The following is a 288,358-nucleotide window of genomic DNA, read 5'->3' on the forward strand; positions in this document are numbered from 1 at the left end:
GCAATTGCATAAATTTCTTAAGGAAATTTTACGAATTGAGAAAAAATAGTTTTGATTGTTCCATGAATAATGCCACAAACATTTTAAAAGTTGAAATGTCTTTGGCACCATAAATTGTTGCCATGGTTACCGAGTGAGTACACTCTTGCGTTCTCTTGCGGAACTAAATGCTGAGTTTTTCCAAAAAGGACAACCATGCATATTAATTAATTGTTTAATGAAAAGGCTGCAGTTTTTTAAACTTATTTTTTGTTTGTCAAAATGCAACAGTAATGATGAAGTTAAAAATAAAATACGACGAAAACAAACTAAAAATAAAGTTTCAGTTTTGCTGCAGTTTTTTAAACTTATTTTTTGTTTGTCAAAATGCAACAGTAATGATGAAGTTAAAAATAAAATACGACGAAAACAAATTAAAAATAAAGTTTCAACGTAGGCCCGCAGTTCCTACGATAGCTAAACTACACTCTATTCCTTGCCCTGGTTATTTGCTAAGCAGGCTAGTTTTTGTGCCTTCATGAGACTTAATTATATTCATCTTTTCGACATATAAGCTACTGTAGCCTACTGGTAGGCGGAAGCGTATTTGTAACCTGTAGGCCGCTGCAGCAGATGAAGTGCCACATGCACGTAATATTATGAGCGTTCTTCTCGAAGCATTTCTGAAAGAAACTAAATTAAGTGACCGTTTCGCCACCGGCAGCAAGGCCTAGCGGTTTGAAGATTGGATGAGGTAGTTATTTTGTTGACTTGGGTTCGATTTCCACCCTTGCCAGGACTCTTTTTTTAAATTACCAAACAAAGTTTAAAGCATGAATCAACTCTTTGGCTGAGTGATGGAAGGGTCACAATAACTGCAGTCAACTGGTTCATAGGAAAAATTGTCCTATGTTTAAAAATATCTACCAGCCAAAACACTCCATCTGTTATAGCAACTTACAAATTACAAATACCCGCACCAGTACCTCAGGTCTTTGCATGCACGTCTCAAACCATTGCGGTATTGTCACCTTTTTATTTTATTTTTATAATATCTTTTGTTGTTTTCCGACAAAGAAAAATTATTTTTGATAAACTTTCCAGCAAGCCCAGAAGTTGAAGAAAACCCTCGTTATTTTTTGTAATAATGAATCAAATTCATTTTTATTAGAAAAAGATGCTTTTTGAAAAAAAACAACAATATTTTCTCAGATAATTTTACTAATGGAGTTTTGTTTTAAAGTCCCGGATCCAAGTTTCCCGTTCATCGGCCCTAAGCAAAAATCAACTTGGGCTGTTCTATAAACTACAGCTCAGTGTGTTCATATAGTTCTTTAGAACCTATTTGCTATCCTTCGTTTAAGCACAGTCACCACGACGGGTAGATAGCGTGTCCCACATGTTATGATAATTGTTGCTGTTATATTTTGTGTCTGTGATAATTGTGTAGCCTATGTAACTTACTACTTTGTAAAGGTTTTGTCTTGACCTGACCAGCTCAGTGACATCCACCATGTGAAACACTACTGGTTACTAATGTGGTAATATATCATTTAGGTTATTTAAGTATGAGTTTAAGTATGAGAATGGTTGTTTATAAGCGAATTAATATTAAGGCTGTCTAACTGCTTGGTGAAATTTCTATCTATCTAATTTATCTAGTTTGGCTATCTGACTCCATGAAATAATTTCCACACAATTGTTATTCGAATTATAATTTTAAGTTATCAGAAGGTGTTCGTATAATATTGTAGGTCTATAACACAAATTGAATTTAAACATTACAGAATAATGAAATTACAGGATCGTGAAACATTATCACGAGTTATTACATTTTAATTAAACAATCAATTTAATGTTTTTCTGAGAGCTGAACTGGTCTAACTGAGCTGGTTTGATGTGAGCTAGTCCGATTTTATAGAGCTCTTTGTCTAATTGAGCTGGTTTGATGTGATTAGAGCTGGTCCGATTTGATAGAGCTCTCGTCAAAGGACGAACAAACCATTTTATTGTGTGCGCCCTTTTTTCTATTTTCTTTGGGAGCAGTTGCATGGAAAATTACAGAACTTTAGTAAAAGGCAGGAAAACTTATATGTTGAAATAATGGATCGCTACACTAACACAAGTTTCATACCTAGGGTAGGGCCTAATCATTGCAAAAAGAGAAAACATCGCAACTAAAGACATCAAGTCGGCTGCGTAGCCGAGTGGTGAGAACGTCTTCGCGACGTTCGAAAGGACGTGGGTTCGACACCGCTCCAGAGCACGCGGCTGTCTCGGCAAAGACACTTAATGGCAAGCCAAAATAAGGGGAGCAGCTGACTTGAAGACTATATGTCACTTCGCTGCTTCCTGTTGTATTGTGCACTGTTGGATAGCATATCCAACAGTGCACCACTTTGACAGGTGATTTTTAACGCCTGATTATGAAATTTGTGTAAAACTTTTTTATGTGGAAATACTAAAAAGGAGGAATTTTCATAGTAGAAAAAAAAAAATTGAATTTTTTTTTATGTCTAAACCTCAATTTTTCAAAAAGCGGGGCACTGTTGGACACTCTCTCCTACACAGGTTAGTCTACTGGTAACAGTTTTTCACCAACATAGGTTATCTAGCCTAGCGGTTTGGACACTCTTCTCTCGATGCCGTCATATAAAGTGCAAGAAGCACTTTGGCCATAAAATCGTCAGGTTTGTTGCTTTTTTTTGCCTAGCCTATAGGCTATGTTTTTTCCTTATTTATGTATTTGCTGATGTTATTGTTGAAAGGCGAATGAATTCCTCTCTTTTCTTTGGCCAACTTGTTTCTCATCCAACTGAAATCTCTACACTTATGAGCTATACTAGAAAAAGTAAGCTTCGTGGTCTGTGTTTGTTTCTGTGTGGTCTGTTAAGGTTTCGTGGACTTCGTTGACTGTGTTGTGCCTTATTACTACAAAGGAACCTCATGCGTTTTACATTACATCAGATATATTGTAGGCTATATTAATATTATTTGCCTGATCAGTTTCTGTTGACGGTCTCGCCTAAGCAAGCTCTTCTCCTATTCAGATGCATGATTTAGGCTAAACAGGTAATTGCATTTACGCCACAAAAGCATCACAATACAAAAAATTATTCCAATGATTATGTTTTTGAATCACAGAACCATAAACTGAATTAGCCTGGCGTTTGATAAAAGTCCTACAAAATGAAATAGCCTACTTTTACGGTAAGATTTGTAGGCTATCGTTTTCAATCATTTTATTAAAAGCCATAAACAGATGCATTCCAACAATCGTTGTACGGTAGGCCTAATGCCATGTAATGGTGATAGAATTAAAACAGTAAGGTCTGAAACTACAAAAGACAATGAGCAACTAAGCCTCTTGCGATGACATCACAAACACAGTGATGACGTTCAATACAAGGACAGGTCCAAAGCGAAGACAGTGTCAAGCGGAAATTACGGACCGTTTCCACCCTGAACGAATATGACGCCATCCATGACTGTGTTGAGCACTGTAACGTTACCACATTTCCTAGATTTTTCTTTCTGAAAATAAAAAGCAAGAAAATTCACCACTAAATTCTATCTTACCTATACGATTTTGCAGCAAAGAATTAGAAAATGTTTCGAGCTGTTCAGCAAGATGTTATTGCATTTAAGGAAAACAGCCATATGATGATATTGTACAGAAAAAAAAGTTTTATGTTCGCCAGAAATAATACTTGTGTTACTATGCAGAATCAAATAAGTTTTACATACTTCTTGCTTTAATCAATATCACCCTTCGGAAGCATCTTTAAATATCTTGTCTTCAACTTCATCTACTGCCAGGTCATAATCCTGCTTTGCTATCTGAAGCAAAACACACATCAAATCCAATAAACGTTTTAGCAGGCAGGAAAAAAACACTTTTCTACACGAAGACGAATGGTCTATGATTTGATAGTCGATATCATTACTTTACGTAGCGTTGGAGTTGCCATGACCAGTGACCAGTCCTTTACTCCAATGTTGTCGTATATGTTAAGGTGATGCGACAACAGGCTTAGCAAAATATTACGGCACCAAAAAAGATGAATGGTACATCTGCCGTATAACTGAATGGATGAAGGCTTGTGGTTGTGAATGAAGAAGCGGAAAGACCGAATTGGTTTAACCGTCGGGTGGTGCGTTTGAGTGAAGCACTTCTTGGACAGTTCTCCATTTTGACATCAATCACGGGCAACAAGCAACTTTAGACTACCAATCTCGGTGACGTCCGTTAATGGCTCAATGGTTCTAAACTTCTACAAGTATACGAAACGGGAGAATAAAGCTCCAGAAAAGAAGTCAGGAAGCTTTCCTCTTTGTCGAAAGATAAAAATTGCCTTCATCAATCGATACAACGTATGCTGCCACCAACGTGCAAAAGTCCCAAAACGTTTGATTTTATGCTAATATTCTACTATAGTTCCTACCTTTCCCTTCTTCAGTTTCTTGACCAGCAAAGCATCTTGTCTAAGTTCTTCCAACTCATCCTCGTTCATGGTCTGAGGAAGCATTTTGTTTAGAAAATCGATGGTCGCGCCAGTTTACTGACAAATTTTCAGTAGAGCGTGACATTACTTGGCTGCATGCGTCACACGTTGCCCTACTGCTTCGGTCACTCCGGCTTTCAAGCCGTTAGTCAGTGTCACTGCGCAGCCACCTGCCAACGAGTTGAAATACGAAACAGGCAACAAAATATCAGAATCAGCTTTTTGAATGAACATTTCCAATTACACGGATTACGCATGACCGCTGTCTATGTGTGTGACGCAACAAGTGGTAGATACATCATTTTTCCTCGATGGTAAAAAGCGAGTGAAAAGTTAAACTTACCATAATTTATATGGCCGATACATCGACATCGGCACGTAAGCATTCGATAGCAAATTTGTTTTAAAGTTATAACATCTCAACTTACGACTTTTTCTTTTTTCAAACGTTTTGTCTCTCTTTTCATTTTCTTCTTCTCTTTTCTTTTCCTCGTTTCTGACCAGGCCTTCAATCTCTTCGGAACATACTTTGGCTTGGCAGCTTGTTCTGCTGCGGGTCGCTTCAAATTCGCTCGTCTCTGTTTCTCGCGGACTTTATCTCTACATAAAATAATTAAACACAATTCACTTGCCAAGCTCGAAGTGATAACTCTTTTGATATTGTTTCAACGTCGTTATATTTCCAGATAAATGCAAAATTAGACCAGACGTATTTTTTTTATAGACATTACTAATCATTGACAAATATCAATAACTCCCAACAGTAAGTCAGTCATTTTTTCCGTCCGCTAACGTTGAATTAACGCAAAAAATGGACTGATTAGCTGTCTGGGATGTGACGGTTAGCACTGGACACATGCTCAGATAAACTTGCACTTACTTGTAAGGTATACTGCTCGTGTCTATCTCGCTTTCGACGAAGTCTGTGACTTCTTTGTTACGCAATTCTGGCATCTTGGGCATTTTCAAGAGGGCAAACCCTGTGGCTAGTTCACCGAAATTCAAATCTGAATGAAAAACGAGACGTTATTTAGTGTGGAAAAGGCAACACTTTACCTTAGCGTATTTTATTTAACATGTCAAGCTAGACATCTAAATTCTTTTTTTATCATTAACACAGAATATTTAATCGAAATTAACCTCATTTTAACTCAAGACTAAACCTTACCTTTTAGTCGAAATATCAAGCTGCATTCATGCTTAGCGTAAGATTGTACGAACGACACGAAAGCACGTGTTCCTCTCTCCAACACAGCCCGGTCATGTGTTGCTAGGTTACGCAGTTTCGCAAGCCAATCAGTGCTCTTTTCTTCTATAACGTCAGGAACAGTGTACTCCTTATTTTATAAAAAAAAAAAGCAAAATTCTAGTGATTTTATCAAAAATATTAAAGTCCTCATTTTAAATTGGGCTGTGAACAATGACAGTGCTCCAAAACCGGTGTGCCATAGCACACTGGCGTGACAGGAGACGACACAAAATGTGCCGCAGAAACTACAAAATATGCTTTATTGAAAAGAGATAAAATTTACCTTTTTTACAAAACACATTAACATACCGTTTCTTGGCTGTTAACTTTAAACGTGAGCAATTTTATTTCGGATTTCAACGGTATTCGTAAAATGTAATGTCGAATAAAACAGTGTGCATTAGCATAAAGACAAGATTAAGAAATTGTGATGTTGTTTCTAGTGGATAGGCGTGACTTTTCTAGTAATTTAGTTTTCAACAATACTTCATCGCTTTCTAAATTGCTCAAAATCCTTCCATTACAAATGAAACAAAATCTGGCTGTTTTATACAAATCAAACTCATGTGAACATAAAGTCCACACTTGTTATTCCCAAGACATCACTCACCACCATCGGAGCTTTTTGGTTGATTTCAATGAAGTCAACATAGGTAGCCTCGGACTCAAGGAGGAATACAAGAGCTGTTCCTTTCCTCCCAACGCGAGCAGTCCTTCCACAACGGTGTACGAAAGCGCTGCGTGTTAGGTATCACAATTAGGGGCTCAGATTGGAATAGACTGAACCACAACACATCAAATTCATTTCTAGCATTTCTTGCAATAAGGACTGAAAAATTGTTGGATATGCTAGAGATGAGAGAGACCATAGACCAAATGGCAAGGGCAAATGGAGTAAGATGGTATGGACATGTGATAAGGAGGAAGGAAGGAAGTTTTCTTAGAAAGGCACTAGATCTAAAGGTGGATGGGAAGAGGAAACGCGGTCGTCCAAGAAGAACGTGGAAACAACAAGTGAAGGATAAATTTAAAAAAATCGGACTGAAGGAGGAAGATGCAAGGGACAGGGTGAAATGGAGAAAAGGGATAAAAACAATTGCTGCGCGGAAACAATCGGCCACCCCCACTAGTGGGGAACAAACCGACGATGGATTATGATGATGATGATTTTCATCTGTTTTTATGCTTTTGGGCGTTGGACTAAAAATGCTGCCAGTTGTTTTCGATCTTTTGTTGAGATTTTTGGGATTTCTAAAAGAACGTTTTTATGAGATCGAAAGCTAATAGCATTGCAAATGCTGCATTCCAAAAAAAAAATAAAACAGAAAAAGTCCTAAACCTTCTGAAAATGGTTGAAAACTAAATGGTTAAACTTGACTTTGCAGAGTGAATTGGTTACGTAGAAAATGTTTTTCACTGCCTAAGAAACATATCCCTTGAAATACAAAATTTACCGTAGCTTTTATAATATAGCAAAAAATATAGAAGACTTCGCTTACCTTGCGTTGCTCGGAGGATCATATTGCAATACCCAATCTACATCCGGGATATCTATTCCTCTTGCCATCACATCTGTACAAGCCAGGACACCGCTGGTGAAAAAGTTAAACCAATCATAAAATGAGACAAAATCAAATCTCATAAACAGTGGCCCTGTGCGACAGTTCAAAAGGGTCCCGGTTCGACACTGCCCAATGTCCATGAGTTTTCAGTTAAACATAATAATGAGACGCTTGAAAAAGGTCACAAGATTAGCTTCCTTGTCTTCCCGCCCACTTTATCGAAATCTTCACCAACGAGCAATATAGGCCTGGTTCGCCAAAACTATCAAGAAATTAATGAAATATACTCAAATAATGCATCACCAGTGTCAACAGAAAGTTGTTTGTTGATGAGCTTTGATAAAAATCTCCTTCATTGTGCCATAAAAATGAAACAGCAAGAGTAGAGAACGCTACACGAGTAAAAAATGATTTATATATATTATGCATCTTTCCTCTTAACACAAGCAGCCTACCATCCAGGAAGAGGAGCAATCAAACAAATCCTAGCTTTGGAACAAATTATAGAAAAGTCTATAGAATTTAACAACCAAGTTCACTTCATACACTTTTTGTTGACTTCAAAAGGCCTTTGACAGTGTCAAACTATCTTACCTCTGGCAACTTTTAGATAAAACTTAAACTGAAATGTGTAACTGGGATGTGTAAATTGGACCTCCGCTGCTCCGCAACAATGAAAAACCTCACAACTTTCCAAAATCACATCATGAAAAGCATGACCAACAAAAAGCTACTTGGTTACATGAAAATAGAAGCCCTATTGACTATAAAGAAGCTACACCCATTTGCAGCAATAATAAAATCAAAAATTCTCAAATTTTTCGGCCGTAATAGAAGATCAAAATACGGAGTCAGCAAAATCTGCACAGAAGGTAAAGTTAACGGAAAGAGAAAAAGAGGTAGACCACTAAGTAGGGGTGTTCAATTTCGATTATTTGAATATTTGAAATTCAATTTATTTTCGATTTCCGAATTTCGATTTCAAATATCACAACTATTCACCACACTGCAAAATGTAATTTTATTGAAAGAAACGACATGAAAATTCGCTAGAAAACGCGAAAAAAAGCGATAAAAATTTGCGAAAAAAGAACACAAAATAACGTCTACAGCTCCAGGCCCATGTTGGTGTTTATGAACACAAGCTGATCGACATGGTCACCCGTCAGTCGGGATCTCAGCTTCGTGACGGTCAGGCCAGCTTTTGAAAACGATCGCTCCGCTGGAGCCGAGGTCGCTGGGTTCCCAAACACTTCAAGGCCATTTTCACAGCGAGTGATTCGCTGCAGCGACATTTCACTGCAGAGTGCAGAGGTTTCGACTCGAAAGCGACATCGAGTATGTTTGCAAGCGCATAAAGCTAAACGCACGCTCCGTCTACGTAGCAAATTATGTTGTTTTTGGGTGCATTCAACATCTGATGACATTGAATCGACACAAAATGATAAATTTTTGCTATGTCCCAGGCAGCAAAATCAGTCATTTTTATATTGATTCAACGTCTGCAGACATTAAATCAGTGTAAAAATGACAGATTTTGTTGTCTAGTGTTGGATTGTAGCATCGCAACTCGTTCTTGTGATTATCGCGAAGCTGTTGCGGTTTGCATTCAAAAAGTGTTTTCCTGCTGCCAATCGCTAGTTCATCTATTGTTTTATGTATCAATACAGCATAAAAAGTTGCTCCCACACAGAAATATGTGTGGGGGCCTGGCCCTCACGCAGGCCCGTAGCCAGCTGGGGGCCAGGGGGGCCTTGCCCCCCTGAAAAAAATTCGCCTCCCCCCCTTGGCAAAATCTCAGCATTCTCGAGCAACAGCTACAGTTATAATGATTTTGCCCATTTAAATTTTTTCGGTCCCCCGTAAAAAAAGTTGCCCCCTTGTTCTGCGGTCTGGCTACGCCCTGCCCCCACGGCTTAGGCGCCTATGGATTTGGTAAAAAATGGATAAAACTGCGACAAAGCTCAGCCTACACTTTCTGCCATTGCACAACCTAGCTATTTTCATTCTTGAAAGAAATTTGTGAAATTTGGCATTAAAAATGCCAACCAGGCATCCCTGGTGCAGAACTGGCCGTTGGACCCGCGAGAGCGTGTGATAGTCACGTGATCGACGATGCGCATGCGTCAAAGTCTTTTTTCGCTTGCAAAATGCGACAAGACAGATTTCGCGCCACTCGCGTTACTTTCAACGCGTTCAGCCGAAAGGGCGGCTATAATTTCGAATATGTCCCATACGAAAAACGAATTTCGAATATCACCTTAATCGAAATCGAATCGAAATTGAACACCCCTACCACTAAGGAATGACAACATACAGGCATGGACTGAACTGAATTTGATGGCACTGGGCGAGCTTGCTAAAAACCGTGACTCATAGAAGCAGATAATAATTAATCCATGTTGAATTGTTGATGGGCAAGCGGAGATAGCGATTGAATTTGTAGGGTAGTGGGACGGAATACTGCCAGTATGGTTTAATCACATTGTCACTGACTGTGAAGCAACGAGCACTATTGTTTATAACATTGAAAGCTGTTTCTAGAACTTAACACAAAACAACAAGTATGCCCTTATTTTAATGTTTTGCAACTTAGCTTCTCAGGCATTATGGATTGGGATGGGATGAAACTGATGTAATTAAAAGTAAGTCACGCTTGCAAACAGCCATTCGTTCTGTCTACAATAACTTACCTTGACATTTTACGAAAGTCATTGAATATGTCGAGTCTTTTCTTACGCATCCGGCCATGCAGCAGCATGACAGACAGTTCAGAGCCCAGCAGCTCTGTAATTATCATCCTTACGTCAGAAGACTGTTCGGTTCGTTTGCTGAGTTTTTTGTATGAAAAAATTTAGATATCCCCACCACACCAATATAAGATGACAAAATAATGTGAAGTAGTTATTGTTAAGAGAAAAGTTTGTTTTTAAAATGCTTTTTCAAACTCTAACAAATTAAAACAGAATCCCCCATATCTTTACTCAAATAGAGTTTAACTAACTTTTCATGTCTTAATTATCAAGACAAGACCAATCTCCAGCTCACAAAGTTCACTTACTGTATGTAACAGGTCTGTTGAGCTACATCCCAGACAATAACTCAGTCGTTTTTTACGATTGATTTACTGCCTGGGATTAAATCAAAATTTGCCAATGTTGAAGCAATGTGAAAGGACAGATTTTGCAAGCTGAGTTGGAGCTGTTACACTTAACTAAAGGAGCACTTTGATCCCAAAGCGGGTTTCCATCTCCTATTCTTACCTTTCACTGCTCTACCAAAATAGTCAACGCAGGCGCATGTCGAAAAAAAGATGAGGACTTTTTCGTTCTTTTTGGATGATAATACGTCCATGAGATGATTGAACTTGTTTTGAGGTCGACATATTAAGTATTGGTTGCTAAGCGACGCTGGTGTCTTCACTTTACTTGATGTATATTCCGCTGCAAAGGTGTCCGTTTTCTGCATGAAACAGAGTGAAAAAAGATTTATAAATAGACACAAAAAACAACGCATCAACTTAGTTTTTAATAAATGCTCCACAACGCTGTCTGCTTCGTGACAAAGTGGTGAGAGTCCTGGTATGACACCTTAGGACGTCGGTTCGACACCGCTCAAGAGCATGCAGCTATGTCTTTAACAGGATGCTGAATGACATATAAACAGGTGGACGCAAAGATTGGCTTCTTAGCTTTTCTGTCCACAATCTCAAACTACCAGGTGTTAGCCTGAATACAACAAAGAACACCATATGATCCAACACAAGATTCCCTCACCTCAGAGACCGTTATTTTGACAGGGTTGCGCATGCCTGCTTTGATTAATTGCTCCACCTCGTGGGTTTGTGTGGCACTGAATAGACCAGTTCGTCTTTGTTTGGGCAAGTAGCTGAGAATAAATCAAAATTAATGAGTAAAACAACGGAGTAGCAAACTGGTTTGAACCTTCAATGGTCAATCTAATAAAAATATACAGAGCCAAACTGTAGATACTAAACTCATGCTCAGCAAACATTTTAAAAACTAAACCGAAAATTTAACTCGCACTGAAGATGAAAACAGTTTAGTTTTGGAAATATTTACTGAAAAACAATACAGTTTTAAGAAGTAAAGACTTGTTTCTGTTAGAGTGAGTGTGATTTTTTTTTTTTTTGTAGTTTTTAACACCTTATGAGCAACCATCACTCATGTCCCAATCTCACACAACTCTAGTTAAATGTTCTTTTAAAAGTATACCAGTACAAGTATTAGGGTGGTCCAAAAAAAACTTTTTTTGTAAATGTTAATGTCTCACCCTAAAATATTGTTACCATTGATGAGAAAATGATATATGTGAATTTTCATAAAGATTGGTTGATATTTAGGGGTTGCTACCGGGGTTCAAAGTTTTGTCGTTTGCCCCCATTTTAACGTTTTAAGAGGATGTGATACAGATATGATATGATACGGTACAGTAAAAAATATGGTACAGTGCCATGGCATATTGCAAGAAAAATACAGTTTAATAATTACTCTATATAGTCTGTTTATAAACTCATGTACGTCTGTATTACGAATTATACTAACTGGTCTACATATATATACAAAATGTGCGACTTTGTATACTTGTGTTTAAAGTTCAGAGACTAAATTTGACAATCAATAACAGCTTTAGAAGACAGTAAATAAACTACATGTACAAATGTACATGATGTAAACTAATATACATAGTACATACATAGTTATTACCCTCTAAACCAGGGGTTCTCAACCGTGGCCTTCGGCCCCCCAAGGGGACCACAGAGCGTTCTCAGGGGAGCCACGATAAAAAGCTTCATTAATAAATTATAACATGTATTGATGAATTATAACAGAATTGTGACACAAAAAACACTCATGTAGGTGTTAGTATCGTAAAGCTAGCCAAAAGCATGTTTTTTCATCATATGTTCTATCTCACTGCATGTTGCATCATCTTTTGTGATTGTAACGTAACAATTAAGGATACGCTTGATTTACTAGCGTAGTCTATTACGAAAAAGAAAGCATTAAATCATTTAATCATTCGTTAACTGTTTTTATTGATTTCGTTTCATTGTTCTTTAAACAAATACATTTTTATTTTGCTCAAGGGGGCCATGGTCTTTTAGAGCCACAGTCTGGGGGGCCATGACTCAGAAAAGGTTGAGAACCACTGTCTAAACCCTTGACAGCCTGTTTCACCCTAAAAGGGTAATCATCAGAAAGTCCTCCTTTTAGGTTAAAACAGGCTGTCAAGGGTTTAGAGCAGTGGTTCCCAACCTTTTTGACCTTGCGGCACCCTATCGAAGAGATAAATAGTTTGCGGCATCCTGGCAAAACTGGGTCAATTTTATGAGATTTCTGTATTTCAAGTAACTGTATGAAATAGCACAGAATGAGTTGTACAGTATAGCGCGCATAAATAAATGTATTTATTCAAAATTTAGTGTGAAATTTGGGCTTGACTTCTTGCACAAGTCCCTTAATATCTCGAGGCACATTCGACAAAGCCACCCACATTTCTTCCTCGACTATAAGCAGTCGTTCTCGTTTTTTTAGTTTTAATGTTCGTTTGTACGGAAAATCCACTAATTTGGAGACCCAATTGTAATCGCAAAGCAATTCACAAAATATATTCATATAAGTATAAAGCAGTGCTCCGCAACCGGTGTGCCGCAGGATAACTATCATCAGAACATACTTTTTGAAAAGAAAGGAGTTTTTATGTTTTAAAAATTCTCGCTTTACCACTGCAAGACAACTCAAACTCTAGCTAGACTTCCCACAGTGCATTTATGATTTTTTTGCCTCACATTGAAGTTTTCGCAATGGGAAGGCTGCCCTAGTTTTAAAAAAGGCTGGTTAACGTGGTAGTGCGTTTTTAGAAGTCAGGCTAGGTCATTTTGAATTGTCAGTTAGCAGTGTTTAATGAAAAATTTCGTAATATTGAAAGCACAGCTATTAAGTGTAGTAGCCAACGTTTTGTCAATGGCGAGTCCATAACAAACGAGTAGCCTAATTATTTTGCAAAGAACTTCCAGCCAGGAACGAACGACTGGCCAGGAAATTTTTAGAGTGACCAACGAGTTTTTCATAACCCATGGTATCCATTGGAATAACTGCATCAACGTTTGCACAGATGGTGCTTCAGCAATGGTGGGCGAAGGAAGAAGTTTAGCTGCATGGGTAAAACGTCAAAATCCAGCCATTCAACTTATGTATTGCTGCTTACACAGGGAAGCCTTGATGATCAAACATTTTACAAGGGAGCTGACAGAAACAATGAATGACTGTATCCAAATTGTTAACTTTATTAAAGCAAGAAACAAGCGCAAATATCTCATTAAAAAGATGATAGTTATTTTTTACATTTTGAAAATGTGTCGGCCGAATTGTGCCGCAAAATTTTAAAGAGTTTTTAAGTGTGCCGTGAGTAAATAAAGGTTGCGGAGCACTGGTATAAAGAATAAATCAATTATAACTTAGCCTTTTCTCGATTAGCTATGTAGGCTATCGTGTTTGTATGCGCAGGTATGGTATCCCCCATGCAAAAGTTTCTATTTTATAGTGGTTCGCAAACAATCGTGCAATTTTATAATCGTGCTGGGTCACACAATCCGATAATCCATCACTGCAATTTGACTTTGTGCGCCGTGAAACGCAAAATAAAATCATGAAACCTGGCAATAATGATGCGTTTCAAACGTTTTTATGGAAAAAACAGCAACGATTCAAAATCTCTTTCACGCTGTTATTCCTGGGCGAGAAAACAAAGGCTTATTGTGGATTAGAGTTAAAATAAATAAATAAATTCCACACTTAACGGGTTAAAGTTAAAATATCTCGCGGCACCCTTGAGCATTGCAATTGGCACCCCGGTTGGGACATTGCCGAGCGTGGAGTGGCGTTGATCACGGAATACAACACATTACACACATGTGACGAAGAACAAAAACAGTATCTTTTGCGTGTCGTCGCCGATCACCGTCAGCGATATCCAGACTGCAGTAGAAAGACCCTCGCGCAATAATTCCTGTATGTAGTTTATTTGTTGTATTCTAAAGCTGTTAATGAATGTCCAATTTAGTCTCTGAATTTTAAACACAAGTATACAAAGTCGCAGCGGTGACGCGCTCGCTTTCCAATTATGCAATCCTGGTTTGACTCCCGGCTTATACTGGTTGTTGACAAACACCGCCCACGCCCACCTCTACCCAGGGTATAATATATTGGGTGGGCGTAGTTGCTGAAGTAAAGGCGGCCGAGAGAAAGGAACTGGCCACCCTACTCTCGTTAGTGCCGAAGGCTTAGTATAATGAGAACCTCATCCCTCGATGCTTGTATTCAAGTATGGGACTCACCTTTACCTTATACAAAGTCGCACATTTCGTACATGTACACCAGTTAGTATAATTCGTAATACAGACACATGAGTTTATAAACAGACCATAGAGTAATTATTAAACTGTATTTTTATTGCAATATACAATGGCACTGTACCGTATTTTTTACTGTACCGTATCATATCATATCCTCTCGAAACGTTAAAATGGGGGCAAACGACAAAACTTTGAACCCCGGTAGCAACCCCTAAATATCAACCAATCTTTATGAAAATTCACATATATCATTTTCTCATCAATGGTAACAATATTTTAGGGTGAGACATTAACATTTACAAAAAAAGTTTTTTTTGGACCACCCTAACAAGTATGTATCCCTGGTGTTTTATACATAATACATCAAATTGACTATGAGTTTAATTCAACTTTTCTGCAGAACTGAAACTTCTATAAGGTTCCATAACTCTGTATAAAAGAATTAAATGTTATGAAATTCAGCCATTACCACAGAAGCAGTTTTTTTAGATTTATATATATACCTTAAAATAGATTTTAAAGTCTTATGAAATCCTAGATCCAACAAACGATCAGCCTCATCTAGGATGAGGACTTCTAGTGCTCGCATCCCTGATTGCAAAAGATCACATTTTGTCAACGCAAAGTTGATGCGTCCAGGAGTTCCAACTACGATGTTAGCGCCTGAAAGAAGTTTGAAGAATCAGAATATACTGTGGTACATTGGTGACTGATAATGATGCCACAAAGTAACAGTCGCTACGGTAGTTTAAACATAAAGTCATATTTATGAGCTGTTTTTTTACATTTAGATTAGAACAACAGCTATTTTGAGAGTTTAATATCAGATTTGACACCACAACAGCACTAGCCTTGTTTTATTGTATTTTTGTGTTTTGTCTTTCTTGGTCTGGTATATTACGTTAATTATAGAAAAAGAAATAACAAAGCATTTCTCTATACAACATACGCAACATATATATACAGGCCTCGAAATTCCGGCGGTCATGACCTCCGGAATGACTTCGAATGTCTGCCGAAGCCGACTCATTGGTCGGTCATAAATGACCGCCGCAAAATTCTTGACAAAAATAGAGCTAATGCAGCAAAAATATATTTTAAATTTGAATTGTTACAATTGTTTGTTTAACGCGAACAAATACGGAGCTGAAACAATAATAGTACAGGCAATTGCTTTAAAGATCACATCAGAGTGGCGTAGTTAACGAGCTGATGGTAAAAGTAGCCATTTTTACATCATTTCAACGCCTTGCAATTTTGCCTTGAAATAAAGTTGTCTGAACTTTTCGGCAGGATACAGTATGTGTTCTAATTTTAACAATGAGGATTATTGCGTTACATTGATCGTTTTTTAAAAAGAAACGTCACAGAGAAGCAAGTCTCAGCTGGGTTCCGCACGTGCTTTGGCGAATGTGGCGACCTTATTCACGCTGATACTGATAGAAATAGAATTTCTGCACATAAGGGAGGGTGTTAGACTAACACTATTGTGTTAGTTAGTTAACACTAACACTATTGAGGGCTAACACTATTGAGTCACTAATGCGCATTTGTTTGGACAGTCCTGACATGGAGATTTACGACCCCGCGTCGGCAGATATCGCTTGGCACAACGATTCTATAACACGAAAACCACCGAATAAATGATCGGAGTTGCTTTTGTAATAAGGAAATTTGGATTGTTTTTTTCAATTGTGTTTATTGCGTCATTACACGACTGTCATTAACGCACTGATTTATTTGCAAGCAAAAAATATGTCCGGTTGAGATATCAAATGTCCGCTGAAAGGGCCAGTCCGGTAGGACATGCTTGACCGCCGGAAAAAAGTACAAATTTCGAGGCCTAATATACCTTGCAAAATAAATTCATCAGGTTTTACAAATGCATCACAATGGCCAATTGCAAAACCCATGTTTCAATACACGAATACTGTAAACTTCCAATGCTAGTCTTCAAAATGTACCTTTTGAAACAAAACTTTCTATATCTTCTTCAATATTTCCACGCCCACCAATCAACAAAAAGGATTTGAAAGGACAGTTATTATCATCCAAAAACGAGTTCAATACATCAAATATCTGGCAAGCTAACTCTCTTGTTGGACTTATGATGAGGGCGCCAATCTAATAACAAATTTTCGATTACTTGGTGAATTTGATAACTCAGCAATTTTTGTCAAAAGAGTGATTACAGACAGATGAAAAAGGCCAATTCATCACTAATTCAGCAGAAAGCAATGAAAGTATGCAACTCTGTCTTGACAAAACACTAAACTAAAGGCATGTCGAAGAAGGTGAATTTGATTGGGTTTCATACCTTTCCTTCAACTGATCTTAAACTTCTGAAAGGCATTAGGTTTTTTATGAAAATTAGTGAATGCACACAGAAAACGTAAAGTAGGCTACCGTATTTCAAAATTCAATGACAACTCCTTTTTCATGTTTACATAAACAATGATGTTTTGCAATCTGCTATAACAGAATATATCATAATATTAAAGTAAAGTTGACTACAAGTGATTAGTTTTTTACTAGCACCTGGCGTTTTTTTAATTTTTCTTGTCTCTTCATCAACATTTCTAATACGGGAATAATAAAAGCAAGTGTTTTTCCACTACCAGTAATGGCTTCAACACATACATCTTTATTTTTCATGAACACAGGTATTGTGGCGACCTGAAATTAGAAGTGGTATCAAAAGGTTACAGAGATAAGCAATCTTAAAATAAAGCCAATGTGCTCAGTTGTAAGAGATCAAAACTTTAAATTTGAAAAACCCAGCAAACTTAATATCAAAGATGGTGGTTAAGAAACATTTTATAAAAAGCAGGAATAATCTATGATGGCCATCATGTAAATCAGTGATGTGAAAGCAGTAATTTATGTAATAGCTTCCATTGCTATATAGATCACATTTTACCCATTTCAATTCCATACAACTTCCTTTGCACTGATAGATAGTATTAATGAATCATTTATATAGATTATAGATATAAATATAACATGACAGATAAAGTGAATTGACTTATATCGGGAGCTATTTTAAGTTAACATAAAATTTTAGTAAGTTAAAAGTTACCTGAACTGGTGTCATGGTATGAAATTCAAAACTATGAACAACATTTAATACATGCTGATTCAATGTGCATGTGTTCTCCCATGTCATATCCATGGTAATGGTTTTAAATCTAGTCCAGATTTACGCCAGGCAGTGAACAGCTTAAGTCAAGTTGACAAGATAGTTACCGTAAGAAATTAATCTTTGTGTATTGATGACAAGGTGTAATGAATTAACAAATACATAAATAGGTTTAGCTCAGCCACAATATACATTAAATGTAAAATAGGTCTAGGCTAGGAGTCACCAAACCATGGTCCATGTGCTGGCTGTGCAAAGAATTTATATAGAAGATATTGATTGATTCTGGAAATCTTTATCCTCAGACTGAAAATATGTGCACAAAAAGCTGCCACAGGCCTTTGCTGTCTGCTTTGCTTATAAATGCAAATGAAGTTCACCAGTATAGCAACCCTGGCCCTCAAAACAAAAATAATGCAGCAGCAGTGGCCGAGTGGTTAGTGCGTTGGGCTCGCAGTCGAGAGCCTGCATGTTCGACTCCAGCCACCCACACTTGCTGTTGTTTCTCTGGGCAAGAAACTTTACGATAATTGCCTCTACCTAGTGATCGATTTCGAGTAATTGGTAGTACCAAATTTAAGTCATACGGTAAGTAGAGTAGACAACAGGAAACAGACATTGCAGTCGGCTGCAGCGTGGGTCAGGTATATGTCGGAAGGCGTACACCGATGCATAGCGCTCAAGTCCGCTTTCCGCAATGCAGGAAAAAGATAAACAAACAAATAATGATTTATATTTGCCATCTATAAAATCAAACTTTGGTAAGATAATGTTTATGTTTCAACGAAGTGTTACTATGGAATAATAGTAGGCCTATATATAGTTATATATATGTTTTCAGGATAGGTGTAATATGCTGGTGCGGAAAGTTTTCAGTAACAAAAGTCACTTTCAAATTCAAATCAAACTCATGAACTCCGTCCCCTGTAGGCCTACATTAGTGTTGTGCGGATATTGAAATTTGATAATCCAATCCAATCCGAAATTTTTTAGAAATATCCGAATCCAATCTTGATCCAAAAATAATAGGAAAAGCAATATCCAATCCAGATCCGAATATCCGAAAACTAGCATTATACTTATAGCAGACATACCGGTATGGGTGCTGGTTTAGGATCGGCCGCCTTGGTTAGTGACGTCACGAAAATCTGTGACGTCATGCAAAAAAATGCAACTACTTTTAGGAAGGGTGCAAAAACGCGGAACAGAAGTAAAAGCGGAATGCCTATTGATTTTTAAATATTTGTAGGCATTATTATTGATCTAGCGCTAACTTAAACTTTACTATTTTGTACCAATTCTCAGCAATTCATTTTTACAATAAAAATACTTGCTTTATTAACGTAACAACTTTCACGTTTATATGTTATCTACAAAACGAGCAATCGTGGTTCAGTATAAGCCGCCCACAGTTTGCTGTGATCAATGAATACTGCCTCCACCAAATATGCTGTAGCTTTCTCATTTCTGCTCGGATTTTTACAATTTTTCTATCGTTGGATGGCATTATGCTTCATCTACTCGAATGGATTAATTGCCAATCTAAAGTAGGCACTATATTTATGTAGCGCTAACTTAAACTTTACTATTTTGTACCAATTCTCAGCAATTCAATTTTTACAATAAAAATACCAAACCAACACAAATTAAAAGAGTATGTTTTGCTTTATTAACCTAACAACTTTCACGTTTATATGTTATCTACAAAACGAGAAATCGTTGTTCAAACGTAACCGCTTGACGAAGCTTTTTTCCAATGCATTTTTCAAGGCGATTCGATCGTGGTTCAGTATAAGCCGCCCACAGTTTGCTGTGATCGATGAATAGGCTACTGCCTCCACCAAATATGCTGTAGCTTTCTCATTTCTGCTCGGATTCTAACAATTTTACTATCGTTGGATGGCATTATGCTTCATCTACTCGAATGGATTAATTGCCAATCTAAAGTAGGCATTACATTTATGTAGCGCTAACTTAAACTTTACTATTTTGTACCAATTCTCAGCAATTCATTTTTTACAATAAAAATACCAAACCAACACAAATTAAAAGAATATGTCTTGCTTTATTTATATGTTAACTTTCACATTTATATCTAATCCACAAAACGAGCAATCGTTGTTCAAACGTAACCGCTCGACGAAGCTTTTTACCAAAACAATGCAAACACAAAGCGATCAGTTTCGAGTGTTCATTACAAGCCGCCCACAGTTTGATGCGATCGGTGAATAGTGCCATCCACCAAATATGCTGTAGCTTTCTCATTTCTGCTTGGATTTTAACAATTTTCCTATCGTTGGATGGCATTATGCTTCATCTACCCGAATGGATTAATTGCCAATCTAAAGTAGGCACTATATTTATGTAGCGCTAACTTAAACTTTACTATTTTGTACCAATTCTCAGCAATTCAATTTTTACAATAAAAATACCAAACCAACACAAATTAAAAGAGTATGTTTTGCTTTATTAACCTAACAACTTTCACGTTTATATGTTATCTACAAAACGAGAAATCGTTGTTCAAACGTAACCGCTCGACGAAGCTTTTTTCCAATGCATTTTTCAAGCGATTCGATCGTGGTTCAGTATAAGCTGCCCACAGGTTGCTGTGATCGATGAATACTGCCTCCACCGAATATGCTCTAGCTTTCTCATTTCTGCTCGGATTCTAACAATTTTACTATCGTTGGATGGCATTATGCTTCATCTACTCGAATGGATTAATTGCCAATCTAAAGTAGGCATTACATTTATGTAGCGCTAACTTAAACTTTACTATTTTGTACCAATTCTCAGCAATTCATTTTTTACAATAAAAAGTGCTGTAGCTTATTTGGTGGATGGCACTATTCACCGATCGCATCAAACTGTGGGCGGCTTGTAATGAACACTGGAAACTGATCGCTTTGTGTTTGCATTGTTTTGGTAAAAAGCTTCGTCGAGCGGTTACGTTTGAACAACGATTGCTCGTTTTGTGGATTAGATATAAATGTGAAAGTTAACATATGAATAAAGCAAGACATACTCCTTTAATTTGTGTTGGTTTGGTATTTTTATTGTAAAAAATGAATTGCTGAGAATTGGTACAAAATAGTAAAATTTAAGTTAGCGCTACATAAATGTAATGCTTACTTTAGATTGGCAATTAATCCATTCGAGTAGATGAAGCATAATGCCATCCAACGATAGTAAAATTGTTAGAATCCGAGCAGAAATGAGAAAGCTACAGCATATTTGGTGGAGGCAGTATTCATCGATCACAGCAAACTGTGGGCGGCTTATACTGAACCTCGATCGAATCGCCTTGAAAAATGCATTGGAAAAAAGCTTCGTCGAGCGGTTACGTTTGAACAACGATTTCTCGTTTTGTAGATAACATATAAACGTGAAAGTTGTTAGGTTAATAAAGCAAGACATACTCTTTTAATTTGTGTTGGTTTGGTATTTTTATTGTAAAAATTGAATTGCTGAGAATTGGTACAAAATAGTAAAGTTTAAGTTAGCGCTACATAAATGTAATGCCTACTTTAGATTGGCAAATAATCCATTCGAGTAGATGAAGCATAATGCCATCCAACGATAGTAAAATTGTTAGAATCCGAGCAGAAATGAGAAAGCTACAGCATATTTGGTGGAGGCAGTATTCATCGATCACAGCAAACTGTGGGCGGCTTATACTGAACCTCGATCGAATCGCCTTGAAAAATGCATTGGAAAAAAGCTTCGTCAAGCGGTTACGTTTGAACAACGATTTCTCGTTTTGTAGATAACATATAAACGTGAAAGTTGTTAGGTTAATAAAGCAAGACATACTCTTTTAATTTGTGTTGGTTTGGTATTTTTATTGTAAAAATTGAATTGCTGAGAATTGGTACAAAATAGTATAGTGATTCCCCCAAACACGAATTTTTGGTAAAATTACCCCAAACACGAATTTCAAAACAAACAGGCTAATATATGTTCAAACTCAAAAACTGAAATGGCACAGGCAAGAAGATTGCTATCCCTATTTCTGCACTAAAAATTAGGCCAAAACCGCTTTTCAGATTTTAGCAATCAGCAAATGTTTGACCTAGTCCCAAAACCCTTCCCCTAATAAAATTCAAACTTTCTGACCGTCTGCACTAACTTTGCTGTTAAATCTCTTCTGGTGAACCTAGAATGACCATTGAAACATCAATAAAATTGGAAAAGAATACTCTAGCGCCATGTGGCAAATAAAAGTTCAACACGGCAACCGCTAGATGGCGATAGTAATTATCGCGCATTCGGGAAATTTTACCAATGCGCAAGAGCGGCCATGTTTTTATTATATCCGTTTTGATCTGGTCATGGAAAAGGTAAGAAAGTGTAATGAAGAGTTAGCCTTTGCCTAGGATGCAGATATAATTCAGATATATGCATTAGAGAATGTAGAAACTTATTTAAACATGTTCATTATACAGGCTAGTGTGGGGGTGTTCAGAGCCGGAGACAAATTTACAAATGTCAATCAATCAATGGTTTATTTGTCAATAACAGGAACATAGTACATGTTTGAAATATGCAAAATGTCCCGGATCATTTAAATCCGGACATCTCCATTTTCCCAGCATGTGACGTAATATCTGTTGCATCCATGCTGCCTCTTAACTTTTTCGCAACCACCGAGGTTGAGACGTTTAATCTAAATAACCAGACATTTTTCACAAAAATCTTTTGTATTTACACCGTAATAACATCTCATATGAACAAGGTAGACGCACAATCTTGACATGAAATGAAAGCATACATCTTCAGCTACCCGAAGATGCAACGCTTTGCCGTAAAATTTAAAACATTCAATGTACAATTAGCAACTTTCCAAAGCATATTTTAGTTGAGTTGAGTTGAGCATATTTTATTGTTGTCTGGAGCCCAGGATTGGCGTTTTTGCCCTACCGATATGAACCCAGCTGATGTTGGCACAAGGCCAAATCTTATTACAAAGAAAGAATTTCGAGAGTTGTGGTTAAATGGTTCTAGTCTTCTCTACCAGTGTGAGGAAATTCCATCTGTAGAAAATGCCACTCCAGTACCTGTCCATAGCCTATATCTTCGTGACGAAGAGGAGTCGCTTGACGTTGGACAGGGTGGTCTTCACAGATTGATCGAGGCCGCACCTTCTTTGTATGTTATGAAAAAGAGAATCGCTTATTTGGTTGCTTTTGTTGAATTTTTGTGCTGTAAAACGAGAAAGCGTAGCTTTGTGAAGCCAAAACTGGATGCATCTTATCTTAACAGTGCTTCAGAGTTGGCTGTAAAGTTTGTTCAGAAGAGCGTGTATGGCGATGTGGTACATTTAATGACCAAACGATCGCCGGATGCCCTTGAGGAAGTGATAAAGCGAGGTAGTGTTGGCGCTTCGCAACGTGAGAAGGAACGGTTGAAAGAATTACGTTCACTTAAAAAGTACAGACCTTGTGTAGATGACGCTGGTGTAATCCGCATTGAAGGGCGCTTAAGTAATTCTCCCGAGATCTCTCTTGAAGCAAAGCATCCGATTGTTTTGCCTTCGAAGCACCCCTTCACTAGGCTTGTTGTACTGTCGCATCATAATGGAAATGCGCACTGTGGAGTACAGCACACTTTGTTGTCTACGCGACAGAAGTTTTGGATCGCTAATGGTAATGCCTCCGTGAAGAGGTATCTTAATGACTGTGGTGTATGCGCGATTGAGAAAGCTCGACCTATAAGGCAGCTCATGTCTGAATTACCGTTGTCTTGCACAACTGCGCATAGGAAACCCTTTTTTGATTGCGGCTTAGACTATCTTGGACCTTTAACTTTTGTTGAAGGTAGAAGTCACAAAAAAGCTTGGGGACTCTTGTTCACATGTATGGCATCTCGCGCTATTCATGTTGAGCTGGTTACGTCATTGTCGCTGAGTGATTTTTTACTTGCCTTTACAAGGTTTACAGATTTACGTGGGCAGGTTAATGCTATCTATTCCGACAATGGAAGTACCTTTCAGGCAGCATCTAAGAAGTTACCCGAGTTGATAGGATCAGCTGAATTTCACAACGCCCTGAGACAGAGAGAGATAATGGTAAATGGAATCTCTTCAAACTTCGTCAATGGAATCTCTTCAAACTCAAGACAGGTTACCTGCGGTGTGCCCCAAGGATCGACATTGGGACCCCTTCTTTTCTTGCTCTATATAAATGACTTACCAAATTCAACAAACATGAATGTTAAACTATTTGCTGACGACACCAATCTTACGATGAGCGACAAATGTGAAATAAATTTGCAGAACAATGTGAATGCCGAAATGCAAAAAGTTTACAACTGGTTGAAGCTTAATAGATTATCATTAAATTTCTCAAAAACTGAATACATGCTAATAACAAATAAAAAACACATAAAAAATTTTAACATTAACATTGGTAACACAAGCATTCAACAAAAAGATCAAATAAAATACCTTGGCGTTTACATAGATAACAAATTAACATGGAAATATCACATAGATAAAATTTGCGGAAAAGTAGCAAAAGGTTCATGGGCGTTGCTTAAACTCAGAAATTATGTCAACACAGACACTTTAAAAGATGTGTATCACGCTTTGATTTACTGTCATTTGCAATACTGTATTTCAAGCTGGGGAAAGGCCTGTGACAGTGCACTGGATCCATTAATAAAATTACAAAAAAAGGTTATAAGAATAATTACGAAACAAAATTACTATGCTCACACTAATTTTTTATTTTTCAAAATGAACATCTTGAAACTAAAAGACATACATAACATTGAAATAAAAAAACATATGTACAAAGTTCATATGAATGAGTATCCGTCTACGTATTGTGATTTATTTACAAATGCTTCCTCTATTCATCAGCATAACACAAGATATCAAACAGGCAACAATTATTTTATAAACAGATCAAACACAGAATTTGGCAAGAAATCCATGCAGGTATTGGGACCAATGCTCTGGTCAGAGGTTCCAAGTAGGCTAAAAAACTTATCATTTCATTGTTTCAAAAAAGAGATCAAAACGTTAATTTTACAAAGCTACAGTGCATCGTAAGTGATATGTTATGGAAACCAACTTGTCAGTTGCTTCGGAAACTTTATTATTCTCTGCTTGCTTCATGGAATTTTGTGTTTTGGCCTACGTTATCATCAATATGTTTTTTTTTTTTGTGCGTATGCTGTTGTTGAAGCGCGGGAACGTTTCAATTATTATTTTTCTCTTGTAAGCTTATTTTAAATGGCAAAATCGTAATTTCCGTAGGGTGGCAATTGACTAGTAGACCGTATGGTCGTCTCGTTGTCTCCCTGTCGGTATGGGAACTTGTGTAACTTTTGTACTGTGTATATTGCATATTTCAAACATGTACCTATGTTCCTGTTACTGACAAATAAAACATTGATTGATTGATTGATTGATTGAGATAAACTGGGAATTTATACCTCCGTATGCTCCGGCGCAAGGTGGCGCCTGGGAGGCAATGGTTAAACAATTTAAAATCGCGTTTTTTCACATTTTGGACTCTTCAATACGTAAGCCCAGTTTTATTGAACTGCTTACGTACACAGGCAGTGCCGTTCGGATCGTGAACGAACGCCCTTTGGTACCTTTGAGTGACGACCCTAGGGATTTTACTGTCATCACCCCTGCCTCACTTTTGACCCCATACTTAGACCCATACTGTGCTGTTGGGCAACCACATGATCGTGACCAATTAAGAAGGGATTATCGGTTCAATTTGTCACTTTCTCAGCAGTTTTGGAGTAAATGGATCGATTTTTACTTGCCAGGTCTTCAGGGCCGGAAAAAATGGCTAAAAATGGCCGAGAATTTGGAGCCTGGTCAACTTGTAGTGGTGGGTTCTCTCCAGGACATTGGTAAACGTGGGAAGTATCAACTTGGGAGGGTGCATGAGGTAGTTCCACAAATTAGGAAAGGGAAGCCTGTGGTTCGTAGAGCTAAAGTTGCCGTCTGCAACTATGATGAGAGTACGGGGAAAGTGAAAGTAGACTATGTGTTGAGGGATATTTCGTGCCTCGCCCCCGTAAAGAACACCTAAGTGTTAGGGTTTGAGCCTGGTTTTGTCTGCGGTGGCCGACACTTGTCTGAACCCAGAACAGTCGGTTATTATCGCAACCATGGTATATAGCGTCATTTTTTGCGTGTACCTACTACCTATGGTACCAATTTCATGTATCGTCGTGTTTATTCTTATTGCTGTTCATTCTTTGCATGCCCTTTGTATTTGCGTATTAACTTAAACGTGAGTGATTCAAACAATTTGTGTATCATGTGTTTTTATTCATTGGCTCACAATTGTCGTCAATTCTTTTTTAGTTATGCCATGTCAGACTGTCATAACTAGGGGCCGCTATGTTACAGACGGTTGTTCGCCTGGTCAAACGTCATGTAGAAACCGTTCGGGTCTACTGAATATTACGTCATGGAAATTCCTAAAACATGAGCCAAAATTGCACCATCGTCCGTAAGACTCGTGTCAGACCGGTTTAAACCTGTTTCAGTTTGAGACCTGTTTGGACATGAAATATTGCGTCACGAACTGCTCTCGTGCCTTTGAGTTATCACAAATTTTTCTGATTCATTCTCGAAGTTGTTTGTTGGAAGTCGGTCGCACATTTAACTGGTTTATTTGGTGCTTGCTAGCTGGACAAATTCTCCGTCTTTTATCCAAGTAATCTGTATCGTAGTGAAGTTTTGAGGTGTAAGGCGTTGTACCAGCCATTTCGATAGCCGCGGGCTAATTTTACAGAAATACACTGTTTGAAAAGAAGTTCAAGTGTGTGTTTCTTCGGTCATTATATACAGACGAACGGATCCGGGAACTTTATGTTAAAATTTTCCCACGAAGAGATTATGGTTTACCGCTGTGACCAAACGTAACTAAACAAAGTTAAACAAATTCGGATTCGGATAATCCGGCTCCGGATCCTTCTTGAAAAAAATTGAATCCAATCCAATCCGGATCCGAAAAATGTCTTCAAATCCGGCAGGATCAGACTCCAAAAATCCGGATCCTGAACAACACTGGCCTACATCTAATTTACGGTAGTAATTCTAATCTAACTAGCGTTGCCACCCAAAAATCGCTAAATCCCTACAAATAAAGTTGCCAGATTTTTTTAAATTTCCAGCCCAACTGCTAGAAAACTAGATCAATCTGTTCATGATAAAATAGTCCAAAAAAGGAATATTTACAGATTTTTTCAAATTTTAAATTCGAAATGACAGCTCAGTTGGTTAATCGCATGACTTCACAAACAAAGAATCCGCAAAATCAAGCGGCGCTGACACTGGGGTTATGCGGCTGTGCGCTTGAGCAACGTATTTCAAGGACTGCTCTTCATTCAGCGGCACCAAGTGGATGAATTAAATTTAAAAACAAAGTTTCAACAACAATCAGAAAAATCACTTTGTCAATCTCAGTGACTGGCCCTGCGTCCAGGGGAGTAGCCATAACAAAATTTCGGGGGGGGGCAAGTAGGTCTAAGTATTTCTACACATGTGAGTGTGCAGATAGTGATGCACAATGTGATTCCTTATAGATGTCCCAAAATCCCTACAGTAGGCTTACGCATAAATCCTTACGTGTGGCCACGAACCATCAGATGTCACGTTGTCCGTCCAATTGTGATCATTCCAGCATTCAGGCAGAGAGTGGATTATTACTTCGTGTCCAGGTCATTCCTCGCCGATTATGTCCATTGCCCAGGAATGTCGACGTCTTGCTGACGGCTATGAGCGCTTATGCTGATTAGCAACGTCCGCTACAAACAGCGTAGATTTACCTTCTTCCTCTTATGTACCGTCAGTGATGTAGCCTACGCGCATACAAAAAATATTGACGCCGTCAGCGCAAACGCAAACGTTGGAAAAACCATACGCGGTATACGTCAACGCAACTTGTAAAAAAAGTTGGCGGCGTCAGCGTCAGCGCATACACTAGCGTAAACTAATTTTGTTTGCTAGGTGCCAAACATTCACACGGTATAAACCACTCGAAACAAACAAGTTTTATTTTGAATTTTCACAAAGAAACACAAGCATCTGAAAGTGTTCATCTGACATTTTGCTGTGTTTTGGTTCCAATATGTCTTTGCCCATTGCAAACATTCTTTCAACTGCAGCGCTGGAAGGTATCGGCGTGTTGTAGCAAAAAAAAATACATTAAAAAGTATGCATTGACGCTGCGCTAAAAAAACGCGAAAACTTTACGGCGTAGCCTCAAGCGCAAACTATCCAAAAAAATGTGGCCGCAAGCGTTAGCGTAAACAAAAAGTCTACGCCGCAGGTCTGCGGCGTAGAATTTGCGGCGTATGCATCTCTGATTCTCTGTGTATCGTAGCCCAATGATTCCCAACTCGTTTTTAAGGCGACCCATTTAAAAAAAAATTCAGTTCGGTAAAATCTTGCGAGCCAAGCAAATTGTCGTAGGCTAATATTTTAAAAGCCATACAAGATTGTGTTGCAAACAAACAGCACTACAAAAGCAGTAACTTTTTCCGAAAATATTATGTTCATCAAAATATAATCACTAATGAGATAGCTGTGCTGGCTTGCTGTCAGTGAGTTTTTGAAATCGAGTCGTTATTTTGCTTAGGCATAGCCGCATGTCGGCTTTAACTTCCAGCCAGTTTCGCTGTTCAGTTTTCAATACACACATGGCGCTAAATCCAATCTTACAAAGCCAAGTTGTTGCAAATGGAATCTGTTTTTGAATCTTTAATTGTAAAACTGTGGGATAACCTACACTTTGTAGGCTACATGGAAGCCCAAAAGTGGATGTTGGCAGAATCTTTGGGGTTATTGTCTTTGAAGGACGCAAAAGAAATATAGTTTGCTTCTTCGGTCGTTAGGTCTATAAACTGTTCTGCAACATGGATGGAAAGTTGAGACAGATCTTTTCCAACAAAGGGATCAATTATCCAATCATTTTGGTTATTAAGTGTTAGAGATTCTCCATAGTAGTGCACAAACTTTTTGGCAAACTGTTCCAGGTGTCTAATTATATCGTTTGCTTAATATCAACTTCATTGCCATAGATATATTGCGTTAGCTGAGGAAATACATCGTAGCCTACTCATCTCTGGTGACATAACTTTTCCAGAATATGAGTTTTTTGTGTTAAGCAAAAACTTTTGCGGCGCGATCAATCACCGTAAAACCGTTGCCTTGCATATATAAATTTAGAGAATTCAGAGAGTCAAATATATCGGCAAGGTAAGCAACTTTTGCCTTGAAATCTTGTTGTAAAAACTTCTCGGCTAATCTCACACAGTTCTGTTGCCTCAGGAAGATAGCAATCTCCTCTCGCAAATTACAAACTCGCTTCAGGACACGACATCGTGACAACTATAGCAATTCTGTGTGCAACAGCAATGCTTGTGTTCCAGACAATGGTTCACCTAATCAAACGTCATATAAAAAACCGTTCAAGTCTACTGAATATTACGTCATGGAAGTTGCTAGAAAATGTGCCAAAATTGCACCATCGTTCATAAGACTTGTGTCAAACCTGTTTGGACCTGTTTGGGCCTGTTTCAGTTTGAAACCTGTTTAAACAGGAAATATTACATCAGCTTTAAACACCTGTTGGAATGACTTCATAATTGTCTTTCATTATTGCGTCACAGTACTGCATACGTGAATTTGAGATATTGCTATCTATTCTGGTCATTCGTAAAATGATTGTTTGAAAGTTGGCCACACATTTAACTGTTGGCTTAGTGCTTGCTAGCTGGACAAAGGTTCCGTCTTTTATCCAAGTAATCTGTATCGTAGTGACAGTTTTTAGAGGTGTACGGCGTTGCATCTCGATTTCGATAGCCGCGGGCTAATTTTACAGGAATACACTTATTGAATAGACGTTTCAAGGAGTGTTTCTTTTTCGGTCGATACATACAGACGAACGGATTTGGGAATCTTACGTTACAATTTTCCCACGAAGAGATTATGGTTTACCGCTGTGACCATAAAAAATAAAAGACGATTTTGTTAACTGGTAGGCCAAGAAGCACTTGAAGGCATAAAAATAAACGACGTGTTTGTTGTCAGCTAGTGCAGAAGAACTACTTAGAAGTACAAGAAATAATAAAAGAAGATTTGTTGGTTGGTAGTCTACACTCTTACAGAAGCAAGGAAAAGTAAAGACATTTCTTCTCAGTTTGGTACTGAAGAAAAATAACTTTGACATTCATTGGCAAGAAAGAAGATTAAAGACAATCCATCTGTGCTTGTAGATTCAAGTGGAAGAATCCAAGCAAGTTTTGTGGACTTTAGGACTTCATACCCGTACAGCTACGGTATCGTGCATTTAAATTCTTTTTTGTATTTTTACGGTCTTTACAGTTAAGTTTTTTATAACTTAAATTTTGTGTGTTTGTGTAATTTAACTTTTTAATTGTTAAATTTAGCCCCAACATTTAATATGTCTACACTCGGTGGCGACAAGGACTCGACCGCCGTCGACTCGACTGAGTTTAAGCCTGATGATGTTCTTTGCGGTCGGGCAGGCCATTCTGGGGAGGGACCCAGTAACGATGAGGCTAAGTCAGTTCGAGAGGCCCGGCATCTTAGAAGGGATATTTTGACTCAAATTGGGGAACTTTCTGTAGCCCTAGGTTCTTTGAGTGATAAGCAGGAACTGTTAATTTTTAGATCTAAGTTCTCTACTTTGGAAGAGGATTTACGGCATTTCCATGCTCTTTTGACTAAAATTTTTAACTCTGCAATCTTGGCAGAACTTCGTGATAGGGTTGGTCACAGCGGTAAACCATAATCTCTTCGTGGGAAAATTGTAACATAAAGTTCCCGGATCCGTTTGTCTGCATATAGTGACCGAAAAAGAAACACTTCTTGAAACGTCTATTCAATAAGTGTATTCCTGTAAAATTAGCCCGCGGCTATCGAAATGGAGATGCAATGCCTACACCTCTAAAACTGTCACTACGATACAGATTACTTGGATAAAAGACGGAGAATTTGTCCAGCTAGCAAGCACCAAATAAACCAGTTAAATGTGCGACCGACTTCCAACAAACAACTTCGAGAATGAATCAGAAAAATTTGTGATAACTCAAAGGCACGAGAGCAGTTGCGCGACGCAACATTTCATGTTTAAACTGGTTTCAACAGGTTTGACACAGGTCTTACGGACGATGGTGCAATTTTGGCTCATGTTTTAGGAATTTCCATGACGTAATATTCAGTAGACCCGAACGGTTTCTACATGACGTTTGACCAGGCGAACAACCGTCTGGAACATAGCGGCCCCTAGTTATGACAGTCTGACATGGCATAACTAAAAAAGAATTGACGACAATTGTGAGCCAATGAATAAAAACACATGGTACACAAATTGTTTGAATCACTCACGTTTAAGTTAATACGCAAATACAAAGGGCATGCAAAGAATGAACAGCAATAAGAATAAACACGACGATACATGAAATTGGTATACCATAGGTAGTAGGTACACGCAAAAAAATGACGCTGTATACCATGGTTGCGATAATAACCGACTGTTCTGGGCTCAGACAAGTGTCGGCCACCGCAGACAAAACCAGGCTCAAACCCTAACACTTAGGTGTTCTTTACGGGGGCGAGGCACGAAATATCCCTCAACACATAGTCTACTTTCACTTTCCCCGTACTCTCATCATAGTTGCAGACGGCAACTTTAGCTCTACGAACCACAGGCTTCCCTTTCCTAATTTGTGGAACTACCTCATGCACCCTCCCAAGTTGATACTTCCCACGTTTACCAATGTCCTGGAGAGAACCTACCACTACAAGTTGACCAGGCTCCAAATTCTCAGCCATTTTTAGCCATTTTTTCCGGCCCTGAAGACCTGGCAAGTAAAAATCGATCCATTTACTCCAAAACTGCTGAGAAAGTGACAAATTGAACCGATAATCCCTTCTTAATTGGTCACGATCATGTGGTTGCCCAACAGCACAGTATGGGTCTAAGTATGGGGTCAAAAGTGAGGCAGGGGTGATGACAGTAAAATCCCTAGGGTCGTCACTCAAAGGTACCAAAGGGCGTTCGTTCACGATCCGAACGGCACTGCCTGTGTACGTAAGCAGTTCAATAAAATTGGGCTTACGAATTGAAGGGTCCAAAATGTGAAAAAATGCAATTTTAAATTGTTTAACCATTGCCTCCCAGGCGCCACCTTGCGCCGGAGCATACGGAGGTATAAATTCCCAGTTTATCTCTCTCTGTCTCAGGGCGTTGTGAAATTCAGCTGATCCTATCAACTCGGGTAACTTCTTAGATGCTGCCTGAAAGGTACTTCCATTGTCGGAATAGATAGCATTAACCTGCCCACGTAAATCTGTAAACCTTGTAAAGGCAAGTAAAAAATCACTCAGCGACAATGACGTAACCAGCTCAACATGAATAGCGCGAGATGCCATACATGTGAACAAGAGTCCCCAAGCTTTTTTGTGACTTCTACCTTCAACAAAGGTTAAAGGTCCAAGATAGTCTAAGCCGCAATCAAAAAAGGGTTTCCTATGCGCAGTTGTGCGAGACAAAGGTAAATCAGACATGAGCTGCCTTATAGGTCGTGCTTTCTCAATCGCACATACACCACAATCATTAAGATACCTCTTCACGGAGGCATTACCATTAGCGATCCAAAACTTCTGTCGCGTAGACAACAAAGTGTGCTGTACTCCACAGTGCGCATTTCCATTATGATGCGACAGTACAACAAGCCTAGTGAAGGGGTGCTTCGAAGGCAAAACAATCGGATGCTTTGCTTCAAGAGAGATCTCGGCAGAATTACTTAAGCGCCCTTCAATGCGGATTACACCAGCGTCATCTACACAAGGTCTGTACTTTTTAAGTGAACGTAATTCTTTCAAGCGTTCCTTCTCACGTTGCGAAGCGCCAACACTACCTCGCTTTATCACTTCCTCAAGGGCATCCGGCGATCGTTTGGTCATTAAATGTACCACATCGCCATACACGCTCTTCTGAACAAACTTCACAGCCAACTCTGAAGCACTGTTAAGATAAGATGCATCCAGTTTTGGCTTCACAAAGCTACGCTTTCTCGTTTTACAGCACAAAAATTCAACAAAAGCAACCAAATAAGCGATTCTCTTTTTCATAACATACAAAGAAGGTGCGGCCTCGATCAATCTGTGAAGACCACCCTGTCCAACGTCAAGCGACTCCTCTTCGTCACGAAGATATAGGCTATGGACAGGTACTGGAGTGGCATTTTCTACAGATGGAATTTCCTCACACTGGTAGAGAAGACTAGAACCATTTAACCACAACTCTCGAAATTCCTTCTTTGTAATAAGATTTGGCCGTGTGCCAACATCAGCTGGGTTCATATCGGTAGGGCAAAAACGCCAATCTTGGGCTCCAGACAACAATAAAATATGCTCAACTCGACGCGTAATAAACTTATTCAAACGTAAATCAGGGTTTTTAACCCACTGCAACACAGTACGAGAATCACACCAAAAATACTTAAGGCAGTCGAGCATCTTCAATGCCTCGTAGGCCTGCTTCACGAGTCTTGCTGTATTCAAAGCGGCAACAAGCTCTTTCCTAGCTATCGGCCAAGAAAACTGATTTTTTACAACAATGGTAGATTTACCCAGAACGAAAGACACACTCGGAACTCCGTTAACCAGTCTACGTAAGTAAACAACAGAAGAGAAAGTTTGATTCGAAGCATCACTAAACCCATGCAATTGATATGAAACAATATCATCCGGACTGCACACACCAGAGTTTGCAAAATACCATCTCGGTAACGAAAAATCCTTAAGCAGGTCCAAAGAGCGAAGCCACGACTCCCACTCTTTAACAAAGCTATCAGGGACCTCGGTGTCCCAATCAAACTTGTCTATCGCCAATTGCTGAAGTATAAGGCGTGCTTTTAGAAAAAATGGCGCTCCAAAGCCTAGCGGATCAAAATTTTGTCCAAGCTGACTGAGCATATTGCAGAGAGTCAATTCACCAGCACTGCTGGGATTCTGCTCGATCATTTTCTTTATAGCCAAGCAAGCGATATACGGGCTACTCTTTATTCCCCAAGGGTGTACACAAAAACGAAATGGTACCATCCTACCATTTTCAAGGTCATCATCTTCAAACCACAATATACGAAACAAATCCCTTTGCGACTCAGGTAACTTTATTTGAAAGAAGCATTTAGTCACATCAGCCATGAGACCAAATCTACCAAGCCGAAATCTAGCCAAGACATCTACCAGAGGGTTTAACAAGTCAGGACCCGAAAACATTACATCATTAACACAAGTTTCTCGAAATTCAGACTTGCCATCGTAAACAATGCGCTTTTTTAATTGTGACGTAACAAAGTATGGTAAATACCATTCAAATCCCTTGACATTTCCTGCTTCACCAGTACGCTCAATATAGCCATTTGATTTAAGATCTTTCATGGTGTCAGTAAGGAAATCACGAAGTTCAGGTTGTTTTAAAGCCTTCTTCCTTAAAGCAGCAACTCTATCTGACTCCAACACAAAATTGTTAGGTAGATCAATATCTTCCTTCAACGGAACAGGTATCTCAAATCGACCATCTTTCAACTCAATATTCGGTTCAACAAGTTCTCTAGCCAACTTATCATTGCGAGACAATTCACAGGTTTCATTTTGCAACGTCAAATCCTGAATGACTTTATTCAGGTCTGCTATTTCCATATCACGAGACTCAATTTTACGCTGAAAGCCAGAGATGACATCCGACTCTGAAGACGTCTGCACTCTGCACACTTTAGCAACGCTTTCATCTAAGGGTGACTTACCACCAGAAGCCAACCAACCGAGAGGAGTGAGCAAAGCATGCGGTTCACTACGATTTTCACCAACACGCTCTTTTTTTGCACACATCAAATAAGCGTTGTCGTTGCCAATCAGTACATCTACAGTACTACAATCATTCAAATGAAACATATTCACGTCATGAAAATGACGGAAACCATTTAAATCTTGTTTATGCGGTAAAGTTTTAACATCGTCAGCCCAAGCTGGGTTAACCACCGAAGTTATATCACAAAACAGTTCATCTGTCTCTAACGACTGGATGTTGAGTTTGACAAGGTCAGCACAAGTAGGTTTCTGACCAGCCAGGGTATCCATTTTAAACGACGCTTTATCGTACGGTTTAAGATCAAGTTCACACACCAAATCACTCGAAACAAACGTCAACTGCGAACCAGGATCATGCTGACAATACACCAACTTCGATTTGCCAGTCATTGGATTCAAAACACGAGCAGCAGTAACGCGGTTAAAGGCTGCTTTAACATTTCCAATCTTAACATTACGCACAGGAACTCTGGCACGAGCATCATCTTTCCCAACCGAATCCAGAGAATCACGTGACGTCACATAAAAATCATGCAGAAGAAAATAGTGTTTCCTATCGTTGTTAGGCCCACACTTACGACAGTTATTTGCATGAACGCAATCCCTAACCATATGCTGGCGCAAACAATTCAAGCATTTGCCAGCTTTCACAATGACATCTCTCCGATCTTTAGGTGTCAAGCGCAAAAATTCTTTACAATTAGACAAAAAATGATATTCAACTTGACCACGTGACGAACAACAAATGCATGCCGGTAGGTTTTTACGTCTGGCTTCACCACCGCGCGGTGCGCCAACAACAGTCGAGTACTGCGAACTCCCTGACATCACATTATCATGGGGTTTTACGGACGTCTGCCTAACCGGACATGAAGGCAATTTTCCTTTGCCAAACTTTTTAAATTGCTGCGACTCACCAGAATCGCCCATTAGCATAATGCTAAAATCAGTCGACTTACGCGTTTCCTCCCGTACTACAAATTCAAACAAACTCTGAAAAGTAGGCTCATCAGTGCCACCATACTGATCACCTAAAAAGTCAAGATAACGCTGCTTAGCGTCAAACGGGAGTCGCTTAGCCAAATCCAAAACAAAACGTCCTTCCAATTTGTCACGCTGACCATAAGCTTGCGCGTAAAGCAAACACTGCGATAATTCATCTTTAAACTCTTTCAGATCACTGGAAGAGGTCGAAGTCAATTTGCTACCATAGCGATACTTTCTAATTTCCGGTTCTGCAAAAAGACCTCCACGAACCCCAAAACGCTGGGACAAGCGAGCTAACGACATTTCTATCCTGTCTTCCTCTGACAAGCCAGGAGTGTCAGAAACCAAGTTAGCAATCGTTTGCGCAGCTGTCCTAACACAAGCTGCTTGTAACAAAGTCAAACGAGTCCCCTTAAAGGGCGAAGCTGCCATTAAGGCCGTAACACGATTTTTAAAGAAGATAAATGGCATATTATTACCATCGTAACCAATCAAGGCCGCCTTATCGAAAAACGTCCTACTATTTTGGTATTCAAAAAAGCAATCCTGCTGTTGAGAACTCGATTTAGCGGGAGAAGACAAGCTATATCCCTTAAGGGGCTGAGTGGGCTCAGTCACGTGCACAGCCCGATCACGATCCTCACACACGTTAAAATCAGGAGACGCGATACGCCTCTCACAACCACCCAAATTACGTGTAGCTGGGCGATCAAAACCTAGCGGCGCAGAAAACTGTGAAGGGGGCAAAGCATTACTACTAATGGCGGCCCCGTGACCTATACGCTCTGGGGGAGGAGTTCGGTTGTAATTCGCAGACCTTGGCTCTACAGCATTCGGAAGACCCTTTGCCGCGGCCCCGAGACCTCCTGAAACAGCTGGAAAACGTGTGGATTGCCCTGGTCCACTCACAGGTTGAACGGGCGTTTGGAAAAGGTTATGTAAATTAAACTGCGATTGATGTTCATTTCTGGAATGCCTAGAAGAGCCCTTCTTAGAGCTACGCCGAGAGCCCACCTCTGATCGATATTCAGCTAAAACTACCTCTTTACGTTGTTCAGCCCTCAACTGTGCGTCTTTGAGTGCGAACTCAGCAGCTCTCGCGGCTGCCTCAGCTCGAATGGCCTCAGCTCTCGCGGCAGCCTCAGTTCGTATGGCCTCAGCTCTCGCGGCAGCCTCAGCAGCTCTCGCGGCAGCCTCAGCTCGAATGGCCTCAGCTCTCGCGGCAGCCTCAGCAGCTCTCGCTTCGGCCTCAGCTCTCGCGGCAGCCTCAGCTCGAATGGCCTCAGCTTGTATCTGGAGCTCCTCTCGTCTTAGCTGCAGGTTAATTTGTGCCACTATCCGAGACGAAGTCCTAGACATCCCAGTGCTTACATTTGAGGCGCTATCCTCAGGATGTATGTCAGCATCCAACATATCTGAGAACTCACTTTCTTTTTGTTCAAAGTTATTTTTTAACGAGTTAAATTCGGGATCTACCCTATCACGAAGTGCTGCCAAGATTGCAGAGTTAAAGATTTTAGTCAAAAGAGCATGGAAATGCCGTAAATCCTCTTCTAAAGTAGATAACTTAGATCTAAAAATTAACAGTTCCTGCTTATCACTCAAAGAACCTATGGCTACAGAAAGTTTCCCAATTTGAGTCAAAATATCCCGTCTAAGATGCCGGGCCTCTCGAACTGACTTAGCCTCATCGTTAATGGGTCCCTCCCCAGAATGGCCTGCCCGACCGCAAAGAACATCATCAGGCTTAAACTCAGTCGAGTCTACGGCGGTCGAGTCCTTGTCGCCACCGAGTGTAGACATATTAAATGTTGGGGCTAAATTTAACAATTAAAAAAATTAAGTTACACAAACACACAAAATTATTAGGCTACAGTAGTTATAAAAAACTTAACTGCAAAGACCGTAAAAATACAAAAAAGAATTTAAATGCACGATACCGTAGCTGTACGAGTATGAAGTCCTAAAGTCCACAAAACTTGCTTGGATTCTTCCACTTGAATCTACAAGCACAGATGGATTGTCTTTTAATCTTCTTTCTTGCCAATGAATGTCAAAGTTATTTTTCTTCTGTACCAAACTGAGAAGAAATGTCTTTACTTTTCTTTGCTTCTGTAAGAGTGTAGACTACCAGCTAACAAAAGTCTTCTTTTATTTTTTTTGCTTTAATTTCTTCTTGACCTACCAACTGACAAGAACTCGTCTTTTATTTTTTATGGTCACAGCGGTAAACCATAATCTCTTCGTGGGAAAATTGTAACATAAAGTTCCCGGATCCGTTTGTCTGCATATAGTGACCGAAAAAGAAACACTTCTTGAAACGTCTATTCAATAAGTGTATTCCTGTAAAATTAGCCCGCGGCTATCGAAATGGAGATGCAATGCCTACACCTCTAAAACTGTCACTACGATACAGATTACTTGGATAAAAGACGGAGAATTTGTCCAGCTAGCAAGCACCAAATAAACCAGTTAAATGTGCGACCGACTTCCAACAAACAACTTCGAGAATGAATCAGAAAAATTTGTGATAACTCAAAGGCACGAGAGCAGTTGCGCGACGCAACATTTCATGTTTAAACTGGTTTCAACAGGTTTGACACAGGTCTTACGGACGATGGTGCAATTTTGGCTCATGTTTTAGGAATTTCCATGACGTAATATTCAGTAGACCCGAACGGTTTCTACATGACGTTTGACCAGGCGAACAACCGTCTGGAACAAGGGTAGATCCCGAATTTAACTCGTTAAAAAATAACTTTGAACAAAAAGAAAGTGAATACTCAGATATGTTGGATGCTGACATACATCCTGAGGATAGCGCCTCAAATGTAAGCACTAGGATGTCTAGGACTTCGTCACGGATAGTTGCACAAATTAACCTGCAGCTAAGACGAGAGGAGCTCCAGATACAAGCTGACGCCGAAGCGAGAGCTGAGACCATACGAGTTGAGGCCGAAGCGAGAGCTGAAGCGAGAGCTGCTGAGGCTGCCGCGAGAGCTGAGGCCATACGAGCTGAGGCTGCCGCAAAAGCCGAAGCGAGAGCTGCTGAGTTCGCACTCAAAGACGCACAGTTGAGGGCTGAACAACGTAAAGAGGTAGCTTTGACTGAATATCGATCAGATGTGGGCTCTCGGCGTAGTTCTAAGAAGGGTTCTTCTAGCCATTCCAGAAGTGAACATAAATCGCAGTTTAATTTACATAACCTTTTCCAGACGCCTGTTCAATCTGTAAGTGGACCAGTACAATCCACATCTTTTCAAGCTGTTTCAGGAGGTCTCGGGGCCGCGGCTAAGGGTCTTCCGAAGGCTGTAGAGCCAAGGCCTGCGAATTACAACCGAACTCCTCCCCCAGAGCGTATAGGTCACGGGGCCGCCATTAGCAGTAATGCTTTGCCCCCTTCACAGTTTTCTGCGCCGCTAGTTTTTGATCGCCCAGCTACACATAATTTGGGTGGTTGTGAGAGGCGTATCGTGTCTCCTGATTTTAACGTGTGTGAGGATCGTGATCGGGCTGTGCATGTGACTGAGCCCACTCAGCCCCTTAAGGGATATAGCTTGTCTTCTCCCGCTAAATCGAGTTCTCAACAGCAGGATTGCTTTTTTGAATACCAAAATAGTTGGACGTTCTTCGATAAGGCGGCCTTGATTGGTTACGATGGTAATAATATGCCATTTGTCTTCTTTAAAAATCGTGTTACGGCCTTAATGGCAGCTTCGCCCTTTAAACGAACACGTTTGACTTTGTTACAAGCAGCTTGTGTTAGAACAGCTGCGCAAACGATTGCTAATTTGGTTTCCGACACTCCTGGCTTGTCAGAGGAAGACAGGATAGAAATGTCATTAGCTCGCTTGTCTCAACGTTTTGGAGTTCGTGGAGGTCTTTTCGCCGAACCGGAAATTAGGAAGTACCGCTATGGTAGCAAATTGACTTCGACCTCTTCCAGTGATTTGAAAGAGTTTAAAGATGAATTGTCGCAGTGTCTGCTTTACGCGCAAGCTTATGGTCAGCGTGATAAATTAGAAGGACGTTTTGTTTTGGATTTGGCTAAGCGACTCCCGTTTGACGCTAAGCAGCGTTATCTTGACTTTTTAGGTGATCAGTATGGTAGCACTGAGGAACCTACTTTTCAGAGTTTGTTTGAATTTGTAGTTCGAGAAGAAACGCGTAAGTCGACTGATTTTAGCATTATGCTAATGGGCGATTCTGGTGAGTCGCAGCATTTTAAAAAGTTTGGCAAAGGAAAATTGCCTTCATGTCCGGTTAAGCAGACGTCCGTAAAACCCCATGATGATGTGATGTCAGGGAGTTCGCAGTACTCGACTGTTGTTGGCGCACCGCGCGGTGGTGAGGCTAGACGTAAAGACCTGCCGGCATGTATTTGTTGTTCGTCACGTGGTCAAGTTGAATATCATTTTTTGTCTAGAAGGGTGTAATTGTAAAGTAATTGTAGGTGTAAGTAAAGTAGTGTAAGTAAAGTAATTGTAAGGTGTAATTGTAAAGGGTGTATTGTAATTGTAAAGAATTTTTGCGCTTGACACCTAAAGATCGGAGAGATGTCATTGTGAAAGCTGGCAAATGCTTGAATTGTTTGCGCCAGCATATGGTTAGGGATTGCGTTCATGCAAATAACTGTCGTAAGTGTGGGCCTAACAACGATAGGAAACACTATTTTCTTCTGCATGATTTTTATGTGACGTCACGTGATTCTCTGGATTCGGTCGGTAGAGATGATGCTCGTGCCAGAGTTCCTGTGCGTAATGTTAAGATTGGAAATGTTAAAGCAGCCTTTAACCGCGTTACTGCTGCTCATGTTTTGAATCCAATGACTGGCAAATCGAAGTTGGTGTATTGTCAGCATGATCCTGGTTCGCAGTTGACGTTTGTTTCGAGTGATTTGGTGTGTGAACTTGATCTTAAACCGTACGATAAAGCGTCGTTCAAAATGGATACTCTGGCTGGTCAGAAACCTACTTGTGCTGACCTTGTTAAACTCAACATCCAGTCGTTAGAGACTGATGAACTGTTTTGTGATATAACCTCGGTGGTTAACCCAGCTTGGGCTGACGATGTTAAAACTTTACCGCATAAACAAGATTTAAATGGTTTCCGTCATTTTCATGACGTGAATATGTTTCATTTGAATGATTGTAGTACTGTAGATGTACTGATTGGCAACGACAACGCTTATTTGATGTGGGCCAAAGAGGAGCGTGTTGGTGAAAATCGTAGTGAACCGCATGCTTTACTCACTCCTCTCGGCTGGTTGGCTTGTGGTGGTAAGTCACCCTTAGATGAAAGCGTTGCTAACGTGTGCAGAGTGCAGACGTCTTCAGAGTCGGATGTCATCTCTGGCTTTCAGCGTAAAATTGAGTCTCGTGATATGGAAATAGCAGACCTGAATAAAGTCATTCAGGATTTGACCTTGCAAAATGAAACCTGTGAATTGTCTCGCAATGACATTTTGGCTAGAGAACTTGTTGAACCGAATATTGAGTTGAAAGATGGTCGATTTGAGATACCTGTTCCGTTGAAGGAAGATATTGATCTACCTAACAATTTTGTGTTGGCGTCAGATAGAGCTGCTGCTTTAAGGAAGAAGGCTTTAAAACAACCTGAACTTCGTGATTTCCTTACTGACACCATGAAAGATCTTAAATCTAATGGCTATATTGAGCGTGCTGGTGAAGCAGGAAATGTCAAGGGATTTGAATGGTATTTACCATACTTTGTGACATCACAATTAAAAAAGTGTATTGTTTACGATGGCAAGTCTGAATTTCGAGGAACTTGTGTTAATGATGTAATGTTTTCGGGTCCTGACTTGTTAAACCCTCTGGCAGATGTCTTGGTTAGATTTCGGCTTGAAAGATTTGGTTTCATGGCTGATGTGACCAAATACTTCTTTCACATTTTGGACTCTTCAGTACGTAAGCCCAATTTTATTGAACTGCTTACGTACACAGGCAGTGCCGTTCGGATCGTGAACGAACGCCCTTTGGTACCTTTGAGTGACGACCCTAGGGATTTTACTGTCATCACCCCTGCCTCACTTTTGACCCCATACTTAGACCCATACTGTGCTGTTGGGCAACCACATGATCGTGACCAATTAAGAAGGGATTATCGGTTCAATTTGTCACTTTCTCAGCAGTTTTGGAGTAAATGGATCGATTTTTACTTGCCAGGTCTTCAGGACCGGAAAAAATGGTTAAAAATGGCCGAGAATTTGGAGCCTGGTCAACTTGTAGTGGTGGGTTCTCTCCAAGACATTGGTAAACGTGGGAAGTATCAACTTGGGAGGGTGCATGAGGTAGTTCCACAAATTAGGAAAGGGAAGCCTGTGGTTCGTAGAGCTAAAGTTGCCGTCTGCAACTATGATGAGAGTACGGGGAAAGTGAAAGTAGACTATGTGTTGAGGGATATTTCGTGCCTCGCCCCCGTAAAGAACACCTAAGTGTTAGGGTTTGAGCCTGGTTTTGTCTGCGGTGGCCGACCCTTGTCTGAGCCCAGAACAGTCGGTTATTATCGCAACTATTGTATATAGCGTCATTTTAGTGTGTACCTATGGTACCAATTTCATGTATCGTCGTGTTTATTCTTATTGCTGTTCATTCTTTGCATGCCCTTTGTATTTGCGTATTAACTTAAACGTGAGTGATTCAAACAATTTGTGTATCATGTGTTTTTATTCATTGGCTCACAATTGTCGTCAATTTTTTTTTAGTTATGCCATGTCAGACTGTCATAACTAGGGGCCGCTATGTTCCAGACAATGGTTCACCTAATCAAACGTCATATAAAAAACCGTTCAAGTCTACTGAATATTACGTCATGGAAGTTGCTAGAAAATGTGCCAAATTTGCACCATCGTTCATAAGACTTGTGTCAAACCTGTTTGGACCTGTTTGGGCCTGTTTCAGTTTGAAACCTGTTTAAACAGGAAATATTACATCAGCTTTAAACACCTGTTGGAATGACTTCATAATTGTCTTTCATTATTGCGTCACAGTACTGCATACGTGAATTTGAGATATTGCTATCTATTCTGGTCATTCGTAAAATGATTGTTTGAAAGTTGGCCACACATTTAACTGTTGGCTTAGTGCTTGCTAGCTGGACAAAGGTTCCGTCTTTTATCCAAGTAATCTGTATCGTAGTGACAGTTTTTAGAGGTGTACGGCGTTGCATCTCGATTTCGATAGCCGCGGGCTAATTTTACAGGAATACACTTATTGAATAGACGTTTCAAGGAGTGTTTCTTTTTCGGTCGATACATACAGACGAACGGATTTGGGAATCTTACGTTACAATTTTCCCACGAAGAGATTATGGTTTACTGCTGTGACCAGCTTGATAATAATCAGAATCCACAAAGACGAAAACAAATGCCGATTTAGTGGACTTGTTTTGATGAAGTTTACACACTTCACATCATTCAACACTTCGTGCAGCTCTTGAGACAGCTTTTTTGCAGCAAAGGCCTCTCTGTGGAGAAAGCAATAAGTCCATACAGCACTTGGGGCCTTGTCTTTGATGCATTTTACCACACCAGACTATGCGTGGTTCAACGTGTGGAAAACTTTGTCATAGTTTGTCCTACATAGCTTTCGTGACATATAGTGCACGTTACCATATATAGGCTATCCCATAACTTTGTCAAGTTAATTTATGTTTGAGACTGAAATTTTTGTTGGGTTTACATTTAATAATAATAATAACAATGATAAAAGCGAAAATTGTTAAAACTTCTTGCACTACGACCATGCTACAAAGCTTTCCGATGTCTCGACATGAAACGCTTCATGACTTGTGATTATATTTTCCAGTTTTATGATCGATCTCTTCACGTTTTAAATTTTTTTTATTGTTATTTTTTTCGCCCAAGATACAATATGCCTGAAAAACAAGCAATCCAAAAAAATTATCAGGCGACCCAACTTTGGGTCGCGACCCATGAGTTGGAAACCACTGCCGTAGCCTACCCAATGGGTTGAAACAAAAAGGTGTGGTCAATTTTTAATTCCTTTTTTTATTGTTGTGAAGGTTTAATTGTCCGAATTGAGCGATCTCTCTGTTAGCGGTTGCATCGGCAATTCTTGTCTAAGTTCTAAATTGTATGGTGAAGACGTAAGCCTGTGTTGTTTTGAGGCAAGTGATAAATGTTTGCAGAAACTCATTCCGGTTTGTCAAAAATATGCTATTTTCCTCGACATTGTGTATACCGGTAGCCTAATTGTAATAAAACCAATGTTTTTCTGCAGTCGAGTGTAGCAAGAATTTACAGCGATAGGCACAAGTTTATCAGTATCGCAACATTAATTCATGTCGATCGCTGCTTTTGCCAGACGGTCAGGCAATTGAATTTTCACTGCTGTCCGTTGCTGTCAAGGTCCAAATTAAGATGTAAGCTACACTCAGGGATATCTAGAGAAGGGGATATGAAGGCTCGCAGCGATTGCCTTATTCTGATGACACTACCAGGGCGGTAGTTTGTACCTCGTTAAACATGTGGTTCTTTTTTAAATCGTGGAAAGTTTTGTAGTGCAGCTGGTACAATAAGCTACAGAAAACAGTTAGCAAATGTTGCGTAGAGCATATTTAAAGAATACTTGTTTGGAAAAACAGTTTAAAAGTTACCAGTAAGCTGTTTTTCTTAACAAAGCCTTTGGAGTAGGCTAGATGTGAAGCAAGTATATGGGTAGTTGAATTAACGAGCAACTATGAGCATGCAGTGAATATCCAGGCCTGATGCTAATAGCGCAATGCAAGTTATCTTAACAAAATTTATTAAACTACTATCGGTGCCAATTGTCATCTTGCGATAAACAGAGATTATTTACAATAAACAAAAGCCCTTCTATTGTCAGTCGTAATAAAAGCCTTCGTATCCCCTTCTTTAGATATCCCTGGCTACACTATCTAAGATGTAGCCTACACTTTGCAATGAAACAGGAGAAATGCTTCTTTTGTGGCAGAAGATGTCATCCTAAAGACAAGCATCCTGCCAGAGAACGCATTTGTCATAAATGTAACAAAAAGGCAACGTCGCAAATGTGTGCTGTTCGACAAACAGTAATGAACCTCTGCATATTATTCAACAAGCTTAATAGTCTTCACATCATTAACGTATCCAATGGGATCAATGGGAAACAAGCTATGGACCATATTGGTAGGCCTATTGGCTCTCAACGCAACCGCACAAACTCCTTCCGCCCGTAGACTATATAGGCTACTGTATCTGTTGGCTGAACGCTTGACTTCATGAACAAAGAATCTTCATGATCAAGTGCGCTGGCTAGACTTTCGGAGTGTGCGCTTGAGCAACGCATTTAAGGACAGCTTCAGGGGCGCCGGAAGCGGGGGAGCAGGGGGGGCGGATGCCCCCCTGCCCTCAATTTTTCTGATGATGGAGAGGCAGGGGGGCAATGGTGCCCTTTTAAAGTCATGTAAGCTACTGCACGTTTTGCAATATAACAATTTCTGCTATTCGCTTTTAGCCTAGTTATAATCTTTCATTTTTGCCTCAAAATAATATTTACGGCACAAAACTTTGCAACACAGTAGGCTACAGGCCTTAAAACTTGTTTTTTTCCGGCAGCCGTCGTGGCCTACAGGGAGCTCCTTCTCGGCGGCCAAATCTGCGTGCTTGGAGGCCAAAATACAAAATAAAATTAACGATAGCACAAGTAAATAAAATTAAACTTGCAACAATGCTAAAATGATGACTTAATAGCGTTGTTGAAGTCTGGGCCTGGGCGAAGTCCTACAATAGAATCGTTGCACCACGCAATAACTGCTTTATCGGGATTGTAATCTAGAAGGCTACTGCGGACCATCTAACGATAGGCTACTCGCACGAGTGTCTCCAATGTGGCTGATTTTAAAGAAGTTCGCCACTCACCTAGAATTCTGTTTAGCAACGAAAAATAACGTTCGACATGTGTTGACGGTGACGGCAAGGTAATAAAATAAGTATTTCAATGATGTGAAGGACATTAGGCTACTTAAAGAATCATAATTTTTGCAAAATATGATCAAAAAATGTTTTCCCCTGGGATGTCAACTAACCTAGTTCTCCTTTTTAACAACGATTCAATGTCCGACAACATCAAATCGACATAAAAACGACAATATTGCCAGCCGATGTAAATTGGCACTTCGGATTAAGACTTTGTGAAAATAAACGTGGGGAATTACAAACAAGACTTACAGCGCTGGTGATCGCAGATGGATATATTCCATCAATACCGTAACAAATATTTCCGCACAATACAACAGTGGTGATTACGACGCGCTGACCTAATTTTGCATCACTCTTTGATAACCTACTACATATTTTCGACAGTTATAATCCACGATCATTCTATTACGAAATTAAACAATTGGCTAGAAGAGACCGGCGGCCAAACTTGGCCGATTGAGTAGGTAGCACCGGCAGTGATTCAAGCACTACTTAGCGGCCATGGCCGCAGGCTGCTTTAAGGCTTGACAGTAGGTTACATTATTATAACATAGCATGATGCCCTTCTTTGTATACCGGACACTTGTAGGCTATCATTATTCAATACATAGTGAGATGATAGATTAGCATTGTCGCTATATCTTATCTTAAAACTTGAAAAAAATTGGCCTTTTAGTAAACAAAAGTGCCCTTTTTTCGTAATTTTGCCCCCCCAGTCAAAAGTAGTTCCGGCGCCCCTGGACAGCTTTCCACTAAACGACAACTAGTAGATGGATCAATCGGAGATCAATTTATAGACAACACTTCAAAAACAAGCGAAACTTGCACTCTGTCAATCTCGGTGACCGGCCTGAGACCAAAGCCTGGTTGAAAATCTCAACAAATTTGTAAAACTCCCAGGCGCTCAAAGAAATATTCTCAGTTCGAGGATAAAGATTTAATGAATCCACTAAACTTCGGACTAAACTCTATAAACTTAGTTGTTTCCCTTGAAAGTGAGCCATAATAGCGAGGAGCACCAGCACCTAACAAAACAACTACAAAATTACAAAACAACTTGTTTGGTTACAATTGAACTTTTTTTAAAAAACACAAAAAATAAACGGGACAATTATTAAAAAGATGGGACTGTAAAAAATGCAAAAAAACGATGCTATCCCGTTCAATAGTGATTGAATGGCGTATATTGGCGTATTCATATTGTGTATAATTGTACCGTGTTATCCTCACAACAGACGAAATAAAAGAGTTTTCTCACTCAACAGGGGTGCGTCTGATCAGTGATCACCCTGTTTTGATTTGCATCATGGAAGACTTGCGTGGTGTCGCAAAAGAGCTCTATCGCAACAAAAACCAACAGCTGTGGTTGTCACATGTTGCGAGTATGACGCTCTGCTGTTTAGCCTGTTTTGTCAATTCAGCCTGGCAAGTTTATTGCGAGCGCAGAGTAGCTTTGGCTTGCTTGCTATTTGTCTATTGCCAGTTAGGTTTGTTTTAATTTCTGACCATCACAACGAAAAACAATACATACCAACTGTTAAAAAAACAGAAGCGTGTTGGTGGTTGAATTGGTTCGATAGTTCAGTTGGTAAGTGAGTGGCTTCTTGAACGAAGCAGCTTCAAGATCAAGCGGTGCTGGTTCGACTCTCAGGGTGTGCGCTTGACCAACGCATTCTAAGGACTGCTTTCCATTCAGTGGCACCTAATGGATGGGATAATTTCCAACCACAATGTGAAAACTTTACTCTGTCAATCTTGGTAACCGGCTCTGCATCTTGAGCCTTTACAAGTATAATAGGTGAAACTACCAGGAATAACCTATCAAGGCTTTATCAGTTCGAGGATATAGAATCAAAAACAAACCAACCTAATATAAGTATCAAAAGGCTATGCAACTCAGTGTTCGACTAGTCCAAGCAAAGTTTTTTAAGCACAAACTACAAAATGTGCTAAATTGTGATTATAAAAAAAATCTCAGTCCGTTTATTACCTTATAAGATGGTGCAGATATTTGCAAACAGAACTTCTGTGTTACTATGCTAACTTTAAATTGCAATTACAAACTTGAGTGGTTAGTGGTCACCTATCAAGATAGCAGTGATGTAGGCTTATATAATGTATAATAAATGAAACTATGTTCATTTTAATTTAAAAATATAATATGTTTTAATATTATACCCAGCAAGCCATAAAACAGCATAGCCTATAGATATATCAGTGCCATAAATAGAGCTGGTTGGTTGGTTTTTAATCTTTATCCTCGGACTGGCAAAGCTTCGCATACTTGTAAAAGCTTTTGACACAGGGCTGGTTATCAAGATTAGCAGAGTGAAGTTTTTCTGATTGTTGAAGTGTTGTTGCGGGAGAATTATTCCATCCACTAAGTGTCACTGAATGGAGAATATTGCAAGCTGTCCATATTGCAAGAAAAATCAGCATTTTGTCCCACTATTCCATTGTCCCTTTGTCTTCGTAGCTCAACCAAATGATTACAATCAGCATTTTTTCACAAAGACGGTTAAAATGTGTATTACACAAAGAGAATCCCTGAAAGGAAAGTGGTATGCTTTTTTAGAGACATCATTGTGCCAGCGTTATACAGCAAAGCACAATAAGTGAGTGCCAAGGTTAGCCTTCCACAAATTTAAGGCGGCAAGTTAATGCTTGTCAATTTGTTTTTAGAAAAACAGATTGATTACAGTAAAGCTTATAATCTGACTATGGTACTTTTTCATATGAACCTTTATTTTCTTCACCACCCCATGGGTCAAGGGGCTCTGCCTTTTGCCACCCTTGAGCAGTGGTGGCGACTCAATCTAGATGTTTTGGCATGTGTCAAGCAGCATCTGAGTTCATTTAATGGTAGTTATGTACAATGAATTAAACTATTGTAATCACCCATTTGACTTCTTAGTGCATGGTAAAAGTATCATTGAGTTTTATTATAGACCCATTCAATTGATAGTTTTGTCAACTGTCTAGACAGCTTTCTAAGATAAACTTGCGTGATGCATGATATGATATCGTGACAGATTAACATTGCCGCTGTATAATTATCAAGAATAACAAAACCTTGTGCATTATTTCTAGTTGCATGATGTTTTCATTCACCATCACTCAGCTTTTTTTGTTCCTCACTCCTCAGGTGTGGACTTGTGTCAAGACCTTTATATTCTGGTGTGTTGTCTTTTTTGTAATGATATTTTGTCTGGTCTCCTTGGTCTTAATGGCTACATAATCTGAGATTTACCTTTTTTTGCTGCTACATGGTGGTAAGCTTAAATCCTACAAGACACGTTTTGTCTATTTTTGCATTGTACAAATCAATAAGAGTTGATTCATGGTACAAAACTTAAAAATTGTGGCGAAGGTTGTATAATGTATATAGCTCAAAGCTGCAGACAGCTCCAAAGAAGAGTCAGACAAAACCAAGCAGCTTTGAGCTATGTGCAACCTTTTACTCACAATTTACAAATCATTAACAATGGCAGCACTGATTTGTTCAGCACTGAGCAAGAATGCATGCGACACATATCTCACTTATTTGTTATATTTTAAGCACTTTGTTTGATCAAACTTATGGTATGGACAACTTGGTTTTCTCAATTGCTGAAGTGCATTCACTTTTTTTAGGCTGAGATACCATATCAAATTTCCTTAATGTGTATTGTAGTTTGAGAAGTGCTCTTTCAAGTTCAATGAAGTTTTACTGGCACTACATAGTCAGTTAGTCACCTTTCACGTGAATATTTCATTTGTTGCAGCATTAGGTTTAGTTTCGTCATGTTTGATTTTGGTATTTACATTGTACACAAATAAGTTTAATTTAAAAGTAGAAAAACGAAAAGGCTTGAAGGATTTAGAGCCAACAACAGCAAATAAAAGCACATGTAATAAGTTAGATTTATATATTTTATTCTAATAAATGTTGTTTAATGGTTGTGATTTACGTTGTTTGCACTGTCATAAACATTATTCAAACACTACGATAAAGTGCTCCTTGTTGGTTAAATGACATTTGGTTTTTATAAGATAAGATGGTTTTAAATTCATAATATTAGTGAGACATTTTCTAGAAAATTTGGCATTTTTTTGATCATATAGATGCCAGTTTTAAACATAAGCCAACGGGATACATATTATATATACTTATTACATTTAATTTTCTTAAAAATCTAAACTTATCATATTATTGTTGTCTATTTGGAAATACGTGTAAGAAGAAAACAGTACCGTAGTAATTTTTCACACTATTGTTTTTAATGAAGTTTTGAAACTTTTTGAATAGGTATATATTGCTTATAAAGAAAAAAAAACACACTTTTAACCAAGTTATCATCTATAGATTAAAAATGCTGGCACCATCTGGCATCCCTTCATGGAAGACTGAACTTCTGGAGCGAAAAAGGTTGGAGAAACTCCATGCAGACCCGGTGGGTATATGGAAATTTTTATTGCTTGTTGCACAGTCATTTTATGTCAATCATGCCACACCCATATGTGGCAGTTGGTAATACAGAATCATTTTGGGGCACAGAAAGCATTTTCCGTTTTTTTGTGTAACAAAGTAGACAAAGAGAAATACTGCTGCAGTGCCATTCCACAGTCATGGACTATTTCTATAAGTAAATGTCTATAGTTTAATGGAACTGCATGTTCAAACGCACCAAATCTGTTCCTTTGTGTACTCAGCCATTAAAAGTTGTGTGACTATTTTTATAAAAGAAAAACTGAAGCATTTACCTGTGAATAAACAATCAAATATTTATTTTATTATCAAGCTATTATGATGTAAAATGTATTTTATTTGTCCTGTATTATGTTTCATTTGTATTAAGGGTGTGTTATCAACTTTTGTGTTTGATATGAAGGATAAAGTTTGTAAGTTTATTCAGATTTCTGGCACTGAGACAAGATGTTTAAGACATACCTGATATAAAAATGTTTGTCTTGGCAAAATGTGCGACAACAATCTTGTAAAATTGTTGTTTTTTCGTAAACTGAAAGTAAATCTTTTTATTTTGTGTACCAAATTAGAATCATGGTTCATCAAGTTTTTAAATATTTGAAGTGTTTTTTTTCTTATCCCACCCCATATTTACCCCCACGGCTCACCCGGTATATGGCCCACTCTTTTTTTGGCAATCACTGTAAATTGAACGAAGTTGCATTAAGTTTTGCGTTTCATATTTGTTGCCTTGAGTGAAGCGATGATATTAATTGCTGACGAAATTGATTTTCACTTGATACTGTACTTGCTTGAAAGAACCTTTGAAAGAACTTAAACTTTTTGAAACTTATCTCTGTAAAGGTCGTCATGTTGCTGTTGATTTATAAAATGACTACCCAGGTCTTGTAATTTCTTTTGATGGATAATACTCAACTTTGCTTAAGGTCAAAACAAACAATCGATACAATAAAACAATTCATCTGATGTACTGTACCAAATGCGTTCATGATTCTGAAGGTCATCATGTTTTTCTTCGATAACAATGCTTTTCAATTATGAACAATGGCACTTCAAACACATTTAGATGACCTAAAGTAAACTCCTCGTTGACCGCCTTGTGAGTTGTAGGAAGAGTAACTAAAGTCTAGTTACTAGACCATGTGTCAATTGTGTCATCATTATTAAATCGTGGTATTAGTCCACGGTAATAACCAACATAATCGACATGCTGGCACTGAATGACAAAAGACACCGGCTTCACAAATTTTATTAGTTTTTTGTGATAAGAAGATTTGCGATATTTTGCTGAGGAAATTCGTTTCGCAAAACATGACGGATTTGTCAGCAAATTGATCGAGCTGTTTGATCGCTTTGGTTGTCCTGCGTAAGGTTCGCGGCGTAGATATGCTGTCAACGCTGGCATACCCACCCCAGGTCACATGCTGTTAGTGTAGAGAGCATATAGTCGTGGTCCGTGGACAGCTTTGGCCATTCAGAATTTTAGCCACCCAGTGGAAACAAAGATGTTTTTTGGTTTCTTGCAAACAATACTTTTGACGTCACTTATCTTTATGACGTCTTGAAAGAAAGGCCATTAGTAAACTGTGACAACGGTAGCTTGTTCTTGTCAGCCTAGCATTTTCGTATATATATATATCTTATTGTAGCATCAACTGATAACTGGCTGCTGTAAATTATTTATAGAACCACTTAAAACCAGGTATGGATGAAAATGCATTGTTTAATGTAGTTTGTGATAAAATCGCTGGATTGATAGTACTATATCCAACTAGCGGCTCCGCCCTGATAAGTAAATATTTGCATTAATTTAGCGCTGTGTGTGTTGCTCAATATTGCGGTTGAAGTCAGTAAAAGTCAAGCAATGCTACCGCCGTGCACTACCAAATGCCCAGCTCTGTACTGTAGATAACGGTTGTATCCATATGTCTTTTTTTCATTATTGGCCTGTTCTGAACGTAAAAAGAAACACAGGTTACAATAAGCGATATATCAGCTGCCAATAACCATGCAAAATAGCACAACTTTGATGGTTTGAACTTCAAACTGCGCGTGAGTAATTATTGGGGTGATGAAGTGCATGGTAACTTAAAAAGTAGATCTTGTTTACAGCGAAGTTTCCATGTCCAAACTCACCACTGCAGTCTGTAACCCAATTTATTGGTTCGAATCAGTGTGAAAGTAGTGAAGTTATTTTTCCCATTAATTTTTCGATCATTCACGTTTTTTCGACGTCTGATCTCGTAAAACTGCACGCTGAAGCACGATGGGTGAAGTGGTTTTAAGTAGGTTTATGATAATTTTTACTTGCTTTATCTATTTGTTTGCGCTGATAAAAAAAAATCTTTCCTCGTTCGTATATATCTACAGACTGCCAGGTTTTCAACTGCCACTTGAGCGTGGAGTTGTCTCAAGTGTACTTTGTTTCACTGAAAGACTATTTTTTAGCATGGCATTTTTTCGCACCTGATCCCCAGCATATCGATTTATCAGTAAATAAGTAAGTATATGTATAATAAGTAAATAAGTATAAAGTAAACTGTTAGGTTTGGTACCTAGTAAAATGTATTAATAGAGCTTTCGTCGCCGCGAAGGCGGCTTTGTTAGCCTTTTGGAAAAGCACAAATCCGGATTATTTTATCAAGAGATATCACTATATTACTTAAAATTCCAAAATTGTTTATTTGCCAGAAACAGAACCTTGATACTTGGATAAATGTGTTTTCTAATGTACCGCACTCATTCTTTCAAAATCAGACATACATTCAAAAAGGTAAACATGGTCTCATAATTGATTTCAAACGTTGGTGGATAAGAAGATATCGTTTTTATTTGGATACTAAGCTTTCCGCGTCAACGAGAGTAGAATGGCCAGTTTCTTTCTCTCAGCCGCCATTCCTTCATCAAATTTATTACACCCTTGGTAGAGGTGAGCGGTGTTTATCAACAACCAACAGTCGGGTGACGAACCAGCATTGCATGATTGGTAAGCGTGCATCTTATCCGTTGCGCCAGCCCACCGCCTAAATATATACCGATTACTCATACAGTACATTAAGCTTTGTTGGATAAAGCTATAAATTCCAAGGAAAATATTTGAATTAACCAAGAAACAGTCCTTTGTTTGGCTACAAGACGACATTCAAGCTCGATTTCAACTCTTGCAGCGCTTCATGTTCATTCTTATACCTTTGCCTGGGGCGATTCCAGCCTATATGTCGGTCCTATTTCACGTTGATTCAACGACTGCAGACGTTGAATCCATGAGAGAAAGGCCTGATTTGGTTATCTTGGGAAATTAGGCGCAATGCGTCATCGTGATATTCATCTTGTTTTTGACAAGAAATTTGCAACCTTGGCTGTAAGGTTTTGATAAAAATAAAGTTCAGATTTTCCCACTTATTTAAATAGTTCAATAATCTTTATTGCTGATGATGTGGCTCTTATCCAGACAACAAACCAGTCGTTTTTTGCATTGATTCAACATCTGCAGACGTCTGAATTAATGTAAAAAACGACTGATTTTCTGTCTGGGTAGGACCAGTGCACTGTACAGAACAACGAAAGTAAACGCTGTTAACTGATGAAAAAATTCATCGGAATTACATTTAGGTACAATAGAATTTGCACTTAAAAGCGGATTTCACTTTCAAAATTCCTAAGTTGTGCAGTAAATCCATTGATGCAAGAAAAATAGAAGTGTAGCCTTTCGTTTTCACCAGAACCGGTTTTGAAATATTGCACATCAAAGTTCAGATAACCGATTTAAATATGGGTGCGCAAAACGCTACAATTCAAATTATGACAAAACACAATATTTAACTGCGCCGTGACACCACTACATAAAATTCAAGACATTGCTGTGTCAGAGGCTTACTTTTTGTGGCAGAAATATCGAACTAAACAAGTCGGCCAGGTCTCAATCAATGTTAATAATCAAGTTTTGAAGTTAGACTTGGATTTGTTCGGTTCTTTTGCGCATGTGCCAGCACTAGTGAACGATTGTCAATCATAATTTATATAGAAGTATTGTTTCTTATAACTTTGGGTATTCCGTGATACTGCCAACAATGTGGTATAGTTTCTGAGAAGTAGCTGTCTTGATAAACGTAACTTTTCTTATGAGAAGTACTGTTAACAATGTAGTAAAAACTAATGTGTTTAAACGTTGAATCGATGTAAAATTCTCACCATTGATGAGACCCTTGTTTGAACATCGCTTGGGATATAAAGATCTTCTACTGCATCACTTCGATTTGGCTGTTGCCTAAACACCAACACCAAAAAGTTACACATTAACCTTTTTATTTCACAATAGGGTTTTTAGTTAACAGTGTTGCCGTATGTTTCTACGTTGATCCAACTTATGCTTTTCCATCTAATGTGCTATCATGCTGTAAACAAAAAGCCCCTACACAGTGGGATTCAAACCAGGTCATGTCGATTCTCTCCCCGTTGCAATTGTTCATTGTCGACAGATCTGGCAACCCTGCATAATCTATATTCGTGTTACTTTTATTATTGTCGCATTGCAAGAAGCAACTTAACAGAAGTATAATCTTGACCGGGATGGTACAAGGCAAACAATAAGAGTAAAGACGACAAAATGTAACATTTTGACAACATCAAGAAAATTACCGAACTGAAAAGCTTGCTGAAATCAGGGCCCAAATTATTAACAAAAGCAAAAAAAAATGGATGAAGTTCAGCGTGATCAGTTGTTGAAGAGGAAGATAGAGGAAAACACCCAACAGTAAAATGTCAAGCCATTGCCTCAGTTAAAATTTTATTTCTCATGCTTTCATTGTAATTCTTACATTTTAGACAACCCGTTGCGCCTGAGCCTGGGTTTCTTCAATTGTTTTTAGGTGAACTGAAAAGTTGTCGATTTGTTTCGGCATACCTACATCATCTACAACATGAATCAATTACAATATATGGCACACATCCAGTAGCGTAGCCAGGAATTTTGAAAGGGGGGGGTTTTCGCCTAAGACGACAGCCAACGGCGGGGGGTCTGGGGGGCCTCCCCCAGAAAATTTTGAAAAATTACATTGAATTTGGTGCATTCTGAGGGCATTTTCAACAAAAATGTGGGTATGAATATTCCTGAAAAATGGTACTGTCCGGTGGCATAGCAAAAGGATAAAATCATGTTTTCTTCGGCATTTTTCGGAAATAAAGCTAAGTCTCTATGTTTTCTTGTTGCTAATTCCTGGCTGAGATGTTTGGTATTGGCAAAACTCGCTCTTTTAATGCAGATTTGTTTAAAATTAGGCAAATCTTTTGTAGACTGAAAGCATCATTCTCAATATCGTGACGTCACACACGTGCCAAAGGGGGGGGGGCTGTAACCCCCAAAACCCCCCCTTGGCTACGCCACTGCACACATCAACATTTAACATAAAGTTTGAGAAAAATTTACTCATCAACGACTTTCTGACTTGAAGCGACGTTTCCATTTCACCTAGTGATCAAATTAAAAAAGCGCTTGTAAGGGTAGGTGGTGGCAGAGAGTCATTCAATGATTTAGCACAGTGGTTCCCAACCTTTTTGACCTTGCGGCACCCTATCAAAGAGATAAATAGTTTGCGGCACCCTGGTAAAACTGGTGTCCGACAAATTGTTCGTAAGCAATTGTTCGTAAAGCAATTGTTCGTAAAATTAATTCTTCGTAAAACAATTCTTCCTAAAGCATTTTTTTGTGCATGCAGTTAAAATTTGATGTATACGAAGAAATGCTTTACGAAGAATTGTTTTACGGATTTCATTTTACGAAAAACAGTTTACGAACAATTGTTTTACGAACAATTGCTTACGAACAATTGCTTTACGAACAATGGCTTACGAACAATTTGCCTATAACCGGTAAAACTGGATCAAGTTTATGAGGTTTTTGTATTTCAAACAACTGTATGAAATGACACAAAATGAGTTGTATCATACAGTATAGCGCGCGTAAATAAATGTATTTATTCAAACGTCAGTGTGAAATTTGGGCTTGACTTCTTGCACAAAGTCCCTTAATATCTGAGGGCACATTCGATAAAGCCACCCGCATTTCTTCCTTGACAATAAGCAGTCGTTCTCGTTTTTTAGTTTTTATGTTCGATAATGCGGAAAATCCACTCTCACATAGGTATGACTTGGACAACTGCAGCAAAAATACAATAACTTTCTTTCCAACGCAAGGATATTTATTTTGAATTTTTATCTAGAACTTGTCGAGAAGCATCTGCTTGTGCATAAGCTTAAAATTTCCATCGTTATAGGCTAAATGTCAATAATTAATTCTTTTTCTTTAAGATTCAAAACAATATGAGAGTCCAGTAAAAATGGATTTCTCGATTTCTTCGCAAAATTAAATCATGAAACCTGGTAATAATGATGCGTTTCAAACGTTTTTATGGAAAGAACAGCAACCAGTCAAAATCTCTTTCACGCTGTTTTTCCTGGGCGAGAAAACAATGGCTTACCGCGGACTATCAACTTACCGCCAGCGACTTCCCCACTAAGCGACTCCCCAGAAGGGAGCCGGGAATGACTGCGAGACGCGAAACTTAATACGCACTGAAACTCGATTAGAAATAAATAAATTCCGAACTTAACGAGTTAAAGTTAAAATAAAGAATGGGCCGCACTATTGCAATATATCAATTATCTCGCGGCACCTTTGAGCATTGCAATTGGCACCCCAGGGTGCCGCGGCACCCCGGTTGGGAACCACTGATTTAGCACCTGAAAAATGTTTAAAGTACTGAAAAGTTTGTGTGTTCATTAAGACACTTATCGTTTCTAGCACTAGTTGCAAGCGTTCATCTGATGACCGAACTGAAAAGCATGCCGAAATCACGGCCGAAATGTTTAATTTATCACTGTTTAGTGTTAATTAATTTATACATAACGTTACCGGTGCATTTAAAATCAAAATCGGTTAGTTATCATGCCAACGAACAACAATATTGATCTCTGTTTGACGTCAATGGATTAATGGTTTGGTATTTCAATTCTGTTACCATCACTTATACCAGGTGCATTCCTATTGGTTAATTGCAAAAGCGTATGATATTGATAAAAAAGACACTTTTTTAAGCATTGTTATCTCTCTTCACGAACAAACTGAACTGATCCGTTAGTATCTTCCACAGAAATCTGCCAAAAAGTTATTGTGTAGCAATTTTCAGCTGAATTGTAAGTCGCCGTTTGTATGCAGTAGAATCTTTGTGATCAGCAGAATTGAAGGACTCGGAGCTATTTTCGTGTTATTTTTTTGTCTTAAATCATCAGAAGATCATTTCTTTGGAAGAGGATCGAATGACACAGTCGAGGATGTTGTGATTAGCAGTCTACTTTATCTCACCAGTGAGGCATCACAAACCATTTTTGACCTAAACAATAACGTTTCTTCAGTTAATATTGTGAAGAAATAAACAGCGGAATATTTGAGGATTATAAAGTTCTGAATAAATTTATATACAAAGTAACAACTATATTCGCCAAACCCAACAGATGCATTGCAAATTTTATGTAATCATTAGCCACAACGGAATCAAAGAATTGAAAAATTTAAAGGCAGGTTTTCTTCATTGCAATTCGCAGCCTGCTTTTAATAACGTTACTTGAACTTTAGCTTCAATTGGTATACCCCGAAGCTGAACTTCTCCCATGGTTTCATTTAGTTGGGTAATTGGATGAGATTGCTATGATTGACAATAAACGACCATACCAGACATCAAAATTCTTCATTTTTACATTGATTCAACGTCTAAATCAATGCAAAAGCGTCTGAATCAATGTGAAAATATGACGGATTTTGTTGTCAGGGAAGCCATACCGAATCCCCATCGTTTCCACGTCTGACAGCGTTGCTTTCTGGTTAGCCTTATCTGTTACGCTTAACTGAACACACTGACTTACTTCTTGCCTTGGGGTTAAATTTTAAAACCCAGCTGCATTGAAGTGTAAATCTGTCATGTTGATGATATTATGCAGATGGTTATTTGTACTGAATACTGATGGTGCTTTTGACTACAAAAGCTTTTATTTGGAGCAATAACCTATTATTTTTGTGAGGTTTGATTCCGTGGAATTAACTTGAGTGCAGCACTTTGATGAAAGTTTTATTTGAATTGCAACAAAGAATTTTTCAGGTAGCAAATCATTCTTTTCTACATCGATTCAACGTCGCACAGAAGTTGAGTAAGTGCAAAAAAAGACCGACTGTAGCTAGCTGGTCTTCAATCTGTTGCTGGATTGACGTCAGTGGTGAAGCAAAAGATAATTTTCTGCTTCACAGGCACAACCGCAAGCCTGTGCCCAGTCTGCGTCTTTTCATAATGACTGGTGTAAGCTAAGCTAACGACCATGTGTGTAGGTTCGCTGTATTAAATTTTGGTTTTGAATAAGCAAATTGGTACCGTTTGCAACTGCATTACTTTTTCCTGCGTTTGCAATTTTTTTTTATTTAAAGCAAAACTCGGTCTATTTCTTTTTTCTTTGTTAACTTTTAGATTCTCGTATTGCGTAGTTAACATGAAAACGAAACAAGACTTACATAGACGTTTACTTTACTTTGTCGTGTAAATAATGTGCTTTTGCTGCTTTGATATGTGAGTGTGTGTGATTTCAGTTCTTGAACCTTAGAATTCTGTTCTAGTTCATGTCAGCAAATTTTGCTTCAGTGACTTCAAGTCTTTGCAGTCTTTAGGGATGGCAGTCTTTTGTAGAACTTTTTAGTAACAAAAATGAGAAGAATTTATGGTTAAAATTGTTAAACATGTATATATATAAACAAACACATTACTCTAAATGCCTTTTAAAATCAAAAGATCAGTTTGAAAACCATGCAGTTGTTCATGTTCATCACCATTGTTTCAAACGAAAACCTGAACTTTTTCCAGCCATCAAATAAGTCATTTTTTACACCAATACAACGTCTTCAGGTTATTGGTGTGCTACAAATGGGAAATATTGAGTTACAAGTTACTGTAAACTGTAGAGTCTATTATCAAGTAAATCACGATGTGTTCTAGAACTCAAGACAAAGCATTTCACCAATTAAATAACAAACGTCATTTCAAGGTCTACAGTCGTTCTAAAATGAATTCGTCTTTTGTATTCCCTTGTGATCTCCACTTTACGCAACTCGGTATTACGTAATACAATGTTAAATCTATGCAAAACTATTCAAGTCTCGATACGTGCTGGACTTACAGTGATGATATGTTGCTCTTCAAAAGCGAAGAAAGAGAAAGATTTTCAATATGTCGGTCACCGATTGATGCATGGCATGATCCATGAGGCAGTGCGGCAGCTATGAGCCAGTGTTGGGTATTTGCGGATTATAATTGTTTGTGGACATTAACAGAGTACCATTGTGAGATTTTGGTTTAAAAAGATTTATTTTAGTTTGCAAATGTGTTTTATTCAATCTGTTTTGAACTGCTTGATGGATTTACTTGCTTACCTCACCCGTCTGGCGTCTGGTCTATTTCAGCCATAACTCCGGTGTTATGGGAATATAGGGCAACTGCTGTAAGTTTCTAAGTTAGTCAAATTGATTTTCGGTGCTGTATGTCAACCTTGAGTACTTTCTTAATGGACTTTTGGAGCTAAGAACGTGAGAACAACTACTGAAATAGAGGTTAGCATTTTGTGAGTTATTACAAAAGCTGAAACAATTCAGATCGTTATGACGTTATCAAGATACGGGCAAGTTTGAGCATATGGTGAATTTATAGATCTGGCATTGCGGTCTTTTCTGCACTTCGGCAATATGGCCAAGCGGGCCAAGCCAAATGATTTGATTTTACCGTTGAAAACTAGGGTCTGCTACTATTCGGTGAGTTCCTAACCTCTAACCCCCAACCCTAAAACGGAAATGATAATTAGGCTACGAAACCCAATAATTAAAAAAAAAAATTGAAAAAATCCCCCATTAAGGGATCGGACTCACCGAATCGGACTCACCGAAACGGGCCATTCCGTGAAAACTAAATGGCAAGTTTGTGTGATCGTTTTCTTTTGACTGTATACTTTCCCCTGTGTGGTGATGAAACCATTTTTTTGCGGTAAGGTTTTACCAAAACCCTGTGTCAGAAAAGTTTTAAACTTTTTCTATTATTTGATTGTTTTCACAACCAATAATTCCATGTAAGGTGTGCACTGTGCAGTAATAACTAAGCAGAAGCAATGAAACAACTTGTACACTACTGCAAAAAACGATGATATTCCTGATAAACACCTAAACTTTTCGCTATACTGTCTTACATACACTGTTGCGACTCCGAGCAAAGCCGCTATTTTTGCATCTCTTCAGCGTCTATCGTCGTAAAAAAATATGTTAAAACAACGACCACACTCACCAGTAATGCACTGTCTCTGGAGGTTTTGTAACATAAAACTTTCACAGACGCTGAAAACCAAACACAAAGATACAGCTTTGACCTGCACCATTGTGAATGGTAAAGTCATACTTTCAACGTTCTTTTTCATTGATGGTAAATGTGAATGAATTTCCGAACGTTAGAAACTTGACACCCAGCTGGTGTTCTGCAATGAAATTCCAATGAGACCAACTTCACATATGTCATTGTCATGAACTGTGTTTGCGAACAATTAACGTTTATAGATCGCATTGTAACGTAAAACGTAACGACGAATGATGGGTGAGGAATGATCGATTTTGTTCAAGTTTGTTACTCCCACTCACATGAAAGTGACTTTCGTAGTTGCGTGGTGCACAATTGTGTAGAATTTGGTTCGACTGGAAATATTGTATTCAAAGGCCATGATTTTTGTTTCTGTGGCCAGATTTAACGATTGTCAATTTTTTTAGGGTTCGCACATTTGCACACTTTTTTGATGTGAATCAGATTTTTCAAAGTTCTGGATTCTGGTCGTTTGATAGCAAACCACGTCAGGGTGGTTTTGTCCAGTACCGCGCCTTATGTACGTTGTCTTGTGGGCATTGCACTTCGACATTTCAAGTTTAACCTTTATTTAGTTAAAGAAAACCCTTCTACTGTATTTCATCCACATTGCAAAACTCTCGCTTTGTTGAACCGCCTGTGATTTTTATTGATTCTTCCTTCTTCGTAAAAGTAGCGATATTATCACAACAGTTACGGCGACAAGCAGTAGAATTGGCATTTGAACACCATTTAAACGTTTTCAGACGTTGAAACGATGTAGAAGTGGCAACATCATTCAGGTGGTGCCAATTCTGCAACGTATGATTGGGTATCGATAAAGAGTTTCTGCTTCATGCTTCACTTATTTTCCTTAAAAATGCTGAAAATTTCTTCCAGGTCATAATAGTAGTTCGTTTCTTGCAAGAGGACGGAAACAGTTTTTGATTTAGTTTAGTTTCAAGAACTTCGAGTCGAGACAAGGTGGAATAATTTTGTTCTAGCAGAAAACAGCAGTTTTAATCTAATCGAAGTGACTGTGGCTTAGAAGTGTTTACCATTTCTTAACTTTTCACCAAAAGTAGTTTTCACGTATTGGTTTCAAACACAGTGGCTCCATAGCATTGTCTTCAAACCTTAGACCAGTGAGTTTTGGTTCCATGATGAATGAGCCAATTGTCAGAGCAGACGACAATTGTTACTACGGTAGTCCCCGTGTATTAAGGCCATGGTTAATAGTCCCACCCGCTTATTAAGTCCACTTTTGTCCGGTCCAGAATTACTGAATGTATAGGAGTGGCAGAAAATCATCCCCCGTGTAATAAGCCCAAAGTCGCCCGGTCCCGACTGGATTACTGTATCACTATTTACTCCATTTTAGTGTGTGGATAGTTCCTGTGGAGCGACTGTAAATGACAGTAATTCAGCAAATAATAATTTTTCACAGGTGCCAACATGGAAAAGGGAGCTGTTAAAACGTATACATTCAAAGTCAGAACTGACGAAGCATAAGGTTCCCACTGAAGAGGAATTCTCTCAAGACAAATTGGTGTCGGATGAACACATTTCAAAGGTGCAATATATATTGTGATCAAATTTACAATTTTGTTTTGGTATACCCAAGTTTAAACCAAGTGTTTGAAGATTTAGATTAAGAGTATCTCGACAGAAAGGCAAGGAAGGCAAGCTTCGTGTCCACCTTGAAACGTGTAAAGTGTCTTGTTAAAGACACAACCATGTACTCTGGATACGTGAAGAGTAGAACTGACAGCCTTCCATAACTTACTATTGAATTCGAGAGTCTGTGTGAGCAACATAGAGCAAAAATCAACGAAATTCTTTGTCGTCACAAACCGTAGAAAGATATTGATATCCCATAATAGTAACCTATTGACCTGCACTTTGAGGATGTGCGATTTATTTGGGGTTGTGGTTAATGCAATGCATTTATGTACAACGCAGGTAGGTGTAGGCCTATTATTATAACACATGTGGTTTTTGCACTGAAATATCCAGCATGCAGGAAGTGTTCGCGGCCGCACAAAGTTGCACCCGGACCTCATGCGGCCCGCTTGCCAGGATTTGTACCACCCTGAGCTAATATCACATAGAATTAAACCTTTCCACTTCGACTAGAATTTGTGAAGAAATCTGTTGTGTACTTTCATATACTCACAGCCTTTCATAAGAAACTTTTGCAATCGGAATATACTGTATTTGTGACACAGGTATCAGAGAACGTGTTTGTACGGGAAGAACTACAGCGGAAGATGTCTTCCGGTCACATGACCGCACAACCCTCCCTTGACAGTGACGTCATCCACTCAGGACATCACGTGATCCGCAAAGACAACATATTAATTATCGAGCAAGAAGATGCTTCGCAAGATGATGAGGTTTGCGTTGAATCGACGTAAAAATTTGAAAGTTGTGTTTATTCACAATTCTGTTTAATAACCGAAATGAAGGAGATAGCAATTTCAGCCCAGTCAACAAATCAGTACTTTTTTCATTGGTCCAGCGTCTGCAAATTTTGAATCAATATGAGATGGTCTGTTTGCTGACAGGGAGGTGGATACTTATTAATGCCGCATTACGGATTGACAGCATACCCAGCTGAAGGGCACTGTTCATTGATAAAGTAAAAACCAAAATCTGAAAACAATTGTAAGGCTGTTTTAATGTTTCGTTCAAGGTTTTCACACCGTGTAAATGCACAGAGTGATCTAGAGCCTAGCCCTAGAGAGATCAACTCACGATAGGAAGTTTTGCAGTCTGTTTACTTTCTGTTTATCGTATCTGCGGTACAGCCGCTGCTGGTAACCCAAGATGTTCTCAATAAAGACGAAATTTTGCGTTTTTTCATGCAGGTGAATAAGAGGACTTTCGAACATAGAGAAATGGTCGATGTTGAACTGCCGAGCGCGGGCACGGTAAACCGGCTGAAGGACAAGTTTGTCTATGGGAGGAGAGGGGATACAAGTGAATCCCAGGACTCGCCCACCATGACATCTTCCTTGCTCCCAACTCCATATCCTAGAATCCGTTCTAAACCTCCCGAACAACACTTTTCCGCAGGTATTTTGGTTTAATTTGTAGATATTTCTTCTGTGTCTTCATCCAAGGAAGTCTATTGAATGTGCCCAGTGCAAGCAAAGTGACTTAAATAGAGTACGACGATTGGTCATATATGCACTCGGTAATTTGCTTCCTAAATTTATTGTACTTTCGTTGTGCGTTCAACACGTACATTACATTCAAGGTGACGCTAGAATTGCATTGATGCAATGACTTACGCTGAAGATGTGTTACTTTCCCAATAAACTTTTCGTTGATAAGAACCTACTCTAACGTGTAACCTGTAATATTCAACTTCAGTGTTATCGAACAAAGAAGAAAATGGACCAACATCACCTTTTAGCCCCACTCATCCAAGGACACAATATCTTCCTCATAAGAATCCCACAGTCAGAAAATCATACTCTGAAGACAGATCATTGCGTTCTCGACTTCCATCTGTGGAGTTGGTTGCTCCTAAAGGATTCCATACCCGCAATTCTGTTCAAAACTTGACAGCGGAGCCTTATCACAAGATGAAAGCTCCTCCTCTTTTGAAGAAGTTTTCTGCTCCTCTTTTGTCTGTTCCTAAAGCCCGTCCAAGGTCTAAGGAGAATTCTGTAGACATGGCATCTCTTCACGCTCCAGGGAGCCCTGAGCACAAGAAGATGTCATCTGAAGTTCCAGTGAAAAGTCCTCCATTGCCAGATCGCAAGCATGGTGAACAATCCATTGGTTTTCCGCAAGACATAACCACTCTACATTCTAGTAGCGTGACAAGTGAGGTCCCTGATAAGCCGGATGATCTAGACATTGACATAAAACCTGAGACAGTGATATTACCTCCATCTGAGGTGGTAAGGTTTCCTTCAACTAGTACCTATTCTAAATCTGAATCGGCAAGTGTGAAAAACAATGCGAAGCGTCAGCCAGGTCTGTTACCCAAGTCCCCCTCTCTGGAACATCCCTTGAGCGCTGCATCTGACATCACTGCAATAAAAACCTCTTCTTTGCCTCCTAAACCTATCCTCAGACCCAGAGCCAACCTACCAATTTCAAACAATAAAGAAAACATACCTGAAATGCCCCCAAGAGTATCTTTGAAGCACACCAAACCCACATCAATCATTCCTGCTCCCAGAGTTACTAGTTCTTTCTCGCATCCAGATGAATTCAGTATAGATGCCAAAGTTTCACAAAATAAAGAATCCATGATCATTGATCTTGGTCGCGTTTCAATGGATCCATCGCTGTTGAAGACGAAGGCGGCAATCGCTGCAAATGAAATAATGAAAGAATCGAAAACAGTGATGATCATACCAAAAAATAAACGAAATGGAACTGCCCTTCATTCTGAACGTCGGAGAGCAGAAGACAAAAAAAGTGAAGACAAATTTAATTTGCAAAAGAATTTGAAGTCTTCACAGTACACCGACACCACCACAGAAATCCCACCAGCACGAACGACAGAGAACTCTCAACTTATCAAATCTACCAGCGTTAAACTTCCATCCAACAAAACGATTGAAAACATCCGAACCTCATCAGAAGACACACTCCCTTCTTCTTCCGTAGATGACGTCATCACCACGTCGCCGTCGGAACCGACGAAACCGATTCAGAATTTCGTTTTTGCAAGCAAAACTGATGACAAACAGAAGAAAATCAATGAAATAACCACTTTGCAAAACAACTTGCCCAATGGAACGGCTGCTGTTGAAAGTAAACCTTCTGAAATGGCGAAATACTCTACGAATCGGTCCATCATTGCCGATGAACCGTCGCCGAGTAACGCTACAGTGAAGTCGATTTTTGATCCGAACTCGAACAGTTTCGCGGTGACAAGCACTCGCAGTTTTGGCGGGAAAAGTTTCGTCATTGACCCACGCAAGTTCAAGCGTTCCTCTTCCCAGCCTGTCACTAAATCGACGCCACAAGTTGAGACGAAGAAGGTAAGTTGCCAAACAAGTCGTTAGCTTCGTCTAAATCACAATTGATTGGATAGAGTTTTTTTGTCGTGTATAGGCTTACACCCGGTAGTTGAAGATTTAGATTAAGTGGACGGGAAGGCAAGGAAGTCAATCTTCATGTCCACCTTCAGGCATGCCTTTAAGTGTCCTGCCAAAGACACAGCCGCATGCTCATGAGCGGTGTCGAACTGGTGCCCTTTATTTCGAATACCACACCAGTGCTCTCACCACTGGGCTATGTAGCCAGCAATTCTTTATACTGCCACACAGCGCCTGTTCAAGTGACAAGCTAGAAACCCTTTCAACGGTTCTCTCAGAGCATAGCCCTTCCTGCTATTGCTAACTCCACAAGCTGGGGAGACAAGCAGCAGGATGTAGGGAGAACCCCCATAGAAAACCAAACTTTAAAGTGGGTTCCCTGTTACATATTTTCAAGGTTTGCCAGCTGGCCTTTTCCAGCTGTTCTTGCTCCCCCTCGCTCATGCCTTTGGTCGTGGAAGCCCCCTGAGGCTAGTAACATCCCCGACCAGTCGTCAGAGTGGGTCCAGCAGGTCCAACAGTCAAGTATTTTACACACGAAGAGTCCCATATCAAATATCTAATTAAGGTTGATGAGTTACAATAAATTAACATTAAATTGCGATTTTTATGCACTAAAATTTGTAGAAAACCACGTTCTCTGCCACCAACGGCACTACGAAAGTGATCAGACCGAAATCACAATCCGACGTTCTTGATTCCGTCGCAGCCGACCCGGAAGTGACGTCAGGGTCAAAGGGCAAGCGGAAGTTGACGGTGGACCAGATAACAGTAATAGGGGGGTATGTTAAGCTCGATCACAGCAATCTGTCCAAGCCAAACAAGATGCATAAAAGAATCGTAAGTGGACTGTTGCTCAACAGCTTTATCGTTATTAAATTTGCTCAAATATAACGTCAATCTACTTCTTTTTTGTAAATTTTAGATATCCTGCTTATCGAAACGTTAGCCAAGAAAAACTTAAGTTTACTTCCCTAATGTTGGCATAGAAAAGAGCTGCCTTCAATGGAATTCATTGACCTCTAGGAAAAACTATGTAAAAGCTATTTTCTCAATTTATCAATTTTGTCCTTTGTGAAATGCTATTCAGTTCTGAGTTTAAAGTTCGTCTATAGGATGAGTGCCGACAAAAATCTCTAAATCGACCCGTACAGATTTATTAACGTATTTAATCTTATGTTGCTGTTACGACTTATTCACGATTTTCTTCAGCATGTCAAATTTGATGTTTCCCATCTGGAGTCAGTTTTCCAGTATCCGTCGGAAGCGTCTCTTCTTCATGAAGATCACCAGGATAAGCTGAATGAACGGATGTCTGCCTTAGCTAGCCGCCAGGGTGGTGTGGGTAAGTCCGATGTTTTATTTGCAAAATTTATTTTTTGTCCGTTTCATATTGTTTTCATAGTGTCTTTTTTTCGTGCCCAAACTTACTTGCATGCACAAAATTTGAATCACCTAAAAAATCTTACAAGCTTTTTTAGTTATGTTTCAACGAGTCATTTTTGTGTCTTATATTACTTTCAGTCACAAAATTTGCACAACTAAAACTGGCCACATAGTTTTGAAAGTCTAAACTGCAATAGAATTCTTTCAAGGTTGGTACGACACTATTTAGGGTTTCTAAGTGGGGTATTTATGGAGATATTCAACCCTTGTCTTAAGGTGCCCCTTAGTCATGGCTATTTAGCTCTGGGGATCCAGAAGAATAAATCCTTTGTTGCTGTTATGTAAATTGTAGGTCACTCCTTGCAAAGGTCTTGCAAAGGATGCATTGATTTCCAATACTTCGTTTTTCAGAAGAAACTCGAATCGATAAATACACTCCCAAGTATCTTCTGGCAATGAAAGAGTCCTTGGGTGTAGAAGATGATGATGAGGAAGATGAAGATCCTTTTTGTTCCAACATCCAGGAAGACAGAAAAGAAACGGACGAAAAAAACTCCACGGATGCTACTCCACTTGGTGATAACGATGCAGCTGCTTTCAGCTTCTCGTCCTCTTCCAATGATCTACTGTTTTGATTGGTCACTTACCGCGCCACGTTATAACATTCTCTCTTCTGATTGGCTGCTTACATCGCTTCGTCATAACATAGTTCCTTCTGATTGGCTGTTCCCATGAGTCTGCCCTTAATGGTCTGTATTCCAGTTGGTCTAAAAACCTTATCATTTGTTACTTAAAGAGGTAGATATAATTTGTTGTGCAATCAGCTTCTTTATGACTATCTTTTGTATAATATGAGCAAATGTAGCTCGTGAGGCATTCAATTTTTGTTTTATTTCTTGATTTTTTACTTAAAAATACGTTTTTTTCAAAATAAGTTTCTCACATCTTGGCAACGCTGGGTTGACGTTACTCGGTATTGCTTTTAACGCAGTTTTGACGTAAAAAATCCAAGCCCATGCAACAATCCTAGAACAAAATATGTTGTAATCATTTCATGCGTTGTAGTCAAATGGCAAGTGTCACTGTGTAAATAGGTCTACGTTTGTGCAAAACCTTAAGTTTCATCGTTAGCTAATTTATGTTTTGCTCTGCACAGACGCGTGCGACTATTGACTACGTATTGCTAATTGGCTATGCCTTATGGGTGAAGGATAATGTTAGTCTGCTTGCCATTCCGTTTTGTTCAGAAAACCTATAGTGATGAGTTTAGTTGCAATTCTTTTGCGCTATACTGAAATTTCATCCAAATGTGAGTTTTTTTCAAACCGGTGCTACTTGAATTTATATTTTATGCCTTCAGTTTGCACACGTTGTTAGAGTTTAAATTCATATCCATGTTTTTGACAGAATATTTGATTTATTTGTTAAAACCTAGTTGAAAAGTCGTAGTGCCACGCAAAAATGTATCATTTTTTCGCTTGTAGATGTTGCTGATGTTTATTGAGTTGACTCATTTATGCAACCATCTTTGAGACAAAGATTGGCTAGATACTGCTGTACTGTACCTAGGTGCTTTGGTAGCTTTTGTTGCTTTTATCAAGTTACCGATTGGCAAGACGTTACCACTGAATATAAAGTTACTTTAGTTATTGATTGGCTTGATCGCTGATATGTTATGATTCCATATCGATAATTTATGGTATCGTTCTGTTAACGTTCTTCGCATTAGTTGCATCAAGTATTTAATCATTAATGAGTTTGAGAAGTTTCATCACAAAAATATGGCCAAAGTGCTTACGGTGACATACTATTTCATTGCTTTAACCGACTTTGTTGTTACATTAAATCAACGTCTGTAGAAGTTGAATTAATGTAAAAAGGATTCATTTGTTGCCTGAGCAGTGAGCACACACTTTAGTCTATCGTTCAATCAGTCAACATTTAATTACGTTGATTGAATGCAGAAAGCGGTTTGTCTTCCGTGCAAGATTTTTACCTTTCATGCACTTATTCTAGAACAAACAGATGCCATAGATTTTCTTTCAGTTTCACATTTTGATCTCGCCTTGCTTCAGCGCCCCCAACTCTCTCTTTTGTTTCCATTTGCTTCAAAGAAGTCTCTGACAGCAAAGTGACCGCTTTTTACATGTAAAGGACGGTTGCTTTGCTGTTTGGGCTGCTCCTCATCTTGAAACATCACGGCCGACCAGCACAAAGTGTTGCATGAAGTTGAAGTTTGGACACGCCACAATTTGATTTATTTAAACTAAAAACATAGATTCCCAGGTGGGAGTTGGCTTTCTGTTTCCCGGTAGGTCCGGTGCTCTTCTTCCACGCATACCTGTCTTCTGCAATTCTCTCTATTCCACAATCAACATTTGCTTTTGTGGCAATGTTTATCATTTTTATCCCTTTTCTTCTTCATCGTCTTCTATCATCCATGCCACCTTCGGGTACGTGTTTTAGCGAACCCCATATTAAAGATTGTCTCCAACCCATTGCTGTTGTTTAGTGTTCCAATTAAACTGCTTCGACCATCCACTATCTTTGAAACCTCTCAGCTGGCAATTTATTGAAACCGATATTGATGATTAGGGTTGGATGTAACAACAGATTTTTTAAGCGGCCGATTAAGCTAATCGTTGGATTAGTTAATTTACTACTGATCTCAAATGAATCAAACAATAGTTTAAAAATGTTCAAATGATGTAATTTAGCACTTTCCAATACAAGAACTGATCAGTGTTTGTTTTGTAATGTTTCAACATAGTAAATCATTAAAATGTTTTTTTATTCATTTATTGAAATCGTGGCCGCTATGATTGAAACCTATCGTAGGCCAAGTATTTGTTTTACCGCCAAGCTGAGCATACAGTTTGTAGTTTGAATGATTCCCTTGTGACCTCAGCATGAGAATCGGTGAAAGTATTTCTTTGGTGAGGGACTTTTTGCACAGCTCGTTAAAATGGCTTTGACATCATCAAATGATCAATTTACTTCCAGAAACATACTTTAAAGAATTCTGACGTTGTAATGTCGCAACTTTAGATCAAATATGCTGAAAAGAAATGTTTGATCATATTAATTTCGTAACTTTAATCTTAAAGTGCAAGTTTACTCAAGATTTTCTAACTTCATATTATACTGTAACTTACACCGTATACTTTAATTCATAACTAGAGTATACTATACAGTACTTAGCGTTGAAGTTTGAAATCGTTGTCAAACGAGGTTGATTCTTTTGAGCAACTTTTCTGTTATTCCGTTTTGTATTTTTTGCGCCACAATATACAATGTCATGGTGTTGCAACCCACTCGCTGTTGATTAGTGTGAGTGTAAGGCCATGGCTGGTTTAGTTTGGTTTAGAATCTTTATCCTCGGACTAACAAAGCCTTGATTGGTTATTCCTGGTAGTTTCTGATACTTGTAGAATGTAGAGGCTTTTGACGCAGGGCCGGTTGCCAAAATTGGCGGAGTGAAGTTTTCCAATTGTTGAAGTGTTAATTGTTGTTGGGGAATTATTCCATTCACTCGGTGCCGCTGAATGGAGAGCAATCCTTAACGTGCATTGCTCAAGCGCACACCTCGAGAGTCGAACTTGCGCCGCGTGATCTTGAGTCGGGCGCGTAACCACTGAGCTAATGGGGCGGACCAGGCCTACGAAAATAGATGGTCTGGGCAACGTGCCTAAGCTTTCAGAACTGTAGGATAGAAAAGCTTGCGTCGATTTTATCTAGCTGTGTCAGATTGCCGAAGATAGGCTATATAGTGTGGTGGAAATCTATCCCCAGATAGAAACGCGTTAACTGGCAACTGAAAGCCGCAAGTTGGCGACCAAGGGACGACAACTGCAGACATGCCCAAATAAAGATTGGAAGGAAAAGAAAGATTGTGATTGTAAAGATGTATCAAATTGGCCCATAATACAATCAGAAAAAAAAAATGAAAAGCATTTATTTCCGCATCGTAAATAACCTGTCAAAGCTTTGTTAGTCTGAGGATAAAGATTCTAAACCAATATAGCGAAAATGATGTTGACTTTATACAATTCACTTTATGAATCGTAGCTGCTGTGTTACAGGCCTACAAGGAATACGATAAAGTAGAAACACGAATTGCTTCAATGCTTGCACTGATGCTTTGCATACCATGACGATGCATATCTTCAGCACGATTAACGTTGAATGCAAATATGTAATGTACCCTTGCTTGACCTGAAGGTGGTGCTGAAAGGGACAGGTTCTACTCAGTCTTGGCCTACATTTAAAGTTGCGATTTGAAGACAGCTTTTGTATGTAAAATAACAAAGACAGGTGTTTTCTTTGTTTTTATTTGATTACGGAAATCTTTATTTACGAACTGATCCTGGCAGTTTCGTATCTTTGTGAAGGCTTTGAACCACTGATGCAAGCCTGGTCACCGAGACTAGCCGTGTGAGAGCAGTCCTGAATGGAGAGCAACGAAGTCGGGCGCAAGACAACTGAGTTTGGGGTAGACGAACATTTGTAGTTTGTTTTTAAACTAATGATTTGAAGGCCTTTTCCTAACTCTCGCATAATTTATGCTAAAAAAGATTCATATTATTTGTTCATAAGTAGGCTATAATTTTTATTTTTTGGTTCATTTCGTCAATTCAGCTGTAGCCTATGTTACAACCGCACAACTGGCAGTCTTAACAACATTCAAGTTGATGACATTAGTTATGTAAAGCAGTGTTAAACTGTTATCTTACTTTTGTACATAGCCTACAGCAGTGATCCTTGAAGTTTTAATGCTTCAAAATCTCCAAGCCACATTTTCATAAAATTGCAATGTGAAACTTTCGTGTCCTATCTTCAGATAATCTAAAAAGTGTTTTTTTTCTCATATAAACACCAGACCTATTTTATGTCACTATCAAAACATAACAAACTAATTTAAGTTTATTTAGTCCGATGTTTATTTACTTCCCAATACTGTTGAGCCCCCCTCCCGCAATATCTAATAACTGATCAATACCCTCTGGGTGCATTGAGGCAAAGTATAAAAACCCCTGGTTTTCAATGTGTTTGAAAGAAATATTTTAAATAAAATTAATGTTCATTTTTAATGGTTTATGGCTTATAGTCGTTGCAAATACTTATAGCTTTTAATATCTCATGTGAATATTTATCATTAGCTTGTTTTGTGAACGCCGGCTTTTATTTGCGATAGACAAGTCAATTAAATCAATTTTCTCCGAATTTAACCGTCATAATGTAAGTTTAATGGTAGGCCGATTGAATTTCTTAAAATAATTTCGGCAAAGTTGCTGAAGGGTCGGTTTCATTTTGATGTTAGTTGGTTGTTCTAGCTGGAGAAAACATTTTTTGATTATCATCGAGTTATTAAAAAAAGTCCCTTATTACCATCCGTTCGGCTGTGAGTTCATATCCGTTCTTTAATAGGCTACTGATTCAACATGAAGTCATTTGTCAAAAAAAAAAAAAATAGGTTGACAAAGTTTTGCTTAATCTGTCTAGTTGTAATCGTTTTCTAATTTCAACCACTGCGGTGATTGAGGAAAAGGCAAGACGTTTCTTCGAAAGTCATCTCTTCAGAACATTGCACATTTTTTCACATAACAGATATTATGAAATACTGGATGAAGTGGGCTGCACTTCAGTTTTCTGTTTTCTTCTTTTTTTCAGATTCCCCTTCACGCGGAGGTTAAAATTTGATTCGCACTTGAGCCATTTTAAAAAGTTGAGAACCACTGCTTTGAATTATCTTGCAAAATAAAGCTTAGACTATAGTCTATAGATCAAGCTATCGTATGTCACAAATTGTTTAGGTTTTTTAAAAGATAATTGGGTAACCAAACCTTCAAATCTACAAATTGTTCTTTGAGGTGCCTTCGTTCGAATCTACAAAATATCAGTGATACTGTAGCCTATAAGTCAAATCCGTAACAAGTTCAGTTGGTTGCCCACGCAAAGCCTCACGCCTGTGGCGGTTAAGAAGCATGTGAACTGTGCCACACACAAAACAAAATGTCGCCTTTCTTGTCCTATATTGTCAATGTTTGCTGAAGCAAAACTTTTGTTATTTATATCAAGTAGGTCTACGATCCATTTTTGTGTCATGTAGGCCTAATAAGTCATGTCATTTGCAAAAAGTTGATGACTTCAATCGCGTATTGTGTTTTGGACTTTAATTTTTTATGAAGCTTAACAGAAAAATCATTGAGGGGACAAACTTTAAACTGAGATGTAGCGTTTTCGTATGAGCCTCTGAGATCAATAGTTTTTTTTTTCCCCACTCCATAAATGGTGATGTTTTCTCCAACTACATCGAAATGTCACTGGAATCCGTCCAGTCCTTGCCCTCTTTGCTTCCCCTCTTTGTCTGTTTAAAACGAACCAACCGTAAAGACTGTTTGCTTTATTTGGTGAACGGGACATGGTGCATTCGTTGTTGATAATGGTTTTCTGTCTGTTTATCAATACCATATACTCACAGAAAGAAGATGCAATTCTCTATAAGTGTTTGGTTGACAGGAAAGCCAGACGCTTGTACGAAAGAGGTTGAGTTGCATCCACAATTGTCTTGATGAAGATAAGTCGGCGTCGTGACTAAAGGAATGGAGTCAGGTTGCATTCTGTCTCCATACCGCTTTCTATTAACGATTCGCCGCAGAGATAATTTGTTTGCCAGCTTTACCGAGTGGAAGTTGAGATGCTGGCACGAATGAGCGTCTAGATTGTCTAGTCTATTTGTTTATTTTTAGTCATCGCTGTGGCATTAATATCTGCACATACATGGACAGTTATCAAAATGTTAATATTTGTATTCAAAATTAACCTGAAAAGCAAAAGTCATTTTTCTGTAAGTCTGGAGCTGCATGCCTTAATGACATGCAGATTTTATTATTTTTGTTTTTTTAAATTGTTATTTTTGTGACATCTTCCGTTTGTAGCTCCTTTTTGACCTAGGCTATATGGGCCTTGGAACAATGACGTAGAAGCTGAATTCTTTTCTTCTGACTCCACCATAAATCCAGTCATGGATGTAGGCCTATTAGTTGTAATAAACCTCTCGAACTTCTTTAAATTTAAATAGGAAATTTCAATAAAAAATTTTAAACGCAATAATTAGTGCAAATCGTTTGGCTGAATTCGCAAAAGGATAGAGATTGAAAATAGAATCTTTTCCCGAAAACGGAAAAACGTTTACGCGTTTTGTGCTGTTGTGCTGTTTTTTGTGCTGTTTCATTTCTACAATGCGATTGATATAACCTATAGCGATAAGCAGTTCAGGGAAATTACTTGAAAAATGTTAATTTCTTAATTAAATTCATCTGAAAAGTCCCCAACGCTTTCTAAAGCGTGAGAATGTACCCAGCCAGCCACTTTAGGCTATCTGGTCCAATTCTTTACCAATTCGGGTACGGATCTAACTAGATCTTCACCAGATCTCGGCAAGATAAAGTGGTTGTCTTGGTATATATTTTTAATAAAACTCACATGTATATTTTTGAGAGCTGAATAAAAAGTATTGAAGAGGATTAGCTATTGCAGATTGGAGAAGCGTGAAAGTGGCTGCTTTGCCATGTGGGCTATTGTTTTCTCTTTGACTTCTGTTTAGCTTTAGTGTGTGTTTGAATTTTGTGGCTAATCAAAGTGACTTTCTCTGCTATCGGGATTGTGATTTGTGTAGCCTACTGTTAACTGTGATTGAGGGTACCTTAGTATTAACAACAACGATTGTTTGGGTGCTTTCTAACTTTCAAATGGATAAAAGTAATTTATCTTTAAACTGTTTTCGTAAAACGTAGTACAATGAGCCTACGTGAAATCATTTTGAAATAAACTTGAGAAAGTTTCACTTTAGAGTGCTGCTGGATATCTTTTTGCATTTTGCCTGTGCTACTTTTTTCAAACCTTTGCCAACTGCTGTAGGTTACGATGTAACCCTCACCCTTCAATAACAAAACGCTTTTCCAACTTTGCAAAATCTTGGAATGGTTTGGAAATGACTTTATACAGTAGGCTATATGTGATCAAAGTGGATCAATGTATTCTATGTATTATTGCAATGTATTCTCGTCATTTTTAAAATTGTTGCTTGAAGGTTGGTCGAATATTTAACTGTTTGCTTAGTGCTTGCCAGCTGGACGAAATTTCCGTCTTTATCCAAGTAATTTGCATTGTAGTGACAAGTTTAGTGGTGTATCGCCTTGAATTCCAATTTCGACAGCCAGGTGGCTATTTTTACAGAAATATAATTTTTGACTAGACGTTTTCAAAAGAGTGTTTCTTTCGGTCATTGCATACAGACGAACGGATCCTGAAATCTTATGTTACAATTTTCCCACGAAGAGATTATGGTTTACCGCTGTGACCAGGCCTACTTTCAATCTGTTTCGCAATTTTAAAATTACGATTTGCGACCCATTTGAGGTCGTGACCCATAGTTTGAGAAGTCCTGGTTTAATCAACTATTAAAAACGTTATTTTAACTTTCAAGTTTGCAAATGGTGTCTAACTTGGTAGCACTCAACTCCACTGCAGAAACAACGGTGTTTCATAATAATTGAGGGCTATTAGCGTATTGCAATGGCGTCGGTTTGGGCGCAGCAAGTCAAATTGAATAACTATTTTTTGTTGACACAATGGTTGCTGCTGCTTTTGTACATGATTAAGCTGAACAAATTGCTGCATTGCAAACCTGTTGCTCACATCTTGTAGTTGCAATTCAATAATTTTCCCAAACGTTGTGCTTTTTTCAGGCTGGCGATATGCTATGATAAATGAGATGAACGACACTTAGGCCTGCCGGTATTTCGATGATAACATGCATCAAAAAGTAATTACATTTACCAACGTGTAATGTGACGTGTTTCTAATGTTCAATTTCCCTTTTCCTTGCCGAGATCCTTATCCAAAACTTATCGATAAGCCGTTGATTAATTTGTTTTGGCAAGGTTATGTGCATGTGCTTTTGAGGCTTGCGATATGCAGTTACAATGATAAATTTTGTTTCATCGTCCATTAGTCCCACCTCAGTGGAACGATGTGACAATGGATACTCGCAGCTGAAATTTCACCTAAGTTGGTCTGCAGTGTAGCTGGCGCTAGGCTACAAAATGAATGATAGCAGTCTGCTAAAGAGGTTGGTTGAATGTAGCTCTTGCAGTAGGCCTATTCCAGCCCTTTGTAAAAAACATTAAATTTGCCACACTTGTAGTCTATAGATCACAATGTAAATTGCAATGTTTTTATTTCAATGTTTGTTTGCGCAGTATAGTTTGCACGCAAACTTAAAAATATTTTAAAAGTTAATTTTACATTTTCAAGTCACATCGACATTTCTAATCGATTTTTGAATTTGCGTTTTACTTTCACATTTCCATTAGATTTATAAATTTATTGAGCTATAAGATTTGCACGACTTGTCTAAAATTTGTGTTCGTGTTTCAAATTGCGCTATATCATATCCGAGTACTCTGGTTTGCCACATTGATTTGTCTGATAATTGTTTCTGAACATGCCCTAATTTGCCTCAATGGGTAGCTGAATGTTCACAAATGAAATGTGTTATTGCGCAAGACATACACAGCTTCATTTTGAAATTCATTTTAATTTTTATTTCTTGATGCATTTTTGCTTTAAAATATTGTGAAAAGAAACATAGCCGTACATTTACAAGGTCGATTTAAATTTTCAAATATAGATCTAAATGCATGTTAAATGTTACAGTAAACTACAAGCAATACAAGATGGAAAATGTCATAAAACGTTTAAGATGAAGCAGCAGCAATTAGTAAGGTATTTTTGCGATAGGTATTTTTTGCGTTTTGTTTTTGCATAATTTTATCAAACTGAATGGAAGTGTCGGATTTAAAAAAAAAAAGACAACACTACAAAGATGTATGGCAATTGAAATCTGTTTCTTGTTCATATTGGCCTATTGCAAAAGCACTTTTCTACATAGCAAAATACTTCTAAGGTCAAACTAAGAATTTCTTAAATTTTTCAACTTGTCTGAGAATCTGTCGCTCGAGGGCGTTGTTCAACAGCCTTTCAAAATTTAGTTTCCATGTGATGTTGCCAATTTTGTGACCAGGCTAGAATCGAAGTCAAACTAATTGAATTATCATCGACAGAGTTACAAAACCGTATTGAACTGGCTTATTGGTATTAAGATTGTGGTTTCCAATATTTTTAATCTACTGAAAAAGATTTGGCCTATAAACACTTTATAATTAACAAACTTACCTCCAATATTAATCAGTGCCAAGATATCAGCCATTTGCAATTCTTTGATTTCATTTGCAGAGAGCTGGGCGACCAAGAGGTTACAAGCAGACAAACGTGTTTCCTACATCAAAAATCTTCTTTTCCTCTTTATAAAATGAATTACAGATAGTTGGTTAGTTGATTTTGAATTTAAACAAATGTCTTTTGCGAGAATCGACTTCCAATTTTTAAAAAATCATCCTAAAACCAATGGAACATAGCATGAAAGTTATGGAGCGCAAGATGTAATGGAATAAAAAGAACGACTGCGAAAACGGAAAAACACTTTTAAAACGTTTCCTTCTCAAGTTGAATTGGTGATCGTGGCCTCTGCTGACCTGGTGGGCTACTTCACAAATGTTAACTTTCCGTATATAAATATCCACAATTTAGTCACAAACAGAAGAATCAGTTGCACAGAAACATTACGATTTAAAAACATTTAGCCTATTGCGAACTGCGATACCTTTCATCAGATAAAAAAATAAACACGGATAATTTCGCTACAAGTACAACGTTGTGATATTTGACTTTAAACAATTTAAACAAGTCGGCAGCAGTGGCCGAGTGGTTAGTGCGTTGGGCTTGCAGTCATGTTCGCATGTTCGACTCCAGCCACCCGCACTTGCTGTTGTTTCTCTGGGCAAGAAACTTAACGATAATTGCCTCTACCCAGTGATCGATTTCGAGTAATGGGTAGTACCAAATTTAAGTCATAAGTAGAGTAGACAATCGGAAATAGACATTGCAGTCGGCTGCAGCGTGGGTCAGGTGTACGTCGGAAGGCGTACACCGACGCATAGCGCTCAAGTCCGCTTTCCCGCAATGGAGGATAAAGATATAAAAAACAAACAAACAAACAATATCGGGTAGGTAACTACTACAAGCTAAGTAGCTGAGTGCATCTTTGAATTACTACGTTCTGGTTTTAAAATGTAAAAACGATACCCATCCATAAAGTTTAGAAACTCTGATATTTACAAAAAAATGATAAGCTACATTTTATAAAAAGGTGGTTTCTAGCCACAATAAGTCCAGTCTGGGACAAAAATTGTGACGCAACAAGTCTGCGTCTTGTATTATGGCGTAACAAGATAGGATGAGAACTGCAGACAAACAAACATGGTTGTAAAATGTCTTCCGTTGAAAAGAGCTTCCGAAATAACGTGTTTGGCAACTACCCTTTCAGTTACTGAAGTGTCAAGTCTCCAAGACAGTGTTTCAAAATTTTTTTTTAGATGACATTAATTTTGTCGATACCCGACGTGTAGACCAGACAGCAAAATCTGTCATTTCTACATTCTTACATTTTTGCATGTAAAAATGACGGATTTTGTTGTTTTAGGAGCAAAGCTAGTATAGAAAGATGCAGGCCTAAGATCGAAAGATCTTATTATGATGATTTAGCACGCGATTGTAAACTATTTTTATTAAATCACTGTTACAAGCCGTGTAGAACACCAAAACGGCAAAACGTATTTCAATTTTGCACGAAAGTCCAAGGTCTAGAAGCACCGACCAAAAGTTTATCTTCTGCATTCGGAACAAGCATTTTTCTGCAATGTTTTTGACGTTCGCTTACGTTTTGACGCAATGATTTTGCGCAGTTACATATTTGCTCTACGTTGGCATCAGTCAGCTGATGTCATTTCACGTTTTCTGAAAAAACATTTTTTTCATCGGAAGTCTCTTTCACCATACTCATATTGATTATGACACAGCAATTTCAAAGTAAGAAAACAGATAAAGCTTGTAAAATTAACGCCGTTTATTTAGAGTGAAATTTTGAATCAAAACTGACTGTGCTTGCTGCGAACAAACTTGTTTTAAGCACATTTGCACCAACGATTTGCTTGTTTGTTTTAATCTCATAAAAAGTTATATGTTCTTGGCTTCATGCAATGTCTGTTTTGATTGCAAAATGCAAGAATGTACCGTAAATTTACTTTTTGTCAGCTACTCTTACATCTTGTTGCTCTGCAAGAAAGGAAGTCTCTGAAGAAGACCGTTGTCAATTTTGTTGTGATTGTTGAAATTTGGTTGTAGTGCTTTGCTACTTTTCGTGCCTTTTTTCCTTGGTTCATAGGCAAAGAAAGCAATCTAGTCCAATTTCAAGATTTTGGTTTTAGTATGACCTCACCTGAAATCGAATTGAAGTAGAAGAACTCAGTCACTTGGCAACCAAGCTTGTGAAACACAGTTTGTTGTATGACTGCGGTCAGTCCTAGATCTGTTTAATTAACATAATAATCAAATCAATCACTCAAAGCGGAGGATTAAGCTAGCCATTTATCACAAGCAAAATACAAACATTTTGACAAGTAATTATTAACACTGCACACGCATGAATAGAATCGTCACGAATTGCATTGTTAACCTAAACGAAAATACAAAAGCACAGCGATATTTTCAATATTTGTCGAATCATGCAGCCGTGCATAGGCTACTGTAAGTAGAATAATATTTTTGGCCTTTGCCCCCTTTCAAGTGCAAAAAAATCTAAAATTACAAATTTGAAACATTGTTTAGCCTTTTTTTGCTCTTTAAGATTTCCTCTTTAAAATGCAATATGTCTAAAATTTCTTTTTACATTTAACTCAAGAACAAAAGTGGAACATAAATTTAGATTGACCTACTTATGTATTTGCAATTGGGCTTGGCAACATAAAAAATATAAAAACATCAATGACGCAGTTTTAAGTTGTATTCTTGCTAGGTACTTTTTGCATACGTTAACTCTAGTTGTAATTTTCCACTGCTAAAAACTACAAATAGGGCAGGTTTGAATTCGTTTGACGTAAAGATAGTAATTAATTAATTTGTTTGTTGTTGATTAACTTCTTCCATATAACGACTCAACCATTTTCTTAAATGATGACATTTGCCATATTTGACATAGCCTAACCAATTTTGGAAAATTTACAGCACTTTTTCATATTTATAATAAGTTTTTCAAAGTTTCTAAGTTCGTGATTGCAGGCTTTACGCTTAGTTAACAAAGCGCGAAGCCTAATTAAAGTTCTGTTGGAAGGACAACAGCACGTGTTGTGATAAAACTTTTATCGTTTCTGAACCAGGTAAATGCACAGAATCTTCTTTCTCCATAGTTCTAGAGTTGGCCAGTAATTTCAAACCAAACCTTAAAACCTTTTCTAACCTGATGGTCTTGTTTTACGAGCAGTAGGCTACAGCTCTTAGAAACGGTTTCTTTGTGGAAATAAAACAAAGTAACATTAGATCTACATTCTGCTACAGTCAGTCTTGAATCAAGCAAAATCTTTCCCTGAAAATCGTCATTTCAAACAGAACGAAGCTTTAGCCCTTTCAAACCAGAGTAGTTAAAAAATCTTGAAAGAACATGCTTATGATTCGTGACCAGTGACTTTGAATTTCACAATCTACAAGTACCAGAACATTTTATTGTTGTGTCGTCCCCGTATTGCTTCCACAATTGGCATTCGAGTTTTAGGAACGAAGAGACGACTGATTATTTCAACTGCTTCATTCTAGGCTATATGTGTCAACTATCAGGTTTGGTGGCCGTGTCTAACTATATTCATCGATACATGTATCAAGATATTGTACATGCACGTCAGGGATTCATAGTATATATCCTATGAATCCCTGATGCACGTCTACCATTACGGTTTTTCTGCCTTTTCCTTTTTTTTTTTTGCTGCATTTTAATTTCACAGTATCGTTTCTTTTGCGTTCCCACAAAGAAAGACAAATTGGATTGAATTGAATGGTGTTAAACTACAAAATAGAATATCTTGTCCCTATTGTCCTTTCGGAAATTGCATTCCGTATGAGAGACGAACTTTGTTGTCTGCAATTTGCTCGGGTAATTCGATTTGAACTAAATTTGTTTCAGAATCATATTTTAGTACAGTACGGACTGATATAGATTTATTAGTAGCCTAACTGATGACATATTTCATTTACTCTAGAATGAATTGTGAAATGAAAGTCAGTTTCTTTCCAGCAATATATCTTTGTTTCGGTTTGATTGAAAAACCAAACCGACGCTGCTTCATAAAAATAAACCATTTGCTTTAAAAAACATCTTTTAAAATTATTTTACGCGCAAAAATAGTTGTGACGAATGACAGCATGCTAATTAAAGAATTGCAACATATGCCTTCCAGTGTGAAATAGTTTCCGTCACTTTTGAAAAGTATGACTAAATTGATTATATATAGGCTAGTTAAGTTTCTGAGAATGGAAGTTAGATTTTGTAATTTAGAAGGCATATCATGTTCCACTGTTTGAAGCGGAAATTTAAAAAAGTCCCTCTTTTTTAAAAAAAAAAGGAGGTGTGGTTTATTGAATTCCAAGCGGATACGATAAAGTTTATCATTGCGATGGGCACCCGACAATGCTTTTTAATATGTGATTTCGTCATTGCGTTTATGAAATAAAGTATTTCTATAAATAGTCGTATACAAAGTCTAACTGCAGACAATATTTTGATTTTTTTTAGCTATAGCATATTTTTGCATATATATTTTCATCCATTTTTTGCAAATCATTTCTTGGTGTAGCACAATAAAAACAATTTTAAACCCTGCTGCTTAGTTGCGAGCAGGAAACGGGTAATGACTTTTTATTTCAAGTTTGATCATGTGAAGTTGCGTATTAATAGGCCTATACCAGAAAATGTATCAACATTTAAAAACAGATGTCTTAGTTCGAATATTGTTGTTTGTGTTATTGATTATGAAATAGCTATATTCTACAGTTTTGGAACAAGTCACAGCTCTTAGTAGAGCCTGCATGTTAGACCTATAAACGCACCCCGAAAAATGAAAAACGACTGATCAAAAATGTATTTAAATCATGATCAAGCCATAAATTTAATTTCTTCGAATGAATCAAATTTTGCTATAAGCTACCACCATGGCTACCTAAAGACACGGCCTGTTTTGTCACATTGTGCAGAAATTTCTAGATTTTGCTAACTTTGGGCGTACGGTAGCCTATGTTTAAATAAATTTTTGTAAAAATTATATTTTTTACGTTCCTTTATTGTTTTCCCTAGATGACACAATAGGTTTTAACATCCTCAGAATGATGTTGAAAAAGAAAGACAATTTGAATTCGAAGATTTTAGTCAGACTGTTAATTATTATTCAATAACAGTCTGATTCAGCGTTTTCCAACTTACTTTTTCTCATTTGCTACTGCTTTCCCAAGACAGCAAAAAGGTTTTATATCATTGGGAGACAGCAAAAAGTAAAAAAAATCTCAGAAAATGCCAGCGAAACACTAGCAGTAGCTGTAATCAAAATCTTCAAAATGTGACAAATCAGGCCGCATCTCCAGGTGGCCATGCTACCACTTTCGTTTTGTATCAATTTTTTTATCGAAATTAAGACTGTTGATCTGCAGCTCTTTACACTCCACAGCAACCGGTTCAAGGCATTTTAAACATGTCGCATGAATGTTTAGGCTAAACATATGAAGTAACCTACATTTTATGTACGGCGAAGGCAATTTGGCAGAATGTGAACAAACATAGGCTACTCAAATGAGCACCTGGCCGACATTTTTTTTCCAATAAACATTATTTTCCAAGTAAGCTAGTAGGCTACATTGTTCTTTTCAGAAAGCTTTAACCCTATATTATGCAATACGCATACCGATGGTGTGAAAAACAAAGAGTAGCGCACATTTGGTAGAATTTAGAATGAGAACGTATATTTCGATTTGAGTCTGGTCAGTTTTCTTTTCCATAATTAAATCCGAACCCGATCGAAATTCCTAACCCAAGTAAGCTACAATACAAAATTTTTAAGGGTTTAAGGTCGCATAGCGTATGAAATTTTAGTAGGCCTATTTTTTGCATTTAGCAAGTCTCTGTACTATTGATTGAATGTTTTAAGAAGTTAAAAATGAAAGCAATTTTGAAAACAGCCATAAAGCATATTGCTAACCAAACATTGGATTTTCCAATTATTTCATCTATGATCTCTTTTTGGTATTCCAATTATTTTAATTTTTGAAGGGACCACGATTAACAAAAGAACAATTATTGCAACACTTGCATACAAGTGATAAAAAGTCATAACTTATAAAATTTTACATTGGAATTTTTCAATCAAAATTGGAAAATTTAATACGTTAACAGTCATAAAATAGTTCATCCACATAATAAAAGAAACGAAATCAATAAAATAACTACTAAATCAAACTCAAGCGTCACTAATTGGGATTTTTAAACTAAACTTTCATAAAGCAAAAAAATTACATAGAATGAAAGAAAATAACTGCCAAACCAGACAGTTAAACGTTTAAATTTTTAAACTTTAAGTCTTGTAGGAGTCTCTTTGTCGAACCATTAAGAAATGAACTATGTGGTTATGCAAATGCCTGAAGTCCCTTGTAAAGACTTAGATGTTGTTTTTGGCTTCGTACAAGACTAAAAATGGATATTTACGTGCGATTTTTTGAATATTGGACTTCCACGATTAATATACATCAAGAAAAGGAAATAACACACACGTCATCAAAATAAAACTTTTTAAACTATTTAGTTTATTTGACAAAAAATCTATTATAAATCTCACGTGAGATTTAATACCTGGAAACAAACCGTCGTCAGCTGCATAGCTAAGTGGTGAGAGCGATGAAACGGCAATCGAAAGGGTGCCGGTTCGACACCGCTCAAGAGTATGTTGTGTCTTTGGCAGGACACTTGAAGACATGCCTGAAGGTGGACACGAAGATTGGCCTCCTTGCCTTCCCGTTCACTTAATCTAAAACTTCAACCACCAGGTGTAAGCCTGGATACGACAAACAACAAAACAAGAAAACAAAACAAATATTATTTTAATTATTTAATGCTTTTTAGTCTTCAAAAACGCAACAACTTTTAAGGTTTTTGATCTTGAAAGAAAAAAAGAGGAGGTTATACTTCCAACATCTGTCAAGCAAGACAACGATCCACAAGGACACAAACTGACTATAGTATAGGTTCAACAAATAAAAACAAAAAGATCAACAACCTTTCAAGCACACGTAGCTACACAGGAAGTGAAAATTAAATGAGTTTTGAAACTCTTTTTTATGATTTCGAAGAGAATGCTAAAACCAAATCAACCAGAAACATGAAAAAGTAAAGCATCAAAATTAAACTTCGTTCACTACACTGAAGAGATCTCAAGATCGAAATGGTAGGTTTCTGTCAGCAGGAACCTAGTACGGTATTTACAGTAGGCCTGCTGTATTGCCTTATCAGGCATTTGCTTTGAAATCATAAAATAGAGTTTTACAACTCATGCAATTTTCACTTCGTGTGAAGCTACGTGTGTTTGAGAGGTTGCCGATCTGTTTGTTTTCATTTGCTGATCTTGCCTTGTGTTCGTTTAAACTTTACTTAAATGTAATGAGTATTCGGAAAGATAATTAAGTTACCAGGACTCTTTCGAAATAACAAAATGGCGTTTAAATATAAATTTAAAGTTATTCATTATGTGTTCTTAATGACCGTTTTTCGTTTCACATCGAAATGTTTAGTGGAGAATTTCTCTTTGTTTTGACAAATTAAATTTGTTTCGCTAACAAGTAGTGGATTTAATGAAAAGAGGAAATACCATCGAAATTACTAGATTTTCATGCCACACAATGCAGCAGGCCTATAATAGAAATGTGTAGGTCTAGACCCGATTTTCTGTGATTCTCCAATATGCGCAAATGGAGGATGTCACCATCCGCAATTTGTGAGTGCGGAAAGAAGGAAGATACCATAGATCACACTATAAAATTACCTCTAAAATTGCTCAAAAAGCCTAAAAATCCCCTTCAAACTTCATTGCGTAATTTTATTGCGTACGAGAATGCCATATTGTTACAGGTCAGTCACTTAGTCTATTCACTTCTTGTGTCCTTGTCGCAATAGCAACCTTGTAGGCTATTTGCGGTAGTCAGTTCTTCAAGAATTTCGTTTTTTTTCTCTCTTTGTGAAAGTCGGTTACAAGATTTTGCTTTCCAGGTCCAGGTCGATCGGTTTGCGTTTTTCATTTTTACAGTGCTTTTTTATCTCTTTGTTCTTACTACTATCTCTTTTATTGTGCGTCATCATTTTTTGCGGTTTGACGAGCCTGGAATGTGGCTGTTTTTGTGTAAGTTGCTTTTGCATTTTTTTCTGTGCGGTGTTTGTTGGAATTTGTTCTGAAGCAAATTTGCTCTTTCGTTTTTAATCCACTAGCCTATGTCACTTAATTTGTTTTTGCAACGCGAACAAGCCTCTAAATTTTTGGTTGTACAGTATTACACAAAAAACTCTTGGCGATGTAGGTCATTACCTATTACTTTTCTTTTTAGTCTTTTCTAAACATCCTTAGGTTAACGTATTTTGCCGATGCTTGATATTTGTCACGTTAAGAACACGGGTAACAGCTGACTGTTAGTCTTTCACTGCTTCCTATGTGTTGTGGAATCTAGTTTGTTATGGTGGTATTTTATTTGTATTATTTATGTTTGTACGATATACTGTTCTCGCAACAGACAAAAAGTTTTGTCTCTCTCTTTTATTGCGTTCTTACCGTGTTATTCTGTTATTTGTACGATGTACTGTTCTCGCAACAGACAAAAAGATTTCTCTCTCTCTGTCTTTTATCGCGTTCTTACCGTGTTATTCTGTTATTTGAACGGTGATGAACTGTTTTATCAGCATCGACAACGCACGGGTACAAATACTTGACATTGCAAAAAGAGCACAATAAACACAGCCAGATCAGAGACTTCAAAAATCCGGCCTGCCACACCCGCGGTGGCGGGAAACGGCGTATTTTTGGAGCGGCAATGCACCCAAAAAAGAGGTCCACCAGCTTAGGATGCGACCTGTGGGGCCTGGTTGGGGAGTCGAGATACCTGTGGAAAGAGTGTGGATCGAAAACTGTAGAACTCGTCAAAATTTAAAAAACCTGGGCAGGTAATGGAGATAGGCTTACCTTTACGCAATGCAAAAAGGTATTAGGCCTACGGCCCTCGGGTTAATTCACAAGTATTCATTTGACCTTCAGAGCAATTTGAGTATAATACCCTTGCTCTAAGTTGTTTTATACTTCCTTTCCATAAACACACCAGAAATTTAATTTGCATTAGCCTATTTATGAATATCATACCATTACCTGTTTATGAATAGGCTACGTACTTTATTAGAACCAGTTTCCAGAAAATTGCAGGTTATGACCAGATGAAAATTGCAACAAATCTATATTTTTACATCAAATTCAATTACTAAAAACACTTTCTAAAAACTAAGAATTTACAAAAAAAATCTATTTGAATGAGTACCTTCTAGTGATCCTATTAAGGGCGCAACAGGCTGTTATGGTTTTTAGCCGAAGTAACTGAATTTGATGTAATTCGCTGTACTTGGCTTTTTGCTTGTCATTCAACACTTTTGTAGAATCAATAGCATTTATTGTTCATTATTGTTTAAATGTTTTAAATATAAGTGGTGCACCTTAAATTTTGAGGCTCCTAAATCTTGAGACCCTAGGCTTCAGGCTTTTAGGTCTAGTGGTAAATCCGGCACTGGCAACAACGTATCGCTTTGACACGTGTGGTGGATCAGCTCAGTCACCTAAAAGTTTTTAGTCACTGATTCAATCCTATTTTCATGGTTTCGAACCGGGTTTCGAAGTCCATATTGGTATTTCGAAATCACCGTCACGTCTTTTCTGTCAAAATTATATAAGTTTTAAGCTGTGAAAAGTGAACAAAGGTCGATTGTTTGTCATTTGACGTAACTTCTGAATAGCCTAGACTTTCTGTTAGCGTTTCAATTCGTGATATGATGCAAAAACAAAGCAAAAATCCTCTTCACGATTTTTTGTCACAAAAAAAAATAGCAGCATAGTGAAAAAACACCTCTCGAAAAACGAAACAAAAGCGCTTTTGAACCAAGTTCGATAAGGGTCACTGTGGATGTGGCGCAATACAAATGTTATTATTATTATTATTATTATATTCAATAAATTACAGTATTGATGAAGTCAGGGGGTGGTTGAGCTGCACTGTTGTTTGTAGTCTGTATAGGCTACCACTGGTTCAAAATTGTGACGTAAAATTAAATTGCTATCTAAACGATGTAACCTATAGGCCTACTTGTAAATATTTTCATTTTTTATAAAGATTATGAGGCTGAGCACTATTAAACAGACATAACTCAGCAACAACACTACATTTAACATTATAAAAACAAAAAACAAAAAGCGAACGTTTTCGGCTAGTCATATAGCCCTTTTCAAGCCTATAAGAAAATACATTATTAAAAGAAATGCTAAAGAATCATATAGTATCACAGCAAAAATATGGTCAAAGCTAAACATTTGAGAAACTGCCTCGCTCACACAAAATGATAACTGAAAATTACACAGCACAACGGGTCAAGTATTTCAGAGGTAAAATTAATTGATTGTTCAGACAAGGACTCAGGCAAATTACGCAAGAAAGACAGAAGCACAAGAGATAGTGGCACAAAACAAAGTAAATGCGAGAAACACAAGACGTGATAATTCAATCAAAAAACTGCTAAAAGGTAAGAAGCTCCGCAAGCAAATAATTGCCTGTAAAGTTTTCTTTTAATAATGTATTTTCTTATAGGCTTGAAAAGGGCTATATGACTAGCCGAAAACGTTCGCTTTTTGTTTTTTGTTTTTATAATGTTAAATGTAGTGTTGTTGCTGAGTTATGTCTGTTTATGGTTTAAAAGAGTTACCTCTCTACCCAAATTGTATGAGCACTATTAATACAATTAAAGTAGCACGTAAAGGAAATTGAGGAAAATTCTTTTAGAATTTTATGAAAATTTTAAGTTACTGAAAGTGGAAATTTTATAGAACTAATTATTACAAAAACAAAGTTTGCACACCCAAAGCAAACTCAAGCAACGTTTAATCTCGCAAGAGCTAATGTGCCAAAACTTTCGACAAGGTGGTTTTGTTTGATATTCTAAAAAGCTAAAAATAATTTTTGTCATTTGGTTTTCTGAACTGGATGGAAATTAAGTAGAGGAAATACTTTTTAATGACATCATAAAAACAAAAGTTTTTCATTATTACATAACTATAACTTTATTAATGCAAACTTAGATAATGGTTTCTATAAGAGATATTTTGCAAGTAGGCGGTATAGGCCTACAATTAGCTGGTCAGAGATGACAAGATTTTGTCATGTTTTGCTTGTACTGAAGCCCAAAGTTCTAAACGCAAGTCGTTCTCCGATGCACACAAAAAATTGTAGCCTACTTCTGAAAATTCCTTTTTCAATATACCGAAAAGCTTACTCACAAAGACGTAGGATGACACCGCACATTGTAGCAGCAACAACTTGTATTAAGAGCAGTTGTAGATAAAAAGAACAAACTAACAAAAAAAAACTCTGGAAAAATTAAAGTGTTTGATTTTGAAGTATGTTTCTATGGTCAGCAATTATATTTCAGCTACTGTCAAGTCAGCAAACGAGATTTACATGCTCACTTTGGGCTTGTTATATGTCATCGCTTGCCAAACTGAATTTGCTGACTTATGACATGCCAAGTTATGACTTGCTGTTGTTACTTACTCAGTTTCAGCATTTACCAACTTCAACCACTTGCTCAAATGTTGCTAGCTCAGTTGTCACTTGCTCAGTTCTCGCTTGCTCAGTTCACAACTGCTGACTCTGTTTTTAATGGTTTAGAAGTTCACTGTTCATTTAACGTATTCGGTTAGGGGTCTTCGGAACAAAAGTATGTCGAGGAAATCCAATAATATGTTTTTTGATATAGAATTTGTTGTTTTTAACTTTGTTTAATGGCCATGTTTCGTTTCAAAACGAATTAAATGACTCAGTGAAAAAAATTTTCGTTTAGCTCAAATTAAATTTCTTTCGAGCACACTTAACTTTTTTAATTAAAAAAGGAAACTAGATCGAAAGTCTCAACAATTAACTAGTGTTTTTTCAAAATGCCTAACTAGTAGCGGATCCACAAAAAAGGCACCAGAGACCCAACCAAGCAAAATTTGTGAGACACGCAATGTAAACGTTGAGGTCAAAACAAGAAACCTTGGGCTAAGACAGACATAAAGTTAAATAAACAAAAAAAAAAAGACATTGTAACCCAAATCTTCACATCTTGCACCAAGCAAAGACCGTTCATTTATAGGCTACATATATAAAGTTGAATGAATTTAGCAAAAGGATATTGATTAAATTTTTATTATTCCTCTTTGGCTGCATGTTTGATTGGACTTGCTCAGTGATAAGGTCGTTTGACTTCATGCCTTTTTACCGGTTAATTCAACAGATAAAATGCCCACTTCTTGTAATAAGCTAAAAAGCAAAGACATTCAGTTGAGTGATGATTGTAGGCTTTTAGTGGTTTACAAATAAAATGCAGAAACTCAAACAATTCTAGGCTTTGTTACATTGCGGCCTACTATTAAAAAAGTATCAGAATATTAACAAAACTAAGCATCAGAATACTTTCACTAAAAATTGTTGTTCAAGTAGGTATGCTTTACACCTGAATTGCAATACGGAGGCTATGAGGATTGCGATGCCGACTCTGTTGAACATCTGCTCAATCTAAGTGCAGCATGGTTGGACTCTCGGGGTGTGCGCTTAAGCCACACATTTCAAGACTGCTCTCCATTCAGCGGTACATAGTGAATGGAATAATTCCCCGCCAACAACACTTTGACAATCGGAAAACTTTACACTGATAATCTCAGTAACCGCCCCTGCGTCAAAAGCCTCCACAAGTATGCGAAACTACCAGGAATAACCTATCAAGGCTTTGTCTGTCCGAGGATAAAGATTCAAAACTAAACCACTATAGATGGTTTCGTCCAGCTTACTAAACTACAGGATACTGGGAGTAGAACTTAGAAACTAAAGAGGTATACCAGCAAAAAGCGAGATGGTGCTCAAACCCTGAGCTATTTCCTTTGGTATTTTCGCGTGACCATTGCTAAAAATAGACTGAATCGAAAATGGTTACGTCATATAGAAAAATTTTCAAAAATGTATCAACTGCTCGGTATATAAAGTCGGTAAGTATTTCGATTCTTCAGTGTACTGTAGTTGTTGAAAGCATTGACCGGAGCTTGAAAGTCAAAATGACTTAAATTGATCCTATCGTTTGCTAGTGTTGATTTTCCGTGGTTAAAAAATGACTGAAACTTTTTTTGTAAGGCAAGAAACCTATTCAGTAGTAGGCTAGACCTGGTTGATTTTAAAAAGTCTAAACCGAATTTTTGTTTTTAGATACAAAACATATCATACAAATTTTAAGAAATTAATTGTAAGCCCACATCAACCAATACAAGAAAATGAAGCTGATGTTCTTCACCTTGTCTGTATTACTTCTCAGTGTTCACAGCAGTATGGCAAAAGAAAGTTACAGTAAGTGAAATTGCTTATGTAACCCTAGCCTACACGTTTTTATGCCTTAGCCATTGTTTCAATATTTTCTCTGTGAAGTAGGCCAACCATCAGGCCAACCATCAGGCCAACCAACCTGTAAGTACTGATTTAGCTGCCATTATAAACGGTGAAATGATTACACAAGGTAATTGATAATTCTTTAAAAATTATTATCTGTAGGCCTACCAGAGATTAACAGTTAGGCCTAACAGTAAACTCTTTTTTTGCAGCTAACTTGGTGCAGAAGTTAATAGATGCTGCGAACCAAGTGCTGGAAAATTCAAAACAAGAGTATTCCTGTGCGATAAATGTACCGAAATTCACAAATGTGAGTAGAATAACGATAATTTTGATATATTCCTTAGCATTTGAAATCTAAAAAAAAGATTATTAATTCATTGGCAAGGAATTTCAACTTAATTCAATTGCTGATGTCTTTAGAAACAAAGGTAGGCTGATAAGCTACTGCCCAATAAAGAAAACGCTGCTAGGAAAATACAAAGTAACATTTTTGTCGATTTTATAAACTGCCAACAATAGATTAAACAATAAGATTTTAAAGTTGTTTGAAGCTTAATTAATATAAGTGTATACCTGTTTTGAGCAGAAAAAAGAAGAATGCGCCAAATTTTGTGCAAGAAATTCTAGTAATGGCTTCCGAAGAATCAAAACATGCATCGGGCGTCGGCAAGAAGGTGGGTTATTGTTACCTAAGATTACATAACAAATGAAGGAATATGGTTTATTTTCCTGTAATTTGTAGTTTCGGGAGAGAGTTTTCTTTTTTGTACGAAAAACAGACAAGGTACAACAACACAACAGGATTGAGCATTATGAGAATGTATTTTACAAATTTACACATAGTTTGCCAAACGTTTTTGGCTGTTTCGTCTTTTCTGTCCACTCCGTTAGCTCAGTGGTTACGCGCCCGCCTCAAGATCACGCAGCGCAAGTTCGACTCTCGGAGTGTGCACTTGAGCAACGCATTTCAGGACTGCTCTCCATTCAGCGGCACATAGTGAATGGAATAATTACCCGCCAACAAGACTTCAACAATCAGAAATCCACTCTGCTAATCTCGGTAACCGGCCCTGTGTCAAGAGCCTCTACAAGTATGCGAAACTACCAGGTATAACTAATCGAGGCTTTGTCAGTCCGAGGATAAAGATTCAAAACCAAACCAAACCTTTAATTTAGTTAACAGCTTTGCACTTCTTACTTGCAAGTTGAAAGTGAAAAAATACTTTTACATGAATAACCTACTTTTTCTATTATTTTAATGTAGTCTATAATGAAATGATCTCTCCAAAAAGCACTGCTAATACTAAAACTTTGGTTTCAGTCACTAACGAACTTCTTTTCTTTCCAGCTAAATGCACTTACTGTCGACTTTGCCTCAGATGTGACTTAACCCCGGATACACCATTCTTATAAGCAAAGCAAAGCAAAGCAACAGACAGTGTTGCATCTTCTGAAACACACTTGATCGTTTGTGGGATCATCAAAACGTTCTGGAGCCTCATACATAAAGACGAAAAACAAGAAATAAAAACAAAAAATCTATCAATAAGTGTTTTGTATAATGTTAACGGTTTCAATGCCATGTTGTCATAAAGAACGATTTGAATTGAAAAAATACACTGTAAAGTCTTTTATTGATGTTTGAAGATGATCACCTTTATGATACAAGGTTAATTTTGTGGTATATTTTCAACATTTAGTAAACTTGACATTTGTATGTTGGATTTATTTCTGTCGCTAATCTTATCACGAAGCGTACGGTGTGAATTTTATCGGTTCCTTATAATGATTAGTGTCTTGATTGCACTGCTATTAAGTTATTGTTTAATCATCCCTTAAGCCTTAAGCAAAAATTGTTTTTCTGTTTGTGTCATAAATAGGCCTGTATATATATATTATGGATCACTTAAATTTGTAATAATTTGTAAATTTGTAATGATATATTTTTTCTGTTTATTATTTATTTTATTTATGGATGTATTGACGCGCATTTTCATTGGTGCCATTTTTGTTACTTATGTAAACGTGTCTGTGAACTTATGTGAACGCTTCTGTTGAAATAAAAATATTTGTTAAAAAATAATCAAGCTGAAGCTCAAAGTGTTGATACTTCAGAGAGTCTAATGATTTTTTCATCATCTTAACCAAGAAACAGAAAATTTCGATTGTTTCGGCTTCAACAAACTACAAGACCCAATTTATTTGACGTTCAATCGTCTGAACCAATTTCTTCCTAAGTATATGTCGTCCCTTTGATCCTGGGGCCTATTTACCCAACCAGAAACCAATTTGGACCCGTTATCAAGCAAATATTCCCCTCTCTTTAGGAGAAAACGAGGCAACTCTGAATAAAAAGTCTTTCCAAGGATAGTTTCTGCAGGTGTCTCTTTGTCTCCAATGAAGGGACAACCCAGCTGAGGTAACAAAAACACGGTGTCTTTACGTCATCACGGTCTTTATATAAGTATGAGTCAGTAAAAAGCAAAAAAAAAACTCTTAGAAAATTTCCACCAGACAGTAGCAGTATAGCGGTAGGCCAACCGAAATATGTAAAATGTAAACAAATCAGGCTACATCTCTTGGTAGTCATGGTTGGACTTCTGATTGTTCAATTTTATAATTTACCTTCTCTTGCCACATGTTAAATTGCTCTTAATTGTTGGGCATAGGTATCAAATTTATTTAACGTAACTTAACAAGAATATGATATTTTACCTTTTCGCTTCTTTATCATTCTACGACGATAAAGAAGTTATGTAATGTATGATCTTTATGCGTGTTGTTTGCTTTCAGTTTGATTGAAGATTATATAGTTTAGATCAAAATTGATTTCAGCTGAACTAAGCATAAGACTGAACTAACTCGCGCGTAAATAATTTTGTTTGTATGTGACCGAGTCGTTTACATCAAACATTGTTGTAGGCTTGACACCAGTCCCAAGATATTTCTTTTTTTCGCTAAAAATGATCAATTTTATGTTTTCATAAATCATAACTATTAATTAGCCTAATTGTTGCATAATAATGCTCAAAGTGATCGAAATCTTTGCTTACCGACTTAATTTGGACATTTTGCCTTAATAACTTCCGATAATTTATTTTGGCTAATGGTTTATAGCAGGGGTGTTCAAATGATTTCTGTCATGATCCACCACAGCTAAACCTGACAACATGATGATCCAGTAAATACGAATATTAAACATATTAGACGTGGTTTAATTTTTATAGTGCTTTATTTATGTAAATGCAACCTACAACATAGTAATAACTTTGTAAAAGTCAAAAGTGAAGTGTACTACAGCTGCAAAATTGTGTCAGCGAGAAAAATGATGAGTTGGTTTAGATCTCGCAATAGCATCGAATCGAGGCTTTCTGTCACTTACTGATATCCTCAAAAGCTCAAGAAGATGAGCATTTGTGAGTCTCGTTCTATGCTTGTTTGTTTACAAAATTCATTGATGAAAACAACGACTCACAAAGGTACGTAGAAGAGAAGCAAGTAAGGACCCTTCTAGCCAGCCTGGTTATAACTGGGTACCTTTCCAAGGTTACAAATGGTAACCAAAACACATTTGGATCTGCGATACAAATCTCATCTTCTTTAAGATTGAACAAATGCACAGTTCAACCTGCATTTTAGACACCAGCAATGCGTATTCAGTAGAAAGTTTGGTTTTCCAAGTGCCATCCACATCAACAGACCGTGGATGAGAGATTGGCTCTATAACTGAAGTGATAATCATGGCAATAATCAAGTGAGGGCATAAATCGACAAGTTTTTGGATGCAGGATGCTGAAGCACACCAAACCAAAATGCTTCATTGTCATCCACTGGTATCCCATCTTTTCCGTTGACATTGGAAGATCCACACAAAAAGTTGAAAAGATCCGGAACTGGATCGAGATCCGCCATTTGAACACCACTGGTTTATAGCTTAGCTTTGGGGTTTTCAATTCTTTGCAAATGAAAATTGGAAGATATGTTTCAGAGAAATACAATATAGAGCAAAAAATGCAAAATAGTTGAAACTCTGGGTTGATAAGAAACAAAAGAAAAACAAAACAGAAAGCACGTGACTTCTTTGAATAAACCTATGTCCAGCCGAAGTAACTGGTAAATGGCAACATAACGGAAAGTGAAATATAAAAGTCATCCCTAAATTTTGTTGTTATTGCTGTAACTTAGTTCAAAAACGTACATTGTGTGTCCACTCAGTAGAAACATGTAGTATTCCTGTAGTCAGACAACAAGTAAGTCTGTAGACGTTGAATCAATGCAAAAATGCCTGATTCACTGTCTGGGCAGTGATGTCACGGTAACGTTCGGCATTGTATGTGAATAGTTCACATGAATAAAATGCTGGGTATTGAAATGCCCAATTGCCTATGCATATATGCAACTTTTTACTGCAACTTTCCTTAAAAATAAATGCAGTTTTTTTTCCTTTTTTGGTGCTACAAAAACTTGCCAGAGTCGCCAACAATATGAAGACATCGAACTCAATGCTGAGTCATGCACGAGTCAAGTGAAAATACTTTGAAAGCTTCCGGTAGAAAGCACGTTGTTTTACAACGTAGCGCAAATCCGTCATTACGTAAACTCTCTGCGTCAAAGTAAACGCGAACGTCACATGCATTGCCGCAAAAACGTTTGTTCTTAATGCAGAATATAAACCTTTGATCGATGTTTGCAAAACTATGTGCTCTCGGACTAAATAGGAAGCTGTTAAGATGATCGAATAACCTGCTAATGAGTGCAGTCGCTTAAGCAAGGTAGTCTACCTTGCGACATTTGAACTAGGCTATACTGCATATGATAACATAAATAGTAGGGTAAGAAATACAAACGAAGACGTATACAGATGTGGAAAATATATTTCGCATTACAAAACCTAACTGAAGACGTCATTTGACAGTTGCAGCGTGAAAAACAGTAAGTTATGACCGCTGGTCCGAAAATATGGAATGTCCTTGAAAACAAAGGAATACAGATGCCAACACAACTACAGTAGCTTAGAAACATAAATAAAACGGGAAAATAGATAAAAAGTATATTTGATGTCAAACTACAAATAGAATCGAATAACGGCTACAGCAGTGTAAGAACTTCCACGCTATGTAAAGTTATTAACCGACATTCTGTAAGAGGCCATCTTGAAGTAGCCTCATTGTAACATTAACAAGAAGAACGTGGCAACTTGGATGCATACCAGGACGAATACAATGGAATTTGTGGTTTGAAACACATATTCGAAAAGTACAACTAAATGCAAAGGGAACACAGCGTATTTGTTGGGCATTGAAATGTTAAGTTTTCCTGTTGTATGCGTTACAACATTCATAGTATGTTCTGTATGGGCACGACAGAATTAGGGAAAAAATACAAGTTTGTTAATATGGCGCACGTAGGCACATACACACACGAATCGCAACTGAAACGAAATGATTCATTTTCTATTTTTGGTGATTCTATAAAAAAAGCTTTCCAAATCCGAAAATGTGAACGTTTGGTTGGATGAAACAAAAGCGCCACAATGCATGACTTGACATTTGCAGGCGATTTTCTCAGCATTCAAAAATCTTCAGACATTCCTTTACAGTAGATTTAAATTTTATTCATTAACTCTTCCAAGTGCATACTGTTGTCAAAAAGTCACAGCATTACCAAAACTACGGAAGTTTGAAGTCCAAACTATACACTCAGAGCAAACTGAACAGACAGGCACGCAATTCTTCAGATACAATTAGGCATTTCTAAATAAGTCCTAAAAAGTCACTTGGTATATAACGCAATCTTCGAAAATACTTTGTGCAAACAGTTATTAGAATATACTTTGTGCAAACTGTTCAAGTCGTGATCAGTTATTAGCGGCCACAGATGACCTTCGTGACGCAAAAACGATGCAACGATTCTTTAGCGGAAATCCAGCTCGGGAAACGAGTGTATGATACAGAAATCACCCTTCGAATAACCCAAAGCACCATAGTTTTTCAGTTGATGGTTTTCTAATCTCTCATACCCTTTATTTATTGATTTATTTTTGTTTTGAGAATGTTTAATAAACTCAGCCAGTGGTATATAGCATAGTGTGAATGCAATGCATATGCAATGCACGTTGTAATAGTTTGAAAAATTAAAAAGAGAACTGTGCTTCCCATTTCTTCTGTTGTTCATACATCAAACACTTCATCTTGATTTGCAATGTTTGCACGGCCATTGTATTTCCTTAGGAATCATCAAAAGTTTAGTCTTTCACAATTTCTTTGCAAAAAATCCACATCGACGATTGGTGTGTTGTACAAAGACTAATCAATTGCTTGAATGCTGACAATCTGGATGATACTACAACCATTTAATCTTAGTACAGCGTCTAGAAATTATGTAGGCTACTGTTCCATAGTCTTGAAAAGTTCAAGAAAAGCAACAAGCCAATAAATAAATTTGAGATAAACTTAGACCAGCTTTTTCTTTTGATATTTTCAAGAATGAGCGTGTGGCTTGCAATTATAACCCAGCTACTTGCGTCATCAGCAAGTCATTTTTTCAAAAAAGGAAACTGCTTTTTTCAACTGCTCTGTAGACTGTAGTATATAAACCCAGACACTTAACAATTTTTTAGTACAGTTGTAGAAAAGCAATGACTTCGCTTTTAACTGACATAATTCGGTTGAATTCAATTGTTTACTACGATTAAATTTTTGTTGAAAAAAGCAAGAATAAGCTAGCTTACTTTTGAAAAGCAGTTGAATATTGTCAAGAAGAATAAAAAACAGAAAATATCCGATTTTTGATTTAAAATCTAAACTAACATTTATGTTTTTAGATATAAAATCGATTATAAGAAATTTAAGATCTTTGTGTCTAAGTTTACATCAATCAATACAAGAAAATGAAGTTGATATTTGTGGCCTTGGTTGCATTACTTCTCAATGTGCACAGCAGTATGGCAAATGGAAGTCAAAGTAAGTAAAAGAAACTGTCTACTAGCCGCTTGCTAATTTTTACATACTCTTAGCTGTTATTCAGCATTCCATTTAACTGTAAGGTACAAAGCTAAAATAAGCCATAATTTTATCGCGATGATAAACGTTTAAGATATTTTACAATATTTTCTTTAAGAAATTAATATTTTCAAGTACAAAGCCGGAGCTAACAATCAATTCTTTTTTGCAGCTGACTTTTTGCAGAAGTTACTCAATGCTTTGGAATACGCACTGAAACATTCAGACGTAGAGACTGAAGATACCACTACACCTGCCACTACCACCACACTGCCAGCCACGCCCGCTACGACAACGGTGAGCGAACGAACAAAAATTGTGACAGATATTTTGAATTGTAATAAAAAAGGAATAAAATAACAAGGGGCTGTCGTTGTTCAAGAAAATAAAATAATATCTTGCGTTCTTCTGGTGACTGTAATCTGTCGGAGATTTTATATCTTATACGAGATTACTAATGCTTGATTCTAAAATAAAGCTAATTCATTGTGCAAAAATCAGAAGTGGGAAAAGCTAACTGGAAAAGGCAATCTAAATTTTTTCTTTATTATGAAAGCATTGTTTTTTTCTTATATCAAGACAAATTTTCAAATTTACCGAATTCACATAGAGCCGATAAATGCCAACTGTATAACATTTATCAATTTTATAAACTGCTAAAGATGGCGTCAGTAGCGTAGCCAGGAATTTTGAAAGGGGGGTTTTGACAAACCAGCAGCGGGGGGTCTGGGGGGCCTCCTCCAGAACATTTTGAAAAATTACTTTGAATTTGGTGCATTCTGAGAGCATTTTCAACAGAAATGTGGGTGTGAATATTCCTGTAAAATGGTGCTGTCCGGTGGCATAGCAAAAGGATAAGATCATGTTTTCTTCGACATTTTTCGGAAATAAAGCTAAGTCTCTATGTTTTCTTGTTGTTAATTCCTGGCTGAGATGTTTGGTATTGGCAAAACTCGCTCTTTTAATGCAGTTTTGTTTAAAATTAGGCAATTTGTTTGAGACTGAAAGCATCATTCTCAATATCGTGACGTCACACGCGTGCCAAAGGGGGGTTGTAACCCCCAAAACCCCCCCAATGGCTACGCCACTGGATGGCGTTAATAGTAAATTTAATATTTATCGTTATGTTTTCTGATGCAGCAAAGAGTCGTGGACTGTGTAAAATTCTGTGCAAGGGATTCTAATGGCGTTCGAAAGATCAAACAATGTGCAGGGCGCAGAAGAAAAAGTAAGTTGTTATATTATTAACTTGCATCAACAGCGAAAGGATATGGTTTTCTTACAGTAATTTATTAGATATATTATTACGCATTTCTTACCGGTAGTCAATAACAAAAATTTTGTGATTAAAATTCAGAAACGGCAAATTTAGCAAACATTTTCTGGTCTTGGAAAGTTTATCTAGGCAAAGATGGATTTACCATCATTTCACTAAAAATATCGCTAATTATTTTTATTGTTTTACTCATGGATTTTTTATTGTTTTTTCAGATGAATGTCTTTACTGTCGGGTCAATCTTCGGTGCATGATTGCGCGTGGTGTTGTATTCAGCTAAGCAAACCTACTGACAATGCTGCAATTTTTGAAATAAAAAACATTCTTACTGACTTGAAAGATCATCAAGTCGCTCCAGATCTGGCCTCACATATCTGAATAACTGTGGTGTTTAAACACTTTATACACAAAAAATGTTAAAAAGTGATTAATGAATACTGTGTGTACAATCAACAATTTCAATAGCCTAGAATATGGCAAAACACCATTTTGAATAATAATACACACAAGATTTTACTGATCTTTTAAGTTTTTATGTTGCTGTAGTTTGTTATGTAGTTTGAAAACTTAATAAAGTTAGCATTACATTTGTGTACGATGGATTTAATTTCTGCTGACAACCAAATAGCAAAGTTTCTGACATGTATTTTACCGTAAATTGTTGTGCAAAATTCTTTTAAGACACAAAACAAAATGAAAAGCATGTGTGATTTTAAAATCAAATAAATAAAAAATCGATGGGATTTTGCCTCTTGGCTTCTGCGATATTATTTATTCAGACTTGTGTGTTTTATAGAGTCTTCGGTACAACTTCTTATTTTTGTTATATTAACGTATTACATGTAGTTTTGTGTTTTCAATGTTGATAAATTATTTTATTTTAATACCGATAAATTTTGTTTTCTTATTTATTTTATTTATCAAGGTACGATGTAGTTGGCTGCATTGTACAATGTACATGTTCATTGGTGCCATGTTGTTGAAATGTACGTTGATATTAAAGTATGTCTTGCAAAACTTTGGAGCTCAAAGCAGCAATATCCTATGAGAGACCACGTTTTATCTCGGGTATCGAGAAAACAGACAGGCCGGATTCATGGACTTCTTAAAGAAGTCCATGCCGGATTCAAGCCTCAGCCAATTAGAATTCAAGCCATTTGACATCGAAACGTAGGAAAACGTTTTTCCCCATATCTGTTATCCCTTTGACATACCAACCTCAATGTTTAATTTTCACGATAACCAGCAATATCGTATAGGTCTAATTACCCCCACGATTGTTCAAACCAATAGAATTTTTTTACCAACCTATAGGTGGCATTAGGTAAATACTGCAATAATTTACTAAAATGAAAAGTTCTCTTCCTTGCGTGTTTCATACATAGAAGTAGACTAGGTCTAGTAAATTGATTCAGCATTTCTTAAAGTAACATTTTTCTTATTCACGATATTTTACCTGAACCACATAGGCTAATATCAACACCTGAACTGCTTATCATAACATTGTAAGACCACTTGGTTTGTGCCAGGCCATCAGTAGCCTACATTTCTTTGAAGAATTGTCTCTCCTGACATAATTCATCACGTTCTTCCGTTCCTCGTTATTTTCTGCGAAACTTTCCCAAGTGAGCTAATTATCGAGTCACGAAAATGTTTATAAAGTCTAGACTTCGACAAAAAAAATTATTTATGTACCTGAACTAATTACCGAAACATACTTTCCGCACAAGAGTAAATATCTCTGCGGCGGACCACACGTAAATCGGAATGGAATTCACATCCAACAAAGTTCTGTCCATATAAATCCAACACACAGTAACATTTATAGGGGGAGTCCAGGAGGTACTTTTGGGCCCGGGCTAGATATGATTTTAAGGGCCACAGCCTTTCCGAGAGGCCGAGAGCTTAAAGAAACCACGACACATTTTTTGTATACGGTGCATTTTTCATAGAAGTGTATTGATTTGGGGCTCTTGAGGATCTCATCGGTACCGGACCAAAAATACCTTCTCAACGGCCTTGACGACACCAGTACCATATGATTATCTTTGCCGACACAGTCGTTGGTTGATCTTAGCCGTTTTTTACTGGCGTCTGGGTTATTCTCTCAAGTATGCACCAATGAGATGTGTCATTTTCTTATTTGGACGTGTGATGGTGCGGACTGCAGGCCATTTACCCATTGTAGCCTACCATCTTTGATCCACTAAATGAAGTGGAAGGTTTGCGTGTTTTATGGATGTGGTTGAACAAACAGCGTTTTAAAAATTTACTAACTTCCCGAGATGGGCAAGATCACCTGTTTAGGTGATCTTGAAAATCAAGATCAAAATCACCAAGAATACGTGATCTTGAAGATCAAGATCACCCAACAGTGTGACCTTGAAGATCAAGATCGTGATCTTGAAGATCAAGATCTCTTTCAAGATCACTTTTTGGGGTATCGTAGAAAACAAAATTGAAAACAATACAAAAGGCATAGCATCTATTTACACATTTTATGTATTATTTTTTTATTCTTAGCTTATATCTTAAACAATTCTTAGTCTGGTTGATTCACTGCAGTCTGCAATAAGCCACTTCACATGACCAAAGTCGACTAGAATCCATTTTTTAGCATCGCCAACCTAAACTTTTCAAACATCTAAAATTGGATCAACGAAAGCAAACAAATTTGTAGAATTCTCAAAACAGAAATGTGAACAAATTTTAGTCATTTCAAAGCTTTTTCAATTTAGAAATGGCAACACTAACCAAACTCATTGAGATATCAAATCAACTTTTATTAGACGCATGAGTCATATTACTAGTGGGTAAATGGTAGGAATTACCACTAATTAGACTACTTTGTACAGTACCAGTTCAACAAAACATGTCTCTATAGTATATTATATAGTATTAGTAGGTCAATTGAAATTCCAAAGTGATCTTGATCTTATTGACTTTCAAGATCAAGATCACACAAAAAAAAGTGATCTTAGATCAAGATCACCAAAATAAAAGTGATCTTCAAGATCAAGATCACGCCCATCTCTGCTAACTTCCATATCGACAAGCCTAGAAACTTCTCACAGTCACATCTAAAACTATATTTGCTTGAAACAATCTTATACCAAGTTTTTTAAACCAAAGATTTCAAGGATACCAAGTTTTTTGCAATTTGAAAAGGTTTTGTCGTACATAGCCTAACCCTAGTCCACAACGTAGAAATTAACGAACTGTTTTAGCATGATGTTGCCAGTTCGCCGTGGTTATAATTGCACTAGCTTTCGGAACACAGTTCCCTAGTAATGTGCTATGACGAATAGCCCTAGTCATTTACAGGCAGCAAGCCAAATTATAAAAGTAAATAATGTACCTATCGTTACAAAATAATAAGCTCATTAACTTTTCAGATTTTCATTAGGAAAGCATTTATTTTTTCTACTTTCTATGTTACTGTACATCATATCAGCCAAGATATAAAAAACATTACTACGCCAAAAATGCCTAAAAAGTAAGCAAAAAAGATCATATTTGTAAAATTTTACTGCATGCCTTACAATTTTGATGAAATCAGAAATCTTTGAGGAACAGCGAATTTATGTGTAGAAATTGAAAATGTTGATAGCAGAACCTCCTCGCCCTCTTAATTTCAATATTCGAACCCACTGTTCGTTTCCAAACTTTTGCAACTCTGCTGAGGATTGCAGAGGAGAGCTCAGCATGAGTTGCTAATATAATTTGCCTATTCGCCGCTCTTTTACGACACTGTGAAGTAAATGGGACAAAGGCATGCGGAATTAAAACTGCTTGCAAAACAAAAATCGCTATCTGGGGATATTCCATTATGAAAGTTATAAGTTATTACGGACACTAGTAACATGTTTGTTTCTTTAGACAATGAATTTTTTAAACTATTCCAGTATTAGGCTATACATAAAAATCAGATAAACGTGGCAGTTAACTAAGTAAAAATGGTTAAATGTAGAGAAGACAGTCGGAAACAGAAAAATGCCGTCAGCTGCAGCGCGGGTCAGGTGTATGCTGATTGCTGAAGCACCGCTGCATAGCACTTCAAGTCTGCTTTCCTGCACTGCAGGATAAAGATATACTGTAAAATCAAGACATTGGTTTCATGGTGAGTTTCAAGCCTCAATTTTTGCACAACAGCTCATCCAATTATCTCAGCTAAGTGAGGCTCAAAATGCAAGAAAAGCTATAAAACCTAAGGCAAATTTGCGAAATTTTCCTAGGCAGAGCATGCCCCCAGTTCCCCTTAGAATGGCTATGATCCTCACTCCATTGCATGCCTATGAAAATCAACCAGCATAAGCCACTGCCTTTAGTGTAGTGATATAATGCTGATACAATTTTGAATTAAATGCTACACGTCAGTTTTATGTCTTTTTACCTGTCTGTGACTCTGTGGGTCCACCTTGTGTTCAACAATGTTTAGGAATTTAGGATCAAACCTTATCGCAATTACTTTGAAAACCGCGAAACCGTCCTAAAAATGCTTTGTAACTGCTTATTTTGATCTCTGGAACACTCCTGGCACCAGAGGTTATTCTTAATAGTCTACATTCGAATTAAATACACTTTGGAGTAGTTTTGATACAGTTTTCAAATACAAGTGCCCGAAGTGCATGTGTTTTATTATGGGTTATTTAGGCTAACCCTGCCACAGATCACACGAACCTTAGATTAATCCTAATGGTAACGCTAGAATCCGACGAAGAAAAATGAGAATAGTCGAGAACCGGCTGTGCTTTTCAAACTACTACACTGGCTCTGTTCATGGATGGACCTCTGCGGCACTATGTGGGCAACTGGGCATGGACTATAGCTATGTGAATTCATTGCGGTACTGTAGTCGCTCAGTTGTAGGCCTGTAATTTAACCTTCTTTGGCTGCATTTTCGGTTTTGAAAAAACAACTAAATAAATGCATTTACCCTGTGATGTCACAAAGAAACTGGCCGATGCCTTTAGTTATTATTTGCAGTGTTACAATTTTTTAAACAGATGAAGGCTTAGGAGCTGAAAAAATGTTAAGATGTTGTAGCCTACAATGTACAACTGAGCTAAAACAGGTGGTCCAGGTGCAGGGTTCATAATGTGGGCTAATATCCACTGAAGCTTGGTTGTTAATAGTGTTTATTTACCGTACGGTTGTGTTAAGTTTTTTCTGTTGCTGCACAATTACTTGGAATTACAAATATGGATACCTGAATACTGAATAGTTCAAAAATGGGTATGAAAAGATTAGGGATGTGTGTCGGGTTCCTGATTTTATATGCTTGTATAATTGGAATAAGTTATATTGTATATTCCATCGTATTGTACCAGTCTTATAAGCTCTACATTCCCGAACAACCAGACTTAATGCATGCAGTTATTATGGAGCACGCTCGTGCGACAAGGAACAGCTGGAAAGTTTCCAACGTAAAACCAAAACCAACTTTGCTTTTGTTTTGGGGAAATATGACAACAGATAATTTGTATTTGGATGAAAAAAACTCGGAAAAATGTACAATAACATACGATCGGAACAAAATTTCAATGGCTAAAGCAATTATATTTGATTCTTCAACTATAAAAGCAATAGATTTACCTTGGCGATACAAAAGGTAAGATCGAGATGACGAGGTCACCACTAAAACTGGCCTGTGTGTAGTCTACCATTGACCACTTGAATTCTTTCTCACACAGGAGTGTGCAAAATACAGTAGACTTTATTTGAGCGAGGTGAAACCAAGACAAAGCACAAAATTTATATTTATCACAACGTTTTATAATGCTATCACAACGTTTTAATGACATTGTGTTACATGTTGAATGACGTTTCATAAATGTTTGACTGCATTCAGTAGCTGTAATTTTATGAACAAACTCTTCATTTTAGATATTGAAATACTTGCTCTTCCTGCAGTTGCTTTTGCTCCTTTCAATTCTAACGTAATTTGCCAATGCTTGACATTTGTCACATTAAGAACTGGGAAGCAGCTGACTCGATGACTGATATAGTCTTTCGCTGCTTCCTGTCTGTTGTGGTATTTAGATAGCTATGGTACTATTTTATTCGTATTGTGTATAGTTGTACCGTACTATTGTCGCAACAGACAAAATAAAAGGTTTCTCTCTTTCTCTCTCCCCTAAAATTGCTATTTAGCAAAATTACGTCACTAAGTAGAACTACGTTTTTATTTTTTCATTTTTATCAACCCTGTTGCTAAACTTTATAACAAGTTCTTCCATTGTTTGTTCAGAAAACCGGAGCAAATTTACATTTGGGCAAATAGAGATGCTCCAAGCTCAATTTTCCGTAAACTCAAACTCCGTAATGAAACCATTGAACCGTATAGCATGGGCTTTTTCAACTGGACCATGACGTATAGACTCGATGCCGACGTTGTATGGAGACATGGTTTTCGTGGCGATTTGCTGCAAAAACTACCAAAAGGAAAAGCAGTTGTGAATGAAATTATACGACAAAAAACTCACTTGGCTGTAAGTTACAAAAGTAGCCTAATATATAATTCAGTGTTTTCAATATTCAGCCGTCATTGCTGTGCTTTAGATTTTGCAAGCAATTTTTTTTGCAAAACCCTAACAAAGTTTGAAAATTTTAAACTCGATTTATAGCAGAACCAAACTCTGATTTCGGTTTAGCCTATTTTTTTCAGTTTCATATCAGGGCTTATTTAATTGCTGCTGTGAATTTATTAGTAACACTGCTGCAGGCTACTGCTGTTCCTGTGAATTGTAAACTAGTAGACTACTAACCAGGCTAAGGCTAGAGTTAAGGCCAGCGAGGAATTTCCAGGAGGTGCAGGACCTAAGTGTTGACTATTTTGTCGATGAATTGGCAATTTAAAATTGGATACTTAAAATTTTGCCCAGTGTGGCCACTGGCCACTTTTCAATTTGAACAATAAAACATGCTGTGTGAATATGATTCTTAAATTTTAAAGAAATATCGTAGGCCTTTTGATTTTTGATATTATTGTAATTCTCATCTTTTTTATGTCTGAAGTGTTTCCTGCTTGTTTTAAGCAAGAACGCTCTTTAATAAATATCAATATGCGAAGAAAATTAGCAAGTAAGTTGTTTATGTTGATATGATGTGCTGTTTAGATATGGATTGTCAACGACTGTCAGTACACTAAGACAGCAAAGTATGGGATAGCTTTCATCAATGACTTGATCAAAGCTGGACTGGACATCACAAGAAAGGGATCTTGCTTTCAAAGCAGCGTCTTGGACCAAGATAACGATATTGCTATCCAAAAGCACAAGTTTTACTTTGCCTTTGAAGACACCTACCACTGCAAAGGCTACATTGGCGAAAAGTTTTGGTCCGATGCGCTGCAAAATGGAGTCGTACCAATCGTGATGGGACCACTGCGGAACGACGTTGTTAAAGTGGCTCCTCTTAACTCTTTCATCTACATTGAAGACTTCGCATTCCCAGACCACTTGGTAAAGTACCTGCGGCTCCTCGATCACCATGAAGACGCGTACAGGAAGTTCTTCCGCTGGAGAGAAAGTGAGGACATCACTGATGAAGATATGATGCAAATGATTGAAGAAAAACACAAAGGAGTTGAGGTTCAGCGTAAACCAAAAAGCCTGTGCGACCGTGTAATCGAGAATAACTCTACCAAAACAGTGACGTCACTTCTCGATGAAATATACGGCGATGACGACAGAGAGTGCTTAGAATCTTGACTGGTGGAATATTTTACAGAATATTGAACAGCACCATTTTGCTCTGTTGCAACACTTTTGTTCAATTTAACCACAATACGTAACTATGATTCTCAATTTCATTTATGAAATTTACAAGGTGCTTGCTGTGCAGAATTCCTCGATTAGTTTTACTTGTGTTTTCATGCTCAGCCTACTAATAGCTGCAGCCAGTAGCGTCCAGGGAGTACATTTAAACCCGGGAAAATTTTATGGCCCCGTAATATTTTCAAAGAGCCTAGGAACTTAAAAAGAAACCACAGCGTATTCTTTGGACACAATGCTGTTTTATTATAACTGTCTTCATTTAGAGCCCGAAATTCTCATTGGTACCGGGCCAAAATTATTTTCTCAGAGGGTCTGGTTGCTGCTGAACAAATCAAAGTTGCTGTTTTACAACATCCTGGTAGCATTATAATACGGTTTTCATATCTAGGCTTGCGCCTGGTGATTGGATATTTAGATTATGTGCATGGGAAGGCAAGGAAGCTAATCTTCGTGTCCATCTTCAGGCAAGTCATAAAAGTATTCTGCGAAAAACACAGCCGTATATTCTTAAACGGTGTCGAACCGGTAGCCTATCCCTTGGAGTGCCGTACAAGGGCCCTCACCACTCGGCCGTGCAGTCATAAGACCACCGGGCATAAAACGATCAATGGATTCAAACCATTTTATTTTTTACATTTTCTTTTTCCCTTTATATCTTAAATTTTTCTGAAGGTGTTGCGACCGTGCTAAGTTTTTTTCAACTCAACATCTTACTTCGGTTCGGTCACAAGCACGTTTTAACGTTCGCGTTTTGTCGCTTCTACCTTTGCTATTTTCAGTGTTGTACGTTGGACGGCGTCAACTTTTTGTTGACGCTGAGGCTAGCGCCGTCATTATTTCTTTAATTGACGGAAGTGATAGCGCCGTCAACTATTTTGCCGATTTTAAAGCGTCAAGCGCTATGCGTCATTTTTTGTTATATCGTTTCACAATGAGAGTTTCATAATGTATTTTGGCCAGCGCGACTCATCCGAATTACCGGCTTTCGCGTTGGTTGGTATGGCTACTTGGAATACAAGCGAAAGAAGTTCGCCAAATGGTGATTACTCATATCGTGAGCAGTATCAAAAACGAAGGATCAGAGAGAGAAAGCGAAAAATCAATGAATGTCATCGCGGAGGCTGAAGAAACGTTATTTCAAGAGCTCTATGCCCCTGAAAAGAGCGATTTTGTTGCAGTGGACCTCGTTAAAAGATTTATATATGCTAAACCATCCATCACCCATCGCTTGGAACAGTGATACATTTCCGAGTGAACGTTTTCAAGGCATGTTTTTGAAATACAACACACCAATACCATCCAGCGCTGCTGTGGAACACATGTTTTCACTTGGAAAGGACATTTTGCGTCCCAAACGCAGCAGATTGTCAGACAAACGTTTTGAAATGCTTGTGTTTCTACAAGGAAATAACTAATAGGCCAAGCGGCTAATTACAATACAGTCTCAAAACATAATACCTGCTCTTTATTCATAGCTATTGTTACGCCTAAACTTGGTTGAAATAATTCCGTTTTGTGAGACCCTGGCTAAAATAGCGCTAGAAACTAGCGCTGACGCCGTCGATTTCTTTGAGAGCTGACGCAGTACTTTACGCCGTAAAGTTTTTAGGCAATTCGTGCTGACGCCGTCAATTTATTTCATTGACGCGTACAACACTGGCTATGTTGACGTGTCTTGTTTTTGATTTGATGGTCAGAAATAAAAAACAACTGAACTGAAACCACCAGTTATTGAGTAACTGCGCTATCTTTTCAGCGCCCTGAGAAACGGAATACGATCATCCCATTGCAACGGAGGTATGTTGCATTTCATTGAAACTTTTAACTTGACATTATTCTTGTTATTCATATTTGTTGTAATTACAGTGGAACTCGCCTACAGTGACTCTGAAAAAGAGGTTCGAAATAGTGTCACTGCAGCGAAATGTCTAAGTGATTAGCGGAAATTATTTCCAAAGAGCAAAATCTGTCGCTCTTCCATTGATCCAAGATCTGCAGACGTTGAATCAATGTAAAAATGGCAGATTTTGCTGTCTGGGTTATAGTCGAATTCTACCTCCTGTAGTTCAAAAACAGGATTTTGCAGCAGATGTCACGATAGACGAATTCCATTGTTCCGTTGCAAAGGAATTGCACTTCTATATCGCTGGTAATCGTCTCATGCGGTACAAACTGTCTAAAGAGTAGCATACAACATTCAAAGAGCTTTAATATTGACTGAATTCAAATGACAAAATGCGTATATCACTTGCAAAAACAACGCAAAGGCAGAAATGGATTGCGATCACTGGTGCGTGTCGTGACATCACAGTGACGTCATCTAAAATAAGGTATGCTAAACGAGCACATGATTCAACCCAATTGCTTAAATATATAGTCAGCAAAATCTGTCATTTTTACATTAATTCAACGTCTGCAGACGTTGAATTAATATAAAAATGACGGATTTTGCTATCTGGGATAAGTGATCAGTTGCAGAAAATATTGCAGCATGAGAAGAAACTTAAAGTTTTTAGTATAATATTCATAGATACCTTTTAGACCGCATTGAAACTTTTCTCACAAAAATAATTATAACTTTAAATAAAACAAATTCCAGTCACACGGCCAATTGTTTTCAGCCAACTGAATATCCTGGGCATCTGCATTGATTAATATTAAATATAGTGAACAAACAATTGTAAAATTCTACATCGGTGGAACCGTGAAATCTGAAATGAACACAAACCAAAATGGAAGGGGCGCTACCAACTTGAACGACTTTAAAAGCCGTTTGGGGGGAGATAGTTGAAAACACTCTTTTCTATTGCACTTTATGATAGACTTGTTGTTCTTGGACAAACTTTTGAAAGGAAAAAAAAATGCACGAAAGACACTCAGCGGCGACGATAAAAACAAATATGCTATTTTAAAATTGTTCGAAATTCAAACAATTGAATTGCTAAGTTGGTTCACTAAAACAATTTTCACTGATGATGTCATTAATATTTGTAAATTCACACCTTATACATAGAATGCACTGTTTGTGTATGGGTGAGATTACTTTGCACATCATAAAAGTTTACAGGTGTTAAACATATCAAACAATGTAACACAAATCATCGAAAAAATGTGTTACCCCTTTTGCACGGGAGTTGGAACGAGTTGTTGCGGCATATTGTGCAAAAACGTTACAAAACTAACTGGTTGAAACCAGTTCCAGTGCTGGGTGGTTAACAGTAATGGAAGCTAAGACTAAAGATAAGGGGCAGAAACACATACCCAGCCAGAAATATTCGCCATTTCCACACTAAATCAACGTCTGCCGACGTTGAATCAATGTGAAAATGACTGATTTCACTGTACGGGTGGAATCGGAATGAGGTAATGCACATACTGTGAAAGCATCCCACCAAAACAATGGGAGTTTTAACGAGTTTTACGTAGAAAATTTTCAATTGATTTTATGCTTTTATGTCTGGACAACGTGAACAAACTGAAGTTGCAACACTCTTGCATAAAGCTAACAATTGCACACACCATTTAAAATAAACAGTGTAATTAATTGGAGCAGTAAAAAATAACTTTTTTTGCTTGTTTTAATGGAAAACGATCGGTGTTTCTAGTCAAGGGTTGTGTATGATGGTGGAGGTTTGGATTACATGGACAAAAAAAGACAAGGATGCGAACTTTTGTGTTCGTCTTCAAGCAATTCCAGTCGGTGTTTTAGACGGGAGTCGAACCCAAGTGCTTCAGAGCATCAGTCTAACTGTCTTTGAGGCTGTACAAATGAGTAAAGACCATTTGTCGTCAACCTATGTGACGAAATATGATGTTTTTGATTATTCTCCAGCCAGCAAATCAGTCCTTTTTTGTTTTGTACGTTGTTACTTCATTGTAATGTAAGAAAAAAGCCTGTTTGCTGGTTGGGTTTTTCTCGTCTGAGCAGTCATACGATATTTGAGGACTCCCTGTCTCTTCGAGATACAATGGTCGTCCGTGACGGATAGTCAACAACAGAGTTAAGAACAAAACTTCTAGAGTCAAGACATTATATGTAATGAAAAGAAAATCCTCAACCAGAGATGTTAAAGCATCAAATTTACGAGATTTTTACTTTGTCAAGAGTGGAATGCAATGGGCTTTGAAAAAAATAAAATGCGTTTAAAACTCACAGAAAGTTGGCTTTCACTTGCATAAGTTCAACTTAAAAAGATATGTCTGTGTAATTGTGAACTATGCTGGAAAAAGTTAAACTCTGCACAAACTGATGACCGGACAAGTTACAAAACTTTGAGGAACGAAGTAAAAAAGTAAACGTCATTAAGTGTTTTACCGCGGTATCAAACCAGAGCCCTCTTTACTTCAAGCTGGCCGTTGAAGTTCGGCTTTAACAGAACGTCAGAGTAGGAAGATATTGCAAAATGTCAGGAATGTTAAGAAAAATAAAGGAAAAACTATGAACAAAGTCATGACACCATCAAGCATATAATGTGTTGTGTAATGTAGAAATATTTCTTCGAGTTTCTACGACTCAGATCGCAAAATCCGTTATGTTGTTGTTGTTTGAGTATTGCAAACCAGCTGACGCTATGTCCCATTCATGCTGTTGTCGGTAGAAAGCTACTTGATACAAATTCGACTTTAAAAGAAGAAAACGCGAATAGTTTTGTTGCTAACATCCACAACTGCAACAGTAGGCTAACAATGTTGACACTAAAGCAACGTTTTCAGTCTTAAAAATGAGACCTTTTCTATTCCGGACAGTATAAATGCTGACGGCAATGCCTCCGCAACTGGACGTCATCTTTTCATGCGCAATGACTCGGCCAGAAGTACAGCAAGTGACATTATTGCGCTGTGTATGGCGCTTTCAATGCAAAAGGGATGATAGTGGTATGATGCAGTGATGGGTTTGCTTTTTAAGGACACTGTTTGCTCACTTAAATATCGCATGGTTTCTTTCGGGAAAGCACTCAGTGTACTGGTTTTCGCAATCCTAATCACCTCTTCTCAAGGGAAGACGAATCCTATCTCAAATACCGACAAAACACTTGTAATGAAAGAGAGAAAATGCAACGTTGTGAAATTTAAAAGTAAACTGGCGAATGGTGCATGAACCGCTTTAGTGACCTTGAAGCCACGAGATGACTTAAATGAGGTTTAGTTTTAAAGTTTCGATCTCCATTGGTTTGACTGTGACGTGGGAACCCAGTGACAACGCTTTGCAGCGTCCCTGCAGCGACAGTGACGTCACACATACGTCACGGGAGGTGAAAAATGACGTAATGGGGATGTCGAAACTGCGGTTTGACCAAGTCCTGTCGCTGGAGGATTGTTGAACGTGTTCGTCCGAGTCGAGAGAACACTCACGACCGACTCTGTGCAGGAGCAACGCAGATTGTCCGGTCGGCTCCTCCAAATCATGGGACTGTATGGAGCGAAGATTCAACAAGTGGACATCGCTTGGCCAATAGGAGCTCGCCAATGGAGCGTACTCAGTGCGAAGAGATTTTCGAGATTGGGTCTGGACCATGAGCCTTGTGGGGTTGAGCAACTCCCAGGATAGACGATGGGCGGTAAGTGAGGGGTAGCTCAGACTCGACGACGCCTTTTTCTCCTCTTTCTCTGTTTTCCACTTCTCCACCAAGATCACAAAGGATTCTGGAGTCAAAACGTTGTCTCTTACTCCCTGGCCGAGCCCCCGGTTGTCATCTTGCATTAACCTCCGATCCATGATCACCTCTAATTGACCGCTCTTCAAGGAGGAGACTCCGAGAGGTTGGGCAGTGAGTAGGGATAACCTGAAATAACAACAAGTCATTATGAGTGTCAATATGCTCAACCAGCAATGGCCAACTCTGTGGTATGCCTTGTTGTATACAATGCAGATAATACTGTATATCCAGTATTCCAACAGTAACAGTATCACAAAATAAAATACAGTACAGTTTGATCAACGAAATCTCCTACCTTGTTTTTTGATCTTGTAAATAAGCCATTGCTGGCATGGGGTAGAAGTTTGCTTGCAAAGGCAATTTGTCGTACTTGGTTCTGCGTTGGATCTGGAACCCGTTCAAGTCCGTGTAGAAATCCTTTCGAGAGTCGACGTCTGACGTCACACGCATGACGATCTCTTTGTTATCGTACGAGCGTCTGACGTCAACGCGGTTGCTCACGTGCACTCCTAACGGCTGAACACCCCGCTGATTCCCACTGTAGAGGGAGACCCTGTATTTTGTTAAAGCAAGTTTTTAGAGCCAGGTAATATAATGCTGTGGCATGCAGAATGCTGTGTAATAAATCTACAAACAATTATGATTCAGCATTTTTGAGGTAGGAAAACTAAAGACGGTCGAAAGTGGCCAGAGAATGGGTCACGATGGCTCATCGAATACTGAAATCACGAGAGCGACCCAGACAGCAAAATCCGTCTTTTTACATTGGTTCAACGTCTGCAGACATTGAATCAATGTAAAAATGACGGATTTTGCTGTCTGGGAAAAGACAGACAACCTCCCAATCGGAGATGGCACATGATGACGAGGCAGCAAGGATTAGAGATTGCTCTTTTCAAATTTGCTGAATCAGTTCTTGAAAGATCACGTGTAGATCAGAGCCGACTCTGTAGCTTAAAAATGATTTGGAAGCTTTTCAAAATTACATAAATATTAATGCAAATATCCAGACAGCAAATCAATCGTCTGCAGACGTTGAATCAACGTAAAAAACGACTAATTTGCTGTTTGAAAAACTGATACGTTTTGAAGTCTGAGCAATATCAATCCACTTACGAGTGAATAACGTTTGGAAGAGTCACATGGATACTGGAGGCAAGCGGCCCGGTCATAACCTTGATAACGGGGCGGTGGGTGGGACTGACATGGGGCTGGGCTGGGCCCGCAGGAAGGAAAAGATAAGCCCCGCTTCTGTCCTTCGAAGATCGGGTAGAGTAAAAGGCAAAATCAATTGCAACCTAAGTCACAAAGGGAACGATGATGAGGCAATTTCAAAATATAAATTCATCATAATTAATACACCCATAGACGACATGATTTCATAGTTTGCATGGGTGTCATAGTGCATTCTAAACATTGGCTCTTTCACATAGAGCCTTCACTTTATTTCATTTTAAAATTTCCTTTTTGGATCTTTCAACCAATAACACAGGCTCGTTCACAAAGAGTGAATTGAAGTTTCCGCTCATAGCTAAAGTTTGTCGCACATAAACTATTCTCTCGCTGCCGCCATAGTCGAGTGGAGATAGGTACGACAATCGATTCGATACCGTTTAAGAGCATGTGGCTGCGTCTTTAACAAGACACATTAAGGCGTGCCTGAAAGTGGACATGAAGATTGGCTCTCTTGTCTTCTCGTCCACTTAATCTAAATCTTCAACCACCGGGTGTAATACGACAAAAAAAAACTAGTTTCTCCACTGCTTGCTGCTAAATGGAAAACTGTTTTTAAAATGGGTTGCTTAACAGCACACGCTGTCAATTGAACCGTGGATGCTTTTCAGCTTGTCGTTTCTCCGCCAGCAGCGAGATAGTTGTTCATCTACTGATAGGGAACAATTTTCCTCGGCACCCATGACCTTTAAAGTTTCCAATATACATCACTTCTCGTTTAATTACTTGTCAATTTCTGTACACGCATTAGAATTAAAGCAACAAACTCTTAAATCCTCTTAAATTTGACTTTAGTGTATCATAAGCAATAAGCATACATCGTTTATTATATTTTTTACAAAAAACTAATCCTAAAATATATAAAGAGTATTGGGGTGAAGTTGTAACATGTACAATTGTACATTGTACAATTGTACATTGTACAATTGTACATTGTACAATTGTACATTGTACAAGCCTACAAAGTCACCTTTGTCGATGCTCCAGACTGCCTATCGGTGATATATTGCATGTAGCCAGTCTGTGGAGAAAAGTAAGCAATGATTTGGTCATTCTCCAGCTTCAGCTCATCAGCGGACGATGGTTTGACTCGGAAGGGGCCGATAGATTCTGTCCTCTTAGATGGGGAGTTGTAAATGTTGATCTCTGGAATACTGTTTTTACCACCTTTGTTGCCGGCTCTGAAGACAAAACAAAGTTACACATGAGAGTTGAGACAGTCGGTTGTAGTGCAGTGACATTCGGTTGCTTTATTACTGCGACAGGCTGTCAGTGGCTTAATGGGCATTCAAGGTCAACGTACTGTACGCGAAGTAAAGATTCTTATCAAAAGTTCACTGGATGGTTTACAATTGAAGGCTTGAGTGAAATTGAGCGTGTGCTAACACAAGAGTATCACCATGCAAGCATCAGAAAAATGTGAAAGCTGTGCTTGTTACACAAAGATAGCAAACAGATTTGATTTCATGAGAGAATTAGCATTTTTTTTTTTATATAAACCGGAAAATTTTATTTGGAATTTATTTTATTACGGCATAACTTTTAAAAACCAACCTTACCAAACTTAGCAATTAGCCAGTTTACTGAGATTGGCTACTTCACTTGAAAAATCAGAGGTGTACAGCTTCAATTCAGATAACAAAATTTTGAACAGTCTGGGAAGTTTCTGAAAATCACTCTTACCTTATTGTGTAAGTCGCCAGGCCCGTTGCTGGTACAGTTGCTAAAAACAACACTTCGAACTTGTCGGGTTCGGCCATGACATTATTGCCCCACACTAAGTTCGTCTGGGAATCTATGACGTCACCGTTGCCCATGGCAACCGACACCTCGGGAACAGAAACCAGGACACTGACAACGCCTAAACAAAACCAAAGTTCTTACTGAGTATGGGGCCTTTATCTAGTTGATATCTGGGGGTACGCCCATCGGCATTACTGTCAGTAGTTTTGGGACCGTTGTGAAAGTGTAGTTTCTATGTATAGCACAGGAGTGGAAAGAACAATGTGTCGTCCCGTAATATCAAACGACACGTTTTGAAAAATTCTTTTGCTAGCAGTATTGCAAAACATAGAATGTCACGTAAACTGCGTGCCTGAGGGAAAATTTTCCCTTGCTTTCTTGGCTGAAGCCGTTTACCTGTCCGCTCGCTTGGAAGAGAGTTGTATATCACCACAGTGGCGTGGTTCCCGTCGGAAGGGATTGTAATCACTTTTTTCTCCGGTGGCTCGTTTTGCGCTCTGTATATTTCGTCATAATCAAACAAATGCGAATTGATGTTGAACGATGACGACGGGTCACGTGACAATAACATCTCAGCGCTCGCCAGCATCACCTGGATTGGGGATGTGAAAGAGATCATAGGTTTTTGATTGATCTCACGATGAACGTAAACATTTAACCAAGCAGTCACACTTCCAGCTAGCAAAGTCTATCCTTTTTACATTGATTCAACGTCTGCACACGTTGAATATGCTTCTTGTTCAACCATCACACCATCTCAGCATTCATCTCAAACAGTAGACAGAAATCTGTATTCAATAAAAACGCAATTTGCAAAATTATTTTTATTGATCCTGCGTTGATCATTAAGTGGATTGTGACATACAAAAAGACAAAACTTATTCCAGCTTTTTTTTTTTGGGGGGGACTCATTTGACACATTAAGAAGCTAATCATCATTGAAGATATCATTCTTCTCTTTGTTCACTCGGCCGAATATTGCTACATTGCTACTCCGTTTAAAAAGATTGTATATTACTGATCCTTGAAGCGTAGAAATCAAACTGTTTAATTTATCAACACGTCAGAAATAAACAAAACGTTTAATCACTGACTTTTACAATGTTGTTGTAGTTTTGCGAACAATAGCTTGAGCAGTGCTAATCTACAGCAGAGACAAAGCGTATGGGCAATGGAATTGAAAACCCGTAATGGGCAACGTTGAATAAATTTCAACTAGAGACAGATATATCAACTCACTGTTTATACAACAATGATGGTGTTATGTGTGCTTTGGAGGTAAAGCGCTGTGTATTAAAACTACAGGCATTCCAACAAAGTCAATGCCCATCATGATGCCTGCCAATGAAAACAAAACGCCAAGCCTATTCTATCGCTTTTCTCTGTTATATCAAGTTATATCCAACTGAAAAGCCCGTACAAAGAAAATTTCAGTTATGTTTAGGGGTAGCTCCCTGAAATCATCAGGTTTATAAAAAAAAAAAACGCAAAAAAATCTATACTGTATAGGTTTAGTTTAGTATTGACCATGAGGGCGAACTTCAAGTTTTTCGTAAAACTTTAAACAAAAGTGTTCTCAAATTTCAAGTTTCATCGAATGGCTATAAACCGGCTTGTTGAAAAGACATATGTTTGTATGTTTATATATGTTTGTCAATAAAAGAAGCTTAACCAGTAGCACAAACCTTCTTCGAATCCAGAACACTTTTCTGCAGTTTCGTACCGTAATCCACAACAACATGATCCTTTGCAGTTCCAGTGATCCCATCGTGGTGCTGGAAAAGGCCCAGATTCCGACGCGCTTGTACCAGGAGGCTAATGACACAACCAGTGAGGTTGAATGAATTGAGACATTAAAAAAACAACGGTACTCGTATCCAGCTACCAAAATCCGTCTTTGTTACATTAATTCAACGTCTGCAGACGTCAATTGACCAGAAACAATTTGGATCGTATTCGCACCGCAGATACTGATTAAATGCTTCAAAAGATTGAATGCAATCTTTTATGAGTTTTGCAATAGATTGAGTTTGGTTTTTAGCAGCATGATCGTTGCTTACTTTACAAATGTAAATACAAATGACAAACAGGCTGAAACAGGTCGTTTGTATCTACATTTGTGAAGTTTTATGGGTGTAACATAACTTGAAGGGGTGGCAAACTCACGTGTGCAATCCACGCACCAGACCGGTTAAAAGTGCCATGTATTTTAGCCAAGCTCGTCGTGTGGCTATTAATCAACTAATCTAAGACGCGACATTGGATTCTCAATCATTGCAGCATGACAATTACAATCATAACGTTAAAGATTTTCAGTACCGCTTTTAAAAGCGATGAAATAAAGTTGGGGAGCCGGCGGTCACTTTTCGTGAAGATAAACTAAGCAAATTAATTTCTTCCATTTGAATCCAATTCTGGTAGAGAGGGGACTTAGTTGCACCATAAAGAGATGAAACCAAGCAATAGGACGGCATTTAACAAACGCAATCAACAATCATGCAATAAACCACACTTTATAATCTTTTAAAATTATACGTAAATGATCTACAAAATTTGACGCTAACATCAACAAAACCTACAATCCTCGGCTCAGTGGGAGGTTTTTTAAAGGAAATGCCTCATATTTGCTCAACATCTTTAATTAAACCGTGATGAGATGTGTTTTCTTTCCTATTTTGACAAATTTAGTTCATTCTTAAGCATGTTTTATTTAATTTCATGTCATGTGTGTAATTAGGTTAGTTGTTGAGATGCTTGAAACAGGCTAACAGCCTAACATGCTGTAGCTAAAAACGTCCGCAATTTTGAGTTTATTTATGTGTTTTTTTATGTTAAGTGTAGAGTGGTTGCTTGGTTTTATCTGCCTGTGGGATTCATAAAAAAATCATTTAGTTGATTCAACGACAAAGCGATGTAAAAATATCATTATACTGTAGCAAGATTCACTCTATAATAACATTTATGGTACTTACGGATAAAGCACTTTAGTGAAGCCATTCCATACATTCGCAGACTTGGCGGCAGGTAGTGCCAAAGAAAATAGAATTTCCGCACCTCGGAGATGAGATTCAAGAACACGTTCCTGTGTCAACGAATTGAAAGCTGTTGAAAGAGCTGATTGTGCAGTTAAAAGTAACCCTTTTTACGTCAATTCAATGTCTGTAGACGTTTGATAACTTGAAAAAAAAACTATACTTTGCAAAATAAGAAAAATCTTAAAACGGCACACGATTCGGTGTTGAGTGTAGAAAACCCGTACTATAACTAAACAGATAAAATTATAACAGAACGCCGACATAATAAAAAAATTGTGTTAGAGGGAAAAAGTTCCAAATTAAAAAAACAAGAATGTTGGCCCAATGAGATTGCAACAATTTGTGAACTGTAAGTTGCGAATTTTCTGTTTAAATTAAAATAGAAAAGATAAAACGAACAGAATAAAAACACAAACCTGCATTTTGTGGAAAGGCCTCGAAACGTAATAGCCACTCCAGTAGTGATCTTCCCTGTCAGCATACGTGAAAAAATCGCCTGTGAGTGAAGGAAGCCTGAGGAGAAAGCACAAGGGATGTCATATTGGTAAAGACATGAACATAAATCATGTTTTGACACTGGCTTCGAGCGGCCTTGAAACAAACTGTACAGAATGTAAACTCTGTTGCAAAGCACCCATGAAAGACACAACGCTGCAGAACTCAGCTTCTAACTACTGCATATCGAGCACAGGAAACTCTATTTGAATAAGAACCTTACAGCGACTTTATGTCGTGAAAGATACAGATACGATTTCATATATTTAGCAGCTGCATTGGAGGACGGAGGTATAACTCTGACATCCGCAATTTTGCAATAGGGAACCAATGTTTTAACAAGAAAATGCTAACACAGCTCTTTCATGGTGAAAAAGCGCTTAAGTTTTGCAATAGTATAGATCTAGATCTTTATTCTTTCGTGGGGGACAGAATTGTTTAGATTTCAGGGCAGGTCATGGAAAGTCAGATGAGTGTAGCTCCCAGGTTTTTAAAGATATCAGACGTTCAGTTGTATCTGAGCCGTGACAGAAAGCATATACAGTTATACACCTTATAACTTGAAGCAGCTTGAAAAGTGTAGCTTTGCTTACTGTTCGCTTCCGCCCATTTCCTTCGTCATGGCATCAAAATATTCCGACAAAGTGCCAAACTTGAGCTCAGCATTCAGTTCTGGATGGGAATTGACGTAGGCAAATATCTTGGCGTAGTTTTCATATTGATTTTGAGTTTCTTGCATCTGCAAAACAATTTAGTTGTAAATTAAGACAATAACTGCGCTAGGCTAATCAACATAGCACTTTTAGCAGAAAATCCAAGTCAGTAAGTTAGTCCCTTTTTACATTGATTGAACGTTTGTAGATGTTGAATCAATGTAAAAAAGTACTTACATACCGCGAGATACCGTAACAAGCTAACCATCAGTAATCGGCCACGTTTCCGTATGTCGTGACGGTTTTACTGGGCTGTGATTCTTCCACTATGGGCGATAGAACCACCAGTACATCTTTGCAACAAAAATTTACAAAACAAAAATACGTTTCGAGTAAAGCCTGGTTTGAAACACTGTCCGAAATTCATATTTTGATCTTTTCTTAGAATTCAAAGTCACCTGTGTAGGTAACTAACAACAGTTGACTCACGATGTTATATCTAAAGTCGTCTCCCAACACAACCAGCAACGTGTTCGATTTGAACAATTTCGATTTCTTTCTGTATTGGTCCAACAAGATCTCTGACCTTTGACCCACGTTCCTGTCGTTGATGGCCACTGGAGGCACTCTCCAAGGGCAATTGTACCGTGAACCAGGAAGTCGAGCAAAGTCAAACTAGGAAGAAATCGTTAATAGCTGAGTGGCTTGTAACGTGAAAAACGGCTTTTCAAATAGGGTTTGGTTATGAGTAAGGAATATTTATACCGTAATACAATTTTGGTGAAGACGTGATTTTTTTGATCCATAGACAAATGAAATCCAACCATCAGACGGCATTTAACACAACATAATAACGTGAAAATTTTCATGTTATTATATTATGCTAAATGCCGACGTTTGGTTGTTAGGTTTTATTTGTCTATGAATATCTACAATTATTTAAAAGTGACAGTGGTATCACCATAAGATTTCAACAATGTAAACAGCAGATTTACAAAGCGGTGTTTCAAAATTGATGAAGTTTACTGAAAAGTCAACACATTTTTCAAAACTTTAATAGTAAAATGAGAATTGAGATTAAGCTTTCGGTTTTTAGGACTACTGTTTTGATGTGGGTGAACAGGCTGAGAAAGGCTACGAAACGACACTTTCTTCTTATTTCTCACGTTTTATCAGCCAGCATGACTGCCTTCTTCACAAAACTGCAAGAGAAAATACGTACCCACCGACATACTTTACAATTACCAGCAACATTTCAGACAACAAATCATCCGTTTTTTATATGGATTTAACGTCTCCAGACATTGAGTCAATGTAAAAAACGTCTCATTCGCTGTCTGGGATGACTAGAGGTAGTAGATACAGTGGCAGTCACACAATTTCAACACACCTGGCAACATATCTTTGGGTCAGGACCACAAGTATGAGGAATGTCATAGGAGTAAAATGGCATCATGTGACAGAGGATGTCAGTGCTTTTATCAGAAACCCATGACTGTCTCCACCTGAGCATAGTACGACTGTGAAACTGAAGGTTATGACCTTGTGACAAATGTGACAACCGTAGTTTCTCAGCTGATGCTTCTGCCAATTGAACGGTTTGTTTATTTGTAGAAATAAACAAGAAAATTCAATTTAATTCAAAACTGGCTTGAAAGCTTCAATTTTCAACTCGCTTCAATTTTATAGAATATCATATGAGTACATAACTACATGACTAGAACATTATATGAGAACAATATTATGAGTAAAAAAACGTTTTACAATTAATATGTACAGAGCTAGGGAGCATACTTCGCTTCATGGAAGTGGCGTTTTGTAAATATTGTTATGACAAAAGTATTTTTACAAGAAAGTGACCAAAACTTAATCTTCTTTCAGAAGGATGCTTTCTAAAATTTGGAGTATTATTATTTTTTTTAAATTGCAGTTAAATTTAAGATTTAAGCAATCGTAAAAACTGTCCTTTCCAATAACCCGTTGAGCTAACATTTAAACACGTTTGATGCTGGAAGAAACACTTTCAGTACCAATATGCAGCAAAACCCTATAATACCAGCACTAGTAAACATAACACAATTATTACACAACAGTAATGTCAAAGTTAATTAAAATGTTTTGTACCTGAACTCAAGCGATTTCTTCAGTGAAAGATGCTTTTTTATAGCATAATGAACCCTTTGAATAAGCATGTTCTTAAATTCCATTTTCTTAAGGATGTAAGCCATCGTTGAGCTGTGCCCAAATGGGTCAATAGCCCAACCACTTTTTGGGGCAACACCCAAGTTGCGAGATAACCATTCGTTGCCTGACGCAAATCAAGTTATTTTAGCATCACTCCATTCCAACATTGAAGCTGTTAAATTTATAGTACCGTACACATAAGAATATGAGTTGACACAAACACATAGAACACCGATATCCTGAGTGCAGTACTTATAAAAATAAAATTTATTATGAAAAAATTTACTGTTATTTTTATAGAAAATTCGACATACGTTCAGCCATGGCCACCTTGAGATGCGGCCTGATTTGTCACATTTTGCAGATTTTGATTACAGCTACTGCTAGTGCTTAACTGACATTTTTTGAGATGTCTTTACTTTTTGCGGTTTCCTAATGACAAAAAACTTTTTTGTTGCCTTGTGGAAGCAGAAGCAGATGAGAGAAAGTAAGTTAAAAAACGCAAAATCAGACTGTTATTGAAAATTAACAGTCTGACTAAAATCTACAAAATCAAATTTTCTTTGTTTTTCAACATGTGAGGATGTTAAAACCTATTGTGTCATCTGGGGAAAAGAATAAAGAAAGTGTAAAAATCTAATTTTTAGAAAAAATTATTTAAACGTTTGCCCAAAGTTAGAAAAACTTGAAAATTTCTGCAAAATGTGACAAATCAGGCCGTATCTTTAGGTGGCCATGGTTCAGCTGACAAAACATGATTTGACAAATTACACAAGATATGCAAAACATTGCAGTTAGAATAGGCTGACTCAACTACAATGACATATTGTTGTTGTATACCTTCAATCATTTGGTCAATCATAGCAAAGTAATGAGTGTTGGCTTCGTCATTCATCACCCAACCTGCAGTGACCATCTCAAGTTGACCGTTGTCCACCAACCGTTTCATCTTCAGCTTTCTATCAGCGGAAGCTATGTCCCACCACATGGACAAAAACGACATTTCCGCCCAAATAAACTTCCTGCAATAAATAGTAATTTATAAAAGATGAATAATCATGTAAAATGCTTTGTACAATTATATATACATGCCATTTAAAATTGTCGGACGAATGACATGCCTCTGAGGCACTTACCAAAAAGAACAATATTAGTAATGCAAAAAGGGGAATTTCCAGAAGTTAAAATTTGACTTTGAGTAGAAGCTATCCAGGCTTATTCATTATGATATTTGTTCAAATTACAACTTAAAGCGTAGTAATAAATCACATTCCCTCAGGCTAAATCTGCTTTATTGTCAAAAACATTGCTCAAAAACTAGCTAAAACAGCCATCAAAATAAGCAGTCATAATTATCAACTTCAAAACAAAACTTCTCGTAATAAACAAACAAACATATATTTGTGATTGTTTATTTACGCTAAGCCAAATAATGGAGCGTTTGCAAAAAGAAAAGTTCTAACAAAACGAAAAATACACTGTCTCAAAGCTCAACTATAGTCAGACAGCTAGATAAAATACATTTGATGATATGCAATAAACTTGTAGGATTTGAGGTTTCTTTTAACTGCATATTGCTTTAGAATAGTAGCAAACCTTCTTGAGTCCTGTGATAAAGCATCCACAACATTATCAAGAATATGTCTCGTTTGATCTTGAAAATATCTCTCAACAGTTTTAATCCAACCAGGGTCATTATGTGAGTGAGGAACAACAAACACTGAAAAAATCAGACCTTCAAATGCTGCACAGTTGCTTTACAGCTACTTTATCAACTAGCCTATAGAATATAATTTAAAGTTTTCAAACAGAAAGGCAATGAAACACATCAATGAACTGATTCTGAAGCATATGGCAAATGGCATGTTAACAGTAGATAGTTGGATGGTTTCAATGTTAAAAATTACAATGATATAAACAAAAATCCATGTGTGAATGAAATAACATAAAAGTAGAACAACTTCACGAACAAAACATAAGATACCGTACCCTTCAGTTTCTTTCCAACCCATTCTGAATTTGATGTTTGTATTGGGTAACCTTGTTTCCATACTCCCCCATCTATATCAGCAAAAGGGAGAGTATCATAGATATTCAGCATGCTAACATCAGAGTGTGTCACATTGTATGGCATCGCAGGACAAGTACCTTCAAACCTTGGTAGAAATGTAAATGAAAGACACTGTAGATAAAAGTAGTGTACAAATATAAGATTACTCTGCTTAGTAAGCATTACCCTTCTTACCCAGCAGCATTATGCACTGGCATCTCTTTTTTGGCGCTGTGTAAAATATTTTCCAAATCTTTTCGCTGTTTTGCGTCGTGAACATTCCCTAACTTCAACAATGTCTCCATACTGTTTTGCACCTGCAAACAAAATTTCACACTGAGAAGTTCATTTTAACTTACTCATTGAAAGGCAATGTTTGAATGAGTATTTTTGCATAATTTAATTAGTTTTATTTACTTTAGTCTTTATTTAGAACTATTAAAAAAATTACTGTAATTTTACACTGATAGTTTTAATTTTTTTTTTAAAGGTTTAAAAATGTGTAATTTTCTGCTGTATTGATGTCATTACAGATGAAAGATTTACGACTTTAGAATACTGCTTAGAAAACTTATACTTTGTTGAGCTTAATTTGATTCTTCATTGGCATTGGCAGTTGTTTACCAGAAGTAAGAGGCAAGAATTGAAATAATAACAAAGAACAAACATAATATAAAACTTCCAGACAGAAAGAGAATATAAGGATTAAAATCAGTTGATATATTTGTCAAATAACACAAATATTATATAAGAATAATAAGAGATATGTCGTAAACTGTTATGTGCCATATGATGAGGAGAGGAGACAGCGAAAAGACCAGTTGGTCATGGAGTCAGCTGCTACCTCATGATAAATGATGAAAACAACATAACATTTAATATGATTTATAAACACACAGAACACACAAAAAACACAAAGCAGGCCTAAAAACTCGTGTTTTTTTTTTCGGCAGCCATCGTGGCCTACCGAGAGCTCCTTCTCGGCGGCCTAATCTGCGTGCTTGGAGGCCAATATACAAATAACGATACGGTACCGTACCACAAGTAAATAGAATTAAACTTGCAACAATGCTAAAATGATCACTTATAGCATTGTTGAAGTCTACACGCAATAACTGCTTTATCGGGATTGTAATCCGGTATTGCGGGACCATCTAACGACACTAAATTGTTTCAACTGCTAGCTGCTCAGTAAATTGCTCAGCCGATTGGGTTATTTGAATCTTGTGTTAAATCGCCCTTGTTGCTCTTAGCCTACGGTACCCGATAATTTCCTTTCAATCCAAGCTGTAGGCCACACATTTGGTTAGCCTTTTCATTCTGTTAGGCTAACTGGGTTCTTGGAACAAATTTTTGCTGGTCGGGATAACTAGGCTACGGTACCCGATCCGATAATTTCCTTTCAATCCAAGCAGTAGGCCACACATTTGTTGATCCAAACTAATCATTTTATCCAGGGGTGTGCAACCTTTATTACAGGAGGGCCATATATAAATATCTGGGTGAAACCGCGGGCCGCACATTTATTTAACATTTTAACATATTATGCTTTATAGTAGTTGCAGGCACAAAAGAGTAGTTTGTTTGTTATTCATGTTATTCTTATGGCATTATTAGAGGTTATTCCTTGCAGAAATAATAAGATAAGACGCATAAATTTCTGAAGAAAACTGCTAACTTATTCAAATTTATTGTCACACCGACTACGAGTTCAGTGAGAAATTTGCAGCTGGTTTCTTTTCCTGACGACTTTTTTCAAATTTACTTTAATGGAAGTGCTCGCAATTCGAAGTCCATTTTCCAGGTGTTTGCCAGTCAGAACCGATCGATAGGGATATTTTATGACGCCTATTTTAGAAAAAAATTGTTCGCACAAATAGACTACGTTGAGCCAAAAAGAGCCATTTTTGAAGTCATGAATTTTTTCAAATGTGGAAAGTCATCTTAGTTGAGATGTTTTCGGTAAAAATCAAAAAATGCACGACTTCTTTCAGCAGTTCGTAAAATCGTTGCAACATGCAGCCCTTGCTTAACCAACGCACCTCGGAAAAGTACAGTAGTTCTTTATGTGCCGTGTTGAGATCATCCAGAAACTTTTGAAACTGACGATGGTTGAGCCCTTGTGCTCGAATGAAATTATTGCCGTAATAACCGGACTCAAGACGTGTTTGAACTTCAAGGATTTTGCGCACAGGTTTTTCTATTGAATGATAACTTACAATAAAAAATTGCTATGTCATCATTGATTTTTCTCTCCCTCAAAGCAGACTTCAAGAGACCTATGAATCCAATGCTAGTTCCAGACATGGATCAAGCACCATCAATTGCAATTCCGCATAAGCTGGACAAGTCCAGTTCGAACTTGTCAAAAGCATCAATTACTTCAGTAAAAATGTTAGCACCAGTAACTTGTCGTGCCTTTCATTGACTGTAGTGACAGAAGGTCTTCCGTTTCGTTCAAGTCTTTGTCCACTCCTTTTACAAATATGGCCAACTGTGCTGTCCTTCTGGTCCGTATTTTCATTGATCGCAAAACTCCATGAAACAAAGTTCTTCACCTTATCTCTGAGAGTGTCACTAATATCACAAGCAAGATCATCGATACGCCTTGCTATCGTCCACCGTGACAGACTTATTTTCTCGAACTCCCTCTTCATTTTAGGCCACATTTCTTCTGCGACATCGATAAGACACTGCTTCACAAAATTACAGTCAGAATACGGTTTCATAGTTTGAGCTATTCTCTGTGCAAATCTGTGCCTCTGATCTACTGACGTTCCAAATAATTAAATACAATCGGATTAGCGGTGGCTGGTGGGAGATTTCTAAAATAGTTAACAGAAGGTGCGAAATGTACAATAATCCACTCTATAATGAATTGTTCGCACGTACCAGACTAAACTAAATTATAAACACGTTTTGCGGGCCGAACACAATTCAAAATTGGCACATCTTCGCGGGCCACACAATTTTTCTTCGCGGGCCGCATTTGGCCCGCGGGCCGCACGTTGAACACCCCTGATTTTATCTATTCAAAAGTACTAACTTATAGACAAAATAACGGCTGCATAGACGAGTGGTGAGAACCCTGGAACGGCAATTGAAAGGGCACCGGTTCGACACCGCTCAAGAGCATGCGGATGTGTCGTTGGAAGGACACTTAAAGGCGTGCCTGAAGGTGGACACGAAGATTGGCTTCCTTGCCTTCCCGTCCACTTAATCTAAATCTTCAACCACCAGGTGTAAGCCTGGAATCTGGATACGACAAACAAAAAAAACATAGACAAAATACTAACTAAAATACTAGTGTTTTGAACAGTCTCTCTAAAGTCTAGGCTAAACTATATTATATGTAAAATAAAGGTTTTGTATGTATATATATCCTAAAATGTAAGTCAGCTATGTAGCCCGATGTTCAAAAAGTTAACATGAGACTCCGCATGGTATAATATAGGTTTAAAACCAACCAAGAGCGTGTACCGGTAGCTGTTTCTGAGCAAGTAGATAAGTAAACTTTGCAATATTGTGAGCAAACAGTTGTAGAACAAATGCAAGTAAGTAAAAAAAAACATCTTTGACTCGACCAATAAATCATATATTATATAATTGAATTGCAGATAAAGTCATCAACACACCACTTACATCATTCACAGCATATTTGTTGAATTGTAGCTTCTTTTCTACCATTATTAACTTTGACTGCAAGTTTTGGATTTCTGCACTGGCCTTTTTCACATTACGTTCAGTAGAAGTGTCAAGTCGTGATATCATAAACCACACACTTCCAAAGAATAAAATTGAACCAAAAAATAAGGCATTACGTTTTCTTTTTAACATCTTTTTATTCAATACGGTACTTTGCAATAATATTGTAAAGCTGCAGTTCCCCAGTATTTAAATAACTCAAGAACCAATCAACAAGTGATAGTTGTAGACCAGTTGCCAGCTAGCACAAATCAAATAACCAAAACCATTTTTATATCTAAAAAAACAAGACTTCATTAGAGCATTAAACTTCAGTTAATTTACGTAATTTATAATCATATTTTCTTCTGTGCCTATTGCCACAACATCCAGTAGCATAGCCGACACTGCAAATCACATATGCACATGGGCTCCGTTAGAGGAGGGGCGCGGGGGTGATTACCCCCCACCGATCGGAGGAGGGGCGGGGGGTGATTACCCCCCCACCGATTGGAGTGGGGGAGTAACTAATGCAAAATTACCCCCCCACTAATGTAGAGATAAAAATTTAATTTTTTAATATTTTTTCTACTTTTGTGTTTTATATTTTTTATTTTGTTGCACAACTTTTTAGTTCTTTGCTTGGAAACTCCGACTGCAAGACAACGCAAATATGCAATAGAAACGTGCATAATGCTATGGGAATTGTTCAGGAGCTAAGTAGTTTGCAAAATCAGTCTGGTAAGTTCAAAGTCGCCCTGCAGGAAGAATTCCACCATAGCTTGCACACTTTGTGCCAAACAAGATGGCTGACACGTGTACCGGCCATTTCTTCAGTGTTGTTGAACTACAAAGCCTTGCTAAACACACTTCAAAATTTCAAAAATGCGAAATCATTAGGCCTTTATTCCCAATTATTGCAAGGCAACACATACTTTGCATTGCAGCTTTGCCAGGTTTTATTCAAACCACTTGAAAAGATAACTGGCCTGTTGCAGATCAAGTCTTATACCATCAGCGACATGATGGAGCTGGTTGAAAACTTAAAAGTTTATTACCAGAGTCTTAGAAATGAAGAACAATAAGAACAATTTATGCAGTTATACAAGAAATCTCAGCAGCAAGTGGATAGCTTAGGCTTAGCTAAAACCCAAATTTCAAAAAAGCGCTGTGAGCAAAGTGTTTCCCATGACCTCGCTTCTCATTACAAAAGGCAGTTCTATGCATCTATTGACAGCATAGTGCAAGGCCTCACCCACCGCTTCAATGGCGAATAAATTAAAACTCACCAAAAGCATAAAGAAGTTTTTCTAAGTTATCTGGCACAGTCAACGACAGTGCTGCTACAGTGTTGGAACGATATGGCTTCGACGTGAAAATTTTGGGCCATGATTTAAACCAGTGCTACTCAAACGCCGGTACGCGAGCACTTGGCTGCTGGTACGCGGTCAGTTAAGAGAAATTGTAAATTGAGTAATTTGTTTTATGTTGATCAGAATGTCTATATAATAATTTTTAGGCAACGATAATGTTCAATCTGCTTTCCCAGATATAGACTGTTTGGTGGCCCGCTACTACGATGATTTCCAGTTACGTCACAAAGAAATGTTATTTCGTAATTGTTATCCATTATTTCAACAAAGTATCGCAATGTTCGATGCGAGATGATCACCCTTTTTGTGTGTTTGTGCTGTGTCCACGTGCTTGACTATACCTGCAGCGTCCAGTAACGAGTAGAGAAGTGAGAGGCTCAATCGATCGGCCACACTCTGACTTCAAAATATGAGATGATTGGAGTGAGTTGAGCATGTTTTTACATAGATTTGTTAAAGCTATAAACCTTGTTCTTCTTTAGAAAGTGAGTTAGCTGTTAGCCCATATTAGCCTATAAAAAGTAGCAGGCCGTAGCCTATAAAAAGTCGGCAGCCGTGGCCGAGTGGTTAGCGCGTTGGGCTCGCAGTCGAGAGCCTGCATGTTTGACTCCAGCCACCCGCACTTGCTGTTGTTTCTCTGGGCAAGAAACTTAACGATAATTGCCTCTACCTAGTGATCGATTTCGAGTAATGGGTAGTACCAAATTTAAGTCATAAGTAAAGTAGACAACCGGAAACAGACATTGCCGTCGGCTGCAGCATGGGTCAGGTGTATGTCGGAAGGCGTACACCGATGCATAGCGCTCAAGTCCGCTTTCCCGCAATGCAGGATAAAAATAAACAAACAAACAACAAACAAAAAACAAAAAGTATGTAGGCTATAGTTTTAGCTAAGTTTTACAAATGGCAAAGCGTGGTCCTATGGACAAATATATGAAACGGAGACAATCAGTTTCAGACCTACATGATGATTCTGATTCAAACGAAAGTAATACTGGAAGCACTGAGGTGTTGACTGTAAAAAGAAGTCGTTCAACATTTGTTCGAAAATATGATCCATCATATTTTCGTTATTATGAATGGCCTTAACACTTCAATGCAAGGAAAAAATGCTTCACTTTTTGCAACAGCAGATAAAATTGACGGCATGCAATGAAAGCTGAAAACATGGAAGATTCTAGTCTCGAACAATTGTTACGACATGTTTCCTAAGTTAGCTACTGTTATTGACGATGTTGGAGACAATTTGGATCTAAAACGTGTTCAAGATACTGCCACAGAACATTTGTCAAATTTGATGGAACGTATTCAACATTATTTTCCGGAACAAAAAGATCCACGAAGAGGAAATGAATGGATTCGAAACCCATTTGCACCAACCGTAAACGTAGAAGAGTTAAATATAAGTGTCGATTTTAAAGATAAATTATTGAATCTATCTGCTGACGAAGGTTTGCAAAAATCTTTTGAATCAAACTCCCTTGCAAGCTTCTGGGTCAAAATTAAAGCAGAATATCCGAGACTGTGTACCATAGCTATTAAAACACTGCTTCCATTCCCTTCTACATATCTATGTGAAGCCGGCTTTTCTACCATTAGCTGTAGGGAAAAACACAGAAACGCGTTGGATATCCATGCTCCTCTTCGAGTAGCATTGTCTTCCATTGAACTGCAATTGGATAAGCTGGTTGCAAATAAGCAAGCGCACACTTCGCATCAAAATTCGAAAGACCATTAATAAAAGTGTTTTTTAGTTTGTTTTTTTTGTGTATTTGTTACAAAAGTAATAATGACTTTGGGTAAAAACAAATGAAATCAACACAGCACCGAAACCCGAATCTCTCAGATTTTAATGAAAATTACATGATTTGAAGCCCTGTAACAAAAAATCATTTTCCCAAAATTTCGTCTTTCTACGTCGAGTACTTTTCGAGATAGAGTGATTTGAAATTTTAGTCATTTTCACCACTTGATGGCGCCATTTTTCACATTTTTAACCATATCTCGGCCAATTTTTATTGTAGACACACGGTTGATAGCTCATTTGAAAGATAATTTTAAGCTCTATCAATCTATCTAAAAATAATGAAACTTTTTTTAATAATGAAAGAGGAATGTTGTGTTCTTGGTTGTAAACTTCCGACGAGCATAGCAAAAATATATATTTTCAAAATCAAATTTTTTTTTATTTTTTTTTAAATTTGATTCTTCTTCTACAGCCATGCAAAATATTGTGTTGTGTTTTGACCATTCTGTGTGTTTTTTTAATCAATTCATTTTCCTTGCTCTAACAATTCACCATAGTTTGCTCTGCATGACATTGTAGCCTATTAGGATGCATTGTATAGCCTATCTTGTCTGTACTGTAGCTATCTTGAAAGGACACTAGGCAAGGTGCATGCATGGTATGTGGGTTTCAGGTTGTCATATACAATGCAGTGTGCCTTCTAGAATTTTGATCTACTGAAACAATGTTTGCTTTCTACTACAAAACTATCAGTCAGATGTAAAATATATTACCTATTGGCTATTGCATAGTTTGCGCTGGTTAAGCCAGCATTAAATCAATAGCCATGATGTTTGGCAGCACATTAAATACTTCTGTGTTCTTTCCATCATGCAAACAATGCTTCAAAAGTTAATTTGAATCATTTCTTTACAATAGTTAGCTACAAACACCTACTTGCCCACCTAGCTTGCAACCCTGCTCAGTGCTCAACCAAAATGTTTTCTTGGTCTAGCCTATGCGATAAATGTAGTCATATCAATGACCTTAAACGTATGATCACGGAAATATTTGAAGAAAACCTGCTCGTTGATTCAATCACATACAAAGCATGGGTGTCTGTTGAAATAAATAAATAAAAACAGCTGAACTGTTGACCGCACACATTTGGAAACCTTAATAGACCCCTAGACAAATTTGTAGAGAGCCTGTTGGAAAAACTATTGATCCTTCAAAGACATGATTTTATAGCTAAGCAACAATCTGCAAGTTTGAATCGAATGAAACAACAAATTGATGGCTCTGTTATAATTTTGGGTGTTTTTGCTGAAAATTAGGCTACTCTTTTTTTGTGCAAGATGCTGCTCAAAGTTATCATTGCACATGGACAAATATGCAGGCTACCGTTCACCCATTGTAATTTACCACAATTTCCCTACTGCTGAAGATCCATCTACGGTACTTCTCTGAAACACATTTATTTGGCCCTAATTTCTGATACTCTTCAACACAATGCTGTAACTGTTCACACCTTTCAACGTCATCTATTCAAATATTTGCAATCTTTTAAGTTTCTTGTAAAAAAGGCAATCTATTTTACCATCACATAGAAAAGGCCGCTGTGATGGAGTAGGAGGTACCATAAAACACTTGGCTGCCAAAGCCAGCCTACAAAGAGTGTCTGATGACCACATTCAAACACCAACGCAACTTTTTGTTTGGGCAGAAAAGAGCTTAACAATAAGTGAAATATTTGTATGTTGAGGATGAAGAAATTAAACGACATGCATCGGACCTTGAAGAAATGTTTTCCTATGCAAACCCGATTCCAGGTACACAAAAATTACATTTCTTTGAACCACTGACGAAATCTAATGAGAAGCTGATACGGTAGTCAAAGAATATTCATCGTCATCCAATTTTTCCACCGTAACAATCAACAACAAACACAGTTCAAAAATTTTACAATGGGAAGAAATTACCTCATATGTTACATGTGTGTATGAGAAGAATTGGTGGCTAGCATATGTTTAGAAGAAGTTCATGAGTAATGATGAGCTTGAACTAAAATTTCTGCATCCCCATGGTCCTGTATCATCATATTCATTGCCAAGAAAAGATGGTGTTCTGATAGTGCCACGCAATTCTCTACTTTCATCAGTGGATCCTCAAACTACTTCAAGCTCTGAAAGGACATATTCCCTCACCAACAACGAGTTGTTGCATGCCGAACAGATGCTAGTTTTAAAACTTCAATTGCAACTTGAACAGTGAACTAACGTGTAATGCAGTGTTCCCACCAAAGTCAGTTATTTATGTAAAATATGTATTTTAAGCAATATTCTAGGAGTACATCTAAATGTTTTTAAGGTTTTGTGCAACTTAGAACTTTCATTTGAAATCAATCAGCAAATCAACTCTGGTGATTAGGAGGTGTGTCTACGTCATTTGGTGGGCATAGCCCTATACAGTACCAGTACTTTCTGCTTTGCATGCAAATTAACAGTACGGTCACAATAACAAAGATTCAATGTTCATACTTTTGGCATACTGGTGCTCGATTTTCGTGGTTTAAAATGAAAGTTAATGCATTGCTATGAAATAGCTGCTGCTTGGAATTTGTGCCAGAACTTTCATTTTCGCGATAATGTTATAATTTTGCATGCAAAGTATAGAGCCATGCCCACCCAATGACGTAAGCACACCTCCTAATCACCAAAATTGATTTGATGATTGCTTCCCAATCAAATAAAGTTGCATAATTTTCATTGGCATGTTTGTAAAGTGTGGATTTTTTGGTATTTTATAAACTACAGTTAGCTTTGAGTGGATTTCCCCTGTAACAGAAATTAATATTATTAAAACCTTGGAGGGAACACTGATGTAATGTATGTATATTGCATATTTTTGACTTGTTCAAATAGAGTGATCAGCTTTTACTGTCTGTATATTTTATTAGTAGTCTAGTAGCGAGTTATGTCCACTAAAATTATTTATATTTGCTTATAGTTAACTTCTGAAGGTAACGGTCGACAATGTCATTGCTTATTCATGAATTTTTATCATTTTATCTTGGCTATTGGATTTCATCTTTAGAACCTACAAAAAGCTATGTTGTATAATATTATTTAAAGATTTCCTGACACACGCAATACAAACTGCTACAGCAGCCAACTTCATTCCTCAAGCCGAATTTGTATTTTTCAAAATGTTGCAGCATTGCAAAAAAATAGAAATAATTTAAATTATCTGCCTCTGTATAACTCCCGGTCTCTTCTTGCTTAATTATATTGAAGACACACTGTATGAAGAGTTGAAAACCTCCTCTTCATCGAAGCTGTATATACTTATTTATAATTAAGTTATCTCAGCATTTAGCTTGTTACTAATTCCCATGTAAGCAATCCTGCAGATACGTATAAAAAATTTAGTAAGGATAAACATAAAAAAAAAAAATTTGACTAAGGAAAATAAAATTATTAAAAAACACACAGAATGGTCAAAACACAACACAATATTTTGCATGGCTGTAAAAGAAAAATCAAATTAAAAAAAAAAAAAAATCTGATTTTGAAAATATATATTTTTGCTATGCTTGTCGGAAGTTTACAACCAAGAACACAACATTCCTCTTTCATTATTAAATAAATTTTTATTATTTTTAGATAGATTGATAGAGCTTAAAATTACCTTACAAATGAGCTATCAACCATATCTCTACAATAAAAATTGGCCGAGATATAGGTAAAAATGTAAAAAATGGTGCCATCAAGTGGTGAAAATGACTAAAATTTCAAATCACTCTATCTCGAAAAGTACTCGACGTAGAAAGACAAAATTTTGGAAAAATGATTTTTTCATACATTTTTACTAATGATGTAATTTTCATCACAATCGGTGTCGTCGAGGTTTTAAAATGCAAAATTTTGTGTTGATTTCATTTGTTTTCACCCCTTTGCTCTTGTCTTTTTTTCGCAAATTGACCGGGACGCCAAGTGATGGAAGGTGTTCAGCCGGTATACAGCATAAAAAAGTTTGAGTAGCACTGATTTAAACCACTTCCATCAGAAATTTGGGCCGATCAAGTATGTGTGCGATGTTCGAAACAAGTTCATGGGACTCATTATTGTCAAAGAGTTTTATACCAGGGTGGAAAAACTTGTAAAATTGCTATTGGTCAATGGCCCTTCTTCTGCAGAAGCTGAAACATCGTTCAGCTCGCTACGCCACTTAAAAACATGGCTCCGAAGCACAATGACTGCTTCAAGACTCATATTCATTGACATGTGCCACTTGTGCCATGCCTATCGAGTGTATTTCGATGAAATAATGTTGATGAAATCTGCAAAGAACTTGTTTTACAATGGACAAAGATTTAAAGTCTTTGGCAACTTCTCGGTCCCACGAATTACCCATAAGCACCATAAGTTGCGTCAAATTATCCATAAGCCCCATAAGTTGCGTCGAATTACCCATAAGCTCCATAAGTCGCGTAGAATTACCCATAAGCACCATAAGTCGCGTCGAATTACCCATAAGCCCCATAAGTCGCGTCAAATTACCCATAAGCCTCATAAGTCACGTCGAATTACCTAAAAGTAACGTCGAATTACCCATAAGCCTGTAGTGTAGAGTGTAGTCTATAGCCGTCTAGAAGCCTAGTAGTCGGCTGCATAGCCGAGTGGTGAGGAGCACTGACTTGCGATTGTGTCATTTTAAACTGATTGTCCTGCTTTGGTATCATGCACGTTACAACGTCCGCGTTTTGTCGCTTCTACCTATTATAGATCTCTGCTAAGTTTGTCGTATATTGTTTGTTTGTTGTGATGGTCAGAAACAAAAACAAACTAAACTGATGATATTGTGAGCGTTATCGAAAAATTACCGATATAAACCAAATTAAGCCAAAATTTCACGAGCGCTTGTGTGGCGGAGTGGTTTAGCCAAAGGGCTATTGAATTTGGTGACATGGGTTTAATTCCCACCATTGCCATTATTCTTTTTTTCTTCAATTATCAAGTTTAAAGCAAGAATTAGGTGTCTAGCTGAGTGCGAGAACGATTGCCATGCTGCAGTCACCTGGTTCATAGGGAAAATTGTCCAATGTTAAAGTGTTTTATCGGACAAAACACTCCATCTGCTGCAGCAAACTGCAGATTACGCATAAGCGGACGGGAAGGCAAGGAAGCCAATCTTCGTGTCCACCTTTAGGCATGCCTTCAAGTGTCCTGCTCTTGAGCGGTGTCAAACTATATTTTGGAACGCCCAGCCAGTGCTCCTCACCACTCGGCTATGCAGCCGACTACTAGGCTTCTAGACGGCTACCGTATAGACTACACTCTACAGGCTTATGGGTAATTTGACGTTACTTCTAGGTAATTCAATGCTACTTATGGTGCCTATGGGTAATTCGACACGACTTATGGTGCTTATGGGTAATTCGACGCGACTTATGGGGCTTATGGGTAATTCGACGCGACTTATGGGGCTTACGGGTAATTCAACGCGACTTATGGTGCTTATGGGTAATTCGACGCGACTTATGGGTAATTCGACGCGACTTATGGTGCTTATGGGTAATTCGTGGGACCCCGACTTCTGACTGTTCTGCTTAGAATAAAAGCAGAGTGCACACATTGTTTTGTTTGAGTTGAGGTGTTCCTTTATAATGTTATTTCTTTGTAGTTTTGTGAGATTTTGGCACAAGGGTGTTATGGCATTTTTTGTTTAATGTTATTTCTTACACGGCGCAGATGATAGGCCTTCCTGTAGTATCGATCAAGATGCCTCCTTATTTTCAGTTCTTGTAAAAGTTAATGCATTTCAGCTTTTATTTACTTTTTCTGAGTTGAATGTAAGCCTAGACCCTAGATGCTGAAACGTTTCATTTCACTGTGGATGTTTTTCCACAGGTTGTCGTGCTGTATTCACTATTCATGTAATTGTAAATTAAGTTATAGATTATAGCTTTGACCTTAACGCGTTTGGACTTTTATAGCCTATTTATCCTTTTAGCATCTGAAATGCAAAATTTGGAGGACTTGAGCCAAGGAAGAATACAGAGAGGGATTTTGCATAGGCTACGTCTCCTCTTTCAGTCAAAATTGTCTCAAAACCTCAAAAAAATGTGGCAAATGTTAAAAAGCTTTTGCTCGTGATTTCAGATTTGTTAAAAGATTTTTTCGATTTTATATCGTGCTGAAAGGCAAAAGTTTTGCGCCTTTGGCGCGCAACATGCAGCCTAAAAAAAAAAACTAAAGCTTTCAGTAACGCGAACGGGGTCTGGGAAGCGACCTTAGAAGCATAGGCGCCGACTTTTCAAAAAACCTTGGGGGGCGAGAAAGGTGATGACGTCATAACCATAACGCTGTTTTACTCAATTAAAATAGTCTTTGATTAAGCTTACTGTCTTGCTTATATTGACACCTAGGTCGCAAACCGAATTTATTAGAACCGCTGCTTGAAACGATTAGTTTTACGCATGCAGTACGCCTTGTAAAAATTTTGATATTGTTAGCTCATAATTGGAACAGTTGGAAAACAAGCCGATTCATTTCCTTTTCGTGTGTGGGAATAACAACGACCAAGACAGTGAAGTTATCGAAATAAAGCGCAAAAAATCATGATCTCAAGCAGAGTGAAAACCCGCTATCAGTTTTATTAACTTCGTTTCGCTCGTTTTGCTAATTACTTACCTTTAATGCGTTAACAACGGTAAAGTGTTTTCTCTTCTGTTTTTTATCGCAAATCTTTATAGTCTTTTATCGAATACCGTATACACGAGTATAGGCCGAGATGTTCGCAAGCGATTGTCACCTCAAAAACACAGGTTCAACTTATACACGGGACAAGCTGTTATCTCCAGCTCGGCAGTTTTCAAAATGAACACATTTTTGCTGCGGCAAAATTATTGCCGAGATAGATTACGGAGTGTGAAATGGCGTCGGCCAGTTTTGTTTTGAATACGTTTATTTGCAGTGATTCAAAATTAATTTTCAAATTTAATGATTTCTTGTCATTTCTAAACTTTATGCACTTGTTGAGCAATATGCATAGCTCACGAGACAAAACAGCGGAAAGAGCTGTTTTAAGAGATCAATTTTTTTATTTTTGCGTGTAGGATATACGTAATCGTTCTAATTACGTGACATTCCATGATCGTTCAAGTTAGTCGATGTCAAACCTTAGCGGCCGCATAAAACAATGATGTCAGGTTAGCTAGGTCATAATAGCGGTAAGAGACGTCGTTAATGCAAGCAATACCTGCGACCAAGACCATTAAACAGTTAAACACCTTTTCTTTTATCGGTTTTCGATTTAATTCTCACACATTGCGAACAAAACAATGCGTTCTGTTGAATTATAATTGATCTCACGGCGGGAAGACCTCGTTGAAAATAGCGCATCTAATTTAGCTGGTTTAGTTAATATTGCAGTGAATAGTACGTGACTATTCCAGCAGCGTAAGTTACTCTACCATCTACTTTGAAATTTCCGTACCGTATGAGAAAGCCATGCGATCAGCTGCTGTTTTGCGGGCAAAAGCAACGTAGGCTATTTTTCGCTTGATTGGCATTCTTTAAGTCCATTTAAATGATCTAAATCTCTTTCGCGAAGCGTTTTATCTTTGAAACACCACTTGTAATAACCATTTTTGTTGCCCCTCAACTATAAGTTTACGGGGGGCGCCGCCCCCCGGAAGTCGGCGCGTATGCTTAGAAGTATATGTGATGCGATAATCTAATAAGCCCCTGTCGGTCAAAACATCGTTGCCGCCCCTGCTTTAATTACCCCCCCCCCCACTCTCAGGAAGTGTCCGGAGCCCCTGCATATGCAACACTACAACGAGCTGGAAGGAACAACTTTAAATTAGGAAAACTATGCAAAACAAAAAAATAAAGCCTATAGCCTACGGTACATTAGATGGGGTAAAAAAGGGCACTTGTAGGGTTAAAGCCGCCCGTGCCTGATGGTCGACAACATCTCTCCTCCTTAAAACTTTTATATAAGCCTCAAAAAAGTTATTGTCATGACAAGGGCGGTAATTAACGCCTATAGTAGACTGTATGGTCGTCTCACCACCTCCTGTCAATATGAAAATTTGTACAGTGTAAGCCACAGCCGAGTTACCATTGCCAACTGTACATAAATAATACAGCCTGGTCTAAGTATTCAATGCACGCTAAAAAAACCCTCATAGCTATGAATTGACAATGTGCAAACCTTCCTCAGGGTCATAGCCTTGGTCATAGCCATAGCCTAAATATCATTACCAATCGTACAACTCTAACCTAGCAAGGTTGGCAGAATAATTTTTCCGCTTTCCGCCTAAAACAGTTATCCGTGAATAAGTGCGAGGCATAAAATGCGACCTGACATAAGTTGAAAAAATCTTAAATAAAATTAAAATCTGCAACACGTGCCACTTAAATTTTACATGCATTGAATTCAGTATTAAATTACCTTTCCAGGGATGTGCACCAATAGGTGGGCATTTGGAAGAAACTCCCAGCAGAACTAGGCCTACCATATTTTCTTTTTTATTGCCTAAAAACAGGACATGTTTCGCCAGCATACGCTTGAAGAATTTTTTACATGTTTTTAGATCATGAAGAGGATCTTGATCTTGAAGATCACAAGTGATCTTGAAGATCAAGATCGTGATCTTGATCTTCAAGATCACTTTTTTTTTGGTGATCTTGATCTTGATCTAAGATCACTTTTTTTTGTGTGATCTTGATCTTGAAGAACAATAAGATCAAGATCACTTTAAAATTGAATTTTACTTCCTAAATAAAGGCATTTTTTTAGAACTTGTACTGTACAAAGCAGTTAGTGGCAACTACTAACATTAAGCCACTGTTAATATAATATGTGTCCAACAAAAGACGATAGTCTCCGTCTAATCTGGTCAGTGTTGCCATTTCAAAATTGAAAAAGTTTTCTGTGTTGATGGTAATAAAGAAGTCAACTACCGTGTACTTTATGTTGACGTATAATAAAAAATGATTTAACTTTGTTCACAATTTCCATGTGTGAATTTAAAAAAAATGTTTTCTTTCTTTGACCCAATTTTAGATGTTTCAAAACTCTAGAATGGCGGCGTTAAAAAATCTGGACTCTAGGACGCCGACTTTGGTCATGTAAAGTGGTTTATTGCAGCAAATCAACCAGACCAAAACTTTTTTAGCCAGTTTAGGGTCTGAGTATGGAGCGGTTTGTCTGACAGCAGGCCTCTGAACTTTTTTGATAGCAGACAACAGCATCAAGGTTGCCAGATAGGTAAATGGTGCAATAAACATTGACAAAATACAGTGAAAGTTAAAACTGCTTAGTAACACGAATAAAAACTCCCACATGAACCAGACAAAAATTTGGTAAAAAATAATGCAGTTCAAACTTTATTTTTATTTATTTATTATAAATAAAACGTATAAAACTAATTGCAAATTTTGAGACTTTTTCAGAACTACTGTAATTAACCTCGGCCTTGGGTGTGACGTTGCGATTCTACGCAAACTACATCAACAATTGATAGGCCTAATAGCAACAGTCACTAACTTATCACAATTCTTAGGCCAGCGATCGAGTAGTTAAAAGTAAAAGTTAGCAATACCAACTATATATCTTTACCCAGGTTGCTTATAGTAATTATTTTTTGCAACATCACTGATCAAAAACTTCATTTTTTTTCAAGTACACAAAAAGTGATCTTGAAAGTGATCCTGATCTTCAACATCACGATCTTGATCTTGATCTTAAAGATCACATAGTTTGGTGATTTTGATCTTGATCTTCAAGATCACCTATTCTTGGTGATCTTAATCTTGATCTTCAAGATCACCAATACTAGTGATCTTGCCCATCTCTGACAGTAACCTATAGGCCTACGCAGCAAAAATTACCAAAAAAAAAACAAGAAAACAGATTGACTGAACGTTTAACTTATGTTTTCTCATTTATAGTGCTTCCTTAAGACAACAAATGGTTTTACATTTTTAAAAGTCAGCAAAAAGTGAAAAAATTTTTTTTTAGACAGTGTCATTCAGACTGCATTAGGGACGTGCAGTCAGGGGAGGCAGGTGAGGCAGTGCCTCACCTGCCAACATCTGGCAAAGCAAAATTTATATCAAAGATATGGTTATCACAGAATAAATAAGATTTGTTAAAAAGTAGTAAATATTGCACGTTTTTAGGTGCTTTTTTTTGTGTGAATTGCTGTAGTCGTGCCCCCTTTCCCTCAAATTTTACGTTTCTACACCCAAACTGTGCTTTAATTTTTTCTGTTTCTGTGGCGATATTCATATCGAGCGTTCACGTGGTCAAAATCGTTGAAATATGCGAGGAGAGGCAACGCCAAGCTGTGCCTCACTTCAGATCAGAAAACTTCCATAGGCTACACTGCATTATGCGTGCTCTTTTCTTTCGCAAAGTCGCCCAGAAATCATCACGAACGATTTAGCTACGATTTGAGGCTTGCCTCAAATGTGACGTCACAGCTATGAAACCTTTTTCGTCAAGCTGGAATGCCCGCATAGAACGTGGTATGTGACTTCTTGCAGTGTAAAGGATTGTTTCTTATAAAATTTAACTAAAAAATGGAGGAAGATTTAGTATCAAATCTGAGAGATTTAAAAAAAATAAACTTTCAATCCAAAGTTGAAGTCATAAATAAAGGAAGACCGGTTCTAAATTTATAAGGTTTGCATCAAAACAAAAAAACTGAACAAAAAAAAATAACTTACAACTTTCAAAGAGATTGCTGCTCAAAAAACAAGTGGCTGTGTGGCTATGCTTTAAAAATTGCCTTTTCTGCTTTCCCTCGAACGTATGTCAGGTCGCATTTTATGCCGCGCACTTATTCACGGATAACTTTTTTAGGCGGAAAGCGGAAAAATTATTCTGCCAATCAATCAATCATTTTATTTTTCGTCATTAACGCGTCCGGGACGAAAAAGATACTAACTACAAAAATCGATATAAACCTACCAGCACGTTAACGAACGGGAAAAGGTGGCAAAACCTTGAAAGGTTTAAAACGTGCCTGAATGAAAAGTTACCTATGTAGTAGTGCCAGAATGACGGTTGTGGGAAAAATGTAAAACTAGAAATTCTTGTAAAGGTGTATTACTGTATTCAGAGTAAAAAAGCTCCTCACCTCTTAACACGATTCGTTGCGCTTCATAAGAAATGCATTCTAGATGCAATAAATGTTGAATATGTGTGACATTTACATGGCTTGTGTGGGCATAATCTGTGTGACGGTTAAGTGATTTTGTGAGCCACTGTTTGTATAGGCTCAATTTCGAAAGAGCAGTTGTCTGACAATTTCTGTACGTTAACCGGTTAGCTAGATCATAAATATCCTGGTATATTCGTAAGGCTATCTGGACAGTAAAATTTAGGAAGTAGGTATTTTCCACACTTAATGCCATGGTTACAACCAGGTGTTGCCAGAGTTAGGATTAAAGTTATGAAAGGTTAAGGTAAGGGTTAGAGTTAGGAATAAGATTAGGGTTTTGATCTTTGCCCAGGACTAAAAAAAATTTCCAAAATACAAGTTTTTGTTTTGTTTTCAAATAAGGATTAATGTGATTTGAGATTCAGTGATGACAATTTTGATAAGACTTATTTGTTCTCAAATAAGGGCAGAATTCCTTATCTGGCAACACTGTTGAAGCTATTATTACGCCATATAGTGTAAATATAGCCACAGCCTAAAATTTATTGATATCTATCTAAACTAACGCTAGCAGAAGCAACTATATAAACTAACCCTAGTTAAAATTCTAACCAAGGTTAAAATTCAAAAACGTGTGGTAATTGCAGAACCAGAGTGCAGCCTATTTCGTCCTTTGAACAATTATTATATCTCTAAATTTTACCCCCTGAAAAGATCAAGAAAAAATACAGAGCCAAAGTCGCTGATCGGAGTTGCCGCAAACATTTCAAAATTTTTCTCTTGAAAATTTTGAGAGAAAAAATACAGAAGCGCCGAAGTCGCTAGTGTATCGGTGTTGCCGAAACAGTTGACCACTCTAAGTATCTTGAAATAACTTTCGTTTTCTCAGCGCTAGGTTACTGCAGTTATATTATTACCACTAAATCTAATTTTTAATTATTAGAGTTGATTGCAGTGTAATTTGCAAATGTGGACTGATACTGTAAGGCAGGGGTCACCAAACTTTTTTCTCTGAGGATGGATGGTCATTTTATTTTTGTTTGATGCGAAACGCCGAAACACACATAAAACAAAAACTGACAGTGTGCATCCAATGAGAGAGTGCGAAAGACCGTAGCCCTGAAGGCGTAGGAGGTCGTCGAGTCTGCACTCGCTCATTCAAATAGTTACACAAAAGAAAGTATTGCGTTGTTAATATTGTTGCAAATTGACACAAAAAAGATTATTATAGAGGACCGGATTGCTGTGAGATTAACAGCTGCGGGCCGGATGCAAATTGCAAAAAGATATACAACTATTTAGAATCTCCATTGACTTGAATTGAGCACAATAAATAACAAAGTCAACAGTGGAATTAGCAAAGTTGTGATGAAAATCAAAAGGTTGCTGGAAAAGTTATCCCTTGCTGTGATACGCTACAGTAGGGTGGAGTGAAAACAATTTTTTTCCTGAAATTCAAAAAAGTGTAGTTCTTAATACCCGACAAATGATCCAAAACCACCATAAAAATTGATTTTAGGGGGTTGCCACTTTCATTGTCCTGGCAACCGGCCACAAGATGGCCGAAGAGGCCCCAATTTCTGAAAATAGCCATAACTCCTGAACCAATCATTCTAGAAATACATGGTTGGTCTTAAAAGATGCAGAACTATCAAGTTTCTATATGTCCTAAAAGAAGTTTTTGGTCTAAAGTGAACAAGAAAAAAGTTATGTGAAAAAATGTACATTTCTCCCAGAACGAGCAAAAGCATAAAGCAAAGATACATTTAGGAGCAAAATGAGTGGAGCGTTTAGTTAATCAACGCTAAAACATAAGAGCCAACAGATTATCAAATAGACTCATATCTTCATGAGACATTTTGGATAAAGACTATATCCAATTATCCATCATCAGTGTTAAAATTAAGCTAAATTATTGCATTGACACAATAGAGTCATTGAGGATCAATACAAAATACACATCACAGACCTGTTTACACAAATTGCTTCTTGGTATCAAATCGTTTCATCAGCCTCCTCGATTTTATTCTTTGAAGAATCATACCATCTCTTCGATCATGTCCTATTACAGCAGAGGAAGCTTCCGAAATTAATTTGACATGCCTTTCTACGGCTTGATTGTGGCAGGGTTGTATAAATGTTAAGGGTTTCATCCTCAGTTCTTCAATAAGCAAGTCAGTGAGATTTCGGGTTGCTGGAGGTTCTTCGATGTCAACTGCATTGAGGTTAACAAGTCTGTGGTAAGACTTGGCATTGAGGTTGAGACGGGGTAATAGAAATTGCCTTATTGATCCGCATCTGGCATCAGTGTTGGCATCGTCCTTGTCATCGTCACGTTCAACATACCCTCCTTTAAAATTATTGTCACTTATTACAAAAGGTATTTTACCCCTTAATGCCTGGACTTTGTTGACTGCTAACCTGCGGATATTTTCATCCTCATCGGAAAGCATCCCAAGAAGAATATTCTCAGGGTGTGCAAAGAATGCATTTCTTTGCACAACTTTCAATGAAATATCTCGAATTTGTTGGTTGGGAAATTGAAGAATTCTCTGCACAAGATTGAAAAAATTCTTGGATCCATCAGTGATTTTGTTTTTTAATTTTATTTGAAACCAAGTAGGAAAATAGATATGAACACAGAACTCAGCCAGGAGTATTAAATTTTTGGATGGTCTCCTTGTTGAGGTATAATATCGGAGGATTCGGCAAGCAAGAGTGAGCCACCTTGCATGAGCATTGAGCAATTGGACCTATCTCCAACAATTTTAGATCCGTGTGTACCGTACCAAGAATGATTGCCATACATATTCTGTAGCCATAGTATTGATCATGGCTTAAATCATCAATAATTTAATTTGGAAGTGTTGGGAAATTTTGGTTTGGTATCCGCTTGAAGTTTTCCACTGGCCAGTCTGAAGCAACCCCACCAAACATTTTGCCAATATAGGTCCTAAAAATGTAGTTGGACTCTGAGTTGTCCCATCCAGACTAAGAAAGACATGTCTCAAGGGCAATTCGTTGCAGTGTAAAAGACATATGGCCCATTGTAGTGGCCTGTTCACTAGTTCTTCCAAAGCTCTGATGCACCCATTTTTTGCACCAGTCATAGATGCAGTGCCATCTGTCCCAGCAATAACCAACGCTTCCTCTAAATCAGTATCTTTGATTGTGTTGTATATATCTTGTGCTATAGTGCGACCTTTACCATTCTCAGGGGATATATGTGTGAGGTAAAACTCTCCAGGCTCGCCAACCATAGCATAATGCTCTTGTAACTGTTCTATACAATTTTTCATTTTCCCCCATAAGCATAACCAGAGTGGCATCCTTTCTTCCATCAAAATACAAACTATCGACCAAATCAAAGTACTTCTTCTCTTCTTCCTGCACTATACATCTATATTTATTTCGCTCCCTTCTCAACTTGCTTCTGTCAATCACGTAAGATTCATCTGCATCAGTTATTACACCAGCATCTTTTATCATGCGTCTAGATCAAAAGAACTAGCTCATTTACATACATTAAAAATGCATTTTATTTTTGGTTGCACTTGCTCTAAAATATGGATTTTTTTCAGATAACTTTTTTTCTAGTGGATTTAGACCAAAAACTTCTTTTAGGACTTATAGAAACTTGATAGTTCTGCATCTTTTGAGACCAACCACATGTTTCTAGAATGTTCGGTTCAGGAGTTATGGCTATTTTCAGAAATTGGGACCTCTCAGACCACCTAGTGGCCGGTTGCCAGGACAATAAAAGTGGCAATCCCCTAAAATCAAATTTTATGGTGGTTTTGGACCATTTGTCGGGTTTTAAGAACTACACATTTTTGATTTAGGAATTTCACTCCACCCTAACACTACAGGGCATCGTGCTCTTGAAAAAACATTACATCTTTCCAAATTTGGCCTAGGCTGTCCCCATTTGTTGTGCCCTAATGATAAAAACAGAACATCAACGTCCGACATGTAGGCTGCCTGGTGAAAAAATGTAAGTTTGGTAACTTTTTTCCTTAACAGTTGTAGTGTAGCTGTTATTTCCGCAGCACGTGGCGGGCCGGATGAAATCAGTTTGCAGGCCATAGTTTGGTGACCTCTGCTCTAAGGTATTATATAGGCTACAGAACAGTTCACTGATTTTTCTTGCATATCATATATTTTAAAACTCTTAGGATCCTCACCGGTCAATACACAAATCAAATTAAGATTGTAGCCCCTCCATTACAAATGACCACTAGCTGCCACACTGGAATTATCTATTAATTTCCAACTAACATTTCAATTAAAATAGACAAAATTACAAAGAAAAGGTCACACTTATTTTGTGGTGGCCCATAAAAATTCAAGGGGGAAATTTTAAAATATTTGTGGAAACTCTGATCAGTGACTTTAGCTTTATTCTATTTTTTTTTTCGATTTTTTTTCAGTGGACAAAGTGTTCAGGGAACGACATAGGTTGCATCCGCTGAATCACGTGCTGTTGCATGGAACAAAATGAAGGCCCAAGTTTATCAATTATGAAAACGATTTATTATGTAAACTGTTTTACTAACCTTACATAAATATGAGCAAGTTGTATCAAAAAAAATTCTTGCATTGACCTATTTTTGTGGGTTTGTTACAAGGAGTTATATAAAGTAGATAATTTGTCACAGTTATGCTATACTTGTATGAATTTTTTTTTGAATGACTACCGGGTACCTATGTATATTTTACTTTCTTTTTTTTTTTATGTCAGATCTCATATATTGGTAGCTAAACTTGAACCTTGAGTGGAAAAGTAGCTTGTTCATAATGTTTGTTGATGACCATGGAGCAAGAAGTGGTTGAATCTCAGACGATTAACGTACTTGACTGTATGAACACTGAAATGGCTGTTGAAATAAGTGATAGACATTCGTTTGATCCAACCAATCATATCAACTTCCAAATAAGGCTTCAAAGTTCAGATTTGAAAAAGGAAGATTCTCTAGATGTTGAGGAACAAGTTGACCAAAAAAGTGACAATAGTAGTTGTAGTCCTGATAAAACTTGTGATAAATTATCAAATCAAAACTTTGTTGAAGAAACAGTGACCACTGAGCATAAAGAAACGATTTCCGATGAAAATGAGTCAGTTTCAGGTGATCCCATGAAAAGCTCTTCTTTTAAAATGCAAGAACCCTGTATTAATGACGAAGATGTTTCAGTGGAAGATGTAAACCTATCACAAACTGTAGAAGAAAATTTCAGTAACAGTGGTGCTAAAGAAAAAGATAACACTGCAGAACCTGATAAGCAACATGCACTAAATTTGTCCTGTATAAGATTTAAAGATGGGACTGTATTAAATTTTAATAACAAGTGCCTTCAGTATTCTGACATCATTGAAGTTGGAAAACTTGTTAATTCATTTTTAAACAAATTTCAAAAAGATGAAACGTTTTCTGAGATTTTAACTACAGAGCAAGCTAATGAAGATTCAACAAATAAAGAAGCGCATAAAGTTAAAACTTTGACTGCAAACTGCTTACAATTAGAGCGAAAGAATATTGAGCTGGTGAATGCAGTTAAGCTATCAGAGGAGAAGTTAAATACACATGATGCAAATGCTAAACGTGTTATTGAAAGATTGCACAAAGACTTTGAAACTAAGCTGACTGAATTGAATAAAAAGTGTGCCGCAGCTGAAAGTGACAAGCAAGCATCGGTGATGAGCTATGCCAGAAGAGAAAAAGAATTGCTTGATCTACGTCGTCAAAAAGAAGGTGCTGAACAATTTGCTAGGAATGCTGGTAAAGAAAGAGATAAAGCAGTTGCTCAGTTCAAGGCTTTGAAAGCTGATTTGTCAAAACTGAAAAATGCTAATGAAAAGAAAGAGTCGGAAAGTATGGTACAAAGCAAAGAAAATGATAAGATGAAGGAAGAAATTAATTCACAAATTATTAAAGTCCGTTGGGCTCAGAATAAATTAAAAGCCGAAGTTGATAGTCATAAGGAGACTAAAGAAAAATGTGAGAAAATGGTGCTTGAAATCCAACATGCTAAAGAAGAAACAGAACAAATTCGCAAAAACTGCCAAGAAATGATTAAAACATATCAGGAATCTGAAGAGATGCGATCCAATGCTCTGGACATAGAATTAAAGGAAAAAAATCAGTCAATGTCTGAAAAAGAAGCAGAAAATGAAGAAATGCGCACAATGCTAAAGTTGAAAAATGATGCTTTTACTCAGTTAAAAATTCAACACAAAGAAATGTCTGAAGAATACCAAATTTTAAAAGCTAGAGTTGAACTTCTGGATGAAGAACGTTTAAAGAATGTGCAAGTTCAACGTGAATTTGACGAAGTTTTAGACAAGCAAAAAACCACAGCTTCAGAGATGGATGAAAAGATGAATGATATTTTAAAACTACAAGATGATGTGCAAAACTTAAACTCGACGATTCAAAACCTCAACCAAAACCTTCAAGATGCCCTTTCTCGACGAGATGTTGCTTTGAATGACTTAGCATGCAAAGAACGAAAAGAACAAGAACTGTTAAATTACACTGAAAAGGTCAGTTCAAAGAACACTCAACTCACCGTGGAAATTGAAGATGTTAAAGCAAAACTGATCTTGCAGAGTGATGAGCTTTTGTCCAATGTACAACAGATTAAATACCATAAAGATGAAATTAATCACCTAAAACTATCAAAAGAAGAGGAAAACACCTCCAACTTAAAACTTCAAACAGCAATGAATGGTCGTTTGGAGGAAAAGGAGCGTACGATATGTCAGTTACTTTTACAATTAGAAGAACTAAAAGATGATATGCGTACCATGAAACGAAAGAATGCTGCATCGACTAAAGATCTTGTTCGTCAACTAAACCAAGCTCGAAAAAAAACAGAAAACGTGGATACCTTGTCATCCTCTTCTATTCCAAACAGTACTAACCACAGTGCAGATGGTGGGAGCATTGGGAGTAGAACAAGTTCCATCACATCTTTGGACCGTATACCATCATACTCAGCAGAGGGAAATTTTAGCTCTGCTTATGAACATGTCTCCGTTCCTGAAACAGCAATAACTGGACCAGACTCTCAAGAACGTCAGATGCTTATAGAACGCATTGTCAGACTTCAGCAAATCCACGCTAAGAAAAATGAGAAGATTGATTTTCTCAACGAGCACATCCATCAACTGGTTGAAGCCTTACAGAAGAAGCAACGTCTTCTTCAGCATTACATCATGAGAGAAGAGTCAGGTGCACTCGCTCCGCCTCAGGAAAACAACGAACATCACAAGCGACAAAAGCTTACACTCGAGCTCTCTATGGAAATTAATCAAAAAATGCAATTAGTACTGGAAGATACTTTACTAAAGAATATAACATTAAAAGAGAGTCTTGAAATGTTGGGCAAAGAGGTGCAACGTTTATCAGCAAAAGAAAATTCTTAACAAATGATCTTTTAGCCTCACATTAGACATGGTGCAATCCTGTTAACAATTTAAAAAGCTTAAAAAGAAATTTTTGCTAATTTTTTTCCCACAGTGACATTGCTCTTTTTTTCTTTTGAGTCTTTGTTACAAAACAAATACCATGTGTGTATTCGAAAAAGCAATTTTTATGTATGTATTATTTTAAGTCAAGAAGTACTGTAATTCTTACAAAACACAACAATATTGCTCAATCTTGATTTTTGTAAAAAATTTGTTTTATTCCTAATTGAGCTAGAATAACTTGTACACTCTTTTTCAAATACCTTATCACACGGGTCTTTTACTATTCGGTGAGTCCGATTCGGTGAGTTCCTAACCTCTAACCCCTAACCCTAAAACAGCAATGATAATTAGGCTGCGGTACCCAATAATTTAAAAAAAAAAATTGAAAAAATCACCGAATCAAACTCACTGAAACGGGCCATTCCGTTATCACACAGCCATTTCAAATTCTTCTTTAGTTGACAAGACAATGAATGTTGGAAGCAGTGGCACCGGTGCTTGAAATTGGTAAAATGGATAGTTTGAAGATTTTACTTTGGACACTTTTTTGAAACCAATATATACACTAGCCTACTTAGAACAAATATTTCTTTTCAAATAGATGTTATGCAACTTGCAGTGTCCAAAATTAAGTATGTTTTGAACACCTAACCATAGACCATCGTTTTGTCAGTCTTTAAAATACTCACTGTGGACTTTCGGTGGTTCATTGGCCCATGGTCACGTTTCACTGATCCAAGTTTTTAATTTTTATGAACTTTCACAGTCGATAATAAACATGTTGCCCACGTATAGCCTACTAGAACTTAGAAGTCAAAAGCGGGCATATTCAGCAGGTACATCCTGATATCTTAAGCTATGGCCAACTGTTTGTTATTATACAAAGCTGCTTTTACTATGTTTTCATATACATATTTATCCAATTAGTAATATATTATATTCTGATTCTTCGAGCAGCTGTTGTGGTTGAATGGGTATGTTTTTGTCTAGTTGTTTGTATGTATTGTATAATGTATATGGTAGTAGTTCGTATTTGTGAATGTTTCTTTTGTGTGCTTTGTTGGCACAAATGTCTCTCTCAAAGCGTTATATAGGCTTTCTTTTTTTCCCAAAAAGTAACAAGCCTTAGTGGGAAGGGAATCAAACTGCATCTAGTTTTATTGTTGACAGGTCAAGCAGGCAATGAGCTAATAAATTATTTTGTCTGAAATAGATTTGTTATGGTTAAGCTTAAATCCGCAAATATCTACTTGTCTTGCTGTTCTATCATCAGGCCTAACTATATAAAAATGTATCTCAATGTCACGGTTTCTCTTCAAAAGTTTATTTTAACAACTGCTTCTTTCCTTGCTCATTTTTTTTGATATTCTTTCTAAACTTCATGCCTAGTATGTACATTTAATACACTTGAAAGTCATACTGTATTGCTGTTTGTTTGTATTTGGATAACTGAAATATTTATTATGTTTAGACCATAGCGATCTGTATACACACTACTCAGGCCTTGACAACGTGCGAACTGAAGGCTGGTGTGTTTTCGATGTTGAAGTTTAAACTATATCCAGTTTATATCCCTGCGAAATAATAGTTTTGAGAATCTAAATTGCCAAAGTGTCATCACTGAATTTCAAATCACTGTAAAACTCCTAAAATTACGTTAAAAAAATGACAATTTTTTCCCAATTGCCAGTGTTATCAGACGATTTTTAGATTTCCAGCACAAATTGCAAAATCTAGTCTGGTATGTGAATGGTAACAATAGCACAAAAGTTACTCAAAATTATGCAAAATATATACTACACTGCCTACACATTAGGCTACACAAAGACTATATTTATCAACTACTACTCAAACTATCAACTTATACTAGCGATTTTGGCTATTAACAGGTCGGCCTTCAGTCAAATTTTAAGCTGCACGTTGTTGTGGCCTGTGTATAAAGGTCGCCATGGTTTAGGCTCTGGAGACATTAAAGCCAACATTTAGTTGACCCTGGAAATGCTATAATATGTGATAATTGCTTTGCACTCATGTTCGTTAATTTACACAGTCTGAACATTTTTTTAAAGAAATGAACAATCCAGACACATAAAAACAATTTTACCATCACTAAAGTCAATATTACGAATGAGTTGTCAAAAACATTTTGGGCACCATATATTTTAAATGTGATGAGCTAGTCTAGTTGACCAACCAGTTATGACCTGCTGAAAAACAGGTTGTCATGAACTTACAGTGTGTTTGGCAACACTGTAATAGGCCGACTGGACCAAATGCTTCTTGCTTTGCATTGTGTTTCTACTACGTTGATTTTTTGTCTATTGTAGTCGTAACAACCGAACGTGTTTTGTATTCAACATTATGCTTGATTTGTATGTTATGCCCTATGTGTGTGTTTTGTGATGGAAAAATGTCCTATTTACACATAAACGTGATTTACCGCAATGAGAACTGTATGAGTTTAACATTATTTTATAGCAGACTGCGTAACTCAGCGAATAAAATCAGCTCTTTTTACATTGACTTGAAGTCTGTAGACGTTGAATCAATGTAACGAGGACGGGTGTTGTTTGCTGGGTATCTTGGAAGTTGCGTATTGCTTGTGATACCAAGTCAAACAGCGAGATGTATGGTTTTCTTGAAAACCCTACCAGCGTTGTTTGGCAGCCACACATCAGTGCAACATGCACCACGACCGATGAATCAGTTTGACTTCCTGCTTGTTTTGCTAGAGCTTTGTGTATTATTCCTTATTTTTAATTGCGATGTTCCTCAGGCATGTGGATACGCAATCCTTCACACCATCTGGCAATGCAAATTTCTAAATTAAATGATCTCAAAGTATTTCATGGCAGTTGTGTTAGTTTTCATAGTGCTTGAAGTGCTTTGATGTAAGCTAACTCAAACGTAGTGCATACCCTTGTAGCTTGAATAGGTGTGACATTTTATTCTTGATGTATTCAAACTTTAAGGCTGATTTTTTAAGGTGATGCCTCCGAAACCGTTGTTTCGATTTTAGATTTCTGATCTCCAAAGTTATGTCAAGACTAATTCGTGCAGTCGAACGATTTTTCTGAATGACTATGAGTGGAGTGATTGAAGTTAACTTTTCTAACAGCAAAATTCATCATTTTTACATCATTTTTTTTTACATTAAAAATGACAGGTTTTGCTGTCAGGGTTTAGCCATCGTTGATCTGTCAATTTCGTATTCTCGTTTTCTTTCTGATAAAGTTTCTTAGAAAAATTCTTATCTTGGCAAACTGTTGATTTATAATAGTCTACTGGTTATTGTTTTTTTAAACTGTTCTCAGATAAAGAGCTCCCGATTTACAAGATAATTTCTTCTTCAAATTTTCCATGGCGTGTGTATTTTATCCTGGTCTTTAACTTTTGGTCAAAAACCAATAGTGATGAGATCATTTCCTCACGTATGGTACATGCACATGTGTTGCAGTTTAGTTGCTAGTTCGGATACTACACTAGTTCAGCCACTTACACACAGTGCTCCCTGCTATGACAACCACTAGTGCTCAACCAATACTAATGGCTAGGACGTAGATCATTCCGCATTCTTGTGTGACACACTACCATCTACTGTAACTCTTGCCAGCTTGCGTGGAGTGAACAAAAGTTGTTTCATTACATTGCTTCAACGTGAAAAGACAACTTTTGTTAGCTGGTTGTGTCACGATCATTGCCTATTGGAATATGGATCACGGGACGTCGCGTCAGTAACTGCACGCATAGAACGTTGATGCTCCAGAGCAGTGCTTCTCAAACTGTTTGCTCCATCGCTCTTTTATCATTTTGGAAACATCATTTTAGCCCCCTTTTAGGAATGTATAAACTATTCCACGAAATCAGTTGTAGATTGCATGGTTTGAGGTACAACGTCATGCATGAGCTTGGTGACCTTCACAAAGGTTTGGGAGATTGGCATGATGTTATTTAGGGTGATGCATATTGCATAAGTAGCGAATATACTTGGTCAGTGGTTTAATATTTTTCTATCTCCATTCACCTTTTCCCCCATCAAGTTTAGAAGCGCCCCCATGGGGTCAATATAGCCCACTTTGAGAGCCACTTGACTATAGGCCTACTAGAGCATTTTAGGACGTTTTAAGTACAGTGGCATTCATTGAATAGGTTGGGAAACATACTCATGGACTCTGCTGCAAAATACCAATGTTCCTATTGACCTTGCACGCTGTGAAATCTGCGACCGCAATGATGAACTCTTGCTTCATCTCTGATATGAGTATGTAACCGGTTTGTTGTTCAACTGGAAGCTACGATTTTTGTTGTACAAATGTGAAGTATTTGTTGGTTGGTTTCTGAAAGTCTCGTTGTTCTTTTCCTTGTATTGTTGTTCATGCGGTGCTGTCTGAAATTCACTTTGTTTGTTCAATGTCTCCTGAAGTTGATTCAAGGCAAGTTTAGAGTTTCTAATCGTAGAACAAGTCTATGTATATTTTCAACTGTCTGTGCAATGTAGTTTTGTGTAAAAGTAAATGCTGATACCTAATCTGCATGACTGTTTTTATTTTCAGGTATTACGGCATAGACTACATATCTTTTTTACTTATTGTATGGCTTGCATAGCGCAGTCAGCAAATCAGATGCATTTTACAGTTTACACTGATTTAGCGTTAAGGTTGATTTGCAGGCTGAGAATACATCAATGCTATGCAGCAAACAAAGTCTTCTATGTATTTTAATTGGTCTAGATATGATTTTTTATGCTTGCCCCAAGCATTACTGTAGCCTATATTTTTGTGCCACTCAAGTTATCACCGCATCAACCTGGATCAGTAGCGTGGACAGGGGGAGTGGAGCTTACAACCTTTTTTAAAGATGTGTCACGTCACGATATCAAGCGAATAGAAATGTTGATATAGTGAAACACCTGTTGTTGTGTGTGCATTATGTTGACAACGATGTAATTGATTGTGGATTCCTTATTCTGGGACTGTTGCAGCCTTTTACAAAGCTTGATTATGGCGGTTTCGCGTATTTACCCCTAAGAGGGGTACCAAAGATTAGAAAATCTGTTTTTTAGACTGTCAGCAACAGTTTTTTTGCTAAAAGTGCGTATCAGCATGTCGGTTGCCGCTCCTCAGTTGAGAGAGGTGGCATTTGTGCAATATTTCTTACATCGCTTCAACATCTAGTGAGATTAAAGCCATGTGAAAAGGCTGGTTACTTTTCAGCTTGGAACGTGCATGCCTTTGTTTATTGCGCTCACCATAAAAGTGTAATATGGTTTGATGTTTAAAACGAACAGATACCGTATTCTAGTCGGCTTCTTAACCGAGTGGCGAGAGCCCTGGTGTGACTCTCGAAATTGCGCTGGTTCGACACCGCTCAAGAGTATGCGGCTGCATGCTAAGCAGGACACTAAAAAGCATGTCTGATTGTGGACACGAAGATTGGTTTCCATCCACATAAACTAAATCTTCAACCACTGGTGTACGCTACAAAGAACCAACAAATAGTCTCAAAACTAAACGCTTCATATGTTCTTTATTAACATTTAACTGCAGAAAGTCTATAGCCTACGAACAAGTATTTGAAACAGCATAAAAATACATGGATGAAGAAAAACGTGCAATATGGGAACTACTTAACTTGGTAGGCTATAGTCTTTCTTACTGTTTCAACCCCATATTTAAATAATGGAAGAATTGCTACAAATGCGTTCAGTCTACTAGAGCCCAAACGGTAGCTATAGCCTACACTAATTAAATATTGATACCGGTAGCTGTGACTAAGTGGTAATAGTACCGTAGTTTAAATAGGTTACAGGTTGCGCATTCCCACTTGTCCGCAAATACAAAAGTCTACTTTGACTTTAAAATAGAGCAACCGTGCTGTTGTTTGTACAGCACTTCTGCAAGCAGTGAATGGTGTATTGACAAAATACCCTACCTAGCCTACAACCTAAATGTTGTTTATAAAAGCACCCAAAGATAATGCAGTCTTTTGTTTTGCGCAACAACTGGGCAGTCGCAGCTAACACGAAAGCTGACAATTAAACCCTCTTCTGGTACCGTAATAAAAAATACAACGGGTCCTATGTATGCTGGTGTTTTGCGTTATATATGAGGCATTTGCATAAAAGTAGCTTATGGTCAGTGGGTCGCATTTGGCTGCGTTCCTTCTCCTGGCGACAAACCCGACGTTAGGCCATTGGTCGCAAATCATAGGCGACTGGCTAACTGTCTGATAACGTGTGGTAGGCCTGCCATCAATGCCAATCTAACAAGAACAGCTATTGGCTTTCATAACATGGCTAGTAAGTCTTCTGCAATAATTATTATTTAGGCTTGTATAAAATCACGATATAGGACCAAAAATTGGGAGAAAAACGAAAACCAATTGGAAGATATAAGAGGTTACGATGAGAATAGAAATCAATTTGATTTCAACTGAAATTGCCTTTGAAAGCCTGTTTTCGTCTGACATTGTTTTGTTCAACTTTTTGTAAAACTTTACAACAAATATATACCGTAGCCTAATCTTTTTACATAGCAAAGGCAAAATAGCATTTACGCACTTTCGTCAATCGTGATCTCAGTCTTCTGTAGCCTATGCAATAAGTGAAGGATATGATATGTTATATAGAAGCAGTAAACCATGAAGTTTTATCTACGCTGCTGATTTTGAAGATTCAAATTGAAAAAGAAAGGAGAAGGTGCGTGCAATATCCCAGCATTAATTTTCTCCACCTCTTCAATAACTGAAAGAACCTAGAATAAACATTTTTTATTGGCATATTTTTTAAGAAATAATAGCACAATGATGCTTTAAATTCGCAAATATTTCTAACCAGCCCGAGATATTTTACATAGATTGAACGTTTGCGCAGACTTTAAAATGACAGACTTACTGTTTAGGTTAGCCAACGGTAGGCTACTTTACTACGACGTAATAAGAGTTAAGCTTTGTAACAAATAACAATTGATCGACTAAATTATAGGCCGATTTGACAATTACCTTATTACTGGAAAGTTAAATTCGGTTAAACTGCTGTATTGAGCATTGCTACTATGAGCAACATAAGAGAATTAAACAGCAATTCAAGAGTAGTTTCTAATTTTAAGAAAATCTTTTTGAATCGTGTGAAAAGTTGTAAAATTTATGTCTAAATTGATAATTCAAGCACCCAGCGATAATCTAATTCATTTATAAATCATTTGACCTAATAGAAAATTGGTTAGCTCAGTGTAGAGCCAGACAGCAAATCAACCGTTTTTCTACATTGATTCAACAGTCTGCAGACGTTGAATCAACATAAAAAGCGGTTGATTTGCTGTGTGTGAAACTTGCCATACTTACAAAGACAAAAAATAATCCCAATCCTACGCTGAGATCCGACACAGAATTGACAGTGAAAGGTGCGACAATCGTTTTAGCCATTTGAACTGTTCTGATGTCAACCTTTCGTGGATCGATTTCCATAATCTGACGCTTTAAACCTTCACGACCGGTTTTTCCCATCAGAGCTTGAATGCTAGTCCATTCCTAGTGGATTAAAGTTGTTTCCTGACATTATTTCTTGATGCACAGATAGGTTGTTGATTTAGTAACGTCAACAAACACGTTTTGGTTTACGCAACACATAATCTATGCTCATATCGAAGGATAGCCTGATCCTAAGACCGGTGAAAAGTGTTTGCCTATTGCGAAACCAAGAAAATATTACTCGGCTGACACTTTGCGTTTGGAACCACTTGTAAGACTTGCCAAATAAGATGATATAGAAAGTAACTTAGTGAGGAAATTCAAACAAAGATAACAAGCACACAAGAAGGTACAGTTTCTCATAAATGTAAAAGTAATAAGTAAAGCTACGGTATGTTTTCAACAACTTAAAACCTTTCTTACCTACTATCCCAATTATTATTATTTATTTGCGTCAGACAAAGCTGTCCAACGACTAAACAATTTACTGAAATCGAAAAATAAGAACAAAACATTTGAATCAATTGATTGGGTAGGCTATAGGTTATCTTATTTAGTTTCTGGTAATCAAGATATTTTGAAACATATTAATTACCTTCAGATCTAAAGCGGGATATCCAAGAACGAGATAGACAGCGGTCATGACCTCTTGCACGCCCGCTGGCGGATTCCCATAACTTCGAATTTCTGACACTCTGCTTTGGCTCAAGCTTAGTACGTCTTGTCGAACCTACAAATGGTCCAACCGCTTACTCACATTTTAGAGTAAAAATTGTCAGTTTTGAGATACAACGAGCGTTTATAGCTTAAACGTTGAAAACAGTCAGAAAAAAACACAATTTGCAGCCCGGGGATGACGATTTCCACAATCAAGTACAAGAAATGACTTTAGAAATGAATCATTTTAGTTTAATTTGATTCATTTCCAAGTCAACACAGTTCAAAAAATAAATTCAATGACATAAAAAAGAAACGTACTATTAGCAGCGACATGTGAAAACGCAAATATCAGGCGTTGTGTTGTTTTTACAATTTTAAAAACTTTGCTTGCGACATTGGATATCTTAAATTAGCCTACCTGCCTACATTGGCGTAGCCAGAAATTTTTTTTGGGGGTGGCCAAATATAGATAAATTGAAGAGAACAACAGAGTGTTTGATTTAAGCCATCGCCGCCACTTGATGTGCAGTGACGTATCCTGTTGGGTTGAGCAAGGGTAGCAATAAAACTGGTGGGGGTTAGAGCGTGCCAAAGGTACGCGTATTCTAGGGGGGTCCGGGGGGCAACTTTTTAAAAGGTACCATTAAAAAATCCCCTTTGGGAAACAAAAGAAAAACGCAAACCATAGTTAAATTAAGTCATTCGTTTTCCATCGGCTGACTTGGCGCAGAGGGTTAGGGCGGTGATAGGCTAGTCATTTCATTGACGTTGGTTTGATTCCCGCCGCTGCTATTGCTCATTTTTCTTCTGCAATTGCCAAAGGAACTTCAAAGGGGATTTTTTAATGGTACCTTTTGGAAAGTTGCGTCCGGGGGCATGCTCCCCGGGAAAATTTTTGAAAAATTACACTCAAATAATGGATTATAGTGCTTTCTGGAAACACTTTTAGGGTAATATTTGTATAAAATTTATTAGCAGATAAACATATTAAAGGTAGCTCTTACACACGAACGGGCAATAGCTGCGGCAAAAATTAGAGAACACCAAAAACTCAGCTACACAAAAACTCAATAACTACGGTACACAAAAACCCAACAGAGTAAGCCATTCTGAAATTGCTTCCACAAATTAGTTCAAAGAACGTAAATCGCGTAAATTTTGCGCGATTTACGATTTGCAAAATTTATTGGTGTCTTTCTGTGTGTGTAAAACAAGTCCTGGGAGATGTTAATAGCCAGATGTTTTGAAAAACGTTATAAATTTCTACAAATTTTATTACATTTTCAACAAAGGGCTCAACTTCGGAATCCAAACTTGGAAAATTTGGGCGGGCCATGGCCCCTTTCGCCCCCCCCCCCCCTGGCTACGCCTATGCCTGCCTAGCTTGACATAGGCAAATCAAATTTCTCATTTAAACAAACCATTTCTGCAGTGGCAACAAAAATCGTTTGGTGTAGACCAGTGGTTCTTAACCAGGGTTCGATCGAACCCCTGGGGTTCGACGAAGCTGTTTCAGGGGTTCGGCGCAAACGTCCTCTGAAACATTAACACACGGCCTGCTGAGTGGTATATCGGTGAATATTTTTGGAAAACATTGTCCAGTCGAAACTTGATTGCGGCTTAGCCTACATGATGGTAAATAAACGTATGTGTGTTTGACGCGTGATGTAATGATGCCATCTGCATGTAACACAGAATACAAAAAAAAACCGTAACATTGTAAAAACAATCGGTAAGAAAAACTTAATTTTCTCAAAACATGAATTTTCTCACGTTTGCTTTTTGCACGAAACGGCAGAAGCAGGGCTCTCACTTTTGTGGAAATTTTCTTAGTTTAATGAAATTTGGTTTTGTTTTCAAATTTTTTCAACAGCAAACATAAACAGTCCATACTGGGATGACATTATCGAGCTTCAAGAAAGTGAGATGCTAAAAAAAACTTTAACACAACAAATCTTCAAACGTTTTGGTGCCAACAAATGAAAAGTTATCTTCTTTTTACAAAAGTTGCCCTTGAAGTTCTCATGCCATTCGTAACCACTTATTTATGCCAGCACGCGTTTTCTATTTTGGTGGATGTTAAAGCAAAAAAAACGAAGCCGGCTTGCATGCGAAAATGACATGAAAATTGAGTGTTTCCGAGACAAAGCCTCGAATCTCACTATTGGTCACAGAAAAACAACAACAGAAGTCTCACTGATACAATAATGTATTAGGTCTACTATTAAATGTGGTAGATTTTGGTTTTTGTGATTCAGCGAAGATTTGAGGTTCAACGAAAGCTTGCAGATTAGCGTAAGGGTTCGGCAAGTTAGTAAAGGTTAAGAACCACTGGTGTAGACTGTGGAATGACAATTGAGTACTTTTCCTGTGCTTTTAAACAACGTTTAAAAAACGAATGAAGAAAGGCTAGTAAAAAATATAACCCTATGCCTAATTTTATTTACTTTTTCCAAGTATTCTAATTCACGTTTCATCTTTTTCGTTTGCTTCACTTCGTCTCTCAATTCCGGTTCAAACCCGTTTTTATCAACTGTTTCCAAAGCACTAGTTGCAAGTTCCAGGTCTCGATTAGTCATTGATGTGTTCAAATCTGAATAGAGCAAAACCGATAGCCTAATGTGGTTTTGTCGACTTTTCAGTCTACTTCAACAAAATATGCATTTTAGGATATAGCCTACTCGATAGAACCAATACACAAAAAACTTTGTCTTTACGCCATGAGACAGTTTGAGTTGTGTCCATTTCATATCAGAAGCACTATTTAGGTAATTACGTAGCCTATGTACAGTGGCGTAGCTAAGGGGGCGGCGGGGGGCGGACTGCCCCGGGCGGCACGTCTGGGGGCGGCACTTTTAGACTACGATTTTTAATTTTGATTATACTGTAATCTGATAAAAAAACGCATTTTCACATGCTTTTTCTTGAAGGGGCGGAAAAATCTAAATCCACCCCGGGCGGCACATTCCGGCACATTCCCTAGCTACGCCACTGCCTATATGTAAGTTATATAAGCTAACAAACAAGTGGTACAACTTAGAATGGTTTCAGCAAACCGAAAAAATAAAAATAAAATGACACATGGCAAAGTAATATTCCAGTTTTTGTCATTAAAAATCCTCTTTAGGTTCGAAATGACGAAACGTTGAAAAAGGATCAAAGTTTAAGCAACAAGTTGTCTACTCTTGGTCGTTGGTAACCCGAAGTTTCATAAACTCTCAATGTTTTAACAAAGCTGAATGAAATAGAAATTATGTTTGGCAGCCGTACAGCAGCCTATGTAGCAAGAATTATTCTTCGTGTGAGAATTGTATCACTTTATTCTAAAATTTAAAATAATATAGCTTTGGTAGAGAGTTTGTTTTGTTGAACCATAGAGAATTTAAAATAATGGGGAAAAAAGAAGACGTTCTTTGTGTAACTTCACTCTCCTTGTTAAAGCGATTTGGACATCACATTTAGCCTATCTGCATGACCTTGTCGGTTCTCATAATACCAAGTGTGTATGCAAAATAACACCAAAAATCTGCTCACCTTGCTTGCATTGATGTACAGCAAGCATGCGTTCAACGGTGGCTTGGTCAAATCCACTGATGGCTCGCATTTCAAAAGTTAAACTTTCAACTAAATCCAAGTTTCCAGCCGCCAAAGCGCTACCCAATCGGTCTATCATATTCTGAATGAACAAAAATTAAATATCTCAAAATAGAACTTTTTTCAAAAGGCCTAACGTAAGCACACAAACGCTAAGTTATAAACAGCATAGGTTATTTCAGACTGATAGCAGTATCAATCTGATCATTCCAATGTAATTTGTTGTCGGAGATATTGTACATCACAGTCAAGGGCCCAGATAACCATTAGCTAATGATGACAGTCCGGATTTTCACTATATTCAATAATGTAGAAAATTGTGTTTAGACTGTGATGATTAAAAACTGTGTCAACTGGTCTACTTATGCCAAATAACAGTTTGATCCTCACATGTAATAAGCTACATGTGCCATAAGCCAAAATGCACAATTAAACTCACAACTCCAACGGTCACACATAGCTTTTAGCGTACATCTAGCCTGGTAGGTAGGGACAGTGGAATAAAAATGGCTTCTACTTCTACCATCCTTACTGGTAGGCTACGTAGTATTGCAAAATTTTAATTGCAAATAGAAAAAATTGATAAAGAAACGGGAACTGGAAACTTTGCGCATTTTTTAAATTCTTTTGTTGTTTTCATTATTTCTTTTGTAATTTCAATTTCATGTATTTTTGAATCTAATTATTATTATTGACAAATACTGTAGTCCGCAGGACGATCTCATTTGTTGCTAAAGAGCTTATGACGGACCGGAAGAGACACTAGAAGAGTCGCCGAGAGATTGACAACTTCTCCGCGACCGTAAACATCCGTCACGACTCACAATAGCTCGGTTGGTTAAGCGCCTGACTTGATGAACGAAGAAACGTCAAGATCGCGCGGCGCTGATTCGACTCTCGGGATGTGCACTTAAGTAACGCATTTCAGGGACAGCTCTCTATTCAGCAGCTACTAGTGGATGGAATAATTTGCAAACAACACTTCAACAACAAGCGGAGACTTTCCTTTGTCAATCTCTGTAACCGGGTGGTACCGTAGTAGTTTCGTTTATCGTTTTAAAACTAACCTAAACCTCGTTGTCTTTTAGATTGAGTCTGCGTCAGTGATTCAAAGCCTCTACATTCTACAGGTATGCAAAGCTGCCAGGATAAAGCTCTGAAAGAAATTTCCTCAGTTGGAAAATAAAGATTCCAGCAATTAATAAAAAAAATAAGGCTTCTAGCCTACATAGCCTACCACAAGATTACAATTTTTGCAATTGTTAACTTTTTTATCATTATAAATATAAAGATATAAAGTATATAAGAGTATAAACATTAGATTTCAGTGTCAGAACGTATCCAGTTTGCATCAGACAGAAGATAGCTGAGAATGAAAAGCTGCCGTATGAGAAACTGCCGTACCCAGAGTGCTACCATCATCTGAAAAGATGGAAGAATGCCTACTAAACATTAGATTTATACCAGACCCATTTAGATTTCTAAAATAGCCTACATCTACAATCCGTTTTTTTTTTATAAAAGTGTAAAAACAAAACTAATTTAGCGTGAAACCGGGTAGTGAATCGTAATCTTACCTGCATCCTTTTCAAATCTTGCAACAAAATTTCGGCCTTTTTCAAATCTTCTTTCAAAGGTCCTTGATAATTCTGTTGTTTAGTTGCAAATATCGCCCTTTCCAGCGTTTTAATGTCTCGCTTTGCCAATGCGTAGCTCAATCCTACAAAAACACATTAAAAAAAAAAATGTGTGAATTTTACACCTCACATATCTTTCATCGTATAGCCTGTCCACTTAAATAAAAAGGTAGCCTAGGCATACAAGTTATGCAAATTGATTTTGTGAACACTCGAAGCATTCATGACCGGTAGTGCAGGCTAAGTTACGGCGGTAGCCTAATGTCAGGTCAACTTTTGCGGACACAAATGAAATAGTTCAAGCAGGGATTCATAGAATTACTTCTTTGAATCCTTGGATTCAAGTTGTTTGCTGTGCGATGGTTATAAAACCAATCACTTGTTAGTTTTGTGACCTATACAGCTTCAAAGAGGATTATCCTCTCGCTGAGGCACAATATTTGATTTTTTCTGTCAAAACGTATTAGAAATAGAGAGTCCAAGGAAGACGATAGCCTAATGTCGGTTGCATAGCCGAGTAGTCAGAGGCCAGATTAGGCACTTGAAAGGGCTTTGGTTCAACACCGCTCAAGAGCAAGCGGCTGTGTCTTTGGGAAGACACTTAAAGACATGCCTGAAGGTGGACACGAAGATTGGTTTTTTTGTCTTCTCGACCTCGTCCACTTAATCTTGACCGCCCGGTTAGCTCAGTGGTTACGCGCCTGGCTCAAGATCACGCTGCCCTGGTTCGACTCTCGGGGTGCGCGCTTGAGCAATGCATTTCAGGACTGCTCTTCATTCAGCGGCACCTAGTGAATGGAATAATTCCCCGGCAAGAACACTTCAACAATCGGAAAAACTTCACTCTGTCAAACTCGGTAACCGGCCCTGTGTCAAGAGCCTCTACAAGTATGCGAAACTACCAGAAATAACCTATCAAGGCTTTGTCAGTCCGAGGATAAAGATTCAAAACAAACCAAACCAAACGTCAACTACCTACTGGGCGTAATCCGGGATAACACAAAACGTTGCCTAATGAATAGATAAAAACGAATGTGTGGGCTACCTTGTTTGCATTCACTTAGACCAATCAGCCGTTCTCCTCGTATCAGATCTCCGTCAATATCGACCAAGCCAAGGCTGTTAAAATTCTGCACTGCAGCGGTGGCAGCAGCTACATCTTGCATTTCAATCGCCAACCGGAGTTGCATTCTCGCCGCATCTTCTGGACTTAATGTACTCGAGTCATTCGAACTGAAAAATAACGTAAACAAACGTAATTACACTTGCAGTGGAACTGATTCTTTGGTTTAAAATGACCTAGTAAAAGGTTTATTGTACATTTTTTTAGTATAAACAAACAATACTTAGCAACGCTTCATTTAACATGACTATTTAACAAAGCAAAAATACATTTAAATAGCAAACGTTTTCGAATAGCCTTGAAAAAACAATTTTACATGTACAGTATAAAAAACATCAGAGAAACATACAATATAATATAACAGCAAATAATATATTTTTGTTGTTGTAATATTGTATGTTTCTCTAATCAAGAAAATGAAATATCTACTGACAGGTGTCAAATCCACAACAATGCTTGATATGAACGACTCGGTTACATGTCTTGCAATACAAACAAACTTATTTTCACACAAGTCAGTTCAATCAAGAACAGCTAAAAATCGGGTGAGTACTGAGTATAAATAATTTCTGCAGAATCAGTGAACACGTGTACTATTCACATGTAGGCTACAGAACGTTATTCACAACAAATTAAGCACCAATTACCTTTCCACTTCACTTGGAACCTGAGGTGATTCTTTTTGGTCAATTACGTCATTGCAAGGAGAAGAAGTTAGTATTTTATCATCACTGCACACAATCTCAAACGGTTAATTTTGATAATTAATCTCACCTATTTGCAATTGAAAACCATGACACCACGGCCTACTTGAACACGGCCGGGCATTTTTCTATGTAGCCTAAGTCAGCTTTTAAGAATTTTAATAGTTACAAATATCGCGTTGATTTAGCGTGGTTTGTTATTTAGATTTAAATTTGTTTTGGTTAAGTATAAACTTTCAGGTGAAATATGGCTATGGGAAACAGATTCTGCAATTTAAAAAAAAGCGCAACAATTTTATGTGGATACTACCTCCAGGATACAGTAGAAAAGTCTATAATATACGATATTAAAATTACTTAAATTGTGCTATAATATGAAACCAAACGATCCAAAATATGTCCAAGCACAAATATTGCTATATTTACATAATAACTTTGGCAATGGAAAAACGATAGCTTTGTCATGGCTACGATGGTAGCAATTAAGACTCTTACAAATTGACCTACGTAGTAAGATATTCTGCCGTGTTCGAGTACGTCATGACACACTACAAAAAAGCCAACATCGAAAGGTAATTTCCGTTTCAGTTGGTATGTAAGTTTAGATTGTATCCCACTAACTTATCGGTTTGAAATTGTTCCTAAACCGGTAGCTTAATATAACTGAAAGGATAATTTCAAATCGCAAAGCACATGCTCGCACAGCTACATCTCTGTTTTGAAGTAAGGATTGAAAAACGTCGAAAGAACCAATAAAATGTTGGCTTTTCGTGTAGGCCTATATTTGATTACACTGCTACAAGCTTGCTACAGATTAGCCCAGGGGTCCGCAAATACTTTTTGGTGCGACCCAAAAAGCAATCGTTCGAAGTCTTCGCGACCCAAACGTTTCGGAAGCATATAATTTTGCGCAAAACACTTTGCAAATTAATATCAATTCCAATACGGTCGTCCCCATTTATTAAGGCCACATCGGGACCGGACGATTTTGGCTGCGGGAGACAATTTTCTACCACTCCTATACCTTCAGTAATTCCGGAATGGACCAAATTGGGCTTAATAAGCGGGTGGACCTATTAACCGTGCGCTTCGTCGTCGTGCAAGCCGCTGGGGCCGAGGGTCTACTCTATCCTTTTACCAGCCCAGACTCAAGATGTTCGCGGACTACACTGGAAGGCTATTAGAGAGCAGCCAGTATTTAGTTTTATCATCCATGACACGCAGACCTTCCACTCCGTTAGGTGGCTTGAAGATGGTACAGTTATTGATGATGTGGTCTGCAGTCTGTTCCTCGGCACCACATTCACAGGAAGAGGCCAATGGCGCATGGTTGACCGGAAAAGCCCGACGCACGTACGAAGACGGTTGAGGCGCACCCATGCTTGTCTTTGTAGTGTCAGGCCGATGGGGCATGTGTCGGCGTTGGGGATGAACGAATGAAGTCCGGTGGTACTTGACTTCCTTTCAGAATTCCATTTATAGTCCGCCCAAGTAGCCGCAGAGATGAAGTTCATCTGCTGCGTTGATCAGAAGTTGAGCGGCTGGCACGAATGGTTGTCTTGACTTCAGTCGACTGGGGTGCTGGTTTGGGGAAGCAGAGATCTTGTGGTGGAGAAGATGGTTAGGCTTTAGTGCCCGTCGGCTAAGAAACAGAGTGGCTTCTTTGTGACGAAGCTCAGAAAGTTGGATGCCAGCGAGAATGGCAAAATTATCCAATGGTGTGGGACGCATGCATCCGGTAACTGTGCGCAGGGCGCTGTTTATGGCAGTGCCGATGTTATGGCAGTGTGCACTGCAGCACCAAACAGGTGCACAGTCCTCTGCTGAAGAGTAGACAAGGGCTAAGGCTGCTATACGCAAAGTGTCAGCCCTCGCCCCCCAGCTGTGGCCTGCCAGGCGCTTGAGTAGTGCAGCGTGGGATGTCATTTTCTTGCACAGTGACACCAAATGGTGGCGGTATGTGTACGATCTGTCTAGTGTCACCCCAAGATATTCTGGTTCGGGGCAGAAGGTCAGAGGTTTTCCATTGTTCTGAACGTGTAGCTCACGATCAACTTCCCGACTGTAGGCTATAGGTGGAAAGCTGCCGCCAAAGTTTTGTTTTCGCTAAGTTTCAGTCGCCGGTTCTGGAGATAGCCTAAGCTGAGAGAGTTTTCATGCCCTGGCTCAAGCTGTCTTCCAGGCTATATATATAACCGTGGGCTTAACTACTATACTACAATCGAAAGTATAAATTTTCTTGTAGCCTACCAAATTGTACGAAACTCAGCACATCAAAGACTATATGATTGTATTTATTTTTGCCATACAAGTTATATTTATGGTAATTTTAAACCGTTTTGCGACCCACTGTGAATGGTCTCGCGACCCAAATTTGGGTCGCAACCCAGTATTTGCGGACCCCTGGATTAGACTACTGTTGTACTGGATTACTGGTTGTAAGTGAACTATTAGATCACAAATTGATTGGGTGATGAATCACTTCTTGCAACAAGAAAGCCTTGAAGCTTATCTTATGCAATGATATTTTACAATATGCAATTTGTGAAGTGTGTTTGTCCGCACACCGTGACAATTGCTATTCGTAAAAGATCACAGGTGGTAGGCTACTAATACAATAGTGCATTGTTACTGTAGTGAACGTTAGTCTTCCACAAGCGGAAAAACTTTAGTTTGCTTGTTTTTGATTGGAAGTGTTTTAATGGTCATTGAGTGATTTTCAGAATCATATTAATTATTCATTTTGATCTTCCAATCACTGCAAATTTAATCAATGTGAATAGAGTAATAGACGTTGTAAGAAACTTACGCAGTGTCTGGCTCTTCAGGTACCGGTATGGGTGAGACAATAGAAGGTAGAGGAGCCGGGAGATATGGAGGAGACTCTTCCACGCTAAAGAAAGCAATAAAACCAACAAAAACACAACAACAAAGAAAGAAAGAAGAGATATTCCATGAAAAAAGAATGAGCAAAGATGCAATGTGGGTTGCAAACCGTAACAGAAATTAACTGACTTAGGCCTAATACTTCATAAACGTCATACATGTTATTGATCAAAATAGATAACTTCACCAGTTTTCCTGTTCATACCATAAGGACAGTACGCTGTGTTTGAGGCGTTTGAGTCTTCAAAAGGGAACTATTTCCAAATTCACAAGATTTCACATGTGTATAATGTTTTTCATTCGTTTTGTTGCTTTAAATTTTTGATTATTTTTCTTCAACATTACAGTAGGTTGCTTGTTTTTGATAAAATGTTAAAACTTGAAATTCGCTTAAAAATTACTTCTTTTTTAATGCACAAAGAAGTTACTTTGTTACTTACTTCTCAAGCGGCTCAGGTTCCTCTGAGATGGGAATTTCAGCTAAGTTTTCAATTTTAGGTTCGCTGAAAAATATTTCAGAATAAGAAAGATAGAAAAACAAAGCTTGCTTTAAAGGTTTAACAAAAACCCGAGCAAAACCAGGAGAGTAGAAAAGAAAAAATGAAGCAAAAAAACAAAATGCACTTCATACAAACAAAACTTTTAAGGAAAGCAAAATGCTTGCTACACAACATAAATCCAGCAAGAAGAAACAGCAAACGATGTACATACTATGATCGTGGTTCCATTGCGAAGGCGTTCTCCTGAAACATAAGTTATCATATCGTTTTATTGTTAGTCTTTCACAGATCAACAGAGAAGATACAGAAAACACCATTTACAGTAAGCAACATACCAATACGCCAGTGAATAGTAAAGAATGGAAAAGTAGGTTGTAGAGTTTGAAACATGTAAGAATAAAGCATAAAACACACCCTGTACATACATAGCGTTGATTTACAATGCTCCATCTAGGCCTAGTTTAGTTTGGGCTATTACAATTACAAATCAATACTTCCAACTAATCATCCCAAATTGACTTCAGAAAACACGACAAATATTAATTCACTCGTGAAGGAAATAGATCACATAAGGCAGTGGGCCTACAATAGAAAGCGTAAGGTCATCGCACGATAAACGATACGGCTACTTCAAGTTAGTCAAGCAACCAAAATACGCATTTTCACGTCAATCTGTAGCTAGCCTGCGTTTATGAGCAAGATATAAATGTCAGAGAACGTTTGTAATTGCAGAACGTAGCCTACATTTGCAGCGTACTTTTGTAGCCTTCGGTAGTCAGGATAGCTGTTGTTAGGCTATCATAGCCTAAACCAGTTACTTTGAAGCCCCACTTTTGTACAACATAAACTGAAATACAACTGTTCAATGAAACACCTTTCTCATTTTTAAAAACACAATATTAAAGAACTTTTGCAATTCAAGGCAGCTAGGTTTAGGCTACAAGATAAAACGTTGTTGTTGTATTTTTGCGACTGAGGCTCGCTCTCAGCCATGGCAGACGAGTCGTGTTAACTCTTGACAATATCACAAACATCACTTAGCCTACCTTTAACACAAGGACATTTCCTATTGTTCCTCTTTTACTAAACCAGTAGTAAGCCAATGCTATGACAATTCCACAGAGGAAGATGAGACACGCAAAAAATATTCCAGCTATTTCACCTCCAGAAAGACCAGAATCAGCAAATACAGCAACGGTAGGGTCAGTAGGAACTAAAAAATCAATTCGAAATATTGTGCTGTTTGGAATTCTTTGAAATAGCCTATCGCGAATTATCTTCGTGTTATTGACTCTTGTAACTGTAAATTTGGAGTGAACAAGCTAAATATTTTACTCTCATGGGTGATGAGTTTAACCAGTGAGAGCTAAAGGAAGAGGACGCCCCTACGCTTTAAACTAAGCCTATACATGCAACTTATAATAGAAAAAAAAGAAAAGGGTCCGGTTTTACGTGTAGCTTAAGGGAAATATCCTCCATATTTGTTACAATCTTGCAACATTTATAGACGGTAGGCTATCATGTCTACACAAAATAACATCCATAGAAGAGGAAGAGATTTCAACTTCAAGATATGGATCTTTTTAATAATATAGTTCGGAGGATAGTCTACGAAATAAGATTATAATTCATATAATATTTGTTTCAACTTAGTCGGATTGTTGCATTTTACTTACGAACAGGGTTTCCAACTAAAAACAGAAAAAGTGCAGAGGTAATGGACGTGCATTCAACCGTCACAAATAAGAAGGAGGAGTTTCCAACTGGCACATAAGTGAAGAAGACCGGGACGTTCACAGACAGCACGTTCATTCTATGTCATAAAGTTGAAAGGTGAAAAACGAGCACTGAAACACCAGTTTCTAAAAATTTCCAATATTCGATTCAAAAACGTCTTTGACTGTTCAAAGAAAGGCTTTTTATATTTTTTCGTCTATGCCACCAGAAAGAACAGATCTGTACTGTATAATGTACTCAAGTTTATGATATAAGATTTAAAAACGGAAATCAAATTCTGGTTTTGTGAATTAAGTTTTTCAAAGTCACACTGTTTCTCGGATATACAGTAATTAATAATGTTAAACAAAAGCTCTGGAGGCAGGCTAGGAAAAAAACACGTCTTGCTTGTTTGTTAATAATGAGGCATTTGCTTGGAATTTTTCTGATTTAATTTCTAATTTAAAAAAAAAAGAAAAAGAAAACAGATTTTCTTCTTCTCCCAAAGCAGAAATAATTGACCTTCTACCAAAACTGGCAACAGCTACATAAAAAAAATGTGCCGTTAGTAAATTTTACTTGTTTAAGCACACAATTAATACCGATGGAAACTACAAAATTTCAATTTCCTAAAAAATTGTAAATCGAAAACTTAACTTTAACTAAAACTCACACCAAAATCGACTAAACTACAGTTGCAGTCCTAAGCAAAATAAATCTATTTTGTGACGTTATTTTAATGCTAGATCTTACACAAACGTATGGGCAACCGAACTTGGATTCTTGACAGTGGTGGAGTAGTAAGTACTCACAAGCCCACTTGTGGTTGACAAAGTTAAATTAAGGCCTTCCGGGGGGACAGCTAAGCTAAAGGTTCGTGACTCCCCCGGTTCGAGAGTGCTCGATATTGCAAGATCTCCGGAAACCATAACTTGTTCTAAACAACAGAAAAACTTTAAAAATTAAGATTTGACAAAGAAAGTATCGCATAAAAGATCATAGCCTACTGTGCTTAAAAGTAGGAGCTACAAAGAGCACAAACATACCTGTAAAAACAGCCTAATTTTTTATAGCTAGCCTATAGATTACAAGTACAAATTGAAACGACTAGAAGCCTAAGTTAAGTGACAAAAATCAAAGCAGGTGTTGACATAACGTATTTGCCTATTATGTATCCTACAAAATTTTGTCGCTTCTTTTTCGTATGAACATTTTCTTTTTACACCAGTCTAAAAGTCACTATAGCCTCTGACTATGATACCTTTGAAAGAGTGGCTGTGACTATAGAAGTATAAGTGTTGAGACAGGTAGTATTGTTGACAGGTAGATTCAGGGAGTGCTTTTGGGCCCGGGCTCGTGATGATTTTAGACCCTTGTGATTTTTCTAAGGGTTCCGAGAAATTGAAGAGCCCACGTCGTATACTTTGAACGTAATGTGTTTTTCATAGAACTGTGCTGATTTGGAACTCAAGGATCTCATTGGTACCCGGCCCAATTATCCTCTCAACGGCTCTGGGGGCAGGCATCAAGCCATTGTGTTATTTGTAATTGTTGTCAATACATTTTCAGTCCCTGATGGTTTAACTAAAATAAAAAATTCTGTTTGAAGTGTTAGTTGTTTTAATGTGGTTTATTTCAAGAATTTTAAACTTATAAAACACAATTTCGCATCAAGCTCTGTTTTACCTTCACAGGTACGTTCTTGCAAGAGGTCGGAAGACGCTGCCAAAGATCCGTAATCAGCTACTTGGAATACATGCGAAGTGCTTGGACCAGAAGCAATATTTTCCAACTCGTCCTTGAACAATAGAAATGAGAACTAGCAAAGAGAATTCAGGTAAAAATCGCTAGAAAAAGACGATTGGGTTTCAACAACAGCAAATTTCTGAGGCTGATTAACAGCAATTTTTTCAAGGACAGCTCTGCACTTAGTGTCACTTAGTGGATTGAATAATATACAGACAATAGAACTTTAAAAATAGCAGAAACTACGCCAAACTCGGTTGTCGGGCTTGGGTCAGTGGTTCAAAGCCTCTACAAGTATGCAAAACTTCCAGGCATCACGTATCGGAGGCTTTCACACTCTGAGGAAAAAAGATTCAAAACCATCCATAACAGTAACACAATAATATTACTTTATGATTTTGATCAATGTTCAACGTAACAGCTTATACTGTTACCCCAAGAATGCTGTTTGTTACTCCAACGGCAATCACTCCAACTGCATTGTCAATGGCGTTCAAAGCGGGTCCAGTGACAATATCATCACTAGACTCATGAGCGATGACAATCAAAACCTAAAAAATAAAGCAGGTTAGCCTATTTATGCAACAATAGTCCGTGAACAACACTATGTCTCTATCCTAAGCCCAACATAAATGCTTATGCTGAGTAAGAGCATAAGCATCGATAATATCATGTTCAAGCTAATTGAGTTTGAAGATGATTGAGTAACTCATCGAAAATACCGGTATAAACGTAAAACAGTATTAAGGAAAACGACCAATAAGTAATCTAAAACCTGATCTGAACCTAATCAACAAGAAAACAAAAATCTAACGGGGGGTATCGCAGAAAGATGCTCATTTGCTTCAATTGTTACTTGATAGGTAGGGTACAAATTAATCTAACAGGTAGCACTTTAAAACTGTCGTTTTCTTCGGTCCAGAAATATTATTCTACACACTGTTTTTCTGCAACTACACTGACGCGCATTCACTATTATGGTCCTAAAATTTGTCCTTTAAAATTTCTTTGACGATTGTGAAAGGCCAAACAACATTATTTTATAGCTAAAACAATTTTGTTCTGTTCATCATGTATTAACTCATTTTTAGTTCTTCTTTAATAGCAACTGCAGATGGTCAATTACATCAAACAGTATTTATGCATGTATTTGCTAGACCAGCTTTATTATGTTATTGACAAGCTCAGTGGCCGAGTGGCTTCGCCTTCGGCTTTGGTGTTGGTAGAACTGAGGTTTATTCCAGGTCGGGTCAAACCGAAGACTTTAGTATTGTTTTTAGCATAACGCAGTGAGAATAAGTGGGGTAGTTTGATAATGGGATAATATGGTAAACCTGATACAAAAATTAAAACTGAGCCCTGTCGCTAAAAGACCTTAGCTGTTGTAGAGCGACAATAAATAAAACCATAACATTATCATTACCATGTTACCAACCAGCTCAGTGGCCGAGTGGTTATGGTTTCGGATGAAGTGCTGGTAAGTTCGGTTTTAATCCCAGGTCGGTCCATAACAAAGACTTTAAAAACAATGCCGAATGTATTCTATCCTACAAAATGCAGTAAGGATAAGTCGAGCAATAATGAGAGGACCAACACAAAATAGAAAAAGAGTCCCAGTCGCTAATAGACTTTAGCTTTTGTACAGCGACAGTAGAAGTATCTTTATCATGACTATGTTACCCTTGCAACCCCTGATGCAGCACTGCGACCGCCGAAGGTGGGATCTAACAGAATTGTAGCTTGAGCGATTGCAAAGCCTGTATGAACGGCTGACGTAGAGAACTTCGACATTCCATTCACAGCCGTGGTCACATCCGCTAAAGAAGTCCCACCAGCCAATTGTAATGGTGTCTGTACAATAAACAAAAAATCCTTACATTACAGCTTGGCAACCGTCGACTGTATATACTACGGTACTTGAGCGCTTGGCGAAACGTTTCTACCGACAACTCTCAAAAATGTTCATATGCTTGTCTGTCTGCTTTGACACTGTCTTGACACTTTCTTGACACTGTCTGCTTTGTAAAGCGCTGAGGAGCAACGCATTCTGCGATGGATACAACGCTATATAAAAACTAACATTATTATTATTTATTATTATTATATGCAACGTCGGACAAAGTGACAACAAAAAACCTGTAGTCCCACAAGTGAGCTCAAAGCTATTCCAAAACGTTGCTGTGGTTGGGTTTGAAGCCGCCACAAACTACGAGCACTAGAAGTTGTTTGTTCAATCTCACTGATACTCGCAATAAGTCTTTCTTCGCTATGCGAAACAAATCATTTCTTATTTTTGCGTCATGACTTGTAAAAAGCATTGACAAATATTACCCTTGTCCGACGTCACTTTCGACATTGCAGCATTGGTTTGGTTGGTCGGAATCTTTATCCTCGAACTGAGAAAGCTTGTTTGAGAGCTTAGTCCTGGTAGTTTCGTATACTTGTAGAGGTTTTAAATCGCTAACGCAGGCCTAGTTGTCGAGTTTGACAGAGTGGAGTTTTCGATGTTGAAGTGTTGTCATTGAATTATTTTATCCGTTCGACGTCGCTGAATGGAGAGCAGTCCTGAAATGCGTTGCTCAAGCGCTCACCCCGAGAGCCGAATTAGCGCTGCTTGATCTTGAGCCGGGTGCAGACTAAGCTAATGGGTTGGACTTACATGTAATGCAGTGCACTTGCCCATTACCTTACCCTACCATTCAAAACCATTTTCAAACGGTAAGTGGCTGTAATGAATTGTGATTTAACATTACCTGGCTCTCAAGAGAATACTGGACAATTCCTATTCGTGTCCTAGATGAGCTCAAGTCGAAGTGATCAGCAACACTGATGACGAACGACTTTGTGAGCTCGAAGTCAGCATCACTGATGGTGTTTGAACTATCCAGGACGAATATGATGTCGCGATACAATGAACTACAAAGATTGACTAAAGAAAAAAAATCAAAATTAATAATACCAGAACCTTGTAACCCCCTGTGCAACTCGGCCGGGGAGGGGGGCTCACGGCTGTTTAGGTGCGCTCACTCATTTTAGTTTAGTGTTATTGACTGTTTTAAAAAAGAAAAATCTGTTATAAAGGCTCGATAATTCAATAGCTTAAATCATGCAAGGCCGCATTGTCTTCTCCCCAAACGCCCAGCTGGGGGCCCACCTCCATCTAGGGGCCCCGCACATCTATTTAGTCTGTGCAGCGATATTAGGCTTGTAATTACACTTGCAAAATTTATTATGTTAGCTTTATGTCCATTTTTGCAAAGTTTTCTCCTTCGTTTTGCTTGCTCAACCTCATTTTATTCACTTGACCAACGACATTGGGCATGCAGAGTTTTAGAAGTGGATTAAGGAGTAAACTAAATAATGTAGGGAGTAAAACGAAATAATGTAATATTCTGCAGTAAACCCTGCTCACTCAAATAGCCCAGTTAATTATAAACTGATAAACTTCAGTGTTAATGGAGATAGATTACGAAGCGCAATGTGTCGTAAAAATACTATAGGTGAAACGAAGGTCAAGACACCGCTGATAAACTTTTGAAGTTCTAGCCTTCTGAAAGACTACACCAGGGTTACTCAACTAATGTTAATAAAGGTCCAGTGTGACAGATTGAATGCTTTCGGCGGTCCGGTGAATAAATTATTTCATACGCAACCACGAAAGTTAAAGTATCAATGATAGTAACAAACCACTTTTTTAGGTAAAGTATAACTCCTCTAGGATTTTTGACAAAGCGTTGGGGGGCCCCGCCCCCAGCTACTAGGATAATCACAAAATAAATTGATTTCTCCATGTGGAAATTTGTTTAAAGAGGCCCAGAAACGTGGTAAAGAGGCTATTTTTCTGAAAGCCCGAGGTTCAATATCAACACTAAGAAGGTCCGGATTCGGACCGAGGTCCGCCCACCAGTGGTTCCCAACCGGGGTGCCGCGGCACCTTGGGGTGCCAATTGCAATGCTCAAGGGTGCCGCGAGATATTGAGATATTGCAATACTGCGGCCCATTCTTTATTTTATCTTTAACCCGTTAAGTGCGGAATTTATTTATTTCAAACCGTTTCAGTGCGTATTAAGTTTCGCGTCTCACAGTTATTCCCGGCTCCTTTCTGGAGAGTCGCTTGGTTGAGAAGTTGCTGGCGATAAGCCTTTGTTTTCTCGCCCAGGAAAAACAGCAAGAAAGAGATTTTGACTCTTGCTGTGCTTTCCATAAAAACGTTTGAAACGCATTATTATTGCCAGGTTTCCTGATTTCATTTTGCGTTTCACGGCGCACAAAGTCAAATTGCAGTGATGGATTATCGGATTGTGTGACCCAGCACGATTATAAAATTGCACGATTGTTTGCGAACCATTGTAAACCAATCTATTCACAATTCACATGGCAGCACTGCTGGGGTGTTTAACGCATGGGTAAGAAATCCATATTGACTCTCACATTGTTTTGAATCAAGAAGAAGACAAATTAATTGACATTCGTAAGTAACGATGGAAATTTTAAGCTTATGCACAAGCAGATGCCTCTCGACGAGTTCTGGATAAAAATTCAAAATGAATACCCTTGCGTTGGAAAGAAAGCTATTGTGCTTTTGCTGCAGTTTTCCACGTCATACCTATGTGAGAGTGGATTTTCCGTATTAACGAACATAAAAACTAAAAAACGGGAACGACTGCTTGTAGTCGAGGAAGAAATGTGAGTGGCTTTATCGAATGTGCCTCTGTGTTATTTCATACAGTTATTTGAAATACAGAAACCTCATAAAATTGATCCAGTTTTGCCAGGGTGCCGCAAACTATTTATCTCTTTGATAAGGTGCCGCAAGGTCAAAAAGGTTGGGAACCACTGGGCTACACCATAGGCAACTAGGCTATACAATTTTCAAGAAATAAATTATTGAAATCCTTTTGCGATCGTGAATGAAGCTTTTTTTGAAACGGCAGGCTCTTAAATTTTAAACCACACCATGCATGGCCTTGCCGTTTTTTGAGAGCATAACCGTGGGCTTACAATTGTATGATCACGTGATCACGGTAAACAACGCACATCAATCAAAAACATGCTTAAACTTACATGGCTTGTATAACTTTGACAATATTTTATGTGGGCTGTTTGTTGTACGTCAGTAAACCTATTAAAACTATGACTTTTCAATGATGTTTAAATATAACCTTGTAAAGCGCCATTTAAGTTCCATCTTTGCGGTTAAACGTTAACGCAATTGAAACACAATAAGTTTTATAGACATGTTATAGACATATATTGGATTGTCTTCACTACAACATCTAACTTTCAGACGCCTTAAGAAACTCTTTTCTAAGAAAGTATTGACTTATAAGAAACTCTTTTCTAAGATTGCTTTGAGCAAGATTTATTTTGCTCAAAGCAGAAGTACAGTTGACTTACAGTTGGAATATTGTGCAAACGCGCAGTTGTAGTTAGCATTACCGGAACTGTAACACCGCAATGTGGACCTTAGTAAATATAATGTTTTTACAACTTTTTGATTATACTTTTGATAGTAAAATGGTTTTGCAATGTGGTTTCTTTTTGCGCTAACAAACTTTTCCGAAATATGACTTTGTAATAGAAATGTCACTTTAAAACTAACGTCACTGAATACTGAAACTACAATGGTTCCTCGGAATAACGGATAGGTACTCTTGGAAATGATGTTCCAACGAAAGATGTGCAATTTGTGGCAGAGATTTGTAGTTGTGCAAAGTTGGGGCTGAGATTTTGCATCATACAGACTGTAGCCTACTCTCAATTTTTTTATGGGACTATAAATTAATTTATAGTCCCGCCAAGTTAATCTGTCCCATGCATATTGCATATAGTTTCCATATAAGTGAGTGAAGATTAAAAATAGAAAGCGGCTGGTTAAGTTTCCAAACACGTGCTCCAACCCCACAAAACCATCGCGCTGAGACAGTTTTTGCCCAATTAATTTGCAGCGATTTAAAGTAATTTACAATCAATTTGCAATTAATTTACATTATATTACTCCATTATTATTAATAACGGTGGTGTGTTTTTGCGAATAATTGGATGAACCAGCCATGGATGATCTTAAATTAAGAATGTTCAATTGCTGAAATGTTATAAAAAATTAGCTGTAGCTGCATATTCTACTCAAATTAATAGTCGATGATTTATTATCGTTGCTACAGTAGACATCTTACCACTGGGTAACTGGTTGACCAAATCTGTGAATTCAGCTAGAGTTAGAGTGGCCGACAATTCATGGAATAAAAAATCCCAAATGTTGTACTGCAAAGTAAGAATTGTTTTATTTACTGAATAGTTACAACAAATCACTCTTCTCCGAAAGTAAAAATGACTACAATGGGATAAGTAACTTTGTTCTATAATAGTCTATATAGGCTACCATGCTCATCTACAGGGTGCAGACAAAATCCTTGGACTGCTTTAAAGTGTATAATATTTCTATTAATGGCGAATAAAATTGCAAAATATTTTAACGGTGTGTTGCCAAGACAGTAACTAACAATCGTACAAAGTTTTATGCGATATGTCCCCCTCTGGCCTGAATAACACGCTCAAGTCTACTTCTGAAACTCCCTATCGCTTTACGTAGGGATTCTTGGGGTATTTTTCCCAATGCTTTTTGAGAGAGCACTTCAACGCCTCAACTGAGTCATGGGATGAAGCACAGGCATCTGCCTCCAAAATGGACCAAACACAAAAGTCCATTGGATTCAGGTCTGTTGATGAGGGCGGCCAAACTTCCTTGCACCAGAAATGAGGAAAATGGTTCTGGCACTATTCCTGGGTTTTCTTGGACGTGTGGGATGGTGCACCGTCTTGTTGGAATGTGAATGGCTTCCTTTTGAAGTGTTTCTTAGCCTCTGAAAGGGCAGGAGTCAAAATTGTCTCAATGTACGAATTGGTGTTAACTTTAGCGCCTTGTGGAACAAGAGGGGAGACTTCCAGGTTTTGGAGACAGCGGCCCACACCATGACAGACGACGGTTTCTGATGCATAAAAATTTTTTTCATAGAGTCAGGAATGTCTGCAGAAGACTTAGCAAGGATACGATCACTTTGTCGGTTACACATTGCTTCGACATTGAACAATTTTTCATCTGAGAAAATGATCTCTCCCGTGTCCGTACCTGACTTCATTTTGTTCAGAAGAATTGTAGCTCGAGCAAGTCTCTTTTCTTTTTGAAGGTCTGTGAGGTGTTAGCAAGTGTGCATTTTGGTGGGGGACAACTTCAGATCGGTTTTAACGATCTTCCTGATCGTCTTTTCATTCACATCTATTTTGCGAGCCATTTTCCTCATGGATCTCTTGGGACTGCGGCAGATTCTGGCTCGAACCGCATTAATGATCTTTGGGGTAGGCTACAAGAAGTTCGTGGTCTCCCACTTCGAGGGCAATCTTCAGCACTGTTCAGTTCTTTAAACCTGCTAATACTGCGATAAACCGTTGACTTCGGTGCTTCAGGAAGCTTTATTATATCTGAATTGGTCTTGCCTGCTCGATGAAGCTCAATAATAGCTGCACGTTCATCCTTTATAGGCTACTTGAAAATAAAGCTCAATTATGATAAACTGATGACACATTCTGAAAGATAAGGTTTGATACAATAAATATGCTCTATCAAACACTTACTAAATCTATTTAAGGACATAGTAAATTAAAATTTAATTTTAGTCCAAGGACTTTGTTTTCACCCTGTATAACAAATAGCCCTTTTGAAAAGAGTAATACACAAAGGCATATTATTTTGCACTTTGTAAATTTCCTGTAATCATTTGCACGTTGAACACTGGACACTAATAATGAAAATTCAATGCTTTAAATGTAAATTTGTGCATTTTCTACTCTAACAAAAAGACAGCACAAGACTGCAAAATCTTTAAATATTTCAATTAAATATTTGTGCGATATTTCGTACAAGGCAGTCACTGCAAACAAAGTAGTTAAAAACACAAACAATAGAACACATTATAGATAAAACGTGGAGCGTATGTTCCAACATAGAGCACATACACGAACGAAAGTAGGCCTACATGTGCGACAAAACTTAGCAAAATATAGGTTTGTGATGAAATAGCTATAGCCATAGGCAATAATGTAGCAAAGGGGGTGAACGCCAAAACCTTTTCTGCAAACCTTTCGTGACTTTAGAATAATTAAATCAATGTTAAATAAAATCATTATTGATCCAATATCGTCACCTCCCACTGAGCAAGGACATAGCCACGTGAGAGAGGGGAGAGGGGGGCTTAGGAAGGCAAGTTCCCCTCAAAATTTTATCTTGCTTCCCCCGAAAAGGTTTTAATACTATTACAACGTCTTAACACTATTGAAATTCATGTTGAATGACGTTTACCCCCCAACAGTTGTTTTTGTCCTCATAACAATTTCTTTTTAGCTACGTCTGTCAACGGGAAAGGAGTTTGGAGTTAACAACCCATTCAGTAGCAATTTTTTATCGGTAGCCTACCTTGATCGCCTTTGCTGAAAACTGACAAAATATAATTTCACCTGTTCGGGGATGGTGGATGGTAAAGTAAACCCAGCATTTGTTTCCACAACAGCCAACACAAATCTAGCAGCCAGAGCTGAATATAACGGCTTATCAAGATCTGAGTGAATTACAGTTGTCCAGCTAATTCCAAATTGTGTTTCAACGTCAGAGTAATACGATGTAACATTGTATTGTTCGGTAGCAAAATAACTAAAGGTAATCGGGGAAATCTGCAGAAACAAAATTTGAGTCACTATTAGATTTCGGATGTGATTTAGATTTACGACTAAAACAAATTGTATATTTGCACATGTTCAAAATTTTCAAAATGCATTTGGAACAACGTCATTTTGAAATTAGGCGAAATTTAAAGATTTTACAAGTTGAGCAATAAGCTCGAAAGATTTTTTTCTAAAGAGTGATTTAGCTGGTGTAGGCCTGCAGCCGTCTTTGGCAGCCCACGATCCAAATACAGACATACGTTTGCAAGAAAGCTGTTTTCTTTACTTCAAGTAGCCTTTATCCCTTTTTGTTAGCGTCACCAAAGATAATCCACTTGCAATAGATTATTTTATCAGAGAGGTTATTTCTTAGAAGCAAAATAGTTGGAACGATTGATATAATTAATCTAATAAAAAGATGAAGGAACCAAAATGTAAATACTAAACTCATGTTTAGCAAACGTTTCAAAACCTAAACTGCTTTCACATTCGATGGCACTGAAGATGAAAACAGTTTAGGTTTCGAAATGTTTGCTGAATATGACTTTACTACATTTTGGGATCTTCCTTTTTTGATTAAGTTATTTCTTCTTCAATGAAATTGGCAAACCAACAAAAGTAAGATCATTATGAGAACTTGTCAGATACCACATATAATCTTGTACCAAAGACAGGCGAGATACAACAATACAACAGGGTTGACCATTATAACAATATATTTTACATATTTACAAAATGGTACAAGAAAGAAAACTCTCTCCCGAAACTATATGGACATATAATCTTCTCTCGTATTTTACAGTAATGGTAATTTATCTCACTTTCCAAATCCCTCCTACTCCAGAAATTAGACTTAATGTAGTACCATCTCTGGATTCCACGTACGCCAATCTTCGCAACATCAACTGGTCATTTGGGAAGAGTCCTAAGAAATATATCAATGTGGTTTTAGATCTTCAAGTTTTTGTGCTGACACACCAGGGAAGCAAACCATGAATGCAAATTCACGAATATTCCAAAGAGAACAAAATCATACAGTAACCGACATAGCCTACTGTAGACCTTGCTGCGAAATGAATCGACAAGCACTTGCAGTTGAACTTCCGAGAGATTACAATGTCAATCATTAAGTGACAACAGAAAAAGCCAAGAAACATACAAAAATGTCCACTGGCAACTTTACTATTAATGCTACCATCTCAAGCCATAATCAAGAAGTTGTGAAATAATAACGCATTTCATTACTTCAGCACACAAACGTAAGTTGCCTCCGAAAGGCATATAAGCCAATTGTAGAGAAAAGAAAGAAATGTAGCCTACAGTAAAGTGTAGGATAATTGTTTAATCAAGATTTGCAACTCTTTATAGGCTATGAAGAAGATCAACCAGCCCTTTTGGGCCTTATGTGAACCATCAAATCTTGTCTGTTAAATGTAGGCAGTGGCGTACGCAAGGGAGAGGGGCATTGGGCTATGCCCCCGTATTGAAGAAATATTTCAGTAATTTAACAAAGTATAGTAGCCTACTGTTAAAACAGGTAACAATGTTTCTATAGACGAAGCAAGTAGGCTACTAAATTCATGGCTCAATGCCCCCTCTCTCCTATGCACACCACTGAATGTAGGCTATGGTTTTCATGCGTAATTACCTGAGTCTGTAATAAGGTCGATACATCGCTCCACGACAGGTGTTCCTATGCTTCCGCTTACCATGGTCAAATCAGTTCCAGAGGCTACGCGGATCATGGTAAAGACGGTAAAAAAAATGCCGCTTATTCTTGAAAAGTTAGACATAATTTTTTTGTGTAAATTTGCACATCTAATTTTATTATTGGTAAAGACGATACGCGTCAATATCACGGTCCTCAGTAACTTCCAAAGTTTTTTGGCTGAAAAAGATTCCTGCGTTATTGATTAAGATATAAAAATTTATATAACGTATTATCCCACCTTCCAAACGATCATACAAGAGCAGATAGAAAACAAAATTGAGAAAAAAACACATATATAAACGCAGCCTTGTTCTGTGTTACAACTAAAATATTCTCTCTCACACAAGTTTTCTATCGTAGAACTTGCTAAATTGGCTTTGAAAACAGCACTGCACGAGGCTAAGAAAACAGAACTGACTTGAGGCTAGCTCAAACAAACCAGTTTTGTTGGAAACCAAAATGCAGCATTACTTACAGATAAGCTACGCTTATTTGTTACGGGATAAAACTACGTCAAGCTAATTTTGTGGTAATTTGAGATTAGGTTTACACAAACTAAAAGATTTACAGCAAATAGGTAGGTCAAAAGATACCATTTCGATGATACCATTTCTAGCCTATAGCCTGCTGAAGTTTAGACGGTTTTTTTACTTTTGAATGAGAGAAAGTTTTCACTCTAAGCTTAAAGAAGCGAATTTATAAGGGGACCGCTCCTGTATTAAGCAAGCTTACAAAGCTGGTAAGACTCTTCATAACAATTTTTTTAAGTAGGCTACGGTATTCAATTCGAAACGCAAAACAAAAATGTTTAAATTTCAAATTAGTTTTGGCAAATGCACGTAAAACTGAATACGGTGATCGGTAAATAGTCTCATTTCGAATTTAACCGACATGAAATCGCCTTTCTTTCGAAAGGAAACCAAGAAAAATAATTTGGAAACGAAACGAAATAATTTTGTGTGGAATTGCTGTAAACCCTGGGACTTCTAGCTAGACAAGGCTACTTGCTCGACAGGGCGACTTGCTGGGCAAGGCTAAGCTACCAGCATGTTGGAGTTAGTTTATCCAATCTGGCAAAAACCTGAAGCTATGCCACTAAAAGTTGGTCTTGTTCTTTGCTCTATGATGTAGCTTTAAAAGATACTGTACGCAATTTTCCAGCGAAAGGAACGGTTATTGAAAAACAGCCACATAAAATTGTCAATAAAAATTTAAAATCTTGTGAAGTAATAGAACGCATTCTTGCGCTATAGCTTTCTTAAATTTCAATACTTCGCTACAGGTATTTGTGCTCAATTTAGGTAGTTTAACTTGCACTTAGCCAACCTGGATAATTTAAATTATTATCATTAAAATGCAAGCATTTTCATTTTGCAAACCGCTTAGAATAAATACGCTAGGCTTTCAGACAGCTTTACAATGGCCTTTGCATGTTTTTCAATTGAACTGAATGCATTAACTAAATTGACATTGAAATAAAAGTTTTCTCTCTCTTACTCTACCTTTCCCAGAAACAAGCCAGAGTTACTGTATCAAAGTAGTCTTGTGTAACCAGAATTCATAACAAAAATGCTGCTTTGTCGATATTAATTGCGAGCACAATGGATGACCAGTTTTCGAAGGTTCAGTCTTGTAGTAGTTACAACAGTGTTGTAAACAGTCTGTATTGTTTTCAGCCTCAAAGGAGCAGTATTCTATGACATCACAATACATGGCAAAGACCAAAACAAAGGTATTGTCTCTATGTAATTTTGATGTGTTTTGGCTTTTCGCTTTCACTTCAGAAATTACAGGTTGGAACAAAGAGGTAAAGGGCATGGATCAAGTATCCTAGAATTTGACATGACAATGCGTAACATTGAAAAACAAGATGAAACTTGCTCTGCATAGGGCACGGGCCTAATGGTTCCAAAATATTTCGCTATGGCTCAGTAATGGATAAAAATAATTTGAAGAGTGCAAAATAAAATTTTGGGAGGCCAATTGGTCTATTGTAGTGATTAGAATAAAAAGCATTTATAATTATATCTTTTACGTGTTAACAAATTAACTTTGCAGCATAATGATTAGAATATCCCAAACAACTTTGTTCTATGGCATGCGAAAGATCTATTGTTTTTGTCATAAAAAATACAGCAGCAAATGAAAAATATTGGAAGCTGTTCATTAGAGATCATAATAATTCATCTGTTGAGACAATTATTGGTTGGTGTAAATAGGCCTACCATATTTTCATCACCCAAAAAGAGGACATGTTTAGTAAGCAAGTAAAATGCAAGTGGATTTTTACGTTTAAGCAATTTTTACCTTCTTAGATGATTATAGGCCTATGCAGGGATTAGCAACAGTGACAACTAAAAAACATGACATATTTATTTGTCAGATTCAGTCGATGAACATTTTGCTGTTCATATAATTTTCCTCACAGAAAACATGCCTTTTACATTTGCATTTCGAACCATAGCCTATTGCAGACGAAGAGTTGCTCGATATTTAACGATTCATTAAAAAAGAACATAGTTCTGCAATGTTTGAACAATTCTGTCCATTTTCTAATGTGCCATCATTTAAAAAAAGCTAATGTGGGCTAGCTATCAGGTTTAAGACACCTTTGCACTTGCTTTGGTATATAGATCGAACAGTTTAACATCATCAATGCCAACATTTTTCTTTGACAGATAGCCTCACACACCGCTGAAAAGTATTATCCTATTCTTTGGTGTAAGACAGAATAAGCATCAAATCGACATAGTTCTGCAATGTTTGGACAATTCTGTTCATTTTCTAATGTGCCATCATTTAAAAAAGCTGATGTGGGCTAGCTATCAGGTTTAAGACACCTTTGCACTAGCTTTTGTATATAGATCGAACAGGTTAACATCATCAATGCCAACATTTTTCTCTGACAGATACTTCACACAACGCTGAAAAGTATTATCCTATTCTTTGGTGTAAGACAGAATAAGCATCCAATCAAAGGATGTGAACTCGAAAAATGAAATTATAGCGGTCTATTCATCCAAATAAGCAACATAAGAGTCGAACAATAGAAATAGCCTACATCGGACATGGTCATCGAGTAACACTGCCTTCGTTTGCCATCGAAATAAATGTATCTACCGCATTCACAGCAAGCAATGTATTGTCAACTTCAAAGTCAATAAACACTTTTCTTAAAAAAGGAGAGCCTATTTCTGCCACAGTTCACAGAAAACATAGGCTACTTTTCCTTTTTGGTATCGTTGCTTAGCCTTATTTAGCTTTCGCCAAACGTCACATAAATATAAAACCCTGTTGAAAATAATAGCAATGCAAAAAAGAGGACATTTGAGTATTTTCAAGCGTCCTCGGAGGACAATTCATTTTTCATGAAAAAAGAGGACAAATCCTCCTAAAAGAGGACATATGGTAGCCCTAGGTGTAAAACATTTTTTTATTTTATTTTTTTTTATAAAACTGCGTTTTTAATGTTTATTTAAAATTTGTCCCATAAAAATTTATTTGGCTTTATTTCAGTAGGCTATATTGAAAAGTAAATGCTGTGAAACTTTTTCGCAAAACAAAGCTGTTTTGAAGTTTCTGTTAAAAAAAAACACGCAAAACAATTTTGCTTTTCTTTGCCCAGCTTGCCTATGTCTTATCTAGGCTAGTTTGTCTTCAGAGTCCTATTGTGATGTTATGTGTTTAAATCCATTCTTCTTTGGCGGAGAAAAGCTAGCAGGGCCGTTGAGAGAATAATTTGGGCTGGTTCCAATGAGATGCTCGGGCCCTAAATCATGACACTTCCCAGAAAAATGCACTAGCCTATATCCTAAGAATGCCCGACGGTGTTTTCAGTTTTCCGGGGCCCTTAGAAAGTATCCGGGTCCAAAAGCAGTCTACTCCCTGTCAACGTTACTGCAAGCTAGACATAGATAAATTTTAGCGTACGGATGGAAGCTGATTGTAGACTAGCCTACTACCTAAATCTGCAAAAGTTGAATTGGTAGACTATAGCCTAAATATCCTTGACCTTAGTCTATATATATTTTGGGGGGAATGGTTTAATTTTGGGAAGAAGAGCAGCAGCCCTTAGCTCTTCCTAGACTACGTCTTTTTTACGGCTAGCAAAGCCTCTGCGGCCCCCTGAAAAGAGCAAACATGAAGGAATAATAAAACTGAAAACAATTTACTGCGTAAGCCACTATCAAACCAAGCTTAAATTATAGCCTACCCGATGCTTGACTGATAGCTAGGTATGAAACTGATAAAGGTACGGTAGCTGAAAAGTTTTACGATTACTAGAAGATATTTTTCAAATATTTATAAAGTTTTAAGATTTTTATTAAAATTTTACAAATAAAATGTTTTACGATTCCTCTTTCAAACCAATTTAATTTATTTTTCATTGCTGGCGCGAACATGTAGAAAACAATAAGGTAAATAGACCTACACGAATTTTGCACCAACAAAAGAAAAAGATGACAAAACTGAAAGGTTTAAAATATGCATCGATAAAACACTGTTTGGAAAATACTATCTTAAAAATGCACAACCACCAAACCTAGAAAAGAGAAAAAATAAAACTTTTATGTTTATTTTACTAAACTTAGTTTATCTCCACGTCTCAATTTACTACGAATCTAATTTTTAGATTTGGACCTGGAGAGCGAAAACTTTGCTGCTTAACTTCAAAAAGCGCGGGAAAAAAGCAACCTCATTTTCGAGTAGCCTATATGAAGTAAAGTAACCAGACTAAAAGTTATGAAAAAAAAAAAAACATACCGCACGTTTGTTTTTTCTAAGTGTAGGGAATTGTTAACAGCTAAACCAAAGTTTCTGTTTCTTCGCGGCGTAGGCTACCTTCCATGGCGTCGCAGCGGTCAAACCAGAAGTAGCCTACACACGAGTCTGATTTCTTTTGCCAGTTGATTCTTTCAGTGTACAAATATAGCCTACACGCTGTAGCCTACTTAGCGCAGTTGTTATTTTTGTGTATTTCTAGCCTATGGTTTTATTTTCCAAGCAGAATGGGGAAGATATGTTCTGGAATGAAAAAAATCTGGATTGTAGATTGGAGTCAATATTTCGTAACTTGAAGAATTACGCGGTACTTTCTTGCTTCCTGGCTTATCTTCACACGGCCGTCGAGTTTTCCCCGCTCAACCACGCACTGATGAGTAGCGCTTTCTTTCTCTTCCTGCAAGTATTACATTGAGACCGCATTTTAATGACGCGTAAGTCTTCAGCTCAAAACACATTTATGTCACCAAACAATAACTAAAATAATTGTCCGCCAGACCATGATGTAAATTGGGGAATAGCAGTTCGTTCCATAACTCGTTGAGATCTGCCAAGACCGTTCTTATATTGTTGACATGGGGTCTCATTGACCTTGTATTAGGGGAGCGCAGCGTTATACAACGTTTACTCGACGCTATGCGACATTATCCTTGCACTAACTTGGGCTTATCGTTGTTATGCTCATTCTTTGATAAGAAATGCCAAGAAAGTTTCTTGCGTATTTCATGACTGGCAGTTGTTTGTGATAATGAAGCTTACCACAAAAGTCTTGTCTATTTGATATTTCGCTATTTTAAAGTAAGAGCATGAACGGTGAATATTTCTAAATCAATCATTTTTTACATTGATTCAACGTCTGCTGTGGACGTTAAATGAATGTAACAACTTACTGCTGTGATGATCGGTTGCACTGAAACAGAGGGAACAAAGCTTGGCCATTTCTCATTGACCGATGGGTGCAGCTTTCGACAAGAGTAAATAATATGAACAGTTTTAGCAATAACGGTCAGTGCTAATTATACACAAAACTGAAGCAAAGTATCGCTTCGTTTTGTGAATTATTGTATTACGGACAGAGCCTTCAAATGAAGGACAAGAAACGTTCTACGTTGGCAACGATGCAAATTTTCGCAACTTTTCCCGAAGGGACGAGTTAAAATAACCTTAGGCGATTTAAAGCGAAGGATCATTTCATAGAATTACCTTAGTTTCATTATTTAACTCCATTGACAAACGATGCGTCTTTCTTTTTAACGCCGTCTTTTGTGCATTTTTGATGAAACTTTCTTCAGAATTAGAAAACAGAAAAATGGTTGATTGAACATTATAAGGTGTCTTTGTGACAAAAAGCACTTTCAGCGGAGCGTTTCCTGTTTGAACATCGGCACCCACAAGTAGCCTAAAGATCCAATACAAGCTAACCAACCAACGTAGAAACAACGTAAGAAAATGACAACCGAGTTGTTGCAAAGTGGTTATCGCTTTCCTTTGTTTCATCAAGTCGAAACTTCTCCGACTTGAAATCTAATAAAGTTATGGATTTTTATGTCAGACATATCAAGCCATTCTTCCACGGAAATGTCAGTGTCCAACAAGAACGGCTGTTTTAATAGCTCTGTGCTGCCATCTTTCGGTTTTGAAAAGAGACGTGTGTTTTCCGCTGTATCATCGACGCCTTCTGTTACCGCTCTTTCGACGCTGTCGGTCGAGTTTTCCGTCAAAACGTCTGAAAAAATACAAAAATGTAATTGGCCATTGGTTAAAAAGGCAAGCAAATTGTTTAATTCAACACCCTGACACGTTGTGGATAGGCAAACATGACTTGCGTTTGCGTGATGTGGGATAATAACATTTAAGATTGAAAGGTGGTGGGTTGCATTTGTGAGTAGGTTGGTTGGTTTTGAATCTTTATCCTCGGACTGACAAAGCCTAGATTGGTTATTCCTGGTAGTTACGCATACTTGTAGAGGCTCTTGACGCATGGCCGGTTACCGAGATTGGCAGAGTGAAGTTTTTCGATTGGTGAAGTGTTGTTGCCGGGGAATTATTCCATTCACTAGGTGCCGCTGAACGTAGAGCAGTCCTTAACGTGCATTGCTAAAGCGCACACCCCGAGAGTCGAACTTACGTGGCGTGATCTTGAGCCGGGCGCGTAACCACTGAGCTAACGGGGCGGACAAAAGACCAAGTTTAGATGCTTTACGTTAAATTGTGCTGGTACGCAGAAGTGGTTTGCAAAGACTACCGCAAATATATTCTTTGTGGGTTTAACTCTGCAAGTAAGTGCACGTTTGGTAATTTACCGCCGAATTATCACAGGAGGCACATGGAGAGTTTTAAATCCAATAAAAAAAAGAAACAAAGAAGAAACAAACACCAAACGTCTCTTTTCGCTCTTATAACAAAAACAACAATATGCAATAGTGGGGGGGAGGGCAGGCAAACCTTCAAACCTTTACGTTAACATAAAGTTTTCATTTGCATAATACGTAATTAAAAAAAATCCAACAAAAACACAACTAAGTAACAACAACGGCATATATTGTTCATTAAAAAATACATCATTTATTAATGTAAAAATGAAAACGTTTTCTACTTACACAACATAAACGATCAGTTTCGTTTGCAGTGATAAATGTCGTGATACTGCTTGTGCGTTTATGCCTTCAATAAACTTGTAAATAAACAGAATAACATACTTGATTCCTTTCCGATTGATAGAGGCTTCATGCCCACAATATGCTGACAAATATCTCTCCCCTTTGCCTTGATGTAGGAAGGCGATCTTTCACCTACACAAGCATATTCATCACCTCGTTTTCTACTTCAAGTAACATATCATGAAACAATCAAGAAACAGTTTTTTTTCTGTAAACTTAAAGAACTGATTTAGGGTAATTCTGGGGTGCTGCATCCGAATCTGAGCTCAGAGTGCTTGCATTACATCAGTTGTTGAAATAAGATCTTTCACGAATGCGGTGGTACAGACAGATGAGACTCGAATAATGCATTGGTTAAATGGTTATGTTTTTGAGACTTGGTTATTTTTTGTGTTTGCTGTTGAGGTTGTGCTGTTCAGAGGGACCGCTTGCAGTGCTGGTAGAGCAAAGTTCAATGTTTAAAAGACATCACTATCGCTTACATCAGGGCCTCAAACTTTTTTGTTCGCGACCCCTTTTAATCTCCGAAAATGCTTCGCGGCCCCTTACGAATAAAGCGACGAACAGTGCAAAATACACATTTGCGATATTATTTGAAAAGCTTAAATCTAACAAAAAATAAAAACAATTTGTTTTTATTTATTTCTGACCATAACAACGAAGCTTATGCGCAGCCTACTGGAAACAAAACAAAAAAGCAAACACATTTATTCAGTGTGAACAAAGCAAGTGCAGCCGTGGCGCAGTGTTTGTTAATGCAGGTCTCAAGGCGGTTTCAATGTTGTTTAAGCTGGAACGTATGCCAACTGCCAAGTAACAACATTTCAGATAAATCATTTTGAAATTTTTGTTTCCAGATGTTCAATTTTTTGATGATCGCATCAATTTTAGATTTCAATGCAAAATACTGATGTTTTCTCCAGGAGGGACAAATTAAATTTGTTTAGTTTTTCAAGCGAATCTGACAATTGGCATAATTTCAAAAGCTAGATGTCATTGCGAAAATGGTGGACCAAGACTGAAGTTTATTCTGTTGGAAAAATCACGATTTCGGTTTTCAACGTTAAATAATGGCTAGCCATTTTAAAGCTTTGACTTTTTAAAGCCACCTAACTTAACGATGCAGTAGGCTAAAAGAGTTTTTAACTCCAATTCCATTTCACCTCATAAATATTCAAAGATACCCATTGATCATAATCATAATCATAAACATGCTTTTATTTGCGCCCATTGCGATAACATACAGTACACTGCGATCACAGATGCGATACAACAGACGACAGGAAGCAGCGAAGTGACATATAGTCTTCGAGTCAACTGCTCCCCTTATTTTGGCTTGCCTTTAAGTGTCTTTCGCCGAGACACAGCCGCGTGCTTTGGACCGGTGTCGAACCCACGTCCTTTCGAACGTCGCGCATTGAGTGCGCGACTCTTAAAGGAATACTAAAGGAAAAACCTGACTTTGCGATTTTCCACGTTCTTTGTGTTTAACATGCTACTATAAAACAATTTTCAATAAAATTTTGCCCCATTGCGGTCTGACCACCATTGCGCGCGTGCTTTTGTCAGAGCTTTCAAAACGAAATTGGCCTGAGCAGCGAAGCGTGCGACTGTACAGTTACGTCACTAAAGACTATAGTAATCAGCTAATCACGCAATAATTGTTACTGCGGGCGATTTGACTGTAGGCTATGTATGTATATACATCAAAACAACACATTTTAACATCAAAACATCAGACAGTTTGCTCAAAACATCAGATGTGGTAACATGGCTTTTGTTATTGCTGTCTTTAGTGACGTATTTTCGAGCAGTGTTTGCACTTTTTGGCCATTTTGAAAAAAATGAAAATAAATGAAACATTGGATTTTGGGCCTTACCAGCGCTATTGAAAACAAATTTTTTTCGGTAATTTTTTTTGAAATGTATTCTTGAATGTTCAGTTTACTCATTTTAATGCTTAATTCCGGTTTGAAATTTTTATTTAGTATGCCTTTAATAAAGTTAAGAAATAATTGTCACCGCATATCGCACAGAAGTGCTAATATGCAGTACCTTGTGCAAATTGGTATACTTTCTGTGACCCCTAAAGTTCACGTTGGGGGGTCGCGACCCCCCGTTTTGGGAAACCCTGGCTTACACCTTTGTTAGGGCAAGTATTGCTGGCAAATATTCGATGGTCAGAAGTAGTCATTTAGATCGCATCATAGGCTTGCTCCATTATTAAACACTCAATGATCAATTCGTATACTTCAATTATCGGTGGTTTCAGGCACTCTAGTACGTACTGACACACTTCAAGCAAATAACAAGCCAGCGAAACCCTAAACTTTTAAAGAGTAGTCTTAAGTGACAAAACAAACAAAAACTGACAAACGCCACAAAGAAAGATGCCAGCTGCAGGGATGACTCACTGTTGTCGCACGAGATGGATGCGATGGCGGCAAAGCTGCCCATCATTGAGCCAGGCCTTGTGGAGACTATGAGGACGCTCGGATGGACATACAAGCCGATGACCCCACCAGGAGGAGGAGATAAAACGGCAGCACGACGCACCAAGATGTTTTCTTTTAACTTTCCTTAAAATAGCAAAGAGCTGAATCAATGTGAAGACAGGGGCGTTCTTCCCGGCTATCATTAACATTGCCGAAAAACATTAGAGGTGAATCAATCTTGAAAAATGTAATGCTGCTTAAACTTTACAGAATCTTACGAATTTGACTAACATTTAATGTTATTGTTGGCACTTAAAACTGAAATCAGCTGAAGTTACATTAACAGACAAGCAAGTAAAAACACAATCACGTTCTTCCATCGATAAGCATTATAAGCAACTGCCCATTTAAATGGTTAACTTCACTGTGAACGATTGACATTTCCGGCCGTAAATGTAAAATTAATGTTGATGTTAGGGTGTTTGAGGATAGCGAGTTGAATGGTGTTACTTTCAACACCATTTGAGGTCATTTTCAAGGACAAAATATTATATTTTAAGGTCAAATTACAGAATTTTGGTCATTTTTGCGTCTAAATCGTAAAGCAAAACTGTTTGAAAGAAGTCTGTGACGAAACATGATATTGTGCACCTACTGCATCTATTCTCCGGAATGGCCCGTTTCGGCGAGTTCCGTATTCGGCGAGAGCCCTTTTCGGCGAGTGCCCTATTCGGCGAGTTTTTGAAATTTTTGAAAGGAAATTATCGGGTACGGTAGCCTAATTGCAATTGCCGTTTTTACATCGTTTTAACGTCGCTAAACGTTGAAATCGTGCAGAAAGGAATAAAAAGAAAATGTTTGAACTATTAAATTAAAATTCGTCATGTCAGTTCAGTTGTTTTTATTTCTGACCATCGTATGAAAAACAATACACGTCAACATAGCAAAGGTAGAAGCGACAATTCACGTCAACATAGCAAAGGTGTAGAAAAAAGTAGAAGCGACAAAACGCGAACGTTAAAACGTGCTTGTGACCGAAGTAAGTTATTGAGTTGAAAGAAATTTGGCAAGGTTGCATCACCTTCAGAAAAATTTAAGATATGAAGGAAAAATAAAACAAAGAAAATGTTACCAAAAAAATAATGTTAATGTCTATAAGTTAGTACTTTTGAATAGTTAAAATCATAGGCGCCTAACTATTTTTTTGGCCGTGGGGGCGAAAGCGTGTTTCATCAGCAGCAACGTAAATTCAGCGAAATGTCACGCAGATAGATGACGTAATTATGTCGTCACACTAGGATTGCTTTTATTGGCACACTCGGAGTTATCGCTACGTTCGACCTACCGTTAATTATTATAAACAAAGCTCGACCAAAACACATGCTATGCGTCTGCGTTGGCTAGCGGTTGATGGACTGCGACTCTTCAAGCTAAGCGCAACATAAAGTTTAGCAACGAACTAGATTTATTAGCATGAAACAAGAGACGAAAAGGTTTACTAAAAGGTATACTGTAAATGGAATGAAAATACTAACTTGATCATATGCTTGAAAATATACCTGTTGAAAGCAAAATCATTCATGTTTACATCAATTCAACAGCACGTCACCTTTAATAAATTTAAAAGTTGCTGACATCTGTAAACAGCCCTTGAAAAATAGTTACAGAGAGACATTTGATTAAGTTTTCGACTTGACATTGCTCCCTTTTCACTACAATATCGCAACTTATGGCTGACCAGCTTTCAAGTTTCAATTCGCTGTAATACGCCCGTTTTCGTGTTGCAGATGAAACAAAAGATGCGCATATTCCCCGCCTTTGATCGGGTTTCCATGGCAACGGTCGTGTGTGCGCCGTGCAGTTTGCGCGAGTCCGTTGTTGTGTTGATTATGCCGCTTGTGCGACTGTGGGCAGTGCGGTTTGTACCAGCCCTTGTTGCGTTGGTTAGTGGTAACCTCGGGCCGAGACTTCAAGTTCATTTTCACAGCAACCGATTCACTGCCACGACAATTCTCTGCAGAGGTTTCGACTTTCGAAAGCGACAGGAGGCTGTTTGCAAGCGCATTAAGTTAAACGCACGCTGCGTCAACGTAGCAAATTATGTTGTTTTTGGGTGCATTCAACATCTGATGACATTGAATCGACGCAAAACGGTAGATTTTTGCTATGTCACAGGCAGCAAAATCAGTCATTTTTTTGTCTGGGGTGGGATTGTAGCATCGCTACTCGTTCTAGTGATTATTTACTGCGAAGCTGTTGCGGTTTGCATTTAAAAATGTTTTCCTGCTGCCGATCGCTCGTTCATCTATTGTTTTATGTATCAATGCCGCATAAAAAGTTGCTCCCACGCGGAAATATGCGTGGGGGCCTGGCCCCCACGGCTTAGGCGCCTATGGTTAAAATGATTAGTTTGGATCAACAAATGTGTGACCTACCCTCCTACAGCTTAGATTGAAAGGAAATTATCGGGTAGGCTACCGTAGCCTAGTTATCCCGACCAGCAAAAATTTATTCCAAGAACCCAGTTAGCCTAACAGTTCATTTTTACATTGTAGTAACAGAATGAAAAGGCTAACCAAATGTGTGGCCTATCGTTTTAACGTAGCTAAACGTTGAAATCGTGTAGAAAAGGGTGCTTTTGCTGACTAGGATACGTTGAAACTGAGAAACATTCACAGAAGCCCTACGATACGTTGCATTTTTAAGATAATGTATTCAGACGTTGAATCAATGTACAAATGAAATGTTATGCTAAATGGGTTCTTGGAACAAATCGTAGGGCTTCTGTGAATGTTTCTCAGTTTCAAAGTATCCTAGTCAGCAAAAGCTCCCTTTTCTACACGATTTCAACGTTTAGCGACGTTAACACGATAGGCCACACATTTGTTTAGCCTTTTCATTCTGTTACTACAATGTAAAAATGAACTGTGTTCTTGGAACAATTTTTTGCTGGTCGGGATAACTAGGCTACGGTACCCGATAATTAACTTTCAATCCAAGCTGTAGGCCACACATTTGTTGGTCCAAACTAATCATTTTAACTATTCAAAAGTACTAACTTATAGACATAAACATGATCTATTTTTTTTTTTTTGTAACATTTTCTTTGTTTTATTTTTCCTTCATATCTTAAATTTTTCTGAAAGTGTTGCGACCGTGCCAAATTTCTTTCAACTCAATAACTTACTTCGGTCACAAGCACGTTTTAACGTTCGCGTTTTGTCGCTTCTACCTTTTTCTACACCTTTGCTATGTTGACGTGTATTGTTTTTGATATCATGATCAGAAAGAAAAACAACTGAACTGACATGACGAATTCAAGCACGTTTTAACGTTCGCGTTTTGTCGCTTCTACCTTTGCTATGTTGACGTGTATTGTGTTTTTCATATGATGGTCAGAAATAAAAACAACTGAACTAACATGACGAATTTTAATTTAATAGTTCAAACATTTTCTTTTTATTCCTTTCTGCACGATTTCAACGTTTAGCGACGTTAAAACGATGTAAAAACGGCAATTATAATTAGGCTATGGTACCCGATAATTTCCTTTCAAAAATTTCAAAAACTCGCCGAATAGGGAACTCGCCGAATCGGACTAGTCGAATCGGACTCGCCGAATCGGACTCGCCGAATAGTAGCAGACCCTCTATTCCCAGCTAGCAAAATCCGCACTTTTTCTATTGATTTGGAGTCGCAGACGTTGAATGAAAGGAAAAATGACAGCTTTTGCTACCTGGGTTGTGTAAGATATGTTCTCTTCTACACTGCCTAAGTTGTTTGAAGTTCACGTGTTTACGAATGGTGACATATTGATAAACGCCCTTTTTGGCGGCATAGCAGGTTTTTCCTGACAATTCATCAACTGCAAATTGATTAACTGGAAATGTGGGGCAAGAGTCCTGTTCGTTTGCGAACTTGGTTTGTGACAGCGTTTTGTCAGCCAGTTCGGACTTATTTAGTAAGCCGAGATTTGTAGAATTCGGATAAGCAGCTTGAAAGAGATTACTTCATGTGAGTACAAATTGATTGCTAATTTTGCTTTTGCTTTGTGTTAAACGTCTGACATATCTATCAGCTTTGTACGTGCTGGGTCCACTTGGAAAAAGGCTTACTTTATGACACAGTTTTATTGCGCATGATCTACGTATTTTCGACGTATCGTAACGCGTTATTTTCATTTGCTATAGCTGAATTGTAACAGCATTCGAATCCTGTGAAATCGCTCGGATTTGTGGTTTGAGAAATTGTTGACAAAAAGATCAAGTATCATTGCAATAAATCATTTACACCTATATTCGATAACAGTCGGATTGCTTTTGCGGTCAAGCCTCGTGATATAGGATAATATCACAAGCTGGTTGATATCTATCATCGTTTACTAATGTACGGTAGGCTACATTTTGTATGTATCTCTTTCAGAAGCAGTATAGCTGGTTATTTTTTAGGTTGGTTTCGTAAATCTTTGTGTTGTTTTCTGCTTTGGTGACAATATGCCACGTCGTTGCAGTTGCTTTGGTTAGGGTTATCCTTTGTAGATGCACCTTTAGCCAGTAGTAATTCTGCTTGTACCACTTTAGCTAACATTCTATTGAAAGCTTATGTCCTCAATGTAAGTGACAAAGAAAAGTCTTTGGGATGCCTCAGGAGGCAAGAAAAGCTTTCCAACTAGCGATAGGCATTGTCTATTATAGTTTCATGTTGTTATGTATTGTCACTTTGTGTATTATATTGTAATTATAATGACTCCTTTACATAATAGCCATAGTGTTGAGAAATACATATGTTGTTTATGTAATAACATGTTTCATCACGACTTCTTTAAAAATGTTTTGCTTTACAAATTAGACGCAAAAATGACCAAAATTCTGTAATTTGACCTTAAAATATAATATTTTGACCTTGAAAATGACCTCAGATGGTGTTGCAAGTAACGCTATTGAACTCGTCATCCTCAAAAACCCTAATATGGATTCCAAGATTGCGTTTCTAGCTTCTCTAGAAGTCATTTTTACCCAGAACGCAAGTTAATCCTTCAGACTCAAGTTACAAATCCCGAGATCGTAATATTCTAGTCTTTAACTTAAGGAGTCCATGAACCAAACACAAGCTTTGAGCTAATCGATGGTCATTGGTCAACCCTTACCCACTGCCAAAGCAATGTCTTGTTTAAAGGCTTGGTCCTTCCCAGGAAGAGTTATGTTCATTATATCCTCACCTTGAATGATGGCCTATATGAAACAATCGAGAAATAAATACAGAATACAAGAAAAATATCTGCACAATACAGAAAAAATAGCTACAGTACGAAAGATCTTAATGCAACTAACTTAATAGATTCACAACAACTACCAGTGTTGTACGCGTCATTGAAATAATTTGACGGCGTCAGCGCGAATTGCCTAAAAACTTTACGGCGTAAAGGACTGCGTAAGCTCTTAAATAAATTGACGGCGTCAGCGTCAGCGCCAATTTCTAGCGCTATTTTTTGCCAGCGTCTCATAAAACGGAAATATTTCAACCAAGTTCAGCCTAACAATAGCTATATATAAAGAGCAGGTATTATGTTTTGAGACTGTATTGGAATTAGCTGCTCAGCCTATTAGTTATTTCCTTGCAGAAAAACAAGCATTTTAAAACGTTTGTCTGACAATCTGCTGCGTTTGGAACGCATATTCAGGGGCGCCGGAGCGATTTTTGACTGGATGGGCAGGAGTATGAAAAAAGGGCACTTTTGTTGCTGAAAGGCCAATTTGTTTTGTAAGTTTTAAGATAAGATATAGCGATAATGCTCATCTATCAGCTCATTGTCGAGTAATGATACAAGTGTCCGCTATACAAAGAACAATGGCACGGAAGGGCATAATGCTATTTTATAATGATGTAATATAACTTACTGTGATGGAGAATTTTGTGTCGTGAATATTATTTTGAGGCAAAAATAGAACATTATAATTAGGCTAATAGCGAATAGCATAAATTGTTAGAATGCAAAGTGTGCAGTAGCTTACATGACCTTAAAAGGGCACCATTGCCCCCTCTTCTCTCCCCATCCACAGAAATTTGAGGGCAGGGGGGCATTTGCTCCCCCCGCTTCCGGCGCCCCTGCGCATATTGTCCTTTCCAAGTGAAAACATGCGTTCCACAGCAGCGCTGGTTGGTATTGGAAGTGTTGTATTTCAAAAACAAGTTGAAAACGTTTAGTTGGAAAGGTATCACTGTTCCAAGCGTGCTGTGATAGTTTAGCATGCATAAATCTTTTAACAAGGTCCACTGCACCAACGTCGCTCTTTTCAGGGGCATAGAGCTCTTGAAATAAAGTAGGCTATATTCAACGTCCGCGATGCCATTCATGGATTTTTCGCTTTCTGTCTCTGATCCCTCGTTCTCAATACATGGGTGATCACCATTTGGCGAAGTTCTTCCGCATGTATTCCAGGGAGCCATTCCAACCAACGCAAAAGCCGGTAATTCGGATGAGTCGCGCTGGCCAGAATACATTGTGAAACTCTTATTGTGAAACGAGATTTTCCATGAAAACAAAAAATGACGCTTAGCGCTTGACGCTTAAAATCGGCAAAATAGTTGACGGCGCTATCACTTCCGTCAACTGAAAAATAATTTGACGGCGCTAGCCTCAGCGTCAACAAAAAGTAGACGCCGTCAAATGACGCCGTCAAATTGACGGCGTCAACGTACAACACTGACAACTACTGTACATATAATCCACTTAAAAAAATAACACACCTTGAAAACCACAAGATATGTACTCGACAGTGCTACAACTAGTTTCTGAAATGATGACAGGACTAGAAAGAGCTGGATTTTTTAAATATATATACATCATTGTTTAATGTTTGAATAAGTTTTATTGTACTACTACTACATCCCAGGAAAAGTGCATAGTATTAAATGTGAAACAGAAATTATGTAAAAAGAAAATCATCATCGTGTTAAAGAATAAGTTGCTTCATTGACAACCTTATCATTAGTAGAAAAATTGTTGAGGGAGATATCTGCTGCTTCTTTGACAATTTGTTGAAAGTCTGTAGTCTTTGCTACAAAATCAGTAGCACAGTTCACCTAAATAAGACAATACATGGTCACTTCCTAATCTCCTGATTACCAGTAGCTTTTCTTGACGGAGTGTGCAAGAAATGCATATTGTAAATTATAAAAAAAACATGTGAAAACATTAGATCCAATAGTGGACTATCGGTAGTGTAGTTACAACATTATGAATTTAACGTGCTTACTGCCTACTAATTGAAAGTAGTTCACATTACAACAAATGACGCACATACCCTATTGCCCTGGTGTGTCATTCAAAATTTGTAAGGGCGTCATGCAATAAGTTCATGGATTAACTAAAGTGAACAATATGTTATGCTCAAAAACTTTGTGGCTTTAATTCAGTGTAATTTTAGTTTTGACATTTGAAAAAGAAAAAACTATTGTGTTTAATGGCATTACTTACAAAAATTACAGACTTAAATAGTCGCCACATGCCAACTTTTTTTATTATATGGCGTGACAAAAAGGTAGGTAATGTATGGACAAATTCAAAGTCTTACAAATTCGTTGTTGGTACGTCGCAAAACCAAATTATGTTTTCTCAGTGTGTCGCATTGAAAATAAATCATCATCTACTCATGTTTCATAATAATTATGCAGGTTTTACTGAGAAATTTTACAATCCAGGTAACTGGCTACCTACACGCATGGCATATTTTATGTAATGACTTCTACTTGTAATTTAATACCTCAACTATAGCTGCAGCAAACTTGCTTTTCGCTACTCCAAGAAGACCATTAGTCAAAGATTTTCCAGATATATCTTGCATTTTGTTCCAACCTTTTTCTTTAGCAAGATTCAATAAATACTGTTCAGCCTGACAAAGTAAAGAAAACGTTTCAATCAAAAAGTATGAAAATTATTATTACAAAGTCAACCAAAACAACTTTACAAGCAAAGCACTATCAAAATAAACTGGAAGTTGTAAGCATGAATGTAACGAACTGATTACATATCATACACAATACTTGGGTCAGAGAAAACACAACTTAAAAATATACATACCCAACCGATCAAGACCCCTTTAAAAAATCAACATAATTAGCCGATATATAACAAACTATGAATCTACCTCTTCCATATCATACTTGACTGCTTTCAATGCTTCTTTGCAATTGATTAAAGGGTAACCAGTTTTGTTGCGTAGTTTTAGAAGCAACTGCTTAGAATTCACATCATTTCCTTCACGTAGCTTGGTTGACATCATTCGTGTGGAAAAGCCATTGAGACCTATTTGCAGCACAAGATAAGGACGCAACATACTATATGATCAGATTTTGTTTGTTTACCAAGATGAACAAAAATGATCTTACGCTTATTTCTGAAAATACATTTGTAAAACTTATACATACGGTTACTGTACATAAAGGTGGTTCCCATGCATTGTAGCGACAACCTCAAATCCTATGGCCCCTGGCAAAGATGTAAGCTACGGATCCAAGATTTTTAAGATCCTGATCCAACCTGGCTTTTGTTTTTGAGATTTGGATCCGAAAGAAATCTGTTGAAATTCTCAACTTGGCAATCAAGCTATTTTCATCGAATGGAAACCGCTTTCTAAATTGCAAACAAAGTTCCACAAGAAATCTTACACAATCAGTTTTGAACCTCCAAACACTTTTAACAGAAAGAGGTTCCTGTTCGAACAGGGCCATTGTTCGTCCACCATGGTGCACACAGCTGACATGCTCTTATGATTTTCAGCATTGCTTGAATCTATTGCTCCCAGGTTTCTGTGCATGATGTAATCTTCTCTGCTGAAGAGACTCAAAATATTGCTATATTCTGTAGAAACCATATAATAAAATACCCGTACAACTTGTACCCGTAGACGAAAATGCTCACACTGAAATTCCAATTTGTATGTACTTTTTGTTTATTTATTGCCAGCAAAACAATAAACTGAACTGATAAGATTTACCTTTTTAAGAAGATATTGCAAAAAACGAGCATATGTTTTGTTCCACAATTAACAAGTGCATCATAAATCCGTTTTACACCACCAACCTTGTCAGTCTTACATTGAGATTGAAAATACAAAACCAGCACTTCCCACTGCTCTAATATGCTGCAGATGATCTATTCTCGAAAAAGTCATTGTGTTTGTGCTAGTTTTGGAATTTTATGTTGAACTGTATCAGCAACATTTTGAATCAAAGAAAAACCATTCTGCCTTTTACTGCTTCTAGAAAAGTAAGATGTCAAATCTTTTAATAGTGACTCCAAATATGAAGGTAACACAGACACAGCATTGCTTGCACAGTCGTAATATCTACCGGCAGGTTGCATCCAACAGTCGTGTTTGAGTCTTGTAGGCCTAGCTTAGACAGCCTAACACCAATACCCCTGAGAAGCGTAATAAATAAATAAACGATGGCGTAATATCTTTATTACGGTAATTAAAACCTGCTAACAACAACTCACTAGGCTACTGTAGGCTACCTTACTGACTACCCTAGCTGAGGCAATGAACATTACTTTATCATTTTTTGTAATATTACAGTGTAAACCTTTTATCGAGGATACCAGTGCCCTAATACCGGGCAAGCTCTGTACAAAGTTACTAACAGAAAAACCTATATTTACCCAAATTTAAAAAAAGCTCAAAACCCATCTGTGGTAAAAAAAAAACAGATTTGGTGGAAAAACCTAGAGCTGGCATACCGCATAGCCTGCTTCACCTGACCCTGACCAGTGACCACTGACTTCTAAGGTTGCCAGATTTTAATGCCCTAAATATGCCAAATTTTTCTGTAAAATATGCCAAATATATAAACCAAATTAGAAACGCAAGAATTCAAGGTCAAAATTAGATAAAAAAAATGGAAAAAGGCTAAAAGGCCTATTCGCTTTTAGCCTAAATTGTCTAAGATAGGCTAACAACATTGTCTACGATATGCGAGGTTCTAAACAAGCAACAATCTAAGCAGCAAAGACTGTCTTTCGAAATAAACAGACAACAGTTTAAACAACGTTATTAGCTCAGTGCTGGTTACGCGCCTTGTTCAACAGTGCCGTTGACAGGATTTCTCGGGCCCGGTACCAATTTATTTTCGGGCCCCCTTCATCGACAAAGTTATGAATATAAAGTTTGTGTACAAACTTTTATTGAAGTCGTTCAACACTTTAAGCATGGTCATTTAACAAATCTTGCGCAATCTTAAAATTTCTTGAACCTTAAAACTTCCTATCTCTGTCTAGCGGTTGCTTTTTTGAACTTTTATTTGTCACATGGCGCTAGAGTTGTACTTCCCGGTTCTATTGATGTTTCACTGGTCATTCTAAGCTTACCAGAAAAAAATTTACAGCACTGCAGACAGTCAGAAAGTTTTCAATTTGATTTCGGAAAGATGTTTGGGCCTAGGTCAAAATTTTCTGCAATAAAAAAAGCGGTTTTACTTTAATTTTTAGTGCAGAAATAGGGATAGTAATCTTCTTACCTGTGCCATTTCAGTTTTTGAGTGTGAACAAATATTAGTCTGTTTATTTTGAAATTTGTGTTTTGGGTGATATCCATGGTTAGAGAAATCACTATAGCCTACTAGACTAAATTCTTATTTTACTGTTTGGTGGCAGAAGTGGCTATTTTACCACCAGAAAGCTGAAGTGGGCCCGGTACCCAGAAGGGGGCTCGGTACTTTTCCATCTGACGGCTGTTTTAAACTCTGATGGCAATTCCTTTAGATCTGACTATATTAAGATCTTGATAATGTTTGAAGTCGCGGGAATTTTTTAAATCCGGGCCCCTTAGATATTTCGGACTCGGGTCCAAAAGTACCACCTAAACCCCCCTGTCAACGCCCCTGCTGTTCAAGATCTCGCGGAGCTGGTTTGACTCTCGGGGTGTGCGCTTAATTGAGCAACGCATTTCAGGACTGCTCTCCATTCAGCGCACTTAGTGAATGGATGGAATAATTCTCCGGCAACAACACTTCAACAATCGGAAAACTTCACTCTGCCAATCTCGGTAACCGGCCCTGCGTCAAGAGCCTCTACAAGTATATGCGAAACTACCAGGAATAACCTATCAAAGCTTTGTCAGTCCGAGGATAAAGATTCAAAACCAACCAACCGAAAGTTTGCGACTATTTACAAACAGACACCATTGACTTAGAAGCTATTGCAATGAGTTCATTAGAGCAACCGACGCGAGTAATATGTAGCCTACTTCGGAGTTTTTTGATAGGCTATTTATCAAAGACTAAGCTTTAGGCTATAGCCTACAGTAGGCTATACAAATTATCCGGTGGACACATTTTATACTTTTCAAGTTCCACTGTCCACCGACTGGTGTCACTGAGCAAGAAACTGTCATGGCTCCGTTGTATTGAAAAGCATCCAGCTCCAGGCTTCAGCTGAGGATCGATAGGGCTGACATAGTGTGCATAACATCTTTAGCCCTTGACTACTCTTCACCACAGCATTGCGCATCTGCTTGATGCTGCAATCCCCATCGCCACAATATCGGCACTGCCATCAACAGCGCCTGGCGTCGTTCGTATGAAGCAGAAAGTTTGTGATCAGTCGAATGGAAGGACTTGGAGCCAACTTTTCGTCAGATCGTCAATTGTGCGGAGGCCTGTTATTCCATTGGGAGGGGAATAGATGGGACACCCAAAGATGATGTGGTTAGCTGTTTGCTCCGTCGCACCGCACTGACAAGCAGCAGAGTCCCTTATGCCCCAGCGTGTCAAGCAAGCATTGAAGCGGCCAACTCCCGTTCTTATTCGGTTCAGTGTCACCCACTCCCTTCTCTGAAGTTCAGAACCAAGTGGGAGTGAAGAGGCAGGAAAGACATCGAATAGAGTGAGGCGAGACTTTATTTTTGGCACAGTGCTCAATTCCTCGGACCAGGCATCTGACGTGCTGAAATCAGCGGGCTGGAGTTTTGCAGCATGCCTTACAAAAGGGCGCCGTGATGGTAGGCGTTGTATGATTGGGACATAGGGAGTGGATACGCAATCGTGTAGTATGTGGTTCGGATCAGCACAGGCTTTATTTACCAACGAAGACACCATCGCTTCTCTGCGTACATTAGCACGGGTGTGCAGGGCTTATAAAAGAGGGTCGGTGTTGGGATTTAGGAAAAGGGTCTAAAACAACTCTGCGAGGGAAGGAGCCATTGAGCTTAACAAATGCAAGGTCAGGGTTTGAAGTAGTTCCCCATCTATTAGAATAAAAACTGTCGGGTTGTTTTGGGTCGTAAAGCAATTTAGCATTAATTATGGAAGCCCAGTTCTCTAGTGTAGAGCCGTCACTATTGGTAGTAGCATAACTCCATTCCGTACTGTGCGAGTTAAAGTCACCAGCATATATACTTGGTGAGTCATAACAGGGAATAGAATCGGCCAATAGTTTGGTCGAGGGTGGTTTATAAACGTTAACCACTGTGATGTTGTCAACTTTTGTAGCAGCCCACTCCATTTCATCAGATTCCTTGCTGGAAGCGAGGGGAAGCCATGTCGCAGAGCTATGCACAAAAGTAGCAATTCCGTGAATAGCGCTATGGGTATAGGCAGCCAGTTCATAACCAGTGATTTTAAGTCTGGAAGAATCCACTGCGTGTGTTTCTTGTAGTAGGATAACAGTGGCGTTGGCAGTTGTGTTGATCAGATGTTCAATGACCGAAATTTTGGCTGATGTTAGACCTTCTACATTTAGCTGTAGCAGCGTGATGCCTTCCCTTACGGTGTTAGAATATACCTGCCCTAACAAGGGCACATGCTCAGGGGAGGCGTCACGCTTATCAGACTTCTTTGTCTGTGACCTGCAATTTTTGCAGTTTCTGCTTCTGATTGTCGTCATTAGCCTGAAAAAGTTTCCAGTTACCAGGATTCACCACGCGGAAGTAGACGACATGAATCCCTAGGCGTAAGCGCCTGGCGTAAGGTGACCGGATGCCTGCGTTCCACATCCTGGTATAATGTCTCTATTCTTGCTGGGATCCAACCTGCTGAGCTTGGTCACAAAGAAGTCAGTCTGCCTTTGGCCAACGAGCGTTAGAGCCAAACTACATTCTCCGCTCTTAATTAGGGTAGGTCTCTTCTCTTTTCACTTTTTCAAAAAAGCACCCTGTCAACTGAAATCAAAATACCAATTTTAATTGATGCCAGCCGCTCATTTTTACTCAATAAAGCTGACAAACACAGCATTTTGCTGCAAATTGGGAAGAAAATAAATAAAAATCTGAATGGAAGTAAAATATCATGAGATTCCGTTTTTTCATCTCCGATACCCCCTCATCAGCCTGTCCCTTTCGAGACGCTTGATTGTGCCTTAATCGTCTTCGCACCGGCGTTAGCCTTTGCCTTTCCACCATAGGTTACACCAACAAGGAGCGGCATCTTTCCTTAAAGGGCGGGGGAAACCCAAATTAACATTTTGAGAGTTTTTTGTTTCAGCGTGATGTCATTGTGTACAACATGCGTTTTAGAAAAAAAAAAACAAATTTTGTTGCTCTCGTCTCGCTACGGCCGCTTTAGTTTGATCCCCGTTTGCGAATGCCTCGCGCGCATCCAGCCTCGACGCTGTACGCGGTGACGTCACAAGGTACATACAGTATTGTTCGAATTAAAAAAATTGTTCCAAAAATTTCTTAAAAATTGTTCCAAACCGTGTTCGTGCAATATTGAAAGAAGGTGGAGGCCACATTAGGTATTAAACCATACACATCTGTTAAATTATCACAATAAACCAAAATACACAAATTCAGCCTGTTTTCTTGACAGTTTCAATTAATTCGAACAATACTGTTTGTACCTTGTGACGTCACCGCGTACAGCGTCGCGGCTGGATGCGCGCGCTGCCTCGCCAACGGGGATCAAACAAAAGCGGCCTTAGCGAGACGAGGGCAACAAAATTTGGATTTTTTTTTCCAAAAACACATGTTGTACACCAGTGGTTCCCAAACTATGGGTCGCGACCCAAACATGGGTCGCGAAGGGTCAGAAAATGGGTCGTGCAGAGACGATCTAAATCTGCCAAAATCGGACTGTTGTAAATTAATTTATAAATAAACTTTTTTTTCTTCTATTGAGCATCACACGCTTTTATTCGGCTTCTCTTATCAAAATCAATTATGGCAAGCAGTTTTACTGGCATTCAAGTCACTTCCATCAATAAATCACAGTACACGTAAATTATTCTTTAAGTTGACAACTTAAGATTTCTAAACTATTTTTTTTGATTTAAAGTTCATTTTTATCTGCGACCCAGGTGCTGCTGGCAAGCCGCTATGTACAGTAGGCTGTGTTGTAAAATGTTGTCAAACGAATCCTTAAAGAAGAACAAGTTAAAGAGACATCCGACGCATGTAAAAAATGAGCGCATTTTTAAGCACCGAGAAGAGGCACTGGAGCCAAGCCGGTTTGACTCAGCAACGAATCTAGCACTTTTACTTAGACTCTGAGCAAGAGGAGCTACAGTAGACCACCCTTCAACTGGTTGTCTGTGTCTTGTTTATAGCAGGCAAAGATTGCAAAAACAGTGGAGTGGTAAAATTGTTTATATATATATAGGTTGTCTGTGTCTTGGGTCGCGAGAAGTTCACCAAACTCAGATTTGGGTCGCGGTCAAAAAAGTTTGGGAACCACTGTTGTACACAATGACATCATGCTGAAACAAAAACTCGAAAAGTTAATTTGGGTTTCCCCGCCCTTTAACTACAAGTGTGGTGAATAAACCGTAGCACCATATCGTACCATCTTTAACCAACTTAATGGAAGCAAAACTTGATTGTGTTCTTTAGTTGCCCTTTTAAATATTCGGAAAACATTATCAACCGTGGATGTAAAAGGATAGAACCTCGGAATCATAAGCTAAAACAAGGAAGAAGATCTTCATTATCATGATGCAGTCTTTGTTTGTTTCAGACTGGTGTGGGTATCTGGTTTTCTCAACACAGCAAATGTTTTCGCTTCCTTTTTTAATTTCATTGTATCTATTGCGTTGTTATCTTTAACTCCTCACGCGACCTTGTCTATCTTTCATTTTTACGTGTTTTTTGGCCTTTCACTTTTCCTATTGTGATTAAAGAATAAAGAATCCCATTGAGTGCACCGACATTCCATTCTTTATGGAAACAGAAGTTAACTTCAATTTTATTTTTTATTGCTTCCGTAAACATGTAGAACGACAAAGTAAACACACGTATTTGCTATCAACAAAACAAAAAGATGACAAAGCCAGAGGGGAATGCTTCTGTGAAACAGTGTTCATCACTGTAGCGCACCCAGCATGGGGCTAAGGGGGCTCAAGCCCCCCCCAAACCCGCCACCAAAAATCAAGTTTTTGTATGTTCCCGATTTATACCTTTTGCTTACAGGTTAGATATGAATAAGACACAGGAATACAACAGGGCTGATCATTATAACAATATATTTTACATATTTACAAATAGTTTTAACACTAGAACGTTTTCGACTTAACTTAAGCCCTCATCAGGAACCTGAAAATACTGTATCTGTAAAAATACAATAAATTTCAACTATTAGGAAAAGGCAACTACGTGAATAACTACAAAAAAATTTGCTCCACAGGGAACATGATACCTACATCAAGTAAATGTTGAGAAAAATAGACGCGCCTCCAGCAAATAAGTTAATTTTTTGTTTAAATTTGGGTTGTAGCTTTTGATTAACACTGCTTCCTGAATTTTGATGTAAAATTTGCCTTTGCGTAAAATTTTAAATGAATCAGCAGAGAATTTTCGATCGGTACATAAAGAACACTCCATGATTAGGTCTTTGATGGCACTTTTAAAGTTCAGATGCTCTCGTCGTCAAATGTCTGGTCTCTGGTGGACATACCGATGTAGGCTACCGTAGCCTACGTCAATGCTGAATCACACGGACATGTAAAACTGTATACGAAATTTGAGCAGAAAGACGAAGGCGTTTTAGGACTTCAGTTGAAAATACGAACTAATTTTGAATGTTTTGTAAGTAGGAAAAACGTCCACATCAAATTTAATGTTTACAAAATTCGTGTTTTGTTTCAAACTGTTTTCGTGCTAGTTGTTGTTTTCGCACTTATGCAAACAGAAAGCTAATTCTATTTTGTCATACATGAGGAAAAAGTCAAGATCTATAGATTGCGAGAGTAGACGTAGGAATGTAGGATGCTGATGGTGCTAGTAACATGGGGTTCACTAGGCCAACTTGTAATCTGATTGAGAGAACAAATCCTGATGTATCGGCAACCGGTGGGTTGTGGGCCGTGAGTGCCTTAAATATTAATCAAAGGGATGGGTATTGGCCTAGTCACTGTCACTCGGGGGCGTATTCTCAAGGAAAGCATTGCTTCCTCTACCAAAATTTAAAAAAAAATTTTCAGTAAAACGATTTCGTAATTTCTTTACCTGAATACGAATAGAACAGTTTCTAACTCATGTCCCCGTCTAGGTTTTAATTTTAAAAAGTTGGAAGCTTACGGAAGCAGAGATTCGTACCGCATCTATTGCTCTCGTTTTTGCTATACGAAGAAACAAAGGAAAAAAGCAGATCAAAGTTTACGCGATTTACGTTTCTTTTAACTAATCTGTGGAAGCAATCTCAGAGTTACTTCCTGTTGGGTATTATTCCGGTGCGTAGCCTAATGAGAAAATCTAAGGCTTTGGGGTTATATTTGCCTCGCAAGGAAAAGTTTGAGCCTAATGTTAGATTTACACTGATATCCTGGCTACTACAGCAGTAGGTAGCTGTAACTGAGCAGTTAAGCTGAATTTTTGGTGTTCTCTAATTTGAGCCGCAGTTTTTGCCCTTTGTTAAGAGCTACCTTTCATTTTAAGTTAATAGCTGTTTATCTGCTCATAAATTTCATACAAATATTACCCTAAAAATGTTTCCAGAAGGCACTATAATCCATTATTTGAATGTAGTTTTGCAAAAATTTTCCGGGGGGGCATGCCCCCGGACCCCCTAGAATACGCGTGCCTTCGGCACGCTTTTGCCCCTACGACTTTCATTGCTTCCCTTGCTCAACCCACCAAGATACGTCACTGCTGTCACTATTCTCGCAAATCACTCAGCCGACATTTCTGAATTAGCCCCCCCCTAAACTTTTTTCTGGGTGCGCTACTGGTTCATCAATCAGTATCGTTAATTTGCACGGAAATCAAACCTATCTTGTTGAAAGTTAGAACTTGAAATGCAGAGGACACGAGCAATCACTCCCACAACAAAACAATATAAAGCGGTCTGAGTGGTCTCGACAGGGTAGCTGTTTTGTTGGTTAACTGCAAAGTTGAATTAACAGCCGCCATCAATGATTAATTGTTAATTTCAAATACCAAAATAAAGTTACAGTCTTCTGTTTTGATTATGTTTGTGTTTCTATTGTCAGTTTGCCTTGTTCTTTGTTAAGTAAAGGGAAGAGCTAAGTTTCGATATCATTTACGACCCAATTAATGTTAGTCAACATCACTCCAATGACGCGTAGTTGTTTGTAAATGTTTAACTTACAGTATTTTTGTGTGTTAATTTTATCAGTCACCGTAAACAAGTGCCATAGCCCATATAGGCTAATGCAAGAAATTTTAAAGACAAATGTTCGACGGTGGTGAAAAGAGAGCGCAAAGTTAATGGTGAAAAATTGAAGGAAGAAGAGTTTTAGCTTCCGATAAAGTTTAAAATATCAACGTGGTTTGTATGGGTTTGTAAGTAACCTATGTGCTTTGGTGTAATACCAAAATAAATCGTCACTGCTATTAATCTACAGGTCTATTAGTTTTGGCAGTTTTATGTTAAACGCGAGAATCTTAGAAGACCATGAGTATCATACGAAGAATCCTAATAGGGACATAGTCTACGATAGTAATGGCTTTGAAGAAGTTTTAGGTTACTTCAGAATATTGCATACTTTTCATAGTTTTGAAGGACACATAACTTACAACACATTGTTTACTTTCTAAATCAATTGCTGAAGCACGCGTGCTCAAATGCTACATTTATAATAATAATGTGCACCTACGGTAGGCTATTGCCCTATATCCGTTACCTATATGCATTACTTTCAGCGCTTTAAAAAACACACAGTGCAGTCGGACAGAGACGCCGTCGGGCAGTATATTACTACCCGAAATTCATTACTTTAATGAGTGCAAATCAGCAATAAAATTCAGTAGGATTCCATTTTTAAGTATTTGGTGTGACCTGAAAAAGTGTCGAACCCAAGGAAGCGAAGGTTTGTCCATGAAGGTAGGTGAATTAAATTATTAATTCAACTTATCTGTTTTTTGAAATTAAAAAAACAACTTCCTTCTTTTTACATTTAGTTACTTGCTAATGTGTCCTTTTATTGTCAAGGGGTCAGAATGATTAAGCACTTTCAAGCAGATCAAATATATACTCCCCGCGGTGAAGACGGTTTCATCGGTAGAGGAAGCTATGGAGTTGTCAGAATATGTAAAACGTCTTTGCACAAACGAGTCGTAGCCAAATGCTTTTCTACAACAAGTTCAGAGCAAGACATTGATGCAAAGATAAAAAGGTGATTTAACACTAGCTTGAATAATTCTTACAAGTGCTCTGTAGTAACTAAGATAGTCTATCAGATTTACATAATATTGCTTATATGCAGGGCCGTTGACAGGATTTCTCGGGCCCGGTAACAATTAATTTTGGGCCTCCTTCATCGACAATGTTATGAATATAAAGATTGTGTACAAACTTTTATTGATGTCGTAGCATGGTCATGCGCAATCTTAAAATATCTTGAACCGCAAAACTTTCTATCTCTAACTACTAGTATTAAGGGAAGGTCGGAGCCTATGAGCATATAGGGTCCTATGATCCACCCCTTTATTTTTTTAAATAAAAAGTTTTTCCACTCCGTTTCAGTCGAGATCTTTTCTTCATGCTTAAATGCATTTCTCACAATTCCCGGGACAATCTCCTGTGAGAATTCGAAGCGAAAAGCGAGTTTCTTTGTTTTTATGTTGAAAAAGTAAATTTTGAGGGGTTCTTAAATTTTACTTTAACTTCCTAGTTTTTCAACAGATATTCAAATGGTTTAATTTGGTGAGAAGTAGTGTCCTTTTTAAAGGAATAATGAAAGAAGTGCACTATTAAAATTAATAGTTTAGAGTCAATAAACGTGAACTTGTCAATATGGAGAGTTGGAACCTATGAGCTACCTTGTGTGCTGATCCTATGAGGCCGGCTCATAGGATCCTACTTGGTGGAAATTCAGATCACAATTAGTTATTGTTAGAAAGTTGTTTATTAATTTTTTATATTTAAGCTAATTAAGATTATAGTAAATTGTTTATGTGTATTTTTCAATTTTTGTTTAACGGTTTAAGATACGTTTGTAGGCTATAACTGTACTTAAGAAATTTCAAAAATTAGTTCACAAAACTGACAATAATGCCTCAAACAACTGCTAAAAAAAATCATTGTGGTAAATCGCTGTTCCAGTTTCCTTTGTAGTCCACCCATCACTACTGGGTCAACAAAAAGAGTGAAGGGAATTAGAAAAATTTCGATTGACTTTTCTGCTTTTGATCTTGTGTAATAAGCCTGTTAATAGCCTATATTCGATAGATCGGTTTTGTAAGCTTGTGATCATAAAAATGATGGCACGGTTGTGGCATGCTTAATTTGTTTCATATTTTCTAGCCTTCTAGGCCTATATGATCTGTCACTTATAAAATATGATCTGTCACTTATAAAATGTAGGCCTAATGTGATTATTAGAAATTATTATCTTTTTATTTAAAAATTGTGGAAATCTTCCAGTTTCATGATCACTTAAGCCTCTACTTTCAACTTATCACGTCCCATTATCTTGTAAATGTGTTGCTGTGTATTCATGTAAATGTATTCATCATTGTATTCATGTAAATACGTTCATTCTTTTGATTGTACTGGTGGCTCATAGGACCCCACGCGTTGGATCCTATGAGCCACTTTAACAAATTTACATTTTTTGCTCCACATTAAAAATCTGAAAAGATACGAATTTTCTCTTTGGTGATTCAACAGGTTATATCACAAGTTATGCTAGCATGAAATATGAAGTGAAAATATTTAGAAATAAAAAAGTTATGGAGCTAAATCAAAAAGGGGGATCATAGGCCCCGACCTTCCCCTACTTCCTGATTCCATTGATGTTTCACTAGTCATTCAAGGCTCACCAGAAGAGAATTTACAGCAAAGGTAGTTGCCCAACCAGCAAGCACATATGGGCCCTACATGGGGACTCATATGGGCTGGTGTATAGGCTCCATGCGAGCTGCCCATACGGGCCCATACACATTGTGTCCGCGGGCATCACATTGAGCCAGTACGGGCTGCCCATATTCATTTATAGGTTTCATGTGGGTTGTTCACATTCAACCCACATATTAATGTGGGCTGCCCAAGTGCCCATATGTAACCCATAAATCTAATATGGGCTGTGCTCATATGTAACCCATAAATCTAATATGGGCTGCCCATATGTAACCCATAAATCTAATATGGGCTGCCCATTTTGATTTGGGAAAGGTGTTTATGGGCCTTGGTCTAACATTTGCTGATTGCTGCTATCTGAAAAGAGGTTTTGGTCTAATTTTTAGTGCAGAAATAGGGATAGCAATCTTCTTACCTGTGCCATTTCAGGTTTTGAGTTTGAACAAATATTAGCCTGTTTATTTTGAAATTCGTGTTTCGAGTAATATTCGTGGTTAGGGAAATCACTATGCTAGACTAAATTTTATTTTACTATTTGGTGGCTGAAGTAGCTATTTTATCACCAGAAAGCTGAAGTGGGCCCGGTACCCAGAGGGGGCCCGGTACTTTACCATCTGACGGCTGATACGGCTGTTTTAACCTCTGATGGCAATTCCTTCAGATCTGATTATATTAAGATCTTGATAATGTTTGAAGTCGTGGAAATTTTTCAAACCCTGGCCCCTTAAATATTCCGGGCCCGGGTCCAAAAGTACCACCTAGACCCCCCCTGTCAACGCCCCTGCTTATATGCATCTTATACTTTTCATTGTCAAACGTCGTTTTATTGTTGAGCTATGCCTGTTTATGGTTGAAAAAAATAACCTCTCTACCTAAGTAAAATTTTATTTCCTTAAATTTTATCTTGCCCTCGTCCAAAAAATGTTTTAATACTATCGTAATTCGTGTTGAATGATATTTGTCCCTTTAATCCAGAGGTCATCAAACTTTTTTCTCTGAGGGCCGGATTGCTGCGAGATTAACAGCTGCGGGCCGGATGCAAATTGGGAAAACATATGCAATTATTTAAAATCTCCATTGACTTGAATTGAGCACAATAAATAACAAAGTCAGCGGTGGAATAGCAAAGTTGTGATGAAAATCGAAAGGTTGCTGGAAAAGTTATTCTCTGTTGTGATACACTACAGGACATCGTGCTGTTGAAAAAACATTAGGCTACATCTTTCCAAATTTGGCCGAGGCTGTCCCCATTTGTGATGGTCTAATGATAAAAACAGAACACCAACATGCAGGCTGCCTGGTGGAAAAATGTACAAATTCAACATACAACAACGAACTATAAAAATGAACAATTTCAACAAAGAAGTCTCTATTACACAAAAAGGCAAAGCCAAAGATGGGTGCTAATGCCAAGGGAAGCACATATACAGAATTTATAACAGTGTCTGACAGTTTTTCTATTACTGGTATTATAGAAGAAGTATTATTATAAAACCAGTTCTTATTTTAGTTTTAGAATCTATAATAATTTGTAGAACTTCAAATAATTTGTGATAGGCAAAGGCAACTAATATTGCTATTTGCCAGAATTAGTGAGATTTATAAAATTGTGGTTTTTCTTTCATAATATCATCAATATTTGGCTTAGAGGTGCAGCACCTATAACCATAAGAATAGCCTTCAAGTGGTCATCGGTCAGTCTCGTACGATGTTTCGACTTCACATAATTCATCTTTGAGAAAGTTTGCTCGCAAATGTAAGCAGTCCCAAACATTGATGCCATCTTACAAGCGAATTTCTTCAGGTTTGGAAACACATTGTCTGTAGGCAGCGGTAAACTTCTGCAAGCTGTCCTTCAAAATCATTAGCTGGTTGCGTGTAGCTGAACAGCAACGTCAGTCCTTTACAAAGGTTTGGTAAATTTTTTCCTTAACAGTTGTAGTGCAACTGTTATTTTCACAGCACGTGGTGGGCCGCGGATGAAATCAGTTTGCAGGCCAGTTCCGGCCGCGGGCCGTAGTTTGGTGACCCCTGCTCTAGTCTAACAAATGCTTTACCCGCTAAAGATTTCTATCTAGTTACGTCACTGGTTGAACTAGTTAAAGTTTCAAATGATCTTAGTGAATAGACAAGATCATAGTTCAAATGAAAATCCGCGATGTGTTGGAAGCCTTTAATTCTCAGACAGAAAATAGTTTAAAACTTTAGAAAGAAAATTAATGTAAAATCATGGGTTTTATATTGGCTAGCCTGCGTAGCCTATAAACAAATGTCAATCGGATGAGCCATAGCCTTCTGCAGTTGCGGCCTGATTTGTCACATTTGCAGATTTTGATCATCGCTGCTGTTAGTATTTGATTAAAGTTTTCTAAGATTTTTTTTTACTTTTTGCTAACTGGTAATGATATAAAAGAGTTTTGTTGCCTCCGAAGCGCTGTGGAAAATGAGAAAAAGTAAGACGAAAAGCGCTCAATCAGATTGTTAAAAAGCAATCAACAGTCTAACTCTAATTTTTAAAATAAAATTGTCTATTTATTTCTACCTCTGATGATGTTAAAACTCATGGTGTCACCTGGCCGTGACGCGACAATTTATCGAAAGACAATTTATCGAACGACAATTTATCGAACGACAGTTTATCGAAAGACAGTTTATCTACCGACAATTCATCGAAACGACAGTTAATCAAACCGACTGTTTATCGAAACGACAGTTCATCGACCGACTGTTTATTGAGCGACGAATCTCCCGAAACAAATTTTATCTAAAATTTTGCACATATGCAATGGAATACTCAAGGGTTAGGGTTAGGGGTAGGGTTAGGGTTTTAGGTTAGGGTTAGGTTTTCGATTAACTGTCGTTCGATTATTGTCGTTCGATAAACTGTCGTTTCGATTAACTGTCGTTCGACCAATAGTCGTTCGATAAACTGTCGTAGTACCTCACCTGGCAAAGACTGTAGTGAAGACATTAAAATAAAAAATTTAGAAAAATTTGTTTAGACAATCACCAAAAATTGGCAAAATTTGAAAAGTTCTACAGAATATAACAAATCAAGCCACATCTCTAGGTAGCCATGAATGAGCTCATGCATTCTTAAGTTAGTAAATGCATTTCTCTTAATAGGCTGATTCATATATTGGCTCTTCACCAGATTTCAAGATGAAGCGTCCGTCCTGCATCGACTGCAGCACCAAAACATTGTGGCGTTTCATGGAATCGTAAAGTGGAAGGGTTCCTTTGCAATTTTGATGGAATACTTGGCTGGTGGAAATGTGTGTCAGTTGCTACACAAACGAAATGTAAAAGTGATACCGTGGCCTTTGAGACTAAGGATTGCTTTTGAACTGAGTGACGCCATTTCATGGTTACATTCTGGTTATAAGCCTGGAAAAGTTTTGATTCACGGCGATATTAAGCCAGAAAATATTCTCTTTTCTGATAACATCAAGGTAAAACTAGCTGACTTTGGGTCGGTAAACTTACATTTGTCTGATGACGCCTCCATAACAACACTTAACTTGCCACCCAACAGCCAACACACACCATTGTTTGCTGCACCTGAACTTTTAGATAGACCTCGAATTTTACGGACAACCGAAATGGATGTGTACAGGTAAGAACAGGTTTTTTGAATGGCTTAACTCGATGCATATTCCTACATTGCTGCTTGGTTTAATTACGTAAAGTAAAGCATTTGTCAGGCCTCACTTTCAAATTGTTTTGTTGGAATATCATGCACACAACACGCAATTTCCAAGAATAAATAGTTTTATAGGTATAGTCTACTACGTTTGCAATAAGTCTATAATTTATACTTATCAGTTATTCAATGGTGCTCTATGAACTCATATCAAGAAAACGAGTATTCGAAAACGTCCAACTATCTCGCAATATACTTTACCAAGTTATCATTGAACGGGAACAGAGACCGGATGTTTCATTTTTTCAAGACTTGGGTAAACAATTGAGCTCAGAAGACCAGGCAATATTTACAAGATTAAAGGAAATTATGAAGGAGAGTTGGTTGAACAATCCCAAAAAGCGACCAAAGATGGCAGCAGGCTAGTAAATTACGATTTAATTGTTTTACGTAATTCCTGAATGGCTTAACTTGCTTTATTTCTCTGTTCACTACACATGCTATAAGGTAGGAGTGGGCAACCTTTTTAACACAAGGGCAAGTTAGGAAAATGTAATGCTTACAGGAGGGCCGCACATCAAATAAACACTAATTCATATTTTTAGTAATGGAGTATCTTATTGAAATTTTGTACAAGAATGTCATCCTTTTGCAGCGAATTCAATTCAAGCTGGATTTCTACAGGCGCAAAACTTATTTCACAGGTACAGGGGAGTGAAAAGACGGTCATATCACTTCTTAAGCTTCGAAATTGTGTAAATCGAGATGAAAATAGCCTTAATTTAAATAGCCTTATTTGGGAAAAAAATAGCTGGAAGAAGATGAAGGGCCGCACAAAAAATGGAAAAGGACCGCACATTGCCCACCCTTGCTATAAGGTCTAACCTCAAGCAAGGAAACATTCGTAATTCATTTTGCAGCAATTGTTTTCATGTTTCTTAGAAATACAAATGCTCACATTCTAAAGCGGTATTGTAAGTTTGTGAGGTTCCATCAACAGTAACCAGTTTGTACTCGGAAGTTTCAACCAATTTTTGCTTCCCTGATACAGACTTTTGTTTACCCATTCTCTATTGAATCCACAACCATGTTGTATTTCGTCACAAGTTTAAATTTAAATACATTTATAAAATAACTTTTTTAGTTCGAGACAGACTGTTGCACATCCTAAAACGATTGAATCCACAAATGATCAGACAACAAGCAGCCATAGTTGCAAAGAACGTGGGGCTGAGACAACTGATCAATGATGGCTCTTGGGTTTCTTTGGATCGGTTTTTCCCACCTTTCATGGAAGTCAAAGCTCCTATGACAAGTGAGTTTTTTTTAGAAGAAGCGATTTTCTTAGCGTCAGCACAAGGCTGACTACTCATTTATAAAACAGCGAGCAATGCGTTTTGCTAAACATACTGATGTAACCTCAATGATAGCCATCAAGACTTTTCTAAAAACAAAAGTTTCAATTTACTGGCAAAAGCAGCAGTGGAGAACTCTGTAGTATGAATGAGTTGTGAGCTGTGGCGTACGCAGGGGGGCATTGGGCCATGGCCCTCTCCCCTTCAAAAAATGTTGATTATTTTAGCGTTGTTGTGATTGTGTAGTGCAAACATGTTATTGTTCAAGAGTGGTCTTGGGTAGTAGGGCTGTGTTAACCGCCCCTCGTATCTCCCTGGAGAAGAGGAAGGATACGACTATTTAGGAGCCCATTCATTTCAGTTTGTTTAATGTTTTTTTGGTTATTAGAAATAAAAAAAAATGTTGTAAATATTGCTGCAGAAGCTCAATATTAAATAGCTTAAATCAAGCAGGGCCCTATTTAACGCTTCCAAAACCCCGGTTAGAGGGCCCATATCTCTGTTTAGGAGCCCATCCATATTCATTAATAATAGTTGGTGCAGAGTTTACGGGCAATTTTAAACAAAAAAATGTGACAATACTGTTACAAAAACTCAACATTTTATAGCTTAGGATGCATCCATCGGTTTTGCATTGTTTATCATCATTTGGAATGACTATTTTAAATCTGCAAAACCAGTAAATCTATATGTTATTTTGTTGGAGTTTACAATACTACGCTCTCGCTTTCTTAACCCTTAGAAGGTTGGAGTCCTGGAGTCTTGCTCAGTTTGGGAGGGGCTGTCGATTCTTCTTATGCTTTAGGAGTGATATCTCTGTTATTTTCTAAGACACGGTTTCAAAATTTGGGATTCACTTTGTAAAATTATTCACGCTGAGCATATCCGAAAATTAAAACAATGTGAATATTAAAACTGCTCATATACATTGAAATGTTGAGGTGACTTATGACTGTAAGTGTAGCGTGAGTTTACACATTATTTTTTGGTAGAGTAATGAAGAACATGCATTGCAATGTTGTGATTAAATTTTTTTTTACATAATTTTACATACAGCCAATTCCCTTCACGCTGTGAAGCAGTTAGAATTAACGAGACATGGGCCAAATTAGTTACTTTCATCCAGCTGGTGGGAAAATTTTGAACAATAGAATATCAAATAGTTCAGAGGATGTGCTGAGAAATGCCTTATACCTCTCAATTTATAACCTTTATTCGCTCAAAATTTCAGCTCAATAGAGATGAATAAAAGTTAGGAAAAGTCAAGAAATCTCGCAGTCGCAGCCTCAGTGGTTTTAGAGATACAACTGTTGATACAAAAAAAATTGAAGTGACAGCCCCCCCCCAACGTTTAAAGGGTTAAAATATGTGTTTCAACGGTTGATAGCATGAGACTTGTACAAAATTAAATGTTCCTGAAACGACGATATTCCAGAATGGCATCCAGACAAAACATTAACAGGGATTATGCAGCGTATACTTCTGCAGTCGAGATGATTTTGTTTAATTAAAAAACTTTTTAGGAGGGGGAAGAAGCTTGCATACCGAAGGAAACTCCACTTCGCCCAAATTTTGTGTAACTACTTTGTTGAAGTAAGCTGTTTTGCGTTCAACCCAGCGTCTTATTTTTATTCAAAACACTGCATGATTTTCCGAGTCTGCAAACTTAGTATTTTCTGATCTTCTGCCCACTCAACACAACTCCATGGCACAATTCTAATCAGGGATGCATACACATACACGCACAATAATTTTACAATATGAATTTAATAATGTACGGTACATAACACGTTCATAGAACTAAACTAACCAGTACTGAATTGAACTGAACAACTGAACTGAACTGAACGTCTGTAGGCCTAGTAGGCCTATCAGTATCAGTGGTTAGCTTTTACGTTTCCTAGCCTAAAAACACGTTGATACATATAAAAGCATGATAAGAGATATTCAGCTTAAATTGTATCTGGCCGGCCAGGAAAACCACCAATTTTTAGTACAATTGTAGGGTTTTCGGTATTGATTCGTCTTTTGCTTAATGAGAGTCTTTAGCTTATTGAGAGGCTCTGAGTCTCTAGCTACCAAAAGGGTAGGCCTAATTTAGGGTTTCTGTCTAGGGGTATGATTGCCTACAAAATTAAATAAGTTAAATTAAATGTTAAATGTATTTATTATTAGGTCAAAATTATAAAGTTATATTCGCGAAATTGAGAAATAATTATCCTGTCTAACTCTAACCAATTTAGTTTATCGACCGGTGTCAGAAAAGCGACATTTTTCCGTCGTAAATTTTACCTTCTCGTTCTAGAGTAGTTCAGTCTATTCTCTTTGAAAGTCTGTCTCTGAGTCTTTTTCAATTCCCACTTATTCCATAATGTAGTGCTTTTTTATCAGTAATACGGTGAGAGCAGGGCCGTTGACAGGATTTCTCAGGCCCGGTACCAATTTATTTTCGGGCCCCCTTTATCGACAAAGTTATGAATATAAAGGTTGTGTACAAACTTTTATTGATGTCGTTTAAGCATGGTCATTTAACAAATCTAGGGACGGTACATTACGGGACGCGCAACTCCGTTGTTCCTTCAACATTAGAAGGGTCAATTGCCACTTTGACATTTTTTTTACGCTTTACTGTTGGCTTGCTTTCAACTAAAAACCTTAAATTACTTTAAAACCAACTTCACTCTTCTTATATAACCCATAAAAAGTAAAATATTTTGTAAATTACAAAAAAACGTAACCCTTCTAGTGTTGCGGATAAGTCAAAAGCGGATGAAGTTTCGCATCCCTATGATCTACAATCCCTAAACAAATCTTGTGCAATCGTAAAATTTCTTTAACCGCAAAGCTTACTCTATCTAGCGGTTGCTTTTTTGAACTTTTATTTGTCACATGGCGCTAGAGTATTACTTCCCGATGCCATTGATGTTTTACTGGTCATTCTAGGCTCACCAGAAGAGAATTGACAGAAGTGCAGACAGTTATAAAGTTTTCAATTTGATTGATTGAATTTTTATCCTCGGACTGGGAAAGCTTCTTGCAGAGCTTAATCCTGGCAGTTTCGCATACTTGTAGAGGCTTTGAATCACTGACGCAGGCCCGGTCACCGAGATTGAAAGAGTGAAGTTTCCGATTGTTGAAGTCTTGTTGCCGGGGAACTATTCCATCCATTAGATGCCGCTGAATGGAGAGCAGTCCTTAACGTGCGTTGCTCAAGCGCACACCCCGAGAGTCGAACCAGCGCCGCGTGATCTTGAAGCTTCTTCATTCCAGAAGTGACGCGCTAACCAATTGAGCTATCGGGGCGGGCTATTTCGGAAAGGTGTTTGGGCCTAGGTCAAACATTTGCTGATTACTGCAATTGGAAAAGCGGTTTTGGTCTAATTTTTAGTGCAGAAATAGGGATAGCAATCTTCTTACCTGTGCCATTTCAGTTTTTGACTTTAAACAAATATTAGCCTGTATATTTTGAAATTCGTGTTTCGAGTAATATTCGTGGTTAGGGAAATCACTATGCTAGACAAATTCTTATTTTACTGTTTGGTAGCAGAAGTGGCTATTTTACCACCAGAAATCTGAAGTGGGCCCGGTACCCAGAAGGGGGCCCGGTACCTTACCATCTGACTGCTGAAGCGGCTGTTTTAGCCTCTGATGGCAATTCCATTATATCTGATTATAAATTAAGATCTTGATAATGTTTGAAGTCGTGGGAAATTTTTTAAACCCGGGCCCCTTAAATATTCCGGGCCCGGGTCCAAAAGTACCACCTAGACCTCCCTGTCAACGCCGCTGGGTGAGAGTTATGAAAGCGAAACGGTTAAACAGTTATATCGCTTTAGAAATACGGATGTGGTGAGCTAAATTCCGTGAGAGTGGCATTTGTTAACAGGAAGCGTGACCTAAATTCCGTGAGAGCAGAAATTAGGTTTTGAATTTGCAGAGTTGTAGTGCATCTGCAAATTGCAATTCTCACAATGTAAATTTGTTAGTTAAAAACATGGTACATGTTACACGGTAGGCACTTTAACAAGCAGATTTCTAATAAACCACGAACCAATCAGAAGCTACGCTGCTTATACGCATACCGTATGTCGGAAAATTGTCTTTCATTATGATTGTGACAAAAACAATCATGGATAAAAGTTTATTTTGCATAAAAATAACAATGATCCTAGCTAACCATTTGAAGACAGATAAAAATGAATATGACAAATGCTTGCGGCACTCCAGAGTACTGCTGCACTCCAGTTGGGAACCTATAATGGATAGCCGATATCTTTAATATTAACTTATTTCAACGTTACCAACTAACTAGGTGTTATATGAAAGTTCAATTCTTTAAGCGGCCAATGATATTTATATTAAATCGTCCTTAAAGTGCTGTGGTGTTTAATTTTTTTCAAATTGCAATTATGCTTTTTTCATTTTGTGTTTATTTGCACTATGTTTTTAAAGGGGTTACATCTTCAAGTTTGAATCTGAAACAAGATGAAGAAATAGAAAACGTTGCCCAATTTATTAAAGTTCAACTTCTTAGTCGGCCAATGATTTTTGTATTTAGAAAAAATGCAATCTTGGAATAGGCTAATATTAATTCATTTATCCCTTTGAGGACCGTTGGTACATATGTGTACCATGAACTTTTTCCACGATGTCTAATCATTTTCTTGTAGTTATCAAAAAGTATTTGTCTCTAAACGTTTCTGAAATAGATAATCGATTTATAAATTAAAAAAATTTGGAAATTGTATTTTGTTCTAGCTTTGCTTTAACTAGTTTTGCTTGGTGAATTGGTCAGGGTTTGAAGCGGTAAACTTTGAAAGATCAACAAGACAAGTAAAAAAAAATATATATATATATAATTTTTATTCTACATCAATGTTTAGTGATTAATCTGACTTATCCCATCAGTAAAACCATACAAAAATTAAAAAACATGTTGCTAGACAATGCTAAACTTTTGTGGTACACATATGTACCAAAGGTCCTGAAGGGTAAATTCTATTAGTCTAATGGGAGGGATATAGTGATGTGGGAAAAACTTAAAAATTAAGACTGTTGCTGTGAAATTTTACAATAAATAACACGTAATATTTTTGGAATGAATTTTAGATCTACATGTAAAGGTAAATTTAACTGATAGCATTACTTCCAGTTGAAAAATTTTCAATAATTTGGCGTGAATTATGTCAATACTGTACAAGCAATTATGATTTTCGTCGTCGTCGCCGTGTGAGCTTCTGAAAACAGCCCCACCTCACCGAATAACTTTACAGACTTTTTGAAGCTAGTTTTTATTTTGCAGAGTAGCGATGAGCCATGAATGTAGAAGTGTTAGCTGTAGAGTTAGGGTATTCAACAGGTTATAGAAAGTGCTAGTCCAGCCTAGGGCATCTCAAAATCACTTGAACCTTGTATGCAACGGCTAGACTAGGCAAGACTAAGCTCAATACTAGTAAAGTTTGTCTCCAAAGCAAAACTATTAGGTTTCTTAAAATACAGCTTAGGAATATCAACTTTTCAACAAAATTTAAATGCATTTTTTTTAAAATTTGGGGTAAAAACATGCTCAGAACGCACCAAATTTAATGTGATTTTTCAAAATTTTCTGGGAGAAGACCCCCCCAGACCCTCCGCGAAGTCGTTCGCTTACGGTGAACTCAGCGGCGGGCTTCACCCCCCCCCCACTATTCATTGCAGCCCCACTGCTCACAAACAACACCAGCCGCCACTGTGTAAAACCATACCAGCAATGATACTAAACACATTATCCTTAAGGACCAATGGTACACATATGTACCACAGCGTAACTTCTATTTGAAATAAAAAAATTTAATCTTTTTTCAAATACTTCTTTAAAGTGATAAACTTGTAGTAAAAATCATCAATATTTCAATATAACTTGTCTCAAAAGTTTATGGTCCTCAAAGGAGGTAATGTTTTCACTTTTTGTGTATTTTTGTGTTTCTGCAGAAGTTCTATCTTCAAGTTTGAATTTGAAAGAGGAAGAAATAGAGAAACTTTTGGACGAAACTAACTGCTTCAAAATTCGAGCTCATGCTATTGAGTGTAAATATGAAAAACTTAAGGAAAAATCCAAAATCTTTATCACAAACAACTTTGAAACTTTGACAAGCGGAGAGGAATTTAAAAATCTTAGCTTCAACGATGTTGTGGAAATATTGGACCTTGTCAAGAAAGAGGTTCATTGTAGGCTACTATTTGCTTGTAATTGTAACCCTAAGAGCATCTAATCAAAAAATAGAGAGCCCAAAATGTTGATAGGTACCAAACTAATATTCAGAAAAAGTTTCGAAATCTAGACTGTTTTCATCTTCATTGCTAGTAAATATAGTAATTGTTTTTTGATTTCAATAGTATCGTTTGTATTTTTTAGCAATTTTTGTAGGCTACTTAATCACAAAAAGATGAATCTGTTCAGCCTTCAATTTAGACTGACATTTGCAAATAGCTACGGTAAGGGAACGTTCAAATATTACGTAACGCTTTTTTTCCGAATTTTTGACCCCCCCTCCCCCATGTAACGCCAACGTAACGCTTTTTTCAATCCCCCCCCTCCCCTATGTAACGCTTTTTCACTACGAATTCAGCACAAAAAACTACCATTCCGTACTCCAAAGCGTTACGTAACGTTTTGCTTGAACCCCCCTCCCTCCCGATGTGACGCTAACGTAACGCTTTGCATAAACCCCCCCTCCCCCTCGAAGGCGTTACGTAATATTTGAACGTTCCCTAAGCAGAAGTTCTGCCACCGACAACTAGCCTACAAACTTACAGCTCAAAAGCTCAAAATAAAAGGCTACAGAAAAGCAAGATCAAATTGTGGAGCAGCTTGCCTACATGCTATTTCCCGAATTGCTCCTTCCAACAATCATTAAAATCAGGACACAAGTGTGTATCCGCCTCCTTGATTCTTCTAATAAGTGATGTAGACAAACAAAGCTTCTCTGCGGTAACTCAGCGGACCACAAACATTAGAATGTAGGTTAAAAAAACAGACTCTTTTATTTCATCCCGAGTTGAATCATTCCATTACACGGGTACGTCGCGTCTCAGGAAAGACACAGCTGCGTCTCCAGATAGGCAAAGTTGCGTCTCGTATTAAAGAGATACTAAAGGAAAAACCTGACTTGGCGATTGTACACGTTCTTTGTGTAACATGCTATCATAAAACAATTTTCAATAGAATTTTTCCCCATTGCGGTCTGGTCAGCATTCCGCGCGTGCTTTCATCAGAGCTTTCAAAACGGGATTGGGCCTGAGCAGCGAAGCGTGCGACTGTACAATCTACGTCACTATAGACTAGCAATCAGCTGATCGAGCAATAGTTGTTACTGCGGGCGGTTTAACTGTAGGCTATGTATGTATGTACATCAAAACATCAAATTGCAATATCAAAACATCAGACAGTTTGCTCAAAACATCAGATCTGATGTTAAAACATCAGATGTGGTAACGTAACTTTTGTTATTGCTGTCGATAGTGACGTATTCTCGAGCAGTGTTTCCACTTTTTGGTCATTTTGACAAAAATTAAAAATAAACGAAACATTGGACTTTGGGCCTTGCCAGTGCTATTGAAAACAATTTTTTTTGGTAATTTTTTTTTTAAATGTATTCTTGAATGTTCAGTTTACGCATTTGAATGCTTAATTCCCGTTTGAAAATTTCATTTAGTATGCCTAAGACAGGTACAGGTGCTTCTCGAGAGAGGCATAGGTGCGTCTCATCTTGAGACAAGACAACTCGCAGTTCAAATCAACAATTATGCCAACCTCTGAATAGAGTAGAAGGTTTGATTGTCTAGGAAGATAAGATCAAAGACTAGCTGCTCTCAAGTAGCTTATTATTGATGTGATCCAAAAAGCATAGAAAATGTCGGGTAAATCGGGTAAAATGACAAATAAATCATCGACCCCGGAAACTCCAATAAAAAAGACTTAGCGATACAGAATAGAAATTTATTAAATACCGTATTTAAAAGTATGATTAAACTGAATTGACTTTCAAAGAACGAATGTTTTTCAAACAATGTTTCTTCTTGAGTAGGCTACGATTTCTTTTGCATTATGGTTACAATAGTTTCAGACATTCAATTTCCTAAGTTACATTTTTTTCATTTCAATTTAATAGGCTAAACCAGTGGCTCTTAACCTTTTTTTGGCATGCCTCCCTTTAGCAATGACTACATGTTCTCAGTGCTGTATTCGTGAAAAAGCACAGGGTATAGGCTACTGTCAGATTTGCCAAAATGATAAATAATACAGAACTTGCAAAATACTAATCTTTATTCTACCATTACATGAGTTATCAACATCCAAATTGGAAGAGAGGTACAAAAGAAATTTTGTACCTGTTTTTGTACCTCGGTACGAAATTTAGTTCATGGTGCACCTGTGTACCATTGGTCCTCAAATCGTTAAGTAGTTAGTTAGTAGTTGTCAAGAATCAGTATGGATAGCATAGGCACTCTTTTTGGAAAACCAGAGGGAATAGGCCTACCATAGTTGCTCGAAAAAGCAGATCGTGCGTATACCGCCGTATACTCTCGAATACAGCACTGCATGTTCTGCGCTCTCCCCCCCCCCCCCCCCCCCGGTTTCGAACAACTGTAACACCAAAATAGGCATCATTTTGTTTTTGCTGATCACGGTACATCTTAGTGAGGTATTTGAAATTGATTTTAAGCAACTAGATTTTTATTGCAAGATCTAACTCTAAAAATTGCCCGACGTAGACTTAAGTCTTCAACTTTCAGCATGTCTTTGGTCTTGACAGCAACTGCAGTATAAAAAGGAGCAAAGATATGTGAATAAATAGGAAGATTACCTCAAGTTCTAGTTCTTCGAAGTCGGACTTGGCTATGTAATTAAAGTTCTGAGCAGAAAATTCCTCTTGTGCTTCTTTAAACATTTTGTTGATGGGTTTTCATCTGAATTTGAAAATTATGTTATGCTGTTTGCTTTCAAGACGTCTAGACGAAGTGTTGCTTGATTAGTCCACTCAAACTTAAAGTGACGATTTGCGAATGCAGCGTGCAAGTTAGCCCATCGAAGATCACTAGATTTCCTTGTTATTTTGACTTTTTTAAATGTACAGTTTGGAGATGAAACTTCTTATTAACATGTATTTTTTGAACAATCACCAATCACTCGTGTGAAAAACATGTCAGATTATACATCATTTACAATCAGGCTGCATCTCCTTACGTAGGTTGATAAAACAACTGCAAGAGCTCCAGCTTTTTATAAAGCACTTTGCGTTTGCAAAGTTGACTACCTTTATAATCAAGTGCAGGACACCGTTCATTGCTTTACTGGAAGCAAAGTTTTGAATGCTAAAGATTGATTGATTGCATTTTTTATCCTCGGACTGAGAAAGCTTCTTGCAGAGCTTAATCCTGACAGTTTCGCATACTTGCATACATTCAAAGCCTCTACAATGTAGAGGCTTTGAATCACTGACACACACCCGGTCACCGAGACTGAAAGAGTGAAGTTTCCGATTGTTCAAAAGTTATTGTCGGAAATTATTCCATCTTTTAGATACCGCTGAATGAAGAGCAGTCCTTAACGTGCGTTGCTCAAGCGCACACCACGAGAGTCGAACCAGCGCCACTTGATCTTGAAGCTTCGTCGTTTCAGAAGTCACGAGTTAACCAACTGAGCTATCGGGGCGGACTAATGAATGACGCAATGAGTGTTAAATATTTTGCTGTTTTCGTTTTCACGAAGGCTATAACGAAATCAGATTGCAAAACAAAAGCAACAATAGCTCCGTGTGCATAAAGCCCTACCTGCGATTTCCAGTACTTAAAAAGTATAAATGGCAAAAACAGTTTAGGTTTAGGACATTGAAATTACTGCAAAAAAATTAAATATCGTTGGAAAACTTGCGCCTACCATGAAAGCTGGCGTCCGCCCCGATTAAAAACCGCTGGGCTAAACATTCGATTTTTTTCAAGAGTAGGCTACTAAAAACGTTTATTTTTATTAGATATCCTCAGAAAATTTAATCTTCAGCGCCATAATCGGGTGGATACGCAAAGAACACGTCACAAGAGTTCGACATTTTGAAAAGCTTTTTATTCTTGTTGATCTTGGAAACCTACCACGGAATTTCATTACTGGTGTTATTGCTCAAGAGGTGATTTTCTTTGAATTCATTGTTATTTTCCTGTGAAAATAAATATTGCTTACATTGAGTAATTGGTTGTTTCGTTTCTAATTTACTGTAAGTGTTTACAAGGCCTCTAATGATTCCAGTCCGTCTTGTGTTAAGTTTTAGTTCTTTCTGTTTACTTTTTTGTGATATCTGTAACTACCAGCGAGTTCTTGAAGCGTGTCAAGCCGTAGGCAAGTCGGTGATGTTTTGCAGAAGTCCAACCAATATTTTTGCTTTAAAAGATTTTTTTATTCAACAAAATCTCGAAAACTCTTGAGCCGACACCTTCGTGTTTGTTAAATAAAAAACCATTGTGATACCACATTGTCATATTATTATCGGCTGCATAGCCGAGTGGTGAGAGCATTGGCTCGACTTTCGAAAGGACACCACTCAAGAGCAAGTGGCTGTGTCTTTAGCAAAAAACTTAAAGGAATGCTTAAAAGTGGACATAAAAACTGTGGACGTCCTTGCCTTCCTCTAAATCTTTATCTACCAGGCGTAAGCCTTGATATGTTTTAAAAATCATTTGTAAACACAGAAGAATGAATCACAATATCTTCAAAGTCTTCAAACAATATTCGGTTAAAATTTTGAGGTCACATATTCTCATAAGTTTCTATACATTTTCTACAGTTAAATTGTTTGAATAATTGTAAAAAATTCATTGTGATAATCAAACTTTTCATGCAATCAAATTTAGCTCATAAATAGTGGAGAAATGTTTAAGGAATTAAATTAATCCTACCTGTAAATTGTTCTACTGAAAAGTTGTAATTTTGCTTGAGTTTTACTTCCATTTATTAAACCTTTTTCAGCTTTGGAATAAGTTATGTGAAAATAATATGTCTAACAGCCTGTTACAAAACAAAAAGCTTTCTATTTTTCAGGATTTGGTCTTGAATTCACACCGATGTTGCAAAATTCTTATCAGGGAACTACTTCGACATATTGACTTATCTGATTCTAACGCATTATCTTCAACGCCAGAGCTTTTTAGAACAACTAAAGGGTTAACATCAACACACACAACGAATACACCTTTTGGATCGTCACCCTCACAAAAGCCGACGTCGATATTGTCTGTGAATTCAAATGTCACAGTGCATTCAAATGTCACAATCGATGTGCGAAGCCAATCCCAATGATTTTCAATCAGTGTTCCGTAAGAAATTGATTAGTGTCATGACAGTAGTGTTTCATGGAACACAGATCGAAAATCAAAATTACAATTAAAAAAGAGCTTCGCGTTTTAATTTCTACAATTCCTGGCCGAATATCAACTTTGTGCTCATCCAAACAGGCCCAGATACCGCAATAAGAAAAACTGAAAGTAAATAAATTGTTGATGTGTTGTTTATTTTATTGCATGATTACAAAATTTCTTTTAGTGTTCTGCAAGATTATTTTAATGCATTACGTGTTGTTGAAAAACAACTGGTTGTTAAAAAACACTAGGCTACATACCTCTCCCCAAAGTACAATAAATTACGTAGACATAAAAAAGGCGGCCGAGAGAAACGAACTGGCCACCCTACTTTCATTATTGCCGAATGCTTAGTATAATGAGAACCGAACAAGGCCAATGTTTTCTAAGCTTTCTGTAATTAAAAAAATTGCAACCCAAAGTTTTTTTTCTATTTGTAGCCTTGACCTACATTTGATTAATTACCTCTTTGCCAACTTTTTCGATGCAAAAATTTAATTTAGCGGCATTTTCCCTTCAATGCATATTTATTGAAAACTTTTGTTGTACCGTAAGCATTTTGCGTTTTGTTAGTCTTTAGCGATTGAACTGATTCTTTACTACGACAATATTTTATTTCTCTATGTTTTATTTCTCTACGACAATATTTGTAGGCTAATATTATTACAATACGTTCCATCAGCCTACTAATTTCGTTTCTATTGACAATTTCCAGCTTTATGATTTCGTTTTTCTTTCAGTTGATTTTGTTTATTACAAAATGGTGTCCCACAGGGAGCGGTTCTGGCTCCACTTTTTTTAACATCTAGTCTACTCCCACGGCCTGCCAAACACGGTCTCCGCAAAATATGCATACACTTACAACCTGGCAATTATCCAATAAACAAAATCGTAGGAAAACCTAGAAGATATTACAAGCCAGAACATATAAACCCTCTCAGCTTATCTCCAGAAATGGCGACTAAAACTCAGCGAAACCAAAATTGTGGCGACAGCTTTCCATCTGCATAACTGGGGTAGCCGATCGTAAGCTAAATGTCCAGAATGATGGAAAATCTCTGTCCTTCTGCCTCAAACCAAAATATCATGGGGTGACATTAGACAGATCGCTCACACACCGCCACCATTTGGTGTCACTGCCCAAGGAACTGTCATTATGTGTGGTGCTACTCGAGCGCTTTGCAGGCTCAAGCTGGGGAGCGAGGGCTGACACTTTGCGTATCATAGCCTTAACCCTTGTCTACCCTTTAGCAGAGTACTGTGCACCTGTTTGGTGTTCCTGTGCTCACTGCCACAATATCGAAACTGCCATTAACAGTGCTCTTTGCACAATGACCGGATACCTGCGTTTCACACCATTGGACAATTTTTCCATTCTTACTGACATCCAACCTGCTGAGCTTTGTCACAAAGAAGCCACTTTGTCTGTCGGTTGACGGGCATTGGAGTCCAACCACTTCATTCGTTTAATAGTTTTTACCCCTTCAAACTAGCACCCGTTGACCGAAATCAAGACACTCATTTGTGTCTGCCGCTCAACTTCTGATCAACAAAGCTGATGGACAAAACATCTCTGCCGTTAATTGGGAGGACCATAAATGGAATTCTGAATGGAAGTCAAGTAGGCTTACCACAGTTTTATTCGGTTATCTGCGACGCCGACATTAGCTTAACACCACAAAGACAGGCGAGAGTGCGCATCAATCGTATGTGTACGGACGCCGGGTTTTTCCACTCAACCATGTGGTCACAGCGGTAAACCATAATCTCTTCGTGGGAAAATTGTAACGTAAGATTCCCGAATCCGTTCGTCTGCATGTAATGGCCGAAAAAGAAACACTCTTTCGAAACGTCTATTCAAATTTGTATTTCTGTAAAATTGGCCACCTGGCTGTCGAAATTGGATGTAACGCGGTACACCACTAAAACTTGTCACTACAGAACAGATTACTTAGATAAAAGACGGAAATTTTATCCAGCTGGCAAGCACTAAGCAAACAGTTAAATGTGCGACTAACTCTCAAGCAACCATTTCACGAATGACTAGAATAATTTGCGATATCTCAAATGCACGTAGACAGTAACTGTGACGCAATAATGAAAGACATTGTCACGCAATTCAAACCGGTGTTCAAAGGTAGTGATGCAATATTTCATCAGGTCTTACGACCGATGGTGCAATATTTGGACATTTTCTAGCAATTTCCATGACGTAAGATGCCAGCTAGGTTAAGTAGACCATAACGGTTTTTATATGACGTTTGATTTGGTGAAAATTGTCGGGAACACCATGTACCAATGGGGAATGGCTTCTTCTTCTTGTTGTTGTGAATTTGGTGCTAAAGAACAGACTGCAGACCACATCATCGCCGATTGTACTATCTTTAAGCCACCTAACTGAGTGAAGGTCTGCGCGTCGGATGTTGAAACCAAAGACTGGCTGCTCTCTAGTAGCCTTACAGTGTAATCCGTAAAAATCGTGAATCTGAATTGCCTCGTGAAGTGGCAAAAGGACAGACCCTCGGCCCCAGAGGCTCGCACGACGAAGAAGATTGCAGTAACCACAGCTCAGGGTTTCAGTGAAAATTTAGTGCACTGATCACATGTCAGCTCAACTAAACACTTTTAACGATGCAATAATTAGGCTATAAAGTCTATTGGCTACAAAATAATAGTTGTTAAAAGCTTTCGTAATTATGAAAAAGTATTTCAATATTTTGTTTAGCCAGTTTTAGAGCTTCCAGGCATGGGCTACCGCTTATCAATGTTCCACTCAAAACCTTGATGATTTTTTTTAAGCTAAACCCAGATTTAAGTTAGATGTTCTATGTTTTGAATTGTTGGTGATAAGAACATCATAAATTTAATTATTCAAAATATCCCGTAGGCCTGTACTTTCTGCTGAAGTCATATCCTGTCAACTAGCAGACCTTTTCATGGTTTTTATTTGTGCAATTGTAAATCTTCTTTGCTGTATGGCATGGGGCAAAACCAGGGATGGGCAAAACCTTAATCTTGTTGAAGAATACAATACTTATCTCCATACCCCTACATTACTCTCAGATTTGTGGCTTCAAATGGGATCTCAATATCTCCATATTCTTTATTCTATTTATGCTTCCTTTAACAATAAACAAACTGCTGGAAATATGAATAAAAATAGCACGCGGTACCATTGTGTTTGCGGAACTGTTGGGTTTTTTTTCTGATGCAGGCAGGCCAAATTTCTTTTCCAGTCCTTGTCGCTACTTATTGATCTCTGTCATCCAGAACAGCTAGAAATATTTATCAGAAAATATATCCTAAAAGAACGAACAGCGTTGTTAGTTTGTAATACTGTGTGAAAAATTAATACTGCGGTACTTTATCAGTCCCCAATCTTGTACAGTCCAGTCACTACCTGTCAGTGGCGTATATTTCAAGTTTTAAAGGTGTTCAGCACTGAACCCTTGTTAAAATCAAGGCAACATTTTTATTTTAAATATGCACATATAAACTCTTAATGCCTCATTTTTGGATTTTTTCCACAAATTTTGATTTGCAAAGCAAAATGTCTAATAACTTGTCCAGTACCGTATATGTTTAAGATATGGAAGCTGTCTATTTATCCTTTACTTTTCCCATGTCTACTCGGCTACTTCCACAAAACTTTTTACCTTCCAAACTTGTTGCTTTTATCGTTACGCTTTCGAAATATTTCAAATTTGCATTCAACTCTCTCGTACACAGGTAAAGTAATACAGTAGCGCACTCTCAAAAAAAAAAAAAAATTAGGGGCGCTAATTCAGAAATGTCGGCCGAGTGATTTGCGACAACAGTGACAGTGACAATAGGCCAATGCCCATCCCTTTGATTAATATTTGAAGGCACTCACGGCCCACAACCCACCGGTTGCCGATACATCAGGGTTCGTTCTCTCAATCAGATTAGAAGTTGGCCTGGTGAACCCCATGCTATTAGCACCATCAGCATGCTCATCCCTACGTCCACTCTCGCAATCTTCTATAGATCTCGACTTTTTGTCATGTATGACAAAATAGAATTAGGTTTTTGTTTGCCAACACAAATAAGTGTGAAAATAACAACTAGTACGAAAACAGTTTGAAACAAAACACTAATTTTGTAAACAGTAAATTTGATGCGGATGTTTTTCCTACTTACAAAACATTCAAAATTAGTTCGTATTTTCAACTAACGTTGGTTGGTTGGTTTTGAATCTTTATCCTTCGACTGACAAAGCCTTGATTGATTATTCCTGGTAGTTTGGCATACTTGTAGAGTCTCTTGACAGTTGACACAGGGCCGGTTACTGAGATTGACAGAGTGAAGTTTGCCGATTGTTGAAGTGTTAATTGTTGTCGGGGAATTATTCCATCCATTAAGTGCCACTGAATGGAGAACAGTCCTTAGAGTGCGTTGCTCAAGCGCACACCCCGAGAGTCGAACCAGCGCCACGTGATTTTGAGCCGGGCGCGTAACCACTGAGCTATCGGGGCGGACAAGTCCCAGATGCCTTCGTCTCTCTATTCAAATGTCGTATACAGTTTTACATGTTCGTGTGATTCGGCATTGACGTACGGTAGGCTATATCGGTATGTCCACCAGACATTTGACCACGAGAGTACGGGAGCATCTGAACTTTAGGGAGTTAAAGAAAAGTGCCATCAAAGACCATATCATGGAGTGTTTTGTTTGCACAGATCAAAAATTCTCTGCTGACTCATTTAAAATTTTACGCAAAGGCAAATCCCATTGTGATATCAAAATTCAGGAAGCAGTGTTAATCAAACGCTACAACCCAAACAATTATTTGCTGGAGGCGCGTCCCTTCTCCTCAACATTTACTTGATGTAATTGTAGGCTATCACGTTCCCTGTGTGCAAATTTTTTTGTATTTATTTATGTAGTTGCCTTTTCCTAATGTAATTTTACCCTCAAGAAGTTGAAACTTATTGCATTTTTATAAATATTTTCAGGTTCCTGATGAGGGCTTAAGTTAAGCCGAAAACGTTTGACTGTTAAAACTATTAGTAAATATGTAAAATATGTTGTTATAATGCTCAGCCCTGTTGTATTGTTGTGTCTTATTCATATCTAACTTGTAAGAAAAAGGTATAAATGGGGATTGAGAACATACAAAAACTTCATTTTTGGTGGCGGGTTTTTTTTTTTTGGGGGGGGGGGGCTTGAGCCCCCTTAGCCCCATGCTGGGTACTCTACAGAAATACATTTTTGGACTTTTTGATTCGGACTTAAACGTTATTTTGGCTAAATTATTATATTTGTACTTTAGTCTTATTTTTAAATATTATAATTATTAATAACCATTTGTTTTAAACCTTGCAATCCATATAGAGCAATGAAAACAATTTAACAAATTGACTTGCATTCAACATGCACTATATGCAAGCAGAAACAAATAGACACAGTGAACGTATGGTAGCTTACGTTTAGAATAACATTATGCGAGATATGGTTGTTTGCAGTGTTCATGAAACGATGACAATAAGACACAATCCGATTTCGTGAGGAATTAATTTAAACTAGCCTATTAGCTAAAAGTTTGCATCGTTTGATAAACGCAAAGAAACCCTTTCTTAGTTGGACTTCAAATGTAGTTATGCGACAAGAGATTTTAAGCTTACTGATGTTGATGTGACGAGGCAGTCTATATAAAAACGAAACAAATTATCATACGCCATTCGAGCACGAAGAAAATCAGAACACAAAAATTTACTCCATAGTTGGCTTCCATACATAATATGCATAAAATACAATCGAAACAAGTATTTTTAACCAGTTGAGAACTCCTGGAAAATCTAACTCTTTGCTATAACACTGCAATTTTTTTATAAATCTTTCCTCCGTCAGACGATCAGTGAAGGAGCAACGATTGAGTTGAATTTTCGTTACCAAGCTTGCCCTCTTCGGGACAACGTATGGGATGGGAGACAATGACAATAGCACAAAAGAAGTCTTGCATTGCGTATTTTGTCGTGTTCTTGCTCATTTTGACGTTACACTCATATAACAGTGATCCACAAAACGTTTGTAGGGCTACTGTAGAAGTTACATTAATTTGTCAACTTTGAAAGAGAATGTTCGCTGTGCTACAAACTGGATTGCAAATTTAATTTAGTAATACCTGCACTTCAAAGCCAGAGTTTCAGCAATTTGCGGTTTTATGAAAGCAAGTTTTGATGCTTACTGCTGAAAGTATGGAAAAAGTAATAGGCATAAGGAATAAAATACTCTTGGCTTGGAATAAATGGATTTTTAGATCAAAAAAGAAGATTTTTCAGAAGCAGCTTATCAAAAAGGAAGACTTCCACAACCTCTGTTCTGGTTACGAAATTGGATAAAGTTCAAAATTTAGCACTAGCATCACTATTTAAATGTTTTTCTTTTAAAGTCCAACCACTTTCGTAAACATACTATTGGAAGAGCATCATACTTTATGTCAAATTTATTTGCAAATAAGCTTTTATGGCGTGCCATTGTGGAAATATCTTTCGCTCCATATACACAACTGTAGTGTCGCCAGAAACCTGCAAATAATAATGAACAAAGTGTGGTATACATTACTTCTTTGGCAGATGGTTTTTATTTTATTGTTTACAAAGATGAACAAAATACTGCAGTTATACTGCAATGCATTATTTTTTACTTAGTGTGGAAAAATAACACTTAATTAGCTCTGTGAAGCGACAAGGCAAAGTAATCATGGTTTAGTATTCATCATGTACCGTACTTTTAAAGAAAGCCCACCAATGGCAGCTACGAATTTAGCAGTAGGCCTACGTGCTGGCCCGTGGACTAATTAACACGAAGCAACATTGACAACATTTTAAATTAGCAACCTCCGTAGGCAACCTGGGCTATGGATTGCGTAATAATTTCAAACCTTAGGCTATACGTAATTATGCAAAACGGTCAAGATTAAACTTTCAAAAAGGCTTGAAACGCATTAATTTCGTCCAGACAAAACAGAGCATGCATTCAATGAGAGCAAGTGCCTGAGATAGCATATGACCGCTAATAGCCACCTTGACAATTTGTCTGAGCCGTTACCTTTGTGGAGATGTCATACGCTCATGATAATGCTCATCATTTGGGATAGAAAGTAGACTTAGTGGTGTGATAAATTTCTGTGTATTTATGCAGAACAAGCAATGCAGACTTAAGTTAAATAAAGGTGAAGTTACATTGCCTTGGAATGTTTATAGTAGGATGGAGTGAATTAGAAACTGATTAACCAAATGTACTGATTAGCCAACTTATTTCGCTGACTATAATTATTGTTGTGTGTGTACCTACCATAATCCGCTGATTAAAATCGCCAAATATCGATTCACTGATGTCCTTCGCTCAAACTAATTTTTGACTATCTAATTAGATGGTTGACTTAATCGGCCGCTTAAATGATCCGTTGATGAAGCGTCCAATCTCAGCTTTGGCTGTTGTGAGTTTTGGCCATTTAAACCCGGTTTAAATGTTCAATAAAAATGATTCCATATGTTTTGGTATAAACATAAACATATATTTGTTTACCTTTACATGATCTGAGACCATTCTTTATGTCAAAGACAATGTAATGAGTCGAGATTCGATGAGCTATTCCTCCAGGTGCTTCAGGAAGGGAAGCTAACATCAACCAGTAATGCTCATCCGGGGTAGCTGTGTCACGTGACCATTCCAGGAGAGCTTTTGCTTTTTCACTTTCCCATAAAATCCACCGGAGGAACGGACGAGAGTAAATATTATAAGCTAGATTTTTCCTCAATGGGATTTGATAAGGTGGTGGTGATTTACGTGTTGAAGTTTGTATTACTTTATTTTCAAATCCAACTCCTTTCACTTTTTTGCTTATTATCCTGTAACAAGGATGAATTTTTATCAGATTAGTGTAATTTGGTAAAGACTGATCATTTTACTGTTTTACAACCATTTTACATTTCTAACAGTCAAACCTATCACTTCTGCACTGAACAAATGTTGCTAGATATTAAAATAAAGTAAAATAGCTGATTTTGCTAACTTATAGGTCGTGTATTGCTAAGCAAGCATGAAAAATTTCGATTTATTAAGCAAACATAAATGAAAGAAAGATAAGTTTATCAGCATGAAAAGGTAGAGTATGCGTTAGGTTGACTTTTACTTTATTCATTTTTTTTTTCTTCTTTTTTTCGCGCAACGCTCAGAGTTCAAGATGAATACCACTACATCTTGCAGGTTTACAATTTTCCATATGAAATGGATTTGTTTCCTGTCTCATCATTAGTGCGTCCGCTCCGCGAGCCGTCCACACACCCAAACACTCAGCAGGCACACCATACTTTGTGCCTTTGTGCCTTTATTCAACAATGTACACCATACTTTGTGTACTTTGTGCCTTTATTCAACAATGTTCATAAACAGATATGCAGTAATATGCTATGAGCATCGAATTTCAGCAACACGTAATTGAATTCAACATTGCTAAAGAATAAATCGTTACTGCTGGCTATCTCCGAAAGCTGCATGGCCGCCCCAAAAGCTCAGTTGGTTAGCGCGTGATTTCGTGAACGAAGAAGCTTCAAGAGCTTCAAGATCAAGCGGCGCTGGTTTGACTCTCGGGGTGTGCGCTTGAACAACGCATTCTAAGGACTGCTCTCCAAGTCTTCATTCAGCGGCACCAAATGAATGGAGTAATTCCCGGCAACAACACTTCAGCGCAATCGAAAACTTCACTCTGTCAATCTTTGTAACCGACCCTATATCAAAAGCCTCTACAATGCGAAACTACCAGGAATAACTTATCAAGGCTTTATCAGTCCTAGAATAAAGACTTAAAAACCAAACCAAGCATGGGAAAGCTAGCCCAATCAAAATAATAAAACAAAGCTTACCAGAGGTTCTAGAATAGCTAGAATTTTTGAAGCTTTTCGAAATTAGATTATAATTAGAGATATTCAAGTTTTTACAAATATTAGACTAGAATTGGAGCTATACCCAAGTTTTCACAAATTAGAGTTATATATACATGTATGTTAATGTTAGTGCAATTACTTTACTTTGAAATGTAAAAACGCCTAAAAATGCCTAATATTTGTGAGTAAAAATAATTTTTTATTTAATTTAGCATTGCTCTATGTTATTGTTACGGTTTCTTTCTATCTCTTACCAGGAAAGAGACTTGGAAAGGATTAATGACGTAGTTTAATGGGATTTCACCGAAAAGCAGTCAACTAACCGTATCTGTCACTGGCGTAGACTTTATGGTCTCGCCCTCTGCTAATTCAGCAGTTTCACATAAAAGCAGTGACGCTAGAAACCTGAGATTTCTTGACTTTTACTTTTTTTTCTTGCCCCAAATTTTAATCCCGAATATGTTGGTATCGGATAATTGTGAAGTTCACAATAAACCTTTTGTCACAGCCAGTTATGAAATGCAAGAAAATTTCGGGTTTATTCAATAGCTTAATTGACACTTTACTATTAGCGTGCGGTTTCATTTTGTGCTTGTCAGTCAAACGCGACGGCGCTAAAATTCCAGACAGCAAAATCCGTCTTTTTACATTGATTCAACGTCGATTTTGCTGTCTGGGTAGGAGTCGGTCTCTGACGCAATATGAGTCATTCTTTGCTGGCAGACAATAATTAGGAAGGTAATTCGTTATTTGCGCAAATTGCTTTGTAGTGCAAAAAGTGCATGCATGGCCACCTAAAGATATGGCCTGATTTGTCACATTTTGCAGAAATTTCCAGGTTTTTCTAACTTTGGGCGAACGTTTAAATAATTTTTTCTAAAAATTAGATTTTTATGCTTTCTTTATTCTTTTCTCCAGATGACACAATAGGTTTTAACATCCTCACATGTTGAAAAACAAAAAAAATTTGATTTCGAAGATTTTAGTCAGACTGTTAATTTTCAGTAACAGTCTGATTTTGCGTTTTTCAACTTACTTTTTCTCATTTGCTACTGCTTCCCCAAGGCAACAAAAAAGTTTTATGTCATTAGAAAACGGCAAAAAGTAAAAATATCTCAAAAAATATCAGTCAAGCACTAGCAGTAGCTGTAATCAAAATCGGCAAAATGTGACAAATCAGGCCGCATCTCCAGGTGGCCATGGTGCATTTAATACTGTTTGCACAGAAACGGAAAAACAAAATTGATGAAATTCTGTGTTCAATGCAAGAAGACTTTCAAAATGAAACGTCAACAGAAAAATTTGACCAAGAAATGGCGAAAATAGGTCTAAAACCGAGTCTTTATCACCTTTTCTACCTAAAATACACAATCACGAATATATTTTGCGAAATAAATTGATTGAAGTGATAGATAAGGCTTTTGACCAACGGCATACTTTTTCCCGGTGTTATTTGATATAAGCCGACGTAGTAATTAGCAATAAGAGAGACGTAGACCTGATGGTCTCCGCCAGTAACTCTTGCTGCCAAAAGGAAGCAGTGACAGATACGGTTAAATGGTCGGATAGTTCTACTAGTAAAATAATAATGAAAATTCTTGAAGGACTTTTACGAAGTTTACTCACAGCTTCTCAAGTAACTCTAATTTCAATCACAATTTATATCAGCACCAACTCTCATCTACTTGTATTCAGTTACTTCAACTCTCAATCAACAATAATCTCTGCACCTATTACCAGCTACTACAACAACAATCTACAACTCATAACAATTACGCAAATTACACCACTATTTATAACATGTTGCTTGGTCTAGTAACTTCGAGAAAGTTACGTAATGTTACATCATAAGAACTCATTGTTCTGTCAAGTTACACTACACGTAAACAATCAAGTTAAAGAAGCTTTCAGATTTGCACGTAGGGTGGAATGTTCTAGAAATACGTCACATAATAAAGATTTCGCAATCAGAGGTCACTACAGGACAGTAACCGATAATAACACATCGCTTAAGAATTCCACAATCAAAACAGCACGTTCGGTCAAGATACAAAGCAGCCCGTCGCGAGGCCTTGCACATTGATTGTGACAGTTATAGGCTAATTCCAAAATTTCAAATTTGAAGCTATTTTCGGGAAATTAGATTAAAAACCGACTTTCTGACGTTTTTTATCTCAAACACTACATTTCAATAAATTTGTTAAGTAAAAATTTAATTTCTATACGAACAATACACATGGCTATTATCTTGTAAAATATTTTGGCTTTGTGATTTTCATAGCTCCAGTTATTAGCGATTAATTAGCACAGGGCTAAGATAGCCCGTGACGTACTTTCCGCGTACGAAAACAGCTCGTACTAAGATAGGGTTAATATAATAGTACAAAAATAAACTAAAATTACAAACATTTTCGGCCATACTCATGTTCGTCCTTATCAAATAACTAACTGACTGATGTTCTACATAAATTGAAGTTACTAAACTGATCTAAATTGTGCATGGTAATTTCAATTAAGTAGAACATCAGTCAGTTAGTTACTTGATCGGGCTAACATGAGTATGGTCGAAAACGCTTGTAATGTTTAGTTTATTTTCATGTCATTATGTTAAATGCCGTGTGGTTGTTAGGTTTTATTTGTCTATATGGTTCAAGAAAATTATCTCTTTACCAAAATGGCATATAATTTGTCCAACGACGTTAAATCAATGTAAAAACGTCAACTTTTGCTAGCTGGGTGGCATTTGTAGATTGCCAGTAGTTACAGTACAATCCATTATTTGGAAGTATGTTGCTGAAATTCGATGCTCATATGACATATTAGGCCTACTGCATGTCTGTTTATCAATTTGTTGAATTGAGTGTATTGCGTATCTTTTCAGACTGATAAACTTTAACTTTCGTTCATTTATATTTAGTTGATAAATTGCATTTCTCATGCTTTCTGAGCATTAGGCTACACAACATCACTAAGCAAAATCCGCTATTTTACTTTATTTCAATATCTAACAACATTTATTTAGTGTAGAAATGGTAGGTTTGACAGTCAAGAATGTAAAAGTGGTTGTAAAACAGTAAAATGATTGGTCTTCACTCGCATCTAGTTTTTAGGTGGCGCAGTTTGCCATGGCCATGAGTCAACAATGTGTGAAAGTATTAAGTATACAATATGTGAAAATCGATTCGATTTTTAAAAGAAACCAAGAATATTGAATAAGGCTATATATTCATTTGAGGAGTCACTTATTGAAGTCCAAAAGTGTAGCAACAGCTCTTACTCATGAACAAACATCGTTCTTCTCAGAATATCTGGTTGCATGGGATCGTAATCTCCGTGGATCACATTTCGACCTTGTAAATTCACCAGTTGTTTTACAATTTCCAAATTAGTCTTTAGAGGAAAGTCCTGCATAAACATTACAAAAAAAATTTAAAAGGCTACCGTTTTTTTTTCAGTTTGGAGGAAGTAGCAGTGTGATGTATCAGCGAACTATAGCCTATTATAGAGCTACTAAAGTCCATACAGTTGTCCTTTATGATTTATGATAAAGAAATTCTGAAAGAAGATTGAGGAAGAAGGAAGAAGAAGGAAGAAAGAAGAAGAAGGAAGAAGAAGGAAGGATGAAAGAAGAAGGAAGAAAGATTCAACAAAGCAAACTCTCTACCAAAGCTTTATGATTTATGATAAATTAACTATTCTTATTTAACCCAATTACATGCAAACAGTATAAAAATTAGGACTCTGCAAACTGCATGCTAATCGTAATCGAAAAAAGCAGATTTTTTGTACAACACAAAGAAATTGCGATAAGGAATGCTTTCACTTTTTATCATAAACTATCTTAGGTTTTTGATATACACATATATAGCTAAAAGAAGGCCAGCGCTGTTTTTCTAGATCTTACAGCTACCTACAACACCGCGTGGCACCGCGACCTTACTTCCTAGCTGTGTCACCGACTTCCAGACTGACATATAGTCCAAATGATCATGGAACTTGTCAGGAATCGAAGCTTCACCCTTACCACCGGCAACTCAAAGCAAAGCAGACTGAGACGGCTGAAAAAATGGTGTCCGTCCTTCAGGTATCGGTTCTGGCTCCACTTTTTTTAAAATCTTCACCCAGGACCTGCCAACCACAGCCTCCGCAAAATATGCTTATGCGGACGACCTGGCAATTATCCACTCCATAAAGTCGTGGGAAAACCTAAAAGACACCTTGAGCCAAAACATACAAACCCTTTCAATTTATCCCCAGAAATGGCAAATGAAACTCAGCGACACCAAAACTGTGGTAGCAGCTTTTCCTCTACACAATCGAAAAGCTGATTGTGAGCTACATATCCAGAACAATGGAAAATCTCTGTCCTTCTGTCTTGAACCAAAATATCTTAGAACAAATTCTGTCCCGAACAAATACTGCGCAAGAAATTGACATGGCGGGCTGCGCTCTCAAGCGCTTGGCAGGCTCAAATTGGAAAGCGAGAGCTGACACTTTGTGTATCGTAGCCTTAGCCCTTATACTCTTCAGCAGAGTACTGTGCACCTGTTTGGGGTTCCAGTACTCATTGCCACAATATCGACCAGCGCTCTGCGCACAGTGACCGGATGTCTGCGTCTTCCCACATCATTGGACAATCTCTCCAATCATGCTGACATCCAACCTGCTAAGCTTCGTCGTGAAGAATCCACTCTGTCTGTTGGTCTCCGGGCATTGGAGCCAAACCACTTCATTCACTTCAAGGTGCCAGCAGCTCCCATTCGTGCCAGCAGCTCAATTTCTGATCAACAAAGCTGATAGACAAGACATTTATGTGGCTAATAACCATAAATGGAATTCCCAATGGAAGTCAAGTAAGAAAAAAAACCATTCATTCATCCCTGACGCTGATACACGTCCGATTGTCGTGACCATACAAAGACAGGCGTGGGTGCGCCTCAACCGTCTTTGCACGGGCGTCGGAATTTCCTGCTCAACCATGTATCAATGGGAAATGGCCTATTTCTCTTCTTGTGAATGCGAAAGCCACCCAACGTAGGGGAAGGCTTGCGCGTCTTGAATAACGAAAAAACCAACACTGGTTGCTTTATTAGGGCTACCATATGTCCTCTTTTAGGAGCATTTGTCCTTTTTAGAAGAAAAGTAAATTGTCCTCCGAGGACACCCAAAAATCCTCAAATGTCTTCTTTTTTACATTTTCAGTTTTCTTGCTCATATTTTCAACAGGATTTCATTGTTATGTGACTTTTTCCCAATTTCCAACCATTTCTGTAGCCTACCAATGCAACATTCTGATTTATAGATTTTCAAAAAAACATTGGCGTAGGCTACTATTTGATCTGCTGTTGTAAACAATCTTAGACGTTCATTGAAACCGGGGACATAGTGAGTATCACTATCTCACTATATCTCCGATTGAAACATAGCCTACTGCCCTACTACATTTCTTTGCGATTGTCTTAAAAGCCAAATAATGGTCAGCGATGAGTGCGAGTGGAACTGCAAATCCACTTGTGAGAAAATTTCCTCGTTTGAGGAGATCTGATCAACCCATTTATGAAAATGAAAAATTGGACAAATTAAAAAAAAATAAAAAAATAAAAAAATGGAGTTAATCACAAAGAAATGAAACATTAGAAAATGCAAAAGCTTGCAAAAGAGTTTGATATATTTACATTTTAAGGTTCTCACACTTTTACAATAAATTATTGTTTTACCCAGATCTATTTTGTAGCCTACTGATTCAGCGCTTGTAAACGTTGCTGATTACCAACTTAATAGTTTGGCTAATTTGTCAAGTGAAGCAAGTCGAAAAATAATCCTAAGTGCACTATGCATGACATACATCCTATTTCAAAATAAATCGTGGCATGGATACTTGCAACTTAATTATGTGAGTGGAAAAATGTAGAATGACTTTAATCTATGATGCAGCCACAATGGTACCGTACAAGGAAAGAAACAGCCTTTTAGTTGAGTCTGTCCTTACCTTAGCATCTCATTAACAGCTGTATACAACTTCAATTAAGTTATATTTCATGCAAGTAATTTTATGATTTCGTTAAAGCTGATCCCTTTTTTTCTGAAAAAAATTAAGGCATGGCTATACCTGCAGATATTGCCTGATTTGTCACATTTTTATGACATTATCACATCACATTTTCATTTTGTCTGACAAATCTAACAAATCGGCTTTCGAGAAACAAACAAACTTGTCTGTTTTTTTGCTGTAACTTTTGCTGCATACGTCTATAATTGTCCAAAAGTATGTAAAAAATTCTTCAAAAGTAACATTCTACTTGTACTGTAGTTTACTCGCTGGCGAAACGTGTCCTCTTTTTAGGTGTTGCAAATATGGTAGGCCTACTTTAATAGTCTTCCAGTGTAGTCCAAAAGCATCGTGAAACTAAAGTAGTAAAAAGATAGGTACTACGACAGTTTATCGAACGACAGTTTATCGAACGACTATTGATCGAACGACTGTTTATCGAAACGACAGTTTATCGCAACGACTGTTCACCCAATGACAATTTATCGAACGACAGTTAATCAAAAACCTAACCCCTAATTCAAAACCTAACCCTAACCCTAACCCCTAACTCCTAACCCCTAACCCCTAACCCCTAACCCCTAACCTTAACCCTAACCCCAACCCCTAACTGGAGTTGTAAATGCAAAAAAAACGAACCGTTTTTTTTTTTTTAAAACTTGGGCCAAAAAAAACAGGCGTTTTTTTGTTTTTATGTTTTTTTTTCTTCATATTTTTCTGGAAAAGTTGCAAATTTTTTACAATTTACAGCTTAGTTTCATTATAGTGCTCTTGAAAAACATTAAACTAGTAAAAATGGTTTTATTGGTGTGCTGAAATTCCTAAGTGTTTGTGCTTGGCAGGAGCATATGTTTTTTGCATAGCCCTACGTTGTTTCACTTTCTTCTTCATTCTCAGGCATGTTTGTGGCAGTAGACCTGACAAACATTGAATTAATGCAATTTGATACATGACATAATGTAGATGAGTTAATTTCTTTTTCTTTTTATGGAAGTGCCCTTTATGGAAGGTAGCCTACGGTGTTAGTATACCGGTACTGGTTATTCTTGTACACACTCAATGGGTTGACGAAAATTTGGCAAAAACAAGATGGCACTGCAGTGGCGTAGCCAGGAATTTAGAAAGGGAAGGGAATTTAGAAAGGGAGCTAAGCCCGTCGGCGTGTTTGCCTAAGAACACACTCAGCGGTGGGTGGTGTGGGGGGCCTCCCCCAGAAAATATCGAAAAATGACTTTGAATTTGGTGCATTCTGAGAGCATTTTCAACAAAAATGTGGGTATGAATATTCCTGTAAAATAGTGCTGTCCGGTGGCATAGCAAAAGGATAAGATCATGTTTTCTTCGGTATTTTTCGGAAATAAAACTAAGTTCTATATTTTCTTCTGATGTTTGAATGTTTGGTATTGGCAAAACTCGCTCTTTTAATGCAGTTTCGTTTAAAATTAGGCAAACTTTGTTTTAGAGACATAAAGAGACTAAAAGCATCATTCTCAATATCTTGACGTCACACGCGTGCCAAATTGGGTTGAAACCCCCAACCCCTCCCTCCTTAGCCATGCCACTGGATGGCAGTATTCAGAACACACATTACCTTGTTTGTGGTAATTTACTAATGCAAGCTATTGCCAATAGCTTGTTTAAACATGTTTTTTAACTGATAGCTTAGCAACGCTGCATATGCTTTATAAATGTTCTAACAGAAGTATTCTTTTCGTGTGTTGTAAGGTATTAGACACTTTGTCATTGATGCTTTTTGCAGATCATTTGTGACATAATGCAAGAGATCTTATCACTGATATTTTTAGCTGTTAGAAGTAAAGTGCATTTGTCAGAAAAGGTTTAGGTTCCTTTCAAATACCCACCACCAATGTTGACTATTGCTAGTAACTACCAACCTTGAATGAAGAAATTTTTCCTTTGAAGTGGAGTTTTTCAGCACTGCTCAGTGTTCACAAGTGAATAAATGCTTCATAATACTTTTCCTGACAAGTATAAAGTTTTACCCATATTCCCGCAATGCAGGAGAAAGATACAAAACAATCGGATTGAAAAATCAAAATCGGATTGAAAAATCCTTTTAAAAAGCATGAAGAAATGGCGTTAAATGATAAGCAAAACAATTTGTTTGCTTATCATTTAACGCCACTTCTTCATGCTTTTTAAAAGGATTTTTCAATCCGATTTTTATGACTGGCAAAAACCACATTATTGCAACAATTATCGTGTTTATTTTTTAATTTTACTTTCACTTTTTTGTTAATTTTAAGACGTGTGATCTTCGATCCCACGGTCTTAAAATTTGCAGGGAGTGATTGTAGGGACCCGAATGAATTTCCATTGTTTTTAGCTCTCTACAAAATGTAATTCTCACATAACATTTACGTTTCTTAAAAACTCACTGAACCCAAAAGTGAGAATAAATCTAGGCTAGTTGCGTTTCTTAAGAAAACTCAGTTGTTGTGCACCGAGATAATATTGATGGATCATTTTTACTCAAATAACCTTTCCACGGCAGCTTTCCTCAAGTGATTCTGTTTAATGGCAAGTCATCGCTTTCAATCGTCTCTGCTTTAACAAAACGTTGTATCCGCAGTTCACCCCTGCGACGGAATCTCACCAGGAGTTCACTCCGGTTAAAAAAAAAACGATTAAAAAACAAAAAAAACAATAAAAAACAAAAAAACGACTCGTGTTTTTTAAAACAAAACAAAAAAACGTTTTTTTCATCTCTACCCCTAACCCTAACTCCTAACTCTAACTTCTAACCCCTAACCCTATAACCCCTAACCCTAATCTCTAACCCCTAACCCTGACCCCTACCCCTACCCCTAACCCTAACCCTAACCCTAACCCTAACCCTTAACCCCTAACCCCTAATCCTAACCCTTAACCCCTAACCCCTAACCGCTAACCCTTAACCCCTAACCTCTAACTCCTAACTCTAACCTCTAACGTTACCCCCTAACCCCTAGCCTCTAGCCCCTAACCCCTAGCCCCTAACCCCTAACCCCTAACTCCTAACCCCTAACCCCTGAGTATTCCATTGCACATGTGCTTCGTCCATAGCATCTTTTCACAAATTGGGACTAGGTGGGCAAATTTTCAAAAAAGGACACTTTTAGCGCGAGAGTTATGTTAAAAGGGGCACTTTTCGCGCGTAAATGATGGGAAAAAGGGCACTTTTTCCAGAACGTAAAACATGTAGGCCTAAGCTTAAAAATGCAGATTTCTCAGGCAAATTGTGGGTAAAAAGGTATATTATACCCAGAGGTGGGCAGTAACTAGTTACAAAAGTAACTAGTTACTGTAACTAGTTACTTTTTGAGTAACTGTAACGGTAACTTCGTTACTATTTTCCAAAAGTAACGAAACGCGGTAACTAGTTCTTATTTTAGCACTTTTTCAACAGTTACAGTTACAAGTTACTTTTGTATTAAAATTTCAGTTTTTAATTGCCGTTTACTTCTCTGCACGTGTTTGTGTCTTGCTTTGTGCGTGTTTGCTGCGTTTTGCGCAATAATGCATTTTTCTCGCAGATGTATCGGCGCAGTTCTGCGCATGCGCGGTTCTACTTTTGTTTTGTGGTCTGGTGGAGAAGGGTTGACATATTGGCGAATTTATCGCCAAAGTCCAGAAATCTGGCGGTTTTTTAAGACGTTTAGCTTCATATTTATGATTTGGCTCTTTTTTGGCAATTTATGATAATTGATTTGGCTAAATTAATTGTTTTTGGCGATTAATCAATATGTACCAAAGACAGGTAAGACACAACAATAGCCTACAACAGGGTTGAGCATTATAATAATATATTTTACGTATTTACAAATGAGTTTAACAGTCAAACGTTTTCGGTTTAACTTAAGCCCTCATCAGGAACCTGAAAATATTTATAAAAATGCAGTAAATTTCAATTTCTTGAAGGTAACTAACTAACTGACTATAAGCATCAAGAAACACGCAGCGATTAAAAGCAATTTGTTGATGCTTATAGTCAGTTAGTTAGTTACCTTCAAGAAGTTGAAATTTATTGCATTTAGTGTAACGCTTGCAATGCCTCTAAAAAGATTGTCTGACATTAAAACCAGCAACAGCATTGCTGATTGCTTGCCGTTGGTGGACGTTCTTGTGGAAGCAATGCAAACCAGATTTGGTCATTGGTTCGAGGACAGCGACTTTCAGCTTGCAACTGCATTCCACCCACAATTTAGACTTATCTGTGTTTAATGCCTGATCATTAAGCGACACTGCTGAATTGAAGACCAAAATAAAACAGAACATGCTTCAAGCAATTGAAGAAGCAAACTGCTCTGCTGAAGAGGGGAGTAGCAGCGACACTGAAGTGGATGGTGGTAGGTAGAGCCACGGAGGACTTTTTGCACCACTTTAAGCAAAAACCAAGAAAAGAAAGCAATGCGCGTTGAATATGTTACAGGAGTATTTGGAAGCGGACCCTGAGGACAAGTTAAGCGGATCCAGATTCACAATTGGACCCATGAAAAAACTGTTTTAAAAACATAACACTCCCATTTCGTCAAGTGCTGCAGTAAAAATATTGTTTTCATTGCAGCACTTGTTCATCACCAGACTTTATTCGTTCATCCCCGACGCCGACACACGCTCCATCGACCTGACACTACCAAAACAGACATGGGTGCGCCTCAACCGTCTCCGTACGAGCGTCGGGCTTTTCCGTTCAACCATGCACCAATGGGAAATGGCCTCTTCCTCCTCCTGTGAATGTGGTGCCGAGGAACAGACCGCAGACCACATCATTGATTGATTGATTGAATAAATCTTTATCCTCGGACTGGGAAAGCTTCTTGCAGAACTTAATCCTGGCAGTTTCGCATACTTGTAGACTAAAGGCTTTAAATCACTGACGCAGGCCCGGTCACCGAGATTGACAGAGTGAAGTTTCCGATTGTTGAAGTCTTGTTGCCGGGAAATTATTCCATCTATTAGATGTCGCTAAGTGGAGAGCAGTCCTTAACGTGCGTTGCTCAAGCGCATGCCCTGAGAGTCGAACCGTGCCGCTTGATCTTGAAGCTTCTTCGTTCCAGAAGTGACGCGCTAGCCAATTGAACTATCGGGGCGGACATCATCAATGACTGTAACAATGTAACATCTTCAAGCCACCTAACGGAGTGGAAGGTCTGCGTGTCATGAATGATGAAACCAAAGACTGGCTGCTCTCTAGTAGCCTTCCAGTGTAGTCCGGGAACATCGTGAATCTGGGGCGGTAAAAGGATAGACTCTCGGCCCCAGAGGCTCACACGACGACGACGATTGGGCAAGGACATTTTAAAGCCCAAAAGGGCAGGCCTGAATGACGAGCACTTTGAAATGCTCGTATTTCTCAAAGGAAATAAACATATAAGCCAGTGAGAATTTTTTTTAAATAAAACCTTGTTGGTTTTGTACTTGTGCTGTTATGTTAGCATGGTTGGCTCTAACAATATATATCAAATATTGCGGTTAACCTGGACTTGCATGCAGAGCTGGCCAGGTGCAGAATTTTATGTTCAGATTTGTGAGCAACTGAAAGTAACTAGTAACTGTAACTAGTAACGGTAACTAGTTACTTTTTCAAATCGGTAACTGTAACGGTAACTCAGTTACTATTTTGGCCAAGTAACTGTAACTGTAACTCAGTTACTTTTGAAAGTAACTTTGCCCACCTATGATTATACCTAGACTAAACTTTTGAGACCCATAATTGATTCCTATATTCATCCCAGCCCAAGGATGGATCCAAGAATCCAAGAGGGGGGTGTGAGGGGGTGCGCACTCCCCAAAAACATTTCAACTTGAAATTTGCACTTAATGCATGGCCATGTTGATCGTTTTTGGCCTCTTCAACTAATGTTTAGTTTTTTTGACAAACTGCTATTATTTTAATAAACTAATGGTATTGAGATTTACTAGTATTACTTCATATTTTGATAGATCATATCATTTTATATCAGCATGTATCGAATTGATGCTGTGTAGATTATGGAATGTGTACCAATGGAAATAATCATGTGTTTTGTACTGCTCATGTTTTTAAACTTTAGAATATTTCCCAAAATTTCATCACGTTCTTGAATTTTGTTATACGGTACCATAAGTGTTTTTTATTCATGCTTGTTTTTAAAACTTGATTTTTCATACACACTTTCTCCGTTTTCAGGTGTTTATTAATATTAAACAAAAACATCTGTATTAACAACATGAATGCTTATCAGTACCGTATGCCAAATACAGCAAAGACACATTTTGACAGTGCCACACTGATGGACCCCCTTGAATGAAAATAGATTTCAGCAGCACCCCCCAAAAAATTAGAGGCTTGATCTATCCCTGTCCCTGCCCACAATATTTTATGAATAATAATGTAATAAAATTTAATCTAGCAACATTTAGTTGCAGAAGTCTCTTGTAGCCTACTGAAGTAAAAAGAAACAATTATGATAATAGCTTGAAGCACAACTGCTAAGATATTATAATGAGTTGAATCTTTGAAGAATTAGATGATTTTAAAGAACTGGTATTTTATTTTGATGAAAATCAGGAAACAAACTTCGATAATTCAGACATTTAGAATCTCACACAAAATCTGAGGTACTCACAACACAAATTGATATAATTAATCTGCTTGAATGGAACATTAAGGATATTATAAGTAAGGTCAAAGGTAGGCTCATAAGTTCTAAATGTATGCTGAAGCTTTCCATTTAGCTGTTCATTCTTTAACTTGGATCTAACTTAAACAAAAATTAACTCTTAAAAATTGCCCACCTAGTTTCAAACTAGGGGGGCAAAGAAAGGGCTAGGGGGCCAAGAAAAGGGACTAGATGGGCAATTGCCCACCTAGATTATATGTGAAAAGATGCTATGGCTTCATCGTTCGATAAACTGTCGTTTCGATAAACAGTCAGTCGATGAACTGTCGTTTGAAAAACAGTCGGTTCGATGAACTGTCGTTTCGATGAATTGTCTTTCGATAAACTGTCTTTCTATAAACTGTCGTTCGATTAACTGTCGTTCGATAAATTGTCTTTCGATAAATTGTCGCGTTACGAAAAGATAGACCCTCCGGCCTCCACCTCGGAGGTTCACACGAAGAAAATAGGCTATACGCAAAAAGCGAATCAAACAGCTGTTTAATTTTTGTAAAACTATTCAAAAAATGGTTATATTTTTAGCAAGACAACTGACTTCGTAGTACGTTAGCAGTAAACTATAAGTTAACACTACTGAAAATAGGCCTGTGCTTACAACTGCGCAAGAATTTACAAGATAATTTAATCAAATTTGCTTTAAAAAATATGCCAATTTTAAAGCTATTGTGCAAGCATGGCTACTATACTGTACAAGCATTGGCAAATACTCTCTTACCTGCCCACAAAGATTAATTAAATAAGTCCAGTTGTAGACAGTTTCAGGAATACTGACCAAGTCTTCCATGCAATTAAGATCAGCTTGTAGACGTGCGAAAGAAGCATAGGTAACATTTTCTCTTTTCGTTGCTAGGATTATGTTTGAAAAACATGTTGCGACAACCTTCATTGCTTTAAAAATGACGTCAGGTGATTTTGAGTCCACGTGGACACAATAGATATTCTGAGTTGCGTACACTGCACTTAACAGTAGCAACACTTGGTTGACATTTGTGTGAATCAGAACACTGAAAGCAATCGGGTTTTGAAGCTCAAGATCAGTTACATTGTTTTGAACGGGGAAGGAATAATGTTTCATCAATTGACTGCAGCCTTGTTGCGCTAAAAGCAGAACATCATCGTCATTGGTGAAGTCAGGCTGTTTTCGATAAGAGTCATTAAGTTTTCCATTAATCGTTTGGCGGCACAATTTGCTATTTTCCAAACTTTTCTTGATATCTGGTTGCGCATGATAAGGCTTTAGTAACTCTTGGTAATATGTAGCAAAGATTAGTTTGTCAAAACTTGAGCTAACAATCGTAGCACCAAAATAATGAATTAAACTGAAGACCACCGTAACAAAAATAAATGATGATATCCTTGTGCAATTCATTTTGTTGTTTTACAAACAAACCAAGGAGATTCCAAGCATACTCCTATGACACCACCACATACTTTTTCATCATTTGGCAATGCATGAAGTGTAGATTTAGTCCCCAATACTTTCGAACGTAGCTTAAAAGCCTAAAAAATATACGTTAAATTATAGTAAAGTGTCACTTTATATGGAGTGCATAGTATTTGCAACAACCAGCATCACAGAACATTTAAATCTCCCATTTGACAGAGATTTGTGGAAATACATTCTTGAGAAAACAGTAGCCAACCTGCGTTTTTCATAGCATTTCCATCGAAAAAGCAACTGAAGCACAAAGCCACACAGATTTTTTCTCATGTTTTAATCATACTTTCAAATGAAGATTGTTTGGAAAATTTGAATGGGCTTCAGTTAAAAAAGCAGTTACCAAGAACATATAAATTGTTATAGGCCTATATCAGGAATGGCCAACTTCTCATCGATTGTGATCGACTAGAAAATTCCTATGCTGCTAGTGATCGACCGTTCTGTGTAAAAGTCACCAAGCCACTTTTTTCCTGTGACATCTTCTGGCTACTATGTAGCCTAAATTGATTTACATTGATCACACATTTAAGCTAAGAATGTTCCACAACTGAATTTACTTAAAGTTTCTTTTAATGAGTTTAATGAGATGTCTGAGTCATCATGTTGTTCACCAGCTTGTTGTAATGTTGTAACCAGGCGAGTGTCCGTCAAGACGGCTTCAAGCAAGCTTCAAGCAAGACGCCAAATGGCGGTCGGCTAGCACAGCACGTTGTTTTGTTTTTTAAGTTCATAAATGAAAATGCAAAGTCACGCAAATAAGTTGAACCAAAACAGAAATGGGAATATTGCGCTTAGGCTATTGTATTTTTTTATTGCAGTAGGCTATTTTACATCAATAACATATCTTCAGAAATCATTTTTGGTTACCCAAGCTTTCGATCGCACCTCCTTTCAACGAAAATACTTCATTGATTTTGTGAGAAATAGTAAAAGGTAAAGGTAGTCCCATACCTGATTCAAGTGTCGGAAATGAGAAGGTAAGGTTCTCATTGTACTAAGCCTTTGGCAATAAGACAAGTAGGCAATAAGACAAGTAGGGTGGCCAGTTCCTTTCTCTCGGCCGCCTTTCCTGCAGCAATTATGCCCACCCAATTTATTACACTCTAAGTGGAGGTGAGCGGTGTTTTTAACAACCAGCTGAAGCCGGGAGTCGAACCAGATTTGCATAATTGGAAAGCCTTATCCATTGCGCCATCTCATCTCACCGAGAAATAGTATACACACATATAAATCAGACTTGAAAAAGTATGAGAAGTTGATTTCTTTGATGCTTGCAAAATCACTACATCGAACTTCAAAATCCCCAGAAGCTACTTTTATTTCTGCAACGTGGACTATTACTCAGGATCTCAAATACTATCCCAATGATTTTGCAAATGGTCTTTGATATTTGAGAAAACAATACATATTGTTTCATCACAATGTGCTTCAATAGACTTGTACAACAAATATTTTGTTTCTATGTCTACTAAGTACTAACCCTGATTGGATTTATTCAACCAAGTAGTTTAAGTAGTACAGTAGTAGTTTAACCAAGTAGTAGTTTAACCCAGGGGTCCGCAAATAGTGGGTCGCGACCCAAATTTGGGTCGCGAGACCATCCACAGTGGGTCGCAAAACGGTTTAAACTTACCACAAATATAACTTGTATGGCAAAAATAAATACAATCATGTAGTCTTTGATGTGCTGAGTTTCGTACAATTTAGTAGGCTACAAGAAAATTTATACTTTCGATTGTAGTACAGTAGTTAAGCCCACGGTTGAAGACAGCTTGAAGCAGGGCATGAAAACCATCTCAGCTTGTCTCGAGAACTGGCGACTGAAACTCACGGAAACCAAAACTTTGGCGGCAGCTTTCCACCTACACAATCGGGAAGCTGATCGTGAGCTACATGTCCAGAACAATGGAAAACCTCTGTCCTTCTGCCCCGAACCAAAATACATTGGGGTGACACTAGACAGATCGTACACATACCACCACCATTTGGTGGCACTGCGCAAGAAAATGACATCCCGCGCTGCACTACTCAAGCGCCTGGCAGGCTCCAGCTGGGGGGCGAGAGCTGACACTTTGCGTATAGCAGCCTTAGCCCTTGTCTACTCTTCAGCAGAGTACTGTGCACCTGTTTGGTGCTGCAGTGCTCACTGCCATAACATCGACACTGCCATAAACAGCGCCCTGCGCACAGTTACTGGATGTCTGCGTCCCACACACCATTGGACAATTTTGCCATTCTCGCTGGCATCCAACCTGCTGAGCTTCGTCGCGAAGAAGCCACTCTGTTTCTTGGCCGACGGGCACTAGAGCCTAACCATCATCTCCGCCACAAGATCTCTGCTCCCCCAACCAGCACCCCCGTCGACTGAAATCAAGACACTCATTCGTGCCAGCCGTTCAACTTCTGATCAACGAAGCAGATGAACTTCATCTCTGTGGCTACTTGGGCGAACTATAAATGGAAATCAAGTACCACCAGACTCCATTCGTTCATCCCCGACACATGCCCCATCGGCCTGACACTACAAAGACAAGCATGGGTGCACGTCTCCGTACGGGCGTCGGGCTTTTCCGCTCAACCATGCGCCATTGGGGAATTGGCCTCTTCCTCCTATAAATGTGGTGCCGAGGAACAGACCGCAGACCACATCATCAATGACTACCATCTTCAAGCCACCTAACGGAGTGGAAGGTCTGCGTGTCATGGATGATGAAACTAAAGACTGGCTGCTCTCTAGTAGCCTTTCAGTGTAGTCCGGGAACATCTTGAGTCTGGGGTGGTAAAAGGATAGAGTAGACCCTCGGCCCCAGAGGCTTGCACGACGACGACGACGTAGCCCACGGTTAATAGGTCCACCCGTTTATTAAGCCCAATTTGGTTCATTCCGGAATTACTGAAGGTATAGGAGTAGAAAATTGTTCCCCGCTTAATAAGCCAAAATCGTCCGGTCCCGATGTGGCCTTAATAAGCGGAGACGATCGTATTGGAATTGATATTAATTTGCAAAGTGTTTTGCGCAAAACTATACACTTCCGAAACGTCTGGGTCGCGAAGATTTTGAACGATTGCTTTTTGGGTCGCACCAAAAAGTATTTGCGAACCCCTGCCTTTAACCAACCAAGTAGCCTAGTAGTTCATTTTATTTGAATAAGAGTACTGATGAAGCCGCCTTTACAGCGGCGAAAGCTCTACTAATAAAATATTTGTAGTTACCAAACCTGGTTGCTTTTTTACCAAGTAGTTTAATCATGTGAGTTGATGGACAAATTTTCAAAGTTAGTTTCAAATCAACACAAAATATGAATCAATGGACCAGTAGAAACTTGGCGATCGACCAGACGATCGCGATCGAAGTGTTGGCCACTCCTGTTATACGATCGTCCGCTACGGTATGTTGTCACTGTAGTTAAATCATCGCAGTTGCCTGAAGATTTAACTCAGATGTGCTACACTGCTGGGTGAGACACTGAAGAGTTCGGACAATGACGAATTCAAGCAATGACGTGTTGGAAAGTGAAAATGACAAGGCCTGGATATTTTCGCTCGACAATTAACAGCTCAGTTTTTTTAGTGGTTCTTCTTTTTGTATCACACTTGCGATATGAATGTAAACTAATAATTGGCAAGATTGGGTTAACCACAAACGATAGGATGCCCTTCATCTTAATGGCTCAAACGAAGACTATGCGAACGCTAAAGTACCTTTACTGTTTTGAGCAAGAAAGAACAAAAAGCGTTACTATTAAGTGTGACGCAATTTAGAATTGAAATAATCTCTTTCAAAATCAGAAAGAAAGGTAACCTCAGTCCGTTGCTAACCTGGTATTGTGAGAAATTTATAGTAACAGTTATGACTAGTAGCCTACTTTGCATAATAATCTATTCAACAACACAGCATAAAGTAAAAAGGGGTGTAAAGTTATTGACAGAAACAGTGCAAAAATTTTGGTGGATTCTTGGGTAATAAAAAAGATCGAAATTACAAAGAGTTGTTGGAAAAACAGAACAAACTAATAAGAGTGAACAAAACATGAATTGTATCTGGATTTTTTTTTTATAATTTTTTTTTTATATAGAATTGTGGTTTTATAGTTTACGCGCAAAAATGTTTTGGCTGAACAACTAAAGCAGATTATGTAACAGATTGAACGAATAATCCTAAGATTGTAAATTTGGATTTTTTTAAGAAAATTTTGATGGCTTTAGTGCGAAGGATGGTGAGAGATCCAGGATATTAAGCCAAAGGAAAAACGATATCAAAGTTAATGAGACGACGATGTAATGATGAAAGAGTAGGCTACATTTGTGCTTCCGTAAGGCAAGACAAGAGTAGTCATAGAAAAGCTCCCTCAACAGTACATTTTTAAATGACTCACACTGTTCAAAAAAAATTGTTTATTTTTTCAAGACTTTCTTATGAACATGTTTAAACTGGCTTTTGCATTTAATGAACCGAACGAAACCTTGGTGTGGAGTTGATATCTATAGCAAAGGTGCTATACATAAATTTCTACTTACAGCTACATCAAACAAAACATAAACTTTGAATAGGCCTACCGTATCTCAAAAAGTAACTGTGGTAAAAGCTGGATTTTTGAACAACGCCCACAATTACATAAAAGGGCAATAAAAATGCAGCCCAACAAAAATTGTGTTAGCCTACATAGTGAATCTGATAGCTCTGCGGTAAATTCCATGCAAACCAAAATTGCACAAATAAGATTTAAATTCAGTAAATCAACTTAAACGTAAACTACCTACTTAAAACTAAGCAATAAAAAAATACAAACAATCAGAAACGCTGAGCGTGGTTGTTTGTAGAGGTAGACATCCGCTACTTTAAAAGTAGCAAACTACCCGTTACCACTATTCGGGCTAAAATAGCGCGCGCTACCGTTACCCGCTATACCAATTGATAAAAGTAGCGCGCTATCCGCTACCGTTACTTGGGCTAAAATAGTGCGTGACACCGCTACTTCTCCGTCTACTTTTGTCTTAGGTTAAACCAACACAGGAAGCATTTTGTGACGTCAAAATGACCTAGAAAACAAATGATATCATTCTTTTACACTATTATTTCAACGTCGTTATAAAAAACACATTCTAGGTAAAATTTATTGCTGCGCATCTTTCAAAATCTCAAGCTTTTCAAAATGCGAGTCGCTGAGTCCTGCCACCTTTGGCTTCAACAGTTCTTTTCCCACAGATAAAAATCTTTCCACCGCAGCACTGGAAGGAATTGGGGTGTTGTATTTAATACATCATCATCAACAATGAAAAAACTCACTACCTTCCAAAATCACATCATGAGAAGCATGACCAACAAAAGGTTACTTGATCACACGAAAATAGAAGATCTTCTAACTATGACAAAACTACATCCAATTGCAGCAATAATAAAATCAAAAGTTTTAAAACTGTTCGGCCACATTAAAAGATCACAATTCGAAATCAGCAAAATTTGCACAGAAGGCAAAGTAGAAGGAAAAAGAAAACGTGGCAGACAACCAAAACGATAAGACAACATTCAATCATGAACCGGACTCAACGTGACGTGACGACACTGGGCGAGTTGGCTCAAAATCGCCACTCTTGGATGCAAATAAGCCATGTTGATGCGCAATCTGCCGCAGGCGGAGATGACGACTGATGATGATTTAATAAAGAAACGTTATAAATCGGCACTAAGAAAGCTGAAGGACTTGTTTCTGTCTGATGAAAAGGCTTCCACAAGTGACTTCTCTTTTCGTAACGACGTTTCATGCGATGGCACTAACACACAAAAATTCATCCTCGGAGTCGTGACTGATGTTGGTGTCACTCTTGTCGATATCAACATGGCTTATTGTTTCCCGCAACAGTCGAATGATTTCTGCTTTGATTTTTTCACGCATTGTTTCCATAAAAAATCTCCAAAAATGAGTTATTTTTTCATTTTAAGTTAGAAAGCGGGTAGCGGGAGTGCATCTGAAAGCGATGTCCGCTACTCCAAAAAAACTATAACGACGCTACCGCTACCAAAATGTAGCAGTGCTACAAAACTATCACGCTACTGCCTACCTCGGATTGTTGGGTTATTTGAAACAATACAATCACAGACCATTCATTGATCGAACATCAACAGTAGCTTATAGAAGAGATCGGAAACTTCGGCCCGCGGCCAAAACCTGCCCGTCAAGAAAAATCACATGGACCGCAAATCCTCATTTAATCATTTGTGTATAGTCCACCGTTTGTTAGTAAATCCGCGGTTTTACAATGTCTAACACAACTTAGCTACAATACCCTCTGTTAACCACTATAGCAGTATCATTGCCGCATTGTGCATGATTGCAAGAAAAATAATTGTGCTTTATAACGAAGATTGGTTGCCTAGGTTTGCTTAAAAGTTCTTTTACTTTTAGCCTACGCCTTGATTTTGTGAAATCCGATATTGCAGTAATGCCATACTGGAAATACCCTACAGTGCAACTCTTTGTTAGCTTTGTCACTCAGCTCGCGTCAACGAATGTGCTCATACGCGGGTAGTCTTTCTAACTTAAATGTCTTAAAATAACGAAACCCCTATCGATTTTTTAATTCTTTTTTATTTTATTTTTTAAAAAATCAGCAAAGGTGAAGAGCCACTTATTATTGTTAGAAAGACACAAATTGCAAACGCATGAGAGCCACTGCACTAATCTTAGTCGTCTTCTAAAATCCGACACTGAAATTTTGATTTTGAACTTAACTCAAAACTTGTTTCTGAGCATCACCAGCTTTTGGTTCGCAGTTCCCACTTTCCTATCTACGATAGCCTAACGTTCTTTCTCTCTTTTAACTTCGTTATTTCTTTTACGCCTGTTGGTCGTTTTGTTCTCGTCAGTGCGCTATCCTTTTTAGCATACAAGAAAGCTAGTGTATTGGCTGCTTTAACTCTAAATTACCTGAGGCGTCCAGGCCTGAAGCCGTGGACATCTCAGTTTCTATTGTACTGTACTTACTGATGCCAAAGTCACGTAGGCTACGACTCTTTCATGAAGTTCAATTCGTCAAATGTTCAGACATAGACATTAGACAAAGTAGCAAAATGCAACGCTGTACCACCACTACGCAGTTCAACTCTGATTCACTCTCTGGCGGTTAGTCGTTCATTTGCATCAGTGCACTGTAGTGTTCATCACAGACTACAAGCAAGCTACTCAGCAATTGTGGCAGATGATGGGATAAAGCCGGGTGGTATATCAAACTGTAACCGGGACGTTTCTCTTCGTGCATTATGTATTCGTAGCCTACACGACTTGTTGCGTGTGCTCGTACTAAAGGTGTACAGGAGTCGGAGTTTTAGAGTATTTAGGAGCCGGAGTCTTGACTTTTAGTCGGAGTCGGAATGGATGGAGCCAGAGTTTAAAATTTTAGTCAAAACCAAGAGACGGATTGGAGCGGGAATCTGATTTTTTGCCGTTTGATGCTAAATGAACAAATAAATATTTACGCTGCACTTGGTGCAGTTGTTATTTTGTAACTTTTAGTTTTTTTTTTTAAGTGATATTTTTGTTGTTGTTGAAAAATATGCCTTTCTTTTCATGACAAGGAATAGGAAAGGCGTAAGTATTATATGTAGGCTAATAGGCTTAACCTATAAAAAAATCTACATTCTGGTTTATGTTTTGCGTTTGGATTCGGATTGGAGTTTGGAGTCAATATTCCTAAAATATTTGGAGTCGCAGACTTTGAAGTCAGAGTGGAGCAGGAGTCCAGAAAACCTGACTCGGTCCACCTCTGGTTTGTACGCAAAGCAATGGACCTGGACACCTCGTCTCCACCCAATGACGTCATCAAATTTTTTAACCAATTTGAATCCTCTAAATCAAAATGTCAATTTTAGATATTTTAAGATATGAAAAAACAAAATAAAAAAAATAATGTTAAAAAATGTGAAAAATAAAAAAAGTTATTGTTGAAAAACGCTTCATTTCAGAAAGATCTACGAATACAAAAGCCATGTATTTTCATTACAGTGAAACTTTATGGTGTTTATGTTTGCACACAAAGTAGTTCAAGCGCCTTCTAGCAATCATGCACAAAGTTATACAGCAGCCGACTAAAAATGCCTTTCATATGGTTTTGGAGAGAACAGAAAATAATAAGAACCTACCTCAAATACAATTCAAACTGTGTATGAAGTAGGCTACAGAAAATGTCTTTAAAAAGTTTCAAGTACTAGGATTGATTTGTCTTGTTAGTGGGCTAGTTACCTTACTGTAAGTTACGCCACTTTTACAGAAAAAAGGAAAGAATTCGAATTGGAATTGATTAATTGATTGATTGGTTAGTTTATTTTGTTGCCGGCATAATAGCACAGAGGTTAGAAAAATAAACAAAATGAAATAAACAGTGTATATTAAAAAAAAATCACATTCACAAAGCAATATTGAATAAAACGAACCGTTCTGTAGAATGTGTGGATACCACAACGGGGGATTACGAAGTGACCTGGGGGCTGGGATATTTGGCGGAAAGCTTGGCGAGTCAAGCAGCCACTCGCAGCAATGTTGTAAAAAAAGTAACAAATTAAACATAAAAGATGAAGCATGATTATGAGATATTCCTACGCTCATTGCGCGAACAGGCAAAAAGAAAACGAACAGATTCTATGTTGTGCAAAGTTGATAAAAATGAAACATAAATTTGCAATGGTTGCATGAATGGAAAAATACGAAATAGCCTACAATATGATCGTCCTACTGTTTCACAACACAAACACTTATCTCTTGACAGAAATAAAACAAAGTTTGTTTTCATGTCAAGGTAATGATGGTTTTAAAACTTTATCGTTCGTAGTTGCATTCACTGTTTTGAGCTTCTTGTCCCTACTGCAAGTAGCAACAGCTGTAGGCCTATGTTAGCAAAAATTGTGTATAAAGTGGAATGCAAAGCAATAGCTCAGGTTTTTACCAGAAAAAAGTTTCTTTAACTTAATAAAAGTACTAAGCCTAGGTCCAATTCGTTTTTGTAAAATTTCTCAAAAACAGCAATAAGCCAGAGACCGATACTAAGCTCACCGCAACCCAGAGAAATTGTTGCTAGTCCTAGTTCCAACGTTTATCTTATGAAGTGAAAGTAAAAGAAAAGTGTAATTTTGGATGGCATGCAATTGTACGCAGAGCCATCAGATCCTTTTTATTGGTGTGTTGGTATGCATCACATTTTGTTTTCTATTCAGTCGTTTCGTATATTTTCTTTATGCATGAAAAATAAGCCTTTACGTTATTTGTGAGGAACGTCACGGGTATCGTTTGATGCATCACCCGGCTATATTCGATTCTCTGTTACACTTGTTGAGTAGCTTGCTTCTAGCATATTATGATAAAAAGGACAGTGCACTGACGAGAAAAAATACTAACCGCCGGTTGTGCCGGATTATGGGTGTTTTAGGTCCAATGCTTAAATCATTTATAGGCCAATTAGTTCGTGAGTAAAATCTTCCAAGACCTATTTTGTCTTGCAATTAAGCTTATTTCAATCAAACCCTTAGCAACCTAATTGGCTGCTATTATGTAAATGGCCAGAGATTCAGAAATTGGTTCAAGTTCGATTCCGTGGTTCTAATCTCAGTTTAATGAAACAATGTAGGCACACTGCTATCTTGAACAAACAGAACATGACACCGACAATTATCTCTGTTTAGTGGATTCGAACAAGCAGTTAGTTTTCACAAAGCATTAGTTCGGCTGTAGATGCTGCAGCGAAATATGTCATCAAAGCAGTAGGCTAGTCTGCAAAGAGTCAAAAATTAATACATCAAATTACAAGTCACTTGCATAGGCTACAAAATAACTACAGCCTACAAAAATTACAAGGCGATGACCTTTCTCGCTTTGAAGTTGCAAAGTCGTAAATATACAGTATTGTAAATATTTAAAGCTTTTTTAATGAGTAAATTTTTTATTTATAGTGGGCTGAATTTTCGTGAGCCTAAAGATTCAACTTGTTCAGCTTTGGGAATAATCCGACACTGACCGCCAGAGAGGGCATCAGAGTTGAGCTGCGAAGTGGTATAGTGCAACGTAGCATTGTTTTACTTTGTCTATGTCAAAACATTTGGCAAATTAAACTTTATGAAAAAGTCATATGTGTCTTTGGCATCAGTAAATAGAAACTGGGATATTTATAGCTTCAGGCCTGGACGTCTCAGGTAATTCATAGTTGAAATATCCAAAACACTAGCTTGTTTGCATGCTGAAAAGGACAGTGTGCACTGGCAAGGTAAAACGACTAACCGCCGTAGCAGTGAACTAAAGTGCATTGTGGTGGCAGGCCTACGATGTTACATTTTGCTGCTTCAGTTTTCTTAAAACATTTGACAAGTTGAACTTGATGAAAGAGTCCTACGTTACGTTGGCATCAGTTAGAAGCTGAGTTGTTTACAGCTTAAGTTTTGATACGAAAGTGCTAAAAAATAAAAACTGAAGCTTAGAATCAAATTAATACCACATTCGTTGCCAGGTACTGGATAACACAACTAACAACAAATTGCACTGTAGGGTGTTTCTAGTGTGGAACTTGTTCGTGAACTTACTCGTTTTAAGAAAGTTTGTTGGTTTGGTTTTGAATTTTTATCCTCGGACAGAAAAAGCCTTGATAGGTTATTCCTGGTAGTTTCGCATACTTGTAAAGGCTCTTGACGCAGGGCCAGTTACCGAGATCGGCAGAGTGAAGATTCCCGGTTGTTGAAGTGTTGTTGCAGGGGAATTACTCCATTCACTAGGTTCCGCTGAATGGAGAGCAATCCTAAAGTGCGTTGCTCAAGCGCACACCCTGAGAGTCGAACCAGCGCCGTGTGATCTTGAGCCGGGCGCGTAACCACCGAGCTAACCGCGCGGACTCGTTAATATTGAGCTTCGCGTTAGACACATCATGCAAACCAAACTTTGAAACGATTTATACATTTCCGGAAATTCATCAGAAGAGAAAACCTCAACTCATAAAAACTAATCGGAAAGCAACACAGCCATCACTTCCTGTCGTGTAGTCACAAGTAGTCACAAGCATCACTTCCTGTCACAATTAAAATTCACAGGCACTTCCTTAGTTGTTAAAAACCACATTTAAAACCTTCGAAACTGTAAACTTACAAGCTGTTCTTCTTCAATATGTTTGCTTTTGCGACAAATGAGTTTCTGTAAAGTAAACAATTTCTGAGCATGTTCTTCTTCTTGCTTATAAGGCAGCAATTCAAGCCACATCTCTCAATTGCTGCAGCTAGTGCACTGTCTCAGTGTTGGGGTCTATTACGTCCACACTACATGCCCTGTAGGTCGGAAAATTACACAATAATGTAAAATTTGCTGGTCTGTTTGAGGTTTGCCGCAAGTGCAAGCTGGGGAGTCAGACAAACGCCGATGAAACATTTTGTGCTTGAAGCCACCTACACCAATACGGAGGCAATTTAAAGTCACCCATTCTTTTCATGGCTGGTCTGAGCCAGTTGGTAATTCAGTGTCTGGTGTAACTTGAAGCTGGTCGGGTTGTCAGGTGTTTTTCAGCAGTTTCTCTATGATTCCATGAAGTCGAAGTGATCTTCATGGAGTGCCACAATGTGTTTAGGAAAGATCGTCTGGAAGGCAGGCGTAGATTCTCTCCTGATAGCTTCTCTCTGCATAGTTTTGGTAGAGCAATGGCTGAAAGCATAGGCCAGGTAATAGGCCCATGAGGGTTCGACGCAGGCATCCAGTGATTATGTGCATAGTGTCATTAAGAGCGATATCTACCTTTTTTGAATGTGTACTATGGCAATGATCCCTACGGTACTCTCTTTAGAGTCTTTAGTGCCGAAGGTTTTGTACAATGAGAACCTTATTTTCTCGTACCCAGCACTTGAATCAAGTATGGGACCACCTTTACCTTTTACTACGGCACCAGACTGGAGTAGCACATTCGACAGCACTGTACGCAGGGGCGATTTTAGCTGATGAAAGGCCCTGGGCACTTTTAGATCGGGGAGCCCCCGTGAAAATTTTTTTTCGCGCGCAAGGTAACATGAAAGTCACCCACACCGTTGCTATAATGCCTTTACTCCAAGCTCAGTTGCCACATTGTGACTAAAAATTAACCTTGAAAGAAAAAGGAAGCATTTTACAGAATCTTCAAAGGCTGAGAGAAAATAATAATAGCAACACAAAATCACATTTTTTCACGTCGGGGGACCTTCAAATGGAGTGCCCGGGGCAACTGCACCCTCTGCCCCCTTTAAATCCGAGCCTGACTGTAGCCTACGCAAGCGTAAGGGTACTGGACTGGTGCGCAATATTGAGGCTTTGGATCCCTAAGTCGACCCAACTATGCAGCTCAGAAAGTTTTTTTCTAGCTGATGCGTTGGCACGAACTGACTAACAGAGTGTTTTTATATATGAGTTGCCGATCCAGGGTAACTTCCTGATATGCAAGTCAAGGGTCGTGTCGGATAGGAATTCCATCCAGAGTGACTCGTATACTTGACGGCCAGCTTCCTTGTTGTCGAGTTGGAAAGTGTAATGGTGGTTTCGGCTGCGATGAGTTGTAGTTTCCAGTTTTTTAGGTATTGTGAAATCAGTTTCACGTCATTAGTTAGAAAATCCTTTACCTTAGGCCAGTTTTTGTTTGCATATAGTAGAGCCAAATCGTCTACAGTACATAGCTGTAGGCTACTGTGTGAAGTTTGTTTGAGGATATTGCTAATGTAAATATTGAATGCTGCGTTTAAAAAGTAAAACTTGTACTACGAGATGACAGTTCTGATCATAACTAAGCCTGCAAGTTTTTATGTTTTCAAGTGCTTAGGCTATCCGAAACAAGTAGTGAGACAATTCACTGATGTTGATTTTTTCAATTAAAGAACATTTAATTTTCTTCAGACTCGTTAATGTCACTTTATACAGTAGCATTGCTTGGAAGGAAAGGTTCTTACAGCTGAGACACTCAAATACTAGGCTAAGTATGCCAGCAATTCAGCACCACGACAAACTGTTTATTGTGGTGTGGGGGAAGCAGGAATTGAAATAGCCCTTTAAAATAGCAAAATCCACCAAGAGCATCACCTATAAACAAATGGATAGTTTGAAGATTTTTTTTATTGTAAATGGTTGTTGCCAGATTTACCACTAGACTGGGAAAGCTAAAGCCTAGGGCTTCAAATTTAGAGGGCTTCAAAATTTAAGATGTAGCCTAGGTTAGGTTACCACGCATATTTAAAAACGTTTAAACATATGAAGAGTCCAGGTGCAAAACGATCAAACTACCAAAACCAACTTTTCGAGTAAACTGCAAATGAAAGTTTGAGATTGCTCGTTTTGTGGCTGAACCCTGTTGTTTTAAAGCCTTATTTTGAAAGATATTGATCGTTTTGCCGCAAAAAAGGATTGCTACATAAAACTTTCGATGCTAAACACAACGGGAGATGGTAAAATCTAAAAATCTCAAATAATGGAGTTTGATCGTTATGCACCTGAGCTCTTCATATATTTGCAAACTTTTCAGATGGCAGACTAAATAACAAGAAAATTTCTGAAACGCAACCAGTTCCAAAAACGTAGATTAGATATTTATAGACGTATGGGTATGTTGTTTTTATTTTTTATGTAAAGGAAATAGGCTAACACAGCGTGGTCCAACTACAGGCCCGCGGGCAGCATGCGGCCCGCAGATAGAACTTTTGCGGCCCGCGAGCTTTCACAGTATTGATTTAATTTGTATTTATGTTACAGAAAGTAATTTCAATTAGAACAAGTATAGCATTTGGATAAAAAGTGTCAAAAACTTAATTCAAAGTTGTAGACAGCAGGGCCTACACTATTTCAACCTATCAGGTCTCGTCAGTACAACTAGGCTTCTTAAAGGCTGATATGTACCTAGTGTTCCAGGCGTTTTTGTTTCCGTTAAATATTCCACAGTTTTCATGTTATGTATCTTTTAAATTGGAACCCTAATACTGGCTATTGCGCTATTTATTTATTTATTTATTATTTTGTGAAAGATATTAAGGATTTATCTTGTGAACTTGAGAATAGATTTAAAGATTTTGACAGATTAAAACCTAATCTTCATTTGTATAACAATCCTATGGATGTTAATGTGGAAACACAGCTACCAGAACTTCAGCTCGAACTCTGCGAGCTTCAGTGCAACCAATTCTTGCTGTCAAGGAAAAATGAAACCTCAGAGTGCTTCTCGAAAGTAGTCAGCAAGGATAGATTTCCCAAACTGAAAAATTTTGCATTAAAAATGCACTCAATGTTTGGAAGCACATACATGTGTGAGAGTACATTTTCTAGAATGAAGCAAGTCAAGTCTAAAAACAGAAATCGAATGATAGACGAAACACTGGAAGATAGTCTCCGACTTGCCACCACTAACATTGAAATTGATGTAGAAACGATAGTATCAGAGAAATCTCCACCACAGGCATCTCACTGATAGAGATTTGCAATAAATTTCTATTTGCTATTGTTTAACAATTTCGATTACGCATTCACTATCATTTTATTGGAAATGGCCCACAAGTTGTCACGTTTTTGTAAAGTGGCCCGTAAGTCAAAAGTAGTTGGACCACGCTGCTAACACAACTTGAATGTTACTTTGTTAACTTTATTACCTTGTTAATGGCTTAACTGTCAGTAGTCATGAATAAAATTTTGTTAGTACTTAACAAATAATGTCATTTTTTGCGGGCCTCTACCGGTTGTGGACAAATTTGAGCGTTTTTACGAGTCAAAGCTCTGGGATCTTATGCCGTTTGATCTTGAGTCAGGCGCTAAATCACTGAGCTGACCGGGCGGCTTGATTTTTAAAAGTAGACATGATGTCCACTCAGAATGAAAGTTTAAAACAACTTCTTAAAAGACAGAGAGAGACGAATAAGTTCTAGAATGAATTGTCGGTTGTAAGAGTGATCGGCATACACTTAGTCATGCAGTCAATTACGAACTTTAGTTATCTTCAAATGGTTATAATTTAACACCTGTGGGCATATTTCTCCATCACCAATTCGCTATGTTATGAGCAGTTATTTGAAATAGGCTACTATGACTATGGCTGTAAGGGTGGAGTTTAGGGGCCTCAAAGTCAAGAGGGGAATGGCCTAGACCCTCTTTTTGTCTAAATCTTGTCCTGGTTGTTACAAATATTATGCACTAATTGTGAAGTAAGTAATAACACTTTACTATAATTTAACGTATATTTTTTAGGCTTGTAGGTCTATGTTCGAAAGTATTATGGACTAAATCTACACTTCATGCATTGCCAAGTGATAAAAAAGTATGTGCTGGTGAGACTGGTGTCATAGGAGTATGCCTGGAATCTCTTTGGTTTGGTTTTAAATCAAGAAAAATGAATTACACAAGGACTTTATTATATATTTTTCTTACGATAATCTTTTGTTTAATTTATTATTTTGGTGCTGTAAATGTTAGATCCAGTTTTGACAAACCAATCCCAGCTACACATGATGTGGACTTTGAAATACCTTCTAAAGTCATATGTAATCAACAATCCAACCAGAACGAAAATTTGTCAAAATCCTATCATGTGCAGCCACATGTAAAGAAAAGTTTGGAAAAAAGCAAATTGTGCCGCCACATAATTAATGGAGAACTTAATGACTCTTATCGAAAGCAGCCTGACTTCACCAATGACGATGATGTTCTGCTTTTAGCGCAACATAGCTGCAGTCAATTGATGAAACATTATTCCTTCCCCGTTCAAAACAATGTAACTGATCTTGAACTTCAAAACCCGATTGCTTTCAGTGTTCTGATTCACACAAATGTCAACCAAGTGTTGCTACTGTTAAGTGCAGTGTACGCAACTCAGAATATCTATTGTGTCCACGTGGACTCAAAATCATCTGACGTCATTTTTAAAACAATGAAGGTTGTCGCAACATGTTTTCCAAACATAATCCTAGCAACGAAAAGAGAAAGTGTTATCTATGCTTCTTTCACACGTCTACAAGCTGATCTTAATTGCATGAAAGACTTGGTCAGTATTCCTGAAACTGTCTACAACTGGACTTATTTAATTAATCTTAGTGGGCAGGTAAGAGAGTATTTTGCAATGCTTGTATTAGCCATACTTGCGCAATAGCTTTATAATGGGCATATTTTTAAAGCAAATTTGAATTATTTTGTAAATTCTTGCGCAGTTGTAAGCACAAGTTTATACTCAGTATAGTGTTAACTTATAGTTTACTGCTAACGTAGTAGGAAATCAGTTGTCTTGCTAAAAATATACTCGTTTTAATATAGTTTTACAAAAAATAAACAGCTGTTTGATTTGCTTCTGCATATAGCCATGACACTTTATGATGAAAAGTGAAAGCATTTCTTGTCGCAAGTGCTTTGTGTTGTACAAAACTCTGGCTTTTACCATCAAGATTAGCATGCAGTTTACAGAGTTATTTGTTTATAGCCTACTGTTTGTATGTGATTGGGTAAAGTAAGAGTAAAATACATGATTTCAAAAATATTAAAATTTGTTTCAATCAAAGTGTAGCCTACCTCGAGATAAAGTATTTTACTTTACATAAATTTGACTGTTTTTCAATGGTACAAATTTTTGAGCAACTGTCAAATGATCGATTCTCTAAAGTGCAAAAGAAAGCAAAACAAAATTTTTTTTATTGTAAATCAAAGAACAACTGTACGGATATTAGTATCTCTGTAATATAAGCTAGTTCGCTGCTGCATCACACTAGTACTTCCTCCAAACTTAAAAAAATAACGGCAACCTTTTAAAATTGTTTTGTAATGTGTTTGCAGGACTTTCCTCTAAAGACTAATTTGGAAATTGTAAAGCAACTGGAGAAATTAAGAGGTCGAAGTGTGATCCACGGAGATTACGATAACCTGCAACCAGGTATTCTGAGAAGAACGAAGTTTGTTCATAAGTAAGAGCTGTTTTTTCACTAGAGGACTTTAATAAGTGACTTCTCAAATGAATATATGGCCTTAATCAATATCCTTTGTTTCTTTTAAGGTAGAGGATTTGGTTTTCATAGCTTGTATGCCAGCTTGAACACCATGAACTGTTTACAATGAATAGTTAAAAACTTCATAAGCCTACAAAAGCTTACACAACCAGACATTACTTTATCACGAAGCTTTAGAAATTTCGTTTGAATGCGTGTAAGACAGGAAGTTGTTTACACTAATATCCAAGGCAACCATATACCATCCTTGTTTCTGAGATTTGTCTTTATTGGAAGAACTCTGTCTAATAAGATATTAATATTCTTATTACTAAGATATGTCCTTGTTTTTGACTTGTATCCTTATATTATCGTATTTTCTGCAATACCGATACCGTCAGTGTTGCATATAAAAGGGTGTTCCAATATAGCTTGGAACGATGCTAAATGTGAATTAGGCTTAAACGTTAAATAATTTTTAACCTCTTCTTTTCAAATTTAACAAATTTAAGTTTTTGACAATTTCAGCCATGACAAGATTGACAATCGAACAACGTGTTAAAGTTATTGAAGCCTATTACGAAAATGGACGTTCGAACAGAAATGCATTTCGCGCACTTCGCGATTATTTTGGTCAGCATAATCGACCAACCGAGAGTGCAATTGGGAAAATTGTTCATAAATTCAAACAAACTGGGTCGGTCGCAGATGTGAAAACACCATTGCGTGCTCGTTTATGCCGTTCAGCTGAAAACATTGCTGCAGTGCGCGAGAATGTGGCCGAGAGTCCAGGCACCTCTATTCGCAATCGCGCGCAGGAATTGAACCTCTCCGCAACCACGCTGCATCGAATTTTGACTAAAGATTTATCTCTACAGGCTTACGAAATTCAATTGACACAAGAACATTTGAAGCGTCGTACGTTCGCCGATTGGGCGCACGAGCAAAGACAAATCGATGAGGATTTTTCACAAAAAATAATCTTTAGTGATGAAGCCCATTTCCATCTAAGTGGCTTCGTTAATAAGCAGAATTGTCGCTTTTGGGCTAATGACAATCCAAGGACAATTGTTGAAAAACCGATGCATCCATCAAAAGTCACTGTTTGGTGTGCATTTTTTGATGGCGGGATAATTGGACCGTTTTTCTTCGAAAATGATGCCGGTAATTCTGTTACTGTGACAGGCGAGAGATACCGTGCCATGATAACCAACTTTTTTTTCCTGAATTGAATGCTATGGATGTCGAGAATTTGTGGTTCCAACAGGACGGCGCCACATGCCACACAGCCAATGCAACAATGGCTTTATTGAATGAGAAATTCCCAGGTTGCATCATCTCTCGAAACAGCGAAGTGAATTGGCCAGCAAGATCGTGCGATTTGACGCCTCTGGATTTCTTCCTTTGGGGTTACCTTAAGAGTAAGGTCTATGCCAACAAGCCGACAACAATTGAACAGCTGAAGGATGAGATAATAAGGCATATTGGTGAGATCGAGGAGCAATTATGCAGAGATGTCATTAAAACTTTTGTCCATCGAGTGGAGGTGTGCCGCCGAAGCCTTGGCGAACATTTGAGCGATATTATTTTTCACACATAATTGCCATGTGCCAAATAATATAATTCCATAAAGAAATCAATAAAATTTACCCAACAGTTCTGCTGCCGTAAACGAATTAGCTCGTGCAATTGTGGTGTAATTTAACGTCACATGATGTCACAATGCCCCAAAAATCCTAATGGGTTGCCAACCTGGGGGGCTGACAGGTTGCTTCAACTTTAAACCCAAAAAAAAAACGATTTTTAACCCATTTCCCCGTCAAATTCTTAAAATTAAATAGAAATCAAAATACCAACCAGTGTGAAAAAACCTTGAAGATTAGAAATGAATTTTTCTTATGAATATAGACCATGACCATGCTATGATGACATTGGTTCTTTTTTATTGAATTAGGTTGTAAATAAGTTAATTTGAAACTTTCCAATCTATAAAATGTGTAGTCCAACATGGATTTGTCAAACCATATATAAGTATTTTGGCAGAAACAAGTAATATTGGATGTGAAAGTCAAGTGGAATATGAGGTGAGAAAAAAATGAATGATCACCCAATTTAAAAGTTAGTTTTAACAACCTTGCTTTCTGTTGCTTAACATTAAGATTACGGTGTTTTTATATGGTAGCCTACCTGATAATAGCATACCGTACTGTAAAGGAAACTGCTCGTATTTATGCAAACAAGTACCGCAATTTTTGTGCAAAATTTTACCTAAAAATGAAATAAGACAATAGTATATTTTAAACTCATGTAGATGCGGGAATAAAAGAAGAGAGCTGAAGAAGATATCATGGTACTTGACATAAATAGTCAGAAGAAAAGCAATTGTCTTGATCAGGAGGAAGAAAAGTTGTCTCATAGTACATGTGGCATTTAGACACATACGTCCAATATGCGTCCGGCTAGTAAACTGTTTTTTTGCGTTGAGTAACAATAAGGCTTATAGCTCTCAATGTTTTATGACCACCCAGAGAGCAAAATCCACAATTTTTACATTTATTCAATGTCTGCAGACGTTGAATCAATGTAAAAATGGCAGATTTTGCTGTCAGTGTAGTTGCTTACTGCAAATCACAACAAAATCGATGTTCAAAGGCAATTTTTACTGCTAGTCCTACATTTTTATGATAATAATATGTTCATTTTTTAAATAAGTTATTTGTTGATTTTATGCATTGCATTCACTCCTCAAATCGCTTTATATCAGACCTGATTTCATCTGATTGTTTTTATCATTCTGAATACTTTCAATGCTTCCAACGCTGATTGTATGTAAATTTGTAACAGTAGATAGCCCGTTTAGTGAGCTATTAAACCGACGGCATCCAAAGTGGCTCTCTGTGACCTTTGTGCATTTGCAGTTTGTGTATTATTTTGTTGTTTTGGATATGGACAGCTTTGTCTGAAGCAAATAAATAATATGATATTTGAAATATATCTCATCCACTGTTTACTTTTGAGTGTCTTCAGCCTGTGAATTAGGAGTTTGAACAGACTGTTCAAAATAATTGTTTTACGTATACATTAAAACAACCTTTTTCACAAAAAGATGCTGTAACTCAAAACAGTCAAAGAATTTTTTATGTCAACAAAACTTTTGAATGTAATATAAAGACAAACCAAACGTGGTAGCCTGTAGGTTTCATCGAAAGGAAATATGTTTGCCAGTTGCAACTGGCGTAGTTCAGTAGGTAGCCTAGCTCCTGGCCAGCAAAAATTGTCATTTTTGCATCATTTCAACATCGCCAGACGTTGAAATCATGTACAAAAGGGAACTTTGCTGACTAGGTACAGGTTTTAACTGAGAAACATTTACAGAAGCCATTCGATTTGTTCAAAGAACTCAATTAGGCTAACAGTTCATATTTTCATTGATTCAACGTCTGAATACGTTGAATCAACCAGTTGGCCTATCGTTTTTCTTTGCATTGATTTCACGTCTGAACAGGTTGATTCAATGTAAAAAAACTGATTTGCTGACTGGCGCTGCGCGCTTGTAAATGCAATTGTCATTTCGCCGATTTGCTCCGAAATTTCAAAGTGCGTTTCAATAGTTTGGCAACACATTTTTTCATTACCATGGCAACAAGAGGAAGAGGAGAACTGCTCCTATTTTTTCAAAACGCTGGCAGCTAAAGTATTGTTTTATTTACTGTTTTTATTTTTCACACATAATTGTCATGTGCCAAATAACGTAATTCCATAAAAAAATCAATAAAATTTACCCATTAACACTGTTTTTATCGATCCGTCTTAATGAAACACCCTTTATATGGACTATTAGTTTTTATTCCATAATGCTTAAATGGCTGACTTGGAATAACCTCATTTGTTGACTTAAACTGCAGCTGCCTTGAGATGCACAGAGTAATCTCTAAGAACAAGAAATTACTTTGAAATAATGTTTCTGAAAAAAAAAAGCAGTAAATGACTTGACACATGTGTTGATGTTTAAATTGAAAAACTTCGTTTTTGTCGTCCTTATTTTTTAGTGCAAATCGTTGGTAGCCCTGTTAATGATTACCCTCGTAATTCTAATGTCACTTACACGATGGACTGTGGTGATGGATCCAATCAATTGACATTTATTTACTTTCTCGTACTAATTCCACTAATTTGTAGGCGATTCTCTTTGCAACTTTTGCAAGTTTTTAGTTTTCAAGTGAATAAAAAAATATCAGTAATATTTTTGTGCATGTAGCTCCACAAAGCGAAAATTTACATGACCTTTGACTCTGTCATTTCTTTAAAGTTAATGTCTAAAAAGACATTGTTAACTGCGGACAGTGGCCAATGTTGCAATCTTACCTTACCTAATCTTAAGTGCACTCGTTCATTTTTTTTTTGAATTTTGTTTATAGTTGGCTCTTTTTCAGCTTCCTCTTCCAGGATTTGTTAATGAACATATTGCAATTATGTAATAGATTGAGTTTCGCTTTTAGCAGCATGATCGTTGCTTACTTCACAATGCAGATACCAACGACTTGTTTTATCCCGATGATGCAAGTTTGCTGTGGTAGTAGCGGTTTGCACTAGATTTTCAAACACAATTCCCTAGTCATATGCTATGACGAATGTTCTCGTCATATGAAGAATTATCCTCGTCATAGCACATGGCTAGGGAACTGTCTTCTGAAAGCTAATGCAAACCGCTACTACCTCAGCGAACTAGCAGCATCAGGATAAAACAGGTCGTTTATATCTACATTGACAAATACTGAAATTACTTGGTCATTTTGTACTTTCTTCAATCTGATAAAAAAAAACACATTGTTGTTACAGGATAATAAGCAAAAAAGTGAAAGGAGTTGGATTTGAAACTAAATTAATAGAAACCTCAACACGTAAATCACCACCACCTTATCAAATCCCATTGAGGAAAAATCTAGCTTATAACATTTACTCTCGTTCGTTCCTCCGGTGGATTTTATGGGAAAGTGAAAAAGCAAAAGCTCTCCTGGAATGGTCACGTGACACAGCTACTCCGGATGAGCATTATTGGCTGATGTTAGCTTCCCTTCCTGAAGCACCTGGAGGAATAGCAATAAATGACATCTGGCCTTACTACATTGTCTTTAACTCAAACAACAGATCATGCAATGGTAAACAAATATGTTGATTTTTTTATCAAACCATGTGAAATCATTTTGGTTGAACTTTTAAAGAAGTTTTAAATGGCTAAAAGTCACAGCCACGAACGCTGAGGGTTGGATGCTCTATCAACGGATCTTTTAAGCGGCCGATTAAACCGACTGTCTGATTAGGTAGTCAAATATCAGCTTAAGCGAAGGCATCCGTGGTGAATTGATATTTTAATCAGGGAGTAGTCTAATCAAGAGTAGACTACCGTACATGATAAAAGCTGAACCATGGTTACTCATTCTTATAGCTTATCGTTTCTCAAAGCTAGGTTCTGTTTTTCTACACAAATTGTATAAACTAATGTATTATGGAACAACTACAGTATTTTGTTCATCCTTATAAACAATAAAATAAAAACCATCTGCCCGGGAACTTTATCCCCGCATCTGCCAAAGAAGTAATGTGGACTACACGTTGTTCATTTAGCTTATTATTTGCAGGTTTCTGGCGACACTACAGTTGTGTATATGGAGCGAAGGATATTTCCACAATGATACAGCGTGAAAACTTATTTGCAAATAAATTTGATATAAGATATGATGCTCTTCCAATGGTATGTTTACGAAAGTGGTTGGACTCCAAAAGTAAACATTTAGCCTAAATAGTGATGCTAGTGCTAAATTTTGAACTTTATCCACTTTCGTAACCAGAATAGAGGTTGTGGAAGGTTTTCTTAGTTGATAGGCTGTGCTGCTGAAAAATCTTCTTTTTCAAGCCATAAATCCGTTTATTCCAAGCAAGTGTATTTTACTCCTTCTGCCTATTACCTTTTCCATACTTTCAGCAGTAAACATGAAAACTTTCTTTCATGAAACCGCAAATTGCTTAAATCCTGGCTTTAAAGTGCAGGTATTATTAAATTAAATTTGCAATCCAATTTGTAGCACAGCGAACATTCTTTCTCAAAATTGATAAATTAATTGAACTTCCATAATAACCCTACAAACGTTTTGTGGATCACTGTTATATGAGGAAAATGTCAAAATGAGCAAGAACACGACAAAATACGCAACGCAAGACTTCTTCTTGTGCCATACATGTTAATCTGCCATCTTGTCTAGAAGAGGGAAAGCTTGGTAAAGAAAATTGAACTAAATTGTTGCTGATTTGTGCATTGATCATTTAACGTCGAAAACACATATTAATCATCGCTGTGTTATAACAAACTATTACAAATTAATTTCTCCAAGATAGGTTAAAATTTTCCAAGAAAACAAGTGCACTGCAGTAAAACACATTAAAATTGATAAAAAAAAGAAATCCTGAATTTTGTTTTACTAAATTTACCAAGTTTTGCGAAAGTTATCAGGTGTGTTGTGTATGTTACGTATGTTATGTACCGGTATGTTATGGAAGTTGTGATACACTGTATGTATGTATGCCGTGTATGCTGTTAGATAAATTATGCTTTAGCATGTGTTAACTTATAAAGTATGTATGTTATTAAGTATGTTATCACATTTATCAAGCTTGTTCTTTCAGTAGCCTACTCTTTTTTCCAATGACAAATATAACGAGTGTTTCTTTATTTGCTCGGCTCTTCCAGCATTATACTTCAAACCAGAACCTAGAAATATCTAGAAGCAAGTTCTAGATATCAATGCTCGAACCAACCCAGAAAATTGTTTGAATTCCTTGTTTGTTTGACCTTGTGTTTGAATAATGGCGTCCTAGTATACGCCTGAAATGATGATGATAAAAGTAATAATGGGGCTCTTTGAAACGTTTTTGATTTTTGAGAAAAGTAAGATGTTGCGTATATAAAGACTTTATGGAGGCTTAACAGCATGAGCAGACAAAATGAAAACCAAAAAAGGAAGTCGACAAAATAATTATTACTATTTTGATACATCCAATCGTGTATTGCTATGAATACATATATTTATTCCCATCAGTCCTAATTCTTTGCGTGGTAGGCTGTGGATGCTTTTTACTTTTTTTGCCTAGCGCAACACGTTTCTATCTTGCACCTACAATGGATTGAACGAAATTGTACCTATATATTATACTGTTTTATTTTGTTGCTCACCCAGCTAAAAAAATCGACTTTTTTTTCATATTGATTCAACGCCTGCAAACGTGAAATCAGTGCGAAAATAGATTTAGCTAGCTAGAGAAATATCAAGAATCAATTTTATATAGATTTAGAGTTTCAACAATAATGCACTGCGAATGAAAGGTTTGGCCTGTCTGTGTTATGAATATTATTGCATAATTTATTCAAAAACACCACTGGGAAGCGATGCTGTAAAACTAGATATGTTTACCGTTAGTAAACTACTTTGTATTAGGCTATGGGTAGGCTATAAGTTTGAGAATTTGATTGCATGAGGTTACAAGAGTTAACAAATCTCAAACTAAAAAAACGGCCGTTTAAAAAACTTTAAACAAATTGTTTGCTAATCTCCTAAATGCTTCAATCATTTTTTCAACTGCTAATCAGTTTTTCCAATCGCCCTATTCCAACAGTTGAACTATTATTGCTGCAAGTAAGCTTATAAAACAGTCAAAACGTGCTTAGAATGAATGATGGTTAATGTCACGATAAATGCACGCATTAGGCTACTTTATTTTTGTACGAAATCGTGTTAAACAAGCAGCCATTTTAAAAATTATTAAGTATAAAGACTCGCACACTAAACTTTTAAGAGTGATCCTGACCGCAAACGCTACAGAATTTCTCGTAAATGTACATTTTAAAGTTTTAAGTTTATCACTTTTTATTAAAAAATTGCATTCGTAGACGCCCTTCAAACTATAATTACTTACCCTTAGTGATCAGTCCCAGCCAGCAAAATCTGTCATTTTTACATTAATTCAAGATCTGTAGACGTTGAATCAATGTAAAAATAACAAATTTTGCTGTCTGGGGTGGGGCTCTAGTTGGAAACTGTTGTTCTAAAACAGGGGTTCCCAACCTTTTTTACACCGTGGCCCCCTTTGAAAATTTTGAAAAATCAATGGCCCCCCTATTTTGTTCAACCATTAGAAAAAATTAAGAAACGTCATTTTAATGGTAAAATTCAGTGATGTTTATTAGTCTCAAAGCAGCCGCAACTGTTTACAACTTTACATAGTAATCTTATATTATTACTTTTGAAAAAACCGGGAATTAAAGACCATTTCATGAAGATTTGGGCAAAATGTACTAGTATTTTTATTAAATTTTAATTTATTGCTTTTGTTATATAGTGTTGGAGTGGACTTAGAGATGATAAATTAAAAAAATTATCATTTTTCAAATTTTTCCATAACCCCCTTGAAAAAGGCTCATGGCCCAGTAGGGTGTCATGGCCCCCAAGTTTGGGAACCTCTGTTCTAAACCTAATCATTTCTCAATTGTTTCTAAGAAACAAGCTCAAGTAAAGTTATGCTCATGTGTTATTTTTTTGTATATGCAAAGTAAATATTTTTTAACTGTTTCAATGTTGTCGTAATTACAATCTCATGCTGTTTATAATTTCTGCTAAGGTTTAACTTTGAGACGGTCACTACTGTATGATTGTGAGACGGTCACTACTGTATGATTGTGAGACGGTCACTACTGTATGATTGTGACAGTAGACCTTATTCATATTTGTTTGTCTCGCTGCTTAGCTATTGTGTTATTTATTGGGTGTAGTACTCATTGTAGTAGTCTATATTATGTATAGCCTATTCTGTTTTTCGTCAAGCACATTTATTGTTGGATTTTGCGGTTCTTGTCCCGTCTATGATAAAGAAAAGTCGATGTTAATACAAGGTTGAGATTTTAAAGACCTGGTTTCAAATGAATAAAGAAATACTTTGTCAATTTCATGAGACGTAGGCTACATAATGTTTTGCCATTACTGTTTAATGTTTATTTAAATACTTCTGATTTTATTTTCATACTGCTGGAAAGCAATAATTAAAGATTTGATTAACTCCTATTTAGAATTGTTGAGTTAATATTAAAGCTTTGTAGTTTAATGGTCAAAGAATCTTCCCAAACCTTTTGTAGGCTACGACAAAACGTTGGAATAACATTGGCTTCTCACTGTACTGTCAGGATAACTTGATTTAGCATATTTGTCTATATCTGTCATCAATGATGTATTTCAAAATTTTACATGCATACCATTTTACATTTTTTAGCCTAATTGTTTTTGCCAATGGATTTAAAAAATAAAATACATACTCACACGATTGCACCAATGGGTTACAACGTGGCGAATTAAAGTACAGGGTGACCCAAAAAAAGGTCCCCGCGTACACTTTATGTCATATCTCTTTTATTTATTCACCGATTGCCATTATTTTATAAGACATGGCAGAATCAACGACCGTGAGTACACCAAGACTCCAGTGGGAGCTGAGACAAAGAATACACTGTGTTAAATTTTACTACAAGACAAGCTCGTTTAAGAAAACCCAGCACAGTTTCATGCATCAGTTCGAATGTGAAAAGGCTCCATCCAAAAGCAGAATTCAGAACTGGGTGGACCACTTCGAGAAGTATGGGACCGTGGAGAACCTCAACGCTGCCAGTGAGAACCGTCCAAACCACTCGGGACGTCCCAAGAAGCGGACAGCCGAGCTGGTCGAAAGTGTGAGGGAGTGTCTCCAGCAGAGTCCGAAACGCTCTGTGTGTAAACGAAGTCAGTCTCTCGGTATGTCCCGTGAGACTTGCAGGAGAGTGCTGGTGAACGATATCAGGGCTTACCCATACAGAATACAGACGATGCAAACCCTTACAGCCTCAGACAAGAAGCAGAGGAGCGCTATGGCAGTCAAGATGCTCGAGAAGATCGAGGAGACACCAGGTTTCCTTAACCTCCTTTGGACCTCAGATGAAGCCCACTTCCATCTTGACGGAAAGGTGAACTCCAAGACAAATGTCTTCTGGGGGTCCTCCAGACCCACTGAAGTAGCCACCAAGCCCTTGCACTCTCCTAAGTGCACGATGTGGGCTGCAATCTCTGCCAGAGGCATCATTGGACCAATCTTCATTGAAGAATCTGGCGCAGCAGTGACAGTCACCAAGGAGCGGTATGTGGAGGTCCTCAAAACCTTTAAGAGTGAGCTCCAGACCCTCTACCCGTCGCTCATGAGCAAGTTCTGGTTCCAGCAAAACGGGGCAAGCTCTCACACCTCAAACCTGTCCTGAGATTGGCTGAAAGAGAACTTCGGAGGCCGAGTGATCAGTCTCAAGACTGATTTTGAGTGGGCACCCCATAGCCCGGACCTAAACCCCCCCAGCTTTTTTCCTTTGGGGCTATCTTAAGGACAGAGTGTACGCAGGGACACCCAGAACCATCACGGAACTCAAGGAAGCCATCAGGGAGGACATGAGAGCCATTCCAAAGTCAGTCTGTAAGGACAACTTCGTGCTGCGCCTCAAGAAATGCACGGAGGTAAATGGAGGCCATCTAGAACACATGCTGTAGAACGGAGAAAAAAAGGCCGAAGACCCTAGTGTTTTGATGTGATGTTTTGAACATAATAAACTAGTTATAACCAAAGTTTCATTTCATTCGGATAAAACACTAAGAAACTGGGCCTAATTAGAGTTGAGGCCCGTTTTTTTTGGGTCACCCTGTATTGTGCCAAGCTCAATTGCTGAGAATGATTGTGCTATTTGTCTCACTTGACTAAAACTTTGCTCAGACGAGCGTCCACAGACGATGCAGAAAAACGTTCAACTAGCTCCATCATTTTAGAACTTAAAAAGCATTTTTTTTAATGTTTGAAACCTTTGAACATCTATAGAACATCCAAGGATGTTATAGGTCTTTGGCAAGATGCTTAAATGTATGCCTGGAAGCGGAAATAAAGATTGGCTTCCTCGACTTTCCGCCCACTCAATCTAAATTGTCCTCCATCAACCATAAGTAAGTTTAAATAAGACAAAATAAGTAGTAGAAGCTATGAGTAGAAGCCAAGTCAACCTATCAGTTTTTTTTTACAATTAGTTTGTCTGTAGTTGTTAGATTAATGTAAAAAGGATTGACTTTCTTGTTGGGAAGCCATAATAAGTTTAGTATTTTAGTACAACGTCTACATCAGACTTGGCCAACTAGATTTTTTACCTATCAGAAATTAAACTAGAATTATGATTAAAGCTATTTTAGTTTGCATAAGGTTGATATTTTCTTGTATAAAGTTGATATCGTCTTGTAAGATCTTTTCCCTTGCCAAAAAATACTGTTGGGCAAACTAGAACTTATAGCAAAACTGAAGATTAGATTGGAACTGCAACTAGAGTGAAGAAGTTCTTACCAAATTAGATTAGAATTAGAATTACAGACATTTCAATTGAATTAATCGAATTAGACAACTACAATTATTCAGTTGTCCTAGTCTGGTCTACGTACATTGGATCAATGCAAAAAGCGGTTACTTGTTGATTGATGTTCGATGTTGGTTGATGTTGGAGTAAAGATCTCCTCGGGATGGCATTTGCTTTGATCGTAAAATTTGGATTCAGTAAAGAGGAAACAAGGTGAAAATAAGAAAACACTTAAAGAACAACTTGTTCATCACTTTCCAGCATGCGATTACGTGCTTTACGAAGTGACGCAGATAAAGCTTGCTTATGATAAACGTCGAATCAATGCTTTCAGAAACATTGTTCGAAAGTCTTCACTCCCAGTGACCGAGCTGACGATAAGCTAAATTTTTACTACATTAGAAAACATCTGAAAAAGAGACACTTTGAAATAAAACAATAATTTACTGAAGGAAGACGATGCTTGAATTTTTTAGCAATACAATAATTTTTGTCCCCTCTCAAGTGTGGAAACGTTTAAAACGACAACCCTTGGAAAAATGAAAAAAATTATACCTAATTAAGATAGGTGGAAGTGAAACTGATTGGAGTCAGAAGTTGTACCATGCACTTTCGATAAATGTAAAGACCATTTTTGGCAAATAAACCATGATCATGCCCGTTTCGTTTGTAGCTGTGGTATGTTTGATTGACAGAACTTTCCAAATATTTTTTGGGAGCAATAGCAATAGTTATGCGGTTATACGATGATGTGCAGTAAGTCCTGTTGTGTATACAGTAGACCAGTGGTTTCCAACTTGTTTTTAAGGCGACCCATTTAAAAAAAAAATTCAGTTCGGTAAAATCTTGCGACCCAAGCAAATTGTCGTAATATTTTAAAAGCCATACAAGATAGTGTTGCAAACAAACAGCAGTACAAAAGCAGTAACTCTTTCCGAAAATAATATGTTTATCAAATCACTAATGAGATAGCTGTGGTGGCTTGCTGTCAGTGAGTTTTTGAAATCGAGTTGTTATTTTGCTTAGGCATAGCCGCATGTCGGCTTTAACTTCCAGCCGGTGTCGCTGTTCAGTTTTCAATACACACATGGCGCTAAATCCAATCTTACAAAGCCAAGTTGTTGCAAATGGAATCTGTTTTTGAATCCCTAATTGTGAAACTGTGGGATGCACTTTGTACATGGAAGCCCAAAAGTGGATGTTTGCAGAATCTTTGGGGTATTTGTCTTTGAAGGACGCAAAAGAAATACGGTTTGCTACTTCTGTCGTTATGTCCATAAACTGTTCTGCAACATGGATAGAAAGTTGAGGCAGATCTTTTCCAACAAATGGATCAATTATTATCCAATCATTTTGGTTATTCGGTGTTAGAGATTCTCCATACTAGTGCACAAACTTTTTGGCAAACTGTTCCAGGTGTCTAATTATCGTTTGCTTAATATCAACTTCCTTGCCACAGATATATTGCGTTAGTTGAGGAAATATATCGTACTTATCTCTGGTGACATAACTTTTCCAGAATATGAGTTTTTTGTGTTAAGCAGAAACTTTTGCGGCGCGATCAATCACCGTAAACCGTTGCCTTGCATATATAAATTTAGAGCAGAGGCGTGCAACATACGGCCCGCGGCCAAAGCACGGCCCGCGGTACCCATTTACGTGGCCCGCACATTCTTCATCAAGTAGCCCATTATTTTTAAATACTTTTCACTGTTAGATCGGAGGATGTTGTTCTTTGTTAACATATTTCCTCATTTCAAGCAAAACTACAACTCTTTCGATCTCAGTTGAGCAAAGCATCCCTGACTCACTTTCCTTGTCTGGAAAGTAGAAGCGTTCAAATTCAAGACTGTGAGAAATTTGTTGGAATGGTTAAAAAGTTAACTTCGGCATTTGAAACTCGCTTTGAAGATTTTCGAAAACACAATGCCGACTTCCAACTTTTTGCTCATCCATTTGACCTGGTTGTGGAAAATATTCCATCTAGCTTTTAAATAGAAATACTAGAATTGCAACAAACGTCGATCTCAAACGAGCCTACAATGAAAATGATTTGCTTACAACACAAATCTAGAAAATCACGCAAGAAAAATGATTTCTCTTTTCGGAAGCACATAGGCTACTGCTGTGAACAGTTCTTTTCAAAAATGAAGCTGTTCAAGACAAAATGCAGGAATCAGCTTACAGATGAGCACTTGTCAAGTCAACTTCGAGTTGCCACTTCTTCCGTCAAAGCTGACATTGGCAAGATCTCTGGACAGAGAAGATATCAAACATTTCATTAATCACTCACTTAATGTGTAACTTGATTGTGTGTACTTTTCCATTAAATAAATTGTTCATATAAATTCATGTCTTATTCGATAGACTGGCCCTCAGCATCGTTATAATTGTACGTTGTGGCCCTTTGGGATAAACAGTTGCACGCCCTTGATTTAGAGAATTCAGAGAGTCAAATATATCGGCAAGGTAAGCAACTTTTGCCTTGAAATCTTCTTGCAAAAACTTCTCGGCTAATCTCTCACAGTTCTGTTGCCTCAGGAGGATAGCAATCTCCTCTCGCAAATTACAAACTCGCTTCAGGACACGACCTCGTGACAACTATTGCACTTCTGTGTGCAACAGCAATGCTTGATAATAATCAGTATCCACAAAGACGAAAACAAATGCCGATTTAGCGGACTTGTTTTGATGAAGTTTACACACTTCACATCATTCAACACTTCGTGCAGCTCTTGAGACAGCTTTTTTGCAGCAAAGGCCTCTCTGTGGAAAAAGCAATAAGTCCATACAGCACTTGGGGCTTTGTCTTTGATGCGTTTTACCACACCAGATTATGCGTGGTCCAACGTGTAGAAAACTTTGTCATAGTTTGTCCGACATAGCGTTCGTGACATATAGTGCACGTTACAATATATATCCCGTAACTTTGTCAAGTTAATTTATGTTTGAGACTAAAATTTTGTTGGGTTTACATTTAATAATAATAATAACAACAATAAAAGCGAAAATTGTTAAAACTTCTTGCACTACGATCATGCTACAAACCTTTCCGATGTCTCATGAAACGCTTCATGACTTGTGTTTATATTTTCCAGTTTTGTTATCGATCTCTTCACGTTTTAGATTTTTTTTATTGTTATTTTTTTCGCCCAAGATAAAATATGCCTGAAAAACAAGCGACCCAAAAAAATTATCAGGCCACCCAACTTTGAGTCGCGACCCATGAGTTGGGAACCACTGCAGTAGACTATGACCTACAGTATGATCACTCATATCATACTGAATGGCCTTGATCAAAATTACATCTTTCGTATTAATTTCCGTTTTGATAGTAGATTCAACCTATAACATATTATACCAGTGGTTCCCAACCGGGGTGCCAATTGGAATGCTCAAGGGTGCCGCGGGATATTGAGATATTTCAATACTGCGGCCCATTCTTTGTTTTAACTTTAACCCGTTAAGTGCGGAATTTATTTATTTCTAACCGAGTTTTAGTGCGTATTAAGTTTCGCGTCTCGCAGTTATTCCCAGCACCTTTCTGGGGAGTTGCTTCTTCTTCTTCATCGTATGTCACACGCCATAGCCCGGAGTATCACGCAAGCTCTTGCTGCTCTATCGTTGAACTCGGCCAAATCCTGTGCAGAGTACCTTTCTTTTAGGTCAGGGCATTCGAGTAGAGTTGCATTGTTTGCGTTTGCTCCTGTCCGTATTTGTAACTTGTGCCCTTCATGGAATACCCCCAGTGTCTCAGGAACCCCAGGAGAGTTGCTTAGTGGGGAAGCCACTGGCTGTAAGTAGATAATCCGCGGTATGCCTTTGTTTTCTCGCCCAGGAAAAACAGCGTGAAAGAGATTTTGACTTGTTACTGTTCTTTCCTTAAAAACGTTTGAAACGTAGCATTATTGCCAGGTTTCATGATTTTATTTTGCGTTTCACGGCGCACGATTGGATCTTCAAATTAGCGAATTCATTAGATATCTTCGACCATTTAAATAACGTAAATGGCAAAAATGAAACTCTCTTAACTTCAAACGATAAAATGAAAGCACTGAGAGAAAAACTGCAAATGTGGTCCTTAAAAGTGGAGAACGGAAACTTTGACATGCTTTCACATATCTCCGAAATGAAGAACAAAGAAGTTGTATCATTAATATCTCAGCATCTAAAATCATTGGAAGAAAAAATTGAGAAGTATTTTTCCAGCTTGTCAAGATAGACTCTCATATTGTTTTGAATCTTAAATAAAGAGAAGAATTAATTGACATTCGTAACAATGGAAATTTTAAGCTTATGCACAAGCAGATGCATCTCAACGAGTTCTGGATAAAAATTCAAAATGAATATCCTTGCGTTGGAAAGAAAGCTATTGTGCTTTTGCTGCAGTTTTCCACGTCATACCTATGTGAGAGTGGGTTTTCCGTATTATCGAACATAAAAACTAAACAACGAAAGCGACTGCTTATAGTCGAGGAAGAAATGCGGGTGGCTTTATCGAATGTGCCCCCAGATATTAAGCGACTTTGTGCCAAGTCAAGCCCAAATTTCACACTAACTTTTGAATAAATACATTTATTTACGTGCGCTATTCTGTACAACTCATTCTGTGTTATTTCATACAGTTATTTTTAATACAGAAACCTCATAAAATTGATCCAGTTTTGCCAGGGTGCAGCAAACTATTTATCTCTTTGATAGGGTGCCGCAAGGTCAAAAAGGTTGGGAGCCACTGTATTATACACTTGTATGTGGGCTAATAATTATCAAACGCATGCAAAAATTTTCAAAATTGTAGGTAGGTCTAACTTTTCCAGACTCGTAGTTAGACCTCATCAATTATCTCTTTCCCAACCACAACAACCAAAAGTGTATTATACTTGAATTTATTGAAAATAAAAACTAGGCTTAGGCTATAAACCATTATGGCCTAAAACAACTTTCGAAATCGTAATTCCGTTCAGATAGAGCAATCGATCAACATGCAACTTTTGTTTAAATCTCGATTTATCTCCTTGCAATTTGCTCGCAAGATTATTTCTTATCCACAGGCAGATTTATTGACAGGCAGCAACATTCTAAACCAGTGGTTCTTAACCAGGGTTCGATCGTACCCCTGGGGGTCGACGAAGCTGTTTCAGGGGTTCGGCGCAAACGTCCTCTGAAACATTAACACAGCACGGCCTACTGAATGGTAGGTCGGAACTTTTACATAGGACAGTTTTCCGTGCGAATCAGCTGATTTCAGTCATGCGACTCAGCACGTGATATTCTGATAATCACGTGATAATCTACTCGAAAGATATTTGATACAAAGAAAATTAGGTGAATGTATCGCCACAAGCAGCGTGGCCTAATGGGTTAAGGTTAGGGCAAGAGAATAGTCATTTCGATTGCGTAGGTTCGATTCCCACCTTCTGCTAATGTTCTATTTTCTTCTGCTACTGAACTGCGTGCAAGAAGGATCTTAATGACTGTAATCAATTGAGTTTACAAGGAAAATTGTCCTACCTTTCTTAACCAATGCGGGTTCGCACGTACGCACGCACGCACAATAGCTGGTTCGCACGGAAAACTGTCCTATGTTAAAGTGCCTACCCTGGATGGTAGCCTATATCAGCGAATATTTTTAGAAAATATGCTAGGCTACAACAGCAGATATAAACAGTCCGCCCCGTTAACTCAGTGGTTACGCGCTGGGCTCAAGATCACGCGGCACTGGTTCGACTCTCGGGTTGTGCGCTTGAGCAACGCATTTCAGGATTGCTCTCCATTCAGCAGCACCCAGTGAATGGAATAATTCACCGACAACAACACTTCAACAATCGGAAACTTCACTTTGCCAATCTCGGAAACCGGCCCTGCGTCAAGAGCCTCTACAAGTGTGCGAAACTACCAGGAATAACCAATCAAGGCTTTGTCAGTCTAGGATAAAGATTCAAAACCAACCAACAAACCATACTTGGATGACATTATCGAGCTTCAAGAAAGCGAGGTGCAAAAACGAAACTTCAACACAACAAATCTTTAAACGTTTTGGTGCAAACAAATGAAAAGTTATCCTCTTATTACAAAAGTTTCCCTTTAAGTTCTCATGCCATTCGTAACCACTTATTTATGCGAGCATGCGCTTTCTACAGTATTTTGGTGGATGTTAAAGCACTAAAACGAAACCGGCTTGTATGCGCAAATGACACGAGAATTGCTGTTTCCGAGACAAAGCCTCGAATTTCACTATTGGTCTCAGAAAAACAACAACAAAAGTCTCATTGATACAGTAATGTAGCTTATTAGGCTACTAATAAGTATGGTAGATTTTGTTTTTGTGACTCAGCGAAAATTTTGGGTTTAACGAAAGCTTGAAGAAAAACGTAAGGGTTCGGCACGTTAGTAAAGGTTAAGAACCACTGTTCTAAACCTTGGTTACCCGACATGCTTCAGTAATTTACATTCTTCATAAGCAAGCAAAACTGCCATCGTAAACTTGAAAAAGTTTTTTTGTCCGAATGGATAAAAATCAGGGATATCTATAACTACGGGATTGGAAACTCTTTTCAGTGCTATATAACATCAGTTGAGTCAACATATTACTATGACTACAGAAGAATTTTATTAAAATAAAACACTGTATGTATCAACTAAAGAATGTATAAAATTTAATTTCGCAATAACATTATAAAATGTACACTCACATCTAAACTTATTTGATGTAGGCTATGAGAGCTTAAAACCACGAATCCAAAAAATAAATGAATGTAAAGAATTCAAAATTCCCTGTTCTTTTTTAGCATTTTGCGTATTGCAAACCGGATCAGAAATAAACGAGGAGTGTTCAACAATCAGTGAAATGTGTTGTCGTAGGCTTTTATGATAAACTGATTCACAATCCAATTCAGTACGAAATAAATACGATTGAAGATGTCATAAGAACTAAAACTAATACTCAGTTTTGAAACTATTTAGCAGCAAACGAAATATGACAAGATTGCACAAATGAAATGCAAACACATTAAACAAACAAGCCAAGTGTATACTTTACAGTTTACGGCAGGTGCATTGATTGTTACACTTTTCCTTGTCTATTTACTACTTGCTATTTTTAAGGTCAACTTATGTAAACCTTTATCACAGCGACGCAAAGAACAGTGACTCTACTGGTGTATAAAAGTGTTTTCAGTTCCACAGAGTTTCCAATCAAGTAGTTATAGATATCCCTGATAAAAATTCACACAATCAATCAATTTAAAATCAGTTCGGTTTAAAGTCTAACTTTCTTTATTTAAACCTGTTTCAATTCCTGAAAGTCAGGTAACTCGAAACAAAGCATGTTTAATGTTTATTAATACGTATAAACGATAAGGTTGAAACTATGTGATGACAAACGAAATAGTTTGATTTATAGGCTAAAGTTAAGACCGATTTTAATATGGATAAAAGCAGGCCCTGATTTAGGGGAGGACATAGGGTCAGTGGCGTACCTATGCAAAATGGCGCCCATGGCAAAGTTTAAATGTGCGCCCTTTTTACCAATCTAAGTTAAAAATTGCATACAAGTCTTTTATGAACAAATCACGAAAAAAATAAATGTGTTATTGCCGTTTTATTAAGTTCAAAGGCAGTCACGTGAGATTGTTTCGTCGTGAAAGTTTTGTTCTGTCTGCGGAGCTAATCATTTTAATTGAATGCTGCGCTTTGTGTCTTATAAATTATAATTATTTGGAATTAAAAAGGGCAAATAAAAGTTAAATTAAAAAATAGGCTTGGTCTATAATCATAATATATAAGCCTACATGGAAAAAATGTTTTCATAGTCTTTTACGTATAGGCCTACATAAAATTCATCTCAATAGAGCGCTGTGTTGATGCGACCGGCGGTGACCGACCTATAGATAGCCTACGGGTATTTTTGTCGGATAACTGTGGATAAAAATAAAACGACCCAAGTCCGGCAGATTTTTTCAAAAACTAATATTAATTAATTTAATTTGTCGCCGACATTTGTTGTCGTGTCGACAGGTTTTGTGACCGTTGGGTTGTATGGTAACTAAAGATTGAAGAAACCGATAGCGAATCATTCCCAATCCCAACATTGGTGTGTTCTAGTACGAATTGAGTTCTTTTTATCCGTTTGATAAGTTGAAGAAGTTAGGTAAAAGTACGGTACCCCATATTCATAAAGCACAGCTTGTGAAGTTGTGAATGAACCTCAAAACTTCAGACTGCTATGTGCTAGGCAGCGCCAGCGCAGCACGTAAAAATAAATCATACCTAGCCTAATTCATGGTCTCAAAATTTCATATAATCATGCTTATAAGCTCAATAATATTTTAATGCTAATTTCTTCCTAGAACAGACTGAGTGCTCTGGTAAGGCCAAATTGAATTCATACAACAGATTAAATTTATAAATTCTTATAAAAATGAATAAATAAGTAAGTTCTGGTGAATAAGTAAGTTCTGGTGCTACTTCTAAGCTGGTTTGGTTTTGAATCTTTATCCTCGGACTGGCAAAGCCTTGATAGGTTATCCCTGGTAGTTTCGCATACTTGTAGAAGCTCTTGACGCAGGGCCGGTTACTGAGATTGGCAGAGTGAAGTTTTTCGATTGTTGAAGTGTTGTTGCCGGGGAATTATTCCATTCACTAGGTGCCGCTGAATGGAGAGCAGTGCTGAAATGCGTTGCTCAAGCGCACACCCCAAGAGTCGAACTTGCGCCGCGTGACCTTGAGCCGGGC

At 37.7% G+C, this 288,358-nt stretch overlaps 13 protein-coding genes and 1 pseudogene across 21 annotated transcripts in view; 8 read left to right on the top strand and 6 right to left on the bottom strand.

Annotated features, from left to right (window-relative positions):
• LOC145774148 (uncharacterized) overlaps positions 1-67 on the bottom strand; it is a 15,555-nt gene extending 15,488 nt beyond the window's left edge. The window contains exon 1 of the mRNA XM_082585314.1: positions 1-67. This exon is cut by the window's left edge and continues 165 nt beyond it. The gene's annotated coding sequence lies outside the window, so the exon portion shown is untranslated.
• Positions 68-3,726: 3,659 nt separating this feature from the next.
• On the bottom strand, positions 3,727-17,925 carry LOC145774177 (ATP-dependent RNA helicase DDX55-like). 2 transcript variants are annotated; one of them, XM_082585350.1, is made up of 14 exons: positions 17,753-17,925; positions 17,212-17,349; positions 16,638-16,797; positions 15,177-15,336; positions 11,072-11,183; positions 10,559-10,757; positions 9,989-10,082; positions 7,233-7,325; positions 6,347-6,470; positions 5,653-5,821; positions 5,365-5,491; positions 4,913-5,084; positions 4,425-4,496; positions 3,727-3,819 (listed from the first exon to the last, which is right to left on the bottom strand). In XM_082585350.1, the coding sequence occupies exons 1-14, from the start codon at positions 17,843-17,845 to the stop codon at positions 3,745-3,747; spliced, it is 1,788 nt and encodes a 595-aa protein (XP_082441476.1). In that variant the 5' UTR covers positions 17,846-17,925; the 3' UTR covers positions 3,727-3,744. The 2 variants fall into 2 exon arrangements, with proteins under 2 accessions (XP_082441476.1, XP_082441475.1); XM_082585349.1 differs by having other exon boundaries at positions 6,344-6,470.
• Positions 17,926-49,414: 31,489 nt separating this feature from the next.
• Positions 49,415-70,338, top strand: LOC145774741 (uncharacterized). 3 transcript variants are annotated; one of them, XM_082586040.1, is made up of 9 exons: positions 49,415-49,538; positions 49,994-50,081; positions 61,973-62,098; positions 62,754-62,921; positions 63,396-63,603; positions 63,904-65,534; positions 66,219-66,431; positions 66,804-66,936; positions 67,389-70,338. In XM_082586040.1, the coding sequence occupies exons 2-9, from the start codon at positions 50,001-50,003 to the stop codon at positions 67,610-67,612; spliced, it is 2,784 nt and encodes a 927-aa protein (XP_082442166.1). In that variant the 5' UTR covers positions 49,415-49,538; positions 49,994-50,000; the 3' UTR covers positions 67,613-70,338. The 3 variants fall into 3 exon arrangements, with proteins under 3 accessions (XP_082442166.1, XP_082442167.1, XP_082442168.1); XM_082586041.1 differs by having other exon boundaries at positions 67,392-70,338; XM_082586042.1 differs by lacking the exons at positions 49,415-49,538; positions 49,994-50,081 and adding an exon at positions 59,635-59,759.
• A 20,176-nt stretch (positions 70,339-90,514) lies between these two features.
• LOC145774055 (uncharacterized) lies at positions 90,515-92,499 on the top strand. Its single transcript, XM_082585195.1, has 4 exons — positions 90,515-90,635; positions 90,887-90,984; positions 91,264-91,351; positions 92,026-92,499. The coding sequence occupies exons 1-4, from the start codon at positions 90,563-90,565 to the stop codon at positions 92,088-92,090; spliced, it is 324 nt and encodes a 107-aa protein (XP_082441321.1). The 5' UTR covers positions 90,515-90,562; the 3' UTR covers positions 92,091-92,499.
• Positions 92,500-97,498: 4,999 nt separating this feature from the next.
• LOC145774738 (uncharacterized) lies at positions 97,499-99,965 on the top strand. The gene is made up of 4 exons (XM_082586036.1): positions 97,499-97,639; positions 97,851-97,975; positions 98,819-98,906; positions 99,170-99,965. Exons 1-4 carry the CDS (start codon positions 97,567-97,569, stop codon positions 99,232-99,234), a joined length of 351 nt encoding a protein of 116 aa, XP_082442162.1. The 5' UTR covers positions 97,499-97,566; the 3' UTR covers positions 99,235-99,965.
• Positions 99,966-103,979: 4,014 nt separating this feature from the next.
• LOC145774589 (3-galactosyl-N-acetylglucosaminide 4-alpha-L-fucosyltransferase FUT3-like) lies at positions 103,980-108,350 on the top strand. 2 transcript variants are annotated; one of them, XM_082585861.1, is made up of 4 exons: positions 103,980-104,189; positions 104,331-104,565; positions 105,205-105,445; positions 106,073-108,350. In XM_082585861.1, exons 1-4 carry the CDS (start codon positions 104,186-104,188, stop codon positions 106,664-106,666), a joined length of 1,074 nt encoding a protein of 357 aa, XP_082441987.1. In that variant the 5' UTR covers positions 103,980-104,185; the 3' UTR covers positions 106,667-108,350. The 2 variants fall into 2 exon arrangements, with proteins under 2 accessions (XP_082441987.1, XP_082441985.1); XM_082585859.1 differs by having other exon boundaries at positions 103,980-104,565.
• A 579-nt stretch (positions 108,351-108,929) lies between these two features.
• Positions 108,930-127,469, bottom strand: LOC145773693 (alpha-mannosidase 2x-like). Its single transcript, XM_082584830.1, has 18 exons — positions 127,425-127,469; positions 123,978-124,099; positions 123,722-123,888; positions 123,329-123,452; positions 122,573-122,754; positions 121,673-121,856; positions 120,939-121,053; positions 120,038-120,223; positions 119,489-119,634; positions 118,817-118,913; positions 118,338-118,447; positions 117,051-117,180; positions 115,762-115,957; positions 115,306-115,483; positions 114,593-114,803; positions 113,506-113,687; positions 112,685-112,942; positions 108,930-112,515 (listed from the first exon to the last, which is right to left on the bottom strand). The coding sequence occupies exons 1-18, from the start codon at positions 127,467-127,469 to the stop codon at positions 111,864-111,866; spliced, it is 3,285 nt and encodes a 1,094-aa protein (XP_082440956.1). The 3' UTR covers positions 108,930-111,863.
• A 2,571-nt stretch (positions 127,470-130,040) lies between these two features.
• On the top strand, positions 130,041-130,577 carry LOC145773694 (SCAN domain-containing protein 3 pseudogene; annotated as a pseudogene).
• Positions 130,578-146,560: 15,983 nt separating this feature from the next.
• LOC145773695 (coiled-coil domain-containing protein 186-like) lies at positions 146,561-154,442 on the top strand. Its single transcript, XM_082584831.1, has one exon. It carries the CDS (start codon positions 146,561-146,563, stop codon positions 149,171-149,173), a length of 2,613 nt encoding a protein of 870 aa, XP_082440957.1. The 3' UTR covers positions 149,174-154,442.
• A 290-nt stretch (positions 154,443-154,732) lies between these two features.
• On the bottom strand, positions 154,733-181,810 carry LOC145774300 (uncharacterized). 3 transcript variants are annotated; one of them, XM_082585508.1, is made up of 22 exons: positions 181,616-181,810; positions 180,789-180,892; positions 179,764-179,976; positions 177,429-177,516; positions 174,005-174,180; positions 172,932-173,102; positions 171,686-171,802; positions 171,192-171,303; positions 170,259-170,442; positions 169,466-169,602; positions 168,836-169,002; positions 168,001-168,032; positions 167,730-167,792; positions 167,213-167,296; positions 164,347-164,430; positions 163,622-163,809; positions 162,517-162,659; positions 160,880-161,021; positions 159,793-159,938; positions 157,281-157,415; positions 156,560-156,745; positions 154,733-155,970 (listed from the first exon to the last, which is right to left on the bottom strand). In XM_082585508.1, exons 1-22 carry the CDS (start codon positions 181,758-181,760, stop codon positions 155,866-155,868), a joined length of 2,922 nt encoding a protein of 973 aa, XP_082441634.1. In that variant the 5' UTR covers positions 181,761-181,810; the 3' UTR covers positions 154,733-155,865. The 3 variants fall into 3 exon arrangements, with proteins under 3 accessions (XP_082441634.1, XP_082441635.1, XP_082441636.1); XM_082585509.1 differs by lacking the exon at positions 164,347-164,430; XM_082585510.1 differs by lacking the exons at positions 164,347-164,430; positions 167,213-167,296; positions 167,730-167,792.
• A 5,417-nt stretch (positions 181,811-187,227) lies between these two features.
• LOC145774572 (elongation factor Ts, mitochondrial-like) lies at positions 187,228-199,947 on the bottom strand. The gene is made up of 7 exons (XM_082585837.1): positions 199,703-199,947; positions 199,319-199,447; positions 198,537-198,638; positions 196,702-196,786; positions 191,535-191,699; positions 189,160-189,252; positions 187,228-188,186 (listed from the first exon to the last, which is right to left on the bottom strand). Exons 1-7 carry the CDS (start codon positions 199,889-199,891, stop codon positions 187,957-187,959), a joined length of 993 nt encoding a protein of 330 aa, XP_082441963.1. The 5' UTR covers positions 199,892-199,947; the 3' UTR covers positions 187,228-187,956.
• Positions 199,948-209,945: 9,998 nt separating this feature from the next.
• Positions 209,946-230,097, top strand: LOC145774586 (uncharacterized). Of its 2 annotated transcripts, none has more exons than XM_082585852.1 (7): positions 209,946-210,117; positions 214,957-215,418; positions 215,628-215,866; positions 216,590-216,760; positions 222,771-223,000; positions 226,814-226,963; positions 227,857-230,097. In XM_082585852.1, the coding sequence occupies exons 2-7, from the start codon at positions 215,054-215,056 to the stop codon at positions 228,127-228,129; spliced, it is 1,428 nt and encodes a 475-aa protein (XP_082441978.1). In that variant the 5' UTR covers positions 209,946-210,117; positions 214,957-215,053; the 3' UTR covers positions 228,130-230,097. The 2 variants fall into 2 exon arrangements, with proteins under 2 accessions (XP_082441978.1, XP_082441979.1); XM_082585853.1 differs by having other exon boundaries at positions 227,872-230,097.
• Positions 230,098-233,729: 3,632 nt separating this feature from the next.
• On the bottom strand, positions 233,730-252,591 carry LOC145774388 (beta-1,3-galactosyl-O-glycosyl-glycoprotein beta-1,6-N-acetylglucosaminyltransferase-like). 2 transcript variants are annotated; one of them, XM_082585629.1, is made up of 6 exons: positions 252,204-252,591; positions 250,527-251,311; positions 240,375-240,502; positions 235,740-236,062; positions 234,643-234,736; positions 233,730-234,248 (listed from the first exon to the last, which is right to left on the bottom strand). In XM_082585629.1, the coding sequence occupies exons 2-6, from the start codon at positions 251,178-251,180 to the stop codon at positions 234,212-234,214; spliced, it is 1,236 nt and encodes a 411-aa protein (XP_082441755.1). In that variant the 5' UTR covers positions 251,181-251,311; positions 252,204-252,591; the 3' UTR covers positions 233,730-234,211. The 2 variants fall into 2 exon arrangements, with proteins under 2 accessions (XP_082441755.1, XP_082441754.1); XM_082585628.1 differs by having other exon boundaries at positions 233,730-234,736.
• A 12,233-nt stretch (positions 252,592-264,824) lies between these two features.
• LOC145773696 (beta-1,3-galactosyl-O-glycosyl-glycoprotein beta-1,6-N-acetylglucosaminyltransferase-like) lies at positions 264,825-274,465 on the top strand. The gene is made up of 7 exons (XM_082584832.1): positions 264,825-264,828; positions 265,246-265,432; positions 266,681-267,305; positions 268,028-268,155; positions 273,016-273,335; positions 273,816-273,959; positions 274,437-274,465. The coding sequence occupies exons 1-7, from the start codon at positions 264,825-264,827 to the stop codon at positions 274,463-274,465; spliced, it is 1,437 nt and encodes a 478-aa protein (XP_082440958.1).
• The last annotated feature ends 13,893 nt before the right edge of the window (positions 274,466-288,358 follow it).

This window comes from Aplidium turbinatum, chromosome 7, assembly GCF_918807975.1.
Source record: "Aplidium turbinatum chromosome 7, kaAplTurb1.1, whole genome shotgun sequence".
Taxonomy (NCBI): domain Eukaryota; kingdom Metazoa; phylum Chordata; class Ascidiacea; order Aplousobranchia; family Polyclinidae; genus Aplidium; species Aplidium turbinatum.

Coding starts and splice junctions, on each gene's coding strand:
- LOC145774177 (XM_082585349.1), bottom strand. CDS start 17,845: ATGGATATGACATGGGAGAACACATGCACATTGAATCAGCATGTATTA. Junction 17,350..17,752: donor ATACCATGACACCAGTTCAG/GTAACTTTTAAC, acceptor TTCTAATTTCAG/GTCGCCACAATACCTGTGTT. Junction 15,337..16,637: donor AGAAAGTTTTGTTTCAAAAG/GTACATTTTGAA, acceptor AACTTCTTTCAG/GCGCTAACATCGTAGTTGGA.
- LOC145774741 (XM_082586040.1), top strand. CDS start 50,001: ATGCTGGCACCATCTGGCATCCCTTCATGGAAGACTGAACTTCTGGAG. Junction 62,922..63,395: donor ATGCTTCGCAAGATGATGAG/GTTTGCGTTGAA, acceptor TTTTTCATGCAG/GTGAATAAGAGGACTTTCGA. Junction 65,535..66,218: donor CACAAGTTGAGACGAAGAAG/GTAAGTTGCCAA, acceptor TAAAATTTGTAG/AAAACCACGTTCTCTGCCAC.
- LOC145774055 (XM_082585195.1), top strand. CDS start 90,563: ATGAAGCTGATGTTCTTCACCTTGTCTGTATTACTTCTCAGTGTTCAC. Junction 90,636..90,886: donor TATGGCAAAAGAAAGTTACA/GTAAGTGAAATT, acceptor CTTTTTTTGCAG/CTAACTTGGTGCAGAAGTTA. Junction 91,352..92,025: donor CATCGGGCGTCGGCAAGAAG/GTGGGTTATTGT, acceptor TTTTCTTTCCAG/CTAAATGCACTTACTGTCGA.
- LOC145774738 (XM_082586036.1), top strand. CDS start 97,567: ATGAAGTTGATATTTGTGGCCTTGGTTGCATTACTTCTCAATGTGCAC. Junction 97,640..97,850: donor TATGGCAAATGGAAGTCAAA/GTAAGTAAAAGA, acceptor TCTTTTTTGCAG/CTGACTTTTTGCAGAAGTTA. Junction 98,907..99,169: donor TGCAGGGCGCAGAAGAAAAA/GTAAGTTGTTAT, acceptor TTGTTTTTTCAG/ATGAATGTCTTTACTGTCGG.
- LOC145774589 (XM_082585859.1), top strand. CDS start 104,186: ATGGGTATGAAAAGATTAGGGATGTGTGTCGGGTTCCTGATTTTATAT. Junction 104,566..105,204: donor TTACCTTGGCGATACAAAAG/GTAAGATCGAGA, acceptor TTGTTTGTTCAG/AAAACCGGAGCAAATTTACA. Junction 105,446..106,072: donor GACAAAAAACTCACTTGGCT/GTAAGTTACAAA, acceptor TGTGCTGTTTAG/ATATGGATTGTCAACGACTG.
- LOC145773693 (XM_082584830.1), bottom strand. CDS start 127,469: ATGGTAGAAAAGAAGCTACAATTCAACAAATATGCTGTGAATGAT. Junction 118,914..119,488: donor GAAATGGGCGGAAGCGAACA/GTAAGCAAAGCT, acceptor CTTTCTCCTCAG/GCTTCCTTCACTCACAGGCG. Junction 118,448..118,816: donor GGCCTTTCCACAAAATGCAG/GTTTGTGTTTTT, acceptor TCGTTGACACAG/GAACGTGTTCTTGAATCTCA.
- LOC145773695 (XM_082584831.1), top strand. CDS start 146,561: ATGGAGCAAGAAGTGGTTGAATCTCAGACGATTAACGTACTTGACTGT.
- LOC145774300 (XM_082585508.1), bottom strand. CDS start 181,760: ATGTCTAACTTTTCAAGAATAAGCGGCATTTTTTTTACCGTCTTTACC. Junction 171,304..171,685: donor TAACAAACAGCATTCTTGGG/GTAACAGTATAA, acceptor CTATTGTTCAAG/GACGAGTTGGAAAATATTGC. Junction 167,297..167,729: donor GAACCTGAGCCGCTTGAGAA/GTAAGTAACAAA, acceptor TGCTTTCTTTAG/CGTGGAAGAGTCTCCTCCAT.
- LOC145774572 (XM_082585837.1), bottom strand. CDS start 199,891: ATGTTGCGTCCTTATCTTGTGCTGCAAATAGGTCTCAATGGCTTTTCC. Junction 199,448..199,702: donor TCAAGTATGATATGGAAGAG/GTAGATTCATAG, acceptor TTACTTTGTCAG/GCTGAACAGTATTTATTGAA. Junction 196,787..198,536: donor ATTTTTCTACTAATGATAAG/GTTGTCAATGAA, acceptor TGTTTCATATAG/GCCATCATTCAAGGTGAGGA.
- LOC145774586 (XM_082585852.1), top strand. CDS start 215,054: ATGGAATACTTGGCTGGTGGAAATGTGTGTCAGTTGCTACACAAACGA. Junction 216,761..222,770: donor AGTCAAAGCTCCTATGACAA/GTGAGTTTTTTT, acceptor GTGTTTCTGCAG/AAGTTCTATCTTCAAGTTTG. Junction 226,964..227,856: donor CTGGTGTTATTGCTCAAGAG/GTGATTTTCTTT, acceptor CAAAACAAAAAG/CTTTCTATTTTTCAGGATTT.
- LOC145774388 (XM_082585628.1), bottom strand. CDS start 251,180: ATGAATTGCACAAGGATATCATCATTTATTTTTGTTACGGTGGTCTTC. Junction 240,503..250,526: donor TAATTAATCTTTGTGGGCAG/GTAAGAGAGTAT, acceptor ATGTTTATGCAG/GACTTTCCTCTAAAGACTAA. Junction 234,737..235,739: donor TGGTCTCAGATCATGTAAAG/GTAAACAAATAT, acceptor TATTATTTGCAG/GTTTCTGGCGACACTACAGT.
- LOC145773696 (XM_082584832.1), top strand. Junction 273,336..273,815: donor AAACAACAGATCATGCAATG/GTAAACAAATAT, acceptor TATTATTTGCAG/GTTTCTGGCGACACTACAGT. Junction 273,960..274,436: donor AAAGTGGTTGGACTCCAAAA/GTAAACATTTAG, acceptor CATCTTGTCTAG/AAGAGGGAAAGCTTGGTAAA.